At 46.5% G+C, this 288,358-nt stretch overlaps 1 protein-coding gene across 4 annotated transcripts; it reads right to left on the reverse strand.

The window, feature by feature from the left end:
• Positions 1–23,336: 23,336 nt before the first annotated feature.
• CHST12 (carbohydrate sulfotransferase 12) lies at positions 23,337–178,620 on the reverse strand. Of its 4 annotated transcripts, none has more exons than XM_085629218.1 (2): positions 178,018–178,620; positions 23,337–26,420 (listed from the first exon to the last, which is right to left on the reverse strand). In XM_085629218.1, exon 2 carries the CDS (start codon positions 26,329–26,331, stop codon positions 25,057–25,059), a length of 1,275 nt encoding a protein of 424 aa, XP_085485344.1. In that variant the 5' UTR covers positions 26,332–26,420; positions 178,018–178,620; the 3' UTR covers positions 23,337–25,056. The 4 variants fall into 4 exon arrangements, with proteins under 4 accessions (XP_085485344.1, XP_085485347.1, XP_085485345.1 ...); XM_085629221.1 differs by lacking the exon at positions 178,018–178,620 and adding an exon at positions 177,460–177,903; XM_085629219.1 differs by lacking the exon at positions 178,018–178,620 and adding an exon at positions 177,104–177,418.
• Positions 178,621–288,358: the final 109,738 nt, after the last annotated feature.

A 288,358-nucleotide genomic window follows, 5' to 3' on the forward strand; every position in this document is an offset into this window, starting at 1 on the left:
GCGCTAAGTGCGCTTAGCAATAATTATCGCCGGTTGTTGCTGATCTGCCCCTTACATTTTGAATAATATTTGTATACTTACCTTATTATATATTTTTGCTGGTTTGTAAAAGGTGTATTTTTTTCTGGCAGATCATCACTTTAAAAGTTGTAGTGTTTTCTTTTAGGTAAATCATGTAAAGAGATAGTTGTTGAGAGTGTTTTGTTAATTAATTGCTATTTAAAATGTTAAAGTTCATTTCTGAGTAAGTTTTAGTTTAAATCTAAGTTTAACTTAATTGGTTAGATAGCTGTCGAGTTGTATATCTTGCGTCTTTAAGGGTCTGGTTAGAGAATCTGACAGAGTTTCCTCGTCTTGCAGCGTTAGTCATTTTAGAAGCATTTTTTGGTAGAAAATAGTATGCCTTTTATATTGTTGGTTTATTTTGTTGGTCTGATTTTATTGGTTAAGGTTGTTTATAGTTTGATTTTATTGGTTAGTTTAATGCTAGTTTGCATTTTTTTTTAAATCAAATATGTCCTTCTGTGGTGAATGTGTGTTATATAGTTTGATTTGATTATAGTTTTTTTTATATAATTTTATTTATATATTTATCTATACAAATATACCATGGTATATTTAAAGTAGTATATTTATTGTACTTCTAATGAGTGATAGTATTTCTAACATATATTATGTGAGTGACTGTGTGTATCAGTGTGTGAGAGGGTGTCTGAGTGCCTGTATGGGTGTGTGCGTGAATGCATGGGTTTATATAGGTGTGTTAGTAGATGTGTGGGTGAGTGAGTGACTGTCTTGGTGAGTGAGTGGATGTGTCAGTGGCTATATGGGTGAGTGATTGGCTGTATGCGTGGGTGAGTGGGTGTCTGAATGGCTCTATGAGTGAGTGAGTGGCTGTGTAAGTGGCTATATGGATGAGTGAGTGGCTGTTTGAGTGAGTGTTTGGTTAAGGGAGTTGGTGTGTGAGTGGCTGTGCATGCTGATTTGTTTGGAAACATGACATTCATTAAGCTGCAGTGGAGACCTTCTTAAAGAAGGCAGGTTTTATCTTTCGTTAGGTTGGTTGCTAGGCACGATACTGATTTAGACAATGGTTCTTTAAGTGGTTCTAGAAGGGTACCATTAGAGGCTGCTAAGGCTGAGGAGCGCCACCCCACTGTTCTTTGAGAAATGGAAAAAGGAAAATGTTATTATCATTTTATTTTTCCATACTGAGGGAGGTGTACGGGGCAGGGCGGGCTGGGCTGTAGTCACAGCCGGAGTGGTAAAGATGTTGGGGCACTTAAGTACATATGATGGTTTAGCCGGCCGTCTCGGGCAGGCCAAAGAGTCATGCACACTTTGCATGTTCTCAACCTACTGTATTGTACAGACTCCCAGTCCCATTCTGAGCCCCGAACAATAGCACTCAGACCAATCATGGCGCAGTTGTCATGGTGACAGCAGCGTTGTGATTGGCTTAGGGGAGCCTGTGTGTGCATCCTGCTTCCGGCAGGACCAGAAAAGGACAGAGCTCAACAGAGGCAGCGGCCAGCCAGCAGCCAGCAGCCAGGTAAGTAATTTTATTGAATTTTCATCCGCCCCACCCGTACTTTCGGTGGCAGCTGCCACTGTAACAAGGACTCCAATTTGGTGGCAGTTGACTGCAATCCATTCGTCAAAATGTTGGGGTGGTACACCACTGAAGGAAGAAGCTCTAACACCTCTGCTGCGTTCTTAAGCACTATACATGAAAGGCCACCATTTCTGCAGGAGAAAGCCAAGAAGGTCAGTTAGAGGAAGGACGGCACACAAGAAAACATAAGTTCACTGATCAAGAGAGAGACTTGTAGAACAATGTGTGGCCTACTACAGTGGGACATTTCGCAATGCCTCACTCACAGTTTCTGAGACCACCAAAAATAGAATCTAGACTCGAAGTCAGGAACAAATTAATGTAGTGACTTCAAGAAGCATCAACAAAAGTTGAAAACGGTGGTATGATCTTCGCTTCAGAACTAAGGAGAAGCTTGCAAGTCGGAGGAAGGAAGCAGCCGGGACAGGGTGTGGGGCATCCACTCAGCTGCAAACTACGCCTTTGGATGAAGCGATTAAAGTACTTTGGCTCCAGGGGCAGCGTCCGGATTAACAGCTATTCATGCTTTTGATCCGGTGCTGCCACCATCAGGTTAGTGTTTGTAAATTATTAATGTGAAACATGCTTTGTTTTTACAAGCTTGGCTTTAGTTTGTGATATGTGAAGTGGTAACGTTACAGTTGCTTCAAATTGTTATTTAAGAGTGTATGATGTAGATGGATAAGGTACAAGCCGCGTTTTATACTGCATGATGAAATGCTTTATGGGACATCTAGATACTTAGAAGTCACGAAACAAAGCACAATAGTTTACCTTGCTGAGTTTGGATGAGTAAAAGGGCGGGAAGCAGAAATGTAATTTTACTAAATTACAGTGCTGTTGTCGGTGTCCCCAACACAGTTCCACATTAGGAATATTTGGTCACACACACCCTCCCCATAACATGCCTATTAATATGAGGACTGGCCAATGACTGTAATGAAGTGTGTAGTTACTATTATAACTCCAAGCCTGCTCTGATTCATTCTCTCTATCTCGCTCTCTCGTTCTCTCTCGCTCTCACCCCACCCCCCTCCCTTTCACACTCATCTCCTCTCCCCTGTACCGTAAGGATGGCGCTTCAGTACAAAATGTTATGATGTGAAATACTTTGCAATGTTTGCATCGTTATAAGTGTGTTCTACTGTGCTACAGATGTGATAGTAGGTCCTGTTAGACCTGACACTCTGTATTGGGAGAAGAAAGGACTTTTGTTACTTTACGTTAACGATCAAAATGAAAATATTTGTTTTGCAGGACTAAGTTTGGAAATAACACCACTGTCATCAACTTGAAGTGTACATAGGCTATATCTGTGTAGCAGGGCAGGGAAAGCACATGACAATTTTACAATGGGTAGTTTTGGGTGTCCTAACAGAACTACACAACAACCTGGAGGAGTGGAAACTATCAAAGTAAAAATATACATAGCAATGTTTGGGTATTAGTTTTCTCTCAACAAGATGTATATTCTTTATGTTCAAACATCTATTATTACATTGTAAGGATCAACATATATGCAGAAATAACTGATTATTTAATAGAGTATAGTAGAAATAACTTGACTGTTTAATAGAAATAACTGACTGTTCATTCTATTACCCAGATATCGAGCCAATTACACCAGATATACATGATTTAGGGGATGATGAAAAGCAACTAGATAGTGACACCAGTTGCTCTGACAACACCAATCCCCTATACTAACTAAAATAAAACAAGCATTTGCAATGCAAGCAGTCTCGCATTTGTGAAAGTTAAAGCTCTTGGCATTTAAAATTAGGTGAGGTGGTGTTGGGGAGTGTTAGAAATGGGATTTCTGGTTGGCTGAGGCTTGCGCCAAAGCCAGACAGAAACCACCACTCTAGTCAGGGCTGGGGAGTTACACGCCAAAGATAACCCCTGCTCACCCCCTTGGTAGCTTGGCACGAGCAGTCAGGCTTATCTCTGAGGCGATGTGTAAAGCGTTTGCGCGCGCACCCAGCAACAACACCCAAGGCCCACCACAAAGGAAACTCCACACAAGGTATTCTATAAAAATAGCCTTTGTATTATACACAACACATTAGATAAAAACACACACTTTACAATGTGCCAACAGGCACGGGCAGAATTTACAAGGGATTATATGTACAGGGGACAGGGCCACATGGACCACTGTCAGGAATTGGCACTTAGAACATAGCACAAATCGCCAATAGTAAACATAGGACATAACACAAAGTAACTGTAGAGCACAACCAGTCTCTACTGGCGCAATAATGACCTCAGCGTCATCACACTAGCATCAGGTATAAAACCTATCCTGTATCTATCACAGGGGCATAAATCACATTATGCAATTCTCATTGGTCTAACTCATTAGACCTAGCCACCTAAGTATACCTACACTAGGGGCGTACATAACACAGGGAAGTACATTCTCCCTACCAACAACCTACGCAGGTAAAACAACCTCCTAGGCAGAAAAGACCACATCTAGAGGTACACAACACAGGGTGCGCAAAACATGCTATATACAGTACATTTCCTAGCACCCAAAAGCGCATTAGCATGAATCGCAATAACACCTCAATCCCATTAGAGTCCAGGACGCACCAGAACCTAAACGTAGCAGCTGCCCACTACTTGCTGGGCAGCTGGGGACAAGCACAGGGCCTAAACGCTGCAGCTGGCACTAAGTGCTGCGCAGCTGTGGAAGGCAAATAGGGGCCGGGGCTCTCAAATGGCCCATGACACAATATCCAGCACGTTGGAGCCACCTAGCTCAGAAAGTCACTTGGGAGCGCACTGGCTCCTAAAATCAATATGCGCCCAACGTGGGAGCCATCTCTGGGCTCTGAACCAATAATTTCGCCTCAGTCTTTTTAGAGCGCACTAGCGCTCTTAACACATGCAATGCGGGGCACGTTGGAGCCCTCTAGGCTCTATAACCAATTTTGCCCGTCTCGTTGGAGTCCCCCTCAGGGGGCTCTGGGACCATAAAGATGGCCCCTTGACCGTGGGAGCGCCACTCGCTCTCTAGGAAATATCCGGTCCCGGTTGGAGCGACCCGCTGCCAAACGGGGCCGCTCCGAGAGAACTGTGCCTCGAGGGGCACCAACAACAAGGAGCCCCCACTTACCTGGCTCTTTTCTTCATCCGCGGTGGGGCAGGCACCGGCAATGTGCCGCGAGCCCCCTCCGCCTTTAGTCTGCCTTCGGCGCTGCCTGCGGGGCTCTCTCACCACAGGAGAGCTCCGTCCCTGGAGGCGCCGGTCCTCGCCCGGTCCCCCATCTCGGGACCGGGACTTCTCTGGTGGAGCCTGCGAGGCTCCGGGGGCAATGGCGGCACTTCCGCTTCCGTCCCGCGGCCCCGCCCACAACCAGGCGGGCCGCGGACTCGGCGGCAGTTGAACTGAAGCTCGGGCCGCGGCGGTGATTTCTCCTTCTATGATCGCGGGGTGGGCACCCGCAATAAAACAACCATAAGCGGGGTGGGCACCCGCAATAGGGATAATACGGCAATGAAGACGCAGGGTGGGCACCTGCATACAATTAGAAATAAAGGAATAAGCGGGGTGGGCACCCGCAACAGGACACAAGGCGGGGGAATCCCTACGCTGGGGATTCCCTCTAAAAAAAGATCGCAGCCCAGCGCTGCAGGCAGCAAAGAGAGGCGCTCGGGTAAACCAGGGAAGCGCTCTGCCACAGAAATGAAGCGCCTCTCAGCAGAGTGCAGGTACAGCGCCCACCAAGCGCTAGGGCAGCCTAGAGTCCATAAGGCTTAGTAAGGAAGCACAGCAAATGAAGTCCAAAAGGGTCCCAGAAGTCCTCCAGGTATCCAGGGGCTGGGCAGGGCCCAGGGAGGCAAGCCTTCCCCCGGGCCCCAGCAGCAGCATGCCCCTGGTAGATTCGAGTTTGGAACAAGAACATTTTGTAAGGGGACACAGCCCCTTTTTATACACCAAATCCCTTTGTCTGGGTTCAGGGTGAGGGGGAAAACCAGTCGCAGCTGGTTGGGGAGCACCCTTGATGTGCTCAGCCCCTCACTCTATTCATTGGCAGGGCTAGGGTCGTCAGTCACACCACAGGGGGCGGAGCCAGCAGTGTGTGGGGAAAACCCTGCCCTATTCAGGTCCAAGGTGCACTCCTCCCCAGCCATCAGCATGCTAATCTCACACTCACCACTGGGGCAGACCCAACCAGACTCCTGGAGCCAGGCTCACCAGCCAGCTCCAGCCAATCACACGCCAGACGCACTGCACACAGAAGTGCCCACTTCTAGAAGTGGCACTTCCACACTAGGTACATGCACGCCGCACACATCATCGCGCAGCATTCACTCCCACGAGTCCGCACATACCAAACTCGGGCCTGCACACCCCACGCATCAGGAACTACTAGGGACACATACATTCCCCATGCATTCCTATGGGAGGGCAGGCCTATCTCACCACATGCACTCAGAGCACGCACGCACTTTACCCTGGGACACGGGGAAAGTGCGCAGGAACCAAACAAATCACCACACCAAGTCACCAATAAAAAGCAAAAAAAGTTCAGGGGTGAACCTGCCAGAAGGGCCAAGTCCAACACAACCCCCTTCCAGCCAAAACGCAGGGCAGACCAATCACCACCGTGATGGTCTTCCCTGCTTGGGGCGATAGAACATGGACGCAGGCCCGCACTGCAGGGACACTCTCCGGTTCTACGCCATTCTCAATCAACATGGTTCCATCTGAAAAAAAAACAACCGCAAAGAACTCAGGCCCAACTAGGCTACCCCACTGGTACTGCCTAGTTGTCCACGGCCAGGACCAGGCCCTAGGCCACCCAGATACCACTGGTCCTTGCCAAACCCAGAGTGGGGGGTAGTAACCCCTGGCATACAAGCCATTCTCCACTCTCCCTCTCAGTGTAGTTCCCAACTACCACTGATCCTTCAACCTAGGGTCCGCACCCTCAGGCTGACCAGAGGTCACGGGCAAGAATGCCCCACCCTACCTCTACTTCTGTGGTTCCGCACCCTCCCAGGGAAGCACCCACCAGAACACAACTCTCCCACCAGTTTAGGACCTCTCTCCACCAACTGGTCTACCACCTGGGATCCAAGGGGTCAGAGGCGAGGACTCCCTCCCTCTGCACCCCCTTCCACTGTAGAGCAGGGTCTCTTCACCTAAGATGAGCCCCACCTGCCCTCAGGACTACAGCTGCCCTTACGTCCAGATCCGGAAACACCGACTACTGGCTCCCCAACCGAGGGACGTACCCTTTGGTCAGATGCCTGGCGAACCAGGACTTAACGAGGGTGACACATAACTAATGGGTCGTGTGACAGTCTGCCTGGCGCTGATCTCACTACCTCCTGTCCATCTGACAGTGCGTGCAGACCCCCCAGGACAGAAGTGGCGACACCACGGTCACTCAGTGGCGACACAGCCCTCCCGGCTGGTCCCTGACCTACTGGTTCCCACTGGGGAATCCCTCCCCCTCTCATCCCTCCCTCTGGACTTCTGCACCCTCCCAACTGGAGCGGTACCGCCAGACACCAGGACTACTGGAGCTCTGATTACAGACGCTCCACGTCCTCTAGACACTGGGAGATCCTCCTCAAGTGACCTATTGGTACAGCCTAGGCCCCCGACCTGATGTTCCCTAAAGAAACCATCCAGGCCCTGACACTGGGTTTCGGGCACCTGGAGACACGCAGTCCCACCCACTCCTTCTCCGCAGAGACAGGCCGTGAGCCCCTACACCGAGACCTAGCTGGGCTACTCTGAACCTCTTCCACCACGCTGGGCTGGAAGACACCTCAGCCACTACTTTTGGAATCACTCCCCAATGCAAGCTCCCTATCCCAGAGAACTCACACCCAATCAACCAGCAAGCTCCTTATTTCAGAGAACTCACACCAAAGAATTCAGCAAGCTCCTTATTTCAGAGAACTCACACCATTCATCCCCACACACACCCCCCAGACTAGTAAGACAGTTTCTACCGCCCCTGATTTCTCAACCTGACCACCACGTGACACAGGTACTATTACTCTGGGAACTGGGAATGGGACATTCACATTCATCCAGCGCATTACACATTCATCCCCAAACCCCTCCCAAGACTGGTAAGACAGTTTCTACCGCCCCTGATTTCTCAACCTGACCACCACGTGACACAGGTACCACTACCCCTGGAACTGGGAATGGGAATACATGCACTGGACACACATCTGCTGCCACCACTGGATCCCACCCTCTGGTGAATCCAGAAAACACAATGCACTAAGGGGGATGATCTACCCTCCCGAGCTAGGGACACCTAACTCACAGTGCACAAGAACACATTAAAAGCAAACTTTAAAACAATAATCCCTATACCATGTGATTTATCTAAATGCAGAGTTTTGTAGTGCGGCCAGTTGCTGCTGCGGTACAGCGCAAACGCAAGTCCAAATCCCACCGCTGATCACCAATGTTAGAAATGGGATTTCTGGTTGGCTGAGGCTTGCGCCAAAGCCAGACAGAAACCACCACTCTAGTCAGGGCTGGGGAGTTACACGCCAAAGATAACCCCTGCTCACCCCCTTGGTAGCTTGGCACGAGCAGTCAGGCTTATCTCTGAGGCGATGTGTAAAGCGTTTGCGCGCGCACCCAGCAACAACACCCAAGGCCCACCACAAAGGAAACTCCACACAAGGTATTCTATAAAAATAGCCTTTGTATTATACACAACACATTAGATAAAAACACACACTTTACAATGTGCCAACAGGCACGGGCAGAATTTACAAGGGATTATATGTACAGGGGACAGGGCCACATGGACCACTGTCAGGAATTGGCACTTAGAACATAGCACAAATCGCCAATAGTAAACATAGGACATAACACAAAGTAACTGTAGAGCACAACCAGTCTCTACTGGCGCAATAATGACCTCAGCGTCATCACACTAGCATCAGGTATAAAACCTATCCTGTATCTATCACAGGGGCATAAATCACATTATGCAATTCTCATTGGTCTAACTCATTAGACCTAGCCACCTAAGTATACCTACACTAGGGGCGTACATAACACAGGGAAGTACATTCTCCCTACCAACAACCTACGCAGGTAAAACAACCTCCTAGGCAGAAAAGACCACATCTAGAGGTACACAACACAGGGTGCGCAAAACATGCTATATACAGTACATTTCCTAGCACCCAAAAGCGCATTAGCATGAATCGCAATAACACCTCAATCCCATTAGAGTCCAGGACGCACCAGAACCTAAACGTAGCAGCTGCCCACTACTTGCTGGGCAGCTGGGGACAAGCACAGGGCCTAAACGCTGCAGCTGGCACTAAGTGCTGCGCAGCTGTGGAAGGCAAATAGGGGCCGGGGCTCTCAAATGGCCCATGACACAATATCCAGCACGTTGGAGCCACCTAGCTCAGAAAGTCACTTGGGAGCGCACTGGCTCCTAAAATCAATATGCGCCCAACGTGGGAGCCATCTCTGGGCTCTGAACCAATAATTTCGCCTCAGTCTTTTTAGAGCGCACTAGCGCTCTTAACACACGCAATGCGGGGCACGTTGGAGCCCTCTAGGCTCTATAACCAATTTTGCCCGTCTCGTTGGAGTCCCCCTCAGGGGGCTCTGGGACCATAAAGATGGCCCCTTGACCGTGGGAGCGCCACTCGCTCTCTAGGAAATATCCGGTCCCGGTTGGAGCGACCCGCTGCCAAACGGGGCCGCTCCGAGAGAACTGTGCCTCGAGGGGCACCAACAACAAGGAGCCCCCACTTACCGGGCTCTTTTCTTCATCCGCGGCGGGGCAGGCACCGGCAATGTGCCGCGAGCCCCCTCCGCCTTTAGTCTGCCTTCGGCGCTGCCTGCGGGGCTCTCTCACCACAGGAGAGCTCCGTCCCTGGAGGCGCCGGTCCTCGCCCGGTCCCCCATCTCGGGACCGGGACTTCTCTGGTGGAGCCTGCGAGGCTCCGGGGGCAATGGCGGCACTTCCGCTTCCGTCCTGCGGCCCCGCCCACAACCAGGCGGGCCGCGGACTCGGCGGCAGTTGAACTGAAGCTCGGGCCGCGGCGGTGATTTCTCCTTCTATGATCGCGGGGTGGGCACCCGCAATAAAACAACCATAAGCGGGGTGGGCACCCCCAATAGGGATAATACGGCAATGAAGACGCAGGGTGGGCACCTGCATACAATTAGAAATAAAGGAATAAGCGGGGTGGACACCCGCAACAGGACACAAGGCGGGGGAATCCCTACGCTGGGGATTCCCTCTAAAAAAAGATCGCAGCCCAGCGCTGCAGGCAGCAAAGAGAGGCGCTCGGGTAAACCAGGGAAGCGCTCTGCCACAGAAATGAAGCGCCTCTCAGCAGAGTGCAGGTACAGCGCCCACCAAGCGCTAGGGCAGCCTAGAGTCCATAAGGCTTAGTAAGGAAGCACAGCAAATGAAGTCCAAAAGGGTCCCAGAAGTCCTCCAGGTATCCAGGGGCTGGGCAGGGCCCAGGGAGGCAAGCCTTCCCCCGGGCCCCAGCAGCAGCATGCCCCTGGTAGATTCGAGTTTGGAACAAGAACATTTTGTAAGGGGACACAGCCCCTTTTTATACACCAAATCCCTTTGTCTGGGTTCAGGGTGAGGGGGAAAACCAGTCGCAGCTGGTTGGGGAGCACCCTTGATGTGCTCAGCCCCTCACTCTATTCATTGGCAGGGCTAGGGTCGTCAGTCGCACCACAGGGGGCGGAGCCAGCAGTGTGTGGGGAAAACCCTGCCCTATTCAGGTCCAAGGTGCACTCCTCCCCAGCCATCAGCATGCTAATCTCACACTCACCACTGGGGCAGACCCAACCAGACTCCTGGAGCCAGGCTCACCAGCCAGCTCCAGCCAATCACACGCCAGACGCACTGCACACAGAAGTGCCCACTTCTAGAAGTGGCACTTCCACACTAGGTACATGCACGCCGCACACATCATCGCGCAGCATTCACTCCCACGAGTCCGCACATACCAAACTCGGGCCTGCACACCCCACGCATCAGGAACTACTAGGGACACATACATTCCCCATGCATTCCTATGGGAGGGCAGGCCTATCTCACCACATGCACTCAGAGCACGCACGCACTTTACCCTGGGACACAGGGAAAGTGCGCAGGAACCAAACAAATCACCACACCAAGTCACCAATAAAAAGCAAAAAAAGTTCAGGGGTGAACCTGCCAGAAGGGCCAAGTCCAACAGGGAGGCAGAGGGCATGCATCCTCATTTCTTTGGCGCATTTGAAGCAGTGCCTAAAACTCATCTTTGTGTTTCAAAGTGAGAGGATTACCGCCTGTATGAGCATGAGGGTGTTCAGCGATTTAAGCATGTGCAGAAGAGCAGGAAAATTGAAAAAGCAGGACATAACGCACGTTTAAACTTATGGCAAAGGAAAACAGCTGATCAGAAACACATTAAACGTTTTCCACTGTGCGCATCATTCCTCAGGTATTGTAGTACCTCCAGGAATGGTGCACTTCCCCACCTGGCAAATACAATTTTGTTCAAAGAAAGGCGAGAAAACGAAAGTAGCGCTTCACTGGCAAACTCTGTAAAGTGGCGCTAATGTGTATGGGTGTGAATAAAAACAATCTGGCCACTTTGCGAACACTCTGTCTTGCTTTATTTTGATTTTTAATTTATTTTTCGTATTTTGAACCTTTTTTTTCCTCCGTCCCAAGGCTGCACTTTGGAATAGAAAAATGTCTGAAAAAGACGACATGTGCAGCAAAAGCATTTCCTTCTTTTTTGGATCCATTTCACAAGAAAATGCATAAATGAAAGGAGAGGAAAGAGAGGGAAGAGCCGTTTGTTGAAGTCACAGTTTTGCATAAATGAAAGAAGAGGAAAGAGTGGGAAAGAGCCGTTTGTTGAAGTCACAGTTTTCAGCAAGTGAGGAGGAGACAGACAAAAATAGTGACTCACACTGCAAGTGACCACTCCCACATAAGCTCACAGATCTCAGAGTGGGAGGTGGAGACTCTGCTTCCAGCTCACTGGGGCCCGCGATTGGATACACACACAACAGGGGGTAAGAATGAAAATGCACCTTCAGGCATGTTGACAGCCGGGCTGGCTGCAAGAAGTGGTGCTGTGCATGACCCGTTGCTGGCCAAGTGGTGAAAGAGCAATGAAAGCAACAATTAGAAAAAAGAGTTCTCCCAAACAAAGGATAAAGACTGAAAGCGCAAGGAAACTGTACTTGGCAGGTACACCTCAGTCTTGAACGGAAGTGAGGTATCGGCTGCGCAAACGAGTTTGGAGGCAGCAAAGAAGAGCGACACTGGAGTGAACCTATAGAAAGCAGCAGGCGGGACCACAGTAATTTTATTGAATACAGCAGTTCTTGCAGACAACGCAGGCGCACTGCCTAGGTTCGACCTAAAAACCTCACAGGCGATCTACTCCAGTTACCTCATCAGCTACTCGACTAGCTCTACTATGTCAACTTGTCAGGTGAGCTTTGAACATTCAAAGACTGTGAAGGCCAAGATGGGCACCTGTGCAACCAGAGTGTAGTCCCACAGGATGTAGCAGGAGTAACACCATGAAGAGAGGAATTTTTGCACATTGAGCAATCAGTTTGAGAGTTACAAAATGAGCTAATAAGACGCAATCCTGGATATTGGTAATAAGGTGGGCAAAGGACTGTCCACTGTAAAAAAAAAAGAAAACAGCATTAATAATCCGACAGACGCCATAACATCTTTAGGCAGGGCAATCCATGACAATAGCATGCATCAAAATAAAAGATAATGTCATGTTCTTCAGTGCATGCAAACTTATGGCAAAAACGTCAAACATTGATAACTGATTGGGGGTTCTTAGCAGAACAACTATTAATATACAGTGGGAGATGGTCAAAGGACTATGTCAGGTTACTTTATCACTGGAAATGCTTCAAACAATCCAGGCACATTCCAGTAAACTGGCAGCCCATGGTCAGGAAAGAGAGGAGGCTTCTAGCCATAGTAGTTTTTCTGTGTCAGACGTTTAAGGGGCACAGCATACTAGGAGCTGTGCAGCTGAAAAAGACGAGGAGGTATCAGAATCAACCAAAGCCAGAAATTCTCCACCCAAACCAAGAATAAGACATTTAAAAACGTCAATTTAATAAACACAAACATTCTCTTCATTTTAAAATTAATATAAGAATGAGAAATGTATGTTTAAGACAGTTTGGTTTGATTTCCATTACTTAATGATTCCTTGTGTATCCTGTGAATAAACATGGAAGAAATTTGGTTTAATATTCAAAAATATTTCTTAGCGTCATTATTTCTTTAATTAATAATAAATATACATATGTTAGAAATAGGTCATAGCGAAGTATGTGCAACGGTCCCTTCCTTCTGCAGCCCTTGTGGCATTGTGCGCTGGGTTATGGTGTGGGGATTCACTGTTATCATCTGAAGTGTCATCATCTGGCTGTACTGGCAGGTCTTTGCTGGTTGCAATGCTGTGCATCATAGCACAGGTTGCGACAATTTTACATGCAACATCATGGAATTCGACCAAAACAGGCCTTCAGAAGCCCACAATTGTGCTCTATTACTGCCCTTGTATGTCTGTGAGTAATGTTATATCTTCTTTGCTTAGCTGTTGCTGAATAGCCTTAAAAACCTGGCTATCTGATTTGTAGAGTGGCCTCCGTTTCAATGGACAGCAGAGGTAACGCCAAGACACATACAGGTATTTGAGCACTCTATATGCACATTAACATTCAGGTTTTGTATCATAGTTCGAGGTGGTATAGCACACAGTCACCTACAACAGACATAATGTTACTTTAAGAATAATCAAAATAAAATATTAACAATATAATTTTAACCTCATTAAATGGTCCCTCAATGGTAGACATCTGGGCCCTCACTGGTAGGCATTTCAAAATTCACGACTTGAAAAAAGGTTGTCTGAAAATGTGCCTTGGACATTTTGCTATAAGGTCAGTAATTAGAGTCTGCATTGTACACTTAGGGCCTCATTATGATGTTGGTTGGAAACTAAACCGCCCGACTCCTTGTCGGATTCGGTTCCGCCCAACCGACTATGGTGCTTCTGAACACCGTTCGGAAGGCCTCCTATTGACTTCAATGGGAGCCTTTCAACACAGGCTCCTATGGGGAAAATGGGTGTCTGCAAAAAACCTTGCACCCTGTCGCGGGAACCCCATGATGCCTGCCACACTGTGCATGGTTTTACAGGGGAGTCCCTTGGGTACCCCCTCCACCCCAAACTGGGCTGCTAGAGGCCCCCAAAGTCAGTTTCCGATAGCCTTTTTGTGTCAGACAGACAGAGTTGGAAAGGCTGTTGGAATCCGACATTGTAATCGGTCGGACGGAAAAGCTGGCCGTTGAGCGGTACAAATCAGCTCTGACTGACTCTGATTCTTCTAATGCCGGTCGGAACCGATTCGAAATTCTCATTCCGACTGCAAGCATCGTCATCGGTCGGTCAGAGTTGTTTCCGATCGAGTCGGGAGGATGGGTTCCGACACGGTCTAGCGGAATCCGACTGTCGTCGGAGGTTTTCTGACCGACATCGTAATGAGGCCCTTAGATGTAAAAAATGCAAACTTTTGAGATTCACACATTGAAATTTGGTGGAACTTGCTAAACAAATTAAAGCATGGTTATCATCTACAAAACCTATAAGTAGCCATTCTAAAAAATTCTAACTGGGTTTGTTGCAATTGCTGAGAACTGTTTAGTCAATAAAATGAGTTTGCTTATGTTAAGCAACAATGCATTTAGAAAACTATGGAAAAATCTAGAAAGTGAGATCTGTGAAACCCATCATGCTTTTGTTTCTGCTCCCTGATAGATACTCCGTGCTAGAAGCTGTAGGTCTTTGAACAATACTGGTCTATTGCATCTACAAGATCCAAAATAACATTACTGGTCAGCCTATTTTTCTCAAATCTCCTCAGTTTGTTGAAATGAAGTTAATCTAACTCTAAAAAATCAGTCTTCTTTTAATTTCTGCTGTGTAGCAAAAATCTCAATTCTCCTTGCCAAACCATAAAGAGCAGCCACACTAAAAGAGAGAAAAAAAGGGGTTTCTACTAGATTACCACATGGTCCCACTTTATGGTAATTTGTGAATGTAAAATGCTGTTTTTGCAACCGTTCGCAATTTGCCACCTTATTGGCCACTTGGTCTAATCCATGTTCTTGCCCGCAGGTAATAGGCAGGTGCCCAGAGGTTACATGCTGGCATCTGGTGACCCAGATTTTCCTACAGAACTTCTTACTTCAGACAGTCTAGTAGTCATGCTTAGCACCAGCAGGGGATCCCAATTCATTCCCTACAACTAGACATGGAGTCGAAGAGGACTGAAGCGCTCAGAAAACAAATTCTTTCATTGGCTACCCAAGTACTGAGGTCAGCTAATGCTGATTGTTGGGGAGGAAAAGTCCTCTGCATGGTAGGAGGCGTGTACCCCCACCCGAGTGCCCAACTGTACTGTTGTCTTGATTCCTTATGCTTATTTTTTGTCATAGGCGAACACAGATCATGCGTGTGCGCCATGACACAGGCTTGTCTCACAGATTGCGGTTTTGTTGGACTGGGAGGGGCACCCAAAGCGCTACCCTCAAATTGGTGAGAGACTACTGCCTTCACCAGGGGTTAACCAACACAAGTGCAGTGGTGGCAGCATACCGTATAGTGATCAGTAGTAATCAAAAGGACCTTTTTACCCTGTGTCACTGGAGTAAGGCCCACAGGTTCACTCACCTTTTTAAAAGTTCCACTGCTGTGTGCTTAACTCGCCCTTGGCTTAAATCAGGCTTGGACGGAGTACCACGTAGCGCAGGAGTAGTGACTCTATGCTGGATGTATGAGTACCTGGGTAGGGTACAATACAGTGACAGAGCAGTACTCTGCAGTACATGTGTGAATAGTGCATGTACTGGGTGTACGTATGCCTGAAAGGTATACATTACATAACAGATGTAGTGCTGTGCAGTGCGTGCGCAATGAAAGCATGTGCTGAGCATATGTGTGCTTGCGTTAAGTACAATACAGGAAGGGTGAACTGTTGTGGTGAGTGTGTGTGCTGGCAGAGAATGTGCTTGTAAATAGCACAGTCTGGTTAAATATAGAAAAGCTTCAGTGCTGAACAGTATGTGCAGACTGAGTGCATGTGCTTAATGCACGTCTACATGTAAGGGTACAATGCATAGAGGTAACAGTGTCGAACAGTAGGAGTTCTGTGAATGTGCACTGAGTAAGTGTTCTCACAATGGTACACAAAGGTACATTACATGGAGGAGCCTGGGTTCCATTTTGGAAACCCAGATCAGCCTGGTGAAAACATGAGGAGGAAAGTATTCCTCACAGACAGATTTGTGTATTGCTGCATTCCTGTGAGCTGGGTGGGACACACACTGGGCGGAACACAAGAGACTCACTTTACACATCTTTGATTCAGTGATAGATCATAAAGAAGGGACCGGACACATCTCCAAAAAGGAGATGAGGTATAAAGGGAATCATAAATAGTAGGGTTGGGGTTTGAGATTAACCTTTTGATGCACATATCACTGTGGCTTACATTCAGGTGTGAACTCTGGCAGCTGTTAACTGAGCCGTGTGCTGAGAGCCGTGCAGGTCTTGCTCAACCTGCACTGTTGCGCTGCGGTGACCCCGTATGCCAGAAGGACCCACTGGTAAAATTGCTACTTTGGAAACTGCCAAGACTTGCAATCATCTGGGCAGGGACGCTTGTACTAGAGGAGCCTACACCCATATTATCCCATACCACAGCAACCTCGTAGGCCAGAAGGGGCTGCCGGTACCAACGTTGCCATAGGTTCCGGGCCGCCGCCCAAATAAGAGACTGATGCTACATTTTGTGGCTTGCACCCACGATGTGAGGGAACTGCCCCGACCCACCACTGAGGACTGCCAAGGATGCCAGGGAGGACATTCCAACCTTGCTGGATCCAGTCGGAGGCTCAAGAAAGGATTCTCCTCCTCCCCCGCTGTTGGATAAAGCCAACTTACGGTGTCTTCATGACCTGGGAGCTTCTCCGACAGCTGAGAGAACTCCGATAGTACCACTCAGTAGAGAGAGCCTGTACCACCGGGTGCTGCTGCATGGGCTGCGGGCAGTCCGACTACTCCGAGCAGAGCAGGACTCGGGGGTGCTTGCGTTGAGGGCACCCGCTGCATCTCTGAACTCTTCCATACTGCAATAGCGGGTAAGACGTGGCCTGAGCCGGCTGTGCCCAGGGGAAATCGCTGCTTACGGTGCTGCAGCACCCTAGACACTTTTGACTAAATCCTGAAGCGTCAAAGGTGAACTCTTAAGTACGGTTTAATAGTGAGCATTCCCTGGATGCAGCCACCACTGAATGGAGAATAACCTCGCACACATTAAACAAAAGAGGGTGTGACAGAAATTTGCTGGACAACTACTGGAACCCTGACCTCAAGGGGATTGTGTTGCTGCTTCTAAATATTGTATTTCTTTGCATTTGTAGTTAGAAATAAAATACTACTTTTTCTTATAAAAAGGCCCAGTTGCTCAGGATGCATAGTAGGTCGGGCTCTGCCACATCAGGAGTAAATGGCCTCAACCACCACGATTGGGCCCAGTAACCCCTACATGCCCCATGACATTCTGAAAGGAGTCTGACAGTTGGCGGAAAGTTGCAGGCACCTAGTTTTTAGGAGCCAAAGATACAGTGGTGGCATTGGTCATTTCTAGTATGCACCAGTACTGCAACAAGTCTAGGTTTTTTTCATCCATGCACAAATGTGGTTCACATAGGCAATGGAGAACACAGCTTTGGGAATTGACCTCAGCACCATGTCCATAGATCAAATGAAGGATTTATGTAGGGACAAAGGGTGGAGGATTCCCAGGAGTAGGGAAAAAGAGGTCCTTGCTAATTTAATTAGGAACCAGTTTGAGATAATGGGTGAAAGGCAGGAGGCTCTAGCTGACTCTAGGGAGGGAACCATGGTAGGAACTCATGAAGAGAGCACTGTGGATTCAGGCTCTAGGATGGTCTTAGCACAGATATATCCCAGATACACGCCGAGTGTGTCCCCTAAAGCATTTTCCAGTGTTTCACCAAGACACCAACCACCTTTAGTTTTTAGACTATCTCAGGTGTGTACACCACCTCGAATTTCTATGGTACCACTGTCCTCAATTCCAGGAGTAAATCCCTTGTGTGGGGTGAGTCTAGCAGAAACCCTGAGCTTGCAGTGGGTACTTCAGAAAGCTAAGGGTTAGGAAGATGAGAAAGCCTGAGAATTTGAGAGGGAGAAGCTAAGGCTAATTCACCATGGACGAGATGAGAGGAGGAGATAGAAACGGGAGAAAGGGGCCCAGGAAAATAAATTGGGAGAGTGTGAGGAGAAACAGAAGGAAAAGGAAAGAGAGCTGGAAAGGGAAAGGATCGCCCTTGAGAAAGAGAAACTTAGGATGGGAGCAATGATTACTCCATCTGGGATAAGTGACTCTACTGCCAGTTCAGACCAAGATTCCCAAAGATCTTGTGGCTGTCTATGTGGAAGGTCAGGCTATTTTGGAATGGTTTGTAAGCTTTGAGGTCGCTTGTAAAGCACATGCCTCAAATGAAGTGTCTATGGCAGCTGCCTTGGTGGGGCGGACAGCATTGGAAGGAACAGCCATCATTGAGAGGATGCCTGTGGCAGAACAGATGGTCTATGACCGAATGAAGGAAGCTCTCAGGCGGTTTGGGCTGAAGTCAGCTGAATGTCTGCAGAGATTCTGTGTCAGTGAGAGAGCGGATGGTATTCCTTTCGAGATTTGGACTCATGGTGTATTGCATGATTGAACTGGGTGGGAAACGGGGATGGGGGGCCAAGGATTTTCAGTCCCTTAACCAGTTGGTGGTGAGGGAGCGACTCATGGGAGTGATCTACCTCACTTAGGCAATACCTGTCTGATCCGACAGAAAGGGATCAAACAAAACATACAGTGTTAGCTGATAAATGGTCGGCAAACAGGTTCACCAAGGACTGGAGCAGCATTGTTCTTAGCCAAAGAGGGAGAACTCTCCACAGACTGGTTCCAAAGCGGAGGGTAAGGGCCAAGGTTATTCTCATGGGACTCAAAGGAAGACCCAGGAAACATGTGAATGGTAATGGTGTGTCCAGTAAGGAGCATCATGAGAAGGGATGTTGAACCACTTGATGGACATTTGAATATTTTCTGTTTAATTGTTGTACTGTATTGTATAAAACACTGTTGCAACCTATGTCACTTTTTTCACCAAGTCATGTCATATGTGTTTTGTGTCTGTAGCAGTTATATAAGAAGGGAATTATACCCATCAACTAAAGATATGATTTTGAATATACAAAACTGATTAATATTCGCATGGTGTGCTTCCTTATATTCATTGTGCATTCATAGTACAACAGGTGTGCCAAATATTGGTCTAATACGGACCACACATGTTTCATGTTGCATGTATTGGTTACTGAACGGCAAAGTTCTAAGATTGGTCTGTGTGATATATACTTTTTGGCAAATTATTGCCAGATTTCACAAAGCAACTGTGTTACCCAACGATGTTTTCTTCATAGGCAACCAAGGATCATGCGGGTGCACCATGGCATAGGCCTGTCTCATGGATTGCGATCATGTTGGACTGGGAGGGGCACCAGAAGAACTACCCTTATAGTGGTGAAGGGCTACATCCTTCACCAGGCGTTAAGCGCGGTGGTGGCAGCATACCGTATGGGGATCCGTAGTAAAGAAAAGGACCTTTTTACCCTGTTTCATTGGAGTGAGGCCCACATGCTCACTCACCTTTTTAAAATTTCTGCTGCTGTGTGCTTAACTCACCCTTGGCCTACATGAGGTAATGCAGTGTGCTGCGTAGCCCAGAAGTAGGGACTGCGCTGGATGTATGTGTGCCTGGGAAGGGTACAGCACAGGGAAACAGCAGTACTCTGCAGTGCATGTGTGGATAGTGTATGCACTGGGTGTATGTATGCCTGAGAGGAATGTATTAAATGAGAGATGTAGTGCTGTGCAGTGCGTGTGCAATTAAAGCATATGCTAAGTGCATGTGTGCTTGCATTAAGTACAATACATGAAGGGTGAGATGTTGTGCAGGGTGCATGTTGAATGTGTGTGTGTTTGTAAATAGCACACCCTGTTTAAATATAGAAAAGCTTCAGTGCTTAACAGTGCGTGCAGTGCAGTCTGAATGTATGTGCTGAATGCATGTGAACATGTAAGGGTACAATGCATGAAGGAAACAGCGCTGGACATTAAGTGTGCTGTGAATGTACACTGAGTAAGTGCTGCCGCAAGGATACATTGCATGGAGGACCCTGGCTTCCATTTTGGGAAGCCTAGACCTGCCTGGGGAAGACATGAGGAGAGTAATCCCCCCAGACAGGTTTGTGTATTACTGCATTTCCTTGAGTAGGTTGGGACACACACACCGTAGGGAAAAAAAGGAAGAGACTCTCTTTAGACTTCAAAAGACTGCGCTTTCATTAAGTGCTAGTTCACAAGGAAGGAGCCTGGACACATATCAGGAAAGGTGATGGGCTGATAAGGGAAATCATAAGGAGTAGGGCTTGGGGTCTGGGATTAAGCTTTGGATGCACATATCACTGTGGCTGACATCCAGGTGTGAACTCTGGTCATTTACATGATTGAGGGACAATCAGCTTCTGAGTCTTGTCTGCTATGACAAACAGTTCATGGGACGCAGAACCCCAACATAGAACTTCAAAGACTCAGACTCTTTTATAGTTTTGTGTCTGGAAATGGTCTATAAGCAGAGGAGGTTAAGACCCTGAATTCTGTCATGGGCCAACTAGCCAGACTGCTGAAAAGGGGAAGCTCTACAAGACTTCTGCCTGTGATCAGGATTAGGGGCAAACGCCTGCTAGTCTCCCTGCTGGGTGAGGGGACATCAGCCAGGATAACCAGGATCACCTGCCTTGGAGCACCAGCGCCTGCCTGCTTGCCAAGATCAGTGTTCCATATAAGGAAGAGTAGAGCACTGGAGGAAAAGAGGTCCAGTGGAGAGCCCTACCATAAGGACTCCCTGTGTGAGGTGTGAGGATTTGGCTGTGCACTGATCGGGTCGTTGCACATGTGCAGTATCAGCTCAGTGACCCCCGTATGCCAGGAAGGGCAGCAGTGGACTGGGTCATGTGATAAGCGCAGTGCAGGTCTTGCGCTGCGGTGATTCTGTATGCAAGAGAAGGGGCCACTGGTAAAGTTCCTGAAATGAATGGTGTACTTCAGGGTTGGAGGAATACCCCCACCTCTGTTACATTCACAATGTAGAAATATCGCTATAATTCGATATAGACTTGTTTAGTGGCCTAAACATCAGGGCTACAAGGTCCAGGTAAAAATGTTTTCTCAGTTTGTAAAATAGTGTATGTCCAGGTCCCTTTTTCCAGACTCGTGGGATGTATGGTTCCTGCAGTTCAAAGAAGAGCACTTCTGTGAAGTTTTGTGGAGTTCATATCTGAACTGAAAGTGTGGGCTTTGTCCCACACAAGTTCTGAACCAACTGCTAGTTCAGCATTTGTTCACATTCTCCTATTAGCCATGGGGTTTGAAGTGGAAGAATGGACACGAAACAGTTTTAGTGGTAGGCCTGGGAATTCTCCAACACAAAGGCTGACATCAGATATAAATGTGGCACCCTCAGAATCTCCTATCAGAACATTCCTGAACCTATGGAAGATTCAGGAGAAGGACTGCCCAGCTGTCTGAAGAAGAAAGACTGGGCCTGCTTGCCCAAGAAACCAGATGCGAGTCCAATGGTCATTTGACTGACCTCCTGTTTGAGCTACAGGGAAAAAAACAAGCTTCCAAAGGCCATTCCTGGTTCCCAGCTCACCACCCAGACCTACTGGACCGGACCTAGAACCCTCTGGGTCGCCTCTGTGTGAGTGATCCCAGACTGTTCAAGGGCCTGTCGGGACCCTTGGCTGGAGTCAAGAGTACATTTCTCCATGCCTAACCGAAGGTTTAATCAGATCGGAAGTGACATGGGCCCCTGCAAAGTCACGCAGCTCCAAAACAAAGGCTTTACTGTAACCAACACTGAGCAGCGGAAAACCTTGCAGGGCTATGCTACGTAGACCCCATCTGAAAGGGGCATCGGACCCAATGCAGAGCGATGCTGAGCCCCTTAGCTCCTGCCCAAATGCTTCATCAGATCCAACGCTGAGCGACACAATGCTCTGCAAAGCCTCGCTGTGCAGCTGAAAGCTTCCCTGGATCTGATGCCAAGTGATACGAACCCACGCAGACCTCGCATCAAGGACAAAAGGTACGAGTTCCACTGTGACGAACTTGGTCCTGTATCTGGCCAGCGTTCCATCACGGTCAACTTGAACATGTCACTTTGCCCCGGTCCGAAGCACCCAGATACCCACAGCTGGCACCTCACACTTTTAGGTGCTTTTTTCTCCTTAAACATTAAAAACTCAGAACTACTGTTCTACTGATTGTATTTTTACTATTTTGATGTCATTTTAGTTGTTAAAATGTACTCTATTGTTCTAAATTGGTTTGGGATTTTACTCGTGTATGCACTTTATTACTGTTTGAGTCCTGCATAAAAACTAAACATGTCGCCTCTAAGTTAAACCTGACTTCTTTTGTGCCAAGCAACCGGTGGGTTAACCACAGATATATTTAGTGACTTTTGTGGGTCACTCTGAAAAGGACTGTGTTTAATATTTCAGTGCGGATCAGTTGCGTAGCTAGCCCTATGGGTGCCCTGGGCTGTCTCTGCGTTTGCTGCCCTGCGGCGGCTGCAGTGAAGAGCAAGTGGGGGGGTGCTGGCGAGCCTTTTCTCTGTTTGTAGCCTGCGGCAAACGCATTGAGAAGAAGGGGGGTGGGGGGGACTTGCTGTTGCTGCCCCGAGACGGCAGGTGATAGTCGGGGGAGGCCGCCACCCCAACAAGTCGTGCCGCCCAGGGCGGACCGCCCACCCTCCAGCTACGCCACTGGTGCGGCTCTCAACTCTTTCAACTAATTACCCGATTTTTTACATTTTCATGGCAATAAGGGGAAAAAGAAACACTTTTAAAAGAGGTAGGGCGAATATTCCATATTATATGCAACAGTAACTGAGGAGAAAGATATGGGGGTATCTTGTGTCTGTGCAGTCTTGGCAGGAGCTGAAAGGGTGTTAATTAATCGGTGTTTTCTTTCGTCAAAAAGAACTGCTGGACAGCAACTATGCATTCACTTTATTTATCCTGGATCAAGTTTGAACCAAAAACAAAAACATGTGATCATAGATGTCAGCATTCTGCAAAGAATGAGGTATTAAACTAATCGAGTGACATAACCAAGTGACATGACAGCGTGGTGCTCAAACAATGTGGCTGATGTTAGGAGCGATAATACATTGTGATAAACACACAGAAAATCTGGCTGCGGATGGTTTGTCAATAAGTACATCAGTGCCAAGCAGTCCTTTGCCATACAATGGATTAGTCAGGAAGCAGTCCGGCCCAAACTCTGGAGATGTAAACTGGAAGTATTGACTATAGGGTTCTTCATCAGGACAAGGACAACTGAAGTACCACTTTTGTGGCTATAAATGTGCACACAGAAACAAATCAGAGTCCAGCGAGCGACCCACATGGCAACTTGTGAAATGCAGTATAGTTGTAAGGGACAAAATATTAGTAAAAAAAAGGAGTGTAGAATAACTTTACGTTTATGCTTGTGTCAATTTATTATAAGTGGGAGTGCAACCTTTATTCTCAGCTGGTAACAGAAGCTCAATGAACAAGTACTTTTTGACAAAACTGGTTTTGCTGCCAAATTTCATCATTTTCATATGTTTATAATCGTGCATCATTCTTCTTCATGTTATCACAATCATTCAATGACTTTAGCGCCTGATTCTTTGCTGAAAATCAACCTTGCAGCTCTTATCAATGATCAATACATGTTTTTGCTAAATAATCTTTACCCAATCTGATTTTTCTTGGAACCTGATACACGATAATCAATTAAAACGAGTGCTGCTGATTTTTCACCATTCTGTATGTACATACAGACCCCTGCTGTGCTATTACACTTATGTGATCAATTGCTTGTAACAAACCTACGACAACTCTAAAGGTTTCCCCTTATACCACGCCAACGTTTACTTTTGTTAAGAAGAACACAGATTATCTGTTTTAAATCCTGAGAAGGTAATATTCACTCCCAGTTCTTAGTCTGTGGCTCCAACATCTCTGCTCTAACATTTGCACTCAGCCATATGGGAACCCACCCCTCCTTTCACAGCCATAAGAGGTAAAAGCACAACTCTTTCGTCCAGGAAAAACAAGAATGGGTTCAGTTGTTGTGCTAAAATCCAATCTTCTAACGTTTTGGGCCAGGAAAAATCAAAAACGCACATTTATGAGCGCTAGAACGGAGGAATTAAGGCTAAGGCAGCATAAGGAGGGGAGGAATTGTTACTAGTCAAAGCAGTCACTATGAAAACAAGATAAGTGTTATATTCCAGGTTGTGAATGTGGGGGATCTCAGTCAGAATGTGGTAGAGCGCAGAATGACAAAAGCGTAGAGTAGAATTTGATGCAGGTCATATGGAATGGGGAGAGAGATGGTGGTTGGAGATGGTGGTTGGCTGCGGCAGTGTTTTTATCCTCCAACGTAGTACTGCGCTGATAACTGAAGGTGGATTGATCTGTCACTTGTTCTGCAAAAATAAATTCCCCTACCTGACCCAGCGTTAATGTAGACCTCATTCTTTTCTATAATCAGGCTGACTCTCAGCATCGTTATCCCTTGAACCCAAGCACATCAATGACCAAGACAAGCCTTGCAGAGCTAGACATTTACTCAGTTGTGTTGTTACCCACAGCAAACTTTGTATTAAATATTTTAAATATATTAATTTATGAGAAAACAAAAATAAAAAAAGATATTAAAGAAAATGACGTGTGTCAAGAACATCACTCCCCTTTGTAAACTCGGCTGATTATAATAAACAGTCTTCAGGCGTGATAGGAGAAATAAATGATCCTGAACATCCATTGTTTGTGAATAATATCCTGGATTCTTATATGACATAAAAAACAAAGACAAGAGCAATAATGTGGGTCAATTTGAACCATCATTGAAAAATTCCAAGGAATTGCATGATTCTGAAGGTCCACTGTCTGTCAAATGTATCCTCAATCCTTGCGTGAGATCAAAACAACGGAAAAAGCAATAAAGTGGGTCAATCTGAGCCATCATTAAAAAACTCAAGCGACTGAATGATTGAATGTCAAATGTGGCCTCACTTCTTTCATTACATAATAAAATCCATGAAAAAGCAGACAGGCAGGTCCATTTGACCTATTATTAAAAATGTTAAGGAAGGCGTTTAAAAAAAGTAGGCTGTGTTTATTTTTTGGTATTTTGTGGTGTTTTAGTCCTGCAGCAAGTGCTCTGGCTTTGGATATCCAAAAAGAACAAAATCCGCTTCATAAAGCTTGTACAACTGCTGTCTCCACGCTAGTGGGATTTTAGCAAACCAGTCCTCCTCCCAGCTGCTTGCAGTCTTATTTCTGTAGCTAGGGGGGAACTGCAGTAGTCTGTCCACGTGAAGGAGCTGAAGCAACTGTGCAGCATCCTCATTCAATGTTTCTAATTTGCCAACAAAGTCATACTCTATCTGGCATGGGTGGCACAGGCGATAGACTTGGCGCCAGTGTTCATTAAAGGGCTTCTCACTCTCAGTCTGTAAGTCTAAGAGATACTGAATGAACTGGGGGAAGGAAGGGATCATGCCTGCGGAAAAGGCGTCGCTAACAGAGGTGGGTAAATTTGTGTGGTTGGAATAGCGTTTCAGTATAGGCACAGAAAAGCTACGGTAAAACTCATCATTCTCCAAAAGAAATTTACTGCGAAATGCCGAAATGAGGCGCACAAAAGGGTCGCGGACAAATAGAAACTTGGTGTACTTCTTCAACTTGATCTTCATCAGGTGGCGCGAGAACTTTCCGTATCGGCGCCAGAACTTGTTGAAGGTCAAGTGTGTGCTTGAGTTGTGGACATCTTCACGAGGGATCTGAAGGGGATCCCGATAAGGAACTCCATGTTTACGTTCTGAAAGACTCTCGCTCAGCACAATCATTACCCGTTTCCAATTGGTGCAGGCCACCTTGGGCACATAACAGTAAATAATGCCGTGACGGTCATCCACGATCAAGTGATCTAACTCCTTGTTTGGGATGTCATCAAAGGAGCGCTGCTTTGTGGGGAAGGTAAAACTAGAGTTGGCACAGAATTGCCGTAAAGTTTGTTTTCTTGCTTCCTGTAATATTTCCTGGTCCAATGATACTTTAGTGTCATGAGAGGTCCAATCATAGCCCCTCACATTTTCCTCATAACTGGCCACAACTGCGCGGCTCGATCCCACTGGAGGTGGTTGCTCAGTCTTTTGGTTCAGATTACTATTATGTGGCGTGCTAGCATTGAGAAACATGTCTAAAAACTCATCAACGTCTGACAAGTAGGCAGTTTCCTCATCTGGAGGTTCAGTGTGTTGCTCCTCTGGTTTGTTTGGGGATACTGGCCCGGATAATGGAGTGTGGAAGTAAGAGTTAGCCGTCCCACCATTGTCCCAAAACACAATAATAAAAATGATCATAAAAATTGATCCCAGCACTAGGGAGAGGCGAAACATCCGTGATTTGGTCATTCTTCACTCAGTGCGGGCACCTCCTCCCTTGTTCACGTCAGCCTCATACTGCCACTCCAATATTCCATGACTGTGAAGTTAGCAAGAGTCTAGAAAGAAAAAAAATGAAGGAAAATCAGGCTGGGAAAAGGACAAATGCATTTGTATGTAGCACAACACACTATATATCTATATATGTTGCTGCTTTTGAGTAGCAAAGTTAGGACTCCTAACTTTACTACTCCTAAACTGAGAAAAATCCTAACTTTAAGACTTTCGGTATTCACAGAAGGCATTTAGGAGTCCTAAAGTTAGGAGTCCTAACTTTACTACTCCTAAACTGAGAAAAATCCTAACTTTAAAACATTCGGTATTCACAGAAGGCATTTAGGAGTCCTAAAGTTAGGACTCCTAACTTCTGTGAATACCGAAATGAGTAAGTGCCTTCTGTGAATACCAAAATGGTAGTAAGTTTAGGATTTTGTCTTAAGTTAGTTCTGTGAATCGGGCCCATTGTTTACAATTTTAAGCTTTAATCTATGAACTTAGTAAGGAATCGAATTTCTACAAATTAAGTATGATCGGCTGTATGAAAATGTAATAATTCCGCCCAGAAGGTGGACACTTGGACCAAAAATGAATTAGTTGACAAAGTTTGCAGTGGCACTCATTTAAATATATTTATGCAAGATGAAAACAAGTGTTTTTTTTTTTTTAAATAAATATCCAACTTGTTGCCAGAAGAGCACAGGAATAAATTCCAACCCGTCAAATCCATTTGCATGCAGAATCCTCAAATGAAATGACCATTTTTTTTAAAAAGAATAATGAACAGGCTTTTTAAACAATTTTTCTTTAAAGATATTGCACATAAACACAATTTGCACAGTAGCATGCACAACCTTTTTTTTTTTTTTAAAGTCTCACTCATGACACGTAATGGAATAAACGAAATATTGAAAAGCTAAGTCCTACATACTGAATGTCCGAAGTATGCATCAAGTAGACAGCGAGGGAGGGCTTACTGGGTGGGAATGGGAGCGGTCAAAGGTGCCCAAAGCAAACTATCCAGTTCAGCAGGCATGTCAAAGGCGAGATAAGTAAAAGATAAATAGAGAGAAGGAACCTGCCACACCCAAACCACTTCCTGCAGAAAAAAACTTTAGTTAAGCGTTCTATAGATACTAAAGAGGAATTGCAAAGCATTCTATCATTGCATGCAGTTGCATCCCAGGACAGGAAGTAACCAGCCAAGGACTTCCCTTGTTCCCCAGTTAGGACCAAAATGAACAAATAAAGTCCTGACTCCAGGATGAGGTAAAACATGCCTTTGCCAACAGCCCAGTCAGTATTCCAAGCATGCTTCTCCTTGGCATTGGTGCAATGCAAGCGCACCATTTCTAGCCTTCTCTTTGCGCTCACTCCTCCACCAGATGTAGTTTGGTGCACTGTAGTAAGCATGTGTATGCGATTCAAGGAAATTCATTGAACCATTCACAACGCAACCAAGCCAGTGGTCGATAAATTATCAATCACAAATAAAGTGATCAAATCAAATTAGGTGTTTGTTAAGCGCGACTACTCACCCGTAAGGGTCTCAAGGCGCTGGAGGGGGGGTGGGGGGGTTAGGGGGTTCGCAGGTTCCAATCCATCAAGGAGGGGGGTCTGTCGAAGAGCCAGGTTTTGAGGTTTCTTGCAAATATGGGGAGTGATGTTATCTGTCTGAGGTGGAGCGTGAGGGCGTTCCAGGGTCTGGCCGCACGGAAGGAGAAGGAGCGGCCTCCCGATATGGTCTTTCTGGTGCGGGGGACCATGGCGTAGGAGAGCTGGGCTGATCGTAGGGTCCTTTGGGGTGCGTGGAATTTGAGTCGGCTATTCAGGTATGCTGGTCCGGTGTAGTGGAGAGCCTTGTGAGCGTGGGTTAGCATCTTGAAGGTGACTCTAGCTTCGATGGGAAGCCAGTGGAATGTGCGCAGGTGCTGGGAGATGAGGCAGTGTCTAGGCAGGTTGAGGACCAGTCTTGCGGCGGCGTTTTGGATGTTCTGTAGGTTCCGGGTGAGGTTTTTGTTTATTCCGGCAAAGAGTGCGTTGCCGTAGACGAGCCTGCTGGTGACCAGGGCATGAGTGACGGTCTTTAGGCGTTTTAGATGTTCTGTAGCTTTCGGTGATGTTTTTGTTTATTCCGGCATAGAGTGCGTTGCCGTAGTCGAGTCTACTGGTGACCAGAGCATGAGTGACGGCTTTCTGTGTTCGAGGGGGATCCATTTGAAGGTCTTACGTAGGAGGCGGAGGGTGTGGAAGCAGGAGGACGAGACGAAGTTGATCTGGCGGTCCATTTTAAGCTGTGAGTCCAGGATGATTCCCAGGTTGCGTGCGTGATCCGTGGCGGTGGGCGGGCTTCAGAGGGCGAGGGGCCACCAGGTGTCATCCCAGGCATCTGGGTTTGGGCCCATGATGAGTACTTCAGTTTTGTTGGTGTTTAGTTGTAGGCAGCTGTTTTTCATCCATTTGGCGACGGCTTCCATGCCTTCTCGAAAGTTGTGTTTGGCGGTGTTGGGTTCGTTGGATAGGGAGAGGATGAGTTGGGTGTCGTCTGCGTATGACACAATGTTGAGCCCATAGGTTCTGACGATGGGGGCGAGTGGAGCCATGTAGACGTTGAAGAGTGTAGGGCTGAGGGAGGACCCCTGGGGGACTCCGCAGGTGGTAGGTGTAGGGTCCGAGAGGAAAGGGAGGAGTCTGACCCGCTGCGTTCTGCCGGAGTGGAAGGAGCGGATCCAGTCGAGGGCCTTGTCTTGGATTCCTGCGTCGTGGAGTCTGCGTATTAGGGTGCGGTGAGAGACTGTGTCGAACGCCGCTGAGAGGTCGAGGAGGATGAGGGCTGACGTTTCTCCTTTGTCCAGTAAGATACGGATGCCGTCTGTTGCGGCGAGGAGAGCGGTTTCCGTACTGTGGTTTTTTCTGAAGCCAGATTGGGAGGAGTCGAGGATATTGTGCTCTTCGATGAATGTGGCGAGTTGGCTGTTGATGGCTTTCTCGATGACTTTCACTGGGAACGGGAGCAGGGAGATGCGTCTGTAGTTTTTGAGGTCGGTGGGGTCCGCCGAGGGTTTCTTTAGGAGGGAGTTGATCTCAGCGTGTTTCCAGTCATCAGGGAATGAGGCGGTTGCCAGGGAGTGGTTGATGGTGTGGCAGAGCATGGGTGCTATGGTGTCAACGGCTCTGTTGAAAATGTGGTGGGGGCAGGGGTCTGTGGGGGCCCCGGAGTGGATTGACTTCATTGTCTTCAGTGTGTCTTCGGTGGTGAGGGCTGTCCAGTTGTCGATCACTGGCTTCAGGGTGTCGGGGTGATTGGTGAGGGGTCAGTGTGTTGGTTGTCTTCATTGAAGTGGTCATAGATGCTCTTGATTTTGTGGTGGAAAAAGGTGCTGAGTTTGTCGCAGAGTTCTTGTGAGGGAGGGATGTCGGTGGACTCGCTGGTGGGTTGGGCGAACTCCTTGATGATGTTGAAGAGTTCTTTACTGTTGTGTGCATGAGTGGAGATTCTGTCTTCAATCGCTTTTTTCCTTGTTTTTCTGATGAGTTGGTGGTGGGCGTTGGTGGCGGCTCTGAAGTTGTTGTGGGCTCCTGTGGATTTGGTGTCCAACCAGGCCTTTTCGAGGCAAGTGCGTCTGGACTCTCGAAGTTCGGTGGTGAACCATCTAGCTTTCTTGGCGTGGGTGTTGTTTCTCTTAAGGGTGGCTATGGTGTTGGCGCTGTCTGAGATCCATTTGTGCATGGTTGGGGCTGCGGTGTTGGCGTCGTCGTTTTCCGCGATGGTTGTGGTGGAGTTGCTGAGTGATGAGGTTAGCTGGTCGTCAGTGATTCTCGTCCAGTTTCTTCATAGGAGCAGGTGCTGGTGTCTGTGGATGGGGAGTGTTCTCAAGGTGAAGTGGACGCATCAATGGTCAGTCCATGGGAGTTCGGTGGTGTGGCTGAAGGTGATGGAGTTTCCTGTTGTGAAGAGGGGGTCGAGGGTGTGTCCTGCTGAGTGTGTTGGTTCGGTCACGATCTGGCGGAGTCCAAGTGATCAAACGAAGTACCCCGGCGCGTGAATAGCCTAAGACCAACTATTGGCACAGTCAATCGGTGTGGACTTGCATTTTGAGCCCTAACTAAACCTTTAAAAGAAAAGCCTGTTGCAGTGAAAAAACACGGCTAACGATTACTTTCTGGATTCAATGCATCGGAGGTAAAGAATTTAGGGCCAGATGTACGACCCGTTTTTGCATGCGCCAGCGGGTTTGCAAACCCGTTTGCGCATGCATAAACATCATAGGCCATGTACAAAGCCTATCGAGCGAGTCGCAATTTATTTGTGACTTGCTAAATAGGTTTTGCGACTTGCTATTTGGAAGGAGCGTTCCCTTCCAAATAGCGAGTCTCAATTCCATGCACAAATGTTTTGCAACCGCAACTGCGGTCACAAAAGACTTGCAAATTACCAGCCTCTTCAAGAGGGTGGTAATGGAGTCGGAATTTGGAAGGGGTCCCCAGGGGACCCCTTCCACTTTGTGACTGTCTCCCAAAAATATTTTTGAAGGGCAGGCAGTGGTCCCAGGGACCACTACCTGCCCTTAAAAAATTAAACAAAAACGTTTCTTTTTTTTCCCTTTTTTTAATTCTTCCTGTTTTCCTTTAACCCCTTCAGTGCCCCGCCCTTTCCCCGCCCTGTGCCGGCCCTTTCATTAGCGGGCGGGGTTCATGACGAGATAGTCTCGTCATGGGCACAGCGCAACCGCGCTCCATGACGAGACCATCTCGTCATGGGCACTGAAGGAGTTAAGGAAAACGGGCTGCATTTAAAAAAAACAAAAAGCTGCTTTATTTAAAAGCAGTCCCAGACATGGTGGTCTGCTGAGCCCAGCAGGCCGCCATACCTGGGAGGGCCTGTCATTCCCAATGGGGTCGCAAATTGCGAGAGGATCATTAATATTAATGAGCCTCGCAATTTGCGACCCCATCAGGAATTGCAAACAGTGTTAAACACACTGTTGTACATCGGAAATTGCGAATCGCAGAAGAGTCGCAATTTTCTTGGTTGTGTATCTGACCCAAGATCTGATGACTCAGAGTACTATGAGATGTAAAATAGGCCCTCAAGCACTGACATGCAAGGGCTCGACAGGAGATAGATAGATACACCAAACAGCCAAGAGTGAGAGAAATTTTCTTTGCGGAGAGCCAAAGCTCACTTTATGTACATGTTTAAGTTTAGGAAACAATAGCTTAACAAACAGCTCCACTGCCAAGGCAGACCTTAAAAGGAACTGGGAGTGCCCTTTGTATTTTGCTTACCGAAATGTAACCGCCCATTGATTTCACCAGTACACTGTGGTAACACATTAGTTTGATTGTACAATTGGCAGACAATTGAAAAAATATTAAATAAAATGTAAAAACATAATTTTTTTTAAAGTTAAAAGAAATGGGTAAAATAAATTCTAGGAGCAAAGAAAAGATAAACAGGTAAAAAAAGCTGTACTACATTTTTAAGCAATCTGATTTTGCCACAACTTCAAAATACTATTACATTTGCTGAGGTCTCCGCAGACTATGGAGAGACTGGCTAGAAAAGACGAGAATGATTTATTAGGCAACTCAAGGTCAAAAAAGAAACAAACTTTATCTTATCCTCTTCTCTTCCCAGAAGTAACATCACTGCTTTAAAGTAAAGATTTAGAGTGAAAAGCTTGCACTGGGCTGCGAGTACACTGCACAATTCTTCCAAACAGTTCTGTCACAAGGAAACTACTGTACCAACAGCAATAGATTAAAAACCTACACATCAAAAGCAAACCTTTGAAGGCATTTTCCTTCACCAATTCTCCCTCCTTTCCAAACCAGTTTACATAAAATTTATTTCTTTTACAGCATAAATTAGAAGTTTCATCATTCACATATTTTCCAGCTTAGGTGCCAAGTGGACATTACCACTTACATATAAACTGGTTGGAAGATTGAATTTAAAACATTAGTGTTTTGCGTAATCCTGGAAACGGATAAGTCATGACGCAAAAAATAAATTCAATTTATGTAGCAATCAGGGTTACTTCTGTATTATGAATGTATGGTATTTGTAGAGCACCAACCTAGGCGTGAGAGCTCTGATAGCGGTCACCTCTTTCCACTGAAGGAGATTTGTTTCAAGCTAAAGTAACATCTAATACACAGAGATGAACAGACCTCTAAATATTGTACGTCCACCTTAAAACCTGAACAAATGCCAATTATGGTCGTTTAGAAACACTCCTGATATAAGCGTTGGTTTTATAGATCAAGATGTCATCCCCTAACAAGAAGCTTCCCTTGGTTATCAATTTTGCACATCTGCACATTTTGTTGACAACCCCCTTCCGACCTAAAAACAAGTCGCTTTTTTTATGTAGGTGGCTTTTAGCGATTAATTGAGAGATCCGCTCCCGTCAGGAGTGTGGTTAAAATCTAGTTCTTCTGGAATAAAAATAAATGCAGCCTCAAAAGTATTTTTAACCTTTCAAAGTTTGCAACGGCTGTGTGAAATTTGTGAAAAGAGAAATCCCGGAAAATCTGGAGTAACAAACAAAGAGGCTGTGGGGTCCATACTCCCCTTTACCTTCCCTGGCAGGTATGTAGGCACAGCTGTGGGCAGCGTGAGAGGCTTGTTTCACTCTTGCACCGCTCCTCCGAGATATAGTCTGAATGGGGCCATGCTCGCATTTCTCAGCACGACCTACCCTTTTTATTCAAAAACTGGAGAGGATCTTCACTTCTCAGTGACGGCATTTTTGGAAATCTCAGGGGAAAAAAAACAAGGACTCAATCGGCCCTACTAATCCGTTTTAACACACAGTGAAGAGCAGTGTGGAAAGCTTGCACTCAGTGCTTTCAACATGGCAGTTTCATGACCTTCCCCACTCCCGGCAACTAGCGAACACCGCCAGAGGGCGACACCTCACTCAGAGGTACCAGCCTGCCTTTCACGCTGCAGCAGTAGTACTAGTACCAGTAGTGATAGCAGTAGTAGTAGTAGCAGCACTAATAGCAGTAGTGGTAGTAGCATCAGTAGTAGCAGCACTAATGGCAGTAGTGGTAGTAGTAGTAGTAGTAGTAGTAGCAGCAGTAGTAGGAGCTGAAGAGTAGTAGTGGTAGTAATAGCAGTAGTAGCAGCAGCAGTAGTGGTAGTAGTAGCAGTAGTAGTAACAGCAGCAGTAGCAGCAGCAGTAATAGCAGTAGTGGTAGTAGTAGCAGCAGCATTAGTAGTAGTAGCAACAGCAGTAGTAGTGGCAGTATTAGGAGGATTTGGGCAAAGCTTGTAAAAAGTTAGGTACCGGGAGAAACACTCGCTGGGTAATTCCGGATGTGTGATCAGGCGGGTTACCAATTGCTCCGGGTCTGCTGTCAGCAGACCTCTTGCTTTGTCCACAGTCTTCAGTTAAGCAGGTGATAACCCCTTTCTATGCCGTGCGGATTCAAGATGGTGTCACGGTGCTGCCAGAGGCCATCTTGAAAGGATGGAGTTGTAGTATTTGTTTTTCTTCAGTTTTATATAGCGCAAACTCTACCTGAAGGTATTGGAGCTCTTTACATGAGCACCAGTAACTTACACAAGGATACATTAAATTTTTGATAGGCAAGGGGAGATAGAGTGATTTGCCCAGAATCACAGGATGTTGACCAGACGCTGAGGCAAGAACATGGTTTCCCAGTTACAAAGTCAGCAGCTCTGACCGTTACGTCACATCGTGGCATTTGAGATTTTGTACTGGTTGTACCGGCTATGGACTAGAGAGCAGAGACATGAATCCTGCTTTTCAAAATATGTGACCTCGCGGAATCATCTCTGAATGAGGACGTTTTCTCTATGCAAGGCCTAGTGGTAGTGATGTGAGCCCAGGGCAGGTACAGCACATGTCGGTGCAGGGCAGGGACAGTCATTTGGGATAACTATAGGAGACTGGGGGAACTTTCTCTCATTAAAGCAACATTTTTCTTCCTGAGAGGCGAACCTGGGGTTGCTGTGCATTCAGCAGTGCAGCCTGATCTATCCCCGGAGGCACTGTCTGCAGTAGATGCTGCCTACAGAAGAAAAGCAGAAATGAGCCAGGGAGAAAAGGGATTAATTTGACCTCCAGAGGTATTCTTCCCCTACAAAGCTTGGGGGTGATGCAGGAGCTCCCATTCCTGCTATCGTGACCAGGAGCAATCGCTGGTCCAGGATCTACTTACCGACATTCAAGTTACTACCAAAAGCATTGATCATAAAACGTCTTCCTCCAAGAGTTGCCTGGAATAGCTGAAGGGTAAGGTGAAACAAGCAGAGGTGAAAATGGGGAATCTTAAACATATTTTGGAGGTTGAGATCTTGGTGGAGAATGAAGGAAAGACCCTGGCGTGATACAGCAAATTTAGAGGTGGGGAGATCCCGTCAAAGGTATGACTGGAGAAACATGGAAGCTTTTGATAACATGGCCCAAACAATAAAACTGAGTTTTGGGCATTCTCCCACTGGATGAGCCTAGCAATGCCAGGGCTCTGCTTTTGCAGACTGAGGAGCTGGCAACGGGTGCTCTGGTGGCACTGAGGTCCATAAGGTACACCTCTTATCCACTAGAGGTGTGGGAGGGAAAACACCTGGAGCAGGAACTGTGATGATGTCACTGGGCTCTTCCATGCAGCATCAGGTGGTTTACCGTTCAGCCTCCAAAAGATAGAGTGGAATTTCAGAGTCTGTGACTCGGATCTCAGGAGAATAACACAAAATAATAGATGCAAGCTCTACATCATTAAGAAGGACTTTTTAGTTGCAGGACATGATGCCTCGGTTTGGTTGCAGGACATGATGCCTCGGTTTGGTATTCTGCTAAACTCTGCATTCAATAGGAAGAGAAGAGCTACACATTTACAGCAAACAGACTTTATAATGAAGTCGGAACCTGGCTGCATGCCTTTAACACGCATGCTTTACAGCACGTGACACCACCATGAATGCCAACGAATATGCCTTTACCACACATGCCATTACAACGAATTTCATTGTAAACGCATGAATGGTAAAGGCATATGCGTGGTAAAACTTTTAAAGATAAGTACAGGTAAGTACCAAGTGTGTGTGTTTGTGTGTGTGTATATATATATATTTTTTTTTAGGGAAATTTCGTTTTGTAGGGATTATGGTGGAGATGGGTTTATTGGAGGGTATGGGGCATTAGGTGGCAAGGACATTTTTATAGTTTAGGGTGAGTTTGCAGTTTTGGGTGGCAAGGGAATTTTTAGGGTTTAGGGTGGGTTTGGGGTTTAGGTGGTAGGGGAATTTTTAGGGTTTAGGTTGGATATGGGTTTTTGGGTGGCAAGGGTATATTTATGGTGGGTATGGGTTTTGGGGTGGCAACAATATTTTTAGGGTTTAGGTTGGGTATGGGTTTTGGAGTGGCGAGGGTATTTTTAGGGTTTAGGGTGGGTTTGGGTTTTTGGGTGGCAAGGGTATTTTTAGGTTTAGGGTGCGTATGGGTTTTTGGGTGGCAAGGGTATTTTTAGGGTTTAGGGTGGGTATGGGGTTTTAGGTGGCAAGGGAATTTTTGGGGCTTAGGATGGGTTTGGAGTGGTAAGGGAATTTTTTGGGTTTACAGTGGGATTGGGTTTTTGGGCGGTAAGGGAAATTTTAAGGTATAGAGTGGGTTTGGGTTTTTAGGAGGTAGTGGGATTTGTAGGGTTTAGGATGGGTGTGGGTTTTTTGGTGGTAATGGAATATTTTGTGTTTTGGGTGGGTTTGGGTTTTCTAGGTGGTAGGGGTATTTTTAGGGTTTAAGTTGTGTCTGGGTTTTTGGGTGGAAAGGGTATATTTAGGGTGAGTATGGGTTTTGGGGTGGCAACAATATTTTTAGGGTTTAGGTTGGGTATGGGTTTTGGAGTGGCAAGGGTGTTTTTATGGTGGGTTTGGGTTTTTGGTGAGGGAAATTTTAAGGTCTAGAGCGGGTTCGGGTTTTTAATTAGTAAGGGAATTTTTTGCGTTTAGGTTGGGTATGGGTTTTTGGGTGGCAAGGGAATTTTTTGGGCTTAGGGAGGGTATGGGGTTTTGGGTGGCAAAGGTATTTTTAGGGTTAGGGTGGGTTTGGGTTTTGGGTGGCAAGGGTATTTTTAGGGTTAGGGTGGGTTTGGGTTTTGGGTGGCAAGGGTATTTTTAGGGTGGGTATGAGTTTCGGGGTGGCAAGGGTGAATGCTTGTGTGTATATATATATATATATATACACTTGTAAATATATTTATAATATATATATATATATATATATATATATATATATATATATATATATATGTGAGTATATATAAGCATGGCAAAAATCTAACAGGTAAGGTGTGTGTTTGTATATATCCCTCACCCATGAGGGTTGCCCCTTGGTGACATGCTTCATCATAGGGTTCTTCCCAAACCAGCTGCGGAAATGGGCGTGCAACAACCAATGGGTATGTGAGAGCACTGATAGTACTGGAACCTATCAAGATGAGAAAGGAATATAGGAGTGTTTTTTTTTTTTTAAAAAAGGTTAAAACTATCTGGCTAGTAGGAAAGCATTATTTAATAGCACCTCTAGCCGATATGATTAAAATAAGGGGACAGTGAGAAACTTACGGGGTCATATACCTGAGTTTCTCTGGTCAACTAGTTTCAAGCCCCACCCCAAGGCTTTTCATCAGGACCTATGGAGGTTACTCCCTGTTACCACTCCATCAGTCGTGGAGATCACAGTGTTCTCAGATAAATTAAAAAATAAATATAAATCTATACATATACAGCAACTAATCGGTCTGTTCGAGGCTAAGGGTGGACGGTATTCTACCAAAGCGAGGGAGTAGCCTTGAAGAAAGTGTGACTACATGCGTCCCTCCTCCTCCCGTATGGACTCATGATGCCTTAATAAGGATTAAAACATATTACAAAGGAACAGACCGATTAGGTGCTGTATATGTATAGATTTATACTTATAAGCTTCTAATTTAGCGGGCTCAGCTGTAACAGGACAGCTCCTTCCAGGTAGTTGAAGAGCTACCAGTAGCTCATGTGCTACTTGTTGAAGTAGCTTGCTGTAAAGACTGTAGGTGTCCAGAGCTCTGCCCTGTAGCTCAGTTGATGCCTATAATATTACTATTCTAAACTAATTACGGTCTCTTTGTCTTCATTCATTCCTCCTTCCTTTCTGTTTCCACTTCCTCTTTGCCTGGAACTATTCAGTTAGTTTCCAGTGTCCACAATTTGTGGAAAATTTGCTACATGTTCAAAATCTGTGGGGTATGTTGGCCTTTATGTTTTAGAAACAGCCATTCTCAGGAAGCACACAGGAGGTCCTACAAAATTTGTTAAGAAACTAGTAGTACATTAAACGTGTGGCAATTACATGCTCTAAAAGAGAGAATCCAACTTTACTCAAGTAATATACGGAACACCCTATCGGCAACGCTTTGTCCAAACTGTGCTGAAGCGGTCCTCATTCCTAGAACTTCAGATCTGGATATTGAACCACGTCAGACAGATGATGGACAATGTGTCCTTCCAGGCCTGGCAAGGATGCGGATGTGAATTCCTTGAGGACCTGTACCCAGGAGAAACCTTCGTGTCCTTTGAGGAAGCATGTCGTACATTTACACTTGGCCCTGCGGATTTCTCTACACCATTCTGACCTGGTATATATAGCTAGGAAGGCACGGCCCACGGAGACTCTAGGCATACTCTCGTCATGTGGTTCAGGTCGCCACTTGATCACGCTGGTATACAAGGCAAGGTGTACGGACGCCGTGGGCCCCCTCCCCAGAGACAGACCGCATTGGACACTGACCTGGCTGTCCCGTTGGATGATGGAGATAGCATTTGTTAGAAATGTGGTATCTGGTTGGCTAGGGTATGCACCTAAGCCGGGCAGAACCCAGCATTGTAGTTGTGGTAAGAGAGTTACACAACCAAGATAACCCCTGCTCGCCCCCTTGGTAGCTTTGCAGAGCTGTCAGGTTTATCCCAGAGGCAATGTGTAAAGCGTTTGCGTAACACACACACCAGTGACACACTAGGCACACCACAAAAAGAGACTCCACACAAGATTATATAAGAATATCCTTTGTATTATACATAACAACACATTATACCACAATCACATAAATCACTGTGCCACTCGGCACTTGTCATCATAATAGCCCCCGCAAGCTCTCGGACCTCCCAGTGGGTCCCGGACCTCTCTGGGGCCTGGCGGACCGCTGCAGGAAGATGGGCAGACACCTCAGGATCGCGTGGGAGACCTTGTCCGGTCCCCATGATCGGCACACTACTGCAGCGGTCCCAAGAACAGATGTGGCACTCCCTGTCGGATCTTCTCGAAATGCCCCACTTCAGCCTCACCAGGTGGGAGGGTGCTGCTGGACTCCAACGGTCCTCCCTCCGGTCTACGGCTGCACGTCGGGCCGATGCGACTGGGCCGTCCAAGGACGAGGTTCCGGCTTCTGTTTCCGGGTGTGGCTGTCAGGAGGCACGCCGGTCCCTGGGGAATCCCTTACACACAGGGATTCCTCTCCAAGAAGGGGGCATCGAAGTGGTTGCCTGCTTGTGCCCCGGGCGCACCTAGGAGCGTGCAGCTCACTTGGGGCACTGACTGCAAGGAGAGAAGAAAACCTGAGTGCTTTCAAGTGCTACACTCGACTGCCAGCAGTGCCTGACACAGTCCTGATGAAAGGAACGGCTGGTAGGGCAAACCCAGACGCACTCAGCATGCGCTGATGCCGGCAGGCAGGAACACAGGCTGCTTCCAGAATCACATGCCATAAATAAAACTAAGGCTGGAACAGGGAGGGAGTCACCCAGTCCCCAGAGAACACTGGCACCAGCAACAGGACGCAGACAAGCCAGCACAAAGGTCTCGAGCAACAGTGGCAGTCCTTCCCTCCACCCAGCAGTCAGCACTCCAAACAATCAAGTCCAATTGCGGTTCCTCCTGGCAGTCTGTAGAGCCAGCAGCATCTGTTACAGTCCAACACAGTGTCTACAATCATGGGGTCACAGCCCTTGTACTTATAGGGCACAACTATTTGTTCTGGGTGCACTTCAAACACTACAGAAGTGCACAACACCCCTATTCACATCCCAAGCCCTGGCCCCAGACACACTACAGGGGGGCAGAGACAGCATTGTGAAAGTCGAGCATAACCCTATTCAGGTGCAAGGGAAACTCCTCCCACCCCTCTAAATGCAGCCAAGATCTATTCAGCCCAGAGCTGAGTCATCCAGGAAAGGCAGGGCACACCTCAACCCCACTTGTGACTGTCTAGAGTGAATGCACATCACCTTTCTCCTGTCAGTCTAAACCAGACATTGAAAATACATCCAGGCAGGACATAAAGTGTCATTAGCACACAGAAATGCATACTTCTAAAAGTAGCATTTCTAAAATAGTAATAACAAATCCGCTTTCACCAATAAGCAGGATTTATTACTACTATTCCAAACATATCAAACATGGTCACACTACCCCTTTCATTTCAGAAATTACCACTGAAGTACACATCAGGGAATTCCCAATGCAACCCTGATAGGAACAGCCTCACAGCAGTGAGAAACCAAATAGGCTTTTAGTCACTACCAGGACATGCCACACAGTTAAAGCACATGTCCTACCTTTTACCTACACAGCACCCTGCCCATGGGGCGAGCTAGGGCCTACCTTTGGGGTGACATGTATAGTAAAAGGGGAGTTTCAGACATGGCAACCACTTTACATGCCACGGCACTTCGGCAGTAAACTGTGCGTGCAGACCCAGCAGCGGCAGACGCCAGAGACAGGATAGCAGCGCTGCAGGCCCACTAGTAGCATTTAATTTACAGTCCCAGGTTATATGGGATACCACTACACAGGGGACTTTCGGGTAAATTAAATATGCAAAACAGGTGTAGACCAATCTTACCAAGTTTACAAGAGAGGGCACATGAACTTTAGCACTGATCAGCAGTGATAAAGTGCCCAGAGTCATAAAACCAACAAAAACAGGTCAGAATAAATACAGGAGGAGTCAAAATGTTCTGGGATGACCCTCCAAAACGGGCCAGGTCCAACAGGGTGCGTGTCAGTAACCTTACACACATGATATCCTGCAACACCGCTTTAAGTTGGTTCACTATAATTTTGTTCACAGGACTTACCTTACTCCATCCAAGTGACGTACATCGTAGGACCTTTTCCCAACCTGACAGTTGTCATCGATGCAGTGCTAGCGAAGTAGCCTTTTTGCATTTAGCATGGCAGTGTCGGGCTGTGCAGTGCTTTTTGTCCCGAGTAGTTGCAGATCTCAAGAGGTCAATGCGCCTGCACCTTGAGCTCACACCACAGTGTTGCCTATTGGGTAACATTAAACATCCAAAGGGTAGGAAGATGGTGTAAACATTTCCGCAACTAGCGCTAGTACTGTCCAGACGTAGGATCACCATCACTCGGACAAGACAAAGAGTGCCCAATATTGACCATTGGCATCTCGATCTCGGAATCGGCATTAGCAGAGGAATTTCACTTAAAGTTCAGTAGGTGAGATGACAAGGTGGTTGAGGACCTTGCAGTCTGGAGGGACCTCTGTGATACACTCCTAGACCCTGAGGCCACCTTGGCCCCTACTGAATGATGGAAGCATGGTGGATGATGAAAATGATGGATCGCTTGCAGTCGGTGTAGATGACTCCAATTAGGGGGTTGGCTTGGTCTGGAGTGCCAATGGGTGGAGGGTGCTTGTCTTCAGGTAAGGCTCTCCGAAATCGTGTACAGGATAATGATGATGTACTTTATCGTAATATGCCTGCTATGTTGCATATCGTATAATCTAACTACTGCTGTATGTTTGTTTGATGTAAAACTGAAATTCTGCCACTCTTATTCCTTGCATTCTCTCCTTTCCAAATGACTGGAAACAATGTGCAATGCAGGTGGTTATAGATAATTCTGTTGGCACAAGTAAAGCCCAGCAAGATGGGCAGGAGGGAAAGCAAGACCCAAATAAATAATCCACAATTGAAGGTTTTACAATGATAGCAGTTAGTTTTAGAATGCCAAGAATGTGTGCATCAATGTTATCGTTGGCATCTTCTGTAAATTTAGATTTTTATTTGATATTCCTCTACAGCACCGAACTGTACTGTTTCAGAACTCTGTCCACCTCTTTCATTTTCCATATGGATATGTGTTGGGGAGGAAAAGTCTTCAGTATGGTAAAAGACGTGTACCTCTGCCCAGAGTACCCAACTATACTCCTATTTGGATCCCTAATGCTGAATTTTGTTGTCATAGGCAAACATGGATCATGTGTGTGAGAAATTACATAGGCATGTCTCACAGATTGCGGAATTATTGGACTAGGAGGGGGCGCCTAAAGTGTTATTAACCAAGAGTTAAATAGCATGAGTGCGATGGTGTCAGCATACCGAGGAGTGAACAGGTCCTTTTTGGGTCTCGCTTAGCGCAGCGCGCATGCGCTGATCTAGGAGAGGGCCTCTTGTAATCACTGCAGACTTTCAGAAAGCTTTCTGAAAGCTTGTGCATCTGCTTGTCAAATTCTATTGGCCTTTGCGTGTGGCTTTCAAAAATTGAAAGCCCGCAATTGGCCAAAGGCGGGTGCATGTCGGCCTTCTCTCTAAACGTTGACTCCCATGGCCTAGGGGTCTCGGGAGCTAGCAGCAGCACGGCCGGGTGCCAGTTGCATACCTTACATTCCTTGCAGTGCGCACGCACCACACGCGGTCTTGTTTTGCCTTGTCCCTACTCACTATCTGCTGATTCAGCAGTGGCCTCACATTCTGAAAACGAAAATAACGGCTGGCATTGCACGAACAACCCCCCCCCCTCCCTCTACCCGCATACCACCTTCTTCAGATCTCAGAGTGTAAAAACAGAACCGGACAGAATAGGTTCTCCACCCCCCCATCCTACAAAACAGCTGAGTGAACAGCGCTGCTGCCAACAAGGCAGGCTGGAGATACGAAAGAGACGCTTACGTTGTGTTTTTTTAATTTTATTCAGAGGTTCACACAATAGTGTTGCAGCCTTAAGGCGCTATAAATCACAGGTCCTCCTATTATCCAATGTGATGGCACTTATCTTACTGACCTCAGAAGGATGGAAGGCTTTGGTGGCCTTGCCGAGATTTTCGCTTGCGACCTACACAGTCGATGTCAGCGGTGACGCTTAGCAGACCGCGTTGTCACGCTGGCTTGGCTCTTTCTAGGATCCAAGGGGGGGGCTCAAGTGCTCCTCTCTGACAGGGGATGAGGTGACTGCTGAGAGGTGACTTCGCCATGTGCTAAGTACACTTGGTTTGTGTTAAGGGTGTGGGAGGGCTTTGGGGGATTCCAAGGAGCTACAAGACGCTCAGCTTTTTGGGGTACCCGGGTATACGCCCCCATACCCTGAACCGTCAGATACTGGTGTATTTAATTATTATTGAGGGGAGCTGACCCCCCGTCAAACCCGCTGAGGCCAGAGTGATGCCACACATGCCAGACTCCACAGCTATGGGCAACGCTGGCTTCCTATCTCGGGTAGTGGAAGGGGGTAGCTACCAATGATGCAGCAGGTGCAGTGGCATCGGGGCCCATTAAAGCCCGAAAATGCTATAATTTACTACCACCACAGCAGTCGAAGAGGCCATTTTCCTTGCGTGTTTCAGGGCCCATGGCTCCCTTGCTACACTACTGTGGAGTGCCAATGAACCAGCGCGTGACACCCAGCCCCTCCCCCTCCTTCAAACCTCAGGCTGTATGAGGAAGACTCAATGGGTTAATATCAGCTTGTTTTTATATAGTGCCAAATCATACGTTTTTGCCATTTCTAACCGCTGAAAATAACACGTGTTACTATTAACCAAGTCAATAATAGCGAATATACTGGCATCAAAGGGCGGCAGGCTGCTGGCCAGGCCCTACTAGGACTTCATGCATCTGCGGAAGCGTGCAGCTCCGGGCAATCCGTCGCACCGACACAGGAAGAAAGAGAACGCGGAAAAATAGCTTTAAACCCATTTTACCTCTTGTAACCTCGCATGTACATTTTACTCATACCATTGGGTAATTGAACGCGTGTACATTGCTCACAGTAACACCATTTTCAAACAAAAGGAATGGGGCATCTTGACAGTAACACATTTTGATACGAATGTTTGTCATTGAGTAAAACACAGTGTTCGTGTAAAGCGCCACTGCTTTGCTCTCAGTGCTCTGTGACCCCTTGCTTTACCCGCTGTTAGCTCTGCTCACCACCCTACCCAAGGCGTGCAGGCGATCTGTTAGAAGGGAGATGCCTTGCGCTGCAGCAAGTCCTAGATGAAAGGGTTCCCTCGTGTCTTTTTCACACTTCGCAGGCTCTTCCTCCAGGACTTACAGGACAGGGAGCCCTCCCTCCCTGCTGGTCAGGCTCGCCAGGCAAAGCAACGTGAAAGGCCCTAGCCAGACCTCTGGTTTCCTAACTGGAATTATTGCTGGGGCCCTGGCGATGTTTGAGTGGAGAATTGTCTTTTCAGCTCACAAAGATAGACGCATAAAAACAAGCCCAGCAAGAAGCAGGATGTGCCCACGCAACAGATATATCTGGTCTTCGGAAGCATGACTGCGACTAAGTGACATCACAAGGATACAGAGTGGGTGCCATGCGGATACAAGCACAAACTTGCATGAACGCAGCCTGTACAGAGCGAACATGCAGTCACTGCAGTTTGTCTGCACAAAGTCGTACACAAGGTAGACACACAGTACAGAGATGCCAGCACTGGATTTACCGAAGGCTTGGTTAACATCTCGAACAGGGATACAGGAAACTATCTGCACCTCCACTATCTTCAGTCGGTGCCACCAACAGTCGCCCCTATATGCCAGGTAGGACCCCACTAGGATGATGAAAGGTTAAATAATGAGGCTGCTCCTCTGCCAGGCTGTACCTATATCTGCCCTGTATACAAAAATGTGATGAAGGGAATACCTAAATAATCTCAGACACTGGTAATTACTCGGTCATTCCCATCATTATTGTGCACACCATGTCACCTCAGTTTGGACCAAGCCATATGCAAGTCAATCTTGACTGCTCCACTGGGAACAGTCCAGCCCAAGCTGTCAAGCCAGGTCCTCCCTGAACCAGAACACATGAAGTCAGGGCCAGATTTGCCCTAATTAGGGCTCATGAGCCAGCTATAGCTTGGTTTCAGTGACACAGTGTGCACAGGACCCACGTCTGGACATACCCGTCCCACTTATGGCGACTCGCTAAAGTGTATAAACAAGCATTTGCAATGCAATAGGTCTCGCAATTGCGGGATTTTGAGCTATTGGCATTGTAAATGACAATGCCTTTTATTTATGTGTTTAATAAACCTGCAATAATCAAAGGCATTGTCATTTACAATACCAACAGGTCAAAGTTTCTAAAATGAGAGACCTATTGAATTGCAAATGCTTGTCTTAAGTTTCTGTTGGTGAAACTCGAGGGTGTGAGCTTCATGGCTTCACGACGACAGAAAACAAACCGCTACTCTTGCTGGGGACAGCCATGGGTAGCGTGCAGCTTCACATGTGATATTAGATCAGTGGGCGGCATCTGCGCTTGTGCCACTCATTCCGCTTCTTGACATTGTTCGTACATGCGTGCCTTTCCTGCCATCTTGTGGCTACATTTGGCCTGTAATTGTAACAATTAAAGTAGTCTACTGCATGGCTAAACGTAAAGGTCACAAAGGCGAGACGTATTGGCTACGCCAATGCTTGTTATCCTATGTCACTGGAATGAGTCCTACAGGCTCACGCGCCTGTTTAAAATCCAGCTGCTGTGTGCTTAGCTCAGTCGCCTACATCAGATGGATGTGGAGTGCTGCGCAGCGCAGGAGTAGTGACTGTGCTGGATGTATGTGTGCCTGGGAAAGGGAGCAGTATAGAGGTAGAGCAGTACCGACAATGACAATTTACTTTACTTTACCTATCTAAAAGATCATTAAAAGGGTAAAGATTGCATAAAAATGGCTGCACATCAAAATATGTACCAATGCCCTGTCCTCCAGTGTCACTATCAATAAGAAATATGTGATATTTCAAAGCGCCATGTGCTTCAAACTGTCTTGGGTCAGGGCAAAGTTACGAAACCGACTGATGAGTAAAAGGAAGTCTGTGCACAGACGGAAAGGATTGTAAAATCTTGGTGCAGTGAGCGCGTGCAGGCTCAAAAGACAGTAAGCACTAAAAATACAGCTATGCTTTGGGTTACTTATAAAGGCAGGATAGGTAGGGTTATCAAATTAAGACTGTCACCGAAGAAACTGCGTGTAAACAGAAATTGGAGAAAGAGGACATCTCTCCACTAGCAGCCTTACCGCTGTGGCGACATGTTCTCCTTCATTAAGCAAAAGTCATCCCAGTAGGGGTAGGCTAGGTTCCTGCAGGAGAAGTTGACGAACTGCGTTCCTTAATGATCTTTCTGCTATATCCAAGAATCTTATAAGTCTTACTATCGCTAGAGGGTGATTTCCTTTTCAGAAGTCAAGGACCACCTGAACCAACTTTACCCCCTGGTGAAGAGGTGTGGCGCAGTAGCCAGGGTGCCTGAATCCGGAATACGGGGCTCACGGTTCGATTCCTGGTGCCGGCGGCAGGTTAGCCCAGCACCATGCGACTCTGGGCAATAGCTCGCTTAATCTTCCCGACGGCGCCCAGCGCCTTGACACCCTCGGGTAATTGTTTGCGCTTTACAAATACTGGATTTACATTTATTTACATATCTACGTGCCTTGATTAGGTAAGGGGTAATGCAAAGAGGATGTGCTCACATTTCCTGATGCAGATGACATAGGTGACACTTGTTGGACGCTGGTGAGGTCACCCATGAAGGTCGAAGGTCTAGAGATAAAAAAAAACATTCCATCCGTAGCTGGTAAAGCCTCAGTCTATTTGCTCATAGCTGTCTATGATGAAGTGGGCATGCTTTCTTCTCTTTAAGCTATGATGGTCCATCGTATAGGAAGCTGTATGTACCACTTTATTTAGTGCAGTTTTATACTGATGAAGGGGCAGGTGCTGGTTCCTTAAGTCAGCAGCACCTTCCATTTCTAGACCCTCTGTAAGGGCAACTGACCAGCGAGTATAGCCCTGTCGGTTACAGGTCATCACTTCAGTCCAGATTAGATTCTTTAAGGATCCTATGTTGGCAACTCATGCTAAATGCATATATTTCAGAAAACTAGCTTTCTGCACAACTTGTTGGTCACTTAGGTTGAATTCCAGCCTAATCTGACAGCTGAAACAAAGACCTGAAGATGTTACTCTGTACTTTATTGAAAAAGACACCAAATCTCCCCGGAAATGCCTCCATATGCCGGTATTGGAATTAATTTTGCGTTTTTATTTTTTAACAAGGTTTGAAAGGCAAATAGATGGTTTCAAAGCAGGCTGTTTTGTTGTTTTTAACAGGGTTTGAGAGGCAAATTGAGGAGATGCACTTTCTGGTTTAACGCATTTACAGGCACATGCATCATTATAGGATTTTGCGAGTCCTTAATAGCGAATATTAAGGATTCGCTATTAAGAACTCGCAAAATCCTATGCATGTAGAAATCGCAATATTAATTGCGATTCCTACACATTCCTTATTTGCGACTCGCAAATAGCGAGTCGCAAATAAGGATTAGCTCCCCATTCATTCCTATGGGCCTGTAGGAAATTGCAAGCGCTATTTGCGAGTACCAGTAGGTACTCGCAAATAGCTCCCGCAATTTCAAGGGTGCAAGGGTGTCAACATGACACCCTTTTGCACCCCTGACATGATCTGTGCACACATGTTGCACACACACATGCCCTAAGGGCATGTGTGTGCGCAACATGAAACTTTGAAAAAAGCAGAAAAGTGCTTTTTTCAAAGTTTTCGCAAATTACCATGAAGTACTACTTCATGGTAATTTGCTCCCGCTATTTGCCAAATCGCTATTTTTTTAACTATCATGCATGGCATTTAAGGAATCTCAATTTGAGATTCCTTAAATGCTATCGCAATATAAGGAATCGCTATTTAGCGATTCCTTATATTGCGATGTTTGCATTTGGGATGATGCATCCCAAATGCTAAAATACCGGTCGCTATGGGGCAGATTCTGAGAATCTGCCCGTTTGAGACCGGTATTTAGCTTCATGCATGTGCCTATAAGTGACCTCCCTTCTCATCCAGCCAGCATCCAAGGTATTTATATTTGCTGGATTGAGTCAAACAGTGGTTTGTCCATGAACCAGACGCCTGTTTTCTTTCTTTTTCTTCCAAACACTACGATGTTCGTTTTTTCTAAATTTATTGCCATAGCGTTTGAACTAATATGCCTGTGCGGTGCGTTAATTAATCTTTTGTAGCCCCGTCGCTGTTTGGCTAAGGAGGGCTACCTCGTCAGAGTAGAGCAGTGCATTTATTCAACGATTTGTGAGTTTTGGAGTTTCGCTGACAATTCAGGCAGTGATTGCAGATATACACATTAAAATGTGCAGGGGCCAGCACACACTCTTGTCTAACAATGTGATGTCACTGCTGGGGGAGAGGTCATCACCCAGGAAAACCAAGACCATCTGCCCTGGAACCTGGAGCACCAGTGTCTGACTGCTTACTAAGACCAGTGTGACCTGTGAGGAAAAGCAGAGGGTTGGAGGAAGCAAGGTCCAATGGGAAGCCACAACCAAGAGGACTCCCTGAGCGAGGTGTGAGGGTGTGAGGGAACGGCTCTGCACAAATCGGGTCGTTGTGCATATGCACTGTTGGGTCGGCAACCCCTGTATGCTAGGAAAGGGCCGCTGTGGACTGAGCTATTTGCGTAATAAGTGCAGTGCAGGACTTGCCAAGCCCGTACCGCCATGTTGCGGTGACCCCTTATTCAGAAATGGGCCACCGTTGAAGCTAATGCTGCGAAAGAGCTGAGACTCATAACTGCCGAGACGAAGGTGATTGCAACAGAGGAGTCTCTTCTCAATTTGTAAAGTACCTCGGTAACCCCATATGCCATGAAGGGCTGCAGGTACTGACATTGCCAAAATGTTTGGGCCATTGCCCGAGGCAACACTGAGGCTGTGCTTGGTGGGTCGAGCCCACAAAGCGAGAGAACTGCCCATGACTGACTACCAAGGACGCTGCAGATGACGTTTCACCTTAGCTGGGCTTTATTCAGGAGCTTTAGGACCAGCATAATCCGACCCCCCCCATAGGTGTGGGGAAAATTTATTTACTGCATCTTCACAGACTGGGAACACCTCTGATCACTGGGAAGCGGGCAGTGCCGCACAGGAAGAAAGTCCACTCCTGCTAAGTGCTGTTGTGTGTACCGTGAGCAGCATGATTTCCTTAAACAAGATCAGGACTCAAGTGCCCGCGGTCAGGGCACTCGTTGCAATGCTAAACGCTTCCGTGCTGAAGGTGCGGGTAAGACTTGAACTGGACCTGTGGGGCCCCAGGAGGACTCACAGCTGATGGTGCAGCACCAAAGACTCTTGACTAATTTTAAAGAGCGACAGGGGAACTCTTCAGTACGGCCTGATAGTACGCATTACCTGGATTGGGCCAGAAGTGAATAGGAATAATTTATAAATTTGATCTGATAAGGGACAACCCTTTAAAATCCAGAGGGTTGAGAGGTCCCTTCACAATTAAGGGGGTATGGGGGGGATACATCCTCCGTAGTGCTTGCAAATATCCCACCTAATATCACAAATGTGATCATTAGTAGACAGAGGGAGAGAGAAAAACAGGGGGAGGGGGTGGTCACAAAAAGTATCCACCGTGGCTCTGCAATATTAGGAAGGAAAAAAGAATCCTTTTTTATATTTAACCCCTACACAATCTAATAGTGTCATGTTCACCATCGAGTTCACCCTGACTCCTAAAGGTCAGGGTGGGCACAACAGTCTTCTAGGGAGCACTTAAAAGAAGAATGACCAGGCGGCTTAACTAAAGATTAAAAATCCTTCCAGTTCTCCAAGGTATCCCTTTATTGACAGCGAAGATGGGAGGGTTAAAAGTTATATATAGTGGGTATTGAGGATTTAATAGTCCTATAACCCTAAGTTATACTGAGATGTTGCCGCCCTACTCTAAGGCCTATTCAGGTCCGGGGCTTTCATCAGGGTAATATACTGGTACCCCCATGGGTTGTGCAGTGGATAATATTGTTCTTAGTATGTAACTGATGAAGCATGTCAAATTGTGTACGCTGGGGCAATCATTATACTTGCCTTCAAGTTGTACCGCTGGGGTTTCACCTGAAATTAATACATATAGACATACAAATTTTTATATATACACACACTTAACATGCTCGATTCATGTGGCTATTGCGTGAATTTATCGTAGTATTATTTAAGGTTAACACCATTTGTATGCATCTCCCATTGCATGCCTTTCATATAGTGTCGTGAGAATTCTGGTTCTCACTCCCTCCGTCTACTAATGATCCCGCCCATGATATTAGGTGTGATATTTGTAAGTTTAATGTGATTGGGAATGACCCTGACCACGTTACAAGAAAGAGGGTGGTACAGGGATTTGCCTGACAAACGCTAGACCCCCGACCTCAAGGGGATTGGGTTGTTGCTTATGAATGTCGTTACTCGGTTGCATGCATTTTGTTAGAAATAAAAAAAACGTATTTTTCAAATAAAAGCAAGTATGTGACTGGACATTGATTTATTGACAATACTGTGTGCACTAATCTGTATCTACTCTCCCCCCCCCCCCCAGGAAGCCTTTGACTGGTCATCCACAGCTAGCACTGAGTGAAGAGCGGAAGGGGAACGTGGCCCAGTTGCTCAGGATCCATAGTAGGTCAGGCCCCGGGACATCAGGAGTAAAAGGCCTCAACACCCAAGGTTGTACACAGTAACCTCAGCTTGCCTTGTGGCCTTCTACAAGGGGGTCCGACAACTACAATACATACATCCATGTGTTTCAATAATTTGTGTTAAATTTATCATGCTGCATTCTAAATTAATTTTTAAAGGGTGAGATTTGTATGTGAACTAAAAAAGGGAGAGATTTCTGTCAGAACTATCCGCTAAATGGCAAGCCTTGAAAAAATTTAGATTTTTAGTTCCTTCTGCCAAATCTGCCACTTTCATTGGATTTCAAAATGCGACTGAACTGACGCAAAGGGCTTTTACGGAAATGTACAGGTTCACTCATCAACAAGTAATGCAGCACAAAAACGGGAAGGGCTGAAAACAAAGTTTGGGTTTAGCGTTTCAACATATGGATGGATGAAAAAAGTGCATCTTTAAAAGGGTGATGCATAAACAGTTTGAACAAACAGTAAGAACACCCCCACCCTCCAAATCCAAGAATAAAATACAACACAATAAGCAAAGTAGAGAGATTCTGTAGGAAAATAGCCTGTTTTATGGCTTATTCATTCCAGAAAACTACTTGCAGCAACTGTATTTATTCAGACATAATATTCTGTTTCAGGCAGATATATATCGCAATGATGAAGGTCTCCTCTGCAAAACTGGCAGAGGGGCCCATAAAATATTTTCTCTCCACAAAGGTTACGAGTAGGCCTGGGCAGTGAACTACGCTCTGTTTGCGGAGTTTTCTGCACTCCGCAAGCTGCGCGGAGTGCAGAAAACTACGCTTCGCGTAGTGCAGCAGAGTTTTTTCCCCACTCGCGATTGCGAACGGTAGGTTGCCGAGCACGAGCTGCCGCTCGGGTAGAATTTCTACCCGAGCAGCAGGAAGACCAGCACCAAATAGTCTGCACTGCACTCCGCCACTTGCGGAACCCGACAGAGATTTTTTGTAACTTTGCGGCGTTCCGCGTAGCAAAACTCAGCGAATCACGCCCAGGCATAGTTAGGAGTTAAATGGGACTGCCAGCGGGCTGAGGGCCCCGTTGTTGGTCCCATGGCACCTGTGAGGCATAATGAGGACACAGGAACAAGATGTCTCGGCTTCTTAATAATACTTTACATCAGTGCTTGACATTACGCTCTAACCTCAGCCTTAGGAGTGAGTTGCTACGGGGGCCATTATTTGTTCCAGGGGTATTTGTTGCTGCTAATTCAAGGTTACTCGTTGCTGCTAATCTTCCTTCATCGCTGCTAGATTACTGACCGGATCTCGGTCTTTTACTGTGTTTACTGTGTTTTTAACTGTGTTTTATCCGCATACCCTCACTTAAAACAGAATTCACTCACCTGCTGTTTAGAGCGGGATCTTACTCTCTCTCCTAAAGTCACGAGCGCCATCTTGGATTGGTCTAGTTCCTACACTTTGAGCGCCATCTTGTAACGCGCGTCAACGCTTTTAGACGGGGAGACTATAAATAACAGAGTAATGCAAGCGCGCAGCTGTTCTTGACATTACGCTCTAACCTCAGCCTTAGGAGTGAGTTGCTACGGGGGCCATTATTTGTTCCAGGGGTATTTGTTGCTGCTAATTCAGGGTTACTCGTTGCTGCTAATCTTCCTTCATCGCTGCTAGATTACTGACCGGATGTCGGTCTTTTACTGTGTTTTTAACTGTGTTTTATCCGCATACCCTCACTTAAAACAGAATTCACTCACCTGCTGTTTAGAGCGGGATCTTACTCTCGCTCCTAAAGTCACGAGCGCCATCTTGGATTGGTCTAGTTCCTACACTTTGAGCGCCATCTTGTAACGCGCGTCAACGCTTTTAGATGGGGAGACTATAAATAACAGAGTAATGCAAGCGCGCAGGCGCGCCGGAGGCGCGCCAGAGGCAAGCCCGTCTGCGCCCGTCCGCGCTCCGGACGAGAGCCGGACGCTGGATGATGAATGCGACTCTAACAAGGTACGCCATAGGTACTCCAAAAACCAGCTGATAGAGATAGGCATGAGGGAAAACAGTGGAACTGCTGCCGTTATTGACTTTAATGGCAGCGCCAAAGAGACCAGGGCAAGCACAAGAAATTCATATGCCAATACTCCTGGCCATCTGAACTGTGGATTGGTCAACAGCAGATCCTTGGTAAAGCACTATTCTGAAATAGCGTTACTAATTGAGGACCTTAAGCTAGACGCTCTGTTTCTTACGGAAACCTGGATTAGAGCAGATTCCGCAGTTGAAATTGGACTCGCCTGCCCGGACGGATTTAAAATTTTACATGAACCCAGAGATGTGGGAATGGGAGGAGGGGTAGGACTGATTTTCAGGGAGGAATTAAACTTCACCCTGCTACAAGTGGATAAGTTAGAAGGATTTGAATTGATGGGCTTCTCGTTACAGGAAGCCTGGGGTAACCTTTTATCAGGCCTACTGTGTTACCGTCCTCCGGGGAATAAAACCTCACAGCAACCCCTTCTAGATACCATTGTCAACCTTTCCCTATCGCATTCCAACATGATCATCCTGGGAGATTTTAACTGGTGGGAGAATGCCAGCTTGAGAAATCAATTGAGAGATTTGAAGTATACATGCCATAATCTAGGTCTTCAACAACTAGTCAACTCCCCGACACATCAGGGAGGGCATATACTCGACCTCTTATTCGCAAATGAGTCGGAGGTGGAACTTTTAAACATCTTCCCTCAAATCTGGACGGACCACTACTTGATACATTTCTCAGTACGGCCAGATGTCTCTCCTGTCCACACTAACCCGGCCGGGTTATATCGGAAAGGGAGAAACTGGGCTAAATTAGCAAGGACTGGCGCACTCCTCACACCGCCCTCGAAGAGCCCCTTCCAGAGCTCTAATTTTGTGGAGGACAACTATAATATATACCAGGAGTACATTACGTCTGCACTGGATAACCTGATCCCCATGAAAAAAACGAAAATTAGAAAGAAAATCTCAGCCCCCTGGTACACTGATGATCTGAGACAATTAAGATCACAATGCAAGAAAGCAGAAAGGGCATGGAGGAAGGGGTATTCGGACAGAGATAAGGCTACTTTGAAGTCAATACTAGGCAGATACAAACTACTCATTCTGGAAAGTAAAGCCCAATTCTATGCTCAATCTATTCTGCAGGCCCCAAATGGAATTACGGAGCTTTTCAGAATAGCAAAAACCATCTCAGCTCCAACCTGCCTGGAGAATAGAGTAGACCCTTCACAAAAGCTCTGTGATGAGATCGCCACTCACTTTCAAGATAAAGTGGCTAAAATAGTCGACCGCTTTAAGGACGAGGCGACCGCCCTGAGCCCCGGAAAAAACCCAGTAATAAATGGGATCTCAGTCCAACTTAACCCCTTGACTGCCTTACCCACTATGTCGGCCTCTATTTTTGACTCCTTGGTCGGGAGCATCTCCTCCGGCTCACCCCTCGACCCCCTGCCCCAGAAGGTGTGGAAAACATACGGCCATCTAACCTTCCCCTGTCTGCGCCAGATTTGTAACCAATCACTGGAAGCCGGACTAGTGCCGGTCAGTTGGAAGCAGGCTGTGGTTTCCCCTCTTATTAAAAAACCCTCCCTGGACCCTACTAATGCAGCCAACTTCCGACCTATCTCCTTGCTCCCTTTTCCTATTAAGATTCTGGAAAAGGTTGTGAGCAGATCTATTTCGGAATTCCTTGAGGAGCATCATCTGTTAGACGCGGACCAGTTCGGTTTCCGCCCTGGTCATGGGACGGAGTCTGCTCTGGTCACTGTGCTAGATAATCTGCGTATGCGGGTTGACACCGGGAGCACCGCTGTGTTGGTGCTCCTGGATACGTCAGCCGCATTCGACACAGTGAGCCACCCTATCTTACTGGAGCGACTGGAGGAGATAGGAATAAAAGGCCGAGCGTTACAGTGGCTCCGCTCCTATCTTGCGGAAAGACAGCAGATGGTAACGCTGGGACCTTTCTCTTCAGAAAAATCCCCCGTGGCCTATGGAGTACCACAGGGCTCTAGTATTAGCCCCATTCTTTTTAATATATATTTACAACCATTATTTGCGGCCATTAAAGCATTTGGGGTTGAACTAATAAATTATGCAGACGATACACAGTTGGTGTTTTCGCTGGAAGGTAAACAGGCGATGCCTTTAGAACAGTTTCAAAATTGCATGCGCTTGACCACAAACTGGCTGAGGAATAACTCCTTGCAGTTTAATGGAGCAAAAACTGAAGTGATGTTCTACTCGCCACCAGGGCGGAGTCATCACCTGGCGACTGAGTTCAGGCTAACCCTGGATGAGGCTCCACTGGCCCTGGCAGACTCCATCCGGAACCTCGGCGTCATGTTTGATAGCAACCTTCAATTAGACTTGCAAGCAAACAAGACCGCTAGTGTGTGTTTTGGGCTGCTGCGAGTACTCCGCCGAATCCTTCCTTTTTGCCAGACAACTCGCGTGCTTTGATTGTAAGGAGTACAGTGCTCAGCAGGCTGGACTACTGCAATGCCCTGTACTTAGGAGCCCCCCAATATATCTTGCAGGTTTTGCAAAGAGTCCAGTCTGCTGCAGCAAAGCTGGCGCTTAACCGCAGACGCGACTCCTCTTCCACCCAGGCGCTGCGTGAGCTTCACTGGCTACCGATCAGAGAAAGAATTCATTTTAAGTCCCTATGCCTTGTCCACAAAGCTTTGCATGGGGAGGGCCCGGCCTCTTTGCAGGAAAGATTTTCACGCTATTCCCCTCCAAGAAAGTTGCGCTCCTCTAACGCCAATCTACTGACACAACCCAGGTTCAAACGTGCCAGGATGGGCGGGAGGGCCTTCAGTGTGGCAGGGGCTCGTCTATGGAATGAGCTCCCTTGGAACATCAGACAGCTAGACTCCTTGTTGGAATTTAGGAAGAGCCTTAAGACCTGGCTCTTCCCAGAAGCCTGATAGCCGCGTTCTCTCCTGTAGCATGAGTAATTGATTGTATTGTCAGAGCGCCAGGATACCCGTAGGGTGACAGTCTGCGCTATATAAGTGAATATACAATACAATACAATATGAAAGTGAACATACTAGCCAGACTACCTGTTTTACTACTAAGAGGTGCATGTATTCTCGTCTAAAAGTACAGCACCCATGCTGAGTAGTGTAGGTATTCTCCCTTTCAAATGAAAGAAGTACAGGTACTGAGTACCTGCCCATTTAAAGCACATAGGGAAATGTATGGAGGCTTTCAAAACAGTAAAATAAATCAACGTCTTAGTGCGTTCTCTCTTTCAGTCGTTAATACAACATCCAATGAATGCTGTGTGCGTTGGTGAGGGCTGAATGAAATACGGATGCAAATTATGTATTATCCTCTTCCTTCAAAAAGTTCCTCATCACTAAGACGCCAAACTGCAGAGTTTATTCAACAAGCTCTCCTTCCGCAAACATTGAGCAATTCATGTCCGAGAGAGAGGAGAGAATATAGTGTAAGGCAAAAAAGGAGTTAGCTGAAGGCAGAGCTACAGCTGTAGTACACAATAAAGTAGAAATTCAGGCTATGGGCAAAAACACAAAAGACACAATGCAGCAAAGAACACAAAAGTTCCAGAAAGAGATTATGTGGCAGAGACACAATGAAAAAGAACAGTTAATATTACTGAGTCTGAAAATACATCCCAATGTATGGAAAACAGTCACAGGAAGCTACGAGGGGAGGAATCGGGTCGAAAAGTGAACCAAACAAACAAGAGCTGGCTAAATCATCCTATGACCAGTTAAAGAGTAGGCCGAAGCAAAACATATATTACGCCGGTGACATTTTGGAAAATTCGCATTACGCTTGATACACGAATGTTTTTAGACCGCCATTCAAGGTAAAAATATAGTGCAGGAGCGTGTGAACAACCAGAAGGTGAGAAGTTATGGTGTTTTTGTGCTTTTTTGGGACAAAATGCGTGTTCATGTCAAAAATTGACATGACAACCATTTCACACCATTCCATTTAGCGCTAAATGACTAATTTGCCCTTTGCACAATTACGCGTGATTTCGCCTTGTTCCCTTGAAATTTCGTGTAATTACACAAATTTTGCACACCCCTAGTAAAGAGGAGTAGGCACTAACACGGTTAAAAAAATATTGGTATTTCTCTAAAGTACAGTAAACCAATATGAGACAAGTTCATGATCTGTTTAGGTGGACACATTTAATTGTGTGGTTAATGGAAGAGTGGTGGGGTGATGGGATTAGATAAAGAAATGACAGTACATACATTTAATATTATACCAAAATGTAACAGCCACCTGAAGGACAGCAAATAACTTCGATCAACAAAAAAACAAACAACCAAGTCCTTGGGTACAAGCAAGCAACGCTGCCTGTATATTTTTGACAGATTCTACCCGCCATATCTTTACCTATTGAGTACCTGTTGATCACCATATTTTCAGAGATGATTTGGGGACATTGGAAGCGGCATACATTCCTCCATTCTTGCGCAGACCCTACACTTGTGTCATTTTCAATTTACAACACTTGCACATCGCAGCAAATTTTAATTCTTCACCTTGTTACACACAACACCTTAGTGTTCTATTCATAGCTTTCCATGGGATTCCTTGGAGACGAGCATATGTGATTTTGTTGACAAAAGGCTTTTTCCCCTCCGACTTCATGATATTTTGTATTTTTTGCAGACTGTACAGTAATGAAATGTCCTGATCTAGTCCTCTTCCCTTGATAATGTTTTCCCCTTTAAACTGGTAGGTTATCCTCAGTATACAATTCATTGCAGCTGCCCCCACTTTGACTAGGGGGTACATTATTTAGTTTGGTTCTTTTCCTCCTTTCAGGTTGTATACTTTGTTGTCCTGATGACACCCTTATACATCACTCCCAATAGGGTGGAAACTTCGACATATGAACTAGTAGACTGATACAACTTTTTCACTAATGTCACTATTCACTTTCACTGCATCTTGTTTTGGAGCACTTGCAATGTGATGTGATATATTAAATTAAAACAATTGTCTGATTCCAACAGTGTGTTTTAACACTTGGCTTACGAGGTTTAGGCTGTAAACTGCTCCTGCAGGGAATCATTGTGTTTTTCTTGCATTTAATAGCCCAGCTTCCCAGGGTTGCCCCATAATAGTTTGGGATGTACTTGGGTACAAGCAGGCATATACATAATGCTCCAAACAAATACATAACAGGATTTAGCATGCATCTACCCACTTTAATCCATCCCCAAAACTTAACGTTCGCATACTTCAACTGGCCGGCTACTAACTAACATGACTTAAACAACAAAACTAAATACAATATCAATAGACAACTTTTACTGTGGTCAATGAGATCTCAGCACTGTACAAGACACCCAGAACCTGACCCACTTGGGCATTGCACAACTAGACTTACTTCATGCTAGGCAGTGCATGAACATTTTTTTCACTTTGCACATACCAGAGTTGGCACAGATCACACACCAAACAAAAAAAATAAAAATATATATATATATATATATATTACCTACTGGCGGTCGCCAGTAGGTAGTTATAGTTAGGACCCCTTTTCCATAGGAAATCCGCAACATTCTATTTTGAATAACTTTGGCGCCGGTCGATGAATCCTCGCGAATTTCTCAAAATAGGTGGGGCGCTAAGCTCCGCTCCTACCTGAAAGTCTCGGGGGGATTCGTCAAGCGGGGCCTGAGATAAAAGGGGGGTCCCAAAACGCGTTTTTCCCATGCATTTTTCCATAGGACCTTTAGAACGAGCTACAGCCCGAACGGCTGAACAGAATTACTAGAAATTTGGCAGAGAGGTAGTCCCTATGTCAAGGAAGTGCCTTTTGTAGGTTTGGTGTAAATCTGTTCAGTAGATTCTGAGAAAATAGCCTTTAAATCAATATATATATCTGAGCCCGCTTACGGTACGCTTACCGTACGCTTACCGTACGCGTACGGTGGCGTGCGCGAGCGCGATTCTGATTGGCTCTTAGATCCTAGTAAACATTCGAATCGGCCGAAACCAGGAAGCGGCGTCCGCCATTTTGTCTCTCGCACTGAGTGTTATTTATCAAACATGATGCCCAAAAACATGTTACGGGGCTGTTTTGACAACTCCCTCCCACATAGTCATGTTGAGGGAGTCCCCATACATCCCCCAATTTCGCCGAGTACGCTTACCGTACGCTTACCGTAAGCGTACGGTAAAAAATAGAAATAAAAAAAACACTATCCACACTTACCCCACCCCCTGTGCTTTTGGTGGCCGTAGGCCACCAAATGTGCAGGGCTTATTACATCAGTAAAAAAACTATATTTTGGCAACATGAAATTATAAAATCGAAATAAAAAAAACACTATCCACATTGACCCCACCCCCTGTGCTTTTGGTGGCCGAAGGCCACCAAATGTACAGGGCTTATTAAAGTTGATAAAAACCGTGCACGGAACGCACTGCGTTAAGTGGGCGCGCACGCCTCGAATGGCGTAAAGTAACTTAGCATTTAAAAAACCGTACAAATTCACTGAAAAAACCATAGGTTTCACACACGTTATAGTTAGGAATTAGCATTTAAAAAACCTTGCAAATTCACTGAAAAAACCATAGGTTTCACACATGTTATAGTTAGCGGAAATTTTACTGATAAAAAACCAATGAAATTGCCCCGTTATAGTTAGTGCTGGCAACTATAACTCACGCGACCGCAATCTTCTGCTGATGACATATGTGTCTTTATAAAAAAAAATATTTGTAATATATGTATAGCTAAAAATGTATGGAAGAAGACATGGGCAAATAAGTGTCTAAATACAGTATTAGCATCAGCAGAGGATTGCGGTCGCGTGAGTTATAGTTGCCAGCACTAACTATAACGGGGCAATTTCATTGGTTTTTTATCAGTAAAATTTCCGCTAACTATAACATGTGTGAAACCTATGGTTTTTTCAGTGAATATATATATATATATATATATATATATCTATCTAACATGACTTAACAAACAACAAAACCAAATACAATATCAATAGACAACCGCAGGACGCGGGGAGCCGGCGGGACCGTGGGGGCATTGGGGCTCCCCCCACAGTCCCCAACGAAAAGGGCCGGCCCCAGGGGATTGGGTCCCTTGGGCCGGAAGTGGCCCGGGAGGGGGCCAAGCGACCCCCCTCCTGTTTAATTAAAAAAAAAAGAATGGCTGGGCCCCGGGGGATGGGGTCCCCGGGGTCGAGATTAGCCTGGGGAGGGGGGCCACACGGCCCTCCTCCCTCAAACAAATAAGTAATTGGGTATGCCTCAAGGGATGGGGTCCCCAGGGCCAGAACTGGACCATGGGAGTGGGGGCCACGTGACCCCCCTCCCTGATTAAAAAAAATATATATATAAAAAAAAATAATATAGAGGCACAGCCGCGGGAAATGGGGTCCCTGGGGCCAATAATGTCCTCAGGAGGGGGGACACGCAGCCCCCCTCCTTTATAAAAAATATTAAATATGTGGCCATGCCCCGCCAGGGCCGAAATTGGCTTTGGGAGGGGGGTCGCGCGGCCCCCTTCCCATTTAAAAAAAAAAAAAATTAAAATAAATAATTTTTAGGGGGCTGCAAATAATGTAAAAGAAGGGGGGCCATACAGCCCCCCTTGTAAAATATATATTTTTTTTTTAAAAGTCGGCATCACGCCGGAGGCCCCGCTCCCTCCCTGCAGCACCTAGCAAACGCGCCCCCTGGCACGTTGTAAGCTGGGGAATTAATTCCCCTTGAATACTGAGGGTCCCTGGGGGCCAACTAGCCCACCAGGTACCTCCAGTATGCGCCACAGAGCTGAGTTGCAGAGAGGTGTTCCGAGGCCACGCCCTTTTTTTACACCTCTCTGCAACGCAGCTCTGTGGCACTTACTGGAGGTACCTGGTGGGCTAGTTAGCCCCCAGGGTCCATCAGGACTCAAGGGGAATTAATCCCCCAACTTACAACGCGCTAGGGGAAGTGTTTGCACAGTGGTGCAGTGAGGGGGCGGGGCCTGACATAACAAGTGTGCAAACGCGCCCCCTGGCACATTGTAAATTGGGGGATTAAGTCCCCTTCAATCCTGAGAGTCCCTGGGGGCCAACTAGCCCACCAAGTACCTCCAGTAAGTGCCAGAGGTGCATTGCAGATAGGTGGTCTGAGGCCACGCCCCTTTTTACACCTCTCTGCAACGCAGCTCTGTGGCGCTTAATGGAGGTACCTGGTATCTTAGTTGGCCCCCAGGGACTGTCAGGATTCAAGGGGATCTAATCCCTCAACTTAGAATGCGGCAGGGGGCGCGTTTGCAGAGTGCAGCTGGAAGGGGATGGGGCCTGATATAAGAAGTTAGCAATCCTGCTGTGTGGGACTTACTGGAAGTAATAAAAGGGGTAGTTGGCCCGTAAGGTTGACGTTGGGGGCTAACTATCCCTCCTGTTACTTCCCCTAAATCCCACACAGTGGGATTGCTAAGAGGTGTTTGAAGGCCACGCTCAACTTTCTCCACCACTCTGCAAAAGCGATTGCTATGTTATATTTAGAAATTAGCATTTTAAAAACCTTTGAAATTCACTGACAAAACCATAGGTTTCAGTGACGTTATAGTTAGAAATTAGCATTTTAAAAAACCATTGAAATTCACTGAAAAAAACATAGGTTTCAGGCACGTTATAGTTATAAATTAGCATTTAAAAAACCTTAGAAATTCTCTGAAAAAACCATAGGTTTCAGGGACTTTATAGTTAGTTGGACATTTTACTCGTACAAAACCAGAGAAATTCTGCCGTTATAGTTAGTTCAGCTAACTATAACTCGCGCCCCTGCAATGCACTTCTGATGACGTCACATATTACATCATTGGTGACATGGTCAGTGAGATCACTGATGACATCATTGATTACATCATCTACGTGAAAATCTGATGCACCTCCTCACACTCTAATATAACCTTTGTTACATCCACTGTAAAATACAGACTACCCTTTTTGAAACCATCAACACACTAACACCGGTTACTACATACGCACTCAGTGATTCCTAGGTCTACACACACATCCACTCATTCACCCATACATACAGTCACTCATCAATACAACACTATCAAATGCACTCATACACCTATACAGACACACACACACACACTCCACCACTCATCCAGTTACTCACACACCTAGTCAGTCATGCAAAGAATCAATCACACTTCCATTTACTGACCTACACAGTTATACACACACCACATCACTTATTCAAACAAACAAACGCATACTTACTCTCTTATATAATCACTAATACAAGTACACACTCATCCATACAGCCACTCTCACAATCACGGACTCTCACATATTGCCATTTTTATACTCCAACTCTCACATACACTGCCTTTTACATATCTAGTTACTTGTTCATGTACCACTGACATACATCCATTCACTCACCAACACACCCATACACACACACCCACCCACCCATACAGCTGTTTCCACACGCACTCTTGAACCCATACACCCAGTGAAACAACCACTCAAACATCTATGCACAGTCACAGACCTCCCACACATCCATACACACATTCAGGCACCCATACAAATACTCAGGCAACCAATCGATAACCCAAATAGACACTCATGTAGCTACTGACCAACCCATGCAGCAGCTTATACAGCAACAGACAGACTGATACAGACATTCACACAGTTTAACCACTAACCCATGCATTCAGTAAGACACATGTAATGACTCACTTATACAGTCAGTCATGCACCTACTAAATCCTCCATCCAGACACTTACACACCCACTCATTCTTCAATACAACTTGGCATATATATAATACATATTTAAACTTTAAAGAAACTCACAGTCACTGGATGATGTCATCAGTGATGTCATTTGAGATGTCATCAGAGATGTTACTGACCATGTCATGAATGATGTAATATGTGACGTCATCAGCAGTGCATTGCAGGGGCGCAAGTTATAGTTAGCTGAACTAACTATAACGCTGGAATTTCTCTGGTTTTGTATGAGTGAAATGTCCAACTAACTATAACGTCCCTGAAACCTATGGTTTTTTCAGTGACATATATATATATATATATATATATATATATATATATATATATATATATATATCCGGTGGCGAGACACTTTGAATCCCTTCACCAGAGCAATAGGGATCTATTGAGTTTTTTCTGCCTGGATCATGTTCCATTAAATGTCAGAGGGGGTGACAGACAGTTACAACTAAGGAAACTCGAATCCAGGTATATCATTGACGTACAGACCAAAATGCCACTTGGTCTGAACAGTGGGGAGGAGTTGGCTGTCCACCTGTAGTTTAAAAGTATCTATATATTGATTCTGATTATGCTGTATAAAATTTTAATTATTTTGAATTGTTTTTTCAACATATGACAGAACAAAACCCATCCAGGGTGTGATTTTTTGAAAGGCCCATTCAGGGCAGAATTGTATTACAAAAGAGAACTATATTTGTATGTTCAGTAATGGCCGCCAATGTGGACTGAAAACCCATCCAGGGCGTGATTTTTTGAAAGCCCATACAGGGCTGAATTGTATCGCAACAAAGAACTGTATGTGCATGCTTAATAATGGCCGCCAATGTGGACTGAAGTAAGTCCTATGTTGTTGTCTATGTAAAGGGAGTATTTATGTCCACTGAAAAGTTGTTGCCTCTAGCAATTGACGAAGGCGATAGCTGAAACGCGTTTTGCTGTGAGCTGTTCCAATAAAGAATAATTGGATAACTGTTCCCGTGAGTGCTGGTGCTTGTGTACCCGGAGCGTTGACTGAGTGCGGTGTCCGTCGCCGCAGAGAAAGCACCCGACCGCGAGTGAAGGGGCGTGACGGAAAAGTGAGCCGGATATATATATATATATATATATATATTACCTACTGGCGGTCGCCAGTAGGTAGTTATAGTTAGGACCCCTTTTCCATAGGAAATCCGCAACATTCTATTTTGAATAACTTTGGCGCCGGTCGATGAATCCTCGCGAATTTCTCAAAATAGGTGGGGCGCTACGCTCCGCTCCTACCCTGAAAGTCTCGGGGGTATTCGTCAAGCGGGGGCTGAGATAAAAGGGGGGTCCCAAAACGCGTTTTTCCCATGCATTTTTCCATAGGACCTTTAGAACGAGCTACAGCCCGAACGGCTGAACAGAATTACTAGAAATTTGGCAGAGAGGTAGCCATAAGGTCAAGGAAGTGCCTTTTGCAGGTCTGGTGTAAATCTGTTCAGTATTTCCTGAGTAAATAGCATTTAAAAGCATATATATATGTGGGCGGAGCCTAACCACACATCTCATCCTGAGATCTGATTGGCTGTCAGCACTTCATCCAAGAAGTGTTGGCAGCCATCTTGGGACAAATATACATGATAGCACCTCATTAAAAAGCATTGCAGTTAATAGAAGGTTTTAAGACTTTAGTTACATTATAAATCATTTGTTGATGGTACCATACTCATTTTAGGAATTGTGGTATGTTCTAAGGTGATTTCACCATGTGAAAAAGCCTTCTGCTGGGATATCATGATTGAGAGAAAAATATTTTCTCATGCTTTTACCACAGAGGTTTGGAAGGTGATCTATAGGCTAAACTGAGAGCTTATTTTCTGTAAATTCACATTATCTTTCTCAGTCATGTGAGAATGAAGTCTGATATTCTCAGTAAAACATGTACATCCAACAAGGGCAGAGACTGTCAGTTGATTCCTTTGTGTTCTACTGCAGCTTCCCAGAGTGTTCCAAAGAACTACTAGAGCGCTAACAGTCCTACTTATGATAAACGTATGGCACACCTGAAGCCATCTTGCTTGGATTAAAGTGGTAACTCTTAAAACATTTAATTTAAAAAGGAACAAAATGAGGGGGTTCATTTTTCCATAAAAAGTATGATTAGTGCTGCAGAAAGAAAAATTAGGGCACATTTTGAGTGACTTCTCAAATCCTCTTCTATTTCATTAAAAAATTCTGACATGCAGACTGAAACATGCACTTTCAATACCAGCAGCAGTTTTCCCTGGTGAGCAGTAGCTTTACTACAGTGATCTAATGAGCAAAAAGAGTGCTAACATTCTGAATTTATGGCAAATGTGTGACACATCTGAATGCCTTCTTGATGGAATCAAAGTAAAAAACTGAAAGTATTTCCTACTGAGGAGACTGCAGTAAATGAGGAAATTAGGAAACTTCATAACAAATAAGTCTCCCAAGATGGCCACCAGAGACAAAAGAGCCCAAATGTAGCCCAAATATCACCCAGATGTAGCCCAAGTATAGCCCAATGACAGAATGTCCCAGAATGTTCTTAAAAACAACTAGAGCGCTTACTGTCTTCATTATGACAAAAGTATGGCACACCTGAAGCCATCTTGATTGGAATAAACTGGTAACACTTAAAACATTTAATTTAAAAAGGAACACAATGAGGAGGTTCATTTTGCCATAGAAATTATGATTAATACTGAAGAAAGAAAATGAGGGCACATTTTGAGTGACTTCTCAAATCCTCTTCTATTTCATTAAAAAATTCTGACATGCAGACTGAAACATGCACTTTTAATACCAGGAGCAGACTTCCATGGTGGAGTAGTTTTACTACAGTGATCTAATGAGCAACTAGAGTGCTAACATTCAGAATTTATGGCAAATGTGTGACATATCTGAATACCTTCATGATGGAATCAAAGTAAAACACTGAAAGCATTTCCTACTGAGGAGACTGCAGTACATGAGGAAATTAGGAAACTTCATAACAAATAAATCTCCCAAGATGGCCACCGGAGACAAAAGAGCCCAAATGTAGCCCAAAATCAACCAGATGTAGCCCAAATATAGCCCAATGACAGAAGTGTGCAAAACACTTATTATTTTGTGTTTTTGCAGTGTTATATAGTGCAGACTTGTCAGGTATTGGAGTGCTTTACATGAGCATTGGTTACATCACACAAGAACAAATTCATTTTGGTTGTAGACATGGGGAGACTAAGTGATTTGACCAGAATCACAGAATGTCGAGCTGAAGCAGAAACTTCAACCTGGTTCCCCAGTTGCAAAGTCTGCAGTTCTGGAAGTAACACCACATCCTCTCCCCTAAGTGCAACATTTAATCAAGTGGTCAACTGGATAAAAAAACATAAAGATAACAAATAATTTAAAAGTGCTTTGTCGCTATTTGAAAACTCAGAAAATATGTCCTTATTTTAGTCTTTTAGAGCACTAACCATAATTTTGATGCCAATAAGACCCTCTCATATATGTAATTTCTAAAGGAAATGCTCTAGGTATTACAGTTTTGATTACATCAAGATGATGTCAGGCGTTCCACACTTTTGTAATAAATATAGAATGTTAGCAATCTAGTTGTTCATTAGGATACTGTTGAGAGGCAGAGGCCAGGGGCACGGACTCTGAAAATTGAAGGCAGGTAGGAGGGTGCAAAGGCAACAATTTAACCACACTGAGCAGGCAGGAAGGGCCGTGGAAGCACAACAGACTATGGAGGGCAGTGGAAAGGGGGGCAGGGGCAACAAACCAACAATACAGGACTTGCAAGAGAGGCTGTTGGAGGGAAGATCTATTACGGGTCAACGAAGCTAGGGGCGGTCCCCAGATCCCCGGGAGCCACCACAGAACTGAGCAGGAGAGTGAGTCAGGGACAAAAGGGGCACCTTAATTTGAGCCGGGGTGCCTAGGAACGCTTGCTCCAAAAATGAAGAAAACAGACATATGAGACATGGAATTGGAGGCAGAATACAATGGCAGTTTAATGAGAAGATGCAACTTCAAAGAAACCGCAGAATAGAGACATAAAGTACAAAAAACAGAATCCAGATAATCATACAGCTGTCATAATATTCTCTGTATCTCAATTAATGTACTGACAGAGAGAGAGAGAAAACACATCTATAAATGCATCATGAGAAACAAGTTACACCAAGGAAAATGTTACCTAGGAACACTCACGTTTACTCTTAGAGCAAGCATTCCTGCAATTACAATACAAAATCTTTTAAATGCAAAAGTAAAGAGAACAATGGTTAAACATAACATGACATTTCATATAGGTAAAATAGAATAAGATACTTCAAGCAAAGCAGAGCAAGACATTTTAAGCAAAGGAAGACAAGAGCTCCCAGCTCTTGGGGAAAACCTGCACTGCCTGTTAACCTACATACAGACGGCGAGGTAGTCCGTCGATATCTGTGGGTGCTCCCTTTTTATATCATTTTGTGGGCTCCTTTGCACGCTACATCTACCTACGTATGCTACCCAAAAGCTTCGACTGCAGATTTTACCAGACATTTCGTCATTTACCCACTTAATGCTGACAATGGACTGGGTGAAAAGGTCAGTCTCTCAGGCCAATCGCTTATCGTAAGTTCCATAGAGCAAGCAGAAAATAATGGGTATTGTACGGGAATTCAATATATTCATGTATAAAATCTCCTCAGTTCTCCTAACTTGACGCTCTGCGGTTGCCACTTCCTTAAAAGCGGGAAACCTGCCCAGGAAGCAAGTACCAGTCCAGGATGCAGCCTACTGTATGTCGACAGCTTCAGGGGGATGTTGAACTTTGATACCGAGCACGGAGCACTCGGGTAGGGTGGGGGCTACTAGTTTGGATCAGAAGGCCTCGCAGACCTGCCTTCAGACTGCTATACACTAAAATTGCAGAGCTATGGTCAATTTAACAAAGAGGCCTACATATTGAACAGAAGGGCCTACACAGGGGTTTTATGCTGGCTGAGTGGTAAGGATGTCTCAGGATAATTATATAGCAATACAGGACCCGCTGGTCAATTTAATACGGCCTACAAATGCAGCTGGCAGGGCAAGGACAAGGGTCTCATACTCCAGGTGTGGACAGAACGGGCCAGGGGCCCCCTGTGATACAAAATCTACCCTCCTTCAAGGCTGTGGCAATGTAATAGACCATTGTGGGCAGAAGGAAGAGGCAATGGTAGTACAACCATACATGCCAACAGACCCGATTCAGCCAGGAAACGTCCAATGTTTTTAAGCTCAAATGGGCTTTATTTGATCTGTCTCCTGTCTACAATATCCTCTTTTTCAATGTAACTCAAAGGGGAAAATCAATACCCCAGTTTTTTTTCAAAATCTCCCTCTTACCAAGTTCAAAATGTTCGCAAGTATGGTACATTGGATCATGGAAGGAAATGGGATAGGGACATGGACTTGGATAACAGAGGACAGGAGGGACATGGAGAGGTGCACCAAACTGACCCTGCAGGGCAGGCATCAGGGTTTGCAGCAGCACAATACACCACACAGGGCATGCAGGACGGGAGTGCAGCACAACAATCCATAGAAAGCAAGAGGGAGGGGACAGGACCATGCACATGGACAACAGAGAACAGAGGGGCAAGAGGCAATGGTAGCTAGCTGACCATAATGGACAGACAGGAGAGAAAGCTGCAGCATAACAGACCATAAAGGGCAGGAGGGACGGATCAGGGGCATTACAATGGAACAGACAAGCCAGGAGGGAGGGAGTAGGGCTGGGGGCAAGGGGGCAGGGCAGGAGCAGCAAGATAGCCATGGAGGTCAGGCAGGATGGGCACTAGAAGCAAGACACACCATGAAGAGCAACAGTGAGACTTTGATGGCATACACACAGACCATGGAGGGAAGGTGGGAGGGGGTCAGGGGCAGCTAACTGACCACACAGGGAAGGTGGGAGGGGCCATGGCAGCACAGAAGACCATGCATGGCAAGTGGGAGGGTTAGTGGCAGCACAATGGCTATGATGGGCAAGAAGGAGGGTGGAGGGGCATGCACAAAGGACAATGGAGGATAGAAGGGAGGGTCAGGACCTGTGCACAGACAAGAAAGTTCAGGGGAAGGGACCTCACAACAGACCACACGGGGCAGGCAGGAGGAGCAGTTGCAGCACAACAGACCAGGGAGGGCAGAAGGGTGTGGCAGTACAATGGACCATGTAGGACAGGAGGAAGAGGATAGGGGCATGGCATGTGGACAGGCAGGGTGGAGGTGGCAGGGACAGGTTACAGTCATCTGACAATGCTAGGCAGGTGGGAGGGGAGTGGCAGCTCAACAGAACACTCAGAGTAGATAGGAGTGGCAGGTCCATGGGACATGGTGGGCAAAAAGGATGGAGCAGGGGCATGCACAAAGACATCGGAGGGCAGGGGGAAGGAGAATAGGGGCAGCAAGCTAAGCACAGAGTTTAAGCAGGAGGTCAATGATGGGGCATAGAATTGGGCAATGGAGGGCAGGAGGACTGGACTGGTACATCATACTAAATTGAGGGCAGTGGCAGCACATCAGACCATGCATGGCAGGAGGGAGGAGGCTAGTCCATGGATTCACACAACAGAGGATAGGGAGGAAGGGGATGGGGCAGCAAGCTAACTGTTCAGAGAAGGCGGGTATTAGGAACTTTATTGTTTTTAAAACATTGTGTCTGTGCGAACTACTTAAAATATGAACAAGTATGCAGCATAATCTCACTTTTATTCAGGAAGAAGAGGACGTTTGTGACTGTGACTCCGGGCTCACTTGGCAGAAACACCCCCTGACCCTCCACCCCCTATCGCAAAATGTAATGCCCGTGAAAAGGGTAGGTGAACACAGTGTTATATAGAACATAGTCCTGAGAGCACGATTGAAAATGAAAACTAGATATAGTGTATGGTATAAACTATGCACCAAAAAGTGTGATATAAGATGAACCGGGCGTGAAATATAATTTGCAATACATTGTGCGCAATGACAGATTCATTGGAGAGCGCGAGATAGCACAGGCACTAGCGCGTGCTATGCGATATGCGCCTTGGAGTGTAATATGCACAGGGCAGTGTTGTGTAACCTAACTAGTCTCTAAAGTTGTAATATAAAATATGTGCTGGGGAGTGTAACGTTGCATATGCACTGTGACAAATATATGGATCCCAGATTGTAATATGTATGGCATAGCACTGTGCGTTATAACATAGGCATCGAGAAAGGCACGTTAGATGGGGCAATATAACCCGTGCGAAGACAAGTGTGGCATGACATATTCACGGGGTGGTGTTACAGTGCACATGGGCTAGAGAGTGTCATAGCATATGCACTAGCTAGTGGAATACAACACAGAGGTGTGTGGCACTCGGCAGGCAATGGTGGGTGTAACACAGCATTGGGCTCTGTCAGGAGCACGCTGTGACTCTCAAGTGATGTTCGTCCCCTTTCCAGAGAGTAAAATAAAAAGTATTACACATCCGGCAGTGGATGTGTGTTTTATTAACCGTGAGGGGGGTTTCTTGCATAGTTTTGGTCGAATTTTTGTCGAATCCCCTTTGAATGGCTTGGTGTGCATGTGTATTAAATGTGCCCGTCAATAGCTACCCATGTTTGTATAAATAAACGACAAGGGTGTCTACCAGGATTAGGCACGGTAGGGCATCAGACATGTCAGAGCTTCACTAGTGGTGTAAATACATTCCACGTGGATTCATTGCATGCATAGTCGCCTTTTAATGAATATCACGCAAATCGTCATGGTGATAGGTACGTACGGTTTGTCCAGCATGTCCTAGGTGTGTCTATAAATATATATTTTTTAAAAATAATAAAAAACAGTGGCCGGCCCTGGGGATTGGGGTCAAAAAAATATAATTAGGAGACTGGCCCTGGGGGATGGGGTCATCAGGGCCAATAAATTAGAATAAGAAGGGGAACCAAACAGCCCCCCTTCTTAAAAAACTAAAATAAATAAAAGACTGGCATCGTGCCGGAGGCCATGCCCCCTCCGTGCAGCACTCTGCAAACGCGCCCCCAACAGGCATCTCCAGTATGCGCCAGGGAGCTGCGCTGCAGCCAGGTGTTCTGAGGCCAAGCCCCTTTTTACACCTCTCTGCAACGCAGCTCTGTGGCGCTTACTGGAGGTACCTAGTGGTCTAGTTTGACCCTAGGGACCCTTAGGATTCAGGGGGACTCTCAACTTAGAACAGCCACAGGGCGCGTTTACACAGTGGTGAAGGGAGGGGACGGGGCCTGAGGTGACGTGTGCAAACACGCACTATGGCATGTTTTAAATTGGGGATATAATTTCCCTTCAATACTGAGGGCCCCTGGGGGCTAACTAGCCCACCAAGTGCTTCCAGTAAGCGCCACTGAGCTGCATTGCAGAGAGGTGGTCCAGGCCGTGCCACTTTTTACACCTCTCTGCAACGCAGCTCTGTGGGACTTACTGGAGGTACCTAGTGGGCTAGTTGGACCCTAGGGACCCTCAGGATTCAAATGAACTTAATCTCCCAACTAAAAATGGACACAGGGCGTGTTTACACAGTGGTGAAGGGAGGGGACGGGGCCTGAGTTAATGTGTGCAAAAACGCCCTGTGGCCTGTTTTAAGAGGTAGTTTTAATCCCCATGCCCTATTATACACTAGGGGCTTACAGAGGAGGTCATGCTAATCACAGGGGGACCCCAACGCATAATGTTCCCTAGTGTATGTAGGTGTTTTCACTGTATTCTAAGTGTCTTTTAACATAGCACTGGCTCTAGGACTGGTTAGTCAGACTCAGTTACCACCAGTATCCGTCTGAAAAAGTTGAGGGTACAGGATGATTTTGCAACAAGGCTTCTTTCTGCTCTTCTTTTTGTTCTTTCTGCACGTTATCCTTCTTCCTGCACTTATCTTCGTATTTGAGGACTTCTGTTGCTTCTTTCTGCACTTCTTTTGTTTCTTTCTGTGCATTTTTTCTTCTTTCTTCACATGCCCTATCTCTGTAGGCATAGTTAGAAATTAGCATTTAAAAAACCTTTGAAATTCACTGAAAAAACCATGGGTTTCACACACGTTATAGTTAGGAATTAGCATTTAAAAAACCTTAGAAATTCAATGAAAAAACCAAAGGTTTCACACATGTTATAGTTAGCTGGACATTTCACTCGTAAAAAACCATTGAAATTCCCCCGTTATAGTTAGTTCAGCTAACTATAACTCGCGCGCCCGCAATCCACTACTGATGACGTCACATATTACATCACTCATGACATGGTCACTGACATCACTCATGACATCACTGATGACATCTCAAATGACATCACTGATGACATCACTGATGACATCATCCAGTGATTGTGTGTTTTTATGAAAATTATATATTTTTTATATTTATGTATATCTCAAGGTCAAAGGAAGAATAAATGGGTATATAAGTGTCTAAATGGATACTTTTTTTTGGAATTTTTTTTGTGTAACTGACTGTTTAAGTGTATCATAGTGAATACATGGCTTACTGAGTAATCTTTAAATATTTAAATATCTGTATCAGTTTCTTACTTTGTGTATAAGTGGCTGCATGGGTTGGTGAGTAGCTACATGAGTGTCTATATAGGTTATTAGTTGGTTTTTTATCACTATGAGTGTCTGAGTTTCTGTATTGTTCGGTGGGGGGTATTACTTAGTGCATAGGTGCATGAATGAGTGACTCACTGTTTGTATGTGTTGAATACAGCATGTGTGCAGGACTGTATGGGTGGATGAGTGTGTGCATGGGTGTGTTAGTGAGTGAATGACTGTCTCAATAGTGTCTTTATGAGTAACTACATATGTTTTAAACTAGTATATGTGACTATTGGTGTATATAAGTGAGTATATGTGAGAGTGAGAGATTGGAAGAGTTCCTGTATGAATAAGTATGTGTTTCTATAAGTGATTGTTTAAAAGAGTAAGTATATGTAAGTTTCTGTAGAAGTAAGTGTGGTGGTGTGTGTATAACTGTATATGCAAGTAAATGGATGATTGATTCTTTATTAGCATGAGTGACTATGTGTGTGAGTTACTCTATGGATGAGTGGCATTGTGTAACGGGATGTACAGGTGTATGAGTACATATGATGAGTGAGTACATGTATGAGTGACTGTAGAGGACTGTTGGTGAATTACTGTATGTGTATGTGGTTCTTAGAATTACTGAATAGGTTGTTGTAACTGATATTGATATGTTCATTATTTTGAACATTTTAGTTTCTATTTTTGAATGTGTGTTTCAATGGTTATATTAGGGGGAGAGGAGGTCTGCCACTCTATCACAAGGATGATGTCATCAGTGATGTCATCAGTGATGTCATTTGAGATGTCATCAGTGATGTCATGAGTGATGTCAGTGACCATGTCATGAGTGATGTAATATGTGACGTCATCAGTAGTGCATTGCGGGCGCGCGAGTTATAGTTAGCTGAACTAACTATAACGGGGGAATTTCAATGGTTTTTTACGAGTGAAATGTCCAGCTAACTATAACATGTGTGAAACCTTTGGTTTTTTCATTGAATATATATATATATATCATCAACAGCTATACTACTTGATCAAAAAATAAGAGTTGAGTCTTAGAATTAGATATGCTCCAAGGCCATTCAAATGCCAATACAAGGCTACAGAAGTCTCTGTTAGCATAACACGTTTAGACTTGATGGGGAAGTGTAAAGGTGAAGGTAGAAGCTGGGTCCTCCGATAGTTCTTTAAAAAGGATGGTGAAGTCAGTCTTTTTGGAGTTAAATTTGGAGGATGTGCGCTCTGAGGAGGTCTTGTTTATGTACAGCAAGGTGGAAGCTCTCCAATTCACAGACTGTGAGCTCCAGGTAAGGGTTGCCAGAAGGTTGAAGGCAGGAAAATGTGCATGGCTTAGGGGTGGCAAGAAGGTTTTTGGTGGCAAGAAAGTTTAGCATGGCATTGTGAGGGGCAGGTAAAAGGAGAGTGGGGGTTTCTACAATGCTAAGCGTTGCAGAGAGATCAAAGAGAGATCAAAGAGCATAAAGATATACTAGACGTGCTTATAGTGAGAAAAGATTATAAAGTCAGAAATGTGAGCAAGAATTATTTCTATACAATGAAATGCTCAGATGCACACACAGAGAAGTGCTTTTACAATATTTATGGAAAGATAGTGGGTGAATTGATTCAACTTAAGACACTCAGATGGTAGAGGTGCAACAAGGGCATCCTCCTCCTCTTTGTGACTTGGAAAGGTGTGTATCAATGATTGTGCCAGCACCTGGACTCACATACTAATAATCAGTTTGTAGGGATCACTCTTAGGGAGAAGATGAAGATAATGTTTAGGGTGCTGCGGGACACTTTATAGGTGTTACGGACCTGAAGAGTCATGGACTTTTGCTACTTGTAGAGAAGCGTGTACATTCACGTCTTTAGGGAACATACAATGGTAGTAACAGTTAGCAGGTGGACTAGATGTATTACAGGGGTTGCACCTCTCAAAAAGCAGGCTATTGTTGGACCCTGAACAGGTCAAAAGAGCCTGAATACATAAGTGGGGCAAAATCATTGTATGGTCATAAAAAACTGGTTCTTTTGGGCTAATGCTTTCATTGAGTGCCAAAGGCCATGGTAACGAGGGCAATGAAATGGTGCATACAAATGTATTTTATGGTTGTAGGCAGAGGGGAGCGATAAATGGAGGGCAATGGGTCACTGCTTTAGCGATGAGCTGAAGTGGATGTCATAGTGTAGTGTGGGTGCAGATTAGAGAGGATTTGAGAAGAGTGCTGTTGATGGTTGTTTAGGTTCGTGTACACGGAGGGTTATGAGGGAATGGCAGGTGGCAGTGAGTTAAGGTTAGCATGTAAGTCTTCTAAGAATGAGGCAGCAGCTACATAGGCAGAACTGTAACATGATGTGAGCAATGATGCGGATAACAATATGTTCCATACAGACGGGCACTTTTCGATTGCAGGGTTGGGTTGGGTATTGTAGGGTTTGGGTTTGTGCTCTGCATGGAGAGCAGTCTTTGGGCAGCAGACTTTGAGTTGATCTAGGTCTTGTTAAATACTGAGAAGTGGAGGTGAGGGAATGAAAGACAAAGTGGCAATAGTGCGTTAATTTTAGATGTTATGAGCATTCCAAATGCAGAGCTGACTGGTGGGCCTGTTTGAGCAGTAGCATAGCAGGTTGAACAGCATGGGAGAGCACAGGACTAGGGGTCAGATGTACAACTCACTAATTTGTGAGTCACACATTGCGTCACATTTGCGACATTTTGCGACTCGCAAATTGGGATGCACAACAGGGGGAATAGCTCGCACTCCCAGTGATGGTGGCCTGCTGGGCTCAGCAGACCACCATGTCTAGAACTGCTTTTAAATAAAGCATTCTTTAAAAATAATTTTTTTTAAAAAACAGCCTTTTTGCTTAAAGGAAAACCGGATACATTTAAAAAATAAAAATAAAAATTTTCAGTTTTATTTTTTAAGGGCAGGCATTGATCCCTGGGTCCACTGCCTGCCCGTAAATAATATTTTGAGAGCAACTCACAAAGGGGAAGGGGTCGCCTGGGGACCCCTTCCCATTTGCAAGTGGTTTACCACCCTTCTATGAAGGATGGTAAACTGCGACTGTTTTGCAACCGCAATTGCAGTCGCAAAACAGTAATACATAGCTTCAGGAGTCAGTATTAGGAAGGGACGCCCTTGGAACGACCCTTCCTAATAGGGAGTCGCTAATCCTATTTTGCGAGTTGCAAATTGATTTGCGACTCGCAAAATAGGATTAGTACACATATTTTTGCGGCAGCACACAGGTCTAAAACCCATTTGCGCCCGCAAAAAACGTTAGTACATCTGGCCCTAGATGAATATTGGTTTGATGATATAGTGACACCAACGGTATAGTCCACTTAAGCATAGGTGCTACTGATGACTTAAAATAAATGTGGCATAAATGACTCAAAATGCTAGTGACCCACATTATTGGATTCCACTCTGTTCAGAGCCTGGCATGTGTCAATTCCAAAAGAACCCAGCTTGCACTACAGTGGGTGCGGATCTCAGAACTAGACAACTTTGATCTGCTACTGATAATGTAGAACAAGATTCTACACAAAAGGTTTGACCTAATCAAGTTGTCTCCTGAAGCAGAGCAAAATTGAAGTACTGCTCCCCCTCTAGATGTATATGGTTCGAACTTCATCACATCTTGATTCGAATAAAAGGTATCTTCTTTCCTAAACTCTCCTTTAATCTTATCTTTTGAACATTTGCCGTCTCCAGAATGTTCCCACTTTTAGTCAGCTGGATCCTATTCAAATAGGCAAGCTGATCTTGTAGCAAATGAGCAATCACGTAACAAGCCTTTCCACTGGAATTCATCTTTTATTCATCTTCTTTTTGTTGTTACTTTTCCACTTTACAAAGGACCCGGCGGATTGGCGCCGACAGCATGGCTAAGCACACTATAACCTTTACAAGAACAAATAAAAATCCAATTTAGTTAACCGAGCTGAGCAGGGACAACCTGGAGGCATTTATAACTGTTTTCACTCTAGTGCCCTCAGCTAATCTCCTCTCATGCTGGCATAAAATATAAGTATTTGTCAAAGACGGATGATAGCCTGTTTTTTATTTCTTTGCAGACATATCCAATAGGCAATAAAAGTGTAAAAGTAATAAACAATAAAAAATGGTAGAGACTAAAGGTGAAAAAAGCAAGAACAAAAAATGACATCGCAAAAGTTAATTAAAAAACATTAAATAAAAGTAAATATTAAAAGATTGACCTACCAGCCGTGGCACTAAAGTGGATTAATTTTCACAGACAGATGCACACGCAATATGACGTTACGGTAACGAGAGCCAATGGCTGTAACAGTTTAACCTCATACAACATGCTGTGGGGGGCAGAGTTAACAGGGGCAGAACACAGGCCCAGCATGGACATCATTTAGGGGTCTCAGTTGCGACCCACAGCTTGCCCCTTGCTACCCCTGACACTGCCTTTGTGACCCCTGGCCTCAGAGGTCGCAAAATCAGTACCAAGAACACATGGGTGTTTCGCATTGTCAGAATCAGGCTCTAACCTGGTTTCTGCTCATTTTTGTTACATTAACAGTGAACAATATTTTTGTCTTTCACTATAAGTTTAATAAAAAGTGGATCAGAAAGAGCTGGACCTTCACTGGCATATTAGACAATTCAAAAAAATGGTTTTAATGTATGTTGTGTGAATGCATGTGGGTGTGAGTGAGTTTAGGTTAACAACGTGTATATGTGTGAGCATTTATGTTTGTATATGGGATTGTGGATGTGTGTTTGTCAAAATGAGTGAGTATATATTAGTGAGGCAGAGTAAGTGTGAGAGTGCGGTTAAGTGACCCAGGGTGGGAGTGAGTGCATGAGAGTAGGTGAAAATTAATGAGTGTAAGTCAGTGCTAATGACAGAATAAGTGTGAATAGGTGAGTGTAAGTGAGCATGTGTTGTTGTGCTTGTAGATCCGCTGTTGGACCTGGCGTGCCTCTTGGTTTATAGAAGCACCCTTGACGAAACGTTGGCACTGGAATGCTGGAAGCAATACTTGCATACGGGATAACCTTGGCAAAATGCTACTGCTGGCACTCTGTAGATAAATTTTGGCTTGGAGCACCGCTCCTGGAGGAAATTCTTGGCATAGTTGGCACCTGCGGCAAATTGCTTGTGAGGGCACGTTGGAGGAAGTTCTTGGCATACGGGAAGACAACTGTAGCAAGGTCATGGGGCCATCCATGACAAATTGTGGTCCCTGACATATAAGACATAAACTTTGACATGAGGGACCTCCACAGTGCAAGAGAAGCAGTATTAGGAAAATTCTGGAACTGGCATATTGCATGTAATGCTTGGGCAAAAGGGGCCACCATGCCAATATGCTGATCCAAGCAATGGAGGTAATTTTTGACATAAGGGGGCACCTATAAGACATTTTAAAAACATAACTGAGTGAACTCATGGACTGTCAGATTTCAGTAGCTTGGCACCCACACCATGAAAGGACATGAATATTTAGTGTGATTTTTTTAGAGCCTATGGCTTTTTCTCAAATTTATGTTACGATTGTGCATTAAAATGCACTAGTAAAGCCCTTTTTTATTCCAAAATTTTCTCGGAGAAGAGAAACCCCCTTTGTTCTCCCGTAGAAGAATATATATTAATTAAGCAATTATGTAACTTTAGCAATGTTAATTATTGTGCTGTCATCTGGATTAAGGTTATGTGACATCACTTCTGGGGACAATGCAGGGTCAAAGGTCATATGATGTCACTTCCGCTACCCCAGGCATTTTGGTGAATCGACGTCCATGAGTTCCAGGGTGCAAAATAAAAGTGTACCTCATTTAGAACAGTAGTAAAAAAACAAGCATTAGCATAGCCAATAGGTCTCGCTTTTGGGACCTTCTAAGTATTTAGTTATGCAGCACAATATCCTTAGTGCAACCACATCCACTGTTACGTGGCTAAACACTTATAAGGTCCCAAAGGCGAGACCTATTGGCTATGCCAATGCTTGGTGTGGTTGTGTGTGTGTGGTTGTGTGTGTGTGTGTGTGTGGCTGTGTGTGGTTGTGTGTGTGGGTGTGGTTGTGGGTGTGTGTGGATGTGTGGTTGTGTGTGGTTGTGTGTGCGCGGTTGGGTGTGTGCGCGGTTGTGTGTGGTTGTGTGTGTATGTGGTTGTGTGTATTGTTGTGGTTGTGTGTGGTTGTGTGTGTGGTTGCGTGTGGGTGTGGTTGTGTGTGGATGTGTGGTTGTGTGTGTGTGGTTGTGGGTGTGTGTGTGGTTGTGGTTGTGTTTGTGGTTGTGTGTGTGTGGTTGTGTATGTGCTTGTGTGTGGTTGTGGTTGTGTGTGTGGTTGTGGCTGTGTGTGTGTGGTTGTGTGTGTGTGGTTGTGGGGTGGGTGTGGTTGTGTGTGTGGTTGTGTGTGTGGTTGTGTGTGTGTGGTTGTGTGTGTGGTTGTGTGTGTGGTTGTGTGTGGTTGTGTGTGTGATTGTGTGTGGTTGTGTGTGGTGTGGTTGTGTGTGTGGTTGTGTGTGTGGGGTTGTGTGTTGTTGTGTGTGTGGTTGTGTGTGTGGTTGTGTGTGTGTGGTTGTGTGTGTGGGTGTGATTGTGTGTGGCTGTGTGTGTGTGGTTGTGTGTGGTGTTGTGTGCGTGGTTGTGTGTGGTTGTGTGTGTGTGGTTGGGTGTGTGTGGTTGTGTGTGGGTGTGTGTGTGGTTGTGTGTGGTTGTGTGTGTGTGGTTGTGGGTGTGATTTTGTGTGGGGTTGTGAGTGTGGGGTTGTGTGTGTGGGTTTGTGTGTGTGGGTGAGGTTGTGGGTGTGGTTGTGTGTGTGTGGTTGTGTGTGTGTGTGGTTGTATGTGTGGTTGTGTGTGTGACAGTAATACTAAAAGCATCTCAAAATAAAGGAACACAAACATCGAGTTTGTGGAAAGAGAAAGCACGTTGTAAGTCAAACGGGCGCAGCAAAGCATTAACACAACAACAACATCACTTAGCGAAGACTGAGTGCTGATAATGGATACACACAGCCCATCATTTTAAGAGTTCGATTGCAGCCAACGTGCACTCAAACCTGCCCCCTCCTTGTGAGTTGCACCCCATATATCATGAGTTGTAACTGCTGCACCCACCATAGCGCTTTGAGATCTAAAGCGCTACATAGGTCTAATCGATTAACCAGTCGCCAACATGCTGTGCTTTTAAAGAGAATGTGCCAAAAGTTTCCAGCTTCCTCATGTCCTCATGAAAGCGCCAACGAAAGGACTCCCTGAATGGTGCAAAGGACATGAAGCAGCCGCTGCGATCAGAAATAAACACTGTGAAAGTTGTCCAGTTTCACAGTAACATTTCCTTAATGTTTTTTAAGTCACAAAACAGTAATACTAAAAGCATCTTAAAATAAAGGAACACAAACATCGAGTTTGTGGAAAAAGAAAGCACATTGTAAGTCAAATAGGCGCAGCAAAGCATTAACACAACAACATGTTCTTCGAGAACATCAAAGGGGCGCTGTGAAAGTGATCGCGAAAGTGATCGCGGGCGAAAGTGATCACGGGCGCTTAATGAGCATGACGAGGTTTGCCAGCCTCTGCTCCTAAGCTCTGTAGCTCTATGCTGGCCATGGTAGCATTTTGTGAGCCCTCACAAAAAGTCTCGCCAGACCAGCGCATGCGCTGGGTCAGGCGAGACCTAAAAAAGGTGACCAAGATTTGTAAATCAAGCTCCTCTGGACTTTAAGACATGTTATCTGTGTGGCCTCTGAGAAGTGGTAAACTGCAGGTATCTGTGCTTGCTGCAAGCAATGTGGGTGGTAATATTAGAGGAATGCAGCAGTGAAAATCACGTTCCATTTCAAAAATGAAAAGCATTACCTCTGGCTGAACTGATGGGCTGTCGTGCAATGGACACCGCTAAACAGCAATATAGAGAATTGTAGAGTAGAAAGTACAGTCAAGTTTACTTAAAACATGCATATCAAAAGTAGACTGTACATTGGGCCTCATCCCCAACTCTCTGCACTATTTGCTAAGCACTCCCATCTCCTGCTAACAGTACTTCCCCCACATCTCCTTCACCTTGCCCTTAGAGGACCCTCCCTCCCTCCTCCTTTCTGGTCGTCTCTCTCTGTCCCTCTGCTTCGTTAGAGTTGGTTCGTTTACCTCTTATCTTAGCACATGAAGGAGTTCAATCATAGCACTTTACTGCTACAGTTGTCACATTATGCGGCCGGCCCCAGTGTTGGTTGTAGGCGACTTGCTGTGTAATCCAACATAACTGCAATGTCAAATAAGGTCCTCTCTATGCATATCGAGCTATAATCAAACCACGCAGCCGGCCCATTCCAGGGCTGTAGGCGCATTGCTGTATACATGATGAAACTTCCTCTCTCCTGCAATAAAAAGAGTTAAAACAAAAAGAAAAGCATTGGCACATCCTTGCTCTTCTACCCACAAAGTGTGAGTTGTCCATCCACGATGGGTGTGAAGAGATAGCAGCAGCCACAGTCTGCACAGTGCTGCTTGCTACTGATGCCTAGGCTTTACTTAAAGATGTTCACAACACGAGTCCACACACAGCCACAAAAATAAAAACAAGCATTGGCATAGCCAATAGGTCTCGCCTTTGGGACCTTATAAGTGTTTAGCCATGCAACAGTTGCATAACTAAATACTTATAAGGTCCCAAAAGACAGACCTATTGGCTATGCCAAGCGGCCGTCCGGCCGCGAAAGCGAAAGTAATCGCGGTAAAGCGCGGCGCGCGCGCCCGCGCACATGCACTGTAGCTCTAGGCTGGCCTGGTAGCACTTTTTGGAGCCCTCTCAATAAGTCTCGCCAGACCAGCGCATGCGCTGGGTCAGGCGAGACCTAAAAACGACCCAACACTCACCTGTCAGACAGGCCCAACTGGCACTGCCATACTGCTCTATGAGTCAGTCTGACCCTGGTGGTGGAAAAAGCACGTTGTGAATGACACTTTACCAATGGATGAAGAGTTCTGGCCGAAATCTCTTGTATGTAAAACAATATAACTGTTTTGTTATGAACTTGCAGGAAACTTGTGAGGTCTCTGGGCCAGATCGAAAACTCCAAAAGCAACATATTGGAGGAAGGGGTGGTATGTGTAAAAGGGATTATCTAAAGCGATCTCACGCTACAGGTTCTATTAGAGGAATACAACATTCCTATAAACATCCATAAATCACAAAGTGACAGTGCATCTTTTGTTAAGAGCTTTCAAACTGCAATCCGCACATAACACCAGGAGAGCGTTTTGTCTTGCTTTTGCCAGCCACGGAGAATACATAAGCCACGAAAAAAGTAATGTACACCTGTATACATCGATAGTAGCACTAAAACCTGAGCAGCGAGGTACGTGTAAGGTTTCTATGACTGTAATGTGTAGAAGTTCTGCATACTTCACAAAATGGTAAATTTCACCTGTGATTGAATAAAATATGGGGGGGGGGGGGTTTCAGTAATCTGGAAGAAATAAAACCACTTGTCAAGGAAATTTCAGCAAATTTGGTTACCGCTTGGCAACTATTTTTAGGAGTATTCACGAACATTTTACAATGCACTACTCTGGGAAGAACACTAGTCAGTTAAATGCTTTCGGAATGTCTGTAGGGAGGGCTGCCAAGAATTAAAGAATTAGAAACAAGCAAAGTCAATAGGCCTGGCTTTCTTTACACAAGCAGTACAAAAGCCAATAGTTGCGCTTGAAACTGAAAATGCAAGCCACGCTTATTGACTTTGGCAATGCTTGTTTAAATTGTATGCCCATTATCCTTTTCATATTCTGCACCTGCCAAAGACACAAGATTTAGATAAACAGGAAACACAAACTCACAAAAAACAACAGTCAAATGTGACAAAATGCGGCCCTGCATGCCCTCAAGATATTCAAAAGCTGCAAATCGACACTTTCTGTAAGCATGCTGCAGCGCCTTAGGCCATTACTAGAAATGTCTAGAGTCAGACGCAGAATGTTTGCTGAGCACCAGCAAAGGCAATAAGGCTTGCTTGAATTTTCAGTTACAAACCAGACTCAACAACCATCTCATGCAAACATAGACATGCACATATGTACACGTGTGCATGCCTGTGTTGACAACCATCGTCCCTAAAATAAAAATCTATGAGCTCGAAATTACAAGTTATGCTCTACAGGATGCACATAGACCAGCTGAGATATTCTTTGATGAGTCAGCCAAGAGCCCGTAGATTGCAAACATCTTCAGCAAGTGCATTAATTCTGGGTATTTTAACAGCATTTTACAAAGAAACTTGCTGTAAACACTTGGATCTGTGCCGTAATCAATTTAACCAACTGAGATTGTTTACAATACAACTTGTCTGTGACCAATAGCTTTCTATCAAGTTTTCCTATACTGACAATTTCTCTGGGGCAGAGTCTGTAAAAATAAAAAATGTGGGATGACTGTCATTGACCCTGGCCCCCTGAAGCTGTCCCGCACGACTCGTTTGCTGCAGCTGAGTCACCAAATTAGGGTTTTCGGGGTATTTTTTCAATTTCCAGTACTGTCCCAAGCATTTTTGACAGTGTTGGTACGCCATCCATGGAGTTAACAGTTGCATGAAGGGGTTCACAGAGAATGTATTAAAGATAAAAGAGCAGTCCCTGTTAGACTTGGCATCCTTGTCGTGTTTTTCCCGGACTTTTTGCCTCTACCCCCTGTGTTTTTAATGCTGTGCTGGATTTAGTTTTTGCTGGCTTAGATGCTTTGGGCACTTTGCCACAGCTGATCCGTGTCAAAGTGCAAGTGCTCCCTGTGTAATTTGTTGTTACAATTGGCTCTACCTGATTGGCACATTTGATTTACTGGTAAGTCCCTAGTACAGTGCAGTGTGTGTGCCCAGGGCCTGTACATCTAATGCTACCAGTGGGCCTGCAGCACTGATTGTGCCACACACATGAGTAGCTCTGAAAAGGTAACTCAGGCCTACCACTGTGGTGCCTGTGCACAGTTAACTGCCATATCGACTTGGCAAGTGCACCCACTTGCCAGACCCTAACCATCCCTTTTCTTACATGTAAGGCACCCCTATGGTAGGTCCAAAGTACCCCCCTGGCCAGGGTGCAGTGTATGTGAAAGGTAGGACATGAGTGTGCGATATGTCCTGATAGTGAAATACTGCCAAATTCGTTTGTCACTATTGAAAGGCTATCTTGCCCCATAGGACAGAATGGGAGTTTATTTATAACATCTTATAAAGTTAACTTCCCATGGGAACAAGATGGAGAAATAAAGTTTAGGCACTCGGAACTCAGAATTTAATAACACATCTTTTAGTAAAGATGGCTTTTAAATTGTGTGTTTAAAAATGCCACTTTTAGAAAGTAGGCATTTTCTTGTTTAACTCGTCTGTGTGCCTCTGGCTGTTTGTGTATTGACTGTCTGGTTTGGAAGTGACAGAGGCTAAAAATGTGAATTCACTATAGACAGCCACTTTGGAGTTGAGATGTGCCTGGCCCTTTCTGGATGACTCAGACCTGAGCTCAATGGGGCTGAATTTAGAGTGGCGGAAGATTTCCTTGCACCTAAATAGGGCATGTCTCCCTTGCACAATGCTGTCTCTACCCCCTCTGGTCATACTGCACCAGTGAGGACAGAACTGGTTCTGGCCTGGGCTCAGAGACCCTTGTACAAAGAGAACAAAGACATTTTGGGGTATAAGTATTAGACCTAAAACCCCTGAACTTTAGATTACTTCTGGAATCAAGAGGAACCTTTGCCAATGAGAAGAGCTGGCGAAACTGAGGAGAAGTACTGTCCTTTTGCTGTGTGCCTGGGGCTGGATTGCAGTAGCTGTTTCTGCCAGAGAAAGGAGAAGGACTTTGCTGTGTGCTGTGTCCCCTGCTTGAGGAAGATCTCCAAGGGTAGAGCTTGCCTCCGGTTTTGAAGTCTCAGAGACACAAAGATTTCACCCCCAGCTCCCATGAACTTCCTTGCTGGGAGTTTTGACCTGCCAGGAGGTCCCTGCGACTGTCTTGGGCCTCTGGAGGTTGTTTCTGCTGTTGGGAGCTAGAAAAGCAACGCAACTACGAGAAAATCGATGCATCGCTCTTCGTGCGGCAGTTTTTCCGGCGCAGCACCATGGTGCGTGAAGAATCTCCATGCATCGCCGCGCCCGAAACCGACGCAGCGCCTGTCACTCCTGCAAGAATCAACGCATCAAGGGGTCGCAGCTGAAGGAACCGACGCAGCACCACTCGACGCCGCCGCATCGATTGCCATCCTGGATTTCCACGCATCGTACCTGTGCGGCATGTTTTTCCAACGCATCACCCGCGGATCAGAAATCAGCGCATCACTTCCCCCTACAGACCCGACACGACGCATTACTTCTCCTGCGTGCAGCAGAACTGTTGCATCACCACCCCATGATCTCAGGAACGGACGCATGCATCTCTTTGTGTTCTTGACGCTTCCTGTCTCTGCAGCTGTTTTGCCTTGTGAATTTTGTAGCAACTACAGGTTCTTTGAGAGGAATCACACATTCATAGTTTCCTATGGAGCCAGTTGCTTAAAACCTTTTTAAAGTCATTTCATTAAGACATGGATATTGCATTTTTGTCGTTTTGGTCTTGTTGAGAGTCCATTTGTGGCGTTATCACCGTATTACTGTGTATTTTGAGTACAAATACTTTACACATTGCCTTTGGGATAGGCCTGTCTGCTCGCACCAAGCTACCCAGTTGGTGAGCAGGGGTTATCTAAAGTGTCTATCCCCCTTACCCTGACTAGAAGCAAGGGTCCCTATTTGGACAAAGGTACCTACCTCTGCCAACTAGAGACCCCCATTTCTAACACCTACTCTCTCTATCGCAGTCTAGCGATGGGCACTGCTTTCCATTTTGCGCCCGTCACCAGAGAGCACCTTCTGCAGTAAACTCTCTCAATGAATGAGAGTGCCCCCCATTCACAACCATCAGGGGTGCAACTAGACCACACCTCTGGGTTGGGAGCTAACACTTCAACAGTGGAGTACGACAAGCATTTCAAGCAATGGTGCAGATCTATCCTTATAGCCAATATGAGTGAAAGAAGTGACAAACTACAATTTAAACAACCTAGACAAACCCTATCTTCTCATGATTGAGAGCATGGACGTAGATTCACCAATATGTATGGGGTAGCGGAAGTGACATCACATGCTTTTTGACCCATTATGACATCACAGGAAGTGACATCACAAATCATCAGCCATGGTGCATTACAGAAAATTATGTTTGTGACCTTTGACTGACGACATCACAGTGTGTGATATCACTGAATAAAAAACAAAAATCAGTGCACAATTAGACAAAAAATGTTATATTAATCATATAAACATACCTTCTTTAGCAATGTTTATGTTATTATAGTCACCAAACCAAAACTAATTGAGACTGCTGCCATGATATGCTAGAGATGATGAAATTACATTGCCAGGGGCAGACATCATAAGCAATCAGCGGCCCAATGACAGCCTCATGGCTAGATATAGCCCCATATGTCTATGTACAAATACAGCTCGAAGCTTCTCTCATGCACAAATGTGTAACAGTATCGGCTGTATAATGGTAGGCTTCCTTCATGATCCCAGAACAGACCCATCAAAGGTAGCAGCAGTGCAGGCTGTCCTCATCACACAAAGCAGATACAGAATGGGCAGCTATAATGCAAGCAATTATGCTTGAGCCTGCAATACTACTAGCTTATCGAGCAGGACTGTCTTGCCTTCCGCCTACCTTAGAAAATACTCCGTTCCACAGGCTTCCGTCTGGCAGTGGACTAGAAACAATTGCAAGTGCCTCAAACCTCACAAAACAGACCCCTCTCTCTCCCGCTCTCTCTCTTCATCTTTTAAAAAAAGAAGTGATGCATAAATGTTCAAACAATACCACAGTGCAGCTGAAATATTGCTTGCTACTGCCCCTAGTATGATGAATAATATACTTAGCAGCCAGGAGTGTTGATCAGATATACCAGAGCTTTGCTTATTGGTCGGCTTAATGTGCTAGCTTGCCAGTTCCCGCAATGCTTCAGTTGAGGACACATTTCCACTCCCGATTACAATGCCCCAGGTATACACCTTTCAATGCCAGAATCCCAAAGCCCCAGATAGGCATATGGAAGGTGGTTTTGGGTCTTTCACTGTGGGGTGGGGCCCTAACTAGGCATCAAGCACTGGTCCATGGGTAAAAGGAGCAAGCAGTAAATTAGTTATGGTAGAGTAATAAGAATTAATGGCACCTTCATCAAGCTCTGCCGGGGAGGGAAAAGTATGACTAATGGCAGTGGGACTGACTCTGTAGCTATAATTAGGCCACAGGGGAATGGGATGGCAGGGTAGTGTACAAAAGGAATGGCAATGCCCCAGCCTAAATTGACTCCCAAACCCTACCTGGCTGGCAATCCTGACTCACTACAGATATTCCACGAAACCAGACCCACACACCACTCTGCCTATACGCCTTCATCATGCTTGGTAGCACCGCTGCGAAAGCTCTTGCAGTGCATCGCAAGCAATGGACTGAAGCACTCTGTGTTATGGAAACATTGGGGCTTGCACACACTTAGCTGGGGACATTGATCCTTCCTAGAAGAGCACTCAAATCAAAATCAAATCAAATCAATCTTTATTCGGAAGCCAAAGAGGCAACCATAAAAGTACATGAAAATACAATTGATAATGACATCTTCAAAATTTTCAGCATGAAGAAAGCAAATATACTAAAACAAGGGAATATATATAAAAGGTACCTCGCTAATGCAATGACATACACATGTTATTATACAATTTAATAAGAGGAAAAGAATTAAATTGACATGTCACAGATTCTGCCTATGTCTCACTACCAATTTCAAGTAAGTAACTATCTGTTTAGCAAACAGCTCAGTGTCCAATAGTTGCATAACAAGGAAAGCAGGACGACATCTACGTAAACCCCAAATTTTCAGAATCGGGATTAGCCACTGTTTTCTCAAGTCGTGGTAAAATTTACAGAAGAATACTGTATGCAGTGTAGATTGAGAGGAACTCCTATCGCAAGGACAGGATTGAAGATGTCTTTCCCAAGATTTAGATATAGGAAAGGTAACCCAATGATGAAAAACATTCAGTCTAAGCCTTGTTAAAAGAGATCTCTCATAATCAGTAATGTTAAATGTCAAGTAAGGCTGGATTGAAAGAGTTGTTTGGGTCAATAAGGAATGTTGAACTGTGGGTTTGTGGGCTTCGCTAGTTAACCTCAGAGATTCTAGCTGAGCGAGGCACAGCTTTTTGAAGTGTTTCCTTGGGATTTCAGCGATTTTCAAAGGGGAAAGATAGTACTGTATCATGCCCAAGTCGTCTAAGAATCTCTTTACATAAGAAATCCATCTGACCTTATGTGCTCTATCCAAGGCAATACAGTCTTTTATAAACCCTTGGGTAAAGGTGGTATCTTTGGAGGTCCAAATGCGGTGCCATAATAGCAAGGGTTGAATCCTTATTAGATCTGCTACAAAAGGCAATCCTACTTCTAAATGACATACATAGGTTGAAGTAGTCCGCGGGACTGCCAGGAGGAATCGTAGGAATCTGTTTTCTACCCTTTGGACCTCTTCAATCTTAGCGTAGCCCCACACACCGGCCCCATAAATTACGCTACCGATGCATTTTGCCATGTAAATTTCCAGGAGTTCAACAGTAGGTCGTCTTCCTAATTTGCTGGCAAAATTAACCAAAGCGGCTGTTGTTCTAGCAAAGGTGAGTTTTCTAGACTCGATGGGACTTTTCCAGGAGCATGTTTGATGAAAACAATACCCAAATATGGGTACATATTAATGCTCTCTATTTTTTAATGGTCTACAGAAATAGTCATTTTGTTCTTTTTCAATGACCCGAGAGACATTACATATGTTTTTTTAATATTAATCCTCAGGTCCAAGTTCTCCATAAATGAGTGGTATTTCGTGAGGGAACGCTGCAGTTCGAGCGGAGTTCGCGCCAGAACTACAGCGTCATCCGCGTAGAGTAGAGCCGGTATAGAGCGATGGTTTATGGTGGGGAGGTCCTTTGCCCCAAGTAACATGGCTTTCTCCAAGCCATTTGTATATAAATTAAACAAAAATGGGGCCAGGACGCATCCCTGTCTAACACCGCGCTCCACTCTGAACGGTTTTCTCACCTCACCCCCCAATCCATATCTCACGCGGGCTGTAGCATCTGAGTACAGTCCGCGCAGAAAAAGTATTAGGGGCTCCTCTATTCCCATATTCTCAAGGATGATCCACAGTTTAGTGTGATTGACGCAGTCAAATGCTGCAGAGAGATCCACGTATGCCAAGTAGAAGGCCCCTCCTTTGGCACTAACTTACTTGTCTATCATCAAGGAGAGGTTAAGGGCTTGCTCTGTAGTTCCCAAGCCCTCACGGAAACCATACTGAAGATCCGAAAGAACTTTGTTATCCAGTGCCCATTGCTGCAGACGCTCTAGGATAACTCGACCGGCCACTTTCCCAAGTGAATCTAACAAAGAGATCGGTCGGTAACAAGATGGCAAGTGGCGGTCCCCTTTTTTAAAGATGGGGACAAGAATTGATTTAGTCCAAGAATCAATAGGGCCCAATGCACAGGAAGCTTGTAGAACCCTCGTTAAAATTGGAAGCCATAAGTCCATCATGAATTTAAAAAAATAAATTGGAACCACATCGGGGCCTGGAGCTTTACCATTTTTACTAGCTTTTAAGGCTTGTTCCACCTCCTCATATCGAATGTTAATTGGGAGAGGGAGATTTGGGGTGTATGATCTAGAAAATGTTAAAGGGTCAGCAGTTAAGGGGAGGCTGAATATCCGCTCAAAATATCCAAGCCAAGTTTGTTCGTCTATTGCAACCTCGACAGTTGGCTTTGGCGCAGAATCAGTTAAAAAAGGGGACTTCACAACCTTCCAAAAGGCAGCGGTGTCCCCAAGGATAGATGTTTTATATAATTGATCCCAAAGCTCTTTTTTTAGGTCATTTTTCCTACGCCTTAGAGCTTGTTTATATTTGATTCTGGAGGCTGTAATTTCCTTGCTGTTCCTTACCTTATTTTGAAGGACAGTTTTTAAATTCTTGTACGCTTTGGTACAGGAAGAGTCAAACCATCCCTTAGGTTTTCCATTTTTTAGATTTACGGATAAAGAATCCTTTATTGCAATCAATAATGTTGCAAAGTTATCCATGATTCCCTCGTTAGAAGTGCCTGGATCGAGACATTTATTGATCACTGGGCCCATTTTTTTTACCAATGATATTGTAATAACCATGGGATCAACCTTTTCCCATCTTAGTGAATATCCATTCAGTCTATCTAAAATTAAATTGTTTTGGGCTAAAGTTGCCTCAATATTAAGCCTCTCTCGAATCTTGGGACTTTTTAGAACGAGACTGATAGGGTAGTGATCACTAATGGCAATATCATGTGTTTTACAGGTGAATAAATCTTTACCTGCAGCCATCGAGAGAAATATAAAATCAATGGTAGATGGCCTGCCTCTTCCGTTAAAAGTTGGTAGCACCGGTATGGGAGGATTCAACATATTATTAGCTAGTGTAAGATCTAATCCGCTCAAGATCTCATTCAAGAGATGTCCAGTTGGAGTGTGTGAAAAGTGAGGTAATGGATCACCATTCTCATCCACTATGCCACACACTATGTTATCGCTATGGTTACATAGATTTTGATTAAAATCCCCACCCCAAATTAAGACCAACTCCTAATGAGTTTTTAAGAGTAAATCTTGAAAGTGACCGTGTAATTCCTTAGTTACATTAACCAAATCAGAAAAAGAAAGATTATTATAAAAATTTACTATAACTAAAACTTTGCAGGTATTCCAATGAAGGAGGAGAATTTGGAAATGTACGTTTAACGTTATAGGGACTATTGATGTAAAACGGAGGGTATTAGAAACAAAAATAGTCAGACCCCCCTTAGCCCTACCAGAGGGAGAGGGTAAAGCTGGGGAAAAGTATGTTTTAAAACCCTCGAGATGTATTTCAGTGGAAGGCCAGGTTTCCTGAAAGCACAGGATATCAAAATCATAAATAAAAGCAAGCCAAGTGTCATTCAGAACCTTTGAACGGAGACCAGCCACATTCCAAAATAGAATATTAAGCAATGAATCATCTTTATAAGCCGCACCATCAGGGATCGTTCTCAGCAAATCCACATGGTTGAGACACTGAACTGTGTGTAGCGAGAAGGGGCCAGACGTTTCAGAACCCACGGACATACGATCCAGCTCTACACTGGAGGGAAATGGATTACACATGGGCATAGCTGACAAACCGTCCAGATTAAGTCAATCCACTCTCTCCAATTCAGAAAGCTGATCGTAATAGTTGAAGGTCGGAATATTATAACGTAGTCTGGGAACCTCATTTCTAGCCACAGCTGATAAGTCGCGGGATTGTGTGTCTAACAAGTTGGAAAAAGATTGGGGATAGAAGAAAGTCAAATCCCTAACTTGAATCTTGGTGTTGGCACTAAATGGGAAAAAATTACTGATATGGTGAATCACTCGCCTATCCCTAAAATGTATTACAATGCAGTCTCCTGACATATCCTTTGGCCTACGGCCCACCCAACTTAGCCTTCTTGCGAACAAGATTTCTCCAGAGATAGTGGGGGGTAACGGTCTATTCGTATTCAGCCAATGGGCAACTTTGTTTCTTAACTCGGGGAATGTTTCTGTTTTGCCCTGTATTAATTCTGGTACCCCGACTAGAACTGCAGTATATGGAGTTGATTGTGGGGGTAAATCAATATGTGGAAAAGACTGCATCGGGGTTGGTTGCGTGGAACGTTCCATAGGGAGACCTGGAATGTTAATAGTATTTGTTACGCGGCTTGCGGGCTCGGCGTCCCTGTGTGGGGCAGCTTCCCCTGTTGCCCTGGATTCGGGCATCCCCAAGGGAGCAGATGGAATGTTAGTAGGCAGAGTGGACAATACCGGAGTACTAGGGCAAATTGGTGTTAATCTTTTTTTACCTAAATGTGGGTCAGTATTTTGTTTGACTCTAGGATGTAAGTTAACTTCCGCTTGGCCAAGACTAGTACTAAAAGTGTTCATTATTTTTTCCATATTGTCCATTTTTTCCCCTAAACACTTTACCCTTTCTAAGAGTGGAGACATTAAGGACTTCATGAGATGTTCGATTCTTTCCAAAAGATTCTCGTTTGAAGGGAGAGAAGGAGGTGAAATAGATATTTGATCAGGTGAATTAACATACAAGTCATTATCCTGAGATGATTTAGCTACACTCGTGGATACATTTTTGACTGCTTTTTTCCCTCTCGTAGCGATGGATTTCGTAGTGACCTTTTTGTATTTATTTTCGCCAGAGGTACATTTCGATGTTTTAGCAAGCTTTGCGTTTTTTATGTTGAGCCCATCCCTAGTAGAATGTTTTAAAATAGACCTGGTTTTTTGCCCTCTTGTTATTACCCTCGGAGTGTGAGGTGATGGGCTTAACGGCGGGGATGACATCAAAAAAGGGTTTATGGGTAAATCACAGGTTGGAGTTAGGGGAGCAACCCCTGAGTGGGGAGGAAAATCTGGAGGCAAGTCATTAGAAAAAATAGTGGGGGACTGAGATAATCTAGGTACGTCTGGGTTTGTGGTAGGAGAGTCAATAGCCGTGATAGATATAGCTGACTGAGTGATAGGGATAAGATGGGGCCCCGGTAGAGCTACGAAAGACGGAGCCAGGAACGAATCTTGGGAATTAATAGTTAAAAACGATGTATTGGTCACTTGTGGGGGAAGAAGACTACCAGCGGGTAAGGAGAGGCGGCGTTCGGTATTTTCGATTGCATTAGCAACCACCCCTATTGTTTTCTGTAGCATACGATCAATAGCGGTCAGGCTAGGTAATGGTTTATTTACATTCTCAGTGTGCTTTTTTGCGTGTGTTATGCCTGATTGGTTTCTCCTACTCATATTTCCACTGTTAGGGACACGCAGAGCAAGGGAAACAATAGGCAACAAGATGGGGATGGCCTGACCCGGCCAGTCCGGCCACTAACGGCCACAAATGGTCCCGCCCTTGTCCCGGGCTTCTCCCGGCGCGCGACCGCGCAGCGGATGTAACAGTCAGTTAAATGTCTGGGGCGGGAAGAGGATGCAGCTGATTCAGGTTACGGGGCTGCTGGTCCTCGCAGTCCCGTCCTCAGCGTCCAGCCGCCAGCAGCTTTCACAAGGGTTCTGGAGTCACTCTCAGTAAAAAAGGATTCAATAAAATAAGGCAGGCTTCCAAAAAGAGTTCACAGGACTCCCTCGGCGAACGGCACCCGCGAAGCGGGGGCCGTGAAGAGTTATATAGTAGCAGGCAGCGGGGGCGGGAAGAGGATGCCGCTGATTCAGGTTACGGGGCTGCTGGTCCTCGCAGTCCTGTCCTCAGCGTCCAGCCGCCAGCAGCTTTCACAAGGGTTCTGGAGTCACTCTCAGTAAAAAAGGATTCAATAAAATAAGGCAGGCTTCCAAAAAGAGTTCACAGGACTCCCTCGGCGAACGGCGCCCGCGAAGCGGGGGCCGCGAGGAGTTATATAGTAGCAGGCAGCGGGGGCGGGAAGAGGATGCAGCTGATTCAGGTTACGGGGCTGCTGGTCCTCGCAGTCCCGTCCTCAGCGTCCAGCCGCCAGCAGCTTTCACAAGGGTTCTGGAGTCACTCTCAGTAAAAAAGGATTCAATAAAATAAGGCAGACTTCCAAAAAGAGTTCACAGGACTCCCTCGGCGAACGGCTCCCAAGAGCACTCAAGATTCCAGGCAGATACCCACGCACAGTTTTCTTTGCACCTCACTCCTACCACCATTGACTGCTACTTTAAGTGCTGTAACTCACAGCCCTATTAGTGCAGCTCAGACCTTGTCTGCAGAATGCCTGCTGCTGTACTTTCCCCAAATACAGCTCTGCCACAGCATCTCTGTTGAATCACCTGATATTCCAATTCTGGAAGCAATACACAGCAGTGCTATTGCATGTCAATCCAGACCCAGTGCTAGGATCAAGAACGCTCTGTCTGTGCTTCTCACTCCTGGTTTGCAATATCCATGTTATTCCATAAAAGTCTGCCACATCACAATCTACACCAGCAGTTAACGGACTCAATTTCCTATTACGAATTGTATTGCGATGCACAGATTTCGCACTGACCTTAGCAATACATTTATTCACCCACGACGGAGGCGTAGTAGCAGCATTTTGTAAATCAAAAGGTAGGATTGTCTTTAAAGAGGAAGTAGCCCAGGTTTTTCAGTGAGCATTGTTAACTTGCTACAGGTGCTTGGGAGGTGCATAGAAAAAGCAATAAGAATGACACATAACCAAACGCCCTGCATTTCGTAAGTAGGAGCAGAAAAATCCTTAATCTAAAAATATGTGTTTATAATACAAGTCTGTCCTGGAGCCAACAAAGAGTTGTGATAAAACATTAAGCTATCCTCCTTATTTTGTTGCATGATATCGTATGGTCATGTATATAGTGTCTTCCATACTCATTGTGAGGCCAAAAGCGATTTTTTGATTATTGAGAAAGTAGCTGCTCTGTATGCGATATTTATATGGTGTTACATGTCCCCCGGAGGTCACTGGTGGCCTCCAACCTTCTGTTGAGTTTGCGACCGCCACCATTTAGAGCATGTTTGAAGGCTGCAGTTACAAGTAAATAGGGAAACTGGATGCTGTGCATGTGGTTTGTAAATGAGGTAGAAGTGTAGGGTGAGCGATCTTGCACATGGAAAGAATGTTGCAGAGAAGCATTACTTTTGGTACAATAGTGCATACATGTGTGAGGAGGGCGGTGACATGAGAGGTTGGGTCAGTGGCGTTGCTTGAGGGGTGGCTGAAAAGAGCAAAATATCACTTGATTTTCTTCAACAGGTAACAACATACAAAATTATGTTGTTCAGCTGATTCTTAACTTCAAGATGGTGGTTCATTGGTTTTAGGTGTTTAGAGGCACGTGTATAAAAAATACATTAGCTGTGTTGCTTTTGATGTTTGTCAGGGGCTGAAACTGCTCCACAATAATATTATTAAGGTGGAAGAGATTCTTCTGGTGGATTCTGCTGAAAATGTTTAGAGTTTCCACCATAAATCGAAGGATTTTCAGTTTTTACCAAACTCTATATAAGTCAAGAACCTTGCTCAGGGGTAGAGGAGTCTATGTAGAGAACCACTCTCCCCAGCTCCTCCCTCTTTGCAGAAACTTAGTGGCAGATGTATTGTGATACAAACACACCATACCACATGGAACAACCAAGCGCTTTGAAGTTTACTGTAGACTCTTATTACATAAAGTGTTCACAACACCCTAGGTTCCTCGTACCAGTGTCTTCAACATTTCTCACAGCAGTACAGGTAATACAGCTAAAAAAACATTTTGCTATTGCCACACAGATTTGGAATGATGGAAAAAAGAGATGCATTGCCACCATCACCGTAACTTAAAGTGTCTTGAATTGCGGTGAACATGGGGAGAATATGAAATGAAAATACAGGTCTCTTTTGCATTTTTATCTCATACTTATTCCATGTCTACAATTAAGTGTGAACAACAGTGGCATCTGGGCTAGAAATACAGTCAAATTGACAAAAATGTGTGCAGCAAGGATTTTTTCAAATTACAGTTTTGCTGCACATTTTCATCTCTCTCTTTATGGCTGCAGGGAAGAGGCAAATACATATCATGGATCCAAAGTTTCTTTCCCCCAGGTTTGAGGTGGCGATTGGAATTTTTCCAATACAGGAGGATATGAGGCACAGAAAGATGGGGAGAGGGCTGGATCAAGAGGTGTGCAGAGAGATTTGCACCAGGGGCTTATGAGGCATGGGGTATATGGGAAAAGGACTCTCACCAAGCATGCATGGAGCAGAATTCAGATGGGCAAAGGCGTTGTGGGGTATTTAATTGAGTAGTAGATTTGATTGGCTGGCACAAAGGTGGTGGATATCATGATGTCCTGGTAAAAGAGGACCACACTCAGGCCTCAACGCAGCAATGTTTATCTGGCACAGCCCTTCAATGGTTCAAATCCTTTCTGGAAAACAGAAAGTAATCGTTCATGGTGAACAAAAATCTTTCTCCCTCTTCACCCAACCAACTTGGTGTACCACAAGGCTCAACCCTATACCCCAAAGTATTCAACCTATATGTCGAACCATTAACCAAGCTACTACAGCAACCAAATATCTCCTACCACATGTAGGCGGACGACACTCAACTTTACATCAAGATCTCTTCCATTGAAGAGATAAAGATGATGAATCAAGCTCTCGAAAAGACCATCCACTGGCTAACGACCAACTTCCTCAAGCTCAATTCGCAAAAAAATGAATTTCTTTTAATCTCCCCCCTAAAAAATCGCTGGAGATAAAGGAATGGACCAAGATGATCACTGCTCTGAATTGCACACCGACTCTGGTGAACTCCACCAAATCGCTTGGAACTACACTGGATAAGAACCTTAACATGTAAACGCACATCAACCTGTTGGCTAAAAATGCCCGCTTTCACCTCAGCTATCTCAGAAAAGTGAAACCATTCATCAAGAACCCCAACCTCAAAACTGCAGTTCAGGCTTTAGTCATTTCGAGGTTAGAGTACGGATGTACTACCCTCTCTGGGCAACCCAAAATCTCAACAGCCCCTTTAAAAGCCTGTCTCAATGCAGCAGCAAGACTCCTAACAGGATCTAGGAAATTTGACCACATATCGCGACAGCTTAAGGCGCTCAACTGGCTACCCTATGAAGCTAGAATCAAACTAAAGATGGCCTGCATCACTCGAAGCTCAACACCACAATACACCCCCAGTAACTATCCCAAAAACGTACCTTATTGGAAGGTAACAGACACTCTAGGAGCGCCAACAATCTACTCCTGAAACCCTCTCGTTTCAGCAAGAAAAAAACTTCTGACAGAGCATTCACCGGAGCGGCACCAAGAATATGGAACACGCTACCTCTGCGCATCAGAAAAATCTCCTCTACACCACTATTCAAAAGGGAGGCAAAATCATTCCTGATGAGCAAATTCCTCCCTTAATTCCATAAGGCACTGAACCAGTCTATGACTTCTAACTTGTTTCCTCACTTCCCTTAATGACACCTTCAACTGTATGACTTACGCGCACTCGAACTTGTTCCTGCTGCTCCATGTTCGTTGCTGCTACCTACCGAACCTTGTAAGAAATATTTTGATACTTTGTCTGATCTGTTTTGCAAAATGTTCTAAACTTACTCTGCTCTCCTTGTAAAGCGCTCCGATACCCTACCCTGGGTCTTGTCCGCGCTATAGAAAGCTCTAAAAATAAATAAAATAAATAAAAATAAGGCAACAAATTCACAGGGAGATAGCAGGCAAAGCAAACTGAGTTGCCTCGTTGTGCTTTAAAAGTAGTTATGGTTCTTAAACAACCTAGCAGTTTCATTAACGACCTCCTGAGAAGAAAGGCGGAGTAGGCCAGGCTCCGTTTTGAAGCCATCAATTGCAGAGTACATGAAGCTGAGCCTGATACCTTCATCCTGGAAGCAGCTCAGACCCATTTTTTCCATCACACGCTGTTCATGTATCTCTACAGACCCCTTAGGTTTGTATTACATCACTTCTCTGTGATTCATGAAGAAAATCTGTGCCTGAAATGCAACGGTGTTCTCAGCTGGCTTGGCAGAGGGTTACACATCCCTGAGGCTGCACCTGTACTAAAGGGGAGGCTATACATATACTGAGACTAGAACTGTAGTTGGCAGTGGGCCTGGATGTCCTTGAGGCTGGTATTCCACAAAGATTGAGCCTTGGCAGGTGGACAGTGTATCCCAGAGACAGTGTGTGTTCCATTTAGTGGGGTGAGGCAGTAGAATTTCATTTCCTGAGAACGGACTAACACCATGAGCCTGGAAAGCATCTCGTTTTAGCATGTGGGGAGCATCCCAATCGAATGAAAGTGCTGGGGTATTACAGAACTGACAAGAAACTTCTACAAGGGAGTCAGAGTTTCTGTAAGAGGAGCCAAGGCTTTAGAGTGGCCAATATCACAAGAAAGTAAAGAGAATAATTGTCTTTTCTGATTTTGAAAGGGAGTGCTCCAATGATAAATTGACTACTTTGCTAGAGCGCTAAATATATCCTTGCATCATTCCATTCACAGTGCTTGAGCCTTTTGAGCACGGACAGGTGACTACTATAGGTCACAATATAGCAAGGACAGACTTCTAATGGGAGCTTACAATGTTGTTGAAAATATGGCAAAGGCACACACTGAAATATCAACCATGTTTGCCTAACATTATCAGGATTGTTTGTATCGTTTGTCTGGGTATCATGTTAGGGAAGATAATACAAGGTAAACAGCTGAATGCACCTGGCGTGTTAGAACTGTTTTAACTCGGCTTCTTTCACATAAAGCCCAATGAGCTAACTCATGTTCATATCACAAACTGAAAAGGTATACCTTTGATTTTTTAGTTTAATGGCATCCTCGACATAAAACTCATTTATATATATATATCCTCCGCAATTTGCAGCAGTTACCTACCCGCTGGATGGACCGTGACTGCACGAGGGGGCATCTTGCACTGTTGGGATGTTCCGAGGTCTCGGCTGCGCTTTGCGGAAGGGTGAGCGTCCAGGCCGGCTGCTTTTTCCACAAGCTAGATCCAGGTACATTGGGAGAAGAGGCAGTCACCGCCCACCTGGGTAGTACCTACGCCGTTTGACTGCCTTGACAAAAACTCGGAGTGCTGAGTTTTGAGATACTCCCTAGTACCTGCCAGATGACTACAGCCAATCGCAGTGAGACAAGCTGGTTTAAAAGGTGGACACTTACGAGCATTCATGACTTAAAGGCATTTGAAAAACTTTGACTACGAAACGCGTCATGCCTTGAATTGCCCATTAAAGCTGCTGGACCTGCTGTGCGCGTGTGTGGCTCGTTCTTCTTCTCAGAAGGGAACTTGGTTTTGGATATTATGTGCGCGGCCACAGCGCACTTGAGCCCCCACCCTACAAGTTGTTCAGTGTTATAGTGGCAAAACTTCTGGGATTACCTCGCGGACCGGGGAAACACTGAACCTCCGCAATTTGCAGCAGTTACCTACCCGCTGGATGGACCGTGACTGCACGAGGGGGCATCTTGCACTGTTGGGATGTTCCGAGGTCTCGGCTGCGCTTTGCGGAAGGGTGAGCATCCAGGCCGGCTGCTTTTTCCACAAGCTAGATCCAGGTACATTGGGAGAAGAGGCAGTCACCGCCCACCTGGGTAGTACCTACGCCGTTTGACTGCCTTGAAAAAACTCGGAGTGCTGAGTTTTGAGATACTCCCTAGTACCTGCCAGATGACTACAGCCAATCGCAGTGAGACAAGCTGGTTTAAAAGGTGGACACTTACGAGCATTCATGACTTAAAGGCATTTGAAAAAGTTTGACTACGAAATGCGTCATGCCTTGAATTGCCCATTAAAGCTGCTGGACCTGCTGTGCGCGTGTGTGGCTCGTTCTTCTTCTCAGAAGGGAACTTGGTTTTGGATATATATATATATATATATATATATATATATATATATATTATCTACTGGCGGTCGCCAGTAGATAGTTATAGTTAGGACCCTGTTTCCATAGGAAATCCGCAACATTCTATTTGGAATAACTTTGGCGCCGGTCGACGAATCCTCGTGAAATTTTCAAAATAGGTGGGGCGCTACGCTCCGCTCCTACCCTGAAAGTCTCGGGGGGATTCGTCAAGCGGGGGCTGAGAAAAAAGGGGGGTCCCAAAACGCGTTTTTCCCATGCATTTTTCCATAGGACCTTTAGACACAGCTACAGCCCGAACGGCTGAACAGTTACTTGAAATTTGTCAGAGAGGTAGTCCTCAGGTCAAGGAAGTGCCTTTTGTAGGTTTGGTGTAAATCTGTTCAGTAGATCCTGAGAAAATAGCATTTAAATCAATATATATATCTGTGGCAGCTTACGGTGCGCTTACCGTGCGCTTACGGTAAGCTTACCGTACGCGTACGGTGCCGTGCGCGAGCGCGATTCTGATTGGCTGTTCGATCTAAGTAAACATTCGAATCGGTCGAAACCAGGAAGCGGCGGCCGCCATTTTCTCTCTCGCACTCTGAGTGGGGCAGCCAAAATAAAGGCAAAAAACATCTAAAGGGGCTGTGTATTCAGTTCCTAACCACCTAGCATTGACGAAGGTATCCCCAAAGAACCCCCAAGGCCAAAAATTCAAAAAAAAAATTTTTTTAAAAATCGCCGATTACGCTTACCGTACACGTACGGTAAAAATTAATTTAAAAAAAAAAATTATCCACACTATCCCCACCCCGTGTGTAAATGGTGCCCGAAGGGTACCATTTGTGCATGGCATATGTTGTTATTGAAAATATAAAAGATTACCTTTCTCAACGAAGCGCATAATATGTCCTCCATGTGCGCACGGTGCGCGAAGCGCATCGTGCGTACATGTCCCATCCAGCGTAACGTGGGCACGCGGTGCGCGCAGCGCACCGCGTGACCACCGTGCGTGCACGGCACTAACTGCGTAAAGTGGGCGCGCACGCCACGAATGGCGTAAAGTAACTTAGCATTTAAAAAAACGTACAAATTCACTGAAAAAACCATAGGTTTCACACACGTTATAGTTAGGAATTAGCATTTAAAAAACCTTGCAAATTCACTGAAAAAAACATAGGTTTCACACATGTTATAGTTAGCTGGACATTTTACTGATAAAAAACCAACGAAATTCCCCCGTTATAGTTAGTGCAGGCAACTATAACTCACGCGGCCGCAATCCTCTGCTGATGACATATGTGTCTTTATGAAAAAAAAATATTTGTAATATATGTATAGCTAAAATTTAATGGAAGAAGACATGGGCAAATAAGTGTCTAAATACAGTATTAGCATCAGCAGAGGATTGCGGTCGCGTGAGTTATAGTTGCCTGCACTAACTATAACGGGGGAATTTCATTGGTTTTTTATCAGTAAAATGTCCAGCTAACTATAACATGTGTGAAACCTATGGTTTTTTCAGTGAATTTTATATATATATATATATGCGCAGACAAAGTCCTGACCTCCCAATTTCCCAAAGGGAGTTTAAACGCAGGTACGGACCTCAGTCAATGTTCAAAACTGCCATCCAAGAAATACACCAAGCGGCTTCAAAGATCAAATCCTGACACTTTATTTTCAATTCGTCAGACAAGTGTCCGCCTCAGACACGTTTCGATCGGGATATATATATATATATATATATATATATATATATATATATATATATATATATACACACACAAATATATATATAGGACATGGTTCCTGCCTGCAGCTCTCATCACAAACTTTCCACAAACTATGCCCCTTTGGGCATGGTCCTTTGATCTGCAACAAAACTATGTTCTAGGTTAAACTCACAAGTTTTCACAAATATCATACCCACACATTACCTGCTCATGCAGAACTGAGAAAACAATGAGTGGAGAACGTGAGAAGCACCTGCAGTATACAGGTCCAACTTTAAATAAGTATGTGCTCACATAATCTAAAACTCAGCCTACACGCACACCATTCCCAATTAAAAGGACCTCAGGAATGATTGCAAGAGAAAATATCAGAAAAAAAGGAGTCCTTTATCATGCGGTTGATGCAAAATTAAAAGATGTGCGAGGGCACAGATATACTGTGTCAAAAAGGCTACAATACTTTTACAACACAGCTGGTGTTTTCCTTTACTTGTTTTACATTCTTCACGGGATTGCACTTTCACTGGGCCTGGCCGCTGAATCGAATGAATGCACCCGCATCCCTCATCAGTGTTTTACCCTGAGGGCACGTGTTTGAATCCTCCCTTCAGTAAAATGGGTAAAATTGAATTGTAGAACTACGAACAGCTGTTATATTGTGCCAAAAGGCTCCGTAGGGGGTGAACAAGTTTTATTGTTTTTTTTTACAAATATACAGGTTCGGTTTAACCCCTTCTGTGCCCATGACGAGCTGGACTCGTCATGGGCCGTGGTTGCGCTGTGCCCATGACGAGTCCAGCTCGTCATGAACCCCGCCCGCTAATGGGACGCCCGGCACAGGGCGGGGAAAGGGCGTGGCACACAAGGGGTTAAAACCTACTAGGTCGTATTGAACAGTGTTGTATTTTGGTACTGTTGTAGGCTTGCTACTGCATTTTAAAAGATACAACTGTTGCATCTTCAGCTGTGATCAACTTATATTTTGGTACTTGAATCTGTATGTTACTGCACTTTAAAACCCATAGCTCTGTCATCTAAAATAGTAGCGTGAAAGGGACATGGTAACCCAGTTTGTTACAGTTGATGCTTGTGCTTGTGGTTTGCGCAGACCTGTTCTGGATTCATGCCTCTTTTGCAATTTTTTCCCCCGTGAAAGGTATTGTGAAAGATAAAAAGTGTTTATCAAGTGTGCCTGGGAGAGCTGCAATCTGAGCCTGTCACATCTCACAACATGCAATTTCCCAGATTCCTTCCTTTGAGATGCACTGTAAAACACATAATTACCATCACATACATCCACTTCACTGCAAAACACATAAGTAAAAAAAATGTACTTACAACGCCAATAGCTCTAACCCTAAAAAAATGTGAGACCTATTGCATTGCAAATGCTTGTTTGTGTTTTATTCTCAGAGTGGAAACATTTTTACCAGTTAAGAAACACCATCCCTGACGACTCATCCAATGTGGGGTTGATCAGTTCTCATTGAGTAAACTTCCATTTCCAGGATGGAAAAAAGTCTGATCATAGTTTGAGAATACCAACAAAATTCCATGTTTTTGAGTGTTTCCAGACTTTTAAGGCAAACCATGCCTTGCAATTGATATTTTCCCACCCTTTAGAGCTCCTTCACTGTAAATGCGCTTACATCTTCCAGGAGTTTATGAATTCCTGGAATCAGTAGAAAAGGGAAATTTAGTTGTAAACTTAAGTTAACAACCAATTTACTGTTGCCAACAGGGCCTATGGATATTATGTTACAGAAATAATTGTATGAGCAATGTTAATATGAAACACATTTGAAAGGAACCATGCTCTCTAAATGTCACTGGAAAAATGTTGTAGTGTTAGTGCACTGTGTGTAGCCTAGTGCTATAACTAATAATGCACAATCAGCATGTTACAGCGTGAAAAGTCAAAAGGGGAAGCTACCAGGGGTCCTTGTCCATGGGTTTGCTTCACGTTGCCCTCGCCCAGAGGGCCTACAGCTAAAGTAGGCAGCTGCTGCACAACAAAAACGAAGACTGAGTCATCTTTCTACCCACATTTGGTTGTTGTTTGCACTGTGTGCGTTTATATATAAAAAAAATACAGCATCAGCGGCATAGCTAACATTGGTGCAGCAGGTGCAGTGGCACTGATGTTCACTGAACTCTAATAATTGCTTTATATACCTACCCCAAAGGATGAAAAAAATGCCATTTTCCCTGCTTGGACCAGGGCCCCCTGGCATCCTCACGCCACTAGTAGACAGCGTGCTGTTGAAAGTATCACGGTTCACTAGTGTTCCCACCTGGCTGGTATACTTGCATGGCCATCATTTTAATGTCCGGGCGGTACAAAAATTTGAAAATCTCCTGAAACCGGTAATGTTTTCCCCTTATCACCTAATCGGTACATACTTTACACAGAAAATGTAATATAAAATCACTTTAAATGTGGTCCTCAGCTTCCCTAATGACCCCTGCCAGATAATTAAACAAAGACAGAAAGTCCATGATCAAAGTGAACACGGATGATTTCATATAAAGTTTGATAAAAGTATCATCTCAGGGTCTTAGCAGAATGTTAAAAAATGAAAAGGTGGCCTGTATTTTGCTTGGAGCAAGTTGGGAACCCTAGGCTACACATTATTAATAGAGCGGGGTCTCCGAAGTAGCCCCAAAGATGCACTTACCTAAATGCAGTAAGCACTTCCAGTGTTCACCTGCTGCCTCCATGCCAGTCCTGTTCTACTATTAAAACTAGAGCACTCAGGGTAATGTATTCGGCAGGAACGTGCAACTTACTGGCTTTCCTCCGATGGACATCCTGGCGACATAAGGAGGAAGAGAAATAGCCATTCTCTCCCATCCCTCCCCATGACCATCAGTGGCCAATAGGAGGCATGAGGGGCTAGGGGAAAAGTATGGGGCCAATAAGCCCCACCCTTTGCCAAAACGTTTATCCTCTTCAGCCGCCTCTAACTTCGTCCCAACCGGCTGAAGAGCTGTTTCTTTTAAGGCTGTAAGCACGTGTCTTGAAGAGGTGTGTTTGCTTTTTATTTTCTTTATACCACATGATAGATCAGAGTGGGGGGGAGGGTCACAAACCGAATGCTAGGAGTCGCAGTAGCGACCCCTGGTGACTCCTAATTGAAGTTCACGCTTGAGAGATGTGGTCCATGATTTCCTCTAGATTCCTCAATTAGGCTGAGTTGCTTCGTGGTCACCTCGCAGTAAAGCTATATTGTTGATGGGTGGTGTTTGATTCATTTTCCACATATGGATACTTGTGATGTGTTTATTTTGCTGTGGTGAGACGATATCCATTATTTGACAGCTTGACGCATCGTCCAACTGAGCGAGAATCAAAGTCAGGTGGGTTTTCATACTTAAGTATGATTTGAGTATTATCTGAATTGGGGTATCTGCACCCGAGACTTGATTCATGTCTCACAAAACTCTAACCTAACACAACGGTTTACTTGCTTGACCAAATTGTGTGACTGTTGGCAATTACCTCATTTCACTGCGCTTTCTTTTCCTTTGTCATCACATTAGAGAGTACCTTAAAAAACATCAGTTTAGGATGTGTTCTTTGGAAAATTTCCCTTGTGTATGTTTTTATAAACTTCAATGTTACTCCATGTGTTATAACTAACTAACAGGGCACACACGTGACAAATGACTCGCCTCTTGGTTCACTAACCGCATCATCATCGGGGGCATGAACGCTCCAGCGTTTACATTTAAAAGCTATAACTTCTGATAAATGTGACTGAATGTAGTAAATTATTCTCACACCTGTCAACTCACCCACATTTGGCAGGTGTATCCCACTTTTTAGGTCTCGCTGAGTCAGCGTGCATGCGCGGCTCGGCGAGACATTTTGTAGGTTAGTTTTCAAAGTGCTGCTGGCTGGCCTAGCACTTGCGTTCACGCGAGCGCGCACGCGCGAACCGCCAGCCTTCAGCAGCACTTTGAAAACTCGTGCTTTAGCGCGTCATCGCAATCACTTTCGCTCTCAGAGCGATCGCGATGACTTTCGCTTTTACTGCCGCGCGGCGTTACTTTTACTGCCGCGCGGCCAATGCTTGTTGTGTGTTTGCTCCCATTCCTGAAGTATGGGCACATTACTTGTGTCTTTTCACGGCTCATTTATTAGGCATTCAATTTTTCTTTGTAATGCACTCCACAAGATTGCATGCTTTAAAGCGGTCTCCCTAATGTGTTTCTCTTCCCCCCCATTGTGCTGTGTTGTGCACTCTCTTGTCCATGTGATTCTCCCCGTCCACTCCCATTGCTTTCTGTTTAATTCCCCTGTGCTCCACATGGCTCACTGTTGCTTCCCTCACCCACGCCCTGTGTTGCTTGCCCTGCACCTCCCCCTGCCCTTCTGTTGCCTCCCACAACCTCAACCTCTGTTATTTCGCTTCCCTACCCTCTGTACTGCTTTCGCCCTTCACTGCAGTCCATGTTGCTGTCTCTCACCCTTGTTCCCAGTATGCGCTTAACTCCCAGAGAAGTGGAAGATAGCAGGATCTGCTGCCCCAGGGAGCAAATGGCTGCACGACTTTTGGATCAACTTCAAAGTGGAAACAAATATTGCAGCTCCACTTCTATAGGGGTGTAGTGGCACCAAAGGCTGTAGGAACTACAATCAGGGTCTGTGGTGTCACAGTGGAGGTGGTCAGGCCCTAGGCTTTCTTTCACTGAAGTGCACGCCTCACTCCCTCCGACACATAACACAAGATATACACCTGCCCTCCCAGGGACGCAATTGAGTGAGTGCCCCAGGGAAGAAAAGTAGTTGCTCCTTGTTTCTGCTACACGAGCTTTAGATCGGACTATAAAGACTTCACAGTTTTACACGTCACAATTTTTAGTTCTCGCCAACGAGGCAGCTTTTAACTGTCTGTAGGCAGAAACCTATTGTGAAACAGTACTTTCAGAGGGATGAAAAAGGAGGCGTTTCTCTAAAAGGAGAATGGCCTCAGTACCCTTGGGCACGGCTTAATACATTGGAACTACAGTCCTATGCTACACGGCATTCTGCCTGACCAGCATTTAGGGCCCCTCTTTATGAGTGGTCTGCTGTTGCATTCAGACATATCGCACAACATATGCCTAAAACAAGTCTGACCTATTGACTTTGCTCAAGCTTGTTAGTAGTTTAATATAAATTAGTAAAACTTATTTTGCTATAAAAATTTAGAATTGGTAATTGCAGATGGTACATATGTGACCATCACTATAAGTGCACTGGAGAGGCCAAGGATTGGATGAGCATGTAATCTGAACAATGTTATGGCCCACTGACGTGCACTATCTTCAGTCTCAGTTACAGAGCACTCAATTGTGCACCTTTATGAACACCCTACCACAAGCAAAACTCACTCTGACATCTAAATGCTTTAATGTCTGACTCTTCCAAGTCATTCTTAGTTCTGATCAAAGCAATATATAGAGCCACATCTAGTTATGCAATCAAGAAACAGAAAATTGGACAATACTATTCAAACTCTCTTTTACCTACACTAGCTTGCCCTAGAATATCTGTTCTTAACCTGAGGTCCCCGATACCTACTCAGGAAGTCCATAATTGTTTAGAAATGTATATAATGCTAGCAGATTGATAAAGTATGAATATATACAAAAAATAATCAAAATACACATTTTTATAACATCACGTAAACAAGAAAGAATGAAAATTAAGTTGCTATACGTTGCTATGCTTGCATGAATTAACCTAAGAGAATCTGTTATGCAAGATTAATGGCCTCAACTGAGGCACTGGCTTGATCCGAGAAAAAGAGAGCCTGCTTTAGTAGCCAAACACACAAACTGATATGCTACAGATTACTATGTCGCTTTTTCTTTTAGAAACAAAAATCTAAAGTTTCCAACTATCCCATTAAAATTTACATTTTGATTTTTGCATATGGGGTTGAATTAAATTAAATATTTTATAATGTGTGTATTTGTTCGAGATATACTTATGTCAGACCTGGTTACGAGGGTCATGGGGCAAGTAGACTCTACTGGGCCTCAACCATGGGGATTGACATGGTTGCCTCTGATGTCTCTGGGTTGATCCAACTATGAGCCTCCAATTTGGGAAAAGTATTTGGGACAAGTAAAATCCCTTCAGCACTTGAATCTCAGTGGTAGCAATAGCGAGCAGTACAGGCTTCTCAGGGAGGTAGTGGGAGGTACTCAAGGACAGGAATCGACAGAGAAAAGAAATAAATGAATTCCCAAACCAGTGCTTAACTTTCAACAAGCATTGGCATAGCCAATAGGTCTCGCCTTTGGGACATTATAAGTGTTTAGCCATGCAACAGTTGATGTTTTTACACCAAGGATATTGCGCTGCATAACTAAATACTTATAAGGTCTCAAAGGCGAGACCTATTGGCTATGCCAATGCTTGTTACTCATATTCACTTGCCTGATGAACGCCTCCATAGACTTTAAAGGAGTCACCCACTTTTCAAACCTAAATTACCATCCAAAAAAAGCGTTCGTTCTAAAATTACCTTAATGGGATCATCCTCTTCATCTCCTGAGCTCACCCACATTTCTGAGGCAAGAGGTTGACAGATATGTATATATTCAAGTGTACTGAAGTGAAATGCTTCCACCTTAAAGAAATATACTTTCTGAATTCTGACAAGTATTTAGCTTCAGCAGCGTCCACCAGTAACAAAGGGTGATTGGGCGGATGGGGAGAGTGCGGAGGAGAGCGTGCGGGAGGGGGGGGGGGGGTACAGTGGGGGCGTGTTAATAATATATTAAAAAAACTCACCGGACGCCACAGGCCACCTACAGCATCTCACCTGCTGGCCACTTCCTGGGTCCCAGCAGCCCCTGAGACAGACTCCTAGCCAATCCCTGTGCTGCGGAGTACAGGGTTTGGTCTGAGCAGGCAGGAAAGACGCCCTGCTCGGGTCATGGAGTCTGTGGATTTTCTCCAGCCGGCTGCATTCCCCTAAGGACGCATGTATGTTTTGGTCGGCCTGAGACGGCAGGCCAAACACACATGAGCACTTAGGGAGTGCACAAGCACTCTTCCTTCACCCTCCCATGCCACACCCCTCCCAGCGCAAGCTGGCTCAGAGCCGGCAAACGAAAAATAAAACTATGCTAGAGCATCGCTCTTTTTATTTTTTGTTTGCTGGCTCTGCGCCAGGCAGTGGGGTGATGCTTCTCCGCCATTGTGGAGGAGCCGCCACTGTTTAGCACATTTTTACTTGACAATTTACATTTCATACTGATGGTTCAGTTTGTGTTAATGCGCTTAGAGGCAAATCGGACCAGTGCCTGGGCTCTGGCTCGGCAATTCCTATTAATTTGCGGCTTCCTCACCCCTGTATTTTTCCACAAATACATTCTCCAACTGCAGCAGCAAATGTCCTTCACAAAAGCAGGGTCAAGCCCAATGGGCGTTGCCACGTTACATCCACCACTTCCCAGACATGGCTGCTAACACTGGTTCCAAGCTGTTCAGTCCTCATAAAAAGTACAGAAATAATGAAAATGTTAAAAAAAGAAAAAGAACACAGGTCTTGGTTCATGAAGCCACGCCCTGTTATTTTGGAACTTCAACCAGGCATTTTAAGGTTGCACTGCTGAAATGCTCTCACATTAATGGTAGTGTGCATGCATTCAGAGTTTTTAAACAGAATAATTGGAGCTACAGATTCACAGATGCTTATTTTATTATTATCTAATAAAAATAATTCAGACCTCGGATAGACCAAAACAATCATAAGCCTTAGCTTCTTGAAACCCATATTTGGAAAAGCCACACAGCTGTTTATAACAAGTATTGGCCTGCCTGCCTTATAAATGAAAGTTCCCTTTCCCATCATTGATGGGTTTAGGCACTCAACAAGTCATAACTGTACATGCACTCTGTCACTCATTTTTGCACTCATGCATGCATTCATCCACTGACTCATTCTTGCATTCACTCAGACAATCGCATTAAAACACAAACGTAACATATGCAAGATAGATTAAAAGAATGAAAGTAGATAAAAGAAAATAGGCGGCTGTCTAAACCTAGCGTGCATATGTTATTTTATACTCCGATTTATAAAGCGTATCTGCGCCCCCGAAGAGTGTCCTAGGGCTAGGAAACCAATTTAGACAGAAAATGAAACCAAGTGCCCAACATTAGGTTTAATTAAATAAGACAGTTTTAAGCATTTTTCTAATAAGAAGAGGTTAGCCTACAGCCTTAAGAAAAAACGGGAAGAGCATTCCATGTACAGTAAAAACGAAATTATAGACACGTCCAGCGCATTGCCCTTTCCCAGGGGTTTAAGTGGGATGAAAAACACTGGGGCAGGGGTCTCTCAAAGGGGCGTGGCCGACGTAATTAAGGGCGTGGCTTAAATACACAAAAGCTAAAAATCTGTGCTTAGCATAGTGCGCCGCCCGACTGGCATTTAGCTGCTTCTGCCATTGCAGCCAGATACATACTACAACAAGTAACATTGCACCTACAACAAGCCAGTGTCATGTCCTAAGGGCACCAGTAAGGACAGACACAGGGGGTTCTATCAGGACACTTTATTCTCTCGTCCTTACACCAGCTTGCCCTGCACTCGACTGCCTGTCCATCCCCTTTTTCCGCCCCTTCCTGTCCCAGGCCATACCTCCGTTCCTCCACCCACTCTGCTCCGCCCACACCAACCACTAGACCACCTCATCTCTACATCTCCCCCTTTGTTAGCAAAATGAGTCACCAAGAATTACATTTCTTCAATCAGCCGCTTGGGCTGGCGGATTGCTTGTCGTGGTCTGAGTGTGCGGCCTTCAGGCACTGCGGCAGTGCCGGCGCCGGATGTCTGTCTTAGGTGGCTATCACCGTCGCTCTGTGTTTCGGACTGTCGAGCTCCTGACAATGTCACTCGCGACTCAAGTGTCTCTTGTAGGCCCGGGCTGCACTTCTGAAAATGGGACACATTTCTTGTTACACGCCTGTTGTCTGACTCCGCTGTCAGCATGGTACCTCTTTGTCGGGTGACCGTTAGAGGTTCCGCTCTGAACCTACTATCTGTCTTCTTGCATTGCTCCTGCTTGACGACCACGCAGTCTCCCTCGTGGAATGAGAGGGACCGAGCACGTCTCCTGCCATCCGCGTATGTCTTCATGCTTTCTTTGCGAGCTTTGTCGGTGGCTTCCACTTCCCGATGGATGCGGCTGGGGGAAATGGGTCGTAGTGCCCCCTCCCAGGTGGGTATTCGTGTCCGGACTGGGCGTCCCAGCATGAGTGTGGCCGGGCATTTGCCGGTGGTAGCATGCGGTGTCGTCCGGTAGGCTCGGAGCACATCATTGAGGGCTGCTTGCGGGTCTCTCTTGTCTAGAGCAGCCTGTTGGAATGTCTTTTTGAGAGTGGCCATGAATCTTTCCGCGGTGCCGTTGGCCTGCGGCCATAGTGGTGTTATCCGTCGGTGTCGCACATTCATGAGCGTCAGGAAGTCACCGAACTCCCGGCCATTGAAAGGGGGCCCATTGTCTGTTTTCACCTCCGCGGGTATGCCCCATGCTGCAAAGACTTCATCCAGGATGGTAAGCGTGGCAGCCGCGTTGGTGGATGGGACAAAACGGGCGATGGGAAACCGGGAATATTCATCTATGATGACTAACACGTACTTGCCCGACGGCATGGGGCCGTAGAAATCCATGGCCAGTTCTTGCCATACTCCTGGTGGCAGGGGCGTCATCTGAAGTGGTGCTGGCGGGTCTCCTTGCCTTACCACTTGACACTGCAGACAGTCTTTCAGGGTGTTCTCTACCATCTTGTCAAGGAAGGGGAACCAGACACGTTCACGAAGTGCTCTTTTCGTCGTGACTACTCCTCGATGGCTTTCGTGCGCCAGGTTGACGACTCCCTGTCTCAGTTGCTGGGGTATTACAATTCGGTTGTCCCGTAGCAGTAGGCCATCGGGCGTGACAGATAGTTCTTCGCACACATTCCGGAACGCTTGCCACTCCTGACGCTTTGTGCTGTCACCCCTCCCGTCTTCCGGTTCTTCATGCCGCCACCTATTTGTTCGGACCCTTCGAATCACCTGTTGGAGCATGGTGTCTTGCTGGGTGGCGTCCAGGATGGCCTCTAGGGGGACTGCTGGCGGTCGTGCGTGGTCCACCACAAAATGGATATATTCGTCTGCCATGGACGGTGTGAGTCTCTGCGAGTCTTCCGGGTGGCGCGACATGTAGTCGGCTGGGTTGGCAGCCTTTCCTGGCTTGTGCACGATTGTGAATGTGTATTCCTGCAGACGGAGTCCCCACCTCTCGATGCGTGGTGGCATTTTGGACCGGGGGTTGCCATAAATTGTGACGAGCGCCTGGTGGTCTGTTACCATGGTGAAATGCTTCCCGTAGATGAACACGTGGAAGTGCTCACACGCCCACACGACCGCAAGGCTCTCCTTTTCCGGTTGGGAGTAGGCCTTCTCCGTGTCGGAGAGGCTCCGGCTGGCGTGTGCCACAATGTGGCGGTTGTCCGTGTCCTTGTCATATTGAGCCAGGATGGCTCCCAGCCCAACGGGGCTCGCGTCCACTGTGATTTCGGTCTTGCGATCCGGGCTGAAATAAGCCAGGCTTTCCACTGTGCCCACAGCTTTCTTTATGTCCTGGAATGCTTGCTCGCATTCAGGGGTCCACTCAAACGCCTGCCCCTGTTTGGTGAGAGTGCGAAGTGGGTGACTGATGGTGGCATAGTCCTTAATATATCTTGAGCAGTAACTCGCCATGCCGAGGAACGACCGCACATCACTGACGTCAAGTGGACTCTTGGTGCTGTTCAGAGTACTCACTTTGTCAGGGTCTGGTTGCATTCCGGCTCCTGAAAAGATGTGGCCAAAGAATTTCAGTTGCGACTGATGGAACTCGCATTTCTCCCTGTTGAGTGTGAGGTTGGCTTCCAGTAGGGCATGACAGACCCTGTCTAAGGCTGTGTCGTGGATTTGGAGTGTTGCTCCATAGACGAGAATGTCATCGCTGTAGTTCAGCGTATTTGGGATGTGGTGTATCGTTTGCCGGATGGCTTCTTGGAAGATTTCTGCGGCTGATGAAATGCCAAAGTTCAGTCTCTTGTATCTGAACAACCCCAGATGTGTTGCAAACGTCGTGATATATCGGGAACTCTCGTGTAGTTCCAGCTGATGGTAGCCTTTGTTTAAATCCAGCTTGGAGAACACCCTCGCCCCATTGAGGGCGGCGATCATGTCACTTAAGTGCGGCCCCGGATGACGCTCTCTCTCAATGGCGGTATTGGGCATTCTCATGTCCACACAGAGTCGCACTTTCCCTGGTGTTCCCTTCTTCGGTACTATCACGACTGGAGAAACCCACGGTGTGGCGCCCTCTGTCCGTTCGATGATGTCGGCGTCCAGCAGATCCTGCAGCTCTTCCTCCACTGCTTGCTGGAGGTGGAACGGTACCTTCCGCGGGTGTTGGGCAACCGGGCGGACCTGGTCGTTTATGTGGAGGCGGATCTGGCCCCTATTCATTTTTCCGAGTCCGGAGAACAGCCTCGGGAACTTGTGAATGGTGTCATTGTCACTGGTGACGCGGTACAGGATTTCCACCAACTTCAGCCGTTCAGCAGTCGGGAGACTGAGGAGACAGTCAGCTTCCGGTCCCTCGATGACGTGAATCACAGCCGGAATAGATGTTGTCTGATGCCTTAGTGTCGTGGGAAACTTTCCAAGGCAAGGGAGTGGCTTCCTGGACATCCAGGTGTAGACACGCACATGTGCGGGATTGAGCCGAGGCCGAGGGTTCATCTTTTTGTATTCCGTGACTGGGATGTAGTTGAGGGATGCTCCACTGTCCATTACGAATTTCGTAGGATGCGTACCAACGCTGATGTCAAGCCGAGGGTATTTTTTTAGTTGGTCTGGATCGGCGATCATGTTGGCATATTCAACGGAGTACTCATGGTCACTTGAAAGTGATTCGGAGTCTCTGGATGGTGACCGTCTAGACCATCGTGAGGACCGCGACTCCCTGCTGGACTGGGAGGACTTGGAGGAGGACTTCCGGCGGTCTCGTACCGCGCGCGCGTGATGGCGGCGCGTCTCGCCTCTTGGTGACCTCGCGGAGGCTTTTTCTTTCTCCCGCCGGTAGTCCCCGCACATTGTCTCAAAATGGTTGTCGCGACCACACTTGTGGCACTTCTGTCCCAGGGCCGGGCATGCCCCGATGTGTGGGAAGTCGTAGCCACACCGGTAGCATCTTCTCAGCGGCGCCTTCTTCCCATAGTCTTGACGCCGGCTTCTCTTCCCCGAGTCAGGCCGTCGATGGCCAGAGCGACGGGGGTGTCTCGATGGTGGCCGAGTTTGTCGTTCCCGTTCTTTCGACCCCCGGCGAGGGCGGTCGGTGCGCACTTGACACACTACCTCTTTGCGATCCACGCGCCCTGCCTCCATGGTCTTGGCTTGTTCTTCCGTCTGATCATGGAGCCTTGTGATCTCTTCTATTTCATCCAATGTGTGGCTCTTTTTGAGTAGCTTCCTGCGTAGCGTCTCTGACTGGCAACCGTCGATCACCCGCAGGCGTATGGCGTCGTCCGTCGAGAACTTGTCGAATTCACAGTGACGCGCCAGTCGCCGCAGTCTTGTGATGTACGAGCCCATGACCTCATCCTTTTCTTGTCGCGCTCTTTGGAATACGTAACGTTCGTAATCTACGTTCTTCTTGTGCACAAACTTCCGATCCAGTGCTGCACGCACGCTTGCATACGTTCCCGCGTCTGCGGCGGGAAGTTCCTTAATCATCTTGCTGATGTCCTTGCCCACGAGGTTCCGAAGTGCGATCATTTGATCTTCGTCCCCTATCACCTTCGAGCCCTTGATGTAGTCCTCAAAGTCCTCAATCCACTCTTCCCAGCGAGGGCCCATGCTGCTCCCAACCACGAGCGCCAAGGGTTCTGGGGGGCGCAGGTGCGACAGCCCCATGATGATCGGCTTCGCATCCTGGCGCGCCGGAGAACGAGCAGGGGATCCGTGGTTCGACATCGTGGTGCACGTGCGATGTGCGCAGCGTCGGCGCAATGCAGGCCCAGGGACTCCTACGTGGAATCTTGTAAACTAGTCTCAGGTATGTTCCTTGTTTCTTCTTCTTCTTCTCTCACTTTTATTTCACCTTTACAGCCAGGTCTATTGGCTTTATCAACAACTATGGCTTCGTTGTACGTAACATTGAACATGCTTCAGCCGTGAAATGGTGAGACTGTGAATGAACTATAACGAGTCTCTTTGAAGTTACATCAGAGGTAGTGAAGGGTGGTACTGCTGCAGAGTTAGAGTTTATTTTTCACACTAGGAGTGAGGGCAAAAATTGAGAACCTGATCGGGGCCTCTCTCAACACCGGCAAGACCCGGGCCACTTAAAGCCATGCCCTTTCCTAAAACAAAAGCGCAACAAGTTGTCATCGGAGGCGGAACGGAGGGCTTGCTTTGACAAATATATTTCAAAAGCATAATCTTAAAACAGGTGGGACCCAATTTCTTTACCACTTGGTGAACAAGGCATGGTGACCTCAATTGATCTTCTCAAATAAAAACCAGTGAAGTAAACTGTAATGTTCTCCGATAATTCCAGCTGGAGGAAACCTGCAAAGACTGCCCGATGAATTTGGGCTGTCAAAGGCAGCTTTATTGTCGAGAGAAAAACCCCGATTTTTTTGACCGTGGTTCTGGGAGGTGGTGGAACACCAACATCAGACGGCCACCAGTTACCAGCCCATAATGAGCTGCAATGTGACAAAACTGGCAATACAGGTTTTCCATGTATAATTTCAAGGAAATGCCACAGCGAAAAGACTTGTTTTGACGGAAGCCTGATTGACATCCTTAGGTCCATCTAATCGAATGATCAGCTTGGTGTCATCCGCTTGTATCCAATCAAAGGTGACCAAAGAAAGGAATAAGTTGGGCCAAAGGCATTACATACATGTCAAGCAGCGGGAGGATAAGTGAAGGTCCAGCAGGGATGGGATGTGCATAAGGCTCTCACTGACCAGTATGGTAAGGGATGCGATGTCCTTGTTTGCATGAATGTTCAAATATTGACAATTTTCTCAAAACTCAAAACAATAAGTTGCTAGGTTGTTACATATCTCTTACGAATTTGGAGTATTGTATACTGAACAACTCGGATGCTTAAACTAATTAATGTTTCAAAACGATTTCGTGGAATTGGACGAAGGTTGAATTTTTTTAGTAAAATGTTTGGATTTCACCAAAATGATCCTTCCTATAGTGCAGTGATGCAGCTAAATAAAGCACCTTTTTTCTCTGTGCTATAATTCAGTTGCCAGAGTCTTTCAAGCTTTTAAAAATTGTTTTTTTAAATGAATGAAGTCATCTGAAAATTATGGTTCATATGGTTTAGCGCGAGATGTTTTCAACGACAAATACAAAGAAACTCAGTAGCAGTGGCTGTTTTGAAATGGCATTGTACAGCATAAATTGTTGTTTTAAAGTTTAAACATGGCTGCCGTATATAGAGCTTATGTGTTAGCTATCTTGAAATAGTAAAACAATGAATCATTAAGTAGAATGCCATCCCATAATTGGCGCCTGGATTTGAGGCAGTGGCCAGGATTGTGGCGGCACTCTGTAGATGAAATGAGGGGCAAGCAAGCAGCCAATTAGACACTATCTGTGGACCGCAGAAAATGAAAGGAGATATAAAAGGAAAAGTAGAAAACTACAGTATTGTCCCATCATCCCTGACCCTGAAGCACACTCATTGCCAGCAGAATGAGCACATGGGATGAGACAAATGCCAAAGCTCCTAGGGCCAGAGAGCCAATGGATAAAGTGGGCTGACTCACTTCTCCATGTCGTGAGCGGTCAAGGATGAAGCCAGAGTTTAAATGACACTCATTCAGACCAATAGCAGAAGAGGGCTGACGCAAGCTGCACCAGACCTCCCTGGCAGCTACTACTGGGACTGCGCGTGATTGCCTTAGGCACACACCTGAGGCAGGACCGACCTGCTGCAATCAAGAGGAGGTGAGAGTGAGGCCTAAAGACTGTTTCTGCCCAGACAACAAGGGCAAGAACAAGAGTGAAGCATGGACTGAATGCACATTTGACATTTGGTGACACGTATTCTACACCTCAGCCTTATTCAGACCTCTAACAAAGCTTGCTGGTGGACATTCCAAATCAGGGGCACATGGGCGGATAAGACAACCGAGGGGGTGAAGTTGTGTAGCACCCACAAGGGAACTATGTTAAGGGTTATTACAGTGTATTCAAAACTGAATTGTATAACATGGAGTACTGCTGCGTAATTAAAGGAACTTTATCTTCTAAAAAGCCAATCTCTGGGCTAGACATTAAAGTTAGGCCTGCTAGTTGACGATGGAGTTCTGACCTCATTCTCATAATACTTCCCTCAAAATCCTGTCCTCCCTACCCTGAAAGGGTGATTGGAAATGGTTGTACTTGGCCCAGTTTACAGAGCTCTAGTCAGACTGGTCCCAAGACATCAGTGGCAAACCAGTTCAACCACGACTGTTGGAACAGAGTTGCCCCTTTCAGCGTTGTAGCTCCCAAACAGGGTCTGACAGAAGGCCATATGTGGCAATCATATTTTTAAGAAAAATCATTACAAGATGGCACCCTCCCGAGTGGCAGCGGCTCAGAGTGAGTGGAGGGCTTGGCAAAGCTAATAGGTTTTCATAGATCACACATATTGCATTGCCAATGCTTCTTTTTACATCTAGTTTAATAATTGGCTTTCTATCTTGAAGGCATGAAGGCAGCTGCTATATCCTACTAATATAACGCTCTACTAGCATCCTAGCACCAGAATCGTATGAATAGCAGTCTTCACTGGCCGCCAATCCATCATAAATAAGGGCAGACTACTCCTAGAACCTGTGTTTACATGCTTGTACCTCTCCCCATCTGCTAACACGTCATTAGAGCAAATGTGATGACGAAAGCTGCTGGATGTGTTCAGCCTGAAGAGACCCCATGCTGTCATAACTAGAATCTGTGGAGCAAGTTCCTCTGATGCTAGTGTTTTTCTAAAAATCAGAAACATTGCTAACCAAACAACTGCAGATCAACAAGAACGCAATGCTCCTGTCATAGATTTAAGTCAAACCCAGTGCATTCTGGGATTTGTAGACCTTATTCACTTCAGTTGATTGGTTAATAGTACATCTGAAGCAATGATGTTTAAAGGAGAAGGCAAGAACCAGAGTATTGTGCTCTTTGTGATAGTCACCGTAACCTTTACAAAACCTCCATGTATCTAGGATATATTAGTAAACTGTAGGCTTTCATAAGACACAGCTCAGTGGCATCCATTTCCGATATAAAACCACAGAGAAGAACCCCTTCTGTACATGAAGCAGGACCCCATTACAAAAACAGCAATGACCGTCTGCCTTATATTACACAGCAGATTGGCAACAAAAGCTCACACAGGAGCACTCCCCGCTCCACATGAAGAAGCCCGGCAGCACCATGTACAGTTTGTTGGCTCCCAGTTCCATGCCTGGCTAGTTCATCCAGTCCAAGACTTCCTTGTGAATTCTGGGATTTGGAGTCCCTGCGAGTACAATTTTAAAATAAAGGCTACAACTCCCAGAATTCAAAGCAAGACCATGAGCAGGAGAAACTACTCTTGCTGAGACTTAGGGAATTGTAGAGCTATGTAGGAATAAATGTCTGCTTTGGGAGAGGGTGTCGCTCTGAAGAAGGGGACACAGTTGTGTGCATGCACAGTGGCACAGGCTCCCTAAGCCCTTGCTGGCTTTAGGCAGGAAGCGGCGACATGCCTGGCTGCGAGGCTAGCCTGTCAGTGCCTCAGCTCAGCCTCAAGCTGGTCATGGCTTGCTTTACCGAGAACTCCTGAGTGTTGTGATTGCCAGCGGCCAGGGGCATAAAAAAGCAGCACAATCCAACTCAGAGTAATAAAGGTGAGGCCAAAGGGGACTAGCAGTGAGGAAGAAGCGACCCTAATCTCAATTCTACATTGGACAGGGAGAGAGGAGCTACAGGACAGGCTGGTAGCAAGGGAGGGACAGAAGCAATACAGTAAGTAGAGAAAAACGTAGTACCATCACCAAAACCTATTAATGGGAACACATATGGGAAATGTAACCTTCTACAAAAGGCCAGGGACGTGAAGGCCAGCTCATCCAACAAATGGAAGTCCTTAAAAACTACGAAGGAGCCAAAAGCGGAAGGGAGCTTATTGTCACACTCTCCATATACATCTTATGTGTATGTATGTAGTGTATTGCTAAATGAGGTCCACTACAAAACTAAAAGGTACCGGTGACCACAACCTAAACCTATTTTGCTTCCAGATAAATTAGATTGAAAAAGACTCTAAAATTGCACAACACTCATTATTCAATGTCTGGCCTACAATAGGGACATACAAGTTCAGGAAAATGGACACAAAGGTCTACTGTGCATGAACGTCCTATTTATAAAAGTGTCAATTAGGTAATGCGTAAATTACCTATGAGTAGTAAAGGAATGAACATGAATTGCTAAAAGGTTGTAGAGCACAGACATGCAGAAGTGTAATATAGCAAGTCCTAATTTTCCCGTCTAATTCAATGGCCATGTGAATGGGCTCCCCGTGTGTAGACCAGCACACATTGCCCCCTTTGTTGGTATAAGTGCCAGACACACCGATGACAAGCGGGCATTATTGCTCAACTCGACCAAGCAGCAGCTGATGAACTTGAATAGGTTGGGGCGACAGCAGAGTGTACATTTTTCAGGAGGGTTTTCCAGCTAGGAAAATTAAGCAAAAACATGAGGTTCAACAGTACATTTTTCAGCAGCCCTTTCAATAAAAGTGACTAAAAAGCGGTAGGTTTTACAGGCAGACACGGCGTACTCTTAGAATAATTCAGTCCCTCAAGTTCACGTTTGCAAGCATGAACCTCTGCAACATTTCTTGACCAAACCCCATGAAAAAAAACTTAAAAAACGAGAAAACCCTGGCAGTAGTTCGGACACAGGACGAGGAGAATGAGCAGATAACATTAAGAAGCAAAAGAGTCGACGACATTTTTATTTTTCCCAATGAAGTTGGACTGAGCGCAAACGTACAAATAATGGTAGGGTCCTGGCGGACTCAGCGTGCCCTCTGATCCGGTCATGGAGACTGTCTGTCATAGATTGCCGAGTTCCTGAAGCCCGCCCCCTACCACCCTGGCTGTCAACTGCTTAATCCCCACCCATTGAACGTCTGAGGGTGGTAAACACCGGGCACTGTGTAACCTGTAATTAGACCGTCCCGGCACCGGCTTCAGACTTGCATTTACCGGTAGCGTCGGTGAAATTCCGGCTGCTTGGCATCTCTAGCGTCATCGCGTAAGTACTTAAAATTCCTTTTCCAGAGTTCACTGCCGTCCAAAGACACTTTACACGTGGCGGGCTCAGCCAATGCAAAGTCACTGCTCTGACAGCATGCTGTGAAAATCCATTCATTACTCGAGTCAACACGCTGAAGGAACGCGCAACTGAAACTTGGAAATGACAAAGACACTTATAAAGAAATATAATTGGGGGAAATACATTAAATGCACAGCAAGAACACGGTTATGCACGCCAGTGCTTTAAAAGGAAAAAATAAGTGCAGGTACTCACCAAACTGAGATGTGGACAATCGGCGGGGTTAGGAGGGCAGGGCTGTGGGGGCGGGGCTACAGGCAGGGCCGTACCCCGCTACCCGGCCAGAGGCATACATTTAATTTGATTGACATTTAATTGGTGTGCAAATATGCACACACTGCAGATAACACTCATCCAAGAACACGCACAGGGACATAGAAGCACTCATGCAAGCAGACAGGGTATATGGTTCATGTGTTTTAGAAACGCATATTCGCTGATGTCCACGATACTAAGCCTTGATTACCCGACCCCCGCGCCCCCCCTGCTACAGCGTCATCACCACCACCACCTTCCTCCTCGATCTGGCTCCAATCAAGTGCTGCCCTACTCTGCTTTGCCAGCAGGAAGCCTTCTCTTAGGTTTATTCGGTTTCCCAGAGTCACAAGTGTGCCTGTTGCAGGCCCTTCTCACACACCTACAGTGCTATTGTCTCCACGGAGCCTGAACGGACACTGTCAATCATCACAGTGTGACTTGGACCCCTCCCAAACTCCCTGCCAGCTCTGAATGAATGCATAAGGGTATTGCTCACTTAGCCCTCGAGTGCTTCACGAAAACGGACCGACTTGTCAACTGTGACACGCTTCTTTTTTTACATGCCAAATTGCACTGAGTTGGCTTGCTACCCCATGGGTACCGGTACTCTCCTTGGACAAGAAGAAGTTCCGGTACTCAAACGCAGAACAATTAGAAGTTCCGGTACTTAGTACTGGCCTATTTAAAGCCCTGATGCAGGCACATTTACTGGAAACGTTGTGGCCACTCCTGAATGAACAGTTTTGAAGACTGTATGTTTAACCCTGCCGATAAATACTGTGGAACTGGTTTCCAGGAGGCAGGCACTCGTTCAGTACGTGCATTACCTCTACGTCCCTCGTCCTCGACCCAGTCATGTAATGTAAATTGATACTTGTATAGCGCGCTACTCACCCGCAAGGGTCTCAAGGCGCTTGTACGAATACCGCTGTGGAACCCATCCTGGCTTTCCCTGTGAGGCGTCCACTCCTGGGCACCCCCAAGGTGGAGGCCAGGCATCCTTAGCGTTGTGGGGGCCGTTGTGGAGATTAAGCAAGCTATTGCCCAGAGTTGCAGAGTGGGACTCCATGATTGGAATGGCACAGAGGCGAGAATTATCAGGTCCATGGAATATTTTTTTGAGCCCAAGCCCCGCCGAGGCGGGGAATCAAACCCTGGTCCCGGGCTAGACCTCTGCATCAGGGTCTGCCGCTCTAATCATTGAGCCACACTTCTCCACCCATCACTAATAAGTATGACTGGGTAGAGGACGAGTAGGACTAAGAGTAATGGGGATTACCGGTAAGTAATCATAGCATTACTTTTGTACCACATAGTGAGGCTGGGAATTTCCTGCGGCTGGGTGATGAGATGCAAAGAAGTTGTTTTTTCTCTCAATCAGCATCCGCACAATAACATACGTTTACAAAAAAACTGGACTACTTTCAAATAAGCAAACAGACATGTAAGAGAAAAACATTTTTGAATAAAAAAAATGAAATCAGGAATAAAAAAAAAACAGCTAACAGGTTTGCTGTAGGAAAGTTTGGTCATTCAGATTTGGTATTCGAGTTGGAACAGGGCGGGGAGAGAAGGTACTGGTACTAGTCAAATTGGCTCATGCACGTTAACTTCACGACCCCCCCAGCACTTCGCTAATCTCTGTACTAGCATTACAATCAGTTGTGCTTTACTGTAAAAAGGTTTAGAAACTTATAAAAACCTCTTTGCACTCAGAAACAACATGGCCGCTGAAGAACATTACACAGGGTGGAGTTCGCAGAGTTTTTCCCACTTCGTGCTCTGCCTGGAGCACGGAGTTCCAGAAAAACTCTGCCAAACGCCACGTGTTTTTCTTGCATGTGGCAAACCAATGTTAAGTTGGTAAGCACAAGTGAGTAATCGAGTGGTAGGACGAGTCCCAGTACGATTTCTCAGTGCAGTAGAAAATATATTTGCGCAGCAGGAAGAAGCAATGCCCACCTGGCATGCCGCGTGGTGCAGTCTGAGCTGATTTTACAGCACGGGACAAGCTCCCGGCTCTAAAAGTCAGCCCAACGTACCGAAATGCCGCAGCTCGCAATACTCCATGAAATTCTGCAGAGTGATACTCTGCGAGTTCTGCCAATCCCCTACTAAAACACCCAAGCTAATAATGAGAGAGGGCTCTTCTTGAATGGGGGGGGGGGGGGGCGGGACATTCCTGCCAGTGCTGGGTAGGGTCACTGCATGACTGGGGAATGCAAAGCTTTAAGTGGGCCGGGTACCTCTGAGTCTCAGGCCCGGTAGTAGTTAAATAAGAACATTGAAACTGGTCCCTGTCGGGCCCTCTATTCATGTTGTTAACTTTACTGGCAAAAACAGTGATCTATTTCTGAAAAATGAATGTTAAAAAAACATTACAGTAATCCACAGTTGTTTAGCTCCACTTTATATTTTACATGTTTTGATTAATAAGAGTGTTAGCTATTTCCCGGATGTTGTATTTCACACACTGTAGTTTATCGTGTTTAAGCCACTCCCTTAATTACACAAGACATGCCCTTTTTAGACACCCCCATATTTTTCAACCCACTTAAAGCCCTGGCGGAATGCATGCATCAGTTTCATTCTTGCGTCAAAAGGAGGGGTGGGTGGAATGTTTTATTCCACCCGTAGAATTTGGAGAGTAGTGCGGAGTTCTGGCCAAATTCCGCCAATCGCCTCATAGGTACATTTCTTTCCGTCGATGCTTCAAAGATACAAGCACTTTTGGTTGCCCCCTAGCGCCATTTTCTAACACTGGTGTTTGGGGTCAGAGGGCTACTTCTCGAGTAGATTTTCTGCCGCTGGAGTAGAATTCCTACTTGAGAGACAGCAAAATCAGCTCAAATTGTTGCACGCTTTGTGCGGTGCCATTTGTGCTGATTTTTCAGAGCCGCTTGTGCTACAGGCGCTAAATTGCAGCGCAACATGCATATTTGCTGCCCATTGGCAGAACTCTGCGGAATCTTGTAGTTTTTATGTAACTGCGGAATTCAGCAGAGTAAAACTCTTCGAGTTCTGCCCATCCCTAGTCAAAAGCCCTAGAACCTAGTTCACTGATAAGGAGTGTAAGTCAGCCATTTAGGGGATTCACTGATAATGGAAATCTAATTTATTACATTTTTAATAGCGAATGATCCACACCTTCTATCAGGAAATTATATTCAAGTAAAGTGGTAGCCATCAAAATGCAATTAACAAAGTAAATTTCTGCTCTGACTTGGGACATTTATTTTTATTTTACAGATGGGAATATGGGTTTTTGCTTAAAAAAAAAGCTTTTAAAGAATCTATGAAAAGTAAAGAAGCAAAACATGAACAGGGATTGCATTAAAGATGGCATATACATTTTCCCTTTCCTGTAGACATTCCCGCTTTCTTCTTTTGTACAAGACCTCAATCAAAACTAGGCTAACTACGCAACAAGGGTAATTAGGCCACACCCCTCTGCTATATCGCTGTGCTCGCACTACAGCCCAAAAAGAAGAATTACAATGAAGTTAGCATTTCTTAAACCGAGCAAGACTCAAAAAGGGATTTACCCCATTATTTGTCTATGTGGAAATGAATTTATTTGTAGGGGTACGGTGTCAGTGACCACCAATAAAATTAGAATCCTTTAGGGGGTTTTACAGAGAGTTTTCACTTTATTATTTCAAATGCGCAGACACCGCAAGATTTTCAAAATTTGGGAAAAATGTTATATATATATATACAGGCGCGCAATACCCATTGGACTCACAGGGCTTCAGCCGCCCCCCCCCGTCGTGTGTGGCAGCCCGGGATGAGACAGCTTCCCGGCGCACACACAGCCGCACCCGAGCACTTCACAGGTCTTTAAAAGACCATTTGCATGTTAATGAGGCCTTGCTGTTGTTCCACCCCTTCTAAGAGCCCCTGCAGCTCCACTCTGCCTATGGCTTAAAAGATTCAGCCCCCCCTGAAATTTTTCCTTAGCCCCCCCCGAAATTTGGCTCTAGTTGCGCCTCTGCCGAGGCCCCCGACTACAAATTGATTATGACCCTGGGGAGGTGGTGGTCCCCGGGGTCAGGGGAGGTACGAGAGGATCTCCATTTAAAAATGAATAAGAGTGGGAAGGTGGTCATCCACCGGGGTGTCCACCAGGCCCCCCGATTCCTTTTTGCAATGTGGCCCCGGGAGGTGGTGGTCTCCAGGGCATTAATAAGCCCCAGGACGGGGCGGGGGAGCAGTGTGTACCCCTCCTTTCTTTTGAAAATTCTCAAGCAGAGTCCCAAGATGGCAGCCAACACTTCCTGGTTTCAAGTGTTGCAAGCCAATCAGATCTCCGCACAAGATCCGGAGGGTTAGTGGATCCTCAGCGTCCCTATACATACAAAATTACATTTCTTTTAATAACCCCACCAATACTGAACGGATTACACCAAATCACAAAAAAAGGCTCTTCCCTGGTCAAACATCTACCTTTTGCCTAAGGGAATTAATGTGGGAAACGCACTTTTTTGACCCCCCCCCCACACTTTTTCTCAGCCCCTGCTTGATGGATCACCCTAAAACTTTCCATGCACAACAAGGAGGACTGGGGCACTTGTTTTGGAAAGATTCGTCAAAGGACACCAAAGATATAGACAAGATATAGACAAGTCAAAAAACGCTTTGCCTATTGAAACTATAACTACGAACTGGTGACAGCCAGGAGGTAATATATATATTACCTACTGGCGGTCAACAGTAGGTAATCATAGATAGGACCTATTTACCATAGATGAAGTGGTTTTTGTTTTGCTAATAACTTTGGCCCAGTTTGACGGACTTCCTGAAATTTGCAAAGCCAGTACGTCAACCACATCAGCTGCTGTCTGTAAAGTTTAGGGGAGAGCAGGTAAAGAGAAAAAGAGGCGGGTCCCAAAATGTGTTTTACCCATGCAATTCCCCATAGGGTTTTTAGACACAACTACAGCCCGAACCGCTGAACGGAATTACACCAAATTTGGTAGAAAGGTGTATCTTGGACCAGAAAAGAGTCATTTTTAGGTCTCGCTGAGACAGCGAAAGCTGTCTCTTTGAGACATTTTGTAAGTGGGCTTTCAAAAGTGCTACCCACATGGTTTTGCTGGCCTAGGGCTTGAGTGCACGATGGCGTGCACGTGCACAGCTGCTCCTTGCATTCCCCCCTCCCTTCTCACCCAGCCCGTTGATGCTCTGCTCGATTACTTTCACTTTGGCCGCTTTGACCCTTGCATTCCCCCCTCCCTTCTCACCCAGCCCTTTGATGCTCTGCTCGATTACTTTCACTTTCGCCGCTTTGATGTTTGATCGCAAACGCGATCACTTCCGCTTGGCATAACCTGTATTTGTTCTCTTTGTCCTCACATATGCTCTTCCCTCTATGTTTTTCTCTCTGGTCTCACATGTGCTATTCCCTCTGTATTTTCACTCTGCCCTCACATGTGCTTTTCCCTCTCCATTTTTCTCTCTTTCCTCACACATGCTATTCCCTCTGTATTTGTCTCTCTTCCCTCACATGTACTCTTCCCTCTGCATTTTTTCTCTATGCTCTCACATGTGCTCTTCGCTCTGTATTTTTTTCTCTGCCCTCGCATGTGTTCTTCTCTCTATATTTTTCTCTCTGCTCTCACATGCTCTCTTCCCTCTATGTTTTTCTCTCCGGTCTAACATGCACCCTACCCTCTGTATTTTTCGCTTTGCTCTCACATGAGCTCTTCCCTCTCTATTTTTCTCTCCTCCCTCACATGGACTCTTCCCTCTGTATTTTTCTCTCTGCCCTCACGTGCTTTTCCCTCTGTATTTTTCTCTCTGCCCTCACATACTCTTCCCTGTATGTTTTCCTCTTTGCCCTCAAGTGCACTCTTCCCTCTGATCACATGCATACACAACTATGCACACATACAAACACACACATGCATTTACACACACATATGAACATATACAAACACACACAGACATGCATAAACATATGCATATACATGCACACCAACACACCAACCCCACATACACATATAAACAAGCACGCACACCAACATACTCAAACACATATACATACACACAAACATGCAGACACAGACATAGGTATACACACAAACATATGTGTACACATCCATGAAGACAAATGAACACAATGACACACCCATACTTGCACACCAACACACACATGCATACACAAACATATACACATACAAACACACACACATGCATACACACACAGATATATACATATAGACACACACACTATGCACACACACGCATCTCCCGTACTGTCTCAGGGGAAGAGTCGGTGTCACCTGTCTCCTAGAGGGAGATCTCGCATGAGACAGTAAGACTCAGAGACATGTGGCGGTGGGGCAAGACAGACATGCCTCCCTTTAATTGTGTTGTTGCAAGATGGTGACTATCTTCTGCCACTGGTGCATTCAGATAAGCAGCAGGAAGTTCGTCGGACACATGCACAGGTTTCAATTTCGAGAAAGTGGGGTGAACGTTTCACAGATCGGCAGTGTGTGTCAACACGTGTTTCTCCTTCACGGCAAAGCCAATCAGTAAGTTTTGTTTAACCGTGTGGTCATGAATCCTTTAAATTGCATAAGTGAGCGGGTATGGATGTAAACAAAAATGTAACACTAATACCACATTTTCTGTCACTCTTGTGAACAGGTTTGCTGTGAATGTATGAATGAGAATGGCGTTTCAGAATACGTTGCATGGAAAAGGGTCAACATGGTGTATACGTGTTTTTTGGTGTTTTTTTTAATTTATTTTTTATTGCATGGTTAACGTCATGATATACCGGATTCGGATGCTTCATTGCAGATCAGCTGTTTGGCCCGTGGTTATTTACGAGTTTGGAAAATACTTTTGTATTGTTTCGATTCTTTTGGTCTCTGCCCTATCTCTTGGCTGCGTCCTTACTCTCTCCCATCTTCTCTCTCCACCTCTTTGCTACATGTTCTCTCGTAATGTTTTCATTTTCCCCAACTCTCCTCTTTACTCTCTCTAATTCTTTTTTTGCTCCTTTTCTGTCTCTGTCCCTTCTCTCCTCTTTCTCTCCCCACCTCTCCCTTCTCTAACCCCACTCCTCTTCCTCTGCCCGCCCTCCCATCCCTCTCTCTCGCAGTACTGCAGCATAGGCAGCACCAGGTCTCTGATGCCTTCTCAGTGTTGGCCCTGGGGGTGGAGGAGGTAAGTCAGCCCCCCAAGTGAATCCCATTATCAACAGATAGTGAACCTCTATTTACCAACAAGTACGAGCGGTCTCGGGTGACGGCTGATGCGAACAGTGATCTGCTGTCGGCCCCGGCAGGGCCTGTGGGGTGGGGGCGTTACCTTACACTAGGAGAGGAAGTAAAAGTGATATCCTCCCCTCCCCCCCACTCCACCACTGTCTCTCCTCACCCTCCACCTCTCTCTCTCCTCCACTTCTGATTCCCTTCCAACTCGGTCTCTCCTTACCCTTCACCTCGGTCTCTCCTTACCCTCCACCTCGGTCTCTCCTTACCCTCCACCTCGGTCTCTCCTCACCCTCCACCTCGGTCTCTCCTCACTCTCCACCTCGGTCTCTCCTCACCCTCCACCTCCGTCTCTCCTCACCCTCCACCTCCGTCTCTCCGAACCCTCCAACTCTGTTTCTCCTCACCCTCCACCTCACCCTCCACGTGTCTCTGCTCACCCTCCACCTCACCCTCCACGTGTCTCTCCTCACCCTCCACGTCTCTCCTCACCCTCCACATGTCTCTCCTCACCCTCCACACGTGTCTCTCGTAACCCTCCACACGTGTCTCTCCTCACCCTCCACACGTCTCTCCTCACCCTCCACACGTCTCTCCTCACCCTCCACACGTGTCTCTCCTCACCCTCCACACGTCTCTCCTCACGCTCCACACATGTCTCTCCTCACCCTCCATACGTGTCTCTCCTCACCCTCCACACGTGTCTCTCCTCACCCTCCACACGTGTCTCCTCACCCTCCACACGTCTCTCCTCACCCTCCACACGTCTCTCCTCACCCTCCACACGTCTCTCCTCACCCTCCACACGTCTCTCTCCTCACCCTCCACACGTGTCTCTCCTCACCCTCCACACGTGTCTCTCCTCACCCTCCACACGTGTCTCTCCTCACCCTCCACGTGTCTCTCCTCACCCTCCACGTGTCCCCTCCATGTGTCCCTCCTCACCCTCCACGTGTCTCTCCTCACCCTCCACGTGTCTCTCCTCACCCTCCACGTGTCTCTCCTCACCCTCCACGTGTCTCTCCTCACCCTCCACACGTCTCTCCTCACCCTCCACACGTCTCTCCTCACCCTCCACACGTCTCTCCTCACCCTCCACACGTGTCTCTCCTCACCCTCCACACGTGTCTCTCCTCACCCTCCACACGTGTCTCCTCACCCTCCACACGTGTCTCTCCTCACCCTCCACACGTGTCTCTCCTCACCCTCCACACGTGTCTCTCCTCACCCTCCACACGTGTCTCCTCACCCTCCGCCTCACCCTCCACATGTGTCTCCTCCTCACCCTCCACATGTGTCTCCTCCTCACCCCCCACAGGTGTCTCCTCCTCATGCTCCACATGTCTCTCCTCACCCTCCACACATGTCTCTCCTCACCCTCCACGTGTCTCTCCTAACCCTCCACGTGTCTCTCCTCACCCTCCACGTGTCTCTCCTCACCCTCCACGTGTCTCTCCTCACCCTCCACGTGTCTCTCCTCACCCTCCACGTGTCTCTCCTCACCCTCCACGTGTCTCTGCTGCACGCCTCACACTGCTGCACGCCAAACACTGATGCACGCCTCACAATGCTGCACGCCTCACACTGCTGCACGCCACACACTGCTGCACGCCACACACTGCTACACAAAACATTGCTGCACGCCACACACTGCTGCACGGCACACACTGATGCAACCGGCACACTGCTGCACGCCACACACTGCTGAACACTGCTGCATTACTCACTGCTGCATGCTGCACGACACTGCTGCACGCAGGACACTGCTGCACGCCGCACACTGCTGCACGCCGCTGCACGCCACAGTGCTGCATGCCTCACACTGCTACACGAAACACTGCTGCGCGCCGCACACTGCTGCACGCCGCACACTGCTTTTATGCGAGTTTATGCTACTGACATTGTAAATGACAATGCCTTTTATTTGTTTTAAAACCAAAACATAAATAAAAGGCATTGTAATTTTACAATGCCAATAGCTCAAACTCTTATAAATGCGAGACCTATTGCATTGCAAATGCTTGTTGTAATTTGGTTTAAATCCGTTCAGAGGTTTCGGAGTTATTAAAGACAAAAATTATAGTTATTTGTGATGGGGACCCTCCACGGATCCGGCAGATTTCACAGTGAGATCTGACTGGCTGCCACCAATTCAACCAGGCAGTGGTGGCAGCCATCTTGGGGCTTGGGCCTCAGCCAAAGTCCCAAAAAAAAGAGAGGGAAGGTAGGAGTACCCTGACACCCTAAGCCTGGTGGTGGGGTCCCATGTGGGACCCCACCGGGAAGCAAAAACTTTCTGTAATTTATTTTTTCCCTGCGAATAAGTGGAGGACCCGCCAGAATTTTTTTTAGGAAAGCAAGCACGGTTACCCACAATTGCTTTTTTGTCCCCTGGGTGGGCCAGGTCTCGGGGAATTTAATTTATAGTTTAGGGGAAGCACATGGCCCCCCCTACCCAGGCCGATTACGGCCCTGGAGACGCCATCCCCCATGCACTGCCGCATGTGAAAACGGGCAGTGTGGCCCTCCTCCCAGACGATTTAGGCCCCGTGGATTCCCCCCCCCCCCACCCCCCGGGGCAAGGCCATGTCCAAAAATGGGGCGGAGGACTTTCCGGCCCCTCTCCCAGAGCCAATATTGGCCCTGGGGACCCTATCCTCCAGAGCCGGATCCAGCTGTGTCTCTGGGTGTCCTGTGTTTGCACACACTTGGCAGGAGCAAATTTAAAGCTCCCGCCAAGTGAGAGCAAACACTAAGTCTGCTCCCAGTGGGTGGGAGCATCAAAAATGCTCCTGCCCACAGGGAGCAGACTTTTTATCTGTTTCACAGCAGGCAGGGAAACAGATGAAAAATGTGCTCCTGCCCACAGGGAGCAGCACTTCTAGCGGCTTCCTGTGGGTGAGAGCAATGCCAGCTCCCGCTGGAGGCATGGAGCCAGCTTGGGCAGCAGGGGCTTTGGGGCTCCCCTCGCAGCCCCAAACAAACTTGCAATGGGTGCCCTGCTTGGGCTCCAGGGCACCCCTTCCCCCTTTACTGGGCAGGCCCTGGTGAATGGGGTCACCAGGGCCAATATTGGCCCAGAGAGAGGGGCTGTGTGCCCTCTCCCCCTTCCTAATAAGGCCGGGCCCTGAGGGATAGTGTTCCCGTGGCCGAAATCAGCCCAGGGAGGAAGGCTGCGTGGCTCCCCCGCCCCAATTATTAAATAGGCCCCAGGGATAGGGTCCCTAAGGCCAATAAAGAACCTGGGAGGGGGACTAAGTGCCCCCTTCCCCTTTTTAATAAGCAGTGGGTGCCCTGAATGGGCTCCAGGGCACCCACCATTTACTGAGTGGGCTCTGGGAAATGGCATACCCGGGGCCAATATTGGCCAAGGGAGGGGGGCTGCTTGCTCCCTCCCCCTTAATAATAAGGCCAGGCCCTGGAATATATGCCCCCTGGGGCCGAAATCAACCAGATCCGGGAAGCTGCATGCCTCATCTCCATTTAGATGGGGTTGACTGCATGTGGGGGGTTGGCTGCAAGGCCTTGCCTGCGGCCAGGTCCATGGCCGAAGGCCCTTTGCGTAATAATGATTTGTGCTGCGCACACCAAATTTTTTATGATTTAATTCTGAATTTGATATTAAACGTGTGTTTAATTTAGGCGTGCTGGGGGGGGGGGAAGGAGGTAGCTAATCTCCCTATTTACTAAACTTCGACGTAATGTTTCAAGTGTATATGATCACTTGACCCTACCCGCACTGCTTTGTGCAAATAAATACATTTGCCAAAAATATATCCACAATCTTAACAAAGTTATCATACGTTTCACATTATTTTAATGCATCTTTCTTTTAAAAAAACATGAATATAACATCCAAGTAATCACATCAAAATTTCTTAGCATGACAAAATATTCTGTATAGAAGCCAATATAGTTTTGGTTCTTGTCATTCCTTGTAATTGAGCATTACATGAATTTCAACAAATCTAACAAAACATTCCTATATTGAATTCGTTGTTTTATCCCAATGCATTTTGGGATCCAAGATCCCTTCTTCAGGGGAACTGAAAAATGAAGCATAATAAACATGAATGTGTTTGTTCTCTTCAGCACATAGAGGAATAAATTACAAATGAACAGTCTCACATGAATCTGATATAAGGAATTCCTTTTCCATCTTAGAAATGAACCAACACCAAAATGAAACACCCAGTGCGTGATAAATAGTGAAATCGGACATTGCTTCTCCAACTTACCAACAATGAATTTAAAACGACCATCTAACTATGTCCGGTTCAATGTGTGTTCTGTACTGAAAACCAGAAAAATCACACCAAAATTTTTTAGGATATGGGCCGCCTTTGGTCTCTGCTCAGAAGGTTAACTTTAATCAACCTGACCAGTAACCTTCAACGTGGATTAATTAAATGAACTTAATCATGATTTTTACGAGCAAATTCCACTCATCTTCCAACAGAATATCACTGAAGAAGTGATTGGGATATGTGGTCGAATACTCCAAGCAAACCCAACTGAGTTGTAACCCAAAGACAAATACAAATGACTGTATTTACCAATTATTAAATATATCTTGCAGTAAACGCTTCCAAGACGACGACTTAACTTTCTCCATGATGTTAAACTCAGTATCAATGCCAATTTTCACTGCAAAGCAAAGGAAACTGCCTGAATCAAATTAATCTACGTATCGACTCACACCCTCCGATGGCTGACATCTGCCAGCGAATGTGTTTTACCTTGATTGCAACAGTTCACGATGATCACTGTGACCCTCGGACAATTCTCCGGAGCGTGCGTATATGCGCCTGTATGTGAACCCAACTTCTGGGCAGACCGTCACCTACAAAATCACAAGGCGAGAAGCGCTCTAGTTTGTGTCTCCAACATTACGTTTATGAAAATTACACATTCGCCCTCCTATCGTCACACTGGCCTTTGAAATTCCGGCACGACACCCGAAAGACTCCGTTTCACTGGAACGCTCTCAGCGTGTACCATCCTCTCTAATTCAAATAGCGTAAGAATAGTGGTTGGCTGCATGTGGGGGGTTGGCTGCAAGGCCTGGCCTGCGGCCAGGTCCATGGCCGAAGGCCCTTTGCAGCATGGGGTTGGCTGCATGCAGGGGTTAGATGCAGGGCTTGGCCGCAGGCTATGCCTTGCAGCCAATGCCTCTCTGCGCTTGGCCAAAGGCCCTACGCAGCGTGGGGTTGGCTGCATGCAGTGCTAAGCTGCACACAGAGGTGGATGTAGGGCTTGGCTGCAGGACAGGCTCTGCAGCAAAGCCTCTGCCACGTTAAAAAAACATAGAAATTCCTTTAAAAAACAATAGTTACAGGGACGTTATATTTAGGAAATAGAATTTTAAAAACAGAGAAATTCACTAAATAAACAAAAGTTACAGGGACGCTATAGTTAGGTTCAGAATTTACAGACACAAAACCATAGAAATTCAGTAGTCATAGCTAAAGTTATATCAAGTATATATAACTCGTGCTCCAAGGTAACTATAACGCGTGCCCTAACAGGCACTGTTAATTATCAAACATAATACATCACTTATGAAATCAATGATAATATCACAGCAACATTTGCAATAAAATTATTGGTAAGAAAACTGTGCATGGTGGGGGCGAGAGTTATAGTTACCTTGGGGCGCCAGTTACCTTTCTGCAACTGCCCCACCTCTGCCCCTTGCCTCAAGCTTACATTCCGGAAGGTGGAGGTGAAAACATGCAAACCGCAGACCCACACCACATTCTTCAAATGCACATACTTATTCTGTGAAACTCACACATAATGCACGACACGAACCGGTCTCCACACATTCATGCTAGTAATATGAAACTTCACTGACAGGATACCTTCAGTTCCAAACCATCACTAAATCTTGGCGCCTTTTTAAATGTCTCCGAAGCAATGCAGAGCGGTGTCAAGCGTGCGTCGACGGGCGGCTGTTTGACAGAATGATATCTCTGGCCTCAGACAGCTCTAGTCTATCGCATGACGCTGCAGACCATGTGGAGATACAACCCTTGCTTGGTTGCTAAACACCGAGAGCGAGCGCTCGAGCCGTCACGAGACCGTGCACCCCTCCCCCCCCCCCCCCCCCCCCCCCCCAAGGGAGAGACAAAAGCACTTACATCATCTACCTAAACAAACACAGGATAACGAGGCGGGAGGGAGGTGTACTGAAAGGGAACACATCCGTTCAACCTGCGCAAAAGGTCAACAAGTTACTACGATGATGACACTACCATAATTGATTCACAAGATCAGCAAAGTGTTGAACTTTCGTGCCCTTCCTGAGGGAAAGGGGAGCAGTAAAACGTGTTCTTCATTTTCTGGCGAGCCCTCCCAAATGCATGTATATTTTGCAGTGTTTAAATAGCGCGAGCTCGACCCGACGGTATTGGGGCGAGTTACATTATTTAGAATACACACACGCACGTTCATTCTCGTTTTTTTTAGGCACGAGGAGTGATTGCGCAAAATCACATAACGTTGAATCGACGCCGAGACTAGAACCAGATTCCCTGATCGAAAGGAGGGAGCTCTGGTCCTAACACCACATCTTTTCCCCAAAGGAGCACGAACACAGCAGAGTGCATGCATACTTGCCGCCCCCGTTCCCTGATACACATTGATAAACAACAGTGCATTCAGTCTCTAGAGCGGGGCCCAAATGAAAGCCATGTGCCTGTTCTATTTGTCCTGCTCCCCGCAGCCCCTCCACCACAGATGCAGAATCGAGATTACACATAAAAACTGAAAATGCACTCGGTCTCGCACTTGTTTGAGTTAGAGCTATTGGTATTGTAAATGGTAATGTCTTTTACTTGTGTGTTATGGAGTGCATGTATGTGGTGTTGTTGGACAGGCCTCACAGACGGCTTGCTCCCTCCCCGCTCGACGGGGCCCGAACCCCGGCCCACCTGGCATATCCCCGCAACAAGCACCTGTACTCCGTCTCCCGACGGACCCTCTGCCCTCGGACCCCTACTCATCACGGGGTCCAGCCCCACCGGCTTTCCCGGCCGGGTCAAGCCGCCATCTTGGGCCCTGCACCACGCGGCCGCATGGCCTCCCCTCGACCCTAACCCCGGGCCTGGCCGGCCCCGACATCCCGGCACCACCATCCACCCAGGAGGTGAGCGGACCACTTGGCAGGTCAATGGGAGAACGAAGTGTCAAGGGCTCTCCCCCGCCAGGTGCCGATCGCCCCCAGCTCCCCCAGGCACTGGCTCCACCCCCTGCTGGGTGTCTGGACACCTTCATCCCGGACCCTCCGACCTCCAAGTGCGAGGGTCCGGACATCAAAGGGCACCAGCCCTATAACTGAGGCAGCTCCGGAGCAGGAAGGCAGTTGTATCCTGGAGTCGAGAGACACCGAGTGAACTCAACCCTGACGGTCTACTGGCGCTGCCGTAGCCCGCTCTTGTGAACCATCGTCCTGCCTGCTGGCGCTGCCGCGGCCTTCTGCAACCTTCACCTTCCTGGGACCTGCTGGCGCTGCCGCGGCCCGTTGTAACGACCATCCTCACCGGGACCTGCTGGCGCTGCCGCGGCCTTCTGCAACAGTCATCTTCCTGGGACCTGCTGGCGCTGCCGCGGCCCGTTGTAACGACCATCCTCACCGGGACCTGCTGGCGCTGCCGCGGACCGTATATCTTCCGGGGACCTGCTGGCGCTGCCGCGGCCCGTTGTATCGACCATCCACACCGGGACCTGCTGGCGCTGCCGCGGCCCATACCACCTAACCACCAAGCTCGAGGATTGTGAGCTCATCATCATCTCATCCGAACTACCTGATTGGTAAATAGACTGTCCCGCTACCCCCTTCCCTACCTTGCGAGACTCTAATCGAGGGGACCCCTGAGTCCAGACCTCCTTGTACCATTTAACCGTACCTTAAATAAGTGCTTATAAAGAACACTGAACCTTATCCGTGTGTGATATCTGTCTGTGGGGGGGAAGTTACTTGTCTGTACGATCGCTGGAGACGGCTCTCCCCGGAGACCTCTCCTCCTGACCCCGGCCGACCCTCCCGGTCCATCTACCTTTTCTAACATTGGTGGCCAGCGGCGCGATCCGAATCAACGCGTAATCGTACAGAGAGTAGCTCACCCCACGACAAAGCACGATGTCGACCAAAGATAGCAGCTCCACCGAGAAGTTCCAAATGGAGAAATTAGAAGAATACAACCACCGCGAACTGAGACAATTTTGCATAGAACTTGGCATTGCTACCACCGGCCTGAGTACCAAGGATGATCTAAAGCGCGCTCTTGAGTCATGGACAGAAACTGGGGTCACAGGACCCTCCGACCAAAACAGCGTCACACCAGACCAAACCAGCATCACACCAGAGGGGAACGCCACGGCTCCCGAGGAGCGGGGAACGGGCCTCTCACAGGAGGAGATACGAGAAAGAGACAGAGTCAGATTACACGAATTAGAGATGGCACGACTCAAGATGGATGGGGAACTTAAGTTAGCTGAACAGAAAATCAACCTCGAGCATATGCGGCTTCGAGAGGAACGAGAAGAAAAGCAGAGACAAAGAGAGCTGGAAGAGAAAAAAATAACGCTCGAGCACGAGCGCCGACTGGCGGAAATAGAACTGCGCAAACAGAATAAGGAACTGGGGGTGCCTGAGCGACCACACACCCTGGGGCCTATTGAGAAAAAAGTTCACATCCCCAAGGATGTGGTCCGCGAGTATGTCCGAGAAGACGACATACAACAGTGGTTTAAAGCCTATGAGATCGCAATGACCTCCCACCGGATCGACCGGAGTGATTGGGGAGCCGGACTTTGGGGGAGATTCATCAACGAGGGTCGCGATGCCCTGCTGCAGCTCCCCGATCACCAAATGTCGTCCTACGACCACATGAAGGCTGCCCTCCTCACCCGCTACGGCCTCACGCCCGAGATGTACCGCCAGAGGTTCAGAGATTGCACCCGGATCCCAGGTACAACTTGGGTGGAATACGTGAACTATTTCAGCCGGGCCTTCGAGGGTTGGATCAAGGGAAATCAGGTCACCACCTACGAACAACTCTTCAACCTTATGGTATGGGAGCACCTATCAAACAACTGTTTCGTCGAGCTCAGGCAGCACCTACTCGACAGTAAGCTGACTGACCCCCGGCAGCTCGCCGCCGAAGCTGACCGGTGGGAAAGCACCCGAGTGGGCCGGAAAGGGCCACACGACCAGAACAGAAGCAACCAAGGCCAGCACCGTCCTCGGGGAGGAGGAGGGGGCCAGGGGCGAGGGAGAGACGCCTTACCAGCAACACCCGTGGCCAGCACCCCACCTCCGGCCGGCCGGGGCAACCCCCCATTGCGGCCTGGGTACCGAGCCAACGTCACGTGCCACCGGTGCCAGCGACTAGGCCACTACGCCAACGATCCGAACTGCCCGCTAAACCAACCACCCAAGCCCCGCCAGGTAGCTGCCGCTGCCCTGGGGGAAGAGCAATCATCGGAGGGACCCGAGGAGTATGAGCCGGACCAGCAAGGGTGGGAACCGGCCGCCATGGTCCTGGCATGCTTAGGGGGAAGGGACATGGTTCCGCGGGCTCCCCTACCCGCCAACACCAGAAAATATGGTCAGTGGGTGACCATTAATGGACAGAGAGCCGAGGCCTTGCGTGACACCGGCGCCAGCGTGACGGCCGTCCGCTGTCACCTGGTGAAGCCCGAGCAGATCCTGCCGAACATTCTCTGCCCCGTCCGCTCGGCAGATAACTCTGAGAGCATGTGTAAGATGGCCTGCGTCCCGTTTGAATGGGGAGGGGTCTCCGGCCTACTGAAGGTGACGGTCCGGGACGATGCCCCCGTGGACTGCCTCCTGGGGAATGACCTCGAGAGTTCCCCGTGGGCCACCGTCGAGAGAAGAGAGCACTTGGGGATGCTGGGCCTCCCGGACTGGGCCTGCATAACCACCCGATCCATGGCCACCCGTGCCGCCCACCGATCAGAAGAAACCGAATGGCCAGCACCTCCGCCCCCGGTTGCCCCCGTAGAGGACAACGGCGAGTCCGACCTCCCGGACCCGACTACCGAGGAAGACGCGCAACACCAGGACCTTCCGGATCTGGCTCAGTGGCGGCAAGAAGGGGGGCCCACCCAAGAACAGTTCCGCCAGGAACAAAAGACCTGTCCCTCCCTCGAGGGACTCCGCCAACAAGCCAGCACCCAAACCGCCGGGGACACCACAGGAACCCACTGGGTCTACTGGGATAACGACCTGCTCTACAGAGAGCAAAGAATCGCCGAGCTGGGGGCCGGTCGAGTTCTGGTGGTACCGCTCCGCTTCCGAGACTTTCTGCTCAACCTAGCCCACGATGTCCCCCTGGCTGGACACCTGGGCCAGGACAAAACGTACAGACGCCTGGTGACCCACTTTTTTTGGCCGAAAATGAGGAATGACGTCCTGAACCACTGCCGATCGTGCCCCACATGCCAAGCCAGCGGGAAGAGTGGCCGGAAGCTGAAGGCCCCTCTACAACCCTTCCCGGTGGTCACCACCCCGTTCGAGAGGGTGGGGATAGACATTGTGGGACCTCTGGACCCCCGCACGGCACAAGGACACAGGTTCATCTTGGTACTAGTGGACCATGCCACCCGCTACCCCGAGGCGGTGCCTCTACGGACAGTGACCGCTCCAGTGGTTGGCCGGGCCCTGATGGGGATCTTCTCCCGGGTAGGCTTCCCCCGAGAAGTCGTCAGCGACCGAGGCACGAATTTCATATCAAAGTACATGAAGTCCCTCTGGCAACAATGCGGGGTCACCTACAGATTCACGACCCCCTATCACCCCCAAGGGAACGGACTAGTGGAGCGTTTTAACCGCACTCTCAAAGGGATGATTGGGGGATTGGAAGAACCTCTCCGTCGCCAGTGGGATGTACTGCTCCCGTGCCTCCTCTTCGCCTACCGGGAAGTGCCCCAGAAGTCCCTCGGTTTTAGCCCCTTTGAACTCCTATACGGACACCCTGTGCGAGGGCCCCTCAGCCTAGTCAAGGAAGGTTGGGAGATGGCCCCCCTAACGACCCCTCCAGACGTCTTCAAATACATCCTGGCCTTACGAAACCAGACCCGGCGCTTCAGGGAGATGGCCAAGGCGAACCTCGAGGCCAGCCAGGAGGACATGAAGAGGTGGTATGATCACAATGCCTCCTCCGTTGAATTCGAGCCTGGGCAGCAAGTATGGGTGATGTCCCCCACCGAACCATGTGCCCTGCAAGATAAGTGGACGGGGCCCTTCAAAGTGGTCGAGCGCAAAAGCCCCGTCACTTACCTCATCGACATGGGGTCCTCCCGGAACCCCCTTCGGGTCCTCCACACCAACCGGCTCAAGCCGCACTTTGTGCGCTCCGAACTAAGCCTCTTGATGGCTACAGACAGTGGCACAGAAGAAGACTCCGAGCCCCTCCCGGACCTCCTGAAGACTCAGGAGAAGGACGGCTCCGTGGACGGGGTCCGGCTCTCGGACGCCCTCACTTCAGAGCAACGCCAGGACTGCCGGAACCTCCTGCTGCAGTTCGCTGCCCTGTTCTCCCTCACCCCCGGGGTCACCCCCTGGTGTTTGCACGACGTAGACACCGGGGACAGTCCCCCTGTCCGGCACCGGGCCTACCGCGTACCAGATCGGGTACGGGCCTGCATACAGGAGGAAGTGGCCAAGATGCTCACGATCGGGGTCATCGAGCCCTCGGACAGTCCCTGGGCCAGTCCGGTCGTATTAGTTCCCAAGGCCGCTGCCCCCGGCTCCGCCCCTGAACTGAGATTCTGCGTCGACTACCGGGGCTTGAACGCTGTCACCCGGACCGACGCTCATCCCATCCCCCGAGCAGACGAGCTGATCGACCGGCTGGGGGCCGCCCGCTACCTTAGTGTCTTCGACCTAACGGCGGGCTACTGGCAGATCGGCCTCACCCCCAGGGCTCAGGAACGGTCAGCCTTCTCTACCCCCGATGGCCACTATCAATTTAAGGTCATGCCCTTTGGCATGAAGAATGCCCCCGCCACGTTCCAACGCCTTGTGAACCAGGTCTTGGCAGGGCTTGAAGAATTCAGCGCTGCCTACCTGGACGATATCGCTGTATACAGCCGCCACTGGTCCGACCACCTCCGTCACCTCCAAGAGGTCCTGCAAGCCCTCCAGCGGGCCGGCCTCACCCTTAAGGCCGGCAAGTGCCAGATTGGCCAAGGGTCTGTGACCTACCTGGGGCACCAAGTGGGGAGCGGGCTGGTGGCCCCACTACAACTTAAGATTGCTGCCATCCAGTCCTGGCAGCCCCCCGTCACCCAGACCGAGGTCCGAGCCTTCTTGGGGCTCACCGGCTACTACCGGCGGTTCGTGAAGGACTACGGCAGCATCGTGGGGCCCCTCACGGGTCTCACATCCAAGAACCAGCCGAAGCGGGTCAACTGGACTCCTGATTGTCAAGCGGCCTTCGAGGAGCTGAAGGCCGCCCTGTGCACCGCCCCGGTGCTCCAGGCCCCCGATTACAGTCGGGAATTTGTGGTGCAGACCGACGCCTCCGACCACGGCATCGGGGCCGTCCTCTCTCAGCTGAACCCCGAAGGTCATGACCAGCCGGTGGCCTTCATCAGCCGACGTCTCCTGGCCCGAGAACAGCGTTGGAGCACCATCGAGAGGGAGGCATTTGCAGTAGTGTGGGCCCTCAAAAAGCTCCGACCCTATCTCTTCGGTACCCACTTCCGGGTACAAACCGACCATCGACCCCTGCAATGGCTGATGCAGATGCGGGGGGAGAACCCAAAACTCTTGCGCTGGTCCATTTCCCTGCAGGGAATGGACTTCACCGTGGAGCACCGACCAGGCCAAGACCACGCCAACGCAGATGGCCTGTCCCGCTTTTTCCGCCTCGACGAAGAGAGTCCCCAAGGAGATGGGTGACTCTCCCCGCCTTCAGCTGGGGGGGACGCATGTTGGACAGGCCTCACAGACGGCTTGCTCCCTCCCCGCTCGACGGGGCCCGAACCCCGGCCCATCTGGCATATCCCCGCAACAAGCACCTGTACTCAGTCTCCCGACGGACCCTCTGCCCTCGGACCCCTACTCATCACGGGGTCCAGCCCCACCGGCTTTCCCGGCCGGGTCAAGCCGCCATCTTGGGCCCTGCACCACGCGGCCGCATGGCCTCCCCTCGACCCTAACCCCGGGCCTGGCCGGCCCCGACATCCCGGCACCACCATCCACCCAGGAGGTGAGCGGACCACTTGGCAGGTCAATGGGAGAACGAAGTGTCAAGGGCTCTCCCCCGCCAGGTGCCGATCGCCCCCAGCTCCCCCAGGCACTGGCTCCACCCCCTGCTGGGTGTCTGGACACCTTCATCCCGGACCCTCCGACCTCCAAGTGCGAGGGTCCGGACATCAAAGGGCACCAGCCCTATAACTGAGGCAGCTCCGGAGCAGGAAGGCAGTTGTATCCTGGAGTCGAGAGACACCGAGTGAACTCAACCCTGACGGTCTACTGGCGCTGCCGTAGCCCGCTCTTGTGAACCATCGTCCTGCCTGCTGGCGCTGCCGCGGCCTTCTGCAACCTTCACCTTCCTGGGACCTGCTGGCGCTGCCGCGGCCCGTTGTAACGACCATCCTCACCGGGACCTGCTGGCGCTGCCGCGGCCTTCTGCAACAGTCATCTTCCTGGGACCTGCTGGCGCTGCCGCGGCCCGTTGTAACGACCATCCTCACCGGGACCTGCTGGCGCTGCCGCGGACCGTATATCTTCCGGGGACCTGCTGGCGCTGCCGCGGCCCGTTGTATCGACCATCCACACCGGGACCTGCTGGCGCTGCCGCGGCCCATACCACCTAACCACCAAGCTCGAGGATTGTGAGCTCATCATCATCTCATCCGAACTACCTGATTGGTAAATAGACTGTCCCGCTACCCCCTTCCCTACCTTGCGAGACTCTAATCGAGGGGACCCCTGAGTCCAGACCTCCTTGTACCATTTAACCGTACCTTAAATAAGTGCTTATAAAGAACACTGAACCTTATCCGTGTGTGATATCTGTCTGTGGGGGGGAAGTTACTTGTCTGTACGATCGCTGGAGACGGCTCTCCCCGGAGACCTCTCCTCCTGACCCCGGCCGACCCTCCCGGTCCATCTACCTTTTCTAACAGGTGTGTAGTGGAATTATGTTGGTGGGATTGGATTAGTTAGTTGTGTAATTGTGTGGCGTGGATTTGTGTTGTGGAATTATGTGGCATGGTGTGATGTGGAATTATGTGGCTAGTAATTAGGTCGTATTGAGTGTTTTGGAATTATGTGGAGTGGGATTGTGTTTTATGGAGTGTGATTATGTGGAATGGCATTTTGTGTTGTGGAATGGTATGTAGTGGAGTTTAATTATGAGGCATGCTGTTGAATTGTGTGGCATAATGTGGAATAGTGTGGTGTGTAGTGGATGTATGCAGTGTGTTGATAATTGTATTGTTGAGTTGTATTATGTGGTTTGGTGTTGAATTATGTGATGTGGATTGGAAATGTGTGGAGTTGAATTATGTGGCATGGAAGTGTGTGGATAGGTTTGCGTTTAGGGGAGTGTATGTGGTGTGGATTGGATTGGAATTATGTGGGTTGGATTAAAATGGTTTGTTGTGTAATTGTGTGGAATGGATTGTGTGGAGTTGTGTAGTGAAATTATGTGGCATGGCATGCAGTGGTATTATGTGGATAGTGATTATGTAGCATCAAGTGTACAAGAATTATGTGGAGTAGGATTGTGTGTTATGGAGTAATTATGTGGCATCGAGGGTACTGGTATTATGTGTTGTGTGATTGTGCGTTAATGAGTGTAACATTCCATCCTGCTTGATCTTGGAGGGGTGAAGAGAGGATAAAAGACCAGACAGAGGCCAAAGAAAACAACCACAGCCCTCGAAACTGGCAAGGAAAGCAGGAAAACTATATATGCCAATGCCACAGTAAATATACCACAAGCTTACTGCTTGAGTTAAACACAAAAGTAAAAAAGAGTTCCAATAGTGCCCAAAACCGAGAACACATGCAGGGGCCTGACAGGCAGGTTTAGGGGCCACTGCCATCACAGACATATACATTACGGGAAGTCCTTGACACAGCAGTTTTCAGAGTGTTGTGCTTTCAGGTGACAGAGGATGGTGTTTTGTGGGGCCCTGAAGCCTGAAATTATGACAATTGGTAACTCCAACCGTTAGTGAGATTGCCAAAATATCCAGACGTGGTTTAATTAGAATATAGCGGTTACACGGTAGGTGGAGTGTGAAGGAAACTTATAAGTACTGTACACTGGAGTAGATCATCCTCATAATAGCCCCCTATGCTGTAAACGTGTTGAATGATTCACCCAGCTTGAATACTGTTGAATTGTGGTCTGCGTCACACGGTGAGTTCCAAGGAGGGTAAAAGGGAGTTGACTGCTTAACATTCTTAGGGACCCTTTCACCATTATGGCAGGGAGGCAAGACACAAAGTTAAAACGAAGATTCTGTGCTGCTAAATTCAACAAAACCTGGTGTATAAACTCTCTTGGTGATGGGTGAACTTTGGTAACAACATATCTTAATGTTTGGCTGATTTCTATTGAGGTGCCTTCCTCTCAGGATCTTGCTGGATTGCCAAGCACTCCCAACACCCATCCCCGTGCAAAGACGATACAGCCAGCTGAAAAGGGTTTTATAGCATAAGTAATTAGCTATGCAGCACATTATCCTGTGGTGCGACATGTACTGTTATTGGAAGCAAACTCAGGGAGCCATGCTGTTGCACGAGTCTGTCTGCACGATAAGGAACAATGTTGTGTGTTACAATAGATGAAGGTGCGCTACGTAAATATAGCAGTACATGCAAGGCAACCCCTTGAGTCAGCACATTACTAACCACCTACCAATAACTTGGCACACCATATTAACGAAGTACCAAGTCCATAAATGTAAAACTGCATTAAAATACTGCCCTTACTTACCCTCAGTAATAAGACCAGCATCTGGAATGAATCCCACTCATCCGAACATGAGAAGCGTGCTGAATACGGAATGTGCATTATATATAAAAGTAACAGAAATGAAAATGGGACACAAGTTCTTAAAGGCATGGTGGGGATGCCCCAAAGGTGTCGTCGTGATGAAGTGTGTGAAAAGGTTGTATTTATCACTACACAGGGAGAGTTTCACAACTCAATAGAGTTATAATGCAAATATTGCCAGCTGCATAAACGGTGCAAACTGTCCTTTAACACTAGTCCATACGCACAAATTAATGTGCAGACTAGCGAGAATGTAACAAAAAGACTAGAGGCACGCCCTGCAAAACTGAGGTACGGCTGTGATTGGTGATGGACATGGTGCAGGAGGGAAAACGACGTACCGCCATAGATCTTGTAGGCGGAAGGTGCTGTAACTGGCGAATGTGGTACACAAGGGAAAAATCCCTCTGTAATGGCGCCCAGACCAGAGAGGTCTCGAGCAGACTGTTGATCCCCCTCGGTGTGTACAGTGTTTTTGGTCCTGCCAGCGGTACACAAGCCTTCCGAGGCTAGGAAGGGCGGGGGTGGGCTGAAGCAAGGAGAGGCACCCGAGTGGCCATTACAAGTTTGCAAGCCACAAAAAACAATCATTTGCAATGCAATAGGACTCGCATTTACGCAAGACCTATTGCACTGCATCACGGACAACGGGAGGGGGGCATGGACAACGGAAGTGGGGGAGGGGGGAGAAGGGTGAGAGAAGGCACGGACAAAGTAGTGCTCACAGTCTAAATAACACATACCATACCGTGTAACACTCGAAGTAAAGAGGCCAGTAGCCATGGGAGGGTACAAATGACGACATGGCCATAATAAGGAAGGACTAACAAGTCTCGTAATCAATCCGAAGGCAGCATTTACGAAAAGACAATGACACGAGCCAATTAAAAACATGGGCGAGAGTGGGCGGAGATCCACTGCATACTCAATTACTGCATGCCTTGCAGAGCGAGCAGCGCATGCGCGCTGCCACTATAGGCTCGACCTTGAAATAGCAGTGTTTGCTGAAACTCTTTACATCTGAGCCTGTATGTGTGTGTGATATATATATACACACACACACACACACACACACAAAACAGTCAAACATTTTAGCAAAACAAATATATATAAACAAATCTGCACCCCTCCTAAAATTAACTTCTAGAGGCGCGACTGATTAAGTTAGATAAAAAAAAAGGGGGGGGGGGGGGGGGGGGGGGAGAGTGGTGTCTCTAAAAGTGACTTGGCCAGAAGGTGTAACTAGAAATTCTATCCAACGTTGTGGCCTATGTATTATATTATATGTACTATGTAATTGAGGGCGTAGATTAAAAAATGTAATCTGAAATTCTGTGCTTCACACAGTCAGCCACCTGACCAGTATTTGGGTGCTGCTCTTGGAATTTTCTGTTATTACCATACCCTGCTTAAACCAAGCCTTTTGACTTTAATAGCGGTTGTTAGCTGTATCAGATAAATAATGAACGAATGACAACAGGGATTTTGTTGTGAATAATAAGAAATGAACATTCTTTCATTCTGAAAATAAACGACCCTGAATTGAACTTTATTAAACGTCCGTCGAAGCTGTGGAGCAATTGTCTCAACACTGCAAAAATAAAGAAATTAACAAAAACATTCTCTGCAAACCACTTTCATCTGCAGTCTCTCACTCGGTTGGTTATACAATTTTGTGTGCCTCACATTTTTCTGAAATCCTCTGTAAAGACGAATACTCATAGTTCATTCGTTCTTACAATTACAATTGGCATATACACAACCATCACCCTCTGCAGAGAGGCCAACTATTAGATGTGCATGCAGTTTGCACAACTTTATTATGACATTCACAATTCACAATGCTTTCTGCATCAACTTCAGAACGCTCAATTGTGCGACGTCATAAAAACCCACCCACAACCTGAACTCACCTTAAAGCAACACAGTTCACTATACAAGAATCAAGTTGTTGTGAAATCTAACACTGTTTTTGCTGGTAAAGTTAGGAACATGAATGAAGAGCTTGATAAGAGACTTATTTGAAAGTCAGCTTTTAATTACTGTCTGGTCTAAGCCCTAACAGGACCCACCCCACTTAAAGCCCTGATAAATGATATTTTCTGAAAATTATAGCAAACATACTTCAATACATCTGTGTGGGGGACTAATTAGCATATTCACTAACCCAGAGAAGGGATTTCACACCATATTACAGCTATCACTTTGTTTTGTTTCAAATATTTTATTAGCACTTTAATACAACATACAATCAGTCAAGTATTACAGAGACCATGCGTGGTATGATGCAGGTGTATCATAAGACGTAAGTATTAGGAGGAGTAGATACACGAATGACGTGGAAGTCGGCAGACATTCTTAAGATAAAAAAACATACTGGTAATGGGGCTACATTTAGTGTAAACAATGAGATAAGAACCCCCTGGGGTAGGAGAGCAAGGAATGTGTCTTATGCATCTGGAATTTTTAAGAGACGGCTGCTGCAGGAGGGAATCGCAGTGCAAAGAATAATTTAACCAGGGAAAGGACTGGGCAGTACAAAGGAAAGAAAAGGGAGAACTGACCCGAGTTTCTGTGGTGAGAGGTGCAATTGCTTGACTTTCTCCAAATCACTGAACTTATCCAGTAAGTGCCAGACAGTAGACAAGATCTGGGGGTATATGAGACGGTTGCAATGTGAACCATGAGTTCCTCTCAAAACAGAGACCCAGGCCAACCATGTGTGAAAAGAAATATGGTTAAAGATTTCCACTCGGACAAGATGACCTTCACCGCGATCACCAGGAGGTGTCCAGCAGCGCCCGGTCAATGCTTAGAAGATTCAACTTAGTCTTCGGGAGTCCAAGGCCCTAAAGCCACCATAGAAAGATCTAACGAGACCGGAATGTTACAAATAGCTGAGAGATGGGTATGAATTTGGTCCCAATACTGAGAAAGGAGTAGACACTGAAAAATATTATGTTGGTATGAGCCAGTGTCCTTGATGCAATTTCAGGAAGAGTCAATCGCCCGTAAGTTTAGTTTATGTAAAAGAGCCGGGTTCCACTGTAATAAGTTCAAAGAAAATAATTTTGATTGGAGGAGAGAGGAAGTTATTTTATTGTTCAAGGCTAGCTTGCTAATATTCTGCCAGTTTTCTTATGAGATGTGTTCAAACACCTCTATTTCAAAGTGTTGAGCCCATTTTACATACAGTAACAGTTGAGGTAGAAGAGGATTGGAGAGTGTTTTGCACATTTTGGAGGCAGAGAGGCCTGCATGAAGTCAAACAAACAGGAAGGGTCGGATGTTCGGCCCATCTGAGTTTAGACCACTTTAATTTTATTTTTAGGAAACTATAAAAGTATAAGTTAGGCATACCATATAATTGTGCTAGAAGCAAAAAAGGCAGTGGGCTATAGTTATCATCAAATACATCTTTAATTTGTCTAATGCCATTGGAGGCCCATGTGTGGGGAATATAGACTGCAAAATCAGCCTTTATTTTAGGATTGTACATAATGATGCTAGCATACAGTTGTGCAAGGATACCGGCATGTGTTTATCAAAGAGATTTAGAGCAGTCACCATATCTGCAAATTTCATCGGAGACTGTGGTAATTTAAACTTTGGAATTGTGACTATGGCGGATAGGTTAAATGGAGCGCCAAGGGCATGTTCTATCTCCACTCATCTTGGGGAGTTGATGGTGAACCAGGGAGCTCCTTGCATCGCTAGGAAGGCTGACTGATAAAGGCCTCAATTATGGAGATTGCAGCCCCCAAAATCAAAGCTCTTTCTGAGGGCTTTAGATGAAATCCTCGCTCATTAACCTCTACATTTTTATGGAAAGATAATCTGTCAATATCCTGAAAAAAGAAGACAGCTTCACTGGCAACATAGAAGATACAAAATTCACAAAGACCATTATCATCAGCTTGAGTGTTTGAAGTCTACCTCACCATGTAATGAATTTAGGCAATCAGGAAGAAAGCAGGTGTTTAACTTAGTCTGGGATTTATTATACCGTAGTGTTTCAGCTAAGTCTTTGCAGAACCAAATTCCTAGATATTGGACACGTTTTGGGCTGCCACTTAAGACCAGAGTCTCCTAAATGTGAGGAGAAGCATAAAGGAGTCAGAGGGAAGTCTTCAGTCTTATCCTTATTTAAGGTGTATCTGGATATATGAGAAATCCTCTGAACATTGAGGGTGATGCTAAGATTTGCAATCTCAATATCTTTGGTAAAAATGAGACACCATCCCCGTATGCTGCAGTTTTATATGCTCTGGAGCCAAATTGGAGACACTTGCAATGAAGTGAGAAGTGCAAGTAACGGATTACTGGTGAGTAAAACTAACAAAGGAGAGAGAGGGCAACCCTGTCTGGTGCCTTGGTGTAGGCTAAAGGTGGCACTGTTGATTCGAATATTAGCTTTGGGGTTAGCATATAAGGCCATAACCAAGTTGATGAATGAATTGCCAAGGTTATGAGAATCAAGAACTGCATGGAGAAAAGGTCAGAACTCTTTGTTGAAAGCCTTTTCGGCGTCAAGAGCAATTGCGGCTGATGGCGGGGTAGAATGGTGGGCTTTTTCAATTATATGGCAAATTATGCGAATGTTATTGCTAGCGAGTCTTCCCTTAACAAACCCTGTTTGAGAGTTATGGATCAACTTGGGGATGGACGGCTCCAATCTTTTGGCAAGAATTTCAGCGTAGATTATTGCTTCCATGGTTAATAGTGATATGGGGCGAAAGGCATTCTGATCAGAGTGGTCCTTACACTCTTTGGGAACAACAACAAATGTGGCCTCCGAGGCCGTTCCTGACACCTTGTAACGGAGTACAAAATGATCCACGGTATTTAAGGTGATTGATGACCACGTGTCAATGTCTTATAAAAAAACTAATGGGGAAACCATTGGGTCTTGGAGCCTTCCAAGAACAAGCTGATTTGATTGCTTTGACAATCCCATCTATTGTAATAGGTTTATTTAGGCGCTCTCGATCTAAGGCTGAAACAGGAGACCTAGGGAGGGATTTAAAACATTTTAGACACCTTGTTTTATTCTGTGTATCCTGAGGGGTGTAAAGACTCTTACAGAACTCTCTAAACACATCCAATAACTCTTTGGTTTTAACGTTTTGGGAGCCATCCCAAACTTTGATGCGAGTGATTTGCTTGCTTATGACTTTGAATTTGAATTTCAGTGTATTGGCAAGAGATTTGCCCGCTCTATTATGGAAAAGAAGACGTTTTGACCTTTGGGCTTGAACAAAAAGTTAAGCTCTTTTGTTAACAATGGTGTTATATGACCAGCCTGCCACAGTCGAGTTTCTGACCCCCAGGGTGAGGACCAACGCTCTCAGGAGATCTGGAACAAAGGCTGCTCCAGCAGAGGGTGTTTACACCCCTTCGAGCAGGATGACCTATAAACTTGCATTCCAAGGCAGGGGGCTTTAAAGAGGACGCAGCCTTTGGTATGCAAATCTGGTTTCCCTCAGACGAATCTGAACCCTCAGGCCAGGGCTCATTTGGCGCCTGGACTGGCAGGAGAATTACTAGTCAGAAAGACGTGTTCACCTTCAGGCTAATTCCACCCCTAAGGTGGGCTACCTGAAGTGGATACAAAATTTCAAAGTCTTCCATCTTTGTGATGGCAGAATTAGCAACTCTGGGACAGGGTTATGCCCACTTCCCATAGGAAGTTGTCATATAGGGGGCGTAGTGACCCCAGGGGTAAGTAGCCCATTGGCTACCACCCTACACTCCTAACACCCCTAAATCTAGTAATGGGGGTAGCAGACTGGCCTCCCAGTTCAAACCTGCAGCCTCTTTCGGACCGGACTGATCTCCATTGACTAACATTTGGCACCCAACGCTGTATTACACCACTGTACCCGGCCACCCTAGTGGCGCTGGGGGTGACCTGCTGGTGCTGTCTTGGACCGTGTCCATTACTAACCTTAAGTCCTGAGGATTGGTATTGTAAGTCGTTGTAGAGAACTTGTATGCAGTATTTGTTTTACGTCCATAGGATAACATTGCCCTGTGTCGACTTTGAAACATAAAGCATTTCTATCTCAAAACTTACTTACCCTATCATATTGATTCTGGTGCCTAGATATATATATAAAGATACGTGTTATTTTTATAAATTGGTGTAGATCTCCTTTTTGAGTAGTGTGTACCATTTATTTATTTGCAAATGTCTAACACTCCTCTCTGATAAGCCTAAGGCTTCTCGACCACACTCATCCCTAAAAGAGCATATTAGGATTGCGGGAGCAAGCCCCTGTCCACTCATAAGGGAATACCTGGACTCTTACCACAGTATACCCCTTTTTGGTATACTAAATAAAGAGCCGCTTCCTCCAAAGTGGTGTTATAGTTATGTAAAAATGTATGTTAAAGCATAATATTTTAGACTACAAAAACACTGAAATTCACCAGTAATAGTTTACTGAGCCAACTAGAACCTGCATCCCCACCATGCTCTGCTTAATATCACGGATTGCATCACTCATGACATCTTTAATGACATCGCTGAGGACATCTTAAATGACATAATTGATGACAACACTGGTCATGGTGGGAGCACAAGTTCTATTTAGCTCAGTACACTGTAACTGGTGAATTTCAGTGTTTTAGGTTAAAATGTTATGTTTGAACTGACATTTTCACCTAACTCTAACCTCATTTAGCCCTTTGTGTTTTTTTCAGTTGGGATATGTGTACACAACATTTAAATGTATCATAAATGCGATCATCTACAGACCACACAGTCATATTGTCCATCTACTTGTCTGTCTGTAAATTACTATTTGCAGCTACTGTAACACAAAAAAGGAATACTCTTTCAGCTATCAGTCTACAACAGAAACCACATTTTTTAAAATCATTATAGTGAGCAAAAATAGCGCATAATTATGTACCCTGAAAAGAAATGTGATGGTTTTTGTAAAAGTGAATAGAGTGATAATGCTGGGTAAATTACAGGGGCTAGACATATAAAAATACCCGGGGTCTCACCTTGAATAGTAAGCGGAGGCTGCAATCTACTTATAGATCTAATTTTGCATTAAAAACTTGGATAGTCCGGCAACTTTTTTCCAGTCGGGTAGGTGAAATCTATGTGATCCGAGGAAGGTATAGGAGTCTGTCATACGAAGAATTTTGCTATTTGGCTTGAAAAGTCTTTCCTTTGTTTTTACTTTGTTTAAGCAAAAAGTCATACAAACAATAAATGAACAAAGCCATATTAAATACATTCCCACAGAACAGATAAAACATAGGATTAAATAGTTAATCAAATAATTATTCACTCAGAATACAGAATAAATAGGTCCAGGTCTTGTTACGATCCAAGCCAACACAATATAAGAAGCAACAGGAAGAAAGTTACAGTCTAGGTCAGACAGGTGGAGACCTCAATGAATCTATTCGCCCACTATGTATGGCAAGTTAGATTTTATCAGGGCGAGCTATTTTTAGGGTCTGCTAGCCCATTCAGGCAAGCGAGCTCGAGCTGGCAAAGAAGAGGTTTTCCAGTGATTCAGAAAGGGAATGCCCTTAAATCTTGTTAGCTCTCGCCTATGCACCGCATGTGCTATCTTTTCAAGACATGCTGTATCTAGAATATGGGCTTAGAGAACAGCCCATCCTTGCAATTGGTTCCTCTTTCTGTCCTTTGGAAATGTTGGCTTTTGTTTGTTGGATACACTTCGTAATCCCTTCTTTTGGACTTTTGTAAACTCCCATGAGGACTGCCCCTGTTACATGTGTTCTTACTTGTCAGGGTTATTTAGAGAGCCTTGAGAGCATTCTTTTCTCTTTGTTGGCCAGCCTCTACTCGTTAAGTGTACTCTTAACTTTGCTTCTGGCAGCTTATTTGCCGTGCCCCTCACCCCTCTCACAACAGTACTGCTTACCCGCCCCCACCACCCTTCCAAGGTATGCTTGTTTTTTTCTTTTAATTGAATATACTACTTCATATCCAATGACCCTGTGCCGGGGCCTTCCCACCCCCTCAATACTCCCATAACACTACTTGCCCTTCCCTCCAAGATCGCCGCTTTTTGTTGTTATTGTTGTTTGATTTAAATGAATAGAGAGCGGGAACAGGGGAAGATTAAGTGATTTGTCAAGAATCACAGGTCACAGAATGTTGCGCTGAGGCTCGAACACAGATCCCCAGATTCAGAGTCGGCAGCTCTGACCCCTGAGCAACATCCTCTCCCTCTGGGGACAGCATGCTATAGAATAACCACTCTAAGCCTTAACAGAAATGAAACCTGTTCTCCACAGCTCATCTTTGTTTGCATCAATTCCTTTCTTTTACGCCAAGAGGTCTGCTTGTTTTTTTCTTTTCATTTAAAATACTTCTTCACACTTAATCTACCACTGCAGTCTCTCCCCACCCCATCACCCCTCCCACAAGACTGCTTGCCTCTCTCTCCAAAATCACTTTTTTGTGTGCAAAAGTAGAGGATTGCAATTTGAACTGTCTGACAATAGTGCTGGGGTACACGGGGTGTAAAATGAAAGGCTGCAGGATGTCAGTTTTTGTTTTCTAACACACAGCAGCTTATCAATCAAGTTTATTTCTGGGGGATCCTTCATAAAACCAAACAAAGTTAAACATCATCACAATAAACAGTACTTTACAGTTCCAATAAAATTCAATTAAAAATAAGAATCACTAATGTGGGGAGACATATATAATAATGAAAACAGACTATTTACAATTTACAAAGGCTGACGTCATCTTAGAGACCATGCCCACAAATGGACTCTTGGTATAGCACAGACAATTGTTTCAGATGTGTCAGACTTGAAGATTCTTAAAGCCTGCTAAATATGTCTCAGACCCATCAGTCTACACAACAGTAAAATCCATTTTTCCCTACATAGTAAATAATGTGGGCAGAAAAATTGAAAGCGATTGTCATTACAAATGGTATTAGTAGACAATTTAGAAGTAAAAGTTTGCAAAGGAAGAAAGCCAAATCTGAAACGATTATATATAATGGCATAAGTCTCAGACGAATACAACACTTAACATAACTTGTAAATGAACTGTACAAATATTTCTAAGTATATCCGTGGGTAGAAAAGCACATTATTGAAATTTTGAAGTGTGATCGGAAGATTTTAATAGGATCCAAATATATCAAAATACTTTACCTGGTGATATGAAAATGATCAATATTAGCTGAAACCTGATTACCACACATTGTTTGTAAGCTATATAGTTTTATCAGTAAAACTGCACATCAATGGAAAAGTTTGTGGCCATTTCAATCGAAAATGTGCTGTCTATAAATGTTAGTGTACTACCTCGTCATGGTTTAGTAAAATATATTTATTAAAATTGGGAGTTTTTAAACACGAACTAAGAAACATTGTTGTCCCAGCCCTGATGATAATGGTATTAGTCAGCGAAGAAGAAAGTCAGGGTTCATGTGTACCCTATGTATGGGCTAGATTCTTATTATATATGAAGCAAAAGTTCTGTGTCTTAAATTAAACAAAATGGCTTTTATACAGCAGACATGCTGAATTCACATATTATTTGAAAGTGCTCCCATATGTGACAATAAAGGAAAAATCGACTGAAAAAAAGTTTTTGTCTAAAATAACACAATATGAGAAAAGTTTATGGGTCAAACGCATTACAGCTAGGTCAATTAGATTATTCAAGTTACTAGCCCTGCAGGCTTGGTAACATTGTTATAATTTTCCGAAACCTGAGGCGAGATAAAGTCATAGCCTCAATACAAAGCCTCATAATAAATTTTCACAAAAGAGGGTGAAGCTACTTCCTTTTCAATACACCCTTTGCAAATAGCAGCAAAGGCACTGAAAAACCTAAATCACAGGTACAATACTCTGAACATTCCTTATTAATAGACCATTTTTTGTGTATATTAAATTGGTAAAACTCTTTGACTAAATTTGATATAAAAACTTTTCTTCGTCTCTGGATGAATCTGATCGATATATAGCTCATAAAACTTGGAGGCCTTGAGTTCCTGATACAATGACAACAGTGTCCATTACCCAATGGTTTTGTAACACGATGATAAAAGGTTTTCCCAAAAACATTTTTTAATTATCACATCACTCGATTTATTCATTAAGCTTGACTATCCCAAGACTCCATAATCTAAGTTCTATTAAAATATGTTGAATATGGTACAGCCATTGAATTCTTAAGGAGTCTGTGCTAGCCAAAAGGTTGACAGTGAATTTAAAATCTGCATTTCATGCAGAAATTGTCCATAGCCTAGCCTGCTAAAATACGAGTTTTGGGTGGATTACTGACTCAATACTGTGCAGTCTCACTTCTAACATTTCAGCCTCCATCAGAGTACTTGGGCTCAGGTATGACATACACTGCAAAATGCTATTTTTAAGCCTTTTAGGCCCAGTTACCTTTTTTATAGAAACCATATTTTAGCGCCATAAAATGTTGCAGCTACTACTTTCATTTTATAGACTTCGAAAAGTGGGCTTTATTGAGGTTCCACCAAAACTATTCATACATTGCCAGACGGCTCCTGTATTCTGACTTGCAAATTATGCCCTTTTTGGATTTGTTTTGCCCAAGACATTTTATGAACAAACTGAATGCCCAGGTAATCAAAGTTATACACTCGCTTTAGGGTGTTTTCACAGACATGGAATGTTTTTGTTAAAATCGTTTTTGGGATCAAAACAATGAATTTTATTTAATTAACCGTGATGGTACTTTTTTCAAGATTACAAAACATTCAAAATCACTTAGCAAAAGGTGCACTGCCAGTTCAGTTCGCACCAGAAGTACAGCGTTTTCTGCACAGAGCAGGAATATGGCTTTCTCCCCGTTTATCGTTGGAACATTCAAATTTCCTCCAATGAAGAACTTTCACATATCGACTGTGTACAGGTTAAATAATGAAGGCGCTAATACGCAGCCTTGCCAGACTCCTACTTGAACTGGGAAATCAGATGTGCGGTCCCACTTTGTTCCATATCTGACTTTGGCTGTGATCTTGTGATGGAGCAGTTGCAATGTAGCCAGTAGAGTAGGTTCCCTAGTATCCCTCAGAGTGGGCCCGAGAAGAGATCTGTTAACGGAGTTGAAAGCTGTTTTTAGACCAATAATTACTATGAGCAAGGTGGCTTTCCTCAACTTCATATTTTTAATACATGCAAATAAAGCCTCATTGACTGTTTATAGTTCCCACTCCTTTCCTGAGTCCCGCTTGCAGATTGGATAGAACTCGATTATGGAGCAGCTTACAATAGCGTTTCCTTGTCCTATCAAGCAATGAAATCAGGCTATAGTTCCCAGGATCTGAGTAGGATTGTTTATTAAAAATAGGAATTCTATTATAATATTAGAGCTATCTCTTTTTCAAGTTATTTAATCAATTACTGCCTTTCCTTTAGACTTTAAAGAACTTCACTCCTGACGTATTCAAATGCCTATCTTATAATACTTGTATTAGTGTCAGTTCTTTCATAAAACACTCATTATTATGCCATTCTATGTTTTTGGTGCCTGGTGTAAAGACTTTGTATTCATGAATTCTTTTAATGATACCAGAGGAATCAGTTTCAATATTTTCACAAAAGTGTGAATAACTTCCATTTTCAGTGTGTTCTCTTGATGGGTAATGTCTCACTATTTGCTCCCAAAGATCTCATATAGTTTACGATTTTGTGTGTCATGAGAGTTTGGTTGCCACCTGATTTTCATCCAGCTAGGCTTTACTACCAAATCAAATTATGTTAAAAGATGCTCCACTTTGGATGGTGGGAGTTTACAGCCTTGCAATTAATGGGTCACAATCCCTTTTGATTCATATTGCGACATGCAGGTCACCAGCAGAGTGCCAGGGTTCAATATTAATTAGGATATAATTTATTAGGCTGGCATTTTGCTGCATCTGAAGATTTTCTTTGGTGGGGCTTCTTTGGTGAAGAGTGTGAAGGTCGCATATCGGCATCGAGGCAAATAGCTGTTCTTCTTTAGTATACGTAAATCCATTTAATGAGAGCTCCAGTACACCCCATACAGACTCTTCATTAATTAGATCTGGCCCAATCATCATTTTTTGTGGTTTAATATGAAAATTTCAGAAGACCGACATTATTTTGTTTGACTTCCGAACCCTTGCGTTATTGATCATGTCTTAATTACTGCTGTTTTCAAGTCTATTAGTAAGAAACACCTGATGTTATTTTTGTCTAGAGGAAAACATTGAAGAGGTCAATAACCGTAATGTCGCCTGCTACCATTATATGCTGTAGGTTGTTAATAGTATGACTTACTTGGGCATTGCTGAGAAAGCAATTGAAATACAAGTAGAAAAAACACTTTGAGCCTTGCTTTCTTAGAATCAATAGCTGGTACACAATATGATGTAGAATCATACAACATTTTCTTTCATTGCTCAGAATTCCTGGACACACCAGATATCAAAGAATTATATAAAAGCAACCCAGTCCTTATCTTCCGTTTTTCGTTTTAACCTGGGGATGTTTCAGCTTAATAGAGAGCTTGATCTTAAAAGAGGCCAGGGATTAATTATTCCTTATCCCTGAATTTTATGTGACCTTTTTAGAGCTATTGCTAAACAGCCCCAATAATCAGTATGTTATCTACCTTTGCTTTGCAAGTTGATACTGTTTTTTATATAGCCAAAGTTTTTATTTCCATTCTTTCAGTGGAATTCGACCTTCAGATTTAGTAGATTGTCTCTAGTTATATAGTTTATCTTAAGTCTATGAAGAGATCGATAAGCGAAATGAAATTTATGTAGAGTGTGCTTGAGCTTTCCATTTTCTGCCTCTTTCAGGATCCTGGGGTTGGATTTCGCCATACTTAAAGAGATTTTTATGCCCTAGAGCGCTAGCATTTCGTTGTTGGCCAAAACTGTTTTATCATGCCATGGCTAGACCATGGGATCTAAGTTGACTCTTTCTCCTCTCTGAGACCTTTATCCAGCGATTTTACGGTTACTATGTGATTTGAGAAGTCAGGTTACAGGCCTTGCAATGATTTGGCTAGTTTCAATGTTTCCCCTATCCAGAATATCATTAACCCCCACCAGAATAACTCTAAGGGGTATAATGAAGGTTCTGCTTCGTTTCCAACTGTTCATACGCCACTTGTGCAACTGGATGCCCTGTGTGTTATAATTCCGTCATTCCTAGATGGTGCCCGGAAGAATTTCAGTAGGTAAGTCCGTTTTATGATGGCAAAAGATTAATTTCGGCTCCCGATTTTTAGTTAGATTCCCAATATCCACTTCCAGAGTTTTGCTCTCTTTATATTTGGAAGCAAGACCTTTTCCCAATTTCTTTATCCACGTTCGGTTCAGTCCATTGCTGCTTGATGTCATCAGGTTAAAAGGCATCTACATCTCGAGTTAGTATGATGTCACAGCACACTTCTTTTCATTTCATGCCTCGCCTTATATTGAGGAAACTAGAAGTGGCTTTGCTGTACTGCCAAAAACGGATCCATCTTCTCTAAATTCCTGATTAGTGACATTGTTAGTAATAGCTCCATCTTGCAACTGTGAAAAAATCCCATTCAAACAGATTTCAGGGGCCCTGGTTATTGTGGATTTACCCCACAACTTTTTTTTCAGTCATAGCTAGAGGGTCAGCTGGAATTCTATGTATATGCAACCTACACTTCGTGTCACTTAATAGTCAAGGTTTGATGTTCACAAAATCATTGCGTCCTTCTTCAAAGTCCCCTCCGCGAATTAAGGTGCTTCAGATGGGGTTCTACAGCCTTTGCCTCACTATTCTTCACTTGCATATATAATAAATTAGTCCCTGGATGAATACTTTTTTTGTAATATACATTTTTGTTCTGGACTTTAGACTGCAATTGGCATTAAGAAACCTCTTCCTGTTGTAGGTGCAGTGGCTTAATAACATTACTTTCTAGGTGAGCCTATTTTCACAGTGGACTCTGAATGTGAGCTGAAATGTGTTAATACTGTTGGTATTAACAGCTAACTTGAACAGAGAACTTTGGTGGCTCTTTATAAGCCACCCACAATCCCCTAAATATTGACTGTATTACTTCTGGAACTTCTCCCAACTTGGAAGGGATTGCAGTGCACTTAAAGGGATAGTTTTAAGTAGCACAGTTTTTCAATTACTTCACTACAACTTCCTTCATTATTCCATTCTCTTATCAATGGTAGCAATATACACAGTAGTTTCTTGTAGGACCGTGGTTTAAGCGTCCAAATTCGGTGCGATGTTAAGACCCCAGCATTTATGTCCAACATTTTGCACATAGTCCTCACTAATGAGAGCACAGGTTGGGTCGGTGGCGTTTCAGCTAATTGGTTATCCCTTTCACTATTGGTTTTCCTTCATTGAGGTTAGTATTAATCAAGGTGTTTGGGGTTCTGGTCGTGGTATTGATAATAGGGGAAGTAAGATGGAAGAGGCACAAATATCCATCCTTGCCATCTCAGCTTCATTTGCATGAAAAGAGTCATCTGCTATATTAGCTTCCTTGGGGTGGTCACAGAGTGAATCTCTCAACCAAGGGAGTCCAGTCAAGGCTGCAACTCGAGGACGTCCTGCACATACCAGCTAGGGAACTATTTGGTAAGGAGGCGAGTGCTTGATTTAAGTTTGATGGTATCGCGAGTATTTTAACTGTGACTGTCACATTCTTTGATTAGATTAACTTGCACTGGACCTCCTGATGAGACCAGCTCAGTTGATTTAATTTGGGGACCCTGAATCCCTTCTATTGCATTGTATATCTGTTGAGACAAGATTACTGTGTCATGGTCAACTTTCCCAATAGGTTCAATTTTGGCGTCTGCAGTGTTATTGAAGTGCGAGATTGTACGAACCTTGTTTTCACTTTTCAAATATGCTGGTACTTTAGTATGAGAGCCTGATGACTTTGTTTTAAAGTGTAATTGCACATTTGAAGATTATCCAGAAGCCTGCTGCACTGCTTCCACTGTACAAGGAGCATGAGGGATCCATGGATGCAATATCAGGAAAAAGACTGTCCTTCAGTTAGGGAGTCGGATACAATGTTGTCCATGGTGGATCTGCGGCGTCCATCTTCCCTTCTTTGGCCAGCTTTCGCACGCTTAGCCTGGTTTATATTATATAACAATAAAATAAAGTCCAGAGCAGCAACAATAACTCTAATATATCTAGAATAGCTGTCTGGAAGGCTGATAGTCCCATCAGTGAGTCTTAAATTACATTGTGTTGGACCACAAGGAAGAAGCACATTTTATTAATCCAGGCAATTACTGATGTGCTGTAAATGCTGTGTATTAGCAGATCATGGTAATTTGACAAGGCAGAGAATGTTGGTCTATGCTAGTATACACGTGCACACTTAAGCAAGCACTTTCAAGGCCAGAGATCTCCACTGAGGGCAGCCACTGCCCCAAAGGCTTCTCTAAGGCTATTTAGCCCAAGGCAGGGTTCTGAAAAAAAATGAAATACGTTTCAACTTTAAGCATAGTAACCCCCGCCCACTGATTGGTGCCTCCGGCCCTGTAAGTGTACTATTCCCAATCAATTTAAGTTAAATCAGGTTCAAATTGTCAGCGAGAGGCCGCCCTCAGTTTCCATTCAAAGGCATGCAGGAACACCCAGGAGCAGATGCAAGAGTGCAAGAACTTTAGAAGAAATGTCCTAGCCGACCTGTATTGCTGCTACCCGGGCTACAGTTAGCTCACAACTGGTCAAATATAATTAAAGTCCACATTGCATAATTCTCATGTTGTTCTTAGTTTATTTTTTATTTTCATTTAGACATTCATTTCTTTGATCAATTATTTTTTTATGCATATTGTTTTACACAGTTACGTTATCCCTGAAACAATAAACAATTAAATATATATAATATGTAGTGTTATACAATGCACTCCTTCGGTTATTCCATAAAAAACATATAGCTTAAGTGCATACAATACACATATACACCTATACAGTTTGAGCCAATATGTTGATAATTTATTTTCGTTAATTTTCATCATTTCCTATTTGGAAACAATCATGCAAATGTGTGTACCTCAAAAACACAAGGCAGAATACATTATAACACCATAAATGCACCAATGTATCTCCTCATGCATACATGCTAACACCATCTTCTAGATGCTCATTCACAGCTTTCCCAACCTAAAAAAAACAACCTCTGTCCAAACAACAGAAAAATTTACTTTTTTGCTTTGTTGTTGGTTGGGATATTGTTGCTCAGGTCTACGTACGTTTTGGTGGAAAATTGATTCTACGCCCACCGTCTTCAGGACCAGCAAGGGTAACTACTCAGAACTGGTGAACAACAAAGGGGTATCTGGAAGGTTCTTGATATTTCTACTGAGCCTCATAGCAGGGTCCAGTGACCGTAGGCAGGTTGTAATGTTTTAGTATTGGGGGCTGAGTTTGTAGTGTAGATTATATGTAGCTCCAAGGCGAATCTTGCTACGCGGATTGTTCCTCTGCTGGGGTACAAGAATGTACCCCTGTTTTTGTGCAAGGGTCCAATTGTGCCCTGTTTGTGATATATAGTATATGTATAGTTTCCTCATCATGTATGGGTATCCGTCTCGAAAGCATCTATACAGACGCTTGCGCAACAGATACCCATACACGATGAGGAAACTATGAATACATCAAATTCAATTGGACCCTTGCACAAAAGCAGAGCTACATTCTTGTATCCCAGCAGAGGAAGAATCTGCATAGCACGATTCGCCTTGGAGCTACATATATTCTACACTATAGATTCAGCACACCGATACTAAAACATTAGGACCTGCCTACGGTCAGTGGACCCTTCCATGAGGCTCAGTAGAAATATCAAGAAACTTCCAGATACCCCTTTGTTGTTCCACCAATTCCATTTAGTTACTCTTGGTGGTCCTGAAGAAGGTGGACGTAGAGGCGTGTGGCCAGGCTGCCGACCAAGATGGCCACGCACCGTTGAAGCTCCGCCAGCGAGCCTGACGAACTTCGCCGATTAAGCTATTGCTCCTGGCCTAGATTGGAGTGGGACGATGCGGCTGACTGCTGGAGTACGCCCGCGACCATCTGAGCCGCCTGCGGAGTTGGAGCTCCCATAATTGCGGCAGCGGAAGCAGAAGTGGTCCGAGGATGGAGTTGCAGCGTAGAGCAGGGCGCAGCAGTGCCGCACCGATCAGCACAGTGGATTACAGCGCCAGCAGACTTTCGTTGTCGGTCGGCCTCGCGGGCGCTGCCAGACTGAAGGTAGGCCTGTTCTCCTCACGCCCCCCCCCCCCACCCCCTCAAATGTTGCTTGCAGCCGGAGGCCCCATTCTGGGCCGTTGTTCAGCCCCTTTAGCCCCCGGAGGCCACACGGCGAAAGGGGCCGCGGGTGAGCTTGGGGGCCAGCCACCCAGCTGTAGGTGCTGATCGGGGGTCGCCGGGGGGGGGGGGGGGGGAGTCGGGCTTGTCTGGCAGTGCTGGGGGCTGACTGGGACCACCCGAATGCCAGAGAGTGCTTCAGTGGGCGCAACGCACGTTTTTGGGGCTCCAAGTCGACTGTGCCCATTTGCTGCCGCCTTCTGCAGCCCTGTTAATTCTGTGATGCAGCTACTAATGGTGCCAGAGTTAGGCAATTACTGAGGTACTGCGGTGACGCAGACTTATCCGGCTGGAAATGGCCTAGTTCTCTACATATATCTGGGACAAAGAGCGGCAACTACATCGACCTACTGTCCGCGGGGCCCTGTGTGGGCCTCGAGTTGTGGTGAGCTCATACTTGCTTCCTCCTGTTGCCACTGTACCTTAGTTTGTGCCCTGAGCCAAGCTGGCAACTAGGGCGCCCTGCAGGGACGGAATGGGGCAAAAGGACCCCAAACAATGCCTACTACAGTTTGGGAAACCTGCTGAGCTATCGGTTGAATCTGCTGGGGGCATGGCGGAGGGAGGCACGGAGGACACAGGTTCCAATGAGGCCCCGGCTGCATCAAACGGACTGCTGCTGGAAATGCGGGCAGGTTTGAAGATCCTGGAGGGCCCTTTTGACATGCTTGATAAACGGTTGGATGGCATGGGCGCCAAGCTGGACATTCACGAGAAGCGCTTAGATATGGTGGAGGGCAGGGTGTCGGATTTGGAGGATGACGCAGCTCAATCTACCAAGTGACTAGATCGCATGGAAAAAAAGGAGGTGGCCATCAAGAACGAAGATCTGAAGGCGCGCAGTAGGCGCAATAATGTCTGCATCCTTGGGGTTCCGGAGTCATTCAACACAGGGCGTATGATCAGTTTGTAGAGTTCTACTCGCAGACATTTTTGGTAAAGATACCTTCACATCCACCTTTCTCGTAGAAAGAGCCCATCGATCCCTAGGTCCCCGTCCTAACCCGGGCTGCCCTCCTAGGCCTATCATTGCCTGCCTGGACAGAGATACTGTGTTGAGGTTGGCGAGGGAGCGGGGTTCTATTACTTGGCAGGGCTCGAGACTGGCTCTATACCCAGATTTCACTATCATGGTTCAGGACGCAAGGAGGAAATACGCTGATGTGAAGGCCACGCTGCGGAATCTGGGCCTGAGATATGGCATGGTGTACCCAGCTCGACTCACGAGTGGACTTTGATGGCTGGACTCGTGTATTTGACACTCCCACAGCGGTCCAGGAATTCTGTAGGGACTACAAGGAGAAAAGCAGCAGCCACAATAAGACTTTATCCAGGGCATCTCCTCCTAATAGTGGGTCGGTTGCTAGTGTTGACTTATTTTCCAATGAGTGATGTTGGTGATTTGTACGGGCGCACTGCGGCTAATTGTTGCATGTAATCTCTTATTATTGGGCGACTGACAAGTTCTTGCATGATTTTGCAGGTTGGGTAACTGGAGTGGCGTTGCCACACCCCAAGTGTTGATCACTTTGTATTGTTTCAATTTTGTGATATCTATCTTGTACTGATTCAGCTAGTTGTACGAGGGTGTTTACATGATACAGGATCATGTTTTTTCACGGGGGACACTCCCTGCGTTTTGTTGCGCGGGGATAGGTGGGGGAACATGGTAGATTCCGGGGGTTGTCAAAAGTTCTCATATTGTTTATTCACTGCAGCAGGACACGTTTTTATTGTAATGCACAAGCTCAGTCACTGTCCAAATCACTGGGATGTCTGATCGGGATAGGTTAACACCGTTTTCGGATCTCGCATTAATCACCTGGAACGTCTGAGGGCATAATAATGCTAAGAAAGTTAGACAGGTCTTGCATTATCCTCAGCAGCATCAGGTATACATCGCTTTCCTGCAGCAAACTCACGTGCCCAGAACCCACACTACCACTTCGCCTCGGGCTGGGGTCCACACCGCTTCTTTGCTGGCTATAGCACATATGCACGGGGTACGGCTATCCTGTTACATAAAAGGGCTCCTTTACACTTTACAAGAGCGCACACGGACAGGGAGGGGCATTACACTTTGGTAGAGAGTCTCCTGATGGGTTATCGGATTGCATTCGTTTGCGTATACGCACCTAATGTTGATTGCCAAGAATTCTTCTAAGATCTTCATGTGCAGCTTTTACAACTGGAGGCAGGCTATATATGTATGGGGGGTGACTTTAATCTTCTGTTAGACCCGGTGCGAGATAGTACATCTAAATCCCCGGATACTAAGCCACACTTTACTAGACGTGTGACTCCATTGGCCTTGTGGACGTGTGGCGCAAGCATAATCTGGGGGACGCTGGGTTCACTCACTATGCTGCTCAATGTGGCACCTGGACCAGATTATATTTTTGGCTTGTCTCCCCCAACTTTGCTTCATGGTATAGGACGACCCAACATCTTCCGAACACTTACTCCGATCACTCCCATGTGGTCTTGCGCGTACGCATACCCAGACCAGAGTGTTGCGAGAGGGTGTGGAGGTTCCCTGGACATGCTCTGAAGGACGAGGTGTTTCGATTTGAACGTAGGAAGGCTATAATCAACTACTTCGAGCTTAACAAAGGCTCTGTGAGCCCTTGGTCCACTCGCTATTTCAAAATTGTTGTGTTTAATCATGCTGGATTGTTAACCATGTGAAAATGGAAAAATAAAGTTAAAAAAAAAAAAAGCAGACGTAGAATCCATTTTCCACCGAAACGTACGCAGACCTAAGCAACAAATTCCCAACAAACAATACAGTAACAAAAGATTTTTTTTTCTTTCAATTTCCCGTTGTGGAAATGAAATGAAATGAGGTATTTATAAAGCGCAACATGACCCGGAGATATCTAGGCGCTGAACACACCAGAAGACAGTTGTTATCAGAATAGTATTGCTAGTACAGCCAGGTCTTTAAGCGCTTCCTGAATTGAAGGAGATTGAGTTCGTTTTTCAGGGAGGAGGGCCGGGAGTTCCAAAGCTTAGCGGTGGTATAGGAGAAACTTTTGCCTCCCCACTTTACTTTTGAGATCTTGGGGATAGAGAGGTTGCCACTGTTGGAAAATCTCAGCGACCTGCCCGGGATGTAAGGTCTAAAGCGTTGCGATAATTGTCGTGGGCCTTTGCCATGTGTGGCCTTGAATGCAATGCACAAGGCTTTAAACTGGATGCGCTTGCCAATGGGCTGCCAGTGTAGCTCTGCGAGAGCCTTGGAGACTGAGTCGAAGTGAGTAAGCCCGAGCAAAACTCTGCCGGCGGCATTTTGCATAGTCTGCAATTTTTGGAGACTACGTTTGCTTGCACTGGTAAGTAGGGCGATGCAGTAGTCCAGTCTTGTACCTATCAAGGCTGTGACCACTGTTTTCCTGAGCTCTAGAGTTTTAAGTATCAAAAAGCAGGTTGCTGTGGTATGATTAATCTGGGATTCGAAGGAGAGCTTGGAGTCGAACAAAACTCCAAGGTTTTTAACCTGGTCAGCTGGTGTTGGAGGAAGGACCATATGACTAGGCCACCAGCTATCTGACCAGACAATAGGAGTGTTGCCAAATAGCATAACTTCTGTTTTTTAGGTGTTCAGTTTAAAGACAGTTTGTCTGCATCCACTTCCCTATATGACTCATACTGTTTTTAAACCGGGATGCAGCATCTGTGGACAAACTGTTAATGGACACTATGATTCGCGTGTCATCCACATAAGACACCAGCGTGAATCCAAATGTTTTTATCAGTTTTGCCACCAGGGTAACGTAAAGATTAAAAAGAGTGGGGCTCAATGATGAGCCCTGAGGCACTCCGCAAGGTCGGATTGTGTCCTGTTTGAAAGGAAAGATCTAAGTAAGAGGAGTGCTTTGTCGCGATTCCCAGTGAAGCAAGACATTCAACCAACACAGTGTCGTACGCCGCTGAGAGATCCAAGAGGATAAGGGCGGCGTTCCCACCTTTGTCAAGGGTTAGCCTGAGTTCCTCCGTGGCTGTAATTAGGGCCAGTACCGTGCTATGATGGGCCCGGAAGCCAAATTGCGAATGATCTAGAATATCCCCTTCAACGAGGAAGGCTAGTTTAGATATTTTTCTATAGTTTTTGCTGGAAATTGTATCCTAGAGATCGGTCTATAACTGAAGGGGGTCATCTGGATTCAGATTTGGCTTTTTCAGGAGAGGCAGCATAGAAGCACTTTTCCAGTCAGTGGGCTAGACCCCTGAGGTGATCAGGATAATGAAGATAGGCCAAAGGACAGGTGCCACAGTTTCAGGGACAAGGTGCAGGATTTTAGGGGGGCAGGGATCAGAGGGGTATCCTGACTTGACTGAAGAAATTAGTTCAATGGTACGGTCAAGTGAGATAGGCGAAAGCATAGATAAAGTGGTGGTGGAAGGGCTGGGTGTGTTAGCTTGCTGGAATAGGTTGGCACTTATACTTTTGTCTGCGAGTGTTGATGAATTGCCTTGGGGAATGAAAGTGTCGAAAACTTGGTTGGGTTTTAGTTGAAAAGCAATTGCCAGCTTATTGCAAAATTCCTGGCTATTCCCCTGACTTTGGATTTCAGGAAGCTTGGAGAGTTTTTGCACTGTGGCAAACAATTTTTTTTGCACACCCATTATAGGCTTCAATTTTTTTCTTGATAAAGTCAGATTTGGCTTTCACAATGAGCTTTTCATGGCCAATCTATATTCTGATTTGGTTTGAGTGTTGTTGGCTAGCCTCCATTTCCTTCTCAATTTCCTACAGGTCTGTTTTTGCACTTTCAGGGATTCATTGAACCAAGGTTCAGAGCGTCTGGTGTGGCGTTGGGTAGTTGGAGGGGCTAGTTGTTTCCCTGCACTGTGGATCCAGGTGTGACAGCTTGTCACTGCCTCATCCAGGATTACCTTTGAGCGAGGCTAGTAGTGTCTCGCTTAATTCATCCCCCTTAATCGTATGCCAAGGCCGGTAGCGGAGTGCTTTCTTAGAAACCAAGCAGAGTTTAGGTAAGCAGATTTTAAACAATACTGCTCTATGGTCTGACTAGATAAGTGGTAGTGCTTTCTTCCATAAAAGGTAGGGGTGGTCTGAAGATTCCGTCAAGGCAGTGCCCCGCAGAATGAGTTGTTTCCTTGACCAGTTGATTGAGTCCTACACTGGTCATATGATCTAAGAGGGCCTCAGTATCTGTGTTTGTAAGGTTTTCAAGATGAAAATTGAAATCGCCAACGATAGTAAAGTTAGGTACAGAGATTGTTTGTTTTGGTTGGGAAAGGTGTGAATGAGTATCTAGATTGTGAATGCATGAGGAGAGAGTGGAGGTGAGAGCATGAGGATATGAAATCAATATGATGTATTAAATTTGTGCATTTATGGTGTTAGAATATATTCTGCCTGGTGTTTTTGAGGTACACACATTTGCATGTTTGTTTCCAGATAGGAAATGAAAAAAATGGACTAAAAGATCTTGACATATTGGCTCAAACTGTATATGTGTATGTTATGTACTTAAGTTATATGGTTTTACGGAATAATCAAAGGGGTACATTGTATAGCACTGTACATGTTGTATATTTTTCACTTTATTGTTTTAGTGATAACTTAACTGTGGAAAACAAAATGCATAAAAAGATTATAAATCAAAGAAATGAATGTCTAAATGAAAATAAAAAATAAATAAACTAAGAACAACATGAGTATTATACAAGGTAGCCTTTAATTATATTTGACCAGCCATGAGCTAACTGTAGCCTGGGTAGAAGCAATACAGGTCAGCTAGGACATTTCTTCTGAAATTCTAGCTCTGCTTCCACCTTTTTATCCTAGACCTAAAATTATAATAGAAGGCACCTCATTTTGTCATAGGCATATGCAAGAACGAGCTGCTCATCTTAGCCCCTGTGGTTGTCTCTCATACTGGTCAGCAAGTCAAACACTCCAGTTAGCTCACACTTCTCCGTTCTTCCAAACTCAACCCATCCAGTAAGGTCACAAGGCACAATGAGGTAGCCTTCACTCCAGGTATCCACTCCTCTCCTTTAGCTCCACAGATTGGACACCCACTCACCAAGTACATCAAAAGCCTGAAACTAGAAATCAGCTAAGAGCAGGTGATTGCAAGATGGCCGCAGAACAGCAAGCAGGAACGGGCAGCCGATGAAAGAGGACGTTCCTGGACAAGGGATGGTGAAGGGCATGAGAGCACATGCCCGCTTCCGCAGTCAGCTGGCTGCAAAAGCAGGCTACAAATCGCACACAATATGCACAGTGAGAGGAGCACAGAGTGCAGCACTCAGATGATCAGTATGAAAAGGAATTAGGCAGAGCAGACATACCAACGTATCCTTATTGAAAGCATTCCTAGGAATTAGACAAGGTGTAACAATGGAGGGAATTTGCCTCAAATTGAAGAAGTTAGGACTGCATTATAGAAAGGTAGCCACGTTTTGAGATACTACTATATACAGCATTAGCGATGTAGACCAAAAAAGCATGAAAAAGTTACAAAAGGTTGCACAAAATCAGTTTAATTTTTATTATATTTCTAAAGAAAGCATTAGAGTATATCATTTTATGGAGCAGGATTTCAGACTATTTGAATAACTGCCTACATTCAAGTTGGAGTTAAAAGTTTAGTGCTGGAACAAATAATTGCATGGATATAAATCACTACAGAAGTATCATATGAATGCAAACAATATGAGAAACAGCTGCTACAGGTTTGCCCCAATTTTATATAAAAGACGGTTCACAATACAGAGTAAGGGTTTTTTTCCAGAATTTTAAGTTGAGGGTTAACTCCTGGCTTATGGGAGGACAGGATAAAAGTGTCATACAGGATTTGCTCACCATGTGAAAATGGAATGCAAAATATTCAGCATGCTTTATTTGTAAAAGATAATTCCTCAAAATATAAAGTTTTAAGACCTAGGTTTTTAAAAGGATGCGTGTGGTCTGAAATGGAGACTATCAAATATTTGTTTCATGCAAACCTGGAAAACATGTGTGACAGTTTGTTTATGTTTTTCAATTCCTTCTCAATGTTTTTAAAGAAATGTATTTTGTTTATTGAATAGGAGTTTAGTAAACAATATAATTAATTAGGGTGTACTAAAGGCAAAATTCTGAAAAAATGTTTTTTTTATTTGTTGGGCTAAGAAGTCACAGATAAAATAAAGTACAGACCTCATGGGGCGAAATTTGCATTGTAAAAGATGCTTTAACATTTTGTGTCCATCCAAATTGTTTGATTAACGTGGTTAACAGCAAGTCAAAGCACCATATTTGCTGTACTTGGAAAACAAGGGGCGGACCTAATGACTCCTCTCAAGTATCTGCCAAGAGATTTGATCTATTTTGGTGCCTTAGCAAAATCTAGGAGTGGTACATCTCACTAGTTTGATCATGCATGGACATCTTAACCCCCTCACTTGTTTCAATCATTATTCGGTATGGTCAGTAATATCGCCACGTGGAAGTAAAGGGCGTTCAAACATTCACCCTATATAAAACCAACATGCAAATCAGCCAGTCACATTTCAAGAAGCTATTTGAAGCACTGCCCCAGGCCTATATAGAATAACGGACAGAATTTCTTCAATGTCACCCACTGTGAAAAGGTCAATGATGATTATAGCAGCCTCCTGGCACTGGTTTGTTTTTTCTTTAATTACTTTTCCCATCATTATAAACACCACAAAAAAGGATCTAATTAAAGTAGTGTCTTAAATGTAGTTGTAGGTGGCCCGTTTTTTTATTTACTATCCGTATATTTTTACAACCTACATACATTGGGAAATAATTGTGTTATATTCTTCAACCATCAACCTCATGGAAGCAAGTCGCACCACTAAGTCCTTTACACTGACCACAAAATCTTAAAACATATTATCATAGTAAGTTTTCAGGCTTCAGTCTGCATGGAGGGCACCTAGGAGGACCATCATCGCTATGTCATGCTAATGGCAGACTGTGTGATACACACACGCTAATGACATAATAGAATTCCAGTCATTCCCATATTCATCAGCGCTGTCAAAGCCCGTTACCAGTAAAACTGGAGGAAAGAAAAGTGCTACAATTTAATAAGGAGTGGATGGGGAGGAAAGTAATGAAAGCCTTGAACATTAAAATTAAAAAGTGGTTTCCCCAAGTCAGTAGTGGAAGGATTCAAATCACCCAGTCTAAAGGATGACCAGAAGCAGAGGAGATAACAAGGGTAGGGAAGAAAGCAATCCAATCAAGTGCTAGGTGCCACTGAAAAGTACACTCTGTGTATTGTTCACAACAGATCTTCAACTACAAGGCTAATGGTAAAACGGCCTTGCAAGTGTTTCTTAAATAAAGTTCACCTAGTCACAATCTGTAAAGCAATGATCCATACATAGTATGACACTACAGGAAAAAACATGCATTGGGAAAGCCAATAGGGCTCACCTTTGGGAACCGATAGCTTTGCCAATTGATTTTGGTGGTTCTGTACAGAACAGGGGTTCTGTTCCGTTTCATCAAAATAATTTGAAAAAAATAAGTGAAAGGGTGCATCGGCACACATACGCATGCCAGCGGAATGACACGGGTGAAATTGGTTTTAGTTTTATTATCTTCTGATCCACATAAGACAGACTCCACTGGGATCAGTAAAAACAAATATTAAAAAGATGTTGTTATAGCGCGGATGCGCTAATTTAAAAAAAAAAAAAAAAAAGTTTCACAGGCTTTGGGGGAGCAGTGGAGAAGCAGGTGGGGGGTGGGGGGAGAAGGGGAAATGCAGCACACAGAGTGGTGGGGAAGCACATGAGGGAGAGAACACTGGACATTGAAAGAAACAGAGCTCAGGGTGAGGAGGAGAAGCATATGGACAAGAGACAGTGCGGGAGGGAAAAAGAAACACATGGATGAGATAGAGCAATACAGCGCATAGTAGTGGGAAGAGAACCACAGAATGGATCTGGATTTAAAACCCATGCACTCGTTGTGGAGTGCTTCAGCAAAAAATAAAACAAGAGACAGCAATGCACGGTAAGGAGGAAATGAGACGGGCCAGCTAGAGCAAGACGGAGCAGGTTTGGGGAGAGAAGTATATTAGAGAGATGGCAAAAAAAACATGTACTTTTGTGGAGGGCTCAAGAAACAAGCATTAGCAAGGCCAATAGGTCTCGCCTATGCAAGAGCTATTGGTTTTACCAATATGCATAGCCATGCTGCACACCAGCATGGCTGCTGTTCAGCATGGCCAAAAATTAATGGGATAAAGGAGAGTGGCGTGGAGTGGTGTGTCGTAACATGAAGTAGAGTGGAATGCTATCGTATGGCGTAGAGTTGAGTTGAGTGGAGTCGAGTGGCGTGCTGTGCTGTGCTGCGAGTAGTGTGTCATAGAGTGGAATAGAGTGGCGAGGAGTGTCAGAATGAAGTAAAGTGGAGTGGCAGAGTGTCGAGCAGTGGTGTAGAGCAGAGGGGAGTCATGCACAGTGTGTTGCTAGAGTTGATTAGAGAACTGTGGAAATAGAGTGGCGTAGAGTGGAGTAGAGTGGCGTAAAGTGGAGTAGATTGTCAGAGTAGAAAGGCATAGATTGGAACAGTGTATGAGAGTAGACTAGCAGAGTGGAGCACAATTTTGCAAAGTTGAGTGGCATGGAGTAGAGTGGCATAGAATGTCAGAGTGGATTGGCACAGAGCGGAGTACACTGGAGTGAAATAGTGTGTTGTACAATACAGTGGAGTAAAGTGGCCTTTAGTGTCATTGAGGGAGTTGCGTAGAGCGAAGTAGTATTATAGAATGGAGTAAAGTATTGTACAGTGGAGTGGCATAGAGTGGAGCAGAGTTTAAAGGAGTACAGCATCACAGAGTGTAGTGCCATAGAGTAGAGTGTTGTATGGTGAAGTAGAGTGGCCTTGAGTGAAGTAGCGTGAAGTACAGTGGTGCAGAGTAGACTGGCATAGAGTGCAGCTGCATAGAGTGAATTGAGTTTGAGTATAAGGGTGTATAGTGCATTAGCGTAGAGTGCAGTGTTGTAGAGAGCAGTTGCTTAGAGTGTTTCAGAGTATAGTAAAGTGGTATGGAGTGGTTCAGGGTAGAGTGCAGAGGTGTAGAATAAAGTGCAGTGCTGTAGAGTGGGGTAGAGTGCAGTGGTGCAAAATAGATTAGAACAGACTAGATGCAGACTGCTTTGGCATAGAGTGCAGTGGCATAGAGTGCAGTAGAGGCAAAGAGTTGAGTGCAGCAGAGCAGAGTGCAAGGGCATTGAGTGCAGTGGCACAGAGTGGCGCAGAGCAGAGTGGTGAAGTTTAGAATAGAGCAACATGGAATGCAGTGAGAAAGCGCAATGGTGTAAAGTAGGGTGGCGTGCAGTGGGGCAGAGTATAGTGGTGCAGAGTAGAATAGAGAGGTGCAGTGTACATGATGTAGCATACAATGGCGTAGAGTACAGTGGCGTAAAGTGTTGCAGAGTATAGTGACAGAGTGCAGTGGTGCAGAGTTGTTGGCAAAGAGTGCAGTGGTGTAGAGTGCACTGGTTTTGAATAAAGTAGTTTTGAGTGCATTGGCATAGAGTGCAGTGGTTTAGAGTACAGTGGCATAGTGTTGACAGAAAGATGAGAGGCAATACAATTTATACGAGAATACTTCAATGTTAAATAAGTTCTTTCACTGTTTTTTTGTATATGTAGAAGATTATTTCTTAAATTCTTTAGACAAGTAGGTACAGCCAACGCGTTTGACCCTAGAGAGGGCTTCTTCAGGGGAAAGTATTATAGTGAACACTGTTCAAGAATTCTTGGTGGTAAACACCAGCAACAAAATAAGTTAGTACCGTCCCTTGGTCAACCACAATATTCTTTCAATGCATCAAGTAACAGTCTAGTCCCGATTCTCTGGATACGGGACTAGACTGTTACTTAATCGGAATAACCCACAGACTTGGAAACGCCTGAGGTGCTAAGCCCGACACCGCTGTTCTATCTCTTAATGATTTTACGAAGGCTACCCAAGTACAACACTTGATGCATTAAAAGAATATTGTGGTTGACCAAGGGCCGGTACTATTATTACACACTGAAGTATTATCGTATAAATTGTATTGCCTCATCTTTCTGTCAAAAGTGTATTTTATTTGTGGCCATGTGGCAGCTGGTCGTTTGAGGACGGCAATACGTGTGCTATAAGACATAAGTGACTCGACTGGGTAGTGCAGTGTTTTTTAACCTTGCTGCCATTCTGTGCCTTGAATACAGTGGCATAGTGCACAGTGGAGGAGAGTGGCGCAGCGAAGAGTGCAGTGGCGTGGCACAGAGTGGAGTAGAGTGGTGCAGGGTGCAACAGCATAAAGTGCAGTGGCATAGAGTAGATTGTTTCAAAGTAGAGGGCAATATCATAGAATTCACTGATGCAGGGTAGATTAGAGTGGATTGGCATAAGGGTGCAGTGGCGTGAAGTGGATCGATGCACAGTAGAGTGGTGTGGTGTACAATTCATTGGCGTGGAGTGCACTAAAGTGACGTACAGTAGAGTGGTGCAGAGTAGAGTGCAGTAGTAGAGTGCAGTGTTGCAGGGAAGAGTGGTGGAGAGTTCAGTGGCACAAAGTGCAGTGTTGCAAAGTAGAATGGTGTAGACTGAAGTGGTGCAGAGTGGAGCGGTGCAGAGTGGAATGATGCAGGATGTAGTGGCGTAGAGTGACGCAGAGTAGAGTGCAGTGGCATAGAGTCCAGTGTTGCGGAGTAGACTGTCGTAGAGTGCAGTGATATATGGCAGAGTGGCGCAGGGTGCAGGGGCAAAGTGTGGTGCAGAATAGAGTGGCGCAAAGAACAGAGGTGCGCAGTAGAATAGAATGGCGTAGAGTGCAGTGGCGCAAAGTATTGCAGAGTAGAATATAGTGGCGAAGAGTGCAGTGGTGCAAAGTGCAGTATCGAAGAGTGCAGCTATGCAGAGTAATGTGGAGTGGCGCAGAGTGGAGTGTTTCAGAGTAGAGTGGAGCGGTGCATGGTAGAGTAGAATGGCGCAGAGTGGATTAGCATAGAGTGCACTGGGGTAGAGTAGAGTAGCACACAGTAGAGTGCATTGGCACAGAGTGCAGTGTTGCAGAGTAGAATGCATAGAGTGCAGTGGTGAAGAGTAGAGTGGTGCATAGTACAGCAGTTTGGGATAGAGTGCACTGGCATATAATAGAGAGGTGTAGAATAAAGAGGCATAGAGTGAAATGTGAAATGGCAGAGTGAGTGGTGTGGAGTAGCGTGCAGTGATGCAGTGTGGAGTGGTGCAGAGCGGAGTGGGGTAGAGTGGAGTATGCAGGGTGTGGTAGCGCACTGCCATTACAGACAACATATCTTCAATTGAAATGACCATTACATTTGCCCACACATACAGCTTTGCTGATAAAAGTATAAAGCGTACAAACAATGTGCGGAAATTTTAGCACCTAGTGTACTGATTTGTTTTGATAGTATTCAAATAGTTTCCACCACACTTCAGAATTAGCGGGAAAATGTACTTCATTTGTGCTTTTCTAATTCGGATATATTCTGAAATATTGGCACAGTTAGGAAAAAAGACATCGTACAGCCCTCCTCAGGCATGACTATCACATAAAACCTCTTATTTTGAAGTCAGAGAAAGAAAAGTAAACACCAAGCCCCCTGGGAGATGAAGCCCAACATTTGACCTTTGTCCTTAAATGCACAGCAAACGTGACAAGATAAAAACAAGATGGAAAGGCCTGTTTACAGAAATCCAGTACTGATGTAATACAGTAAATAGGGTTTGGGCACTGGAAGGGATGGACTCAAGCTGAACAACCTAAATAAAAAAAGCCAGCAAATAGAAATCAAGTAAATGTGAGTTACAAACCACAAAACCAATGATAAGCAATGGGCGGAATGCTTCCCCAGGAACGCTTTATGGATAACCCCAAAATATTGCTGGAAAACCAGACAGCTGCACTGTCTGGTAGGCTTCGGCCTAAAAAGTAGTTCCCTCAAAGTGAGCAGTGGAAAGAAAGAAGTAAAGTTCAGGTAAGGGGCAAACACGAGATGGAAAAGGAAAGATTTTGAATAACAAGCAAGCAAATGAGTGACAATAAGGCCAACCAATGGTAAGCAATGGGCAGCCTCTAAACCCACTACTGTACGAGCTGGGTAAACTGCAACGAAGCAGCTTGTGGTGCCTTGGAGGCTTCACCTAAAAATGTGTAAATCCTAGATAGTCAGTAAAAACCTATTTTTAATATTCTTTCACATAAAAGCAAAACAGAAGCTCAGACCAGTTTCCTCTCAGTGCATTGCAAAGGCTGGCTGGATGATGGCTAACATGTAATTAACTTAAAACAATCGATCCCGACAGCTGGTGAATGTAATCAAGTGAAATGCTGTGCGTTTGTGGAGAGCTGTTCAATGATGTGACAAGAACTGAAATTGTTCTTGCTTTCCAACAATGCTAACTTTTAAATAAGTGAGAATGTTACACTGCACAAAACATAGCCCAGGTACTTGTAGCAACACCTACTGATCTACTCACATGAACACTGTGACAATACATGAGGATTCTAGAAAACTTTAGCAGGAGGTCATTTAACTTAAAATAAGGTGCATATTCATAAAGCCGCTGCGCCTCTCAATAGTGAGCCAGAACATAATGACACTGGTGCGGAGTGTCCGTACACAATGCTACAGCTTGTGTGCCATGAATAAAGCTCCAGATTATTGGAAAGGGAACAATGATTCAGTCAGTGAAAAAAACTCTCAAATCAAAAATGGTGAAGTTACCCTCATCAAATCACGGTAACAGCAGACCTGCCCGTTCGAAAGACATGGAGTATACAATACAAACAAATGTCCCTTAAGCGATTTCACAAGACGTAGGTGGCTAGTAAATAGCCCAGAGAAAGCGCTACAGCAAACCACCAGGAATTCTTGGATCAGCAAATACAGTGTCAGGGTTTCAGTGCTATTAAGCATGGTCTCCAGAGAGTGTGCCCACTAGGGCACCATTGTCGGCATAAATGCAGCTCTGCATCCTTTCTTAGCTGGGGCACACCTAAGCATGGAGGCCACATGTAGGACCAGGAAGACCCATAATATTCCCGCATGATAAAACAGGAAGGCTGTGGTAGAAGGAAGGTTGACAACCTGTTGCTGGCCTCGGCGTGAGGGGTCAGCTGGGGAAGAAGTGGCAGAGCTGGTGCCTTGACTATAGTTTAACTTACTATCCAAGTAGGCCCCTCTGTTTGCATTGACAGGGGACCGGGTGAATAGGCCCACTTCCCTGGTCTGTCCTTCCTCCAGGCCCTACAATGGCTTTTCCCACTAGCAGGGAGTCTGTGCTAGTGAGGCAAGGGCGGGGAGCCTTTTAACTAACATGCCTCTGAGGCCATCCGAAGCCGGCCTCTAAAAGCAGGATAGACTGCTGGTGCTGCGAGGTGTGGTTTGCACAAACCAACATGCAGGCACAGGGAGAGGCGTTGGAGTTGCACTATTGGTTCCTTAGCGACACGTTGAGCCCCTGTGCTGGTTTTTTTCTGACATCTCCACAATAAGGACCAACGTATGCGCACGTTAAATGCTGGGTAAAAATCACAGGAGTAAGCCAGGCGAAGGTCTAAACTCCCTAGCGCTCATTACCAAATGATTTTAGGGAGTGCCCTTCCGCCTGCCACGTGGCCTCAGGACTTGAATTTCAGAGGTATACAGGGGTGCACTCCCATTCCCAGAAACCCCGCCCCTTCACAGACTGCGAATGGGGCCAATCCTCTATACGAACTTCTAGAAAGTTTTGAGCATGACTCACAGATAACAGGCATTGGGTTTAAAACGCACTCGCTTCCCTAAATGCCGAACGAAGAAGGCTTCTACACCAGAGCTTGCTGTAAACCAAACCAGGCACTACAGACCATGTTTTGGCTTCCTAGAGCTCGCCTATGCTTCCGTCAGCCGGTCAAGCTGTAAAGCTGTTCCTCTTAAAATGAACAATCTGTCCTCTCCACTCGAAAGCCAGGTGAGGCCTACACACTTCATTACACCCCCACTCAGTAACTCTCAGCCTGAACTTACCATTGACGGTTTACTTTAGACACAATAACCTCGGCCATGACCGCCATCATGAATGATGGGGAGCTAACAAAACTGTACTCGCCAGATCTAAATCATAGTGAAGGACATCCAGAGGGAAAAAAGATGGTTTTTCTCAAACACTTCGAATGCACAGCAAAAAATAAACGTTTTGTCATAACAAACTAGAACCAAATAATTCAAGGAGCAAACGTATACTTTGCTGAACCACCGACGAGTCACTTTTCTCTACAATGAATCAGTGCATTAACCCCCTGACGTCTTCCAGCTCCCTCTTTCTTCGGAGTTTGTGCCACTCTACCAAATTGGAAACCTCTGCCACAATATATTGTGCTTGTCCATCTCCTCTGCTAGCCAAAATGTATTCCTCATTCTATAACTGGTGGACTAATTCTCAAACTTTTGACACCTAAGCCCTGTAACCTCACTACTCAGATTACCTTTTATGAGACAATCTCAGTGAATCCAAAGTTATCCAAAACATTGCCTTATCAGTGGTTTCTCCCATCATTTAAATCATGTATGCCTCCTTCTGTCTCAAAAGGCCCCATTTTCTTTTCTCTGCCTGAATATGATCAAAAGCGTAACTATATCCTGATGAATTTGCCAATCTCAGGCTAATAGAAAAACGATTTTTTCTCCACAAACTGCAGTCCATTGATCATGTTAACAAAAATCTGGTTAAACCAGTCAGCTTCAACCAGAAATGCAGGACAGAGACAGCTATCAATTAGTTTCTAGACTGCTGTGGACGGTCGGTTTTCATATATAGAAATTACTCGGAACACAGCAGCCACGCTAGTCCAATTTACCAAACAGATCACAATCGGCTCCAATGTGAAAACAACTCCACTTACTGCCAGTGCGTAGGAAGGTAATCTTCAAGTTGCTCATCAGCATTTTACAGATCCAGCTCTATTTATCTGAGCAATGGAATTATAAGCTATCTGCCAAGGATGGCCTTAAGATCCTCCCATTGCGTCCTAATCAAGCCCCTCCAGATCCGCAAAGCTAGAACAGTGGGGCGATCATTCTCCTATTTAGCAGCAATGCACAGGAATACCAGAAAGTCCCTAAAACCTTGCTGTTTCAGTTTTAAACCCACCGCTTTTTCTGGTGTTTGTTTTCTCCCACCATCACACTATACTGTGCAAGGATGTCACTTCGGGGATGAGGTTTGTGCAATTACAATTCAGATTCACTAACATAAAGGAGGTGTTTGCTTTCAGGTACATGTCGAACTCTCAGCAGCAAGACTGAACAGATCACTACACTGGCCACTATTGGCAGTATTCAGGATTGGGTTTTATCTTTCATCTCAGGAACATGCCATCTGGTACAAATTGGTCATCAACTTTCTCCCCATCTTGTGGAACGCCTCAGAGCCAGCCCTCTTCGCCTCATTATTCAACTTTGTGTAAACAATAGCACGTTGTATTTCCAAGCACCCTCTTGTAGCAAGATTTCAAAGTAAAAACCCCGTCTCGTCCTCATCCGACAGTGGCTCTTTCTTTCTTCTCAAAATCAATCCATCAATGCAAAAAGTCTACCCAAAAGAACTGCATGCACAAGGCGTGAGTGAGTTAACTGTAGAGCGTAGCATATGCAACAAGGCTTTCTGGTGCTGGAACTGTAATCACAACTTTCCCAAACCCCCACCATAAGCATCCACTTTTGTAGTCAAATTGCCAGGTTTTATTCTGGATTCACAAAAATGTCTAACCTGCAGATACATGCAGCCAAATCCAAATACTTAGCAAACGTTAAGGAAGTTTTTTCCACACAAGAGTCACTCATCCTCTCCTTGATGGATGGGTCAAAGTAATCACAAACAAAATCTTCCCAGGTCCACTACAGTTCTGTAGAAATTCGTACTTCACTCACCAGACCAACTTTCGTTTCTAGTCTGATCACATTCATCCTACCAAAACATGCTAAAAAAATAGGGCAAGAGTCCGCATCTTGCCCTACCCCTCACATTCAAGCAGGGCTTTAAGTGGGATGAAAAAATAGGGGGTCTCTAAACGGAACGCAGCCTAGGAAGAAGTAGGAATCCTTTCCAAGAGGCATGGCCTTTATAACTACGGGCAGGGATTAAAACAAGTAAACTAAAATCCTGTGCTTCCCATAACTAACCACTAGCCCAGTACTTTGATGACTGTGAGCTTACTGTTATTGTATCCAGACATCACACAGTGACTGACCTGCAGTTAAAGCCAAACCTTTTGGTTTGCCAACGCATTCTAGAAGCATAGGATACATAAGTAACACGATTTTGTTGTAAACGACTGGCATTTATATAGTTTCAATTCTGAAAATATGAGACTGTGAATTAAACATTACTAAGACCTCTGGAACTGGCAGTAGTCTTCAGAGTGTTTCAATCATTCTAGTTCTTCACTTCACACTACTTTACTCTTCAGTCTCTAATATGATATTTACACCTTTTCTCTCACCACATCATTGAGATTATGGGATACTGTAATGCCCAATAACAGCACTGTGGAGCTCCAGGACCTTTAGAAAAACTGCTGTATAAAAAATGAACAAGAGATTGCTGTTTTGATACACAGTGGTGTAGAGATACTCTCTATATGATGTGGCTTGCTGTAACTGAGGAACATGTTTTTCTAAAGAAGAGTAAGAGTTCTATAAAATACAAACGAAAATCGGTAAGGTCTTTCGTTCCAAGCACAGTGGTGCAGTTCTGAACTGGGTACATGTGCACATCCATTTTCAGAGTGTTGATATTTTTCTCTATAGCATTTTGTATAGAAAGATTCAGCATGTTAATAACAGTTGTTGCTTATAATTAAACAAATCAAAGAACATTTATCAGCCTTAGAAGGATAAAGAGCTGAACCTCCTAATCCATTTACAACAGGTTGTACAAAAAGCTCTGAAGCATGTACCCTGCTTGCACTGACCTTCTTCGGGAACCTAGTGATGTAGAGCACCACAGTCAAGGTTCCTGATATGGTTGTGGGGTATTCATTAACACTTTTACCAAACTATGGCTGTTCGGTTCTCAAAGTTAATTGTCAAAACGTCTCACTGAGTTAATGTATCTACACCAGTATGAAAACTTTCTGTGCAGACTGGCAGCTCCCTGCACTCTGCAGGGTGTCGTTCCACCCCAACTGTCATTAGGAGTAATGCATGTGGTTTTCCTAGGTGTCCGTTACTCAATTTAGTCAGTACTTCACGTTCTATTTAAAGCGCTGCATACAACATTCCTTTAAAGCCAGAAATAATGGAACTGCCAATACTTGTTAATTAATACCGGGTCAAGCCCACGTAAAGCACTGCATTCAAGAATTCATGTTACAGCTCTTGCCCTGCCATTCTGGGTCAGGGCTCTCCGATTAGACAGCTACAGTCAGGATCCTTTCTTCCGCACAGGTCATTCCATCGCCAGAAAGTATCCAGCAAACACCTGGTAGAAGCCACAATCCTTCCTTGGTCACAAAGTCAGCACCCTGGGCTTGATAATACACGCAGGCAGGCCAACCGGACAGATCAACAAATAAGACCCCCGTCCTGCTTTAACTGGTCAGCTGTCAAGCCCCTCCCCTCGCTGACTGGTCAGGACCCAAGGCTGTCAGCAGCCAGCGCCGCCTCTCAGCGGTCACCAGTCATCCCCTATGCAGTCAGGAAAAAATGAATGATCAACAGTGTGTACAAACACTAAGAAGCATCGTCTCCGGAGTTATATTATGAAGATTCTAATAGTGAAGACACCTCCTTGGTGGTCGGCCTGCTCTCTTCCGCTTTCGTCGGACAGCTTCCCAGATGCCAACCCTCCAGAATCAGGCGAGAGGTTCTCGAGAGCGAGCCTTACCTCCCGACAGCAGATCCCAAAAATCATTCGATGGCCTCCGTTTTGCTGCGGTCTCCAACCAACTTCAATACGAAAAGGCAAAGGGGTGATAATCGGAAAGCTGGTTTTACAGTGATTGACAGGCTAGGGGCGGTGCTAGGAAGGTCTCGGTGGCTGTACTTACCAATAAAGCCTGTTCATTGGTTAAAGAGAAAAAAAATTAAAGACCAACCCTGAAAAAGACGGCCCACCGGTCCACCAAGAAACCTCCCCTTACTGTACCGAAGACGACCACCCGCTGCCCCGGAAGATGCAGCCCAGCCGCAGAGGGGCCGACGGTCCAGGCAGTGCGCGCTGGGGTCTTGGCAGTCTGCTCTAGTGATGGAGCGGCTAGAGTAGACTCAATGATTCCCGGAGATCAGACACCGGCATTGGAAAGTGAGATATCGATGATAGTAGTCCGGAGCGATAAGGCTTACGGCAAGATTCGTCCTGCCTGGACCGGAGTCCGTAAACTGTCAGAAGGCGCCGATGACTGGTGCAGTAAAACACCAACTTGTAACGGGGATCCTTATCCTCGGGGCCTACGCGGTATGCCAGACACGCCTAAGCCTACTAAAGGAGTCCCCGCAGTTACTATAGGTTCTGGGGCACTTTGAGTCCGAGCGGTCAGACGCCCTTTATTTATCCCTTGGGGGGGGGGGGGGGGGTGCGTGCTGCTTGGTGTTGACGTCACGGGGCGTGGTGGCTCACTACGTCCCTGGTAACCATTGTTTTGCAAGAAAAGGGGAGGGTATACATAAGATAACAAAAGAGCATGTTTTGTATTGTTCAATTAATTATATATTTGTTACATGCAACCTTGCGTGCACTCTTGTTTTTCCTTGTAAACACTGCTTCCATTCCATATTCTTGCCAGTTGAGTGTTCTGGAGCTTTTAGCCAGTACACTTGGGGCAGTTGGAGTGGAAGGAAGATCTTCTTGTCTTTGGCTTGTATTGGTGTTTCAACTTAATGAAGATAACTACTTGCAAACCATCGACTTTACAGTAATGTAATGTAATGTAAACAATTCTTGTAAAGCGCAGCTTACACCGGACGGTTTCTTGGCGCTGTTCACTTATTTGGGGAAGATGGCATAAAGGGAAGGTGATGAGTGCTTATGTGTAGATGCTGCGGAAGAGGTGAGTTTTGAGGAGAGACCTAAAGTGAGGGTAGGAGAGAGAGAGTCTGAGTTCCAACGGGAGTGAGTTCCAGAATGAGGGAGCCAGGAAAGAAACTCTGAGACCTCCGTGTTTTTTGCGGCTAAACCTAGGTATCTGGAGGAGCGCATGGTGAGAGGATCGGAGGTGCCTGGAGGGGACGTAAGGATGCAGAAGAGAGGAGATGAAGGAGGGGCCGATGCCGGCCAGAGATTTGTGGGTCAAACAGCCTAGTTTGAACTTGCAGCGCTCCGATACAGGGAGCCAGTGAAGGGCTTTAAGCAGGGTGCGGACGTGGTGGTGTTTGGGTTGATGGTAGATCAGGCGGGCTGCCTGGTTCTGTACCAGCTGTAGTCTTTTGATTTGATATTGTGGAATGCCTGCATACAGGGCGTTGGCATAGTCAATCCGGGAGATGACTAATGCCAGCAGTGCCAAAGTGAGGGCTTCGGTGGTCAAGAAATGAGCTATTTTCCGGATCTTCCTTAGCTGGAAAAAACAGGAGGATACAGTGGCACTGACCTGATGCTTCATTGAGAGATCATGGGAGATGTAAACTCCCAAGCTTTTCACCTTGTCCGCGGGGCAGGGAGGGGGGCCAAGGGAAAGGGGCCAGAAGGTGAAGTTCCAGGGGTTGGATCGGCCTCCGACAAGAACAAGCTCAGTCTTGTCAGGGTTAAGTTTAAGATGGTGAGCACCCATCCAATTACTGATGTGGCAAAGGGTAGACTGAAAGTCTTGGGCTGCTTCGTCCGAGGAATCGAGGTTGAAGACAAGCTGAATGTCATCTGCATAGTTAAATGCGGTGACATTCCTTCCCCGGAGGGAGCGGATCAGGGGGGTGAGGTACAAGTTGAATAGGAGTGGTGACAAGGACGAACCCTGCGGGACGCCGCAGGTGAGCTTCATCCTGTCAGCCGAGAACTGGGAGAGTCGGACAGATTGGTGGCGGTTCGTCAGGAAGGAGCAGACCCAGCTAAGGGCCGTCCCACTGATGCCCGCCTCCTTGACACGGTCGACTAAGATGGTGTGGTCGACCGTGTCAAAGGCCGCCGACAGATCCAGGAGGATCAGGGCTTGACTAATATTGGAGTCGGCACCTCTACGGAGTTCCTCCATGACAGAGAGGATGACCGCCTCCGTAGAATGGGCAGGTCTAAACCCTGCTTGCTGGGAGTCTAGGAAGTTGGAATCTTCAATAAAAGAACTGAGGACGCTGGTTACATGTGTTTCAAGTACCTTACTCAGGTAAGGGAGAAGGGAGATGGGACGGAAGTTACCCATAACCGCGGGGTCAGCGTTGTTTTTTTTTAGTATGGGAACTACCTCAGCGTTCTTTTTTTTTTTTTTTTTTTTTTTTTTTTTTTAAACCGTTTATTGCAATCTCAAATAGTTACAGGTATGGGCCTACAACCATCTGGCCGGCCGCTAGAGTGGCCGAAGCATATGACATACATACAGAAAAATCTCTTGGTGGTGCAAAAAGGGTAAATCAGGAGATGTCAGCAGTGCAGGCCACATAACTCCAAACCCACAATACGGTTTCCTTTTATTGAAACACAACAACACAAAAAAACCACACCCGCAAGGCAACCCGCAATCCCAAGTGACAGCACGCGCTCCTTAAGTGGGGGACCCCAACCAATCGCCAAACTCTGAAGAGGGGAATGAGAACAGATCAGGGACTGGGGAACCACGTGCCCATGGCTGGGGGAGGGGGTTGGCTAGGGGGACGGAGCTGGTGAGGCAGCCGGCGGCAGTGGCGGCTCGCAGATGTCCCCGCGATAGGCGTTCCAGGGGCCCCAGATTTTCACCCACGCCCCAGGCTTACCCCTCGCAACATACACCACCTTTTCACGAAACATACACCAATCCATGTGTTCTTTCCAGGCCGACACCGCCGGGGGCCTCTGGGATCCCCACAATTGAGCAATGTCACGCTTAGCTATCATGTATCCCAGAGTCACCCACCGCGTCTGCGGAACCGAGTAGTCGGTTGGCTCCCACACATTCAGCAAGCATCTCCTCGCTTCAGGCAACAGCGCGACACGCGTAACCACTCGCAGGACCTCGTGCACACCACGCCAGAATCGCTCCACCTTTGGGCATTCCCACAGAATATGCAGGAAAGTTGCCAAAGCACCACAGCCACGCTTACACAGTCCATCCTCAGCAAAGCCCATACGTAAAAGCCTTGGCCCCGTCACGTAAACCCGGTGGAGGATCTTAAGCTGGACGAAGCGAAGGCGAGCCGGGATGGCCACCTCCTTCGGAGAGGCCACCGCGGAACTCCAGTCCTCGTCATCCAATTCCAGCCCATCGGCAACCCAGGCCTCGCGGAGGCCAGTCAGCAGGCCCGATCGGTCGTTGATCAGTTTTTTATATATAAGGGAGATCGTGCTGTCTGGGACATGGCCATCCAGCACTCTGTCCTCTAGGGGGGAAGACTCCGGAATGGACGCGACATCAGGGAAGACGGAGCCCAGCGCGTGGCGGACTTGTAAGTACCGAAAGTACTCACTGCCTTGCAACTGAAACTCCGTCTGCAGCGTCTCGAAAGTTTTGAATCCCCCCCTCGTCCAGAGATCTCCCACGGTGCTGATACCGATCGTGTCCCACTTCTCGAAGCCCTTCGAGGTCCACAGGGAGCCCAACCTCGCAGACGCATAGAGCGGTGACGCCCGGGTCAAACGGTCCTTCCACCCCATAGCTGCGTTAGCCGCGTGCCATACACGCACCATGACACGCGTCGGTCCCGTCAGGCGAGGGTCCGGCGCGCCAGAATAGAGCGCTCGATTGTAGTCGCCACCGGGCAGGAGCATCTTGTCCATTTCAAATGCCGGGTTCAGGGCGGGCCCGTAAAGGCCATGATTAATCGCAGCTAGCTGGGAGGCCCAGTAATACCGTTTAATATCCGGGAGGGCGACCCCCCCATCATACCACGGAAGCGTCAATTTAGCCAAGGCAATACGTGGCCTCCCATCCCAGAACAGGCGACGCTGCAAACTCTCCACCTCTCGGAAGTAACGCGCCGGGACCAAGTCCATAGTGTTCTGGAGAGCGTACAGAAAGCGCGGCAACGACATCATCTTAAACAAGGCCGCTCGGCCGAGCGGCGAAAGCGGCAGACGCCGCCAACGCACCACGTCCTCCCTCAGGCGCTGGAGGGGGGGTAGCAAATTCCGCTCGTAGCGGGCCTCCGGGTCCAGAGTAATATATATACCCAGGTACCGAAACCCCTGGGAAGCAATCTGGATCGGACAGTCCCGTGGTAGGACCGGAGCCTCCCCGGCAAGCACATATACACAGGATTTCCCCCAGTTGATGACGAGGCCTGAGTTGCGACCGAATGAGCGCAAAACATCAACTAGGACGATCAGTGATTTACGCGGGGAGGCGAGATATAGAAGGATATCATCAGCGTAGAGAGACACACGGTCCTCATGCTCGGGGGTCCAGCGGAGACCACGGATGGAGGGGTGCCACCGCAGCCACTCCGCCAGGGGCTCCAGGGCCAGTGCAAACAGGAGAGGCGACAGGGGGCAACCCTGTCGCGTGCCCCGTCCCAGTGCGAATGGAGCCGAGACTCGTCCATTCACCACCACCTGCGCCAGTGGGCCGGAATACAACAACTTGACCCAGCCGATGAAGCCCGGTCCGAAGCCAAACTTCGCCAGCATCGCCCAGATGTATGGCCACTCGAGCGTATCAAACGCCATGGTGGCGTCCAAGGACGCCAAGATGGCCGGCTCCCGCACGAACAGGACACGCGCGAGCACCCCGTGCAAGCGTCGCAGATTAAGGGCCGTGTTACGATGGGGTATGAAGCCGGACTGGTCTTGGTGGACCAAATCGCCCACCACGCCGACCAGCCGGTTGGCCAGCACCTTGGCGAGGATTTTGGGCTCCGCGTTCAAGAGCGAGATGGGCCTATAGGATGTGACCCGCTCACGGGGTCTCCCCTCCTTGTGGATCACCACGATCGTGGCCAGACGCTGGTCCGGCGGAAGGGAACCCCGCGAGCGGGCCGCCAGGAACATCGCGCGCAGGTGGGGCGCCAGTACATCCGGTCGCAGCTTATACAGCTCGATAGGGATGACATTGGGGCCCATGGCCTTGCCAGATGCGACCGAGCGGATAGCAAGGGCAATTTCGTCCGAAGTGGGAGGAGCGTCCAGCGAATCCCTGTCCTCCACCGAAAGGGAGGGCAGCGCGATGTCCCGAAGCAGGGCATGGGAATCCTCCTCCGAGCAGGGAGAAACCGGGGAATACACCTCGCGGAAATAATCCGCGAAGCAGGAGACAATGGCGTCCGGCTCGGTGACACACACACCATCCATCCTCTCGATCAACGGAACCACACGACTCGCTCTCTCCTTTTTGTCCAACCACGCAATCAATTTACCAGCCTTATCACCCACATCATACAGTCGCCCCTGTTGCTCCCTACTGAGGCCCCTGGCCGCCTCCGTGACGAGGGCCCTATAGGCCGCCTGCTTGAGGTGTAGAACATGCAATGTGGCATCCGTCACCCCGCTCCCCAGGTCACCCTCTAGTTCAGTAATTTCGGCCTCCACCCGGGTTACCTCCTCCCGCTCGCGCCTCCGGGCATGGGAGATAAGGGAGAGGGCCTCCCCCCTGAGAACTATCTTAAAAGCCTCCCAAAGGGAGATAGCCGAAGGGACAGACCCCACATTCTCCTCAAAGTACCGCTGCAAGGATTTGATCAATTCTGCTCGAATAGTGGGGTCGCGCAGGTACCAGGCATTGATTGGGGCTACCCTGCCCTCCCCCCTCGGGAAGACATCAAAGTGCAACAGTAATGGGGAGTGATCTGAAATACCCCGCGCCAAATGGCGCACCTCTCCCACTCTCCCAGCATAGGCCGCAGGGACAAGGACATAATCAAGCCGCGAGAGGCTACCATGGGCACCCGAGTGGAAGGTGTATTGCAGCTGCGCGGGATGCTTTAGTCGCCAGCAATCCACCAATCCTAGTGTATCTAAAAGGCCGGACAGCCACGCCTGTGCCCGGGGGAGGTCCCTGGGGGGATGACGATCCATAGAGCCAGAAGCCACCGCATTGAAGTCTCCCCCAACTACCAGAAGCCCACCCGGGAGGTCAAGGAGGAGGCGCCCCAGGTCCGCAAACGTGGTAGATTGCAACCCCGGCGGAACGTACACTGATACAAAAACGACCACTTTGCCCTCCATTCTACCCACCAAGACAGTGTAACGTCCCCTCTCATCATGGCGCACCTCATCAATCTCCAATGGGAGCGAGTTCTTAATCATGATGCCCACCCCCCGCGAGCCCGAGGTGAAGCCCGAATGGGCCGCCAAGCGATAGCCTCGCCGATTCATGGCATGAAAGGAATTACCTATAAGGTGTGTCTCCTGCAGGAAGACCACATCTGGTGAAATCCGTTTCAGATACTGCAGGACCACACCACGCTTAATCCTATCCCCCAGTCCGTTAACGTTCCATGATAACACAGTCAAATCCCTACCCCCCATCATACATGGAAGCCATCAGTCGTCCCCCAAAGAGCATCTCAAAAACAACAATACAGTAAAGGGTTCGCCTTGCGGTGCAAACAAACAACACTCCACCCCCGCCCACCCATCCCAACAGAACTCCCCCCTCCCTGCACCCCTGCATGAGCCCAGACAGCCCCCCCAAAGTGCAGTGTGCCTGTCGCCCCATAGATGAAAAACTAACTAGTCCCCCAGAGGAGGAGGGAAAGCCCCCAATGGACCCCGCACGACCTCCATGGGAGGGGAACATACACGGTCAGTGAATGGTAACAGGAATGTTGTCCAGAGCAAGGCCTACTATTCACCCCTCAGTTCTGATCCGGCGAGCCCTCCCCGCCAACCGCACCCCCCCCACCCCCCCGGCCCCGATCCCCAGGTAGAGTATCCAACCAGTCCCCAGCCGCCTCGGGACGGTCAAAAAAGTGCGTGCGACCATCCACCTCCACCCTCAGCTTAGCTGGAAAAAGCATTGAGTACTTAAGGTTCAGGTCCCGTAGGCGACGTTTGACTCCGAGAAAACTCAGTCTCTGCTTTTGGACTGTCGGAGTAAAGTCAGGGTAGAAATTCACGTCCATATTATCGAGCTTGACCGGTCCCTGTAGCCTGGAAGTCTGCAGGATAGCGTCTCTGTCCCGAAAGTTAAAAATCCGGGCAATAAGAGGCCGCGGCGGGGCTCCGGCCTTAGGTCTTCCTCCGGGGACCCTGTGAGCACGTTCCACCGCAAAAAGTTTACTCAGCCCCCGGGGCTGGAGACGGGTGAGGATCAGGTCTTCCACAAACAAATCTGCCGCCTCCTCCTCCCGTCCCTCCGGCACCCCGACAATGCGAACGTTGTTCCTCCGGGCCCGACCCTCGGCGTCCTCCAATCGACGGTCCATCAGGGCGCTCGCCTGGCCAAGCCGGTGCACCTCCTTTTGAAGGGCCGCCACGTCTGTAGTGAGACTCGAGGTGGTGTGGGCCAGGGAATCGACCCGGTCATTTGTTTTAGACAAGTCGGCTCTCACCAGGCCCACATCCACCAGGGCCGAGTCTATCTTCTGCGCCAGAGTATCAAAGCGCTGGTCCACCGAGGCCTTCATCTCGGCAATGGCGCCCATGACGTCCCGGAGGGTCAGATCCGCGGGCTGAGCAGACGCCTCAGCCGGGCCCGCGGGGGATGTACGCTGTGCCTCTGGGGATCCCTTCTGGAGGGTGTAGCGGTCCATACTGTTTGACTGAAGTGCCGGGCCACGGCGGGTCGATTTCACCTTTGCCCGGTCGCCATCTTGCTTTGTGGACATGTCGCACTCCCAAAGTCGTGCCAATCTCCTCAAAAGGGCCGATAAACCAGTTCACGGGTTCCGGGGGGGGGGGTGACCACTGGACCGCAGGACAACTCACAGCCGGCGGGTCAGCCGGGCACCGGGACAAGGCCACACCACCGCACCCCGCTCCGCAACCCTACCTCGCTTGAGGGCAAGGAGGGCGCAAAAGCGAAAGTGAAAGCGCGGGGTACGCGAGTCGCCCAGCCCTGCCCGCCGCTGTTGTTCGCTTTGTCCCCGGATCGCCCCACAACTCCAATCCGGGGGGCCGGCGCGGAGAAGGCCGCAATCTTCGAGCGGTGCTCCCACCGGTGTCCGGGGTCCGATTCGAGAACGGAAAACGGGTGCAGCCTCAGCTCGGGTACACAGACACAGTCCCCTCGTCAAAGAAAGGATATAATCAGGATTAATTCAGGAGGTCGCGGAGGTCCTCGGGAGCTTCGCACCTACGCGGCCATCTTGGTTGCGCGCTAGGCTCCTCCCCCTACCTCAGCGTTCTTAAACTGGCTGGGGACCTCACCGAGCAGGAGGGAATTGTTCAGGAGGGCCAGCGGAGGGGCAGGGCAAGCCGAAAAGGCAGCACGGAGAATCACAGGAGGGCAACAATCCGTGGGGGAGCCAGATGAGACTTTATTAAGCAAAGAGAGAAAATCTCCTTCTAGTATGGGGGAAGCTGAGTCAGGGAGTGGAGGTTGAAAAAAGGAGAAACCTCTGTGAGGGACGTCACAGGGGATCCAGAGGAAATACTGTTTTTGATTTTGCTGATTTTATCTGTGAAGAATTGGTTAAGGGAATCACATAGTGCCTGAGATGGGAGGGGTTTGATGGTCACCCTGTCCGGGTGTGAGAGCTCCTCCACAATGGCAAAGATTTCTTTAGATTTTTGCGCGGAATTAAGAATTTTTGTAGAGAAGTAAGCAGTTTTGGCGACTGAGATTGCCTGTTTGTATTCTCCAGATAGTTTTAAGAATTGTAATTTTTCTGAGGGGTCATAGTTTCTACGCCAGCGACGCTCGGCTTGGCGGAGTCCCAGTTTTAAAGATTTAAGGCTATCTGAAAACCATCGGTGTGCGTCATGGGGACGCTTAGTTCTAATTAACTTAAGGGGGGCGACTTTGTCGCTAGCGGACTCTAGCCATTTGACAAGTGCAGCTTCCTGGGAGTCTATGGAACCGGGACTGGGCAGAATCGAAGAAGTTAAAGAGGTGAGAAATAGATCGAGGTCTGCTTTGTTCCAGTTACGGGCCAGGAGGCTAGGGCCTCGGTTACGGGGGGGCGGTGGAGGGACCAGGAGAAGAAAGGAGATTAAGAAGTGGTCCGACCAGTGGCAAGGTGAGATCACAAGGGACTTGATTTCAAGATTGTAGGTCCAAACCTGGTCTAGGATGTGGCCCTTCGAATGAGTGGCCGTATGGATGTGTTGATGGCCATTGAGCCCACTTAATAGGTCGGTAAAAGCCAAGGAGTGGGAGCTTTCGTGTTCGTCTGACGGCCAGTAGTTAAAGTCTCCCAAGACCAGGAGTTTGGAGTTATTGATTGCGAGCTGGGAAAGTAGGTCGCCAAAGAGCGAGGGGAAGTTGGGCATGGGTTGGGGAGGACGGTATACCAGGACACAGGTGAGGGGCGACACCGAGGATTCGAATCTGATTGCCAGGCAATCAACCTGGGGAATGGTGAGTAGGGAGAGGGAAGTGAACCTGAGGGAGAGTTTGATAATGGCGGCAACGCCACCACCAGGTTTTCCAGCTGGCCGGTTGGCTTGGAGAATATAATACCCAGGTGGAATGGCTGCCAAAATGTCACGGGGGGAATCCTCATTCAGCCATGTCTCCGTTAAGAGTAGAATGTCAGGTCGGTCTGAATCCAGGAGGTGGCATATGTCAAGTTGGTGGCTGACTAACGACCGGGTGTTAAGGTATGTGATTGCTAGTTCCATATTAGCAGGTCCCTGAGCGGACAGGAGTTTAGAAGGAGGGGGGGTGACTGTGTGCTCGGGGATGAGGGAGGACGGGAGGGTCTGGAACTCTGGAAAAGTACTGCGGGCTTGGAAAATGCCTAGTTGTTGTAATTTTTTTTTTTTTTTTTTTTTTTTTTTTGAAACCGTTTATTGCAGTTTATAGAAGTTACAGGTATGGGCCTACAACCACACGGCCGGCCGCTAGAGCATCAAAAGCATATTACATACATACAGCAAAAAATTTTCTCAGCGGTGCACAGTAGGAAGACAGGAGTGATCAATGGTGCAGGCCTCACAGCTCCATGCCCACAGTACGGTTCCATTTTCTTAATACAAAACAACATAAACAAACCACAACCGCAAGGCAACCCTCGATCCAAAGTGACAACACGTGCTCCATAAGTGGGGGATCCAAACCAGCAGCAAAATTCTGAAGAGGGGGACGGGAGTAGATCAGGGACTGGGGGACCGCGCGCCCGCGGCCAAGGGAGGGGCGCCATCTAGGGAGACGGAGCCGGCGAGGCCGCTGGTAGCAGCGGCGGCTCACAAATACCCCCGCGGTAGGCGTTCCAGGGGCCCCAGAGTTTCATCCACGCCCCCGGCTTACCCCTCGCCACATACACCACCTTTTCACGAAACATACACCAATCCATATGTTCTTTCCAGGCAGACACCGCAGGGGGCCTCTGGGATCCCCACAATTGGGCAATATCACGCTTGGCTATCATGTATCCCAGCGTCACCCACCGCGCCTGCGGGACCGAGTAGTCATTTGGTTCCCAGACATTCAGCAAGCATCTCCTCGCTTCAGGCAGCAGCGCGACACGCGTAACCATTCGTAGAACCTCATGCACACCACGCCAGAATCGCTCCACCTTCGGGCACTCCCACAGTATATGCATGAAAGTCGCCAACGCACCACAGCCACGCTTACACATTCCATCACCGGCAAAACCCATACGTAAAAGCCTTGGCCCCGTCACATAGACCCGGTGAAGGATCTTGAGCTGGACGAAACGAAGGCGAGCCGGGATGGCCACCTCTTTCGGAGAGGCCACCGCGGAAATCCAATCCTCGTCGTCCAGCTCCAGCCCGTCGGCAACCCACGCCTCGCGGAGACTAGTCAGCAGACACGATCTATCGTTAATCAATTTTTTGTATATGAGGGAGATCGTGCTGTCCGGGACATGGCCATCTAGCACTCTGTCCTCCAGGGGGGAAGACTCCGGAATGGATGCAACATCCGGGAAGACGGAGCCCAGCGCATGGCGGACCTGTAGGTACCGAAAGTACTCACTGCCCTGCAGCTGAAACTCCGCCTGCAGCGTCTCAAAAGTTTTGAATCCCCCCCTCGTCCAGAGATCTCCCACCGTGCTGATTCCGATCGTGTCCCACTTTGCGAAGCCCTTCGACGTCCACAGGGAGCCCAACCTCTCAGATGCATACAGCGGAGACGCTCGGGTCAAACGGTCCTTCCACCCCATAGCTGCATTGGCCGCGTGCCAGACACGCACCATGACACGCGTCGGTCCCGTCAAACGGGAGTCGGGCGCGCCAGAGTAGAGCGCTCGATTATAATCGCCACCGGGCAGAAGCGTCCTGTCCATCTCAAATGCCGGGTTCAAGGCGGGCCCGTAAAGGCCATGGTTAATTGCAGCTAGTTGGGAGGCCCAGTAATACCGTTTGATGTCCGGGAGGGCGACCCCTCCATCGTACCACGGGAGCGTCAATTTAGCAAGAGCAATACGCGGCCTCCCGTCCCAGAACAGGCGCCGCTGGAGGCCCTCCACCTCGCGAAAGTAGCGTGCCGGGACCAAGTCCATGGTATTCTGGAGGGCGTAGAGGAAGCGCGGCAGGGACATCATTTTAAATAAGGCCGCTCGGCCGAGCGGCGAGAGCGGCAGACGCCGCCAGCGCACCACGTCCTCCCGCAGACGCTGGAGGGGGGGCAACAAGTTCCGCTCATAGCGGGCCTCCGGGTCAAGAGTGATATATATACCCAGGTACCGGAAACCCTGGGAGGCAATCTGGATCGGACAGTCCCGTGGCAGGACCGGGGCCTCCCCGGAGAGCACATAGACACAGGATTTCGCCCAGTTGATGACCAGGCCTGAGTTGCGACCGAAGGAGCGCAAAACATCAACCAGGACGATCAGTGACTTGCGCGGGGAGGCGAGATACAAAAGGATATCGTCAGCATAGAGGGACACTCGGTCCTCATGCTCGGGGGTCCAGCGGAGACCACGGATAGAAGGGTGCCACCGCAGCCACTCCGCCAGGGGCTCCATGGCCAGGGCGAACAGGAGAGGCGACAGGGGACAACCCTGTCGCGTGCCCCGCCCCAGCACAAATGGGGCAGATACTCGCCCATTCACCACCACCTGCGCCAACGGGCCCGAATATAGCAATTTGACCCAGCTGACGAAGCCCGGGCCAAACCCAAACTTCGCCAGCATCGCCCAAATATAGGGCCATTCGAGCGTATCAAACGCCATGGTGGCGTCCAAGGACGCCAAGATGGCCGGCTCCCGCACAAACGGGACACGTGCGAGCACCCCGTGTAAGCGCCGCAGATTAAGCGCCGTGTTGCGATGTGGTATAAAGCCCGATTGGTCTTGGTGGACCAAATCGCCCACCACGCCAACCAACCGGTTGGCCAACACCTTGGCGAGGATTTTGGGCTCCGCGTTCAGAAGCGAAATCGGCCTATAGGATGTGACCCGCTCACGGGGCTTCCCCTCCTTATGGATCACCACAATTGTAGCCAGACGCTGGTCCGGCGGGAGGGAGCCCTGCGAGTGGGCCGCAAGGAACATCGCGCGCAGGTGGGGCGCCAGCACATCCGGGCGTAGCTTGTATAGCTCAATGGGAATACCATTGGGGCCCATGGCCTTGCCGGATGCAACCGAGCGAATAGCCGAGGCAATTTCGTCCGAGGTGGGCGGGGCATCCAGCGAATCCCTGTCCTCCACCGTAAGGGATGGCAGTGCGATGTCCCGAAGCAAGGCATGGGAATCTTCCTCCGAGCAGGGAGAAACCGGGGAGTAGACTTCGCGGAAATAATCCGCGAAGCAGGAGACAATGGCTTCCGGCTCAGTGACGCACACACCATCCACGCTCTCAATCAAAGGCACCACACGGCTCGCTCTTTCCCTCTTGTCCAACCACGCAATCAATTTGCCAGCCTTGTCACCCACATCATACAATCGCCCCTGCTGCTCTCTACTGAGGCCCCTGGCCGCCTCCGTGACGAGGGCCCGATAGGCCGCCTGCTTTAAGTGCAAAACATGTAACTTAGCATCTGTTACCCCGCTCCCCAGGTCACCCTCCAGTTCTGCAATCTCGGCCTCAACCCGGGTCACCTCCTCCCGCTCGCGCCGCCGGGCATTGGAGATAAAGGAGAGGGCCTCCCCTCTAAGAACCACCTTGAAAGCCTCCCACAGGGAGATGGCAGACGGGACCGACCCCACATTCTCATCGAAATAGCGCTGTAAGGATTTGATCAAGTCGGCACGAATGGTGGGGTCGCGCAAATACCATGCATTGATCGGGGCCACCCTGCCATCCCCCCTCGGGAAGACATCGAAATGCAACAACAATGGGGAGTGGTCTGAGATACCCCGTGCCAGATGGCGCACCTCCCCCACCCTCCCTGCATGGGCCGCCGGGACAAGGATGTAATCAAGCCGCGAGAGGCTACCATGGGCCCCCGAGTGGAAGGTGTACTGTTGCAATACGGGATGCTTTAAGCGCCAGCAATCCACCAGGCCCAGCGTGTCTAAAAGGCCGGGCAGCCACGCCTGTGCCCGGGGGAGGTCCCTAGGGGGATGGCGATCCATAGACCCAGAGGCAACCGCGTTAAAGTCCCCTCCAACCACCAATAGGCCACCCGGAAGGTCCAGAAGGAGGCGCCCCAGGTCCGCAAATGTAGTGGCTTGTAACCCAGGCGGGACGTACACTGATATAAAGATAAACACTCTACCCTCCATTCGTCCCACCAGAACAGTGTAACGTCCCCTCTCATCATGGCGCACCTCGTCAATCTCCAACGGGAGCGAGTTCTTGACCATAATACCCACCCCCCGCGAGCCCGAAGTGAAGCCGGAGTGGGCCGCCAAACGATATCCCCGCCGATTCATTGCATGAAAGGTGTTACCTATAAGGTGTGTCTCCTGCAGGAAGACAACATCTGGTGAAATACGTTTTAAATACTGCAGGACCACACCACGCTTAATCCTATCCCCCAGGCCGTTGACATTCCATGACAACACAATCAAATCCCTACCCCCCATCATACGTCAAAACAATCGGTCGCCCCCCACCGAGCATCTTAAAAACAACAAAACAGTTGCGGGTTTGCCTTGCGGTGTTAACAAACAACACACCCCCCCCACCCCCCGGTCCCAACAGAACTCCCCCCTCCCTGCACCCCTGCATGAGCCCAGACAGCCCCCCCAAAGTGCAGTGTGCCTGTCGCCCCATAGCTAAGTACTAACTAGTCCCCCAGAGGAGGAGGGAAGCCCCCAGCAGACCCCACCCGACCTCCATGGGAGGGGAACATACGAAAGCAATATATGGTAAAGGAACAATATCCCGAGCAAGGCCTATACAGTCACCCCTCAATTCTGATCCGGCGGGCCCTCCCCGCCAGCCGCGCCCCCCCCACCCCGATCTCCAGGCAAAGTATCTAACCAGTCCCCAGCCGCCTCGGGCCGGTCGAAGAAGTGCGTACGGCCATCCACCTCCACCCTCAGCTTAGCCGGAAAGAGCATTGAGTACTTGAGGTTTAGGTCCCTTAGGCGACGTTTAATACCAAGAAAGCTCTGCCGCTGCTTCTGGACCGCCGGAGTAAAGTCTGGGTAGAAGTGTACATCCATATTGTCCAGCCTGACCGGTCCCTGTTGCCTGGAGGTCTGGAGGATGGCGTCTCTGTCCCGAAAATTAAAGATCCGGGCAATAATAGGCCGCGGCGGGGCACCGGTCTTAGGGCGGCCCCCAGGGACCCGGTGGGCACGCTCCACCGCAAAAAGCTTACTCAGCCCCCGGGGCTGGAGATGGGTCAGGATCAATTCTTCCACGAAGAGATCGGCCGCCTCCGCCTCTCGGCCCTCCGGCACACCAATAATGCGAACATTGTTCCTCCGGGCCCGACCCTCGGAATCCTCCAGTCGCCGGTCCATCAGGGCGCTCGCCTGGCCAAGCCGGCGCACCTCCTTCTGGAGGGCCACCACGTCCGTCGTGAGGCTCGTTGTGGTGTGGGCCAGGGAGTCAACTCGGTCGTTCGTTTTTGACAAGTCTGCCCTCACAAGGCCCACATCCACCAGGACCGAGTCAATTTTTTGCGCCAGGGTATCGAAACGCTGGTCCACTGAGGCCTTCATCTCTGCGATGGCGCCCATGACGTCCCGGAGGGTCAGATCCACCGGTTGGGCAGGCGCCTCCGTCGGGCCCACCAGGGATGACCGCGATGTCTCCGGAGAACCCTTCTGGAGCGTATAGCGATCCATACTATTGGCCTGGTGCGCCGTGCCACGGCGGGTTGTCTTCATCTTCGTCCGGTCGCCATCTTGTTTGGTGGACATGCTGGCCCTTCCACCGTCGTGCCAAGATCTCCAAACGGGCCGCCACACCAAATCACGGGTGTCAGGGGGGGGGGGCGGGGGCGACCACCGGGCCGCGGGTCAACCCACCGCCGGCGGGTCAGCCGGGCACCTGGACAAGGCAACACCACCGCACCCCGCTCCGCAGCCCGACCCCGCCAGAGGCAAGGAGGGTGCAAAAGCGAAAGTGAAAGTGCGGGGTACGCGAGTCGCCCAGCCCCGCTCGCCGCTGTTATTCACTTCGTCCCCGGATCGCCCCACTACTCCAATCCGGGGGGCCGGCGAGGAGAAGGCCGCAACCTTCAATCGACGCTCCCACCGGTGTTCGGGGTCCGATTCGAGCCCAAAAAACGGGTGGCGCCTCAGCTCGGGTTCACCGACACAGTCCCCTCAACAAGGACAGGATATCGCCAGGATTAATTCAGGAGGTCGCGGAGGTCCTCGGGAGCCTCGCACCTACGCGGCCATCTTGGTTGCGCGCAGTTGTTGTAATTTTAATTAGCTAGTGGATTCCAGCGGCCAGAATGTGTGTAGAGCGATCAAGTCCCTAGGGGCAAAAGATGTATATTGGGCAGGGTGACGGGCCCCAGGCCCCGGCCGGCCGCGGACGGGCGCAGACGGGCTTGCCTTAGGCGCGCCTTTGGCGCGCAATCGTCGCGCCCGCTGCGCTCGTCCGCTGCGCTTCCGGTGGGGACACATACTATATACAGGTAGATGAGGGGGTTGGAAGGGGGCGTGGCCAACGCAGGTGGGCGTCTCCTGCTGAACGCGGAAATGGCGGCAAAGATAACACCAAACACCTCACCCGCTGCAGCGCTGAATCCGCTGTGCGGGGGTGTCTATGGCCGAGGAAGATTAGATGCGCCAAGGGTAGGTAGGTGAGCAATTTTAAAAACACAAACAAGTACAATTAAAAAAATTAGCAAGAGATCGTTGCTCCCGGCTGTGCCTCAGGAGAAATAAGTGAGCTGTGCGGCGCTCGTAGTCAGCGCTTTATGTAGGCTTTGGTGAAGGGGGCGTGGCCAACGCAGGTGGGCGTCTCCTGCTGAACGCGGAAATGGCGGCAAAGATAACACCAAACACCTCACCCGCTGCAGCGCTGAATCCGCTGTGCGGGGGTGTCTATGGCCGAGGAAGATTAGATGCGCCAAGGGTAGGTAGGTGAGCAATTTTAAAAACACAAACAAGTACAATTTTAAAAATTAGCAAGAGATCGTTGCTCCCGGCTGTGCCTCAGGAGAAATAAGTGAGCTGGGTATAGCTGAGATAACAAAAGAGCATGAACATGGAACACATAATGTCAGTAAACAATGTCCAACACCTAGAGACAGGTGCGGCTGTGATACTTCTCACCCCTGGTCGCTTACTGCCACATTGTGCTGCATACAAAGTCCCTAAGTCTCTGGCTGGGTTGAGGATTTTCTAGCAGGCAGATGGGATCGTCTCTCGTACCCCCATCAGCCCGATGAGGCAGCGGACTGGATCCTTTGCTTCCACCCTGGTCAGCTGGCCTTTTGTTCCCCCGCCTACTGTGGCGGGGGCTCTTTTGAGCTGGACCCTGATTCACCTCTAGGCCGGGCTTGTCCATGAGTGAATCTGGCTCCCATTTAGGCTCATCGCTGTTACTATTAACTCAGCTGGCAATTCTCAGATTCTCAGAGCCTTGTTGAGTGACCGATTGAAACGCTCAATCTTCCCATTGGCCTGAGGTCACAGGGGTGTGATGTGTCAATGTTTGATATTCAGCTGTGGGAGGTACTCCCTGAACTCTTGACCTTGAAAGAGAGGTCCGCTGTCAGTCTTGATCTACTCCGGCAACTCTAACAGTGTGAACAATTTCTCGAGGGCAGGTCTTATTCATTCAAATGCTGTGGAGGAAATTAACTCTAAGGCAGGAAATTTGGAGAAGCTGTCCATTATGACTAACATTATTCGGCTGTCTAGGAAGCTGCTGAAGTCCATGCTGATGGATGAACCAGGGCTACTTGTAGGCATTTTCCGTGATAATCAGTGCAACAGGAGGCTCCCCACCCGTGATGATACAGGAGTTACAGGTCTTGACTTTTTCCTCCACAAGATGATCCATGCTGGGAAACCACACCTTGCTTCTCAGACACACTTTCGTCTTAGCAATGCCTTGGTGTCCTTCATGTGCTATTTCTACCATCCTCATCCACAAACTGCGGGGATGACGATTTGGTGACCTCTTAGTACAAGTTCCTCCCCACTCTCACTGACTTCATTCTGCATCCGCAATAGTTGAGCCTGCGCCTCTTCTTCTTCAGATGTCAGTCTGCCTGTTCCATCAAGGAAGTTCAGCCAACGATGCCCCCTTAGCACTCCCTTCACTTTCTGTAAGCATGCCTCTGCTTGGGTGTGCCCTGCTATTTCCGTGAGAGCCGCACCCAGGGACTTGCTATTTCTGTGATCATCCTCACAAAATTTTCTGTGCTCAGTCGTCATCTTGGGCCACATCTGCCTTTTTTATCACAGGATGTCGAGATAGATAGTCCACACGAAAGGTCACTTCGAGAGACTACCGTTGTAACTGGACCGTTCACCTACAGATTCCCAGTGACCTAGTGCGGGCTGTTCCAGCAAACAGAGGTACAAAGGACTTGTGATTGGTCACTACTTGGAATTGTTGCCCACACAGATAAATGTGAAAGTGTTTGCATGCTCATCGAATAGCTGAAGCCTCTCTCTCAATCTGTGCAAAGCGAGTCTCCACAGCTGTTAGGGCTCTGCTCGCATACACTATGGGGTCCCATTCACCTCCCCTCTTCATCTGTAACGCCACTTCTCCGAGTCCAACTGAACTCACATTCACAATCAGCTCAGTTCTCCAAGTAGGGTCAAAATACGCCATTGTGGCATTGTGTAGTAGGGCCTCCTTAACATCTGCACATGCATTTACCATTTTGTCATTCCACTCCCATTGGACATTCTTTCTTGCTAACACTCTCAGGGGCTCCGATAGTGCAGGAAGCTGTGGAATGAAGCAACCACAGTAATTGGCCATTCCAAGGAAGCTGCAGACCTCGGAGGGGTTCCCCTTGATGGCGGCAGTCTTGATGGCCGTTATTTGGTTGGGATCTACTTGTAGGTTTTCAGTGGGGAACTTGTATCCCCAAAAATCGATCTCGTTGGCATAGAATAGGCACTTACATCGGTGTAGGGTCAGCCCACAGTCTGACAGTCGGTGCAGGGTGGCTCTGAGCTGGGGGTGATGTTCTTCTAATGTGCTTGAGAAGATGATGATAACCGATATAAAGGGGACCCTGATAACTGATAATAGGCAGGAAGGGCAGGGGAAATATAAAGAACCAAAGCACAGAAGGTTACCCGCCTATATAGATATTTTCAAAAGGGCCCTAAGAAGAGAGTCCCAAGCATTAAACAAAAAGCACCAGCACTGACAATTGCAGATATTTAATGATCCAACAATCAAATAATTTTATCAAAAATAGTTTTCATTTTTATTTTAATTTTATCAGAGAACAGGATACTAGAAATTATTCAAGATATATAAAAGATATCATATTTAAACAAATATTATATACATAAACTTAAAGTCCCACAAAGCTCACTCATAACTATCAATCAAACCAACATGCGTTCAAATAAGCCCATACATTCTTGTTATACAAAAAACAAATATATGACATCACAAATGCATCGAGATGGTAACACTGCCAAATGGTGTTCAGATGACAAATTCTCATGTATCATCCTGGTGGAAAGAGAAATTACAGTCCACAAACACGAGATAGGTTAAACGCCGACATGCGTTTCGGTGTAAGGCCCCAACCGGGGCAACACCTTCATCAGGGCGAAGATATAGGCGGGTAACCTTCTGTGCTTTGAGAAGATGATGATGTCATCACTGACATTAATCATGCCAATCAGTCCAGACAGGGTTTCTCTGGTGGTGTGCTGGAAGACGTTCCCCAATGAAGATACACCAAAGCTGAGACACTTAATCTGGCGCAGTCCCACATGCATCAAGAACTTTGTTATATACCGACTCCACTCTTCCAATGCATGTTGGTGATAGCCAGAGTTTATATCTAATTTAGAAAACCATTTTTGGCCGTTCAAATCTTTTACGGTCTCATTGATGGTAGGCGTTCTATGCTGTTCTCGACGAATGGCTGTATTGCGGAGTTGCATATCAATGCAAAGTCTTATAGCGCCGGGCTGTTTAGGCTTTGTTGCAATGACCATTGGCAATACCCAGGAAGTTGGACCCGTTACTTTTTCAGTGTTGCCATCCCTTTCCAACTGATATAGTTCCCTCTCCACTTGTGACCACAAGTGAAATGGCACTCTGCGGTGCCGCAAGACTACTACAGCCCTGTGAACAGCTCTGGGAATTCGGACAATTTGCTTTTTGCATGCGATTGTTGCACTTGCCATACGAAGAAAACAAATCCTAAATCTTTGGCTGTATGGCACCCCAGCAACGTTCCTGTGCTGTCTCTTGTCACATGGAATTTGGTCTTCATCTTGACGTCGCTGCTGACCTTCATGGGTAGGATTGCTGGTCGAGGATCTAGCTTTAGGGATTGTTCAGAGTCAATAACGTTGGCTGACGCACCCGTGTCGATGAAAATCGCAATGGGTGCTCCATTCACCTCAACCTAGCACTTGGGGGTGTAGGCAACTACGATCTGCTTTTATGGTTATGTTATGGTATGGTTCTCTGCGGAAAAGTTTCGCTATCCTAAACATGCTAAAGAGAACATTCCAATGGATTCCATTGGAGTGCAGAAAGACCCTGGTCCAAGCACTGCTTATTAGTAGGCTGGATTATGGGAATGCTCTTTTTGTTGGCATGGCAGACTACTTATTTTCTCGATTCCAGTTAGTCCAGAATGCGGCTGCTAAAGCAGTATGCAATGTGAAGAAGTATAGCTCAGCCTCGGATTGCATGAAGACTCTGCACTGGCTCCCAATGAGACAGAGGGCCACGTTTAAAATGCTGTGTCATGCACATAAGGTCCTGCATCAAGCCGGACCTAAACTTCACCAAGGCAGAGTCAAGTTCTATCTTCCCAACCGGAATCTGCGATCATGCTACCAGGCCAGGGCAATCATCAAACACATTAAAAAGTCCAGAGTAGAGGGTCGCTCCTTCTCGCATCTGGCGGCAAAACTTTGGAACGAACTTCCATCTGAACTTCGACTCATTGATTGGCATTTATTATTCAGGAAAAAGCTGAAAACACATCTATTCCCCAAAGCTTGATGAGTTACAGAACTCCCCACCTTATTGGATTTCTCATCCGAAAGGGCTTTCCTTCAGCGCCGTGATATCCATTCGGATGAATGTCGCACTCTATAAATAAATAAATAATAATAATAATGGTTACCCCCACTTTTTGCTGGGTGCTGTGCTGTTTTTGACTAGTCTGACTGTATCCCGAGTCTCTGTGCTTTCTCTCCTAAATTGGTTATCGTAAGTACCTAGGTACCTCACAGATTAGACACTGGTGTACCCTTATCAGTCTCTCGTATATGCTACTGAGGTACCAAGGGCATAGGTACACTAGGGGTCCCCATTGGCCTCAAGCATGTATTATGCCACCCATGGGAGACCACTCAAACTGTCACTACAGGCCTGCCATTGCAGCCTGTGTAAGCTGGTGCTAGCACCATTTACGAAAGATATATGATTCCCTATATTTAAGATCACTGCCCTTAAATCCTATAAGTCACACCGAAAGCAGGCCTTTTAATCTTGAAGGCATGGTGCTCGGTTCTAAGTGAATCAGCCATTACAATACATAGGGTGGCCATGCGTCATTACGCAATGACCATCTCTAAATTGGGTGTAACAAACCCTGGTATCAAACATGTTGGAATCATACCTCGACACCGCAAATGGTGTGGGAGGTATGATTCCTTGCACTCTAAAGATCCTCTGGAAAGCCCTCAGTGTTCCCGGGACCAGTCTTCTAGATCCGGACAGCACAACATGGCTGCTGCCGACCAGAGACACGATTTTTCCCTCCTACTGCTGAGCCAAGCTTGTGGAGGGAAAGGCTGAACAATAGGTATCCTGTCACAGGGAGGTGTGACCACCTCCCAGACAGGTTTTAGTGTATTGGGGCCGGGTAGGAGCACTTGCCAGCGTCACTCAGTCTGCTGGAGGGGCACATTTGGTGCCCTCCTTGCATAGTCCAGTTCAAACCAGCTCAGGGAGCCGTGGGTTCCCATTCTGCCAAGAAAATGGACAAAGGACATGGGAGTATCCTCCCCACTGTCTGACCCCTCCCCTGGGAAGGAACCCTGAATCGTCCCAATCCTTTCCTTAGGGTAATTAAGAGCTTACCTGAGGGTGGGTCACTAGATTTGCCGTTGGACTAGCTTCATTTCAAGACACCACTTCTTTGACCATCTGGGCACTCTGGACTGCGCTGGACTTCGCTCTGGGCATCAAGACTGCAACTAGGAAGACTCCTGCTGCTCCTGGTCTCATCACCCTGCTCGTCTGCTGCAACGTCTGTGCCTGTGCTCCATACAGGAACTTTCCAAGGTCTGTGGACATCCAAGACACCTGAAGGAATCTCTTACTCTGTAGGCACTGCAATGAAGCTGACCGGTCTGCTGATCCCGAGCTCCCACAGACTCCAAAAAGCTCAGCAACATAGGTGGTGGTTCTACACATCCCTCGAGGCCTGCCCTGTCCTCTCACTAAGTTTGAGGTCAGTATCCCTCATCAGAGCCACAGGAACCAAAACCCCTGTGGCTCATGGGAACAGTCCAGCCTGAACTGCCAACCCAGGTCTTCCCTGAACCAGAAACAAGCATCCTGGGACCGGTTTCTGGGTAAAACCTTTCATCAGCCAGGCTAGCTTGAATCCAGTGGCAATGTGAGCAAGGGACCCATGTCTGGGCATACCCTGCCAACTTTGGGCGAGCAAAGCAAACGCAAGGAGATGATGGACGGAGCGCTGAAACTTTTCAGACACTCGCCACAGGTCACAGATCAGGGTTGAATCCATCATCATTCTTTAACTCACTTCGCCACCTCAGTTCAGACCCAGCTATATGCAAATCAGTTTTGACCCTGTGCCTCATGGAAACAGTCCAGCCCGAACTGCCAAGCCAGGTCTTCCTTGAACTGGAAACAAGCATCCTGGAACCGGTTTCTGGGTAACACCCTTTATCAGCCAGGCTAGCTTGAATCCAGTGGCAAAGTGAGCAAGGGACCCACTTCTGGGCATACCCCCAACATAGGGCAACACAATGAGATGATGGACGGAGCGCTGAAACTTTTCAGACACTCGCCCCAGGTCACAGATCAGGGTTGAATCCATCATCATTCTTTAACTCACTACGCCACCTCAGTACAGACCCAGCTATATTCAAATCCGTCTTCACCCTGTGCCTCATGGGAACAGTCCAGTCCGAACTACCAAGCCAGGTCTTCCCCGAACTAGTAACAAGCATCCTGGGACCGGTTTCAGTGTAACACCATTCATCAGCCAAGCTAGCTTGAATCCAGTGGCAAAGTGAGCAAGGTACCCACATCCGAGCATTCCCTGCCAATTTAGTGCGAACAAAGCGAACACAAGGAGATGATGGACTGAGCTCTGAAACTTTTCAGACACTCGCCCCAGGTCACAGATCTGGGTTGAATCCATCATCATTCTTTAGCTCACTTCGCCACCTCAGTTCAGCCCCCGCTATATGCAAATCAGTCTAGACCCTGTGCCTCATGGGAACAGTCCAGCCCGAACTCGCAAGCCAGATCTTCCCTGAACTGGAAACAAGCATCCTGGACCGGTTTCAAGTTAACACCTTTCACCAGCCAGGCTAGCTTGAATCCAGTGGCAAAGTGAGCAAGGGACCCACTTCCGGACATACCTTGCCAACTTAGGGTGAACAAACCAAACACAAGGAGATGATGGACATAGCACTGAAACTTTTCAGACACTCACCCCCAGTCACAGATCTGGGTTGAATCCATCATCATCCTTTAGCCCACTTCATCACCTCAGTTCAGACCCAGCTATATGCAAATGAGTCTTTCCCTGTGCTTCATGGGAACAGTCCAGCCCGAATTGCCAAGCCAGGTCTTCCCTGAACCGGAAACAAGCATCCTGGGACCGTTTTCTGGGTAACAACCTTCATCAACAAGGATAGCTTGAAACCAGTGGCAAAGTGAGCAAGGGACCCACGTCTGGGCATACCCTGCCAACATAGTGCGAACAAAGCGAACACAAGGAGATGATGGATGGAGCGCTGAAACTATGTAGACATGTAGACAGTCACGGATCTGGGTTGAATCCATCATAATACTATAGCTCACTTTGCCACCTCAGTTCAGACCCAGCTATATGCAAATCAGTCTTGACCCTGTGCCTCATGGGAATAGTCAGCCCGAACTGCCAAGCCAGTCTTCCGTGAACCGGAAACAAGCATCCTTGACCGGTTTCTACGTAACACCTTTCATCAGCCAGGCTAGCTTGAATCCACTGGCAAAGTAAGCAAGGGACCCACATCTAGGCATACCCTGCCATCTTAGGGCTAACAAAGCAAACACAAGGAGATGATGGAAGGAGCGCTGAAACGTTTCAGACACTCACCCCCAGTTACAGATCTGGGTTGAATCCATCATCATCCTTTAGCTCGCTTTGCCACCTCAGTTCAGACCCAGCTATTTGCAAATCAGCCTTGACCCTGTGCCTAATGGGAACAGTCCAATCCGAACTGCGAAGTCAGGTCTTCTCTTAACTGGAAACAAGCATCCTGGCGCCGGGTTCTCGGTAACACCCTTCATCAGCCAGGTAAGCTGGAATCCAGTGGCAAAGTGAGCAAGGGACCCATGTCTGGGCATACCCTGCCAAATTCGGGTGAACACAATGAGGTGATGGTCGGAGCACTGAATCTTTTCAGACAATCACCCCTAGTCACAGATCTAGGCTCAATACATCATCATTCTTTAGCTCACTTCGCCACCTCAGTTCAGACTTAGCTATATGCAAATCAGTCTTGACCCTGTGCCTCATGGCAACACTCCAGCCCGATCTGCCAAGCCAGGTCTTCCCTGAACCAGAAGCAAGCATCCTGGACCGGTTTCCAGGTAACACTTTTCATTAGCCAGGCTAGCTTGAATCCAGTGACAAAGTGAGCAACGGACCCACTTCTGGGCATACCTTTCCAACTTAAGGCGAACAAAGCAAACACAAGGAGATGATGGACGGAACAATGAAACTTTTCAGACACTCACCCCCAGTCACAGATGTGGGTTGAATCCATCATCCTCCTTTAGCTCACTTCGTCACCTCAGTTCAGACCCAGCTATATGCAAATCCGTCTTGACCCTGTGCTTCATTGGAACAGTCTAGCCCGAACTGTTAAGCCAGGTCTCCCCTGACCCAGAAACAAGCATCCTGAGACCGTTTTCTGGGTAGCTACCTTCATCAGCAAGGCTAGCTTGAATCCAGTGGCAAACTGAGCAAGGGACCCACGTCTGAGCCTTCCCTGCCAACTTAGGCGAACAAAGCGAACACAAGCAGATGATGCACTGAGCGCTGAAACTTTTCAGACACTCGCCCCAGGTCACAGATCTGGGTTGAATCCATCATCATTCTTTAGCTCACTTGGCCACCTCAGTTCAGACCCAGCTATATGCAAATCAGTCTTGACCCTGTGCTTCATGGGACCAGTCCAGCCCGAACTGCCAATCCAGGTCTTCCCTGAACCGGAAACAAGCATCCTGGACCAGTTTCTAGGTAACACCTTTCATCAGCCAGGCTAGCTTGAATCCAGTGGCAAATTGAGCAAGGGACCCACTTCTGGGCATACTTTGCCAACATAGGGCGAACAAAGCAAACACGAGATTATGGACAGAGCGCTGAAACTTTTCAGACACTCACCCCCAGTCACATATCTGGGTTGAATCCATCATCATCCTTTAGCTCACTTCATCACCTCAGTTCAGACCCAGCTATATGCAAATGAGTCTTTACCCTGTGCCTCATGGGAACAGTCAGGCCCGAACTGCCAAGCCAGGTCTTCCCTGAACCGTGAACAAGCATCCTGGGATCGTTTTGTGGGTAACAACCTTCATCAGCAAGGCTAGCTTGAATCCAGTGGCAAAGTGAACAAGGGACCCACGTCTGGGCATACCCTGCCAACTTAGTGCAAACAAAGCGAACACAAGGAGATGATGGACGGCGCGCTGAAACTATTTAGACACTCACACCCAGTCACAGATCTGGGTTGAATCCATCATCATCCTTTGCTCACTTCATCACCTTAGTTCAGACCCAGCTATATGCAAATAAGTCTTGACCCTGTGCCTCACGGGAACAGTCCAGTCCAAACTCCCAAGCCAGGTCTTCCCTGAACCAGAAACAAGCATCCTGGGATATTTTTCTGGGTAACACCCTTCATCAGCAAGGCTACCTTGAATTCAGTGGCAAAGAGAGCAAAGGGACCCACGTCTGGGCATAGCCTGCCAACTTAGGGCGAATAAAACGAACACAGGGAGATAATGGACGGAGCGCTGAAACTTTTCAGACACTCACCCCTAGTCACAGATCTGGGTTGAATCCATCATCATTATTATTTAGCTCACTTTGCCCCCTCAGTCCAGACCCAGCTATATGCAAATCAGTCTTGACCCTGTGCCTCATTGGAAGAGTTCGTCCCGAACTGCGAAGCCGGGTCTTCCCTGAACCGGAAACAAGCATCCTGGCACTGGGTTCTGGGTAACACCCTTCATCAGCCAAGTTAGCTGGAATCCAGTGGCAATGTGAGCAAGGGAACCACGTCTGGGCATACCATGCCAACTTGGGGCGAACACAAGGAGATGATGGTCGGAGCGTTGAAACTTTTCAGACAGTCACCCTCAGTCAAAGATCTGGGTTGAATACATCATCATTCTTTAGGTCACTCCGCCACCTCAGTTCAGACCCAGCTATATGCAAATCAGTCTTGACCCTGTCCCTCATGGGAACATTCCAGCCCGAACTGCCAAGCCAGGTCTTCCCTGAACCGGTCACAAGCATCCTGGGACCGGTTTTAGTGTAACACCATTAATCAGTCAGGCTAGTTTGAATTTAGTGGCACAGTGAGCCAGGGACCCATGTCCGAGCATTCATTGCCAACTTAGGGCGAACAAGTGAACACAAGGAGATGATGGACTGAGTGCTGAAACTTTTCAGGCATTTGCCTAGGGTCACAGATCTGGGTTGAATCCATCATCATTCTTTAACTCACTTCGCCTCCTCAGTTCAGACCCAGCTATATGCAAATCAGTCTTGACCCTGTGCCTCATGGCAACACTCCAGCCCGATCTGCCAAGCCAGGTCTTCCCTGAACCGGAAACAAGCATCCTGGACCGGTTTCCAGGTAACACCTTTCATCAGCCAGGCTAGATTGAATCCAGTGTCAAAGTGAGCAAGGGACCCACTTCTGGGCATACCTTTCCAACTTAGGGCGAACAAAGCAAACACAAGGAGATGATGGACGGAGCGCTGAAACTTTTGAGACACTCACCCCCAGTCACAGATGTGGGTTGAATCCATCAGTCTTGACCCAGTGCTTCATGGGAACAGTCCAGCCCGAACTGTTAAGCCAGGTCTCCCCTGAACCAGAAACAAGCATCCTGGGACCGTTTTCTGGGTAGCAACCTTCATCAGCAAGGCTAGCTTGAATCCAGTGGCAAAGTGAGCAAGGGACCCACATTTGGGCATACCCAGCCAACTTAGTCCGAACGAAGCGAACACAAGGAGATGATGGACGGAGCACTGAAACGTTTTAGACACTCATCCCTAGTCACAGATTTGGGTTGAATCCATCATCATTCTTTAGCTCACTTTGCGACCTCAGTTTAGACCCAGCTATATGCAAATCAGTCTTGATCCTGTGCCTCATGGGAACAGTCCAGCCCGAACTGCCAAGCCAGGTCTTCCCTGAACCGGAAACAAGCATCCTGGAATGGGTTTTAGGGTAACACCCTTCATCAGCCAGGCTAGCTTGAGTCCAGTGGCAAAGTGAGCAAGGGACCCACGTCCGAGCATTCCCTGCCAACTTAGGGCGAACAAAGCAAACCCAAGGAGATGATGGACGGAGCGCTGAAACTTTTCAGACACTCACTCCCATTCACAGATCTGGGTTGAATTCATCATCATCCTTTAGCTCGCTTCGTCACCTCAGTTCAGACACGGTTATATGCAAATCAGTCTTGACCCTGTGCCTCATGGGAACAGTCCAGGCCGAACTGCCAAGCCAGGTCTTCCCTGAACCGGAAACAAGCATCTTGGGTCTGGTTTCTGGGCAACACCCTTCATCAGCCAGGCTAGCTTGAATCCAGTGGCAAAGTGAGCAAGGGACCCACATCTGGGCATACCTGGTTCCCTGAACCGGAAACAAGCATCCTGGACCGGTTTCTAGGTAACATCTTTCATCAGCCAGGCTAGCTTGAATCCAGTGGCAAAGTGAGCAAGGGATCCACTTCTGGGCATACCCTGCCATCTTAGGGGAAGCAAAGCATACAGAAGGAGATGATGGACGGAGCGCTGAAACTTTTCAGATATTCACCCCCAGTCACAGATCTGGGTTGAATCCATCGTCATCCTTTAGCTCACTTCGTCACCTCAGTTCAGACCCGGCTATATGCAAATCAGTCTTGACCCTGTGCCTCATGGGAACAGACCAGCCCAAACTGCAAAGCCAGGTCTTACCTGAACCAGAAACAAGCATCCTGGCACCGTTTTCTGAGTAACACCCTTCATCAGCCAAGTTAGCTGGAATCCAGTGGCAAAGTGAGCAAGGGAACCACGTCTGGGCATACCCTGCCAACTTAGGGCGAATACAAGGAGATGATGGTCGGTGCGCTGAAACCTTTCAGACACTCACCCGCAGTCACAGATTTGGGTTGAATACATCATCATTCTTTAGCTCACTTCGCCACCTCAGTTCAGACCCAGCTATATACAAATCAGTCTTGACCCTGTGCCTCATGGGAACAGTCCAGCCCGAACTGCAGAGCCAGGTCTTCCCTGAACTGGAAACAAGCATCCTGGGATCAGTTTCAGGCTAATTCCATTCATCAGCCAGGCTAGCTTGAATCCAGTGGCAAAGTGAGCAAGGGACCCATGTCCGAGCATTCCCTGCCAACTTAGAGCAAACAAAGCGAACACAAGAAGATGATGGACTGAGCGCTGAAGCTTTTCAGACACTTGCCCCTGGTCACGATCTGGATTGAATCCATCATCTCTGCAGCAGCAAATCCTGTTTAGCAGGACTTCTGAGTGACGGTATCTGGCCTCGGTGAGCCCTGTTTGGGTACAGCTTGCAGTGTCATCCTGAAGTTGTCTAAGTAAGAAGGTGAACATTTTCACCTAGCTCTACAGTGACAGGCTACCCATCAATTACGGCCTCCTCGGGCTGAAAATCCGTCTTCTCCCTCTCTGAGCTTTTTCCCGCAATTGTTGATGACTTCACTGAGATGTCATGCAGTGCTACCCGGCGACGCAGACTCCTTCTCGGACACAGACTGCTGCCTTGCCCCACTGAACTCTACCTTCAAATCGACTTTTCTTTAAAATGTCTTCTAAGACCAAAGGTAATCCATCTCTTGTATCCAAACCATGCTCCATCACGGCCATCCCTAAGTTTTGTCTTTGACCTGGTCTCAAGTGGCCAAAGACCCGCCGTTGGTGCTTTCATCTTTTATGAGCGGGATGTGACAAAAAAGTTTTCAAATATATAACTCTGGTTGTACTTTTTGGATTTAATTCATTTTGGTGCCCTTTTCTATATTGGTTTGTGATTTCTCTTGCCTTGTGTTTTCACTTTATTACTGTTTGAGTGCTGCATCAATACTTTAAACAAAGCCTCTAAGTTAAGCCTGACTGACTGCTTTTGTGCCAAGCTACTAGAGGATTAAGCACAGGAGCTACTAGAGGATTAAGCACAGGTTAATTTAGTTACTTTTGTGGTTTAACCTGGCAATGATGGTGGTTGTTGCTTGATTAGAGGTTTCATCCCCTCAATCAAAAACCCAATCACTTACAGTTACCCACTCAAGCACTCACCTATCTGTCATCCCATACCACAGTGGAGTGGAGCACCACCCTTCTGAGCCACCGCCAGTAATGGATCCCACACCCACCTAGGGCAGTGAACCAGTCCATGCCCATCCGCACCTTTGGAGGAGACTAGTGTGTGAGTGTGTCTTTGTGCGGGCGAGCACATTCAGAAAGTTTAAAAGTGCTTTTCTGTTTGGAAAGTTTCCACAGACACCAGAGAGCAAATACAGTGATGTAGTGGCATAACATGTCAGTTTGAATCTCTGCTGCAGATAGCATGAATCTCCAAGAACAGTTTTAGACCAAGGTGCAAACTCCACAAATTATCCAAGAACTTGAGATATCTGGTTCAATCGGAAGTCTGTTTAAACCAAAATCAGCGTTCATGCCAATGATGCCTTGTGATGCTGTTGATATGTTTAATGCTCGAGTAACAGAGGAAATAAAAAAAACACAATCTCAAAACAAAACACTTAGCAAACAAACAGAACAACTATGAGAAAAAATACTACAGTGTCACAAGGTCAGCGGGGAAGGCGTCGGACAAGGGGGTGACTGGTGGTAAGCCCGTGAAGTCATGGACCCTATGCTTTCTTCTCACCAGGGGGACTCGTGGCAGGCTTCCCAAACAGACATATCAGACTCCGATGCTGGTCCCTTTAACTGGGACGTGCTGCAGGAAGGCCCCGCCCCTTTGATTACGTCATCGGCTGGCACCCAATAAGGAATCCCGGATATCGGAATCCGGTGTGCATGGACACCGGAGGGAGGCTAGAGCAGACGGAGAACGAAGAACCGAAGAGTCGAGACCCGGAGGAGCTTCCAAGACGCCCGGAGAAGACAACCAGCCCGGACGGAGGGAACGAGAGCTGAGACGGGAAGCCGGAGCCAGGAGGCCTCCGCGACCACGCTTCGCCGAGCCACACCCATGGAGGAGCGTGGCTGACCCAGGTACGGGAAAGATTCTCGGGCTGGGTCGGGAGGCGGGAGAAGTCCGAGAGCTGATAAACGTTGCCACTCGCCGCCTCCTACTTGTAAATAGTAACACCCCTCCTTCACTGCCACCCGTCTAAACTCCTATCTACTCACTTGTGCACAGACGTGTTTCTCTCACTCCCTACCCTCTTGAGGTTGGTCAAACGGGATGCAATATTGACCTCCATCTTTCTGTTGTTCTTCCTTTTCTTTGCGGACCCCGGAGCATTCCCCTCTGCCTCTACCTGACGTTTAAGTGAGGACTGAGAAGACAACCAAAACGAACAACTCCCCGCCCCGAGACGAAGAGAAAGACTCGTCGTTGCGCGCCTGTTGGAGAGTGTTTAGGTCCCTATGTTCGTGACTCGTTGAGTTTGTTACTTGAAACTGGCATCCCACAGAAGACGCGACTATCTCAAAATAAAACCTTCCTTGTCCCGACGTAGCCTGTTGCGTATTCCTTCTGACCCGGCTACATACAGTTTAATAAGGAAATTGCAAAACAATAACAAAGTCGTGATAAAAAATTCAGATGAAGGAAGCAACATATTACTTTGGCCAAGAACACAATATCTAGTGAAGCATACAACCTCCTGGATGACTCAACATGCTATAAAAGGATCAATATACACCATGTATGGAAAACAAGAAATGATTATCATGAAGAACGAACCAGGTGGAAATGTGAAGGATTACTAACCAAGGAAGAGTATCTGTTCCTTTGGAACAACCATCCTGTTATGCCGGTATTATATTTCATCCCCACAGTTTATAAAGGCACTTTTCCAATACCTGGTAGACCCATCATTTCGGCCAGAAACAGTTTCTTCGAGAGGACCTCCCAATATGTTGATTATTGTTTTGCAGGATTATGTATTAAGTTTACCATTGTATAACAAAGATACTGGTGATTTCCTCAAAAGGATATATGATATACCCCGGTCAACAGAATATTTATTTATGATATTGGACCATTACTTCTTTATACACCAGCATTAGGCATCAAGATGGACTGAGAGCAGTGGAATATTATCTTAGGAGTAGGCCCCTAAGACTGTACAATCACAGTAGGATGCTAATGGCCATAATCTCTTGGGGGCATATGTATCAACATTTCCATTTGTGATTCTCAAATAGCGATTTTTTGAGAATCGCTATTTGAGAATTGCAAAACGGGATGTATTTAAAAAATCGCACAAATTTTGCGATTTCTTAAAATTCCTTAATTGCGATTAGCAAATTGCGAAATCGCAATTAAGAAATACCTTCCCATTCATTCCTATGGGCCAGGAGGCCCATAGCAATGAATGGGAAGTCCTTCTCAATTTGCGAATCGCTATTTGCTAATCGCAAATTGAGAACATTTTCAAAGGTGCAAGGGTGTCATAATGACACCCTGATGCACCCCTGAAATCAGCATGTGTGCACATATGGCGCACATACATGCCCTAAGGGCATGTATGTGCACCACATGGCACTTTGAAATATGCAAAAAAGTGCATATTTCAAAGAAATCGCAATTTACCACCAACTTGAAGTTGGTGGTAATTTGCGATATCTTAAGGAGAAATCGCACAACTTGGGTGCGTGTTACATTGCATTTAAGAAATCACATTTTGCGATTGCTTAAATGCTTACGCAAACTTAAGAAATCGCAAATTTAGCGATTCCTTAAGATTGCAAGGCTGAAATGCCTCATACATCTCCTTTTGCGATTTTGTATTTGCAAACGATGTTTTTTTGCGATTCGCAGCGTTTGCGAATACAAAATCATTTGATACATATGCCCCTTGGTGTCTTGCAATACTTTTTTCCTATTTGGTAATGAGATGTTTCAACCATTGAGGGGATAGGCCATGGGTGCGTGCTTCTCCCCCCAGCTACGCATGTTTACACGTGGGAGGAGCGGGTACTCATGGTTGACCACCAGATGGATTGTGAGGAACATGTGGTGTGCTGGCTGCGCTTCATAGATGATGTTTTTATTATTTGGAAAGGGTCGCCATTAGGTACGGAAAAATGTGTGAAAAAGATCAATGTAAATCCAATTTAGAATTTACATCACATATTAATGCACAAACAATTGAATTTTTATCAACAATAACAGAATTGAGTCCAAATTGCATTGCAAAATTACAGCCGGCAACACTATACTCCATGCCTCCAGTTTTCCCCCTAGACACCTCAAAGACAATATTCCATATGGAAAAATGCTCTGACTACGCAGGATCTGTAGTCAGGAAAGTGACCTAGTTGAATGCCAGAATGAGTCCAAACAGAGGTTTATTGATAGAGGTTACTCAATTAACACCATCTCACAGGCGATGAATAGAGCCAACAAACAAATTAGGGAAACTATCTTATTCAAAGAAAAGTTAAAAACCAAGAGAAAACAAGATTGTGAATTTAGCCAGATAAGGTATGAGACCAACATCAGGCTAATCACCACATTTAACAAACAAGAAAAGCAAATTAAGTCCATCCTAAACAAATGATTGCCAATAGTGTTAATTGCCCCTATATTAGGACCAATACTCCCCAAAAGAAAACGTCCATCTCTTTCCGTCGAGCATCTACAATGAGTAGTTCCCTGGTCAAAAGTAGTCTAGAAGTAATACCAACCAGCAGTTGGCTTTCCTCTAGGAAGGGTTTTGTTAAATGTAGTTTGTGCAGGGCATGTCCCTTTGGAGTGAACACGTCACAATACTATACGGCATTCAGTGCAAGACCAGTAAAGCTCGAGAGGCTGTACATTTGCAAAACAGATTTTGCGTTGTACGTTCTTGAATACACATGCAAACTAGGATATGTGGGAAGCACTAAGCTACAAGTAGATGTGAGAATCTTACAACACTTGAGAGCCATAGTAAACTCAGATCCCTCGTATCCTGTAGCTCATCATTTCAAGCAGTTCCACAGCAATAACCTGAACTGCTTGTAATATTATGTTATAGATGCTATCCCTAACCTAAGGAGAGGAAGAAAGAGGGAACATTTGCTTCACCAATTAGAAACCGGTATATCCTAATGTTAGATACCAAATCCACTAATGGGCTCAATATTAGTGAAGATTTTCATAACTTCTGTTAATTTTAATGTTTTTCCTCATTGAATGTTATATACTGATATTGACCTGTACATACTTTGAGTTGAGCTAAACACAAAAAAATTAATTATTTGCACTGCTGGATAACTTCTCTCATTTTTCTGTTTTTTTTATATACTTTTTTTATATACTTTTTAGCACCTAGAGTTTTTTTTTGGTATTTGTTTGTTGATATTGATGACCTAAAACAGCGATTGCTTTGCACATAAAATACAGGATATGTCCTTTGATGATAAAATACGTTTGGGCAAACCACTGTGAATCTACAAAAACAAGTTAGTAGGATAGATCTATTGGATAGGCTAACTTAGAAGACCAATATACAATCAGATGGAAGAAAAGATTGAGGGGGGACAATTAAGCAAACTTAATTTTGTCCAGGGACAATGACTAAGCTCACTATGAGCACAATTGTTGGATCCTTGGTCAAGGTAGATAACATATGTTTCCAACCTGCACCTGCGAGATTGTTTGTAAATAAGTGGTTAAATCTTCCTATGAATATCTACCCAAATATCAACACAATAGTTTGTATAACATTGGTTATAGGATATACTATCTATTTTTGCACATACACATATGAGGTAGTGGTGCCCGTCAAGTTATCTTAGAGAAAACAATGTTTTTAGATTAGTCAAACTAATTATAAGGACATGAAATTATACCTGCAGTCTATGCCTTCTTTATATACATGTATATTTATTTATATATTTATGGCAATTTATGGTCTGTTTTCTCACTTACAACTCCTGATTTCTTGCAAAGCTAATAGTCTGTTGTCAATGACCATCACTTGTGTTTCGGTCACGTGGTGAATATTTGAAACACTGTTTGATTATGCAGCATGATTGTGAGCAAGGCCAAGGATTTGCCCGAAACGTGTCATGGACATGATTGGCAAAATGTAATAAAGTGAACTTTTTAAGACTGGAGTCTGTGCCCAAATTTGTCTATTACTGGATTTACGGGATTTGTGCTGATTGAAATTATGGGAGATGGCTGCTCCTGTTTACAGACCCCCTTACTTGCTTGTGGCCGAGCGGCAAACAGCTGTCATCTTTTGAAGTTCTTCGGACAGAGAAACTCTGCGGTTACCCCCTGCTGACAAACGAGTACAGCAGCAGTGGCAGCATCGCAACACGAGTCAAATGACCCTTGTAATGAAGCAATAGCTCTTTGGTAAGTCTGGGGAAGTGAGGAAGTGACAGATGTGGAGGTGTGCTATTATCCCACATATTTAAATTGTTGGTACACACGCCTGGAGAGAAAAGAATTCTCACTAAACGCCGATCATGTCCGCGGACGCGCTGCGGGAGAGAGAAGCAGCAGCTGATGCACTATTTGAAAACGTACCCGATGTGGCTGGCAACAGTCGAATACTCATCTCAAATGGTTCGGGGAAAACAGATGTAAATGCCCAACTTAGGTTACTCGAGAAAAATATGAAAAAGAGTTGTCCAAGTGGGGGAAAAGAAAGTCTCTGCAAAAGTATTTGGAAGTAGAGTGAATACCACGAGGTCTTCACCTTATGATAGCGCCAAGTTTTGACCCCTTATTTGACTTTTACTGGATTTACGGGATTTGTGCTGCTATATATATCTATATATATATATATATTCACTGAAAAAACCATAGGTTTCACACACGTTATAGTTACGAATTAGCATTTAAAAAACCTTGCAAATTCACTTAAAAATCCATAGGTTTCACACATGTTATAGTTAGCTGGACATTTCACTCGTAAAAAACCAATGAAATTCCCCCGTTATAGTTACTGCAGGCAACTATAACTCACGCGACCGCAATCCTCTGCTGATGACGTCAGATATTACATCACTGTATTTAGACACTTATTTACCCATGTCTTCTTCCATTAATCTTTAGCTATACATATATTACAAATATTTATTTTTCAGAAAGACACATATGTCATCAGTGATGTAATATCTGACGTCATCAGCAGAGGATTGCGGTCGCGTGAGTTATAGTTGCCTGCAGTAACTATAACGGGGAAATTTCATTGGTTTTTTACGAGTGAAATGTCCAGCTAACTATAACATGTGTGAAACCTATGGTTTTTTAAGTGAATTTGCAAGGTTTTTTAAATGCTAATTCGTAACTATAACGTGTGTGAAACCTATGGTTTTTTCAGTGAATTTGTAAGGTTTTAAATGCTAAGTTATGGTTTTTTTTTTCAGGTTTTACACCGTGCACGCACGGCGCGCTTCGCGCACCGTGCGCGCTCTATGGGCACTCGGTGAGCACCCACTGTTCACAGTGCGCACAGGGTGCACGCACCTCGCGATTTAAAAAAAAAAAAAATTGTTTTTTCTCCCTTGGGGGTCCTTCTGTGACCCCCTGACCAAGGCTAGGGGGTCAGGAACTGTCCACTCTGCCCCCTTTTCACGTTCTCCACCTTTGTTTTTCACCCCCTCAGACTGCGAGAGACAAAATGGCGGCCGACACTTCCTGGTTTCGACCGATTCGAATGTTTACCGACATCTGACAACCAATCAGAATTGCGCTCGCGCACGGCAGGGTGCGCGCACAGTGCGCGCACGGTGCGCGCATATAGATATTGATATGCTTTTAAATGCTATTTTCTCAGGAAATACTGAACAGATTTACACCAGACCTGCAAAAGGCACTTCCTTGACCTTATGGCTACCTCTCTGCCAAATTTCAAGTAATTCTGTTCAGCCGTTCGGGCTGTAGCTGTGTCTAAAGGTCCTACGGAAAAATGCATGGGGAAAACGCGTTTTGGGACCCCCCTTTTTTTTGCTCAGCCCCTGCTTAACGAATCACCCCAAGACTTTCAGGGTAGGAGCTGAACGGAGCGCCCCATTAGTTTTGAAAATTTCGCGAGGATTCGTCAACCGGCGCCAAAGTTATTAAAAATAGAATTTTGAGATTTCCTATGGAAACTAGGTTGTAACTATAACTATCTACTGGCGACCGCCAGTAGATTATATATATATATATATATATATATATATATATGCAAAGAACAGCTTCGGTGAAATAAAATATTAGCATGCCTTGCCTGACGCGTTTCAAACTTAACAGTCCTTCCTCGAAGGCAGCATGCAAACAGCAATGTTCATTCCGTGATTTCTCCAACTGCAAATATCACACTTAATTATATCCTGCCCAGGTGGGCCTCTTAATGTGTTGCATTTCGGGAGTTGGAGTTCCAATAATACCCTTGTGGGTTCTGAAAAAATGAACATGCTCAAATTTTAAACAACATACTTTACTTTTCACTCCTTCAAGTGCATTTCACCAGAAATTGTCCCAAATAAAACACAACTTGTTGCTCCAAGTGGCTGCCTTTCATCTGAGCCCCACAGGATTTGCTATGAATCTGCAATGGTGCTTCTCCCCGACCTGGCAGGCCGTATTTATTAAGTCTCACACGTTGCCCTTAGCAGAGAGCACTCCCAACAAGCCAAATCAGCAAAGAACAGCTTCGGTGAAATAAAATATTAGCATGCCTTGCCTGACGCGTTTCAAACTTAACAGTCCTTCCTCGAAGAGACGTTATAGTTAGGTTCAGATTGTAAATGTACAAAGCCATAGAAAATCAGCAGTTATAGTTATACTTATCAAACTCATGCCCTAAGGTAACTATAGCTCGCACTCCTACCATGTATAGTTTTCTCATCAATAATTTTATTGTAAATGTTGCAGTGATATTATCAGTAATGTCATAGGAGATGTCAGGGCTAATATAATATGTGGGGTAATTAGCGGTGCACAGCGAGGGAGCGAGTTATAGTTACCCTAGGGCACAAGTTATAGTTTCTTCAGATGAGTATAACTATAGCTGCTGAATTTCCATGGTTTTGTGTGTGTAAAATCTGAACCTAACTATAACATCCCTGTAACCTTTGGTTTTTCATGTGAATTTCTAGGTTTTCTTTTAAAGTTAACTAATATTTAATTACCTTATGTTAATTGAACCACCATTGCACATGGACTTTGGATATGCCCTGCGGCAGGGCACAGGTTATACTTACTTGAGATAACTATACCTGATATCAGTGTTTTTGTACATTTCATTAATTACGTTGTCAATTAAATTTTCAACTAACTATAATGTTACTGTGGGAGGGATGGGCGGAAATAGAAACTAGGAGGCTTGATTGGTTTGTCAATGATTATGGTTTATTGTATATGGTTTATTGCAGTCTTTGTCACATAACAGGGTTTTCTGCGCTTGCCTCCTGTCCCTTGGGTGTTGCTGGTTGGCTTTTCTTTTCCTGGTCCTGGTTTGGGTAGTCTTCAAGGGAAAGCCTGCTGTCCCCCCAGGAAGCTCGAAGAAAGAAAAGAGAGGACGGTAAGTAGGCTGCACAAAGTCAGTGTGAGCGAATTCTCTCAAGTATCCACCACCACGCCAGGTGAAAAAGTTAAAGGTGAGAAGTGTCTACAGTTCGTGACCTGTTTCCTCACAGGTACTTGGACTAAAATAATTAGGGCCAGGGACAGAGAGGCAATATGGCGCTGGAGAAAACTGAGGGGATTTGCTTCCAGCAAAACAGGCGCAGTTATCACCAAGGGATTTCACCCCCTCAAGTGCAGAAAAACAAAAGAATGTTCTCCCTTAGCCCATGCGCTCCCTCTGACACCTACCTGGCTTCCACACTCCCCAGCTTGTGAACCGTCTCACTCACCATCCAAGCCGCAACTCTCCTGAGTTGCGGCAGCGTTCTCGTCCTGCCTGGGGGGAATCCACCACTCTTCGGTCCACTCGTCTTCCCCATCCTGGACTTCACAGTCTGCCTCGAGTCTCCACAGCGTCTTCTCCGGTTCTTCCTCCTCGGTATCCCACAACTCCACTGAGTTCCACCTTCTGGTCTCTCCTGCGTGACGTGATTCTCTTTCCTGTTCCGCCTTTTCTGTGCCGTCTGATTGGCTCTCTTCTTCTGGACCGACTCTGTTTGCCTGTGGGGAAGAGTTCCCGGACCATGGGTTAGCCTGACACTCCCCTAGGCGTTTCTGGACTTCGACTGCCGAGACGCCTGTTTGAGGTAGGAGGTGTGTTTCGGCGGGTACGTCGTCCGGACCCTCCCGACATCCCCCTTCCCTAACTTTCTTGTTTACAAGTTTGGATCTATTGGGTACCTTGACAGAAAATCTGCGTTGGTTTATTATTTTCCTTTACGATGCAAAGTAACGATCCTAAAGGGTTGTAAGTCTAAGAACCACCTTAATATGCGATCATTATGCCCTTTATTGCGTGAGAGACACTCAAGTGGCGCATGATCCGTGTACAGGGTAAATTCTCGATCGTCTAGGTAATATCTTAGTGAATCAATGGCCCATTTGATGGTTAAGGCCTCTTTTTCCACTACTGCATAGTTTTTTTTCTCTGAGGAACAACTTGCGACTGATGGACATAATTGGCCTCTCATTCCCTTGCGAGTCTTGTTGGGACAGGACGGCTCCGAGGCCATGTCCCGAGGCATCCGTTTGCAGGACAAAAGGCTTGGTGTAGTCAGGGCTAAGGAGCACTGGTTTAGTTGTAAGGGCTTGTTTAAGGTGATGAAAGGCTTGTAGTACTTTGGTCGAGGGTTGTCTAAGTTATTTTTCTGTTATCTTATCTTTTCTGAGTAGATCAGTCAGGGCTGAGGCTATTTGGGAGAAAGAGGGTATAAACCGTCTATAATAGCCAAGAATTCCTAGGAAGGTACGCAAATCGTTTTTTGTGAGGGGAACGGCTAGTTGGGATATGGCTGCTACTTTTTCCTCTTGTGGCTTAATATATCCCTCCCCTAAAAGATACCCCAGGTATTTGACAGAATGACGCATTAGATGGCTTTTAGGGGGATTGATAGTCAATCCTCCATCTTTTAGAGCTTGGATCACTTTGCACAGATGGGACAAATGTTGTTCCAAGGTATCGCTATAAATGATGCTGTTGTCAATATATGCGGCTGCAAAATCCTCACATGGTTTGAGTATGTGATTCATTAGTCTCTGAAAGGTGGCCAGAGCCCCATGCAAGCCAAAGGGGAGCATCGTAAAGTGATATAACCCCCGGAGTAGAGAAGGCTGTTTTTTCTCTATCTTGTTCTCGCAGGGGTACCTGCCATTATCCCTTGCATAAGTCGAGTGTGCTTATGTATCAGGCTTTGCCCAACCATTCAATCATTTCATCCACTCTGGGTAAAGGGTCTGCATCAAACTGGGATATTTTATTGACTTCTATGAAGTCGATGCAAAACTGAATGGATCCATGCGGTTTGGTTAGTAACACAATGGGGGAACACCATTCACTGTGTGAAGGCTCAATAATTCCCCTTTTCAACATTTGTTGTACTTCCTTCTCTACAGCACTTCATTGAGACTCGGGTAATCGATAGGGACAGAGTCGTACCTTTTTCCCTGGAATGGTATTTATTTCGTGATGGACTAGGGTCGTCGTTCCAGGGTTTGTGGAAAATACATCCTGGAGTGAAGACAATTCTCTGCATAGTTCTTGTCTAAGGGGAATAGGGAGGTCAGTATTAATACTTTGGTGGAATAGTGGGGCGGTCTCTTCTACTTTCCCTAACATAGCCGGTTTGGCGCCTTGTCATTTTTTAAGTAAGTTTATATGATAGATCAGGGTATTCCTTTTATTTTGGAGATCGAGCTCTAGACGGTATGTAACTGGGGTTACTTTATCTATGATGTTAAAGGGGCCCTGCCATTGTCCTATTAACTTATGGTCTGATGTAGGCATCATCAGTAAGACCATGTCCCCTATATTCAAGGATCGTTCAGTGGACCCTTTGTCATACTGCCTCTTTTGGGTTTCTTGTGCCTGCTCTAGATGGGTCCTCACTATACTTCTGATTTGGTGTAGATGGGACTTCAGATTCCACACATACTCGGGAAGGGGTTTAACTTCCGCCGCTTCCTCTTCCCATTCCTCTTTTGCCATGTCCAGCAAGGTACGAGGCTGTCTCCCGAATAGTAGTTCAAAAGGGAGTACCTCATGCTTTTCTGTTGCTTACACCGGATGGCAAAAAGTGCTAGAGGCAACATGTCTTCCCACTTACGGGTTTCTAACTCAAGTAGCTTTTTCAGGGTGGTCTTAAGGGTGGCGTTATATCTTTCCACCAAGTATTTGCTTTATGTTTAGCTGTTGACACACTTGTCTCATTAGTTTGGAGACAAAAGGGGTCCCCTGGTCTGTTATACTCTCCTTTGGAAATCCTACTCGGGAGAATACAGTGATTGATCATTGCCTTTGCTATTTGAGTTGTATTGGGTTGTCTTAGTGCGATTGCCTCCGGGAATCTGGTCGCATAACCTACAATGACCAAGACATAACGGCACCCGCTGCGAGAGGGTAAGAGGGGTCCAATCAAATCCATTCCTACCCTAGAGATTGGCTCTTCTATAATCGGGAGGGGCATTAACAGGGCTTTAGGGGGTATATACCGGCTGTTCTTTTGACATGTGGGGCATTCCTGCCAATACTTTCGCACCTGATGGTAAATACCAGGCCAATAGAATTGTGCTTAAATGGCTTTCTCCATTTTCTCCCTCCCGAAGTGGCCCCCAAGGAGGTGACTATGAGCGAGGAATAGGACCTTTTCCCTAAAGGCTTGGGGGACTAACAGCTGTGGTTTCTGTTCTTTTCCTCCCTTTCGATACAATAATCCCTTTCTTATCAAGAACTGGGGACCTACATGCTGGCTGTCTTTTATCTCTAAGGCCTGGTTCGAGGCCTCTTTAAGTGTGGGATGTTCTCTTTGCGCTACAAGGAACTTCTGATCCTTCTCCCAAATAATGTTGTCTTTAGTTGTTGTCATGGCGACTTGGGTCCATTCTTTTTTTTCTTTCCTTCTCTGTCCTTTAATATTTTCAGTTTAACTGGCGGTCATTCTTTTTTTTAATTATTATTTATTTTTATTTTCCAACTGAACAATTAGCACAATACAGTCATTGCATGAAATCTCTACAATGATTAAACGTCTACGATAAGAAACAATTTCTTCGATAACAGAGCCACGTTTCCTTCCCTCTTCTGACACATATTATGATTACAAGCACCAACGTAATTCTCATTTGACCGTCATGTTAGTGCCTATGAGATCTGAAAACTTCCTTATATGGCCATTCATGATATTGCCTACATCAGGCCTCAGCTTGACCCAGCTATGGGAGTCCCTTGTGTTGTAGTCGATACAGACTGTTGTGTGTCATCCCCAATGTCCAACCCAAAGTATCTTCTCCATGGGTCCCAGATCCTGTGAAATTTTTTGGGACATCCCCTGCTGTGGTATGTGGTACGTTTGGCTGCCATATAAACGTCCATTCCCCTTGTCCATTCCTGGATAGTGGATCGATCTTCCTCCCCCCATCTCCGCGCTATATTCCTTTTTGCGACTACCGATCCCAGTGAGGTGAAAGTTAGCTGTGCTCTTGTGACATCTACGTCGCTTGGTACCCCCAGTATCACAAAACGGGGCTCTACAGGTAGCGTTGCCTAAAGGACATTACCCAGTAATTTAAGTATCTGCGTCCAGTACAGTTGTATCTCAGGGCAGACCCAGACCGCGAGGAAAAAGGCACTGTTAGCCCCGGAGCAAGTCAGACAGGATGGTGAGTCACCCCGTCCCATTCTGTGTAGCCGGGCTCGATCATGTGTGTGTTTGTACTTAGGGATCCCACCTCTCCCTCCCAACGTGCTCTAAGTCCCACCAGTCCATCCGGAATATTATAGTTTTATAAGTAAAGGAGACCGCCTTGTGAGTTAGTTCCTCCTGCAGAAGCCTACCCTCCAAAGGAGCATATTCCGATAAGTTGGTCACCCAAAATAGTCTCTTTCTGCCATGCATGTCGCTGTTGCGCGTATTTAAGGAATTGGGAGTCATTCAGCTCATAATCCTGTTTGAGCTTTGCCCATGTTTTGAGCTCACCATTTTCCATGATGTCTCCTATTGTGGAGATCCCAAGGAGATCCCACGTCCCAAATCCCCTGAGCTTTCCAATCTCTTTAAACCGTGCCCCCTCCCAGAGCGGTGTACTCCTTGTGACCCGAGCCGTCCAGCCCATAGTTATAGTCGCTCTTACCCATGCCGACAAAGTCACTCGAGTTGCGGGTAACAGTCGGGAGCTCCCTTTCCCTTCATAAAGATAGTGTAGGTGGATGTGCGGCATTATCTCCGTCTGCTCGAGGCAGTATGTGGGGTGAAGTCTACTCATGTATCCATTCATTTATGAGTATCAAGTGAGAGGCCCAATAAAAGGCTTCTATATCTGGGAGTGCTATCCCTCCATTATATGGATTGTGCTGTAGTGTCTTGAGGGCTATTTTAGGGTGACCCCCTGCTATAATAGGGTGCGGGTTTTACTAGCGATTTCAATGAAGGTACCTGAAGGGAGCGGATGGTAAGAGTTTTGAAGAGCATAGAGCAGTTGGGGCAGGGTAATCATTTTAAAGAGTGCCGCCCGCCCGAGTAGGGTAAGGGGGAAGTCTTTCTATCTTTCAATGTCTGACTTGAAGTTAGTCAGAATAACCTCCAAATTCTCTTTCCTGCTCTTGTCTGGATGTGGCGTAACAAAGATACCCAAGTATTGGGAACCTTGTTGGACAACTCGCAATTCCCCGGGCAGGGGCCATTCAGTCTGGGAGTCGATCGGGTAATAGAACGTCGACTTATTCCAGTTGATTTTGTAGCCCAAGTAGTGGCCGTATTCAACTATTGTTTCAAACAGGGCCAGTAGAGTCGTGGACGGGTGAGAGATGTATAGTAAAATGTCATCGGCATATAGAGAAATATTTTCCTCTTCAATGTCCGTGGGAGAACAACGGAATCCCCTAATGGGTGGATGGAATCTTATAGTGCAGGCCAAGAATTCAGGGGTCAGTGCGAAAAAAGTAAGGGTAAGAGGGGGCAACCCTGTCTCGTCCCCCTCTCGATAGAGAAAGGCACCGAGCCAGTGCCATTAACACGCACTGTGGCTACCGGTTGGTTGTAAAGGAGTTTCACCCAACTCCAAAAGTTCAGTCCGAACCCAAATTTAGCCAAAGCGGCATCTAGAAACTTCCAATCTACGGCGTCAAACTCCTTTTCAGCTTCCAGAGACAAGAGCGCCTGTGGACTTGTTTGGGTCCTCACCTTCATCAGCCAGTTGTGGGTCCTCCTAAGATTAAGACGAGTAGAGCGACCTGGCATGAATCCCGACTGGTCTTCATAAACCAGAGCTGTAATGACCCCAAGGAGTCGGGTCGCCAAGACAGTAGCAAATATTTTAACTTCAGAGTTAAGAAGCGAGCTGGGCCTATAACAACCAAAGTAACGGGGCTTACCCTCTTTATAAATAATTGCATTAGTGGCCTATCTAGGATCTGGTGGCAAAATACCTTCTTTGTGAGCATCGACAAAAAGGCTAAGCAAATGGGGACTCAGGATGCTGGTGTACCTCTTATAGAAGTCTGCCGGCAGTCCGGGGTCTTCCCGGGGCGGAGTTTCGCTACTGCGTCCTAGATCTCTGCCAAAGACAGATCAACCTCCAAGTCTTGAGCATCCTCCTCTTCTAAGACTGGAGTGGGAATTGGCATCAGATAGTCCCTAATCTTGTCGAAGGACTTAGTTGTCCGGGCTCGGTACAAGTCTCTATAATATTCAGCGAACGCGGTTGCTACTCTCTCATCTGTGGATTGGGTGATCCCCTGGAGATCAACCACCTTTCTTACCCATCTGACCTGGACCTCCCGTTTACTAATCAAGGCCAGGAGTTTACATGCCTTATTCCCCACTTCGTAGAGCCGGTGTAGGGTCGCTAGATATTGCTACTGGCGGCCATTCTTGATCAGTAAGAAAGGCAAATGGGTGGTTCCTCTCGATTCATCTTCACTTGCTCTTGTTTCTTTTACCAAATACTCCACATAGGGGCAGTCGTTCCCTAAGACCAGGGTCTCGGGTAGTTTAGGGATGAGACCTACTTTGAGTGATACTGGTTGGACTGCAGGATCTTGTTGTATCTGGACTTCTGTAGGTTTCTTCATCGAGTCCCAGGCGTTCCAGTATGCTTCTCTTTACTTCGTCGTAAGGGGTCAGACCTAGTGGCTTGGCTGCCTGGTATGCAGCCTGGCGGTCTCCTGACAGAAGCGGCCCAAGATACTGCCCCCATTTATGTAGGGGCCAGGCTGCCGCCCTGGCCATTCTCTCGGAGTTGGAGAATAAAAAATCTGGGTCTTCTCCAGTAGCGTATTTTTGCATCACTACAGAGGAGAGAGTGGTATGTGCCCTCTGTTGACCAAGAGTTTCCGCCAACTTGCCTATTACTGTCTCTTGCGTATGTCCTTGTTCAGTGAGGGTCTTGTGTAGTTTCTCTCTGTCTTCCTCAGCGACTGCTAAAAACGTCTCCATGATTTTCCCTAATTTTTCCTGGTTGTCTGCCATGTTTTTTAACAACTGTCTACATTTCCACCTACTCCACTTCTGACACCACCTGTGGGAGGGATGGGCGGAAATAGAAACTAGGAGGCTTGATTGTCAATGATTGTGGTTTATTGTAGTCTTTGTCATATAACAGGTTTTTCTGTGCTTGACTCTGGTCCCTTGGGTGTTGCTGGTTGGCTTTTCTTTCCCTGGTTTGGGTATTCTTCGAGGGACAGCCCGCTGTTACCCCAGGAAGCTCGAAGAAAGAACAGAGAGGATGGTAAGTAGGCTGCACCAAGTCAGTGTGAGAGAATTCTCTCAAGTATCCACCACCACACCAGGTGAAAAAGTGAAAGGTGAGACACTATTCAGTGTTTTCCAACAGAGCCCGTCTTTAAGCCTGCTGACTGGAGTGTCTACAGTTCGTGACCTGTTCCCTCACAGGTACTCGGACTAAAATAATTAGGCCCCAGGGAGGAAATATGGCGCTAGAGAAAACTGAGGGGATTTGCTTCTAGCAAAATATGGGCAGTTATCACCAAGGGATTTCATCCCCTCAAGTGCAGAAAAATAAAAGAACGTGCTCCCTTAGCCCGCCCCACTCCCTCTGACACCTACCCGGCTCCCGCATTCCCCAGCTCGTGAACCGTCTCACTCAGCGTCCAAGCCGCAACTTTCCTGAGTTACGGCGGCGTTCTCATCCTGCCTGCGGGGGAATCCACCACTCTTCGGTCCACTCGTCTTCCCCATCCTGGACTTCACCGTCTGCCTCGAGTCTCCGGTTCTTCCTCCTCGACATCCCGCAGCTCCACCAAGTTCCACCTTCCGGTCTTTCCTGCGTGACGTGACTCTCTTTCCTGTTCCTCCTTTTCTGTGCCCAGAGTTTCATCTGATTGGCTCTCTTCTTCTGGACCGCCTCTGTTTGCCTGTGCGGAAGAGTTCCCGGAACATGGGTTAGCCTAACACAGCCCTAGGCGTTTCTGGACTTTGACTGCCGAGACGCCTGTTTGAGGTAGGAGGTGTGTTTCGGTGTGTATGTCGTCCGGACCCTCCCAACAGTTACTATAACTTTTGTTTTAAATTTAATCTGACAATAATGTTATTTAACTTTTGTTTTTTCAGTGAGTATATCATATCATATGATGCTTCACTTCGTTATAATGCACATTATGTGATGTGGACATTGCGGAGGCCATTGTGTTGATTCAATGAGCATGCAACTGTATGATAGAAGGCTTGTTAAGGTCCTCATACTATTGATCTAATGAAGGTGCAAGTATAGACAGAATACTAGTCTAAACCCTCATGTTATATGGAATCCATGTGTTGAATAATATACATCATTGTTGAAAATAGTAATATAGAAAGAGAAAAAAATGGTGATTGTTATATGCCACAACAAAAAATGCATTGGTAACGTTAGCAGTCCAGTTGTTGTGCTGAATCGATTAGTGGTGGGAGAAGGGTTTTCCCCTTTATATGTTCACTCTGCATTTAAAGGCTATGGCCCAAACGTGCACTCTTGCACCTTATATGAAGGAAAAAAGAAAATAAAGAATTCTTTTTGGAAAACTGAGCTGTTGGCTATGAAGGGGAGATGCATGAGTGAATGCGCGATGTTGGAAAGTGTTAGTGGTTTTATATATATATATATAATTAGATGATATCGCATGTTATCGGAAGAGTAACATCAATGTGGTAAAAGCGGCATGACAAGAACAATATCTTAAACTCCTTGCTTGGAAAAGTGGAGGATTATTGACGGAAGCTGAATATCGATTTTTAAAGAAGGAATATCCAGTCATCCCTTCTTTTTATCTTATTTCAAAAGTACACAAGAGCACTATAACTCCACCAGGCAGACCGATAATCTCAGCTATAAACAGTATAATGGAAAATACCTCCATATACATTGACTTTTTCCTGCAAGAGTGGGTTCGGAGCTTATCCTCGTATGTACAAGACACTTCTGATTTCCTACGCAAAATCGATCAAGTAACGTGGGGTGAAGACATGTTTTTAATGACTTTAGATGTGACATCACTTTACACTTCAATAAGGCACTGTGATGGCCTAAAGGCAATAGTACATTACTTGAATTTGAGACCAATGAATTGCGTAGCCCACAACAAAATGCTAATGTCAATGGTATCTACGTGTTTAGAACAGAATTTTTTCCTGTTTGACAATCTGGTTTACCAACAGATTAGAGGTGTTGCGATGGGGGCCTGCTTCTCCCCTAGCTACGCATGTTTACACATGGGGCTGTGGGAGGAGCAGGTCCTGATGGGTGATCACTTGGCAATTATGAAAGAACATGCATTGATTTACCTGAGATATATTGACGACTTGTTTTTTATTTGGAGGGGCACGGAGCAAAGTGCACAGGATTTCGTAAATTTGCTTAACACCAATTGTTTAAATCTTCAGTTTACGTCCTCGATTAGTAAGCAAACAGTCTGCTTCTTAGATGTTGAGGTATTTGTTTACAACAATACATTAGCTACTAAACTTTATAGGAAGTCGACTGCGGGCAATACTATTCTGCATGCTTCTAGCCATCATCCTCAGCACCTTATACATAGCATCCCATATGGAGAGATGCTCCGCATTAGGCGAATTTGCAGTTCGGATTTTGAATGCGACATTGCCCAGGAGACAAGTAAAAATCGATTTCTCGCCAAGGGCTATTCACCTAGTGTGATTGATCAGGCTATCAAAAAAACGAGGCTTCTCTCTAGAACAAAAACCTTGCTCCCTAAAGTGAAACACAATACTATATAGGATGTGGCCCCCACTTTTCAATCTAGGATCATCCTTACGTTCAGTAAACAACATCAAGAACTAAGGAAGATTTTTAATCGCAACTGGAATTTGATCCAGGGTGACCCAATAATTGGGGGCGCTGTAACTAGCAAACCGGCTCTAACATTTACAAAAGCATTCTCTATGAGTGATTGTTTAGTGAGGAGTAGCCCTGAATCAGTTTCCACAGCCACCTGGATGGCCCAAGTAAAAGGTTTTAGAAAATGCCCCAGCTGCAAAGCATGTAAATTTGGCTTCAGCAAAACCCATTTTTTAAGTCCGTTCAAACCAAATCTATTGAGATCAACAAAAGATTAACTTGCAAAACCGAATTTGCCATAACCAGGGAGTGACCACTGCGCCTTCCGGCCTGGTCACCCCCACACTCCTGTGCCTGTGCCTGTGCCTGCTCTCGCAGCCCCAGCCACCCGAGGGCCGCCGAGCCCACACCAGCCTCCCGCAGCCCCAGCCAACCGAGGGCCGCCAAGCCCGCTCCAGCTTTCCCGCCGCCCCAGCCCGTGGCCCCGCCCCCCCGCCAGCCGATTGGCTCGCGCTCCCGCCTCCCCGCAGACCCTCCCGACCGGCTCCCTTCTTAAGGGGAGCCTGACCAGAACCAGGGAGTGACCACTGCGCCTTCCGGCCTGGTCACCCCCACGCTCCTGTGCCTGCTCCCGCAGCCCCAGCCACCCGAGGGCCGCCGAGCCCACACCAGCCTCCCGCAGCCCCAGCCACCCGAGGGCCGCCAAGCCCGCTCCAGCTTTCCCGCCGCCCCAGCCCGTGGCCCCGCCTCCCCGCCAGCCGATTGGCTCGCGCTCCCGCCTCCCCGCAGACCCTCCCGACCGGCTCCCTTCTTATGACGTCCCCAGAGCGACTGCGCAGCGGACGCGCGCAGCGGGAGCACCGATTGAGCGCCAAAGGTAAGCCCGTCTACGCCCGTCCGCGCATGGACCGCGCCCAGCGCCAGGACCCCTGGCCCCCGCAGACCCCAGCCCACCCGCCGGACGTACGACGCCGCCACCCTCAACGCACTCAACGCCGGCCGAAGCCCAGCACCTGCATCCGGACCTGCACTACTCCAGCAACAACCAAGACCAAGACGAGCAACAGCAGCAGCCACCTGAAATGCATCCTGCTCAACACCCGCTCTGTCCACAGACACGCCGTCGAGCTCTGGAACCTGCTCGACACCACAGCCCCAGACGTCGCCTTCCTCAAGGAAACCTGGATGAACGCCTCCTCAACGCCCGACATTGCCATCGCCATCCCAGACGGCTACAAGATCATCCGAAGGGACCGCATCAACCACACCGGAGAAGGCATCGCCATCATCCACAGGAACACCATCCGCATCACGACCAACACCGACGACACCCTCGCACCCGCCGAGCACCTGCACTTCCAGGTCCACATCAACCCCAAGACCACCCTCAGAGGCACCCTCATCTACAGACCCCCGGGACCACGCACACAATTCAGCGAAGACATCGCCGACTTCATCAGCCCGCACGCCCTCCCCTCCGCTGACTACATCCTCCTCGGGGACCTCAACTTCCACCAACAACGACCGCAACACCACCACCCTGCTGGACAACCTCGCCAACCTCGGACTCAAGCAGCTGGTCACCACCCCCACCCACTACGCCGGACACACACTCGACCCCGTCTTCTCATCCAGCAAGGACATCGCCTTCAGCCACGCCACCGGACTCCACTGGACGGACCACAGCTGCGTCCACTTCAGCTTCAGAAGGACCACGATCCACCACCACCAGCAACAGGTTGCACGCAGAAGCTGGAACAAGATCACAGCCGACCAGCTCGCGACCGCCCTGAGCAAGAACCCACCCACCAGCGCAACGAACCCCAGCCAAGCGGCCACCAACCTCACGAAGTGGATCAGCGACTGCGCAGACGACCTCGCCCCTCTGAAGACCCCGACTAGCAGACCCGGTAGCAAGAAAGCCCCATGGTTCACCGACGAACTCAAGAGCTCCAAGAAGAACTGCCGAGCCCTCGAGAGAACCTGGCGCAGAGACCCAACACCGGACAACATGACTGCCCTCAAGCTCGCCACCCGAAAACACCACCAACTCATGCACGCCACCAAGAAAACCGCATTCAAGGAACGACTGGACAACAACGCACACAACAGCAAGGAACTCTTCAACATCGTCAAAGAGCTCTCCAACCCCAACGCCGGTAACAACCACATCACCCCTTCACAAGACCTCTGCAACTCCCTCGCCTCCTACTTCCACAACAAGATCGCGGACATACACAACAGCTTCAGCACTCAACCGACGCACGCCACGACCGAACCACCGCCCCCCACCACCACCCTCCGCGCCTGGACCCCGATCAGCACCGAAGACACCGTCCGCACGATGAACTCCATCCACTCCGGATCTCCTACCGACCCCTGCCCTCACCACGTCTTCAACAAGGCCGACGCTGTCATCGCACCCCACCTGCGGGACATCATCAACACCTCCTTCGACACCGCTACCTTCCCGGAGAGCTGGAAGCACGCCGAACTCAGCGCTATACTAAAGAAGCCATCAGCCGACCCCACCGACCTCAAGAACTACCGCCCCATCTCGCTGCGCCCGTTTCCTGCAAAAGTCATCGAGAAGACCGTCAACAAGCAGCTGGCCGCCTTCCTCGAGACGAACGGATCCCTCGACCTCTCGCAGTCTGGCTTCCGGGCCAACCACAGCACCGAGACCACCCTGATCGCAGCCACCGATGACATCCGAGCTCTGCTTGACAACGGAGAAACAGCGGCCCTCATCCTCCTAGACCTCTCCGCGGCCTTCGACACTGTCTGCCACCGTACACTAGTGCAGCATCTCAGCAACGTCGGAATCCAGGAAAAGGCACTGGAGTGGATCATCTCCTTCCTCACCGGAAGGACACAGAAAGTCCGCCTCCCCCCGTTCAGATCTGAAGCCACCGAAGTCATCTGCGGCGTTCCTCAAGGCTCCTCGCTCAGTCCAACCCTCTTCAACGTGTACATGAGCCCCCTCGCAGACATCGCACGCCAGCACAACCTCAACATCATCTCCTACGCCGACGACACCCAGCTGATTCTCTCCCTCACCAACGACCCCGCCACCGCCAGAGCCAACCTCCACGAAGGGATGAAAGAGGTAGCCGAATGGATGAAGAACAGCCGCCTGAAACTGAACTCGGACAAGACGGAAGTCCTCATCCTGGGATCCTCACCCTCCGCCTGGGACGACTCCTGGTGGCCCCCCGCCCTAGGCAGCGCACCCAAACCAACAGACCACGAACGCAACCTGGGCTTCATCCTGGACTCCACCCTCTCCATGACCAGACAAGTCAACGCCGTCTCCTCGTCGTGCTTCAACATCCTGCACATGCTACGAAAGATCTTCCGGTGGATCCCCACCGAGACCAGGAAGACGGTCACCAAGGCCCTCGTCACCAGCCGTCTGGACTACGGCAACTCCCTCTACGTCGGAACCACCGCCAAACTCCAGAAAAGACTTCAGCGGATCCAGAACGCCTCAGCACGACTCATCCTGGACATCCCCTGTCGCAGCCACATCTCCGGACACCTGAGAGACCTGCACTGGCTCCCGGTCACCAAGAGAATCACCTTCCGTCTCCTCACCCACGCACACAAAGCCCTACACAACCAAGGCCCAAGATACCTCAACAGCCGCCTCAACTTCTACGCTCCCAAACGCCAGCTTCGATCGACCGGCCACGCCCTCGCCACCGTCCCCCGCATCCGAAGAGCCACCACAGAGGGACGGTCCTTCTCCTTCCTCGCCGCCAGGACGTGGAACTCCCTCCCGACCCACCTCCGCCTGACCCAGGACCACCTCGCCTTCAGGAAGCAACTCAAGACCTGGCTGTTCGAGCAGTAGCGGACCCCCCCTCCCCCAGCGCCTTGAGACCCTCTGGGTGAGTAGTGCGCTATTTAAATGCTTTGATTGATTGATATATGTGCTGGAGTGTCCTTGTGGGCTTAAATATGTGGACAGCACTAAACTGCCGGCTCACAAAAGGATACTGCAGCACATTAGGACCATCTCGAATAAAGATCAGGCCTACCCCGTGGCCAGACATTTTGAACAGATGCACATAAGCAATCCTAGCTTCCTTCAGTATTATGTCATTGATACAGTGTTGCCAATGAAACGGGGGGTAATCGAGAGGCCAAACTTCGCTTGTTGGAAACTAGATATATCTTGGAACTGGATATAGCACTTGTTTATAGCTTTCTAGACTTGAGTCATTTTTTGGAGGTTTCACAATGTGGGCTCACATTGCAATCCTATAAGGAACATGGAGGCTTTAGTTTTTTAGATTACAACATTAATTTAGTTTAGGAGTTCATTTTTTTCCTAAGAAAGCATATAGAAAGTAAGTTTTCTTATGTCTTTCTGGGTTTCAAAACATAACATAAATACCATAATTTAAATAAAAAAGCAATACAAGCAGGTAGAATGTAGAACAAGAAACATAACATAAATAAAATGAATAAATAAAAAATAGAATAAAAAATGGAAAAAAGTAGAACACACTCCAATCTAGATTAGAATAACATGCGGATAATTTTTTAGATGAACATTTCAGCCATACTCTCTGTGTGGGAATGCAAATGAGAGATGGAGGACAGAGTTTCTGTCTCCATAGTCATTAGGTGTTTTTTATGAATAAACAAATGTTTGCACTATTTACGCCTAATGAGTTTTAGCGGCTATTTTGGTAAACACTGTTAGGATGTGATATTACTAGCGCAGCATACATCAGCCCATTGGGGCAACATTGAATGGATGGACAAATTGAATTTAGACCAACTTAGAATGTACTGTATCGAGGTAACCCAATTTATGGAGCAAATAAAATGCACAATCCAATATTAATTCATTTTCAAAACTATGTACATTTGGCTCATTTTAGCACTGATGTGGAATTTAATAGATATTGATGTTTTTATGTATTTAAAGTGATCCAAATATTTATTTTAACATGAGTATTTATATATTGACATATTTATTCAAATATTTATATAGTTACTGATGAACAAAGGAGATAACATTTTTGAATTGTGCATGGTACCGCTTCGAAATGGTGGGATGAAGATTTTAAAGCGGAACTTTTCGCTGTCTATCGATTTGTGTTGATGATGTCATTTCCTGCTGTGTTGTCCTTTAAATGCTGCTTATTCCCACAGCAACGCGTCATGTGATCAAGGCCCGAGTGGGGGTCGAAACGCGTCATGACGGACAGGCTCGACAAATATTCAATAAAGTAAAACTTTTGATTTCTGGGTCCACTCTCCGTCTTTTTCTACCCGTGGGAGGCAGAAACATAAGGCGAATTTACGTTCATATATATATTCACTGAAAAAACCATAGGTTTCACACACGTTATAGTTAGGAATTATCATTTACAAAACCTTGCAAATTCACTTAAAAAACCATAGGTTTCACACATGTTATAGTTAGCTGTACATTTCATTTGTAAAAAACCAATGAAATTCCACGTTATAGTTAGATCAGGTAACTATAACTTGCGCGCCCACAATAAACTGCTGATGACGTCACATATTACATCACTCATGACATGGTCAGTGACATCACTCATGACATCAATGATGACATCTGAAATTACACATTGTGGATTGCGGTCGCGCAAGTTATAGTTACCTGATCTAACTATAACGTGGAATTTCATTGGTTTTTTACGAGTGAAATGTACAGCTAACTATAACATGTGTGAAACCTATGGTTTTTTAAGTGAATTTGCAAGGTTTTGTAAATGATAATTCCTAACTATAACGTGTGTGAAACCTATGGTTTTTTCAGTGAATTTGTACGGTTTTTTAAATGCTAAGTTATGTATTTATTTATTTATTTTTTTTCTGTTTTTTCACTGTGCGCACACCCTGCGCGCACAGTGCGCTTCACGCACCGTGCGCGCGCTGTGGGCGCTCGGTGCGCTTCGCGCATCGAGCGCCCACGTTGCGCAGTCCATGCCTTGCGCGTCTCGCCTTTTTTTACACAGTAACATTTGTTTTTTTCACCCCTGTGGGTCCTTCAATTTATTTAATAAATGTGATTGTTACTTCTTTATTTTTTATTTTTTTTTCCCATGCGCGTACGGTAAGCTTACCGTACGCGCACTCCGCGATTTTTTAAAAAAATTATTAAATGTATTTTTCGTACTTTTGGGTCCTTCTTGGACCCCCTGACAAACACTAGGGGGTCTGCAACTGTCTTCGTTGCCCCCTTTTCACGTTCCCCACCTTTGTTTCTCAGTGCGAGAGACAGAAAATGGCGGCCGACACTTCCTGATTTCGACCGATTCGAATGTTTACAGTCATGTAACCGCCAATCAGAATTGAGCTCGCGCACGGAACCGTACGCGTACGGTAAGATTACGGTAAGCGCACGGAGCGCGCTTACAGATATATATATTGATTTAAATGCTATTTTCTCAGGACCTACTGAACAGATATACACCAGACCTACAAAAGGCACATCCTTGACCTGAGGACTACCTCTCTGCCAAATTTCAAGTAATTCTGTTCAGCCGTTCGGGCTGTAGCTCGGACTAAAGGTCCTATGGGAAAATGCATGGGGAAAACGCGTTTTGGGACCCCCCTTTTTTCTCAGCCCCCGCTTGACGAATCCCCCCGAGACTTTCAGGGTAGGAGCGGAGCGTAGCGCCCCATTAGTTTTGAAAATTTCGCGAGGATTCGTCGACCGGCGCCAAAGTTATTCCAAATAGAATGTTGCGGATTTCCTATGGAAACACGGTCCTAACTATAACTATCTACTGGCGACCGCTAGTAGATAATATATATACATACATATATATATATATATATATATATATATATATATATATATATATATATATATATATATATATATATATATATATCCCGATTGCTCATCTCACACACCTTTATTTTTGTCGAAAAAGACGATACGGACCCAAATTAGTGGTGCTTTTGTTTTATTTAATTTTGTGCCCTGCACCAACCGCCATTACGCGTTTCGACTTCCAAAGGCCGAGATCACATGATGCGTGTCACCATCCCTTACTGTTATTTAAAGTGACAGTGAACAAAACTCATGACTAAGTTGATAATAGACATAGAAGAGTACTTTCAAACATCAGCACAATCAATGCCCCGGCAACGATACGGAAGATGTTTCCTACTGCGTCCTCGGCATGTCCGCGGTGTAAGACGCCGGATGTTGATTTCCTTCACATGATGTGGTGTTGCCCGGTGTTGCGGGGGTTTTGGTCAGAGGTTGCCCAGGGGTTGGCGGTATTAACGGAGCGAACGCCATGGGACACAATTGAGGCCTGCCTTCTGGGACTTTTCCCTCTCCCTCATAAGGCAAAATTGCTGCGCAGATTTGCGGGATTGGCTCTGATGTTAGCTAAGCACATGATAACCCAGCGCTGGAAGTCCACTCTAGCGCCTCGTGCAGGCACTTGGTGCGGAGAAGTGGGCAGATGGGCGGTGGCTGAGAGGGAGGCTATGCGACGCGAGGAGTATAGGGGACTGCGGAAGCGGATGATCTCTTTGGACTGGGCTCACCTGGTGGAACAATTTAGGGCTGTCGAGGGTGATGAGCTTGTGGAATCACAGAGTGGAGTGCGGGACACTGGTACAGTTATCTGACTGCTGACGATATAATGCCTGTGCACGCTCTGCCTGGGCACCTCCTGTTTCCTTCCCTTATCTCCAGCTCTGCTCCCTTTATTTCCCCCCCTTCTTCCTCTCCTCTCCCCTTCGGGGGGCCTCCCCCTTGTTTCCTCTCTCCTTCCCCCCCCCTCCTCGCGCATCCTTCCCTGAGACCTCAGGCCTGATATGCACTGGACGCAGAGACATCAGCGTGGTTTATTGCCTATATAGCGGCGGTGAAGTTGCTTGTTTAAGTTTGGGAATGGTTTGGGGTGGGATGTTTTGGGTGGGGGTGGTAAGGGGTACTGTAACTGATCGCACATATTGAGGTCAATATTCGATTTATGAATATATAGGTTGTACACTTATGATGCAAATATTGCTGTACTATATGTAGAGTGTCTTCAATCCACGTAGGTTTTCCCTAAGTATGCGGACAAGATTTATGCCAACTGGTTATTTTGGAATGTACTCCACTGCTTATTATCAATGGTGTGCACCTGTATGTTACTTGCAGTACTCAATAAAAAATATTTTTGAAAAAAACATCAGCACAATCAATTGCATGTAAAGGTAGAAACATGTAAATGTAAAATACAATTACAAACAGATTAATATGTTATCATAGAAAATGCATCCATAAAAATAAATATTTAAATAGTTGCAAAGACTCTGAAAGAAACCCTTTAAATGCAAACTACAGCTAAGATGGTAAAATGCATGGTAAAATACACTTTAAAAAGTTCATTGAATCAAAAACCTTTTTTTTGGAAATAAATATTGTGCATCAGTGTAAAACCATCATAAGCTGTTAGCCGTGCTAGATGTTGAATCAATTGCGCCCAAGTGGGCCTTACGAACCTTCAAAGTCTACTAATCATAAAGTGCAAGTGCTACTGACATAAAGTGCCAGTTGGTGAGCCAATGGGTGAGGTTGAGTGCTGAGATGTTGGCGTCGGGTGTGTTGGTGTCAGCAGGTGGGTTCTGGCTCAGTTATGTGGTGAGTTGGTCCGTGGTGATTTTGCTCCAGCATCTGCGGGGGATCCGAAGCGTGTGTTGGTGATGGGTGGGCTTCTTGAATGTGAAGTGTACGCAGCTGTGGCCGGTCCAGTGAAGTCCGGTGGCGTGGTTGAAGGTGATGTGGTTGCTGGCGGAGAAGATGGCATCGAGGGTGTGGCTGGCGAGGTGGGTGGGGGAGTCTACTAGTTGCTTGAGTCCGAGGCTGGTGAGGTTGTTAAGCAGTGCGGCGGTGGCGCTGTCATTGTTGTTTTCAAGGTGAAAGTTCAGGTCTCCTAGGAGTACGTAGTCTGGTGAGGCTAGGGCGTGCGGGCTGATGAGGTCGGCTATGGTCTCGCTGAATTGTGCGCGTGGGCCCGGGGGTCTGTAGATGAGAGTTCCTCTGAGGGTGGTCTGGGGGTCGGTGTGGATCTGGAAGTGCAGATGTTCGGCGGTGGGGAAGGTGTCTTCGATGTTGGTCGTGATGCTGATGGTGTTCCTGTAGAGGACGGCGACCCCTCCTCCTGTTCTGTTGGTGCGGTCCCTTCGGGTGATCTTGTATCCCTCCAGGATGGCTATAGCGATGTTGGGGGCTGAGGAGGCGTTCATCCAGGTTTCTGTGATGAAGGCGACGTCCGGGGCTGTTGTGTCGAGGAGGTCCCAGAGGTTGATGGCATCCTTGTGTACAGAGCGGGTGTTGAGGAGGATGCACTTGAGGTGGTTGTTGCCGATTGGTTTGGTGGGCGTGGAGCGGTTTTGGAGGCAGGTGAATTTGCAGGCTTGACAGGTGAAGGGTCCATGGGTGCGCTTGGGGGTGGCTTGGTAGCAGGCGGGCGGTCGTCCGGTGTTGAGTGCGTTGAGGGCGGTAGTGTCGTATCTCAGTCGGTTGGTTTGGGTCCTGTGAGATCCAGGGGTTCTGGCGCTGAGCGCGGTCCAGGCGTGGACGGGCGTAGATGGGCTTGCCTTTGGCGCGTCATCGGAGCGCCCGCTGCGCGTTCGCGTGGTCTCTGCCATAAATGGCGAAGTGGGAGGGAGGAGCAGCTGGGACGCGGGAGCGGGGCGGCGAATGGGAAGGGAGGTGAGGATACAGAAGAGAAAGGGGGCGGGCTGCAGGGGAGCAGCGGCGGAGAGCGGGGGGGAGTGCACAGGCGGGAAAACAGTCCCAAGGGGCGGCGAGGGAGAGAGAAAAATACAATCAAAAAACAGTGGCAAAAACAGTCACGGGACAACAGTACAGTTACAGGGCACAAAATACAGGAGAGCACAAAATACTAGTTAGCAGAGGATGCGAACTCGCGGCAGCAGCGGTGATAACCTGAGCGCACTCACGAGGAGCCGTGCGGTACGTGGAGCGACCGGCCCTTCAGCAAGGACAAGGTCACAGCTCACTACCGCGCGGACTCCGCCATAAATGGCCAAGTGGGAGGGAGGAGCAGCTGGGAGGCGGGAGCGGGGCGGCGAATGGGAAGGGAGGTGAGGATACAGAAGAGAAAGGGGGCGGGGCCGCAGGGGAGCAGCGGGGGGGAGTGCACAGGTGGGAAAACGGTCCCAAAGGGCGGCGAGGGAGAGAGAAAAAATACAATCACAAAACAGTGGCAAAAACAGTCACGGGGCAACAGTACAGTTACAGGGCACAAAATACTAGTTAGCAGAGGACGCGAACTCGCGGCAGCAGCGGTGATAACCTGAGCGCACTCACGAGGAGCCGTGCAGTACGTGGAGCGGCCGGCCCTTCAGCAAGGACAAGGTCACGCTCACTACCGTGCGGACTCTGCCATAAATGGCCAAGTGGGAGGGAGGAGCAGCTGGGAGGCGGGAGCGGGGCAGCGAATGGGAAGGGAGGTGAGGATACAGAAGAGAAAGGGGGCGGGCCGCAGGGGAGCAGCGGCGGGGAGCGGGGGGGAGTGCACAGGCAGGAAAACGGTCCCAAGGGGCGGCGAGGGAGAGAGAAAAAATACAATCACAAAACAGTGGCAAAAACACGGGGCAACAGTACAGTTACAGGGCACAAAATACTAGTTAGCAGAGGACGCGAACTCGCGGCAGCAGCGGTGATAACCTGAGCGCACTCACGAGGAGCCGTGCGGTACATGGAGCGACCGGCCCTTCAGCAGGGACAAGGTCACAGCTCACTACCGCGCGGACTCCGCCATAAATGGCCAAGTGGGAGGGAGGAGCAGCTGGGAGGCGGGAGCAGGGTGGCAAATGGGAAGGGAGGTGAGGATACAGAAGAGAAAGGGGGCGGGGCCGCAGGGGAGCAGCGGGGGGAGTGCACAGGCGGGAAAACGGTCCCAAGGGGCGGCGAGGGAGAGAGAAAAAATACAATCACAAAACAGTGGCAAAAACAGTCACGGGGCAACAGTACAGTTACAGAGCACAAAATACAGGAGAGCACAAAATACTTATCAGTTCGATTAATCCTGTATTTACAGGCCTTACAAGTCGAACACTTGCGGAAACTCTTGCTGACATCCAACCAGGTAGTGCTAGATCGCAACTCAGGACTGCTCTTAACTAACGAGTTGCTCATAGATCTGGCCTTCCTAAATGTGATATTGGGTGACCTAGTTAAATTGCCACCCAATACAGGATCGTTTTTTACTAGTATCCAGTTTTTATTCACTATCTTACGGATACTCTTATGCTGGTTACTGTAAGTTAGGATAAGCCTTGATGGTTGTTCGGCTATTGCTGGCAACTCGATAGATTTTTGGGTTTTGCACATTAGAGCCTGCGATCAATCCATCTTCCTGGTTTTCTCTATGGCTAGATTGATTTCGCCAATAGAATAGCCCCTAGCCAAGAATCTCCTACAGCTACCCTGTTGAGCTTTTTCACATTCAGAGTCAGTGCTGCAAATCCTACGAATTCGCAGCATCTCACCATACGGGATGCTGCGTACCAAATGTGCGGGATGATGGCTAGTAGCATGTAATAATGTGTTGCCAGATGTTGGTTTCCTGAATAATCTAGTTTCAAGATTATTATTGACAACCATTAATTCAACGTCCAAAAAGAAAATGGATTCTCTGCTGAGTTGGCCGGTAAATTGTAAGTTTAAACTATTAACATTGATCTGTTCTATAAAATGGAGGGCACTCTCTTCGGTGCCCCTCCAAATTATATAAGCAGATCATCGATATAGCGATACCAGCGCATAACATGATCAGACATAGTATCAGCAAACAATACCCTCAAAACCTGTTCTTCCCAGAACCCCATGTGCAAGCAGGCGTAGCTAGGGGAAAAACATGCCCCCATAGCTACTACTCTCACTTGTTGAAATACTTGATTCTGGAAAAGAAAATAGTTATGTTCAAGGCAAGTTGTAATCATGGTTAATCCATTGGGTGCTCATGACGAGCTGAACTCGTCATGGCACACAGTGGTCATGTGCTCATGACGAGTTCAGCTCGTCATGACACCCAGCACCGGAAATCCCTCTGGTGCGGATACCAGAGGGTTTCCCTTTCCTCCCCTAAAGCCTCGGAAGCTGGGGAAGAGCTTCCCCAGCTCCCGAGGCCCCCCCCCCCCTGTTTCCCTGAAATGACGATCAGCGCGCAAGACGCGCTGATGTCATTTCAGTGAAACCGAAACTGAAATGAGCCGAGAGGCTCATTTGAGTTTCTACGTGCTCAGGGGGCTATCTCATCCCCCTGAGCACGTAAAAACTCTGGAGAGTTATCGTTGGAAAGGGGAGAATCTCCCCAAGCAGGCATCCACCCACTAGGCACCAGGGAGGGGGGAGCGGCCCCTTGGGCAAGGGCCTTTGCTCCCCCATAAAAGTTTTGGCATAATTAGTCTTTCTGCCGGGGCAGAAAGACTAATTATGCCAAAACTTTTATGGGGGGGGGCTGCCCAAAATGGGCACGCCAATGCCCCTACCCCCGGCACCATTACAGCCTTTCTGCTCCCCCTGGGGAGCAGATGGGGGCAGTAGCCCTTGCCTGTTGTGGGTACTTCGGCCTCCCACACGAGTGAGGCACCGTTTTTATCAGGAGACCCGGAGGAATGCTGGTTGGTAGGAAATTTGTTTCAGCCCACTGATGCCACAACTTTCCCACGCAAAAATGTGTCAAAAAAATGATTTTTTCAAATAAAATTGAGGTTTGCAGGGAATTCTGGGTAAGGAAACGTTGGGGGATCCACGCAAGCCATACCTCCCTAGAATCCCCCGGGCGTCTAGTTTTCAGAAATGTGTGGGTTTGGTAGGTTTCCCTAGATGGCCGCCGAGCACAGGGCCGAAAACCCAGGTGACCCCCCCTTGCAAAACCAGGCTGTTTTGTGATAGGCAGTTTTGATGTCGCCTCACTACGTTTTGTGCCCTTGCCTTTCGCGGGTGGTTGGGCCTCCCACACGTGTGAAGCACCGTTTTAATTGGCAGACCCGGGGGAACGCTGGGTGGTAGGAAATTTGTGTCAGCCTGGTGATGCCACAACTTTCCCACACAAAAATGTGTGAAAAAAGTGATTTGTTCGCTAAAATTGAGGTTTGCAGGGGATTCTGGGTAAGGAAACTTTGGGGGATCCACGCAAGCCATACCTCCCTGGAATTCCCTGGGTGTCTAGTTTTCGGAAATGTGTGGGTTTGGTAGGTTTCCCTAGGTGCTGGCAGAGCTAGGGTTAAAAAACTATAGCTAGGCACCTTGCCAAAAAAGGGTCATTTTTCACTGCGAAATTGAGGTGTGTCCACGTTGCCTTTTGAGCCGTTTCCTGTCGCAGGCTCTAGGCCGACCCACACAAGTGAGGTACCATTTTTCTCGAAAGACTTTGGGGAACGCGGGGTGGGTGGAAATTTGTGGATCCACGCAGATTTCAGAACTTTCCACCACAGAAATGTGGTGAACATGTGGGTTTTTTTTACACCTTTTTAGGTTTGCAGGGGATTCTGGGTAACAGAACCTGGTGGGAGGCAGTCAAGTCACCCCATCCTGGATTCCCCTGGGTGTCTAGTTCTAAAAAATATATAGGTTTGCTAGGTTTCCTTAGGTGCCGGCAGAGCTATGGTTCAAAAACTACAGCTAGGCACTTTGCCAAAAAAGGGTAATTTTTCACTGCGAAATTGAGGTGTGTCCACGTTGCGTTTTGAGCCGTTTCCTGTTACGGGCACTAGGCCGACCCACACAAGTGAAGTACCATTTTTCTCGAAAGACTTTGGGGAACGCGCAGTGGGTGGAATTTTGTGGATCCATGTAGATTCCAGAACTTTACGCCACAGAAATGTGGGGAAAATGTGTTTTTTTGGACAATTATTAAGGTTTGCAAGGGATTCTGGGTAACAGAACCTGGTGGAAGGCAGTCAACTCACCCCATCCTGGATTCCCCTGGGTGTCTAGTTTTAAAACATTTATAGGTTTGCTAGGTTTCCCTAGGTGCCGGCAGAGCTATGGTTAAAAAACTACAGCTAGGCACTTTGCCAAATAAGGGTCATTATTCACTGCGAAATTGAGGTGTGTCCACGTTGCCTTTTGCGCCGTTTCCTGTCGCGGGCACTAGGCCGACCCACACAAGTGAGGTACCATTTTTCTCAGAAGACTTTGGAGAACGCGGGGTGGGTGGAAATTTGTGGATCCACGCTGATTCCAGAATTTTCCACCACAGAAATGTGGGCAAAATCTGTTTTTTTTTGACAATTCTTAAGGTTTGCAAGGGATTCTGGGTAACAGAACCTGGTGGGAGGCAGTCAAGTCACCCCATCCTGGATTCCCCTAGGTGTCTAGTTTTCAAAAATGTATAGGTTTGCTAGGTTTCCCTAGGTGTCAGCAGAGCTATGGTTCAAAAACTACAGCTAGGAACTTTGCCAAAAAAAGGTCATTTTTCACTGCGAAATTGAGGTGTGTCCACGTTGCGTTTTGAGCCGTTTCCTGTTGCGGGCACTAGGCCTACCCACACAAGTGAAGTACCATTTTTCTCGAAAGACTTTGGGGAACGCGCAGTGGGTGGAATTTTGTGGATCCATGCAGATTCCAGAACTTTCCACCACAGAAATGTGGGGAAAATGTGTTTTTTTGGACAATTATTTAGGTTTGCAAGGGATTCTGGGTACCAGAGTCTGGTGGAAGGCAGTCAAGTCACCCCATCCTGGATTCCCCTGGGTGTCTAGTTTTAAAACATTTATAGGTTTGCTAGGTTTCCCTAGGTGCAGGCAGAGCTATGGTTCAAAAACTACAGCTAGGCACTTTGCCAAATAAGGGTAATTTTTCACTGTGAAATTGAGGTGGGTCCACGTTGCCTTTTGCGCCGTTTCCTGACGCGGGCACTAGGGCGACCCACACAAGTATGTTACCATTTTTCTCAGAAGACCTTGGGGAACGCGGGGTGCGTGGAAATTTGTGGATCCACGCAGATTCCAGAACTTTCCACCACAGAAATGTGGGCAAAATGTGGTTTTTTTGACAATTTTTAAAGTTTGCAAGGGATTCTGGGTAACAGAACCTGGTGGGAGGCAGTCAAGTCACCCCATCCTGGATTCCCCTGGGTGTCAAGTTTTCAAAAATGTATAGGTTTGCTAAGTTTCCCTAGGTGCCGGCAGAGCTAGGGTTAAAAAACTACAGCTAGGCACTTTGCAAAAAAAGGGTAATTTTTCATTGTGAAAATGTGGTGTGTTCACGTTGGGTTTTGAGCCATTTCCTGTTGTGGGCACTATGCCTACCCACACAAGTGAGGTACCATTTTTATCGGGAGACTTAGGGTAATTCAGATTTGCAAAGCAACTGTTATTACCTATTGACTTTCGATGCATTTCTGCCTTCCAAATGAAATACATTGTGTAAAAAAGAAGTCATTTTGAAAAATGACCGATAATTCTCAAGCTAGTATGAGAATTCCCAATTTAGAAAATGTGCAAATATCTACTGTTTCTAAACTCTATCATTTGTTCCCATTTCAGAAATACATAGGTGTCTTTCATACCGATTTTTTCATGTATACATTTTCCCACAATAGTTGCTATATACCCGGTCCATAATAAAAAGCCATTGCAAATTGCTGCTCAGTTTTATACTCTGGCTTCGTCTGGTTCTTGGTGAACCTACAAGTCCTATATAACCCCACAACCAGAAAGGTCCAGCGGATATAACAGTATATTGCTTTCAAAGAGCTGTCATAATTAGAAGAAGTTACAGGTGAAAACATTGACACAAAAGGCTGTTTTTTTCAACTAATTTTCAATTTTCCCTATATTTAACTGTTAGTTTCTATAAAGAAACCTTGAAGGATCTACACAAATGACCCCTTGCTGAATTCAGAATTTTATCTACTTTTCTAAAATGTATAGTTTTCCAGGATCCATTATTGCTTTCATACCCATTTCTACCATTAACTGGAAGGAGGTTGAGAGCACCAAAAATAGCAAAAATAGGCTATTTCCCCAAAAAATGCCAAATCTGTGTAAAAAATGTTGGTTTTCTGACAAAGGTCTGTCAGTTCCTAAAAGCTGGGAAAATTGTGATTTCAGCCCCACAAACCCTTTTTTGATAACATTTGCAGGGGAAAACCCAGATGCTTTCATTTGCAGCCCTTTATTACCATTTCCCCCCCCCAAAAACTAAATTTAGCTGTATTTTGGCTAATTTTTGGGACCCCTCCAAGGGAATCCACAAACCCTGGGTACCTTTAGAATCCCCATGATGTTGGAAGAGAAGGACGCAGATTTGGTGTGGATACCTAATGTGGTCAAAACGTTACAGGGGCCTAAACGCGCACTACCTCAAATAGCCACAAAAAGGCTTAGCACAGGGATGGGGGGGGGGGGGAAAGGCCTAGCGGCGAAGGGGTTAATAACATCTTATTATGCTCATGAAAATACAAAGGTCGAGTATCTAGGTAATGTTTAATCGCCTTCAAACCATCTCTGTGATTGATACTTGTGTATAGAGACGATACATCAAGCGAAATTAAAAGATACTCATGGTGCCATTTGATACTTGTCAGTTTTCTCAGCAGGTCGCTGGTGTCTTGCGCATAGGAGGGAAGACTTTTTACATGTTCCTGCAGATAGTAATCAACATATTTCGTCACATTCTCCATTATGCTTTTACAGGCAGATATTATAGGCCTTCCTGGTGGAGTTTTTACATCCTTGTGAATTTTTGGTATAAAATATACCACCGGCATAACAGGATGATCGTTCTTTAAAAATTTAAACTCTTCGATGGTCAAGAGTCCAGCACTTTTCCACACCTCCAGATTGGTGTAAAATGAATTCCATGAGGACCTGACAACCAGCATGGTGCTGCGATGATAGCAATCCTGGTAGTTAAGTTGTTTCAACGCCTCTTCCATATAGAGATAGCATGGCCACAGCACCACGTTTCCTCCTTTATCTGCTTGTCGAATAATTATGTCCTCATTGGCCTGCAGTTTTCCATTAGTTGATAATCCACATTATCCTGTTTTGTGTAGTGCTTGGTTATCTTCATTTGTTTTGTGTAAAGAATTTTTGAGCTCTTGTGTTACCTTGTCATTAAACACGTCAATATTGTCTCTTAGCATGATAGGGCAGAACTTGGACTTGGGTTTGAACTGAGTTTTCACTGTCATCATACCCATTGACTATTCTTGACTTGTTCAATGATTAATATCATCGGAATCGTGCTGGAGACAAATAAGATCCTTTAGCAAACCTGCATTACCTGCTGTTAATAATGGTGGACTTGGTATGTCACTTATTGGTATTGCTCTTTGATTTGGTCTTGATGTTCCTTGCAACAGGTGATATTTACGTAGTTTGAGATTTCGTATAAACCTAAAAAGATCAATATGTGTTTGTGAGTAATTGAAGTCACTTTTTGGACTGTACGAAAAGCCAAGAGACAAAATCTTTAATTCATCAATAGGGAGTTTCATTGTAGATAAGTTAATCACTGTCAATGCAGCAAGTCCGCATTCCTGTATTGCTACTTGCGATTCCATTTCTTTGTGCGTTTTCTGGTATTCTGCCTTGCGCCATTGGCTGCATCGTCGTCTCTCACCCTGCTTTCTGTTCCGATCTTGTTGCTTTGAACATTTTGTACACGTGGGTGCAGGTTTTGTCTCCTGTCCTGGCGCAGGCAGTCGACTTCCTGCGCCAAGGAGAATTTGGTAAACCCCAACCTCTGTGTTCGTGTTTGCTCATTGTCTGATTCACTGTCAGGGACAGAGCTGAGATCAGAGGCTGAGGCTGTTCCAGGTACAAATCCACTGGTGCTAACAGTTGCTGCTGCTGAAGAGGGAGGTGCCACTTTCCTTAATGCTTTAACTTCGTCAAATTTCTTTGCGAAAGTGAACACCTGACCATGTTCATAGTCCAGCTTGTCCTGCTGGAATTTGAACGCTTTGCATTTTTTTATCACCTCTTCTTCACGTTGCAAGCGTGTTAACATTTCATCCCGGTACTTTTTTAATGTGGCTGAGTCATCCAGTTTATTAATCTCATTAGCCTCATCAATCTTCGCTTGGAGTGCTAGCCGGTCACTCTCGGCATATTTGACAAGGATCTCAACAAGCCTCCGAGATGATTCCAAATTAGTCTCGACCCATTCTGCAAGCATGCGAGGGTCCGGATTTTCGTAGCTGGGAGCTACCATTATCCGCAACCCTCGCAGAATCCTTCCCACCTCTGAATACTGGGAGAGAGACCGATGCTCCCACCATTTAGCCTGTTCCGCTTTCATCAGCTTCTCAAGTTTTTTTTAACAACTCTATTGCATTGGGGCTCCGATCTGCTGGGCCGCTAGGTTGTAAGGTGTTAATCCTTTCCCCACTTGGTGTGTTGTCAAACATATCAATGGCTGCTGCCTCGCGGCTTTTCAGCGCGTCCGCGGTCATGGTGCTGTTTTGTTGAGGGCAAGTAATATCTATGTATACAATGAATCGGCCAATGCCTATGCTATATACAAACACACTTCTCCACTGGACTGATTAATAAACTCCTACCTCCGTCAGAATTTCAAACGCTGCTCCCGTCATCCGAAACTTGCCCCGTCTCCCGTTCTGCTGTAGGAGCCAGTGTACACTCTCCGGGGGTTACGGTGGCTACTCCTTGTGGGAGTATCTGGAATCCCAAACAAGCTGAGATAATTGCTTCCTGCCACACGGCCCAAACGACGGAGAAGGGGTTCTGCTATTATCGAGGAAGCCAACTCGATCAGAATTCTCCGATTGCTCGTCTCACACACCTTTCTTTTTATCGAAAAAGACGATATGGACCCAAATTAGTGGTGCTTTTGTTTTATTTAATTTTGTGCCCCGCACCAACCGCCATTACGCGTTTCGGCCTTCCAAAGGCCTTGATCACATGACGCGCGTCATCATCCCTTACTGTTATTTAAAGTGACAGTGCATAAAACTTGTGACTAAGTTGATAATAGACATAGAAGAGTAATTTAAAACATCAGCATAATCAATTGCATGTAAAGGTAGAAACATGTGTATATATATACACACACACACACACACACACACACACACACACACACACACACACACACACACACACACACACACACAGTCGCCACTAGGTAGTTATAGTTAGGTCTGCTTTTCCATTGAAAGAGCGTTTTTTGGGTTTGCGAATAAATTTGGCCCCATTTGACAAATCTTCACAAACTTTTCCCCAAAAATGTTCATCCACCTTAGTTCCTTCCTGGGAAGTTAAGGGGTGATTCGTCAAGGTGGGGCCGAGAAAAAATGGAGTCCACAAACATAAAATCCCCATGCATTTTCCTTAGACTTCTTTAAGACAGGCGACAGCAAAAACTGCTGAACAAAATTACACTTAATTTAGCAGGAACTTAGATCTTGGTCTGCAGATTGTGCTTTTTGTGATTTAGTGTAAAACCGTTCAGTAGTTTTTTGAGAAATTAAGTGTAAAGAACAAGTTACTTACCTTCGGTAACGCTTTATCTGGTGGATACAGTATCTGACTGTGGATTCCTCACCTTGTGAATATCCCCTGTGCCAGCATTCCACGGAATTTTTCCCCCAGCTCTCCAAGCCGACGTGGACGTCGTAATACCACGGCTCCACTCGCAATTCCGTATGACGTCACCGGAGCCATAAGAGAGCCACGTCGGCATGATGACGTCAGTTCCACCCATTTTTTCCATACCTCCGAGGCGAACAGGTGGACTGACAACAGATTCAAAGTATACACAGTATACAACATTCGAACAAATATACATAGTACATAAACAAAAGGAAAGCTAAAGAACATAAGCATTTCCTATAAGTGTACCAGATAGAAAGAAGATACAATGTAAAACAACATGTTAAGCAAGGCATCCTTTAAGGTATACAAAGGTGGACAACGGGGAGGCGGGTGGGCCAGTGAGGAATCCACAGGCAGATACTGTATCCACCAGAAAAAGCGTTACCGAAGGTAAGTAACTTGTTCTTCTGATGGATACATCTGCCAGTGGATTCCTCAACTTGTGAATAGATTCCCACAGCGGTCCCACACCCGGAGGAGGGTGTCCACCTTCCTATACCAAAAAGTCCTGCAAGACAGAGCGCGCAAAATGGCCCTCCCTCCTCACCTCAGAGTCTAAGCAATAATGCTTTGCGAAAGTATGGAGGGAGGCCCAAGTCGCAGCCTTACAAATGTCTGCAACTGGAACACTCCTGGCCAAAGCAGAGGTAGAAGACTAAGCTCTAGTTGAATGAGCTCTAATACCCTCGGGAGGAACCTTACCAGCAAGGGCGTGGCAGATCTTGATGGTTAGGATGACCCATCTGGACAGAGTGCGCTTGTGCACAGCTTTGCCTTTAGAGTGTCCAACATAGCCCACGAAGAGCTGATAATTCAAACGAAAGTCTTTTGTTCTGTCCAAATAAAAGCTCACAGCTCTTTTAGGGTCCAATCGGTGAAGTCTCTCCTCCTCCTTAGAAGGGTGAGGGGGAGGATAAAACAGGAGTAACTACCTTAGGTAGGAAAGCAGCCCTGGTCCTGAGGACCATCCTTTCAGCATGTAAGAATAAAAACGGGGGTTTTGAACTAAGAGCTTGAAGCTCACTCACCCTCCTTGCCGAGGTTATGGCTGCAAGAAAGACCGTTTTAAAGGACAACAGCCTCAAAGGGCATCTATGAAGGGGTTCAAAAGGGGACCCCATCAAAAAAGTTAAAACAAGATTAAGGTCCCACTGTGGCATTACAAAGGGAGTACGTGGAAATCTGTTAGTAATACCTTTGAGAAATCTTAAAACAATAGGAGATTTAAACAACGACAGCTGATCTGGAAGACACAGAAAAGCCGACAAGGCTGACAAATAGCCCTTAACTGTGGCCACAGCACAACCTTGCTGAGCCAAAGAGAGAGCAAACTGAAGTACATTGGAAAGATGGGCTTTTAAAGGATCAATGGATCTCTCTCCACGCCATTTAACAAACTCAGAACACCTGTAGGAGTAGATAGACTTGGTGGAGTGTCGCCTGGCCGATAAAATAACATCCACCACATCAGGCGGGAGAGAGAAAGAACTCAGGTTGCCCCGTTCAATCTCCAGGCATGAAGGTGCAGGCTCTGGAGGTGAGTGTGTAAAACCTGCCCCTCTGACTGCGAGAGGAGGTCTGCCCTGAGAGGGAGAGGGAGCGGAGGGTGCGATGAAAGGTGAAGTAGATCTGTGTACCACACCCTTCTTGGCCAACCCGGGGTGATCAATATAACTTGGGCCCGGTCTTGGCGAATCTTCCTCAGAACCTGAGGAATCAAGGGTATGGGAGGAAACGCATAAAGGAGTTGTGAGCCCCAACTCAACTGAAACGCATCCCCCAACGCCCCCTGCATCGGAAACTGGAGACTGCAGAATGACGGGCAATGCGCGTTCTCAAGAGTGGCAAAAAGGTCCACCCGAGGAGTTCCCCACTTCCGGAAGATGTGTGAACTACCTCTGGATGAAGCCTCCACTCATGGTCGGCGGAAAACTGTCGACTGAGACTGTCCGCACGTATGTTCAGCACCCCGGTCAGATGATTCACCATCAAGCAAATCCGATGGTCCTGAGCCCAGGACCAGAGTCGCAAAGCCTCTCTGCAGAGACGGTACGACCCTACTCCTCCCTGCTTGTTGACATACCACATCGCGGTAGTGTTGTCCGTCAGGACTTGTACCGACTGACCGTGAAGGAAGGGAGGAAGGCCTTGAGCGCCAAACATATCGCCCGCAATTCTAGAAAATTGATATGAGACAATCTTTCTTCTGGAGACCAAAGACCCTTGATCTCCAGATCCCCCAGATGAGCACCCCACCCCAGGGTGGAGGCATCCGTTATCACTGTGGCCACCGTTGGAGGAAGATGAAAAGGCTTTCCTTGAGGCAGGTTGCCCTCCATACTCCACCAAGACAGATCCGCTGCAGCTTCTCTGGAGATCCTGACTGACTCCCTGAGATCTCCGTTGTGCTGATACCACTGCCTGTGGAGACACCACTGGAGTGTCCTCATTTGCCAGCGTGCATGGTTGACCAACAGAATGCAGGAGGCGAACAGACCGAGCAGGCGAAGGACCTTCAGAACTGGAACAACCGCTCGATTGTGGAATAAAGGGTTCATCTCATGAATGTCGAGAATTCTTTGTGGAGGAGGAAATGCCAGACACACAGTAGTGTCCAGTACCGCCCCTTTGAACAGGTTGCGCTGAGAGGGCACCAGGTGAGATTTGGACACATTGATCGAAAAACCCAAGTTGAATAACAGCTGAGATGTTACCTGCAGATGATGCTGCACCATCCCTGGGGACTCTGCTTTCAGAAGCCAGTCATCCAGGTAGAGGAAAACTGGAATCCCCGGCCTCCTGAGATGGGCAGCCACCACCGCCATCACCTTGGTGAAGACTCGAGGTGCAATAATAAGACCAAACGGGAGAACCGCAAACTGGTAGTGTTGCGACCCAACCGTAAAACGGAGATACTTCCTCTGCGACTTCAGGATTGGGATGTGGAAATACGCATCCTGCAAGTCGATCGACACCATCCAGTCTTCTTGCTGCAACGCTTGAAGAACCTGAGCAAGGGTTAGCATCTTGAATTTCTCCTGTTTCAGGTAAAAATTCAAGACTCTGAGGTCCAGGATCGGATGCAATCTGCCGTCCTTTTTGGAAATCAGGAAATACTGGGAGTAGCATCCCTAACCCCTTTCCTGCTCTGGAACCACCTCTATCGCACTTTTTTGCAGCAATGCAAGAACCTCCTTCTGCAGAAGAAGCAGATGGTCCTCTGAGCAAAAGCCTTGGCAAGGAGGGTAAGGGGGAGGAAATTCCCAAAAGGGAAGGGCGTACCCATTCTCTACAAGATTTAAAACCCAAAGGTCCGTTGTGACGGATTTCCAACCTCGCAGAAAGTGGGACACCCAACCCCCAACAGGCCTCACACGATCCAGGATGGGGGATCTAGGGCTGTTTCCCTGTAGCCTCATTGGGAGCAGAGTAGGCTGAAGAGGAGGAGGGATTGCGACCAGAACCACGCCGACCCCTTTGTCTTCCTCTATAGGATCTGTAGAGGGTATTTTGCTGCAGCTGTTGCTGAGGTTGACGAAAGGATGACCTCCCAAATCATCTATACTTCCTGAAGCCAACCCCTTTCGACTGCATCTGCAAACCTAAAGATTTCGCATTAGCTCTGCTATCTTTAAATCTTTGCAGGGCGGAATCCGCTTTTTCCCCAAAAAACCTTTCCCCATCAAAGGGTAAGTCAACCAAAGTGGCCTGAACATCAGCAGAGAAGCCGGAAGATCGAAGCCAAGCCTGCCTTCTAGTGGCTATAGAAGATCCCATATTTCTGGCCACGGAATCAGCTGTATATAGGCCCGATTGAATAACTTGCCTAGCGGCAGCTTGAGTTTCTCCAACAACCTCCATAAAAGAGACCTTCTCCTCATCAGGCAGTTTAGGGGCTAACTGCTTCACAGAGTCCATCAAAGCATGAACATAGTGGCCCAATAAGCAAGTGGCATTCGTTGATTTAAGAGCCATGCTTCCAGAAGAGAAGACCTTTTTAGCTGACTGCTCGATCTACTTTGAGTCCCTGTCAGCTGGAGCCTGTGGAAAAGCACCTGAAGATTGTTTCGAGCAGGATACCTGCACTACAAGACTCTCTGGAGAAGGGTGCGAGCAAAGGAAGCTCGGATCCCCCAGAGCCACTCTGTATCTCCTCGCCACAGTTCTGGAAACCGCAGGTGAAGAAAGCGGCTTGCGCCAAACGTCCATAACAGGCTCTAAGATAGCCTCAATAAAGGCGCAACAATTGAAGAAGGTGAATGAAGGACTTCAGTCATAAGGTTTGGCTTGTATTCCGCAGAAGGCAACTGTAAGTCCAACAACTTTGCAGCCTTCCTGATGACCAAATGGTAAGGAGCCAACTCTTGAGGAGGAGAAGACCTGGAAGAAGAATGCTCCCATTCAGGAGTAGTGTCCAATCCACTTGTCTCCTGAATGCCCTCAAATTCGTCGGTGGAGTCACCCACTTCGCCTTCCTGCACTTCCTCTGCCTGATATTGCTCTTCCTCTAAAATCCTCTGAGCCTCTCTACGGGAGTGGATCCGAGTACACGGCGTCGGCGGCGCCGTACGCGGAGTCGGCAGCACCGAACGTGGAGTCGGTGGCGCCGGAGGAGTCTGCGGCTGCAGCTGGAGTTGGCGCTGGCATTGAGGGAGGTTTTGATGAAGGCAAGCGATCCAGTCAAGGCCGGGAGTAAGGCTCTCCAGATGGCGCTGGGAACTGCCATGATGGCGCCATAGGCAGGAAGGGCATAAAAGGTGCCTGAGCATAGTGTTGCGGCACTCCCAAACTGAACGCCATTGGACCCACGGGACCTGAAGGTGCACCGGATGGGAAGCCTGCTCTTTGGAAAACACCATACATCGCATTAAGGAAATGAGTCGGATCCGCACCCAGAGTCGGGAAATGCGGGTATGAGTTCGAACCTGAATCCGGCCTAGGAGTAGCTGGAGCTGGAGCCGAAGTATCCTCTACTGGAGCCACAGGTTCACCTTCTGGCACTGGTGAAAGATCAACAACCTGCTCCGGCACGGCGTCGGAAGCTGGAGAATCCACGGGCGCCAGAGCCTGCGCCGGAGTTAACTTGGGCAAAGGTGACTTCTCCAGAGAAACACGAGGAGAAGCGGAAGGCGAAGGAGAGACAAAGTCCTTACTTCGACGTCGAGGCGACGGCGACCTCGAAGCCTTACTCTTCGATGATCGGCGCCGAGAGCAATGTTTCCTCTTCTTCTTGTGTCTTCTCGACTTCGAGGAGTGCGAAGTCGACGACTCCGGCTTCGACTTGTCTCTTCCTACCTCTGCCCTCCTTCTTCGCCTTTGCCATGAAAAGCTTAGCTTCCCTCTCTTTCAGCGCCTTAGGATTCATTTTCTAACAGCAGGAACAATCCTCCACGTCGTGGTCCGGCGAAAGACACCAACAGACTTCATGGGGGTCAGTGATGGACATGTGACCCACACATTCCCTACACGGCTTGAATCCTGACTTCCTCGACGAAGACATGATAAATTCAGAAACAGTAACTCACAAGGAGTCTACAAAGTAACAGGAGAGTGCTGGAAAACCGTTACGCGTCGACGTCGCGGAAAAAAGGGAACTGACGTCATCACGCCGACGTGGCTCTCTTATGGCTCCGGTGACGTCATACGGAGTCGCGAGCAGAGCCGTGGTATTATGACGTCCACGTCGGCATGGAGAGCTGGGGAAAAAATTCAGTGGAATGCTGGTGCAGGGGATATTCACTAGGTGAGGAATCCACTGGCAGATGTATCCATCAGAAAAATAATTATATATCTGAATGGTTGGATCTGCCAGAGTGGGAGCAGAAATTTAAAAATAGAGTGTTCTGTTTGGCCCAATGAGCTTTATTTCCCTTGGGCTATCTCACTCCAGCGGGAGCGAGTACACTGATTTGCTGCCAGCAACGTGAGAAAAATGTTTCTCGGAGCCTTGACAGGATTCAGGCACTTAAAACCCGATTCACAGAAGTAATCTGAGACAAAATCCTAAACTTACTACTTTTGGTATTTACAGAAGGCATTTAGTAGTAGTACAGTTAGGATTTTGTCTTAAGTCTGTCCTAAGTCTGTCTTAAGTCTGTCTTAAGTCTATCCTAAGTTTGTCTTAAGTTTGTCTTAAGTTTGTCTTAAGTTTGTCTTAAGTCTGTATTAAGTCTGTCTTAAATCTGTCTTAAATCAAACTTAAGACACAATCCTAACTTTATTTCTACTAAATGCCTTCTGTGAATACCAAAAGTAGTAAGTTTAGGATTTTGTCTCAGCTTACTTCTGTGAATCGGCCCCACAGTCCCCTGACCTGTAATGGAGAAAAAAAAATAGTATAAGGGGACAGGGTAGGTATGCTCTGACCCCCAATGCCCCATTGGGGAGAACCACAGGGACACCCCTGGAGCCCCATCAAACAATTTGACTCTTGCAAGATCAGAAATAACAAGAACAAAAATGTCGGCCATTTAAATACCTTTCTCCCCAGGGATGAATTTATAAAGGGGAGGGGGACTGTATGGCCACCCTGCCCATGCTTTTAAAGGTCACTGGGTGCCCACCCCTGAGGCTGAAATGTGTTTATGTAGGGAGGGGGGAGCAACGCCCCCCCCTGTTGAGCCTCCAAAGGCCCTAGGGAGCACACACCCGGGATCAAAATTTTACAAAATGGGGAGGAGGCCGACCACCCAGAAATCGGCCTGGGAGGAGCGGCGTATGCCCCCTTAGAAACTCCCACCAGTCTGCGGGTGATGGGCTCCTCCGGCCCGAAATTGGCTAGGGAAAGGAGGTCACATGTCCACCTCCCCCCAATAATCATGCCGTGCCCTGTGGGTTGGGATCCCCGAACCGGAAATCAACCTGGGAAGGGGGAACATGTGCGCCCACTCCTCTTTATTTAAAGGAGTGGCCATGGGGAATGGGGTCCCCAGGGCCTAACAAGGCTCTAGGAGGGGGGCCACGCGGCCCCCTTTCCTTTATGAAAAAACAACGGCGCTGGGTGATAGATTCCTCAGGGTCTAAAAGGCTCCGGGAGGGGGGCACAAGTTTGGCTGTGCGTGACGGGGAATTGGATTTATGTATTGTAATTAAATATTACTATTGGTTAAAAAAAATATAGAAATTCACTGAAAAAAACAACAGTTAAAGTAATGTTATAGTTAGGTGTGATAAAAAGATCTGTTTTTTTTATTTTTAACTTTTGAAATTTACTGAAAAAATTCAACGGTAAGATAACGTTATGGTTAGATGAATTTGTCAGTGACAATACTAACATTTTTAATTGAAAAACACAGAAATTCACCAATTATAGTTAGCAGAGCTAACTATTACTTGCGTCCCGCCATGCACTGTATGATAGCAGTGAAGATGCATCATATTATGCTGAACTATTTTGCACTTGCTTTCATAGCTCTAATAGTATACCCATTTAAAGAGCAATGTGCACGAAAGAGGCTTGAATGATGTCACCAGAAATATCATCAGTGATGTAATGTAAGCTGTCAAAGTGATGTCATAAATGATGTCATAGAACATGTAATGAGTGATGTCATATGTGAGGTCATAAGCAGTGCATGGCGGGCGCAAGTTATAGCTAGCTTTGCAAACTCTAACTGGAGAATTGTTTTTTTTTCTTAGTTCAAAATGTTGATGTTGGCACTGACAAATTCACAAATTCACCTAGCTATAATGTTACTTTAACCTTTGTTTTTTCTGTGAATATATATACACACACATATATATATATATAGATATATATATATATATCATAAAACACACCAATGATATAGCAGTTGTTTCTTTGTATACGCAAAGACCACCACATTGATCTCTACATTACACATACAATTTATACATTTAAACATCTCTCAGTGCGAAATTCGCAATAGTATTCATGATTTTAAAAGTGCAAATGCAGGTGTCTAAGACATTAAGTATATGCCCTTTCGCTGCAAGAGATATTATGTAAAGTGCGCCTGAACGTGTTCATCTCTGCAATGCAATCAATAAAATAGCCCACTTGCATGGCACCCTATGCAGATGTACATGATAAGATTATAATTAAAGTGCAAATGCAATAAATACTATTATCTTTGTGCATGAGGCTTTGTGCAAATATACACGTACATTCTTATCAATATAAAGTGCAAGTACAGCAACAATTTCCAGAGTTCCAAAAGATGTCCTCATCTAAATAAAGAGCAAGTACATAATCATGCATTCCGAGATTTTTTTGCCTAGCACTGGATCAGTCACTCAGTATCTTCTAACCTTTGGGTTTAAAAAAGCCTGTGTAGAGTATTTAATGAGGGTGCATATGGTACATGGTCAAATCTCAATCTGGGATACATTTGGGTTCAATATCACTGATTTCTGTAAAGTACAAAGAGATCAAAATGAACCCATATAATTACAATCAGAACACAACATAATTTCATATATTTCAATAATGCACATGGAGCACATCCTTTTGTTACAATTTTCAAACATTGCTCGACATATACTTAACACCCACCTTATTGGTATATACCATGTCATTCTATGCCATGCTCAGCAAGGCATAAATCCCCACCAGGTGCAAAAAAGCATTAAAGTGCAAATGCAGATGATAGTATAAGCAAACTGTGAAATGTAAAAATTACCTACGATGCTCAGCACGGCACAAGTCTCCAGCAGGTGTAAAGAAGCATTAAAGTGCAAATGCAGATGATAATATGACCAGAATGTAAAATGTAAAAATTACATAAAATTGTGTAAGGTAACAGTAAAAAATGGTAAAACAGTATCATAAATATTTTACAGTGAAGTAATCAGTCTGAGAAGGAATCATGGGAGATTCACAAGTAAACATGAAGCACGGCGTCCACATTCAGGCCCCAGGGGTGCTCTGTTCAGATTACTATTATCCATTTGGATTCTGCTTCCAGCAACTCCAATTCTCTGTTGCCACTCCAGGACTTCTTTGCCACATGTTGTATCCCATACAATTTAATGTTACTGATGTTTCCATGGTGTTTTTCTGAAAATTACATATGTTTTATATATGTATATCTCAAGGTCGATGGAAGAATAAATGGGTATATAAGTGTCTAAATGGATGATTTGTTTTTGAAAAATTGATTGTATAACTGACTGATTAGTGAATACATGGCTTAGTGAGTAATGTTTAAATATGTAAATATCTGTATCAGTCTCTCACTTTGTGTATAAGTGGCTGCATGGGTTGGTGAGTAGCTACATGAGTGTCTATATAGGTTATTAGTTGTTTTTTTTTAGTATCAGTATGAGTGTCTGAGTGTCTGTAGGGTTCGGTGGGGGGTATTACGTAGTACATAGGTGCATGAATGAGTGACTCACTGTTTGTATGTGTTGAAGACAGCATGTGTGCAGGACTGTATGGGTGGATGAGTGTGTGCATGGGTGTGTTAGTGAGTGAATGGCTGTCTCAATAGTGTCTTTATGAGTAACTACATATGTTTTAAACTAGTATATGTGACTATTGGTGTATATAAGTGAGTATACGTGAGAGTGAGAGATTGGAAGAGTTCCTGTATGAATAAGTATGTGTTTCTATAAGTGATTGTTTAAAAGACTAAGTATGTGTAACTTTCTGTAGAAGTAAGTGTGGTGGTGTGTGTATAACTGTATATGCAAGTAAATGGATGTTTGATTCTTTATTAGCATGAGTGACTATGTGTGTGAGTAACTCTATGGATGAGTGGCTTTGTGTAACAGGATGTATAGGTGTATGAGTACATATGATGAGTGAGTACATGTATGAGTGACTGTATAGGACTGTTGGTGAATGAGTGGATGTGTATGTGGATCTTAGAATTACTGAATAGGTTGTTGTAACTGGTGTTGGTATGTCCATTGTTTTGAAAATTTTAGTTTCTATTTTTGAATGTGTGTATCAAAGGTTATATTAGGGGGAGAGGAGGTCTGCCACTCTATCACAAGGATGATGTCATCAGTGATGTCAACAGTGATGTCATTTGAGATGTCATCAGTGATGTCATGAGTGATGTCACTGACCATGTCATGAGTGATGTAATATGTGACGTCATCAGCAGTGCATTGCGGGCGCGCGAGTTATAGTTAGCTGAACTAACTATAACGGGGGAATTTCAATGGTTTTGTACGAGTGAAAAGTCCAGCTAACTATAACGCCCCTGAAACCTATGGTTTTTTCAGTGAATTTTTAAGGTTTTTTAAATGCTAATTCCTAACTATAACGTGCCTGAAACCTATGGTTTTTTCAGTGAATTTCAAAGGTTTTTTAAATGCTAATTTCTAACTATGCCTACAGAGATAGGACATGTGAAGAAAGAAGAAAAAACGCACAGAAAGAAAAAAAAGAAATGCAGAAAGAAGCAACAGAAGTCCTCAAAGACGAAGAAAAGTGCAGGAAGAAGGATAACGTGCAGAAAGAACAAAGAGAAGAGAAGAAAGAAGTCTTGTTGCAAAATTATCCTGTACCCTCAACTTTTTCAGACAGATACTGGTGGTAACTGAGTCTGACTAACCAGTCCTAGAGCCAGTGCTATGTTAAAAGACACTTAGAATACAGTGAAAACACCTACATACACAAGGGAACACTATGCGTTGGGGTCCCCCTGTGATTAGCATGACCTCCTCTGTAAGCCCCTAGTATATAATAGGGCAGGGGATTAAAACTACCTCTTAAAACGCGCCACAGGGCGTGTTTGCACACATCACCTCAGGCCCCGTCCCCTCCCTTCCCCACTGTGTAAACACGCCCTGTGGCCGTTTTAAGTTTGGAGATTAAGTCCCCTTGAATCCTGAGGGTCCCTAGGGTCCAACTAGACCACTAGGTACCTCCAGTAAGCGCCACAGAGCTGCGTTGCAGAGAGATGTAAAAAGGGGCACGGCCTAGACCACCTCTCTGCAACGCAGCGCAGTGGCGCTTACTGGAAGCACCTGGTGGGCTAGTTGGCCCCCAGGCTCCCTCAGGATTGAAGGGGAATTATTTCCCCAACTTAAAACGCGCAACAGAGCGTGTTTGCACACGTTAACTCAGGCCCCGTCCCCTCCCTTCACCACTGTGTAAACACGCCCTGTGGCCGTTTTTAGTTGGGAGCGTTCATTTGAATCCTGAGGGTCCCTAGGGTCCAACTAGCGCACTAGGTACCTCCAGTAAGTGCCACAGAGCTGCGTTGCAGAGAGGTGTAAAAAGTGGCACGGCCTGGACCACCTCTCTGCAACGCAGCTCAGTGGCGCTTACTGGAAGCACCTGGTGGGCTAGTTAGCCCACAGGGGCCCTCAGGATTGAAGGGGAATTATGTCCCCAACTTAAAACGCGCCATAGGGCGTGTTTGCACACGTTAACTCAGCCCCGTCCCCTCCCTTCACCACTGTGTAAACACGCCCTGTGGCCGTTTTTAGTTGGGAGAGTTCATTTGAATCCTGAGGGTCCCTAGGGTCCAACTAGCCCACTAGGTACCTCCAGTAAGCGCCACAGAGCTGTGTTGCAGAGAGGTGTAAAAAGTGGCACGGCCTGGACCACCTCTCTGCAACGCAGCTCAGTGGCGCTTACTGGAAGCACCTGGTGGGCTAGTTAGCCCACAGGGGCCCTCAGGATTGAAGGGGAATTATTTCCCAAACTTAAAACGCGCCATAGGGCGTGTTTGCACATGTCACCTCAGGCCCCGTCCCCTCCCTTCCCCACTGTGTAAACGCGCCCTGTGGCCGTTCTAAGTTGAGAGATTAAGTCCCCTTGAATCCTAAGGGTCCCTAGGGTCAAACTAGCCCACTAGGTACCTCCAGTAAGCGCCACAGAGCTGCGTTGCATAGAGGTGTAAAAAGGGGCGTGGCCTCAGAACACCTGTCTGCAACGCAGCTCCCTGGCGCATACTGGAGATACCTGTTGGGCTAGTTGGCCCTCAGGGACCCTCAGAATTGAAGGGGAATTAATTCCCCAACTTACAACTGGCCAGGGGGCGCGTTTGCAGAGTGCTGCAAGGAGGGGGCGTGGCCTCCAGCGCGATGCCGGTCTTTCATTTATTTGACCCAATCCCCCAGGGCCTGCACCCTAATTTATTTTGTTGAAAAAAATTAATTTGGATGGGGGCCGCGTGGCCTCCCTCCCAAGGCCTTAATCGGCCCCGAGGACCCCAACCCCCGGGTCATGGCCTTTTTTTTTTTTTATTCTTTAGGAGGGGGGCTGCGTTGCCCCTCTCTTCAGGCCACTTATGGCCCTGGGGACCCCATCCCCCGGGGCCGGCCTTTGTTTTTTATTATTTTAAAAAATATATATTTATAGAAACACCTAGGACATGCTGGACAAACCGTATGTACCTATCACCATGACGATTTGCGTGATATTCAATAAAAGGCGACTATGCATACAATGAATCCACGTGGAATGTATTTACACCGCTAGTGAAACTCTGACGTGTCTGACGCCCTACCGTGCCTAATCCCGGCGTCCCCGCCGGTGGGTACTCTCCAAGTAGACACCCTTGTCGTTTATTTATACAAACATGGGTAGCTATTGATGGGCACATTTAATACACACGCACACCAAGCCATTCAAAGGGGATTCGACAAAAATTCAACCGAACTATGGAAGAAACCCCCCTCACGGTTAATAAAACACACATCCACCGCCGGATGTGTAATACTTTTTATTTTACTCTCTGGAAAGGAGACAAACCTCTCTTGAGAGTCACAGTGTGCTCCTGGCTGAGCCCAATCCTGTGTTACACCCACCAGTGCCCGCCGAGTGCCACACACCTCAGTGTTGTATTCCGCCAGGTAGTGCGTATGCTATGACACTCTCTAGCCCATGTGCACTGTAACACCACCCCGTGAATATGTCATGCCACACTTGCTTCGCACGGGTTATATTGCCCCATCTAACGTGCCTTCCTCGATGCCTATGTTATAACGCACAGCGCTATGCCATACATATTACAATCTGGGATCCATATCTTTGTCCCAGTGCATATGCAACGTTACACTCCCCAGCACATATTTTATATTACAACTTTAGAGACTAGTTAGGTTACACAACACTGCCCTGTGCATATTACACTCCAAGGCGCATATCGCATAGCACGCGCTAGTGCCTGTGCTATCTTGCGCTCTCCAATGAATCTGTCATTGCACACAATGTATTGCATATTATATTTCATGCCCCGGTTCATTTTATATCACACTTTTTGGTGCATAGTTTATACCATAAACTATATCTAGTTTTCATTTTCAATCGTGCTCTCAGGACTATGAGGCATATGTATCAAACAATTTTGGATTCGCAAACGCTGTGATTCGCAAAAAAACAGCGTTTGCGAATACAAAATCACAAAATGAGATGTATGAGCCATTTTCGCATCGCATTATTAAGGAATCGCTAATTTTGCGATTGCTTAATTTTGCGTAAGCATTTAAGGAATCGCAAATTGCGATTCCTTAAATGCTATGTAACACGCACCCAACTTGTGCGATTTCTCCTTAAGAAATCGCAAATTACCACCAACTTCAAGTTGGTGGTAATTTGCGATTTCTTTGAAAAATGCACTTTTTGGCATTTTTCAAAGTGCCATGTGGCGCACATACATGCCCTTAGGGCATGTATGTGCGCCATATGCGCACACATGGTAATTTCAGGGGTGCATCAGGGTGTCATCATGACACCCTTGCACCTTTGAAATTATTCTCAATTTGCGATTAGCAAATTGCGATTCGCGATTCGAGAATTACTTCCCATTCATTGCTATGGGCCTCCTGGCCCATAGGAATGAATGGGAAGGTATTCCTTAATTGTGATTTTGCAATTTGCTAATCGCAATTAAGGAATATTAAGAGTTCGCAAAATATGTGCGAATTTTTAAATACATCCCGTTTTGCAATTCTCAAATAGCGATTTTCAAAAAATCGCTATTTGAGATTCGCAAATGGAGATTTTGATACATATGCCCCTATGTTCTATATAACACTGCGTCCACCTACCCTTTTCACGGGCACTACATTTTGCGATGGGGTGGAGGGTCAGGGGGTGTTTCTGCCAAGTGAGCCCGGAGTCACAGTCACAAACGTCCTCTTCTTCCTGAATAAAAGTGAGATTATGCTGCATATTTGTTCATATTTTAAAAACAATAAAGTTCCTAATACCCACCTTCTCTGAACAGTTAGCTTGCTGCCCCATCCACCTCCTCCCTATCCTCTGTTGTCTGAATCCATGGACTAGCCTCCTCCCTCCTGTCATGCATGCTCTGATGTGCTGCCACTGCCCTCCATTTAGCATGATGTACCAGTCCACTCCTCCTGCCCTCCATTGCCCAATTCTATGGCCCATCATTGACCTCCTGCTTAGCCTCTGTGCTTAGCTTGCTGCCCCTATTCTCCTTCCTCCTGCCCTCCGATGTCTTTGTGTATGCCCCTGCTCCATCCTTTTTGCCCACCATGTTCCATGGACCTGCCACTCCTATCTACTCTGAGTGTTCTGTTGAGCTGCCACTCCCCTCCCACCTGCCTAGCATTGTCCGTCCCTGCCACCTCCACCCTGCCTGTCCACATGCCATGCCCCTATCCCCTTCCTCCTGTCCTCCATGGTCCATTTTACTGCCACACCCTTCTGTCCTCCCTGGTCTGTTGTACTGCAACTGCTCTTCCTGCCTGCCACGCGTGGTCTGTTGTGAGGCCCCTTCCTCTGAACTCTCTCCAGGTTCTGACCCTCCCTTCTATCCTCCATGGTCCTTTGTGCAGGCCCCTGCACCCTCCTTCTTGCCCATCATAGCCATTGTGCTGCCACTAACCCTCCCGCTTGTCATGCATGGTCTTCTGTGCTGCCATGGCCACTCCCACCTTCCCTGTGTGGTCAGCTAGCTGCCCCTGACCCCCTCCCACCTTCCCTCCATGGTCTGTGTGTATGCCATCATAGTCTCACTGTTGCTCTCCATGGTGTGTCTTGTTTCTAGTGCCCATCCTGCCTGACCTCCATGGTCATCTTGCTGCTTCTGCCCTGCCCCCTTGCCCCCAGCCCTATGTTTCCATGTGCAGACCCCTATTCCCTCCCTCCTGGCTTGTCTGTTCCATTGTAATGCCCCTGATCTGTCCCTCCTGCCCTTTATGGTCTGTTCTGCTGCAGCTTTCTCTCCTGTCTGTCCATTATGGTCAGCTAGCTACCATTGCCTCTTTCCCCTCTGTTCTCTGTTGTCCATGTGCATGGTCCTGTCCCCTCCCTATTGCTTTCTATGGATTGTTGTGCTGCACTCCCGTCCCGCATGCCCTGTGTGGTGTATTGTGCTGCTGCAAACCTTGATGCCTGCCCTGTAGGGTCAGTTTGGTGCACCTCTCCATGTCCCTCCTGTCCTCTGTTATCCGAGTCCATGTTCCTACCCCAATTCCTCCTGCCTACCATGATCCAATGTACCATACTTGCGAACATTTTGAACTTGGTAAGAGGGAGATTTTGAAAAAAAACTGGGGTATTGATTTTCCCCTTTGAGTTACATTGAAAAAGAGGAGATTGTAGACAGGAGACAGATCAAATAAAGCCCATTTGAGCTTAAAAACATTGGACGTTTCCTGGCTGAAACGGGTCTGTTGGCATGTAGGGTTGTACTGCCACTGCCTCTTCCTTCTGCCCACAATGGTCTATTATATTGCCACAGCCTCTCTTGCCTGTCCTGTATTGTTGGTTTGTTGCCCCTGCCCCCCTTTCCACTGCCCTCCATAGTCTGCTGTGCTGCCACTGCCCTTCCTGCCTGCCCAGTGTGGTCAAATTGTTGCCTCTGCACTCTCCTACCTGCCTTCAATTTTCAGAGTTCGTGCCCCTGGCCTCTGCCTCTCAACAGTATCCCAATGAACAACTAGATTGCTAACATTCTATATCTATTACAAAAGTGTGGAACGCCTGACGTCATCTTGATGTAATCAAAACTGTAATACCTAAAGCATTTCCTTTAGAAATTACATATATGAGAGGGTCTTATTTGCATCAAAATTATGGTTAGTGCTCTAAAATCTAAAATGAGGACATATTTTCTGAGTTTTCAAATAGAGACAAAGAACTTTTAAATTATTTGTAATCTTTATGTTTCTTTATCCAGTTGACCACTTGATTTAATGTTGCACTTAGGGGAGAGGATGTGGTGTTACTTCCAGAGCTGCAGACTTTGCAACTGGGGAACCAGGTTGGAGTTTCTGCTTCAGCTCAACATTCTGTGATTCTGGTCAAATCACTTAATCTCCCCATGTCTACAACCAAAATGAATTTGATCTTGTGTGATGTAACCAATGCTCATGTAAAGCACTCCAATACCTGACAAGTCTGCACTATATAAAACTGCAAATACACAAAAAATAAGTGTTTTGCACACTTCTGTCATTGGGCTATACTTGGGCTACATCTGGGTGATATTTGGGCTACATTTGGGCTATTTTGTCTCTGGAGGCCATCTTGGGAGATTTATTTGTTATGAAGTTTCCTAATTTCCTCATTTACTGCAGTCTCCTCAGTAGAAAATACTTTCAGTTTTTTACTTTGGTTCCATCAAGAAGGCATTCAGATGTGTCACACATTTGCCATAAATTCAGAATGTTAGCACTCTAGTTGCTTATTAGATCACTGTTGTAAAGCTACTGCTCACCAGAGAAGTCTGCTGCTGGTATTGAAAGTGCATGTTTCAGTCTGCATGTCAGAATTTTTTCTCTCAAACATGATTCATGATATCACAGCAGAAGGCTTTTTCACATGGTAAAATCACCTTAGAACACACCACAATTCCTAAAATGAGTATGGTACCATCAACAAATGATTTATAATGTAACTAAAGTCTTAAAACCTTCCATTAACTGCAATGCTTTTTAATGAGGTGCTATCATGTATATTGGTCCCAAGATGGCTGCCAACACTTCTTGGATGAAGTACTGACAGCCAATCAGATCTCACAATGAGATGTGTGGTTAGGCTCCGCCCAGATATATCTATCTTTTTAACTCTAATTTTCTCAGGAACTACTGAACGGATTTACACCATTTAAGCAAAAGGCACGAGTCTGAACTGAGGACTACCTCTTTGCCAAATTTGGTGTAATTCCGTTCAGCAGTTCGCGCTGTAGCTGCGTCAATAGGTCGTATGGGAAAATGCATGGGGAAAACACGTTTTGGGACCCCCCTTTTTTCTCAGCCTCCGCTTGACGAATCACCGTGAAATTTTCAGGATAGGAGCGGACCGGAGCTGGCCAAAAGTTTAGAAAATTTCGCGAAGATTCGTTAATCGGCGCCAACGTTATTCCAAATAGAATGTTGCAGATTTCCTATGGAAAATAGGTCCTAACTATAACTACCTGCTGGCGACTGGAAGTAGGGGACCTAAGGACGTTCATCCCCAGAAATTTCGCTGGAGTTTCCCACTGCGGCACGTTGCATTCCAGCAAGGTGCATGATGCTACTAGCAGTCCGTGGCATGGGGCTGCTCAGGTGTCAGCACAATAACGAGCTGCAGCTGGGCCTTTCACCACTGAGTAGGAGGAGCTCAATATAGAGATGTTCTGGGACATTCTGAAGCGAACTGTGGCATTTGAGAAAGGCTGATTGCCAAAACCGGTCATGCCGAATTTTGCTCAACAAACGTCCTGACAAGCCCCACTGTATCCCTTTCTTCTTTGCTGATGGGAGAGGAGCTGGTGTCATATGTTGCATGCAGCCTGAGGCGCGCTTAAAGGGACCCTTCCAACAAGCGGTCGCGGAAACACAGGCTATCAGGAAACTGACTTTGCTCTCCCGAGGTATCGGATTCCCGCGACCCGCCAACCTACCTTTGCCGTCCAAACAGCTGCTGCCAGTCGGCGGTTTGAGACTTCTTGGAGAGGTACTTGCACTGTCATTGTGTCTCCAGACTTGGTGCCAAGGGATAAGGAGGCTGGAAGTAGGGGACCTAAGGACATTTATCCCCAGAAATTTCGCTGGAGTTTCCCACTGCGGCACGTTGCATTCCAGCAAGGTGCATGATGGCACTAGCAGTCCGTGGCATGGGGCTGCTCAGGTGTCAGCACAATAACGAGCTGCAGCTAGGCCTTTCACCACTGAGTAGGAGGAGCTCAATATATAGACGTACTGGGACATTCTGAGGTGAACTGTGGCATTTGAGAAAGGCTGATTGCCGAAACCGGTCATGCCGAATTGTGCTCAATAAACGTCCTGACAAGCCCCGTTGTGTCCCTTTCTTCTTTGCTGATGGGAGAGGAGCTGTTAGGTCAGCATTTCCATAGGATATGCCTTTTTTGATTTGCTAACAACATTGCCGCAATTTGAGGAATCTTCACAAAACCTTCAACAAATGTGCTCTTATATGCTTTGTTTGTGATCTGTCAAGTGGGGGCCTAGAAATAATGGGGGTCTCAAATCGCAAAATCCCCATGGATTTTCAATAGACTTTTGCAGACAGTGCTACCAAAAACACTGCTGAACAGAATTGCACCAAATATGGCAGTAAGGTAGATCTTGGTCCAAAAAGCATGCATTTGTTTGTGATTTGGAGTAAATCCATTCAGTAGTTTTTCTGATAGTAAGGTTTAAAATATTTGTATATCTAAAGGGTCGGATTCAAGGGACTCTCCAGAGAGTCCCTTCAACTCGCTAGACTCCTGTGGCAGCGACCACTCTCATTGGTGGCCAGCAACATGAGAAAAATGTTGCTTGCACCCCTTACAGGACTCTGGACTTAGTCTCCTGTCCTGAAGTAAAAAAAAAATAATATAAGGGGGCAGGGTAGAGAAACCAAGCCCTTAAAGGCCCTGTAGGGGGACCCAGAGGGACTTACCTTTGGGAGAAAAAAATCGGCTTTTTTTTAGTCCCATGGGATGCCTGTCAGATCGTGGAAAAAACAAAAGAAAAAGAAAAAACAGCTGCCATTTTTGAATATACATATGGGGAGGGGAGTTAGTAGGACCCCCCCGGCCCGTTTAGGGCCCTGGGACCCCATACCATGTGGCTGGGTATATTTAGTTACAGGGCACGAGTTAAAGTAATTGAGATAACTATAACTGCTGAATTTCTATTTTTTTTGTGTGTAAAATCTGAACCTATCAAAAACATCCATGTAACCTTTGTTTTTTTCAGTGAATTTCTATGTTTTTTAATGCTATTTCCTAACTGTAACGTCTCTACAACCTGGGTGTGTGAGGGGGTGTGTAAGTGGGTATGTGAGTGGTTGCTTGGGTGTATAAGTGGGTGTGGGAATGTGTGGGGTGTGTGTGAGTGCACATGTGACTGGCTGTGTGGGTCTGTGAGTGGGTTTGGGAGTGGCTGTGTGGGTGTGTGAGTGGTTTTGGGGGTCTGTGAGTGGATATGTAAGTGGCAGCATGGGTGTGTGAGTGGTTGTGTGGGTGTGTAAGTGGGAGTGTGAGTAAATGAGTGAGTGAGTAGGTGTGTGGATCTGTGAGTAAGCATATGTTTTTTGTTCAATTAGGGTCTGGATCCGAAGATGCACCCGAATCTGGGAGAATCCGCAGATCCTTGCGTGGTTAAAAAAAAAAGGGCTATGGACAATTTCTTGCCCATGAGAGGTCCCTCACAGACCTTTCCATTAGTCCCCTTCTATCACTTTTCAACTTTATTTTTCCAGCTGGGAACCGAGTCCTAATGAACAAATGGCAGCCGCAATTTTCATTTCAGGTTGTGGCCAGCCAATCACAGCATTGCTGTAGGCACATGGAATCGTGAATCCAAGGAGGATCCGAGGAGTATCCGCATCCTTAGATATACAAATTTGGATTTCAGTTAATATCTCAATAACTACTGAACAGATTTACACCAAATCACAAAAAGTTCACTTTCTGGACCAAAATCTACTTTTCTACCAAAGTTGGTGTAATTCAGTTCAGCGGTTTGGGCTGTAGTCATGTCTAAAATCCCTACGGTAAATAATATGGGAAACTCACTTTTTTGATCTACCTTTTTTCTCAGCCCTCACTTTACAGATCACCCCAAAACATTCCATGCAAAACTAGAATCAGCAGCACCCTTTTTGAGAAATTGGCATGAAGATTCGTCAAACGGTGCAAAAGATATAGGCAAGTCAAAAAACGCTTTCTAAGGAAACTAGGACCTAGTTATAATTACCTACTGGTGACCATCAGGAGGTCAGAAGGTGATATATATATATATATATATATATATATATATATATATATATATATATATAAGCATTTTCTTTATTCTGTGCCACAAAAATGAGAACTTTCAAAGACACTGGCACTTACCCGATTTTTTCTGATGCATTTTGGGAGATACATGCTTATACAGTCATGTGACCAATGAGCTTTTAAAAAACTGCCTATACGTACGCACTTTGCATACTGCTTCCTCCCGTGAACAAGGCTGAGCGCCGAAACATGTAGGGCTATGGGAAGCATTGCTGCTGCTGTGTCCTTGATTAAAAGGCTGCTGACTCCGGAAACGGGCCTCTGTGTTTTTGTCCACATGCAGTGATTTGGCGGGCCTCTTCGTGCCCGTTGTTGAGAGGCCACCCTGAAGGGTCGGAGGCTCCTTGAACGGAGGTTTGGTTTGGATATAAATTAGGAGCATGACCCACGCACTGCCGTTTCTCCTACTGAGGTAATGCTAATGGAGCAAAAATGAAACTGCAGTGATGGAAGGGATTTGGTGGAGGTAATTCCTTGCACCGATCGTTCCGGAGAAAGGACTTTTAACAGGGATGTTATTTCACCTGAGCATCACGCTAGTAATTAAAAATCTACGTGACTGTGTTCCATCTAGATGTTACTATTATCAAATGCATCAGAAAGTGGAAGTAAGAATTTTCTTTATTCTGTGCCACAAAAATGAGAACTTTCAAAGACACTGGCACTTACCCGATTTTTTCTGATGCATTTTGGGAGATACATGCTTATACAGTCATGTGACCAATGAGCTTTTAAAAAGCTGCCTATACGTACGCACTTTGCATACTGCTTCCTCCCGTGAACAAGGCTGAGCGCCGAAACATGTAGGGCTATGGGAAGCATTGCTGCTGCTGTGTCCTTGATTAAAATGCTGCTGACTCCGGAAACGGGCCTCTGTGTTTTTGTCCACATGCAGTGATTTGGCGGGCCTCTTCGTGCCCGTTGTTGAGAGGCCACCCTGAAGGGTCGGAGGCTCCTTGAACGGAGGTTTGGTTTGGATATATATATATATATATATATATATATATATATATATATATATTTCACAAAGTTTTCTGCAAGTGAAGACGCACTCACGGCAAATCCGATTCACAAGAATCATTTATTCAGAAGGTCCGCCACAGTTGTATTCCCGATTAGTAACAGCAATCTGGGTCAGAGGTGTGCGGAAGTACTTGAAAAATGGGTGAAATTATTCCCATAACGTCTCGTAGTCTTCCAACAATCAAGAAGTTACTAACCTTGCTCCTACCATGTCAGCAGACGCGCTAAGAGAACGTGAGGAGGCAGCAGCAGGGATGTTCGATGATAGCAGGCAAATCACTATGGACTCTAACACCCACAATGCACCAACATCGGTACGCAATGTAAGCCTTAGAGATAAAGTAAGGCAACTACAGAAACTGATGCGCTCAGAGCAGAGCAAATGGTGGGAGGCAAAGTCCCTCCAGAGATATTTGGATGTGGGCAGAGTACCTCGTGGACTTCGCATTCTCCTAGCTCCAAGCTATGAGAATCCTGACAAGTCCATGATGAAGGAATGGGCTGAAACCCACTTGGAGTCATCCAGAAAACTGATCATTATTTTGGTGAAATATGCCGAAACGGACCGAGTCAAATTACAAGCAGAAATAGAAACACTCAATGAGGAACTAAGTTCAATGAGTCAACAAGATGAACTTAACAAACTCAAAGAAGAAATGACTAAAAGACTAAAAAAAGATGAAGATAAAATAAGGGAAAGAAAGGTGTTTAAATTCCATCGCGACCGCATGGACTATGAATGCGGTCGCGTGTTCACATTCGCCAAAAAATATGACAAATTGAAAATTTCAAAGTACGGTGGAATGGGAAATGGGCCTCAGAATGGCCAAAATACTCAAAGCAGATCTACTGTAATGACATCAAATTCAGAGCTCAGTTCAGCCCAAGAAAGCGATACTGAAATAGAAGCTAGACAATCAGCAATGGCGCATGTTCCAGCGAATATCTCATTGGCAGATGAGGTGGATTTTTTAGTATCAGAACGCAGGGACACCCTGCGTCCACGCAATCAAACAAGACAAGCAGGAATTCAACAAGGAAGCGCAGGGAAAGAAGGAAAGCCAAGCGAAAACGTACAGCAGACAAATGCCAGGCCGAAGCAAAGGGGACAACTTCGGCGGAATTGGAAACGGTAGAGCAACATCCCGTCACCAATTGTCAGACGATCATCAACTTAACGGATGTAACATTAAATGCTGCAGAAAAACAGCTGTTGTCCTTGGGACTGTCTTATTGTCCAGAAAGCTCTATGAACTATGCAGCCACAAGAATAGATCTGTACAAGAGCATAAGGAAATTAAAACTCAAAAAACACTTTTTTACACTGAATTCAAACAAGAGCTTGCCATTGGAAAGCCAAATACCGGAATCTTTACCCTTTGGTTTATCGACATCTGATCTGCCTGCTTTACAGGCAATGCAAGATTTGCTAATAGAAAGTAATGACTCAACTCAATGTGATGCTCCTTCTGGCAGTCAAATAGTGAAACACAATTGGAGCACCCCATTTAAGCCTCGTTCTAATTTTACTCCCATCAATATTCGGGATTCAATCGATGTATTTAACGAACACGTGATCACCGGCATAAAAAAACTACATTGTGCAAATAATGCCAACATCAGAATGAGATGTAACAAACAACAACTACAATACCATCAACTAATGGGCAAACTGAAAGAAAATAAGAATGTAATCATCCGCAATTCAGACAAGGGTTGCAATTTAGTACTTTGGGACAGGACTGCCTACATTGAAGAGGCCATTCTACAATTAAGAGACAAAGAATGCTACCATCGCGTTGATCAACAGAACATAAAAATCATGTACAACTGTTTCAATATGAAGCTTGTGGCATGGAAAAATGCGGGCCTCCTAACAAGTGATGAATACAAATACTTGAGGAATGACCATCCGGTCACACCAATAATGTATTTCATCCCTAAAGTGCACAAGAACCCGACGAGGCCACCTGGTAGACCTATTATTTCGGCCTGCAACAGCATGTTAGAACACACATCGGTCTATGCAGACTATTTTCTTCAGAACTATGTGAAAGAACTACCCTCATATGTGAGGGACACAGGTGATTTTCTTGGTAAGATCAGGGATGTTGGATGGCAAAAAGATTATCTTTTGATTACATTAGATGTCACCTCCCTGTATACTTCCATTAGGCACCAAGATGGCCTTAGGGCATTAGGCCATTACCTTTCACGCAGAGGCCCAGAGTTTGATCAGCACAATACCATGTTGGTCAGTATGGTGGAATTTTGTTTGCACAACAATTTATTTATGTTTGAGAACATTGTTTACCAACAACAACGGGGAGTAGCGATGGGGGCCAGTTTCTCACCGAGCTACGCCTGCCTGCACATGGGATGGTGGGAGGAGCTGGTCCTCATCAAAAAATTCCCAAACATTATGACTACAAATGTTATAAAATGGTTAAGATTTATTGATGATCTCTTCGTGATCTGGCAGGGCAAGCTCAGTGAGGCTGAGACGTTCACTCAAAATATCAATATTAACAACTTGAATCTTCAGTTTACTGCTTCTATCAGTACTACATCGGTCAATTTCCTGGACGTGGAGGTATACATTAGCAATGATCAAATGCACACCACATTGCACATGAAACCGACTGCGGGCAACTCAGTGCTACATGCGATCAGCGCCCATCCGGATCATCTTATCCAAAGCATTCCGTACGGAGAGATGATACGTTTAAAAAGAATTTGCAGTAACAAGAATGATTTGGAGATAGCACAGGCATCCAGTAAAGCCAGATTTCTAGCTTGAGGTTATTCTCCCAAATGTGTAACAAATGCTATACAGAAAAGTAAGCTGACCAGTCGAGATGTACTCCTAAATGAACAAAGTAAATCAGCAACCAAAAAGAAAGAAACTGATGGGTCGTTTAGGTTTATATTTGGGTATAACAAACAAAGTAAAAAAATCATCAACAGAAATTGGCCCATTTTACTGGGAGATCCGGTAATTGGACACAAATTACCCAACAAGGCGACCATAACTTACAGTAGGGCACCATCTATGAAAGATACTTTGGTATATAATGATTTGGAAATTGTCAGTAAAGGTACCTTGTTGAGTCAACGCTACGGGTTTTTTAAATGTAAAACATGCAAAGCGTGCCAACTCGGCGTCAACACTACTGCTTACAAAACTCCTTTCAATTCAACTGAGAATCCTATCAAGAAATCTCTAACATGTAAAATGACCCATGTGGTCTATGTGCTGGAGTGCCCATGTGGTCTTCGTTATGTAGGAAGCACGATACTACAAGCCACAAACGGGTACTCCAGCATATTAGAGCAATCAAAAATCAGGATCAGTCTTACCCTGTGGCGCGACACTTTGCCGAACACCACAAATCTGATTCCACCCTCCTGAGATACTTTCTGATAGATTGTGTACAAAACAAAAAGAGAGGTGGAGATCGCGTTCGGGCACTGCGCCAACTTGAAACTAGATATATTTTAAATCTTGATACCATGTATCCAGGTGGTCTGAATCAAACTGAAGATTTATATACATACTTATAGCATTACACGGGATAAGATATTGATGAGGTATTGACACCATGCTTATAATGATCAGTTTGCCCATAAAATCTATCAATTAAACATTGTTAAGAAGTGATGAAAACAATCCTATTTTATATTAATCATCAGACCAGAGTGCTGCATGTCCAGAAGTCCCAATCGGAAATTTTACACGGTGTTTTAGTATAGGTATTTTAGAGTATTTTAGGAATATTTTAGTTTTTAATATTAGCACATTGCACTTTGCACTTATTAGTAATACGCACCTTATTCAACCATATATCAACAAGAACTAGAATGATACACACCACTAGACGTAACTGATCGTATTTAAGCAGTCTAACTATGATATATGTCCAGGTATTTAAACCTGGACCTTTGAGATTTGAGATTTGAAATTTGAAATTTAATATTCAAAATCTATGTGTATAATCTCTACTAAATTGTACATTTGCACTAGTAATGGCAGCTATTCAACAACGAGTAGGGTTAACATTGTTACCCTAAATCCAATGTATTATATTTTAGGAACATAGGGAAACTATTTTAATGTTTTTATAATGTATTTAAACATATATTGGTTTTAACCTAAAGTTTCTCTTACTACATTGTGATGAATATGGTATGTTTTCTATGTTCATGGTTGTAAATACGAGGTGTTTTATTTGCACTTGTCACTTTCAAAACACAAAAAAACGGAACAAACTATTTAAGCCTATTGAGCACTGCATAGTGCGTCTTGTGATCAAGATCCCTAGAGGATCGAAACGCGTCAGGCGAGTGCGAGGGAGCAAGGGAGAACAATATACTGATTTTCGCACGAACTTGTGGTCCGTCCTCCATTGGTGTTTATGGCCAGAAGCCGCAGCGGCGTATGGAGTTTAACGCATATATATATATATATATATATATATATATATATTACCTACTGGCGGTCGCCAGTAGGTAGTTATAGTTAGGACCCTGTTTCCATAGGAAATCCGCAACATTCTATTTTGAATAACTTTGGCGCCGGTTGACGAATCCTCGCGAAATTTTCAAAACTAATGGGGCGCCACGCTCCGCTCCTACCCTGAAAGTCTCGGGGTGATTCGTCAAGCGGGGGCTGAGAAAAAAGGGGGGTCCCAAAACGCGTTTTCCCCATGCATTTTTCCATAGGACCTTTAGACACAGCTACAGCCCGAACGGCTGAACAGAATTACTTGTAATTTGGCAGAGAGGTAGCCATAAGGTCAAGGAAGTGCCTTTTGTAGGTCTGGTGTAAATATGTTCAGTAGTTCCTGAGAAAATAGCATTTAAATCAATATATATATCTGTTGCAGCGCTTCGTGCGCTTACCGTGCGCTTACGGTAAGCTTACCGTACGCGTACGGTGCCGTGCACGAGCGCTTTTCTGATTGGTTGTTAGATCAAAGTAAACATTTGAATCGGTCGAAACCAGGAAGTGTCGGCCGCCATTTTCTCTCTCTGAGGAAAAACAAAGTTGGATAACATGAAAAGGGGCAGGCTAGACAGCTCCTAACCACCTAGCCATGGTTAGGATGTCCCAGAAGGACCCCCAAGGCCAAAAATAAAATTTTTTTTTTTTTTGAAAAAACGCCGAATGCGCCTTCCGTAAAAAAATTAATTAAAAAAAAAAAAACTCCACATATTCCCCCCCCCCGTGTGCAAAATGAGCCTGCAGGGCACCTTTTGTGCATGGCATATCAACAATAGGAACATTTAATAGATAACCTTTCACAACAAAGCGCATAATATGTCCTCCGTGTGCGGACGGTGCGCGAAGCGCATCGTGCGTACATGGCCCATCCAGCGTAACGCGGGCACGCGGTGCGCGTAGCGCACCACGTGCCCACCGTGCGTGCACGGCACTAACTGCGTAAAGTGGGTGCGCGGTGCGCGAAGCGCACCGTGCGCGCACGGAACGAACTGCGTGAAGTGGGCGCGCACGGCACGAACGGCGTAAAGTAACTTAGCATTTAAAAAACCGTACAAATTCACTGAAAAAACCATAGGTTTCACACACGTTATAGTTAGGAATTAGCATTTAAAAAACCTTGCAAATTCACTGAAAAAACCATAGGTTTCACACAAGTTATAGTTAGCTGTACATTTCACTCGTAAAAAACCAATGAAATTCCACGTTATAGTTAGTGCAGGCAACTATAACTCACGCGACCGCAATCCTCTGCTGATGCTAATACTGTATTTAGACACTTATTTGCCCATGTCTTCTTCCATTAAATTTTAGCTATACATATATTACAAATATTTTTTTTTCATAAAGACACATATGTCATCAGCAGAGGATTGCGGTCGCGTGAGTTATAGTTGCCTGCACTAACTATAACGTGGAATTTCCCTGAATGGGTTTTGTCCTGCCGTATGTTGAAAGACAATTTAAATAACACATTATAACAGAGAGCAGATACCTCATGCATATACATTTCAGCTATAGGTGGACCGCCAGCTCTTCCCCACTATTCAGGCCAAGTGGCATTTTGGTCTGAATGTCAATAATGTATCTGGATTCAAGTCTTCTTAATTGTAACTGTCTGTCACCCCCTCTAACATTTAGTGGTACATGGTCCAAACAAAAGAAACTCAACAGATCCCTGTTGCTCTGATGAAAAGATTCAAAGTGTCTTGCCACTGGATACGACACATCTTTATTATTGATGGCCCTCATGTGTTCTAAGATGCGTACCTTAGTTGGGTGAATAGTGCTCCCTATGTAGCGTAAGCCACAAGGGCAAACCAGACAGTAAACGGTGAAACAAGTGTTGCAATTCATTAGCTTATTGATCTTTTTGGGATGTTGTAGACCTGGAACTTTATAATGAGTGATCTTCCTGCTATTTCTACAAGCCCTGCATTTGAGACACGGATAGAATCCTGTTATTTTCCCAAAAGGTGATATTATCCTCTCTTTACTACAATGGCTCTGTACTAGGTCATCACGTAGCGTTCTTGCGCTCCTAAATGTCAACAATGGTGCTTTATATATATATTATCATGTAATTATTGATTGGCGATGTGTTTATTGCACTATTTGCACTTTAGCACTTTTTCTTTTTCTTACACTTTTGCACTTTTTATTGACACTTGCACTGCATCAAAACAAATTCTGAAAGATATATTCGCTAAATCCTCTGCTCATCTGAGCTGTCCGTTGGGCATAATATAATTTTCTTGTGATATTTATTGGAAATACATCAATCAAAACATGTATATCTAGAGGAAATAGAGCACTTTCCAAATTACTTTCAGAAAGGCTTCTATGAAGCCGAAACACGTCGGTTCTGAGCACGATTAAATGGTGGAAAACCCAAATTGGTGGGCTGCTTCCGGTTTGCCCCACAATTTATGAATTTATGTGATGACAGCCCTGCACATATATAGTTACATTACACAACCCAGGTTGTGTCTCAATTCATAGGCCTGCTAACAAAAATATGTGAGAAAAACTAAGGTTTCTTCTTATAACACATTACCTGCCTGTGGATGTCTGTGTACATTTTGCCATTAAAGAGTTGGCATGTAGTGCTATAGACAATTTCTATAAAAACTGTAGATTTATAAAGTGCAGATATTTATTTCCAAGAGTTCAGGGTAACTTCTGAGACATTATAACTAGTTGCAGAATGTATAATCTATGGGTGACTCAGATGGATTAGGTTGCATTATGCTAAAATGGTGCACACCATTCTGCTCATTTCAGGAATAAGTGTAGAGTAGTTTTACAGACTATGAAGGGCTGTCCACAGAGCCTGGCAGTGAATGCCTTATAATTGGGTAATGTATGGAAGTGAAACCGTTCTTTTAACAGTGTATCAGATGAGGTATTTTAAAGGCACATTTCATAAGGTAAATAATACCCAACCACTGTTTTTTATGGTATTCAAATTTTAATAAGCTGATGATCTCATTAATGTTTGAGCCATTACATTTCTTATGCACCTCAATACCAGTAAGGAAAAAAAAGAGCATCAAATCTACATTTTGCGGATGATTTCACAGGTATGCTTCATATTCTGCTTGTTTTGCTTGTTGTGAATGATGCACTCATTAGTAGTATAGATGTTATTGAAAATTGGGTCTATGTGTACTTTGCTTAATACCTACCAGTATGAAAGCTTATAGCACACTGTCATATCCCATGGATGATGTAGTCAGTGATGTGATCAATGATGTTACTTGAGGTGTCTTGAGTGATGTCGTCGATAGTGCCATTTAACATGTCATGAGTGATGTAATATGTGAGATCATAAGCAGTGCATGGAAGAAGCATGACGTTCAGGGTTGTTTGGCAATAGACATTAGTTTTTATATTATTACAGCACCTAACTATAGCATCACTTTAACCTTGGTTTTTGTCAGAGAAATTCTAGGGTTTTTAAATGTAAAGTTTAAATCTTATTACCAAACCTATCTATAACGTCACTTTAACCTTTAGTTTTTTCAGTGAGTGTCTGAGTTTTTTTTAAAGTGAAGTAAGATCTTATTACAATACCTAACTATAATATCACTTTAACCTTTTGATTTTTCAATGAATTGCTAGTTTAAAAAAAAAATAAAAAAATAAACATCTCACATCTCATTACCATAACTAACTATAACGCCACTTTTAACTATCTTTTTTTCAGTGAATTTCGGTTTTTATATCATATTCACCCAATTCCCTCACTGAGTACAACGTTAGGCCATGCGCAGAGTGGGGTTGGCTGCAGGACCTATCCTCACCCTTACCCCACGTAGGCACCCAATCCTCCCACGGAGACCACCAACCCACTCCTGCAGTACCGCAGCACAAACATCACCCACAGTACTGCATGACCATGCAAGCTTAACTTATTGAAGCTTGGCTGTCTTGCAGTAAAGGCTCTCAAAGCAGTTACTCACTGTACTTCAGATGGGGCCGCGCTGGGTCCCATGACAAGGCCCATGGTGCATCATTTAAAAAACACTTGTTGGCCCCTATGTGGGTTTCTTTGGGTCCACCTTTATGAGTGCCAGGGGGTAAGTGTATCCTCTACCTTGCCCCCTTCATTGGAATTTGAATTTTATCTTCGGGACACAGGGACAGTGTTCTGCAATGGTGGCCACAACATTTTCCTCCTTTTGGTGCCAGCCAATCAGATCACTTGGTCCCACGGGATGATTCCAGTCCCACATGACAAACAACTGATGGGAAAAAAGCCCTCGAGGCTATCAGATTGTTCTCTTTTTGAGGTTTTTTTTGTGCTATCGCGGAAATACTGCGGACGTCCAGAAAGCTCAAACGTTCAGATATCACTATAATTTCAATGCAGATTTCTCAAAATGGGCAAATAAATTTGCACCAATTCATGAAAGGCACACTTTCTGAGTAACGTTCTAGCTTTCTGCCAAATTTGATGTGATTCTGTTCAGGTGTTTTTTTCTGTATCGCTTCCCTCAATTTCTGTGGGAATTATCATGGGAAAAACAACATCTTGGGACACCCCTATTCCTTGCCCACTGATTGACAGATCACTCCAAAATATCCAAGGAAGGAAAGTAGGCGAATTTATTTGTTTATTAAGTTTTTGTGCTGCTTCATGAAACATCACCAAAGTTAGCAGAAAAACAACTACAGAAAATCTGACCTTCCTATATCTACACAGTGGCAACCACCACTGTGTCACATGAATAGATATACATAGATAGATCTTTAATCATAAAAGTGTGAGGGAAGGCAGGAGAGTTTATTTTTGTTAAAGTTACAGTTGGCTCATCTGACTTGACAAACAGAATAATTTTAGGAGAGGCTCAACAACTTAGTGAACACAATTAAATAATTATCAAAAGTATATTGGTCTGAGGGGATAAACCCATCCTAAGCTGAAACACCGCCCGACCATCAATAAGTGTTTCTTTCAAGTGTAATATCAATTTCGTTTAATTTAATTTGTGAGAGTTTGTTTTTTTCCTATTTAGATTTTTCCTACTTAATGCATGTGTGGGTTTCATTTTTTATTTCAACCAGTGGAACAAAGGACAAAGCACCTCATCACATACCACCAGTTTACCCTCTGCCTAAACCAAAATATTAAAGTACAGTAATGTTTCATGCCTGCATCAGAGTACCCTTTCAGAGTTGATGACTTTTTTGTATAATTTTAAAAGACAGACTTACTAATAGCAGTTTAGCGTTCGGCATTGTACATGCAGTACATATGTTGAAAGAAGGCTGTCCCTCTAAGAGAATGAGCAGTGCCAGGGGACAGGGGACGTCAGCCTCCTTAGAAATGTTTAGGGCATCAGCACTTATGTTTTTGTTTGCTTTTTGACAAATTATGCAATGGTTCTGGTTCAGGACAAATTTCTGGTTCCCCTGGATGGATTTGCCCAAAATTTGATACTCACTTAGGGTATGCTCCCCTTGGGACACCTTTCCTATTGTGGATATTGGTGGGCGACATCTGGGGGAGCCAGCAGTGGTCCAGGTCTACTTTTCTCAACGTTTTCGCGAATGGGAAACTTTATTTTAAAGTAGCACCAGGTTCTTGAAGGAACGCAGGCTGATATAAAATTTTTTTTATCTGTTTGAGAATGCAAACATAGCCATGGTGGTCCGCTGTTCCTTGCAGCCAACATCCCTGTGTTTGAAGCCAGCCAAAGAGTTTTGCAAATAACAACCTACCTAAGCGACTTCCGGGTGGTGGAGGTCATGGGAGAGAACACTCCCTCACCTACTACTTAGGCCGCATGGCAGCGCGGACGAGGGCAGCAGGGATGCCAAAGGCAAGCCCGTCTGCGCCCGTCCGTGTCCCTCCGGGGCCAGGGGCCAGAACCCCTGCCTCTTTTCCTTCAAGTAAAATTATATGCTCCTCCAGCCAACTCCTAAGGCTACAGAGCTCATGTAAAGATAAATCCCTTCATTCTTTCTGTCTAAATAATGACAATGCCCTTTGCACTCACTGCTCTTTTAGTCTGTAATCCGTCCCAAGGACTTGGCCAGAACCACAGACCCTTTATAGCTATAAAATGTTTTTACTAAATTGTAGATCTCTCCCAAAACACTTCTCTGAACTTTATATATTTTTAGAAGAGGAACAATTCAATGCATATTTTTAACCGGAACTTGGCTTAATCAGGAATCTGAACTTGATCTTGTGCAAAACCCTCCCTCCTGGTTACTATATCCAACGGAATGACCGTGAAAAGAGGAAAGGTGGAGGCATCGCTATCATCCTAAAGATTCTTTTAAATGTCGTGTTGAGTCTAATCTTATACCAGACTGCGAAAACTTCTGTTCGCAATCACATTCTCCGCTACCCACACCTTTTCAGGAATCCTAATCTACCGTCCCCCGGCTGCTTGTGGACAATTCCTTAAATCTCTCCCTGAAACTGCCACCACTCTACCTAGTTCCTCTCCTAACTTTAACCTTCTAGGGGATTTCAATCTGCATTTAGATGACCCATCAAAATCCGAAGCCTCTGAACTTGCCAAAGACCTACTAGCTATTCAGCTAATACAAAAAGTCAGGGGCCCTACTCATAATAAAGGCCACATTTTAGACCCTGTTTTTTCAATAACAACAAGCTTTTAGTGGATGACCCTATCCCTGTGCCCTGGTCAGATCACTTTTTGATCCCTATTTCCTGGAATACATTGTCCCAATTCGCCGCTGTTAAAACCATCAGTAGTGGAACTACCTCTAGAACCTTGGATCTCAGCCCTCAAAAATACCAAGCCTACGCTAGACTCCAACCCTATTTTAGCCACAGAAAAATTCACTCAGTGGATATTGTCTTCCTTGGATGCAGCAATCCCCGTTAAATCTAGCAATAAAAGGGCAAGAGAGAAAGTGTCACCATGGCATTCACCTAAACTTCGGGAATATAACAAACCTGCAAAAGACTGGAAAGGCAATGGAGAAAAGACTACAATGAATCAAGTAAACAGAAAAACAGAGAGTCTATAAAACTCTACCAAACTGAAATAAAAAAGCCCGAGCACTCTATTACGAAGAAAAAAACAATTTGGCAGCTGATGCTCCTCGAGAAATTTTTCAAATAGCAAAGAATCTTCTGGAGCTTCCCCTTCCAGATATATCACCTCATTTCACCCCAGCCCATTGCAATGAACTAGTAGAATTCTTTCACAAAGAAATCCAAGATATATGCAATATATTTCCTTGCACCCCCTGCTCCTGTGACCTTCTTGCGCAAGACAATGCCCCCCCTCACATTGAACATCCACTAGAGGAACTTCCAACCATGAACTTGGACACTCTATCGGAAATATTTTCCTAAGTAAAATCTGTCTCTCCTCTCGATCCGGCATCTCCCCACTTACGACGAAAGCAGAGGAAGTAGTATTCCCAGTCAGACTTGAAGTGATACATTTATCAACTCCACCGGCCAAGTCCCACCATCTTGGAAACATGCCATGGTGAGGGTACTGCTTAAAAGAACAAACGTAAATCATGAAGTTCTGGGTAATTATTGTTCCAACTCTCTTCTCCCTGGGATAAGTAAGATTTTAGAGAAATATGTTAATATGATTCTTTCTGAGTTTTTAGAAACTCATAATCTATTGCACTGCTACCAAACCAGATTCCGGCCACAACATGGTACTGAAACTGCCCTTCTTGCGGTAGTCGAAGAGTCCAAAAAAATCTTCAACCAAGGAGGAGCAGTTTGTATCATCCTCCTTAATCTGAGCTCCACATTCGATACTGTCAATTATGACATCCTTCGTTGGAGACCTCTCTGCACCGGGAGAGCGTGATTTTGCACCAAGCCCTTGCTGGGCAACATACAACGCACACCGCACTTTGTTGATTGCCCCTGGAGGCGGGCGGGAACTATAAAGCCACAGAGCAGGTCCCGCAGCACGGGAGACCTCTCTGCACCGGGAGAGCGTGATTTTGCACCGAGCCCTTGCTGGACAACGCACAACGCACTTTGTTGATTGCCCCTGGAGGCGGGCGGGAACTATAAAGCCGCAGAGCAGGTCCCGCAGCGCGGGAGAACTTTCTGCACTGGGAGAGCATGTTTTTGCACCGAGCCCTTGCTGGACAATGCACAACGCACTTTGTTGATTGCCCCTGGAGGCAGGCGGGAACTATAAAGCCACAGAGCAGGACCCGCAGCGTGGGGACGCGCGCATGGTGTGCCTGGGTTCGGCCCGGGCCAAGACGGGGCCAAGACGGGCCCATCTTAGCCCGTCATAGGCCGAAGTTGGCTGGGCCACAGCTCTTGGTTGTGTGGCCGAGGAGCACGCCAATTCCATAGTGACTGCTGTTCCATAATGCCAGGCAAAAGTGTGGGTGAGTCTGCCCCGCCAGGCGTTTCTTGTTTTGTAACCCAGTGAATTTGGTCTTCTTTTCTTTATCAATATCTGAGTCAACTTGCTGGCAAATACCTATCCATGGGGAAAAGGAAAACTATGTGCCAAAAATATCCCCATAAGGAGGGTGGGGGGGGAGAGTGGCCAGTCTCTCCTAAATTATTTGACCGGAGCCATGGGGGCGATAGGGCAACAGATCTCGTCCGTAAAGAAGGCTATGAATACTGAAAGATCTGGTTTGGAAGAAGGGTGTGATACTGTGAAAGAGACTCTCATTCATCCACCAGCTATTTTAGAACCCCTGGAGCCTAGCGCAAACACTAATGGGTGTGTATTGAACCTCTCGGACCGCATCTCTATTTGCGAGCTAGACGTAGATAGTGACTCCCAACCTCCGACCAAACATTTGAGGAACACTATCAATCCCATCATTAACCCAACTAACACCTCCCATAACCAGCCCGAGGATAGAGTCACCACTAATAACTCTGTACCCTGCACTGTACAGCACAAAACCGCAAAAAAGGTTAAATCAGCGATGGAGACACGAGGCCGTAAGGGCAACATTAACAAAGGCCCGACATACAACATTCCAAAAGATTTCGCCATATTTAATAGTAAGTTTGATACTCTGGACTCCTACCTGCGAGAAACTCTATCTAATCTAATCAGCAGAGTGGGCATTATGGAAGACTTACTGTCGACTTGCCTAGAAACCCGCCAGCCTTTTTCTGAAGGTCATAATGTAATTCATCATAGGGACCCTGCCTTAGAAGGGCACGTCAATAACCCGTCCTCAAAGGGTGTTATTATTTCTAGTAATTGTGTGTCCTTAATAAGTCATAATCAGCCATCCAGTAATATAAATTTAGGCTCCAATATGCCCATCCGTAGATACCCTGCAGGGAATTTCTAAGCCTGTTCAAACATTTTTTAACAAGGGTTCTTCCCATTGCCCTGATGTCGGCCCCAAGTCAAGCCATCAACAGATAAATCACCCAGGATTTTCTAATCGCCCTGTACCAAATGTCCCAGCCCCTAACCATAACCAATTTTCTGATCCATCTATGACAGTCCTGGACCTTCCACCAGCGGTGACTCCATGTACAGTTATCTTGGCTAATGTACCGCGACTACCTGCGGGGGCTGTAGAACACTGGGATACAATAAGGAATAAATCATTATTCTGGCTAGGCTCTAAAACTGGCTTTACAGATAGTCTTTTTACTAACTTTAAATGGCCAGAAGAGTCAGTTGGTTAGGGAAAGGACGGACGTCTATGCCAGGGGACTGTGTGATCCTGACTTTTAAGTCAATAGAGTTGGTACGGCATATTTTTTCCAGGGTTGGAATGTCCTATATCTCCTCGCACACACATTGATGTGGTTCCCCTGGGTTTCTTTTATCAACCCTCTCATTACATTTGCTCGTACCCATATGGTAAAGAGCACTTAATGAATCGGCTCCCATTATATAATGTCCCAGTCCAAAATTGCTATGACCTCCTTTCCCATTTGGAGCAGGTGGATTGCCTCCCCATGGCCACCCAGGGATCAAACCCGCCGAGCAGGGTCGCTACCATAAACATGAGACCATTAGCCCAGGGAGTAACTGAGCTGGGCCATATAAATATCATGGCAAGCGCACCATTAGCTTTAGAGAGTGTCCCAGCCGATGATCATAAGAACTACATCTATTTTTCCCCATTGAGTACAGCTGATGAGCGCATAGGTAATATTCCTATTCTTGCTTATAGCTTAGATAATAGCTAAATAGCTCCTTATGAAGTTGGCACTGTCACTGTATCTGGAAAAAGCTCGAGGGACGCAAAGGAAAACCTTAAAGACTGCATTTGTAATGTCTTGTTTGGGAATATTGTAGGCCTAAAGTCAAAGATTGTGAATCCACAGTGAACAGAGTTTGCACTTGGGTTTGATGTTTTATGTATACAGGAAACATGGGTGGAAGACGCAATCCATATTAATGGTTTTAAGACCTTTCACTTGCCCGCAGTTGCATCAATGCATGGGAGAGCAATGGGGGGGGGGGGGGGGGGGTGCACCTATGTAGCATACCACTTAAATTTGATGAATATGTAACATTGACTGCTGACCGTTACTTTCAAATAATAGGGGCGGATTTGGATAGAACAATTGGCATATTGACAGTGAATTTTTACAATAATGCTCTGCATGAAGACCAAGCAGGAGTGCTGGGGGCTATATCCCACCATATTAACAAGATACAGGCAGCCTCCTTCAAAGACCTTTTTATAATTTGGGGCGGAGATTTTAACATTAATCTATGTCAGTATTGGGACACTGGGGTCTGTGGCCTCGGATATAACAATGAGATTAGATTTCCTCACTTTAATCATTCTGGCTCTGATGAGATCTTAAATGATATAATGCTTACAGGTGACATGGGTTTTGCAAAAAATGTATGCAGTTTATCGGTCCCATTCAGCCCAACGTTTAATGGACGGGGACTATCTTCTATTATTGATTTTATCTCAATTTCGTCTAGACATGCTTCCAGAGTCATAAGCTTTCAAACTCATGACATCTCTCTTAGTGACCATTTCCCGCAGAGTATTGGAGTCAATGTTGATCGTAGACTAGTTAAAGGGAAGGTCCCTTCTACTTACTGTGTCAAGGACGTCACACTGGCCAGACAAAATGACTACGCGCTGAGCTGGAAAAAAATAGATCCAGACTCATTTATGAGTAAGGTGATATTTAATTGTACAGAAGCTATCAAAAAATGCTCAGGAGATTGCCATTCAGCGTTGGATATAGTGGAGGGGTTTTCTGTCTTATCAGATATTGGTAATACCCAACGTGTTAATTCAAGTAAGAAAATCCCTCAAAAGAAAGGATAGTTTGATTCCAGTTACACTAAAGCCCATTCTAAACTTAAACTCGCACGTCATAGAAAGGTCAAAAATAATGAAGAAATAAAAGAAGCGAGAAGGGCATATAGATACGCTTTAAAAGCAAGGAAAAAATGTTTAAAGGAGGAGGCATGGAATGCCCTCCGAGCGGCATCAGAAACGAAAGGCTCTTCAGCGTTTTGGAAAGCGGTTAATGCTCCCTTTCTAGTTGATGCAGAGAGGGCAAGTATTGAGATAGCGGTCACTAGGGACTGGGGCTGACCACTTTTCTAAATTATATTCTATCCCTAGCCCTGAACCAAGTAATAGCAACTTGGTGGGGAACAGGGTAGAACTCTAAATCACCATTCGCATCTCCAACTGGATCTTAAAGAAATTGAGGAGCCAATTGCACTGAGCAAGATTGGTAAGGCCCCAGGGCCAGATGGCATCCCTGTGGACCTTTTTAAACATAAAATAGCTTTCTGGGGACCGATTTTAACTCAAGTCATTAATGCATGCATTTCGACCAGCCTTATTTCTACTTGGAGTGAATCGATTTTGGTCCTGATTTTCAAAAAGGGGGATAGGCACAACCCAGCAAGTTATCGGCCTATCTCATTCCTAGATTCCACGGTCAAAATAATCGGAAGAGTACTCCTTTCTAGATTACAGGACTGGGCAGACGATCATTCTATCATTAGTAACATTCAATATGGGATTTGTAAGGGCCTGGGTAGTATAGACCAGTGCCTAAATTTAGAATTAACTATTGCCAAATATACTAAGGCTAAAAGGGGCCCTCTCTACCTGGCCTTTGTGGATTTGTACGTGGCCTTCGACTGCATCATCCACAATAAACTCTGGCTGATTCTGGAGGAGATGGGAAAAGAACCACCTTTCATCTCCTTAATGCGAGAATTTTACATCGGGCCAGGGCCAGGGTGCGATTTTGCATTGGGGTTGAGTGCACCGACTCCTTTCCCATTGGAAGAGGAGTAAGGCAGGGTTGTGTCCTGGCACCCTTTCTATTAACCTTGTATAGTAACAACTTAGACCTGGTTTTGATAGAGGAGTGCCAGGACCTCCCGGTGGTTAGGGAAGCGTTCACTCCCTGTGCTTATGTATGCTGATGACGCGGTGCTTATGGCCTGCACTCCAAATATTCTTCAGAAGGTACAGTCAATGCATCCAAAACATTCAAATTTAAATGTGGCTTGGAGAGCATCAAGTGTCGCCCGTTCTTCTTAGAGAAGAATCGTCTAACCTGTGCTAATACTTTCTCATATTTGGGGGTCCTATTTGACCGCACTGGCTCATGGACACAGGCTGTTAATCTAAGGGGATTATTTTCCAAGGCACTGGCAGCCTTGACTAATTTTGGCAGAAAATTGGGTAGACGCCTCCCCCTCAGAACTACTTCATATTTATAAAGCTAAATGCATGTCAATAGCGACCTATGGAGTGGGCATCTGGGGACACGCATATGTGACAACTTTGCAGAGGGCTGAAAACAGATTCCTTAGACATCTGCTTGCTGTCCCGGCTAGCGTCTCCACTTTTGTCACTCAGAATTGGTCTTATCCCATTTAGAGGATGTCATTGGCATTCAACCAATTCTTCTTTGGCACCACATTTGGACTACAGAGCAGACCATCCTAAATCGCCAAATGATCAGCGACTGCTGTGGGTTAGATGAGGTTTCACACATAGGATGACTTAAGTATGTTAAGGAATTTTTGTGCAAAGTAGGCCATCAAGAATATTTTGATAACCCCATCACTCTGACTGAAGTAGATAGGAAACTTTTTATACTCAGCTGTTTGCAATATCTTGAAAACATCAGAATAAATACAGAGATTCAAAAAACCTCAGTTTTCGCTCACCAAAACATTCTGACTACTTTTAAGATGCAGCCGTATTTAACTTTTGTAACCCCTGATTTTGAAAGATTTTTATTAACACGCTTTAGGATGGGTATTGTTCATAGGTTATTTAGCATTCCTATAAATAATGATTGGTCTAGGCAGTTGTCTAATTGCCCACGTGATGCCCTGTCAGCGCAATCCACCATGCAAGTTTTATTATTTTGTAAAATTTACACAGTCCAAAAGAAAAGGTGAATACTTCCGGTGCTTAGAACACTAGGTGGTCCATTAGGATGCAGGACGGATCGCCACCGCCCGCATGGTGGTGGCGATCCGCCCTACATCCTTCCCCGCCCACCACGCATTTCCCCCCGCCACATTAGCATAGCGGGGGTACCGCGGCGGACGGGAAGACCATCCGCCACTTTTCCGACGAGTCGACCGGGCGGAAAAGGGTTTAATATGGTGGCGGTGTCTGCTAGACACCGCCATCCATATCAGGATGCAGGCGGGAGGCAGCCTTTCCGTGGCGGCGCGGAAAGGCATGCAGAGTTTGAAGTTGGGGGCCCGTTGTGGGCCCCCAGGATGTTTGGGGGTGGGGAGGCACACATGGGGGGAACCCTGCATTTGCATGCACAACGTGGCAGGCACCGCGCGGTGCCTGCCACGTTGTGCATGTAAATGCACAACAAGCATTTCTGACATCGCGGAGGGTGCTGCTGAAAGCACCACCCGCCGTAATGTCAGGAATGTAGGATGTGCCCGCCAGTATGGCGGGGGCCTCCTAATGCCTAACGCGGGACCACCGCATACATAGCGGGCAGTCCCATTTCCCAGGCCTATGGCGGGTGGGCAAAGTCTGCCCGCCATACTAATGAGCCCCTTGGTTTGAGACATTGTCGCCCTGCGTTTATAGTCATGCAATCCCTGGGGGAAGAACTTATAACCCTATCTGTTACGTCATTTTTAAAATCTGTCTTCAATTGTAGAAAGACTATCCTCATGTGAGAATCTGTACTGTATAATTTATTTCATAATCCTGTGGTTCTTTACCTATATTAGTAACATGAGGTTTTACTGTTCTTTTAATAATGATGACATCCTTCTGAACAGACTTAGAAATGTCGGAGTCTCAAGTGGCGTTATCACCTGGCTTCAGTCTTTCTTAGATGGCAGAACGTTCCAGGTTTTCAAAGGAGGTAACACCTCCAAAAGCCTGTCGCTCAGCTGCGGTGTTCCCCAAATTTTTAATGTGTATATGAGACCTCTCGCAGAGATTGTCCTGCCATACGAGATTGACACCGTTACATATGCTGACGGCACGCAACTGGTGGTCACTCTTAAACAATCCCAGAACTTCCCATCTGTCTTGGAATCAAAGTGGCAAATTGCTCCTGCTCCTGTCTTAAGCTCAATGGAGATAAAATGGTGTTAATGGTCCTGGGCAACTTCTCAATCCCTGATCTTTATTTTGACCTGCAGGAAGATAAAAGCGCAAATGACCTTAGATCTGAATTTAGGACAGCTAATCTTAATTTACACAATCTGGAACCTACGCATGTAAAGGGTCACCTGCTGGATTGTGTGTTTTCGAACATTGGGCACCTTCGAATAAGTTCCCCCTTTCCCCTGCCTTGGTCGGATCATTTCCTGGTGTCAGGGGAGCTGAATGTCAGCTTGGACCCTTCTCTTTCTCAGCACCAGAAGACACCCCCTATTTATAAGAGAATTTGGTCTCAACTTTCTACTGACAGTCTCTCACGTACTCTTGCTGTGTCTACTCCTTCCCCTGGACGTGGTCCAGTGGAAGCTGACATTGCTTTCCATGACTGGCTTTGCCAAGCTTTAGATGCAGTTCTGCCTGTCAAAAAGTTCACAAATAAAAGTAACAGCCACAAGTCGTCTTGGTACACCCCAGAGCTGGGGAGAATGAGAAAGAACTGCAAAAGGCTTGAACGGGAATGGCGGAAGGACTGGGCCGTCAATAGCAAAGACAATTATCGTGAAGCCATGAGATCCTATAAGGCTGCACGTAAACTTACTAAGGCCGCCCATTTTGAGGATAGAATAAGTAAGGCAGGCAATTCTTCAAGGGAAACCTATAAGATTCTTAAAGAGCTTCTCACGGTCCCCACTCCTCCGACCTCTCAGGTGGTGAATTCTAACAAATGCAATCAGCTGGCTCAGTTTTTTGATTCCAAAATACGGAACATCTTAGCCAGCCTTCCCCTTAGTTCAGGAAAGATGGGCATAGCAGCCCCTGAGGTGGTCTCAGCTGTGAAGGGACTAGACATAATCCCTCCCATTTCAAGGGAGGATTTCTGTGAGGAGCTCTTAGCTCTGAAGAGTGGCTCCCCGTCGGACCCCATGCCCATCCGGATCCTCAAACAATTTGGGGACCTCATTGCCGGTCCTGCAACTGACCTTCTGAATGCCTCCTTTACCCATGGCATAGTTCCTCCCAGTTGGAAGCAGGCCACTGTCAAGGCACTTTTGAAAAAGCCCGACCTTGACCCTACTGATCTGGCAAATTACCGTCCCATCTCGCTTCTGCCTGGCCTGAATAAGATCGCTGAGAAGTTTGTCAATCGCCAGCTCTCATGCTTCTTGGAAGCTAATAACTTGCTAGCTCGGACGCAGACTGGCTTCCGCCCAGGTCAGGGAACCGACTCGGCTTTGATATCGATGGTTGAGGAAGGCAGATGCATCTTAGATTCGGGAGGATCCACTGCGTTGGTCCTCCTGGATCTAAGCGCTGCTTTCGACACGGTGGACCATAATATTCTGATCCACCGTTTGGGAGAGATTGGAGTAGGAGGGTCGGCCCTTCAGTGGTTTAAGTCATATTTGAGTGGTCGTTCCTACCAGGTTTGCGATGGCAATTTTAGATCTTTGCCTACCCCCCTTCAGTGTGGAGTCCCGCAGGGCTCTTCATTGAGCCCTACGCTTTTTAACGTCTATATGGCCCCACTGGAGGAGGAGGTGTCACCCTTTGGGGTGATAATGGCAACCTATGCAGACGACACTCAATTGATGGTCTCTCTGTCCCTGTCGGAAACCCAGGGGGTGAAGTTTGCTGCTTGCCTTACTAACATCTTGGCATGGATGTCGGACTCCCGGCTAAAACTGAATGGGTCGAAAACGGAGCTGATGCTCCTTGGCAATCTGTGCACGTCACTGCCCAAATGTATGTGGCCGGCCAGTCTGGGTGTCCCCCCAGCCCCTAAGGAGGCCATAAAAATTCTCGGGGTATGGCTGGAACCTGAGTTGTCTATGATTACTCAAGCCAAACGTGTGGCGGGGACGTGCTACGGGCTGCTTCGGTCAGCTCGAAAAATCTTGTCGCTTCTCCCTGATAATTCTAGGAGACTATTGGTGCAGGGATTGGTGCTCTCGAGGCTTGACTACAGCAATGCCCTTTTTCTTGCGGCACCTGAATCCACATTGAATGTGCTCCAAAGAGCGCAGAATGCAGCTGCGCGTATGCTCACTGGTACTGCCAAAAGTTCTTCGGCTCGGCCTGCCTTGAAGGCCTTGCATTGGCTACCAATTCGAGCGCGTATTAAATTCAAATCTCTCTGTATAGTGTTTAAAGCTTTACAAGGTTCGGGTCCCCCCATTCTAAGAGATTTGGTCCGCCCCTATAAACCTGCGCGAGCCCTTCGCTCTGAAGATGGGAATCTGGTTGCGATACCCAGAGCAAAAAAGAAGAGAACGGGTGGACGTCGGTTTTCCATTAATGCAGGTCAATTATGGAATGCCTTACCGATGGCCCTGCGTAAAGAACCTAATTTGGCAAAATTCCGTAAAGTATTGAAGACCTATCTTTTCCCTCTGTAGGTTTCCTCTTGGTTTCCTGGGATAGTGGCTCTGTGTATTGTTTAGCGCTGGGACGCTCAAGGGCAGCCATGCGCTTTAGAAATCCTTTTTTCATTTCATTCATTTCATTTCTCAATCCCTGATCTTGGACTGGCA

Source organism: Triturus cristatus, chromosome 10, assembly GCF_964204655.1.
Source record: "Triturus cristatus chromosome 10, aTriCri1.1, whole genome shotgun sequence".
NCBI classification, from domain to species: Eukaryota; Metazoa; Chordata; class Amphibia; order Caudata; family Salamandridae; genus Triturus; species Triturus cristatus.

Excerpts from the sequence above, each read along its gene's own strand:
- CHST12 (XM_085629218.1), bottom strand. The coding sequence starts at position 26,331 with ATGACCAAATCACGGATGTTTCGCCTCTCCCTAGTGCTGGGATCAATT.